The sequence below is a fragment of the Callospermophilus lateralis genome, chromosome 2 (genome assembly GCF_048772815.1).
Source record: "Callospermophilus lateralis isolate mCalLat2 chromosome 2, mCalLat2.hap1, whole genome shotgun sequence".
In the NCBI taxonomy this organism is placed as follows: domain Eukaryota; kingdom Metazoa; phylum Chordata; class Mammalia; order Rodentia; family Sciuridae; genus Callospermophilus; species Callospermophilus lateralis.
The window spans coordinates 15,271,965-15,560,322 of record NC_135306.1 but is presented as its reverse complement, the minus strand read 5'-3'; positions in this window follow the sequence as shown (position 1 = coordinate 15,560,322).

Below are 288,358 nucleotides of genomic sequence, written 5' to 3'. Positions count from 1 at the left end.
CTAAGACCACACATTTTCAAAGTAATGGATCTGATCCAGGTAGTCCTCATTGTTTTAACTAATATCCTAGGCCTTTGGAGAAGATGATCTTAAATAATCCTTAAGACTATATCTGTCAACTTATCATTTATAGTTTATATCCACCCTGCATCTACCCTTTAATTCAGAGGACTTTGAAAAATTACTTTATCTTTATTTGTAATCAAATTCATGGCCCATGGACTTCTCATTTCTTTAAGGCTTAAGAAGTAACTTTGATGCTCCCCACAGTCCTTGGAGTCTCAGACAGATGTGTCTGGAATCTGAAGCTGAGTCAGTGTGATGTTGCTTTCCATGCCAGCACCTTTGTGCACCCTTGCCCTCTGTACACACATGTACGCACATGCAGATACACATCTTGTCACACACTTGATTAATTTATAATAATCTATGCTTCCCAGTTTCTGAAATGTCTCAACCCCATTTCTGTGCCACTTACAAATTCACCTCCATTATAAACGCTCCTTTAATTATAAACCTCCTCACAGAATGTTCCCTCCTTCCTTGTATTTCTGAAACTAGCCCTCTCCTGACAGCATGTTTTGTGTGATGCCCATTTATTCTTTCACGCCTCATGGTCTCATAGTGATGTCACCATCCCTTGGTGTGTCTTTGCTTCTACTCCAAATCTTTCCAAATCTCTAATGTCTAAAAAGCTCTTATTTGTGTTTCACAGCCTCCAACTGTACATTTTGTTGATTTTTTTGGGCCGTTTTTGGTACTAGTAACTAATTGACCTATTCCTCTAATACAGTATTTATTTCCTACTTATAATTAATTATTCTCACAGTATCTGTTTAGATATTTTACTAGGATTCCTAGAGTGTAAGTACCGTGATGTCATAAATAAAACACTATTTCATTATTTCCTTGCACATACTTTTTAAGCCAAGGATTCCTGTCTTTCTGTCAACTTCACCTTCCACCCGCAACCCAAGCTATAGTTATCAATTCTACCATACTATGCTCATCATTTATTGATCTTGAATAATGGTCTTAGCAGTGAATTCCTCAAATAAACTACATAGATGCATATCGTTGTCAAACTATCAATAATAACTGATCTCCAGTTGCATATGAGGGATACAAAGGTAGACAACAAGTACTGATGAAATAAGAGATACTGTTCGAAGCAAAATTCATCTATCAATTTTTAATCCTCATTGTTCTATCTATTTTGTTTTCTATTATTCATTGAAGAAAGTGAGCACAGATTGGTTAAGTCATCTGTCAAGTTTATGGACCTATTTACAGGATGGAAGCTGGGATTTAACACCAGAAAATATGGCTTGGTCCCTAGCTCTCAACAATTTTAGTATTGTATAATTTTTGATTTCTAGCCCAGGGAAACTTGTGGTCTACAGAGAAATTCAGATGTGTGGAGAAAACAATTTTGCTAGATGAACAAACAACCTAGTCACTATTCAGTATGGTTGTTGTGTGGCTTGCTGAACACAGAGTCTAAAATATATAAAGCAATTTTAAGTATCATTATTTTCACATTTTTAAGGAAAACTTCATGTAAAGATTATTCATGGGGAAAAATAAATGATCAGTGACTATTTAGATGCTGATGTATAGATTTGAAGTGTTTGAGAATGCTAGATGTGCATATTCTATGTCTTCAACTCTATGTGCCGAGATATCTACACACCATATATAATATCTATGCTAGATTGAATTTCTCATCTAAGCCCTACTTGTTGAAACTCTGAGAATGTTTCCTTTGGCAAAATACCACTTTTAAATCACCTATCTTCCAAAAAAAGTGAAGGAGAAGGGATGCATGGGAGGCATGAAGGAGAAATACCATTATGATGGACAGAATCCCCAGGGATATGAAACAATTTTACTAAAATAATTGCATGGGCTACTTGTGTTGCTCACTTTGTTAACACCCTGTTTTGTTTATTCTGTTCTTTTACTCTTTGTCCCTGGGAGGAAATTTGGTATTGTGCTTGCTTTTTAAATGATCTCAAAACTTGTATTCATTAACCACTCATAACTGTGCTACCTACTGCTACCTGATCTGTCATCTCTAAGCACCACTTTCTGATGGCACTTTTTTTTTCCCACTACAAAGACTATCAAATATCCCGGAATATCTACAGAACACAGATTTACTTAGCCTAGCATTCAAAGCCCTGAAAATATGAAGTTCCCTATGATTTTCAATTGTTCCAACATTATAGAATGTTAAGTTGACCACAGAAATTATACTGTTACACATTTGTTTCCATCTTTCTTTACATTGCTTAACTAATAAATTGGCTTTTTATTTCTTCTACTAATATTCTCTTTCTTCATTGACATCAAATCTTTTAATGATCTGTCAAATATCACAATCTGATATTTCCAGTATGGAAATGGAGCTAGAGTTAGGGATTCATCTAGGCCATTGCCTTATCCACATTTAGACCTTCATGATACTTGCTGCTTTACCTAAAGTGGATTACTTCAATTCTCTTTACTTTGATTTTCTCTTTCTTCAAGTGGCGAGATAAAAATGGGTGTCAGTGAGCAGGTTTTTCTGAAGATGAGCAGGTCTGAGGACTACAACCAAGGGCCATAACATGTAAAGGAGAGTGTCCAATGTGTAGTGAGTACTGTGTAAGTGTCACCACTGTTATTCTTTCCACATTCTTGAACTTGACTATGACCAATGAAGCAAGAGAGCATCGTTTTTCAGCCAGTCTTCCCTATTCAATAAAATAATAATGCATACAGTAACTTGATCTTTCAAAACTTGCACATTATCTTAGTTTTTCATTTTTCCCTTTTCTCATGCATTTAATTTATCACAATCTCCTTGTTTACCATGACTCAGAAATCACCTCAAGTCCATTAACTTTTCTCATGGCCCACTTTGGCCGTCGTATGAAATCCCTCATAACCTCTCACATGGACCCCTGGAATGGTTCACTTATACTTTCATCTGTTTTCATTCTTTTCACTTCTGTTGATCATAAAACAGCCAGAGTTATAATTTATATAAATTTCAATTTAGAAAATCCACTTGGATTCTCAATTTTTCTAGGATAAATGCCCATATGCTTGACTATGGCCTAGGGAATCTTCATTATTGTCTTCTGTCCTATCCCTAACTTCATTTGACATCATTTCCCCTGAATATCACTGAATCTTATGCTCATAAATCTATTCTCTTTCCCTCTCTCATGAAAAGGTCTTTCCTACATTTGAGACATCACATATGCTGATTCATTTGTTTGGAAGGCAATTTTATATACTTTTTGTTCATCTGCTCAATTTGTAATACTCAAACCTCAGTACCACCTCCTCCAAGAGGAATTATGTCATTATTCTACTTAAAATGAACTCTTTTTGCTATATTTTATCTTATCTTCTAACTTATAACTTTCATAGAATGTAGTTCGATAGTAATGATCTTGTTCATTTGCAATATTCCTTTTAATATGCATCTTTCCTTCTAGAATATAAATTCTATTCGGTCAGCTGTCTGATATGTCTTGATCTCTGACAGGCCCCAATATCCTATCCTGATGAGTATTCATTTAGGGAATGAGGATCCATGGTACCTTTTCTTTTGAACATCCTTCGTGTGAGAGCCGCTCAATTATGGGAGAGTACATGTTTGTCCAATCAACATCTATTAAGCACAATAAATATTAATCAAAATGTAGGCCCTGAGGAAACAGGAATGTTTAAGACAGGCATAGCTCTGATGTATCATGGAGCTTACAACTGAGGCCAGGGTGTCTTATCTATGGCTACTCTGGACTTTTTGTGCTGGACAATGTTTTATTGTGGAAGTCTATAGTGTACATTGTGAGATGTTCAGAAGAATCCTGGACTCTTACCATTAGATTCTGGTAATATTTACCCTCTTGCACACAATTTTGACAAAAAAAATATATATTCTCTGATATTATCAAGTCTCCCCAGAGGAAAAAATTCACCTGTGGTTAATAATCACTTCTCTGGTGAAAGAGACAGTCATTCATGTATAAGCAGTTTTTAATGCATGTAGCTATAAATTGAGATGAATGTTGGAAAACCAAAATCTGAAATGTCATAACATAGCTGGGGAGATGGACTTGTACTGGTGGGTATGGGCTGTCAATAGAATTCAATGTCATGATGATAAACTGATATTTAGGGTTTGGCTATGGGGTAAGTCAGATATCAGACAAAGAGTGAGAGGAAGAATATATTTTTTAAGCAGTGGTTGTCAAAAAGAGGAACTCAAAACTTCTCTGGGTTTCTATCAACCAGTAGTGATGGGGAGGAGGATTCTACAAGATTTTAGGTGGGAGACAAGGGTGATTTAACCATGAGAAATGCTGTTGAACCTGGAGAAATAAGTCTACCTTATTGTACAGATGGATACTTGGGTGAATTCACAAATTTCCCAGGAAATACCATCCTTTAGTGGGAAGATGCTGGGTTGGGAATGTTGTGGTGATGCTCCCTTAGGAAGCTTGAGACACAGGTCATCAGCTTTCCTGCTTCTCATTGGCACTCAGTCCAGCTCCTCAGTTAAGTCTAAAGGCTTCTCTTTTGCAAATGTCAGAGGTATCCTCATTCACTCCTCCCCGCCTCCCCTTCCTTGTCCCCCTAGCATGAGCATGGAGTGCATGCTAAGTGTGATGTGCGTGCGAGTTAAGCAGAACCTGTCCCTGGTTCAAGGATGATGACAGGAAAATTTGTGGATTGTTTCCTTTCCCCTGCTTGAGTAGAGAAGTGAATTAGCAATGTGACCACACGCTGACAGCCTTGGCAGGAGGCAATAATCATGCAGTGGGAGGTGAGGGAAAGCAGTCTTAAAGGGGAAGTTGCTCCTGGTATATAAATACACCTGATGCTTATGGTGGCGCCCATTTGTGATTTTGTAGTTTAGGGTCTGTCGGTTCTCCTCATCAGGCAAACCCCTTGTTTTCACAGATTCCAAACACAGTTCACCCCAGCACCAGCCTCAGCGTATGAATATAGCTTTGTTTTCAAACATTAAAAAAAAAAAAATCTGTCGGATTCACATTTAATTGAAAGAATTCAACTAATGTTTATTTAGAATGTTTTCAATTATTTGTTTATTTTTAATCATAGACCACATGGTGTCTTAACTGGAATGGACAATAAAGATTTAATGCTCTGGCCCTATTTTTAAAAGATGGTTACAGTGAATCTCACTACAGACATTTTCGGAAATGCTGTCATTCATTTTTACCTTTACCTGATCATCATTTATTTAGCACTGGGCCAGGAAAGTGGCCAATAATAGGGAAAACAGGCAAAGTTCTTGTCCTGAAGTATCTTTAAATATAAAGGGACACAGATTTAGTCATTGCATTTGTTATGTTAAGAAAAAAATAGAAATGATGTATGAAGACACGAATTGGTGTCAAAATACTTGATATACAACCAGAGATATGGAAAATTGGGCTGTATAAGTGTAATAAGAATTGAAATGCGAAAAAAAAAAAATAGAAATGAACACAAAGTGTTTTGAGTATTAGAGAATTAAGTATCACTACTAGGGTATCCATCAAAGGAGAGAAAAATAAATTAATAAAAAAGAAAAAGAAAAAGTAAGAATAGAAACATAAGAAGGGAGAAAATAAAGAAGGAAAGACAATGAGAGTAGTCTGTTGAAGGCCGCAACCAAGTCAAGATGGCGCCTGGCAGTTTGCCAGGAGGAGTGGTTTGTGAGGCCATTACGATGGTAGAGATTCCTTATTGGCTGGTTGCTGTATCTGGATGATGCTAATTGAGTCAAGCTGTGTGTAATCAATTGGTTATATATACTTCTGATCCCTAATAAAGCAGTTCCCGCTTCAACCTTCAAGTCGCTTGTCACCTCCCGGTTACTTTGCCCAGCCTGACTGCGGCCGTAGTGCATCTCTTCCTTTTGCATGTATGGTGAGAACAATTAAAATCTAGACTTGAGACTTAAGAGTGATCCATTTGTCTTTCTATATTTATTTAATCAAAAGTAATAATACTGGGGAAGCTTTTGAATTTTTAGTCTGTGTGAATTAAAAAAAAAATAGCTAAGAAGAAATCACCAGAGAGGAAAAATGGGCAGGAACTGAGAACAAAATTCAGGACTCCAGTCATTCTCTCCAAGGAGCATATACAAGATTATTTTTATTTTATTTTTTTCCTGTTAAGTATAACTTTACCATCCCTGAAAGAAATGGAGAAGGAGGTCAACTATTACAGATTATTTGAACCTAATTTATAGCCAGATTTTTTTTAATTGGACACCAAGATTAATTTTTGAGAAAAAGAAAAAAAAATTTAATTATACTTTATTGGTTCTTCTTAGTTATACATGACAGTAGGATCCATTTTATAAAATTATACAAGTATAGGATATATCTTACTCTAATCGGGATCCTATTATTGTGAGTGAGCATGAAGGTGGGGTTCACTTAGGTATTTTCATATGTGTATATAAGAAAATTAGGTTAGATTTATTCTGCTGTCTTTCCTATTTCTATTTTCCTTCCCTTCCTTTTGTACTCTTATGTATAATCTATTCAACTTCTTTTCCTTCCACCTGCTTTATTGTGGTTTAGCTTCTACATATCAGCAAAAACATTAACTCTTTGGTTCTTAGGGGATCAGTTTATTTCACTTAACATGACATTCTCCAGATCCATCCATTTACAGACGAATGTCATAAAGTCATTCTTCTTAATGGCCTTGTAATATTCCATTGTGTACTACAGTTTCTTTATCTATTCATTTGTTAATGGGCATCTAGGTTAGTTGCATAGCTTAACTATTATGAATTGTGCTGCTATGAAAATTGATATGGTCGCATCACTATAGTATACTGATTTTAGATCATTTGTATATATGCCCAGCAGTAAGATAACTGGTCAAACGGTGATTGCATTCTTAATTTTTGAGGAATCTCCATATTGTTTTACAGAGTGGGTGTGCTACTTTGCAGGGCCACCAGCAGTGTATAAATAAACCTTTTCTCCACGCCCTTGCCAACATTTACTGTCGTTAGTATTCTTAATAATTTCCATTTTTACTGGAGTGAAATAGAATCTCTGTATAGTTTTAATTTGCATTTTTCTAATTGATAAAGATGTTGAACATTTTTTATATATTTGTTGATAATTCATATTTCTTCTTTTGAGAAAGGTTTGTTCAGTTCCTTGCCAATTTATTGATTATATTATTATTATTATTATTATTATGTTAAGCTTTTTGTGTTCTTTGTATGTTCTGGAAATTAATGCCTTATCTGAGGTACCAGTGGAAAAGATTTTCTTCCATTCCATGGGTTCTTTCTTCATGCTGTTAATTGTTTCTTTTGCTGTGAAAAGCTTTTTAGTTCCATGCCATCCTGTTTATTGATATTTTATTTACTTTTTCTGCTTTAGGAATCCTGTTCAGAAAGTCACTTCCTGTGCTAATATGTTGACATTTGGGGCCTACCTTTACTTCTAGTAGGTACAGATTTTCTGGTATAATTCCTAGGTCTTTGATCCACTTAGAGTTAATTTTTGTGTGGGGTGAAAGTAGGGATTTACTTTCATTCTGTTAGATATTGATTTCCAGTTTTCCCAGCACCATTTGTTGAAGATGCTGTCTTTTCTCTAAAGTCTGTTTTTGGCGCCTTTGTCTAGTACAATACAACTGTGTTTATGTGAGTTGGTCTGTGTCTTCTCTTCTGTTCCATTGATGGAAAAAATAGGGAGGGATATTTGGGAAGTCTGAATGTCAGCCGGAAGAATAACTGTCGAGGAAGGAACAGATATGCAGGCCAAGATAAGCATCTTCAGCAGACCCAGGATTTGAACTCACCATCTTTTTATTCCCCATGTTCTTGTCAGCTGATGGCCCCTTATGTGACTAGAAGGCTTACAACTGAAAAACCGGAATCTTGCACCACTTAGATGGTTTTACATATTTTATGATTACTTCACTCAATTTGCATAAAGAATGCTTACTATTCAATCTTGTAAGAGGGAAACTGAAGACAAGTCCACAGCTTTACTCTGCCACCCTCCATCTACCCTGTAACAATGTCTACTTAGAATGTTCCCAAAGATGACAAAGACAAAACTCTAGACATGGCATGCAGAGGTGCCCCCACCTGAGTGCAGAAACAGGGAGTTTAACTCAACTTTCCATTGCACCTGAGATAGTGGAGAAGGTTAGGGCCATGCAGCAAATAACATTAGACAAGTTATTATTATATGCTAGGCATTGTGTTCACGTCTACAGGTATCATCTTATTTACTGCTCTTAATCTCTTTTGTTATCCTAATCAAATACTTAAGAAAACTGAGACACACAGAAGAAACATTTTCTCTCACCTATTTAGATTTAGATAAGAAAAATTGACTGTTCTAATCATATTTTTTCCCATTTTTCTTGTTATAAGTTCTTCAATATCTTTATGCCTTCTATTCTAAAATGAAAAAAAAAAACTAAACATCCTTGTGCCATTTTTCTTAGCCTTTATTGTAAGGGCTTCCCTTTTCCTAGAATAGTGTTTTCTATAAGTATGTTCCTTGGAACATTTACTCAAAGGGGTATTAATAACCTTTCTGTTTGAGTTTGGAGTAGGTAAAAAGGGTTTTGTGATCAAAAAGGATTAAAATAGTGTGGGTTATGGAATCACATTTTTTTCTAACTGTAGGAATCCTACAACCCTTTAAAATTCTCATATGAACTGAGCATCTATAGGAAAATCCTGAGACTTAGAACATAAAATGTAGCATTAGCAAACATATTTGACCACTGAGTTCCATTTTTTTTCTCATTTTCTTCCCAATGTATATGTTTGCTTTGGAATACATTTTGGGACTGTAAGCAGCAAGGATCAATCACATTAATTGATTAGCACACACTAACTCCCTCAAATTCTACCCCTGACACTTCTTCTTGTGGAATCCTTTACTGCACAAAATACGCACACATCTATGCTCCTATCTTTCTTTTATTCCCAACACTCCCCTAAAACAGACACCCATAGTCCCTGGAGTACCTCAGGTGTGCTGGTCTTTTTATCATTCCTTGTTTGCACAGACTGACCTCTTCTGAGATTGCCTCATCAACCTTCTATAACCACTTCTGTGACTAGTATGACTACTTACTATGACCATGTTATTATGTTATTTCCCATTAAACTCACTTTTGAGAAATTCTGACAACACTACCTCAGACTTTCCATTCCCCCCTCCCTCCCTCTCTGTCTCTCTCTCTCTCTCTCTCTCTCTCTCTCTCTCTATATATATATATATATATATATATATATATATATATATATATATATATAAAATCTTGGTATCACACCAATAAAGAATTTAACTTTTCTAATACGGGACTAATGAGAGTCACTGATTGACTTGTTTCAGTAAGGGTTGCCTGTAGATTCAAGGTCTTTCCCTTGCTAAGAATTAGTGACTTTGATTGATACATGATCTCTTCCAGATCTTGGTCCAGACCCCATGTGAATTCTGTAAAGTGATTTCTACAAAGAAGTCCTAAGGATGCAAGTGAAGTCTCATTAGATGCTCATTTTCTCATTGCCATCAAATGCAGAACAGTTTTTGAATAACCCCATAACCCATCTGATATGATCATAACTGACCTATTCCCTAAATCTAATCCTATCTGCATAAACTTGTCCCCAGCCTAATGACACCCAAAATGTTATACCACCAAACCAATCCCAGCCTTATAACCCATTGGCCCATTAATATACTTCTAATAATTTCTTTATAAAACATAACCCACCCAAACAACCCTATAACCTTTTTAATGGATTCAGAGCTAGCCAATTACCAAACTTGATCTCATCTGCATATTTCCCATCACCTTTTAATGAGCTCTAACTGGCCCTGCAAGTTTCAGCATTAACAAAAGCTATTCCATTCAATTTGTGGCCTTTTATTTGATTTTTTTAACATCAAATACTGTACCATTTTTTTAAAGTCCATGCATTTCAACTTATGCAATTTTCTTTTCTTTCTTGCTTGAAAAAAATTGTAATATTCCCCAACATATTAGTTTATTTTCTTCCCCCAAGGGATTTGAATATGGTTACATAAAATACATATATATATATATATATATATATATATATATATATATATATTGATATATTGATAAGGACAGATAGATATATTGGTTTTTCATCACTACATTTACATTTTCTATCAAATTTAATGGAAGCTTTCTAACATGTGACCAAGGACAGTCACTGATTAATTTCTTTCAGTGAGGGTTGCCTGTAGTACCTGGGTCCTTTCCATTTGGGGTTAGATAGAAATTTCTTCTATTAAGTCACAATAGTGAACCATTTGTAGGTAAGAAGAGGGAGGAGAAGAAAAAGAAGAGGGAGAAGAGCAAAATGAGGAGTAGGAGAAGAAAGAAATGGAGGAAAAGGAAATAAAGAATGCATTTAAGGCAAATGGCAATTTAGCATTTTTATTGGAAATTTTGATTTCCCCACAATTTGCATTAAAGTTTTGGACCTTCACTATGGGGTGGCAGTTGTCATGAGTTGTTTTTATTCATGAATTCATGTGACAAACTGATATAAGAAAATACCATAGAGTGAGTGGCTTAACATCAGACACTTACTTCTTACAGTTCTGGAGTCTGAAAAGTCCTAAAACTATGTGCTTCAAACTAATCTCCTGTTGAAGCATCTTTCTGATTTCTAGAGAGCTTCCTTCTTACTGTGTCTTCACATGGCAGAAAAAAGAAAGAACAAGAACACTAACTTCACCCCATCTCAGCCACTCATAAGATCTGGGACAATTTTCAAAAGCTCTCTGAGCAGTGCTTTCCTCAACTGAAGAAAAAATGGGCACAATAATGAATTCTTGACAGGGTGCTAGATATGCTGGTGGGCACACAGACCTTTTGTAAATATTTGTTTTCTGAATTTCATGTATGAAATTGAATGTATGCCAATGTGTATAATCAGATAGTATTTACATTTATGCACATCTACTCCCCACAGATGAATCTAAATTAATGGAAAAATATGGTACAGTAATAAAGGTATGCCAGGGGCTTTGGATAAACATGGATTATCTGTCTCAGGACCACAAAGCCCTATCACTATGAGATAGTTACAATGACCTGAGTATTTATCCAGCCAAAATTCAAATATTGAAGCCCTAACCCCCAATGTGGTGATGTTTGAAAGTAAACCTTCTGGAAGATAATTAGGTTTAGATAAGTTCCCAATAGGCCAGAGAAGGGGTATGATTTACCCCAGGCTTCATAAATACATCTGTACTTCGTAAATACATCTGGGGAAGAAGATGGTTGCCCTTGCAGACATTCTGGGTTTTCAAACCGTCTCTGTTCATGAACACAACAACAAGAGAGAAGTAATATCCCATCACTCAGCACCAGCAAATTACCTTCCTGTCATTGATTCACAGAGGCGTAGGACTCCTGAAGGAAGACTACATTGCTCATCATGCTGGCCCCAACCAACAAAGTACCACATATCAAAATTAGCATTTGTGCAAATGATCACCAAATTTCTTCAAGCCTGCTGTATCCCCTTAATAGGCTCATCTTTCAATTATGAAGTGGAGATCAGTCAATGTTTTTCTAAACTCTCATTCTTTTTGTTGCATTGACCATATGGAAGGATTTATTTTTTTCACTTGAAGGAGGCCCATCAACATGAGAAATCTACAGGTGAAGAGACAAACATTGTGAAATTTCACTTGTATCTTAGAAGTTTATGTTTATGAATAAGAACACTTGTACCTTCCTGACTGCTCTGACTTCTACCTTATCGTGCTTATGGAACCCGAATATATTCAGTATTTCAGTTTTAGGAGACATTGGAAATCAAACTGTTCTTCTTCTTACTCATCTCTTTGCTCTGCAAAACCTTAGCAAGTTATCACATCAACTTAACCTGATTAGATCTTGCTATGGGGAACTAACTGTCTCAACAAGAAACACTTTCTTTCATAGCATGGGTTGTTAGGATGCATATGTTTAAATCAAAATTGGTATACACCTTCAATCAGCTGATTTATCTTCTGTGCCTTTGGAAATCGATACAATCACTTTTCTATCAAAAAGCATTTCAAATATTTGGAGACATTGTCATTCCCTTACTTCCAAATTAAAATAGACAAATTTAATGATGTCTTGAGGTTTATTTCACATGAGCTCTGCATTAATTTATATCACGTGAGCTCTGCATTCATTTCATACCTCAGTACTCCTGTAGCATGGCTAATATTTATTTATTAAATCAAGCAAATTACCAAAGTACCTACCTTGTGCATGTGAATAAGCCTATACATATATAGAACACAGAAGTGGTAATCTTCTGCTCACTACCAACATTTTCTAACTGGATGACATTGAATTGGCATGGGAGCAATATGTATTGCAACACAAGAGGCAATAATTATTTAAATTTTAATTTCCCCTTATTCTTTTTTTTTAATGAAGTAACTTCAAACTTACAGAAGAGTTGCTATAATAGTATAGGGACTCATTTTTCTCTGAAAAACTTGTGGGAAAGTTGTACCTATGATGTCCCATTACCTGTGACCACATTACCATGTAAGTCTTATAATCATAGACATTTTCCAACAAAACCATGACATTACCTCAAAAATTAGGAAATTAATATATATATTAATAATATATAAATATTATTATAATATATATAAATTAATATATATGTTACTAAATCCAATTCTGCAATTCTTTTTATGTATCTTCAAATGACAAATATTCTTTAAATGAAGAGAGTCCAATCCAAGGTCATGTGTTGGAGTTGATTGTCTTTTTTTTTAAGTATCTTTCAAGTAGTAACATTTCCTTGGATTACTTTGTCTTTAATGATTCTGACACTTTTGACTATGGTGAGACTTTTCAGTTTTGTTTTATATTTCCTTATGATAAGACTTATATTGGATTATTGGTTATAAATATACATATAGAGATATAACATATATGTATGTATATATAAGCACACATATATGTATATAAAACCTCATTTTTATATATAAATATATATACATATTCACAAGAATGTATTTATATATATTTAAAAAGTGATCTTACATCCTCTCATTGTATCCTTCAAGTGCCACACAATTTGAGTTGTCTCCAAACTGGTTATGCTAACTTTCATCACTTGATTCACTATAAGCCAATCAGGTTGCTCCACTATGAAGTCCCTGGGTTCTGATGTGTTTGTTGCTATGGGCTATCTCTTTTATTAGGATGTCTCAATAAAAAAATAGAAAGTATGTATGTATAAAAATATTCACACACACATACCTACTGACAGTAGCCGCTCCAGCTCAAACATAATTCTCACCCCTTCAGAATTCAACATACCTTTCAGGCATTCAGACATTGACCTCCTTCCCTGAAGAAGAACAGAGAATAACATGGAATTTTTAGTAGCCATTTGTATAAATTTTTGTTTTGGCTGCCATTATATTGATTTTATATCATGAGTCTCACTAATCTCTACTTATCCTAAAATATCCTCCAGAAAAATTTTGGGTTTCCAATGCCACTTCTAAAATATGTCAGTACAAACTTCACACACATATATATGTAAATTTCTTATAAGTGAAATATATGATACAGTTTTATCAATTTCAACTTTACTATTAACCATTCATTTCCTAATCATGAGTGATGCATCATCAGTTATACATATATGTGTTTACATTATATATAACAGAAAATACACACAACATAATATATAAATATAAAATATAAATATAATATATAATATGTATTATATATAATATGTGACATAATGTTAGATATAATATGTAAGAGTATATATATTACATATAATATGTATTATATAATATAATACATAAGTAACACAGAAGGTTTGGATGAAAATTTTGATTAAGAAATATTTCAAAATAAAGTTTGATGAGATCAAGAAACATACATTTCAAAATAGTGGATGAGAACCTATATGATAATTACTCAACCTTTATTCCTTTTTTAAATTAATCTTCAGCTTTATTCAGAATATGAGTGATACCTGGACTTCCAACTCTTTTTAGTGAAATAAGTCATTTTTGAAAACATCACTAATAATGTTGGTCTATAAACTATAAAATCCAAACAGGCTAATTTCTACCACTACGTGCATCCATAGACATTTCTGTGTTCCATTTTCTCTTCATCTTAACATTCTCACTGAACTATACAACTCTCTTATTTAATTCTGGACATCAAATGAGCATTCTATTGTATATGTAAGGTTAAAGCATACATATAAACCCACATAGACACAAACATGATTTGAAGACCATGCCTGTTTCTTCTCATCTTTAGATGTGACTATCATGTGTTCATCCATCTATGAGGGGAACACAAAAGAGTCACCTCTTTCTGTATCATACTTCTTTCATTGTCAACGTGTGGATCTGAAGCATACCTGTTATTGTCCATGTTTTCTGAAGCAGAATCTTGAGAACACTTTGGAAAATGCACCCTATTCCCCTCTTTTTCCCTATTTTAAATTTTTTATTCGTTTTAATTAGTTATACATGACAGTAGAATGCATTTATGCACTTTGATATATCATACATAGATAGGACATAATTTCTCATTTTTCTGAGTGCACATGTTGCAGAATCACATTGGTTATGCAGTCACATATACACATACAGTAATAATATTTGTTTCATTCTACTATCTTTCCTATCCCCACATCCCCTCCCTTCCCCTACCATCACTTCCCTCTACCTAATCTAAGGTAACTCCATTCTTGCCTAGTGCCCCCCATCTGATTGTGAATTAGTATCTGCATATTAAAGAACCTTTATTTCTAAGAGTATAAAGCAATCATCGATTAAAGAATGATGAAAATATTCTGGATCCCTGTAGATGTGCTGAGTTTTACACACCTCCTAGGGGACAAGTGAAGAGAGCTTCCCTGTTCATGTAAGGTAAAGTATGGGAATTAAGAAAAGTCATTTGAATGACTTATTGACTATTTCTCTCATTATCTAATATCCTAGTCATTCTTAGACATGAAAGTAAGGAGCCTGGATAAAGGTATTTATGTTCTCAAAAGTAGAAAGTTATGGTTTGGGAAGTAACCAAATTTCCTGAGTTTGTTAAAGCAAAGTATGTATGTCCTATATACAGCAGCTATGGGTCATACAACATGGAGTACTGACTTGGAATTGTTTTGCAGTGGTCAAGAGAGATGCACCAAGAGGTACCAGAATCACAGTGTAGTTAAACATGGTAGACTGATTCTGAAGAGGTGATCTGGTATAAAAATGCATCATGGAAACTTCAGGTAAGAGTCTCATAGCTGAAGGTGATAGTGTCAAAAGAACCCATCAAAGGTATGGGCAATTTTAAGCATCTTCCATGACCAAGGAGAACTTCATTAAGATCTACAGCCAGGGCAAGGGGCAACTTTCTTAACTGTTTCCTGTACCAGCAACTCAGGAAGGTGAGACAGGATGATTGTAAGTTCAAGGTCAACCTCAGTAACTCAGCAAGGACTTAAGCAACTTGGTAAGACCATGTATAATAATAAAAAATAAAAATAGCTGAGGGTGTAACTCAATGATAAAGCACTTCTGGGTTCAAGCCCCAGTATCAAAATAAACACACAAAAACAGATATAAGAATTCTTGAGTTGGTGGAAGATCCTATCATCTCATGTGGAAAAAAATATGCAATAATTACTACACTCAATCAAATAATGCTTGTAAAATAGCAAAAAAAAAATTCTGTGATAGAATCATCTAATACGTCCCCACTTTTACAACCAAAAGTTTTGTACATATTAAATGTTGCCATGTGTGTAAACATGTATGTAAACATGTGTCTGTAATAGGGAGCTGATGTTCAAAAAACTGGAGTTCATATGCATCTGTTTATATCTTACTATTTCATCCACTCTTTAATGCCAGGTTTAAATCTTTTCTCAATGAAGATGACTCTGGAACATCTTTTCTACATGACTTGGACTCCCTCCAATTTTCTTTCTTACACCGTTTTTTTTTTTTTTTTTAGCACTTATTTATTTTTAAGGCTTCATTCTGTATTATATTATTTTAAAGATTCAGAAGAACTTATAGAGCCATTTTATTCAAGCCATTCAACTTAACCACTTAGAAATTCAGGCCAATTTTTTTTTTCTCCAAATCATACTAAGTTAAAAGCAAAATAGTTGCTCTAATCCATCATTAGTCTTTAATTACTTTATTAAAGATTCTACAAGAACTAAAAATATTCTATATTCTTTTATATCTTTATTCCCTGAAGCTAACTGCAATGGTAAGATCACCAAGCAAGCACTCAATACATGATGAATTAAATGGACTGTTTTTTTTTTTTCATATACAAGGGATTTCCAAATGTATCTAGGCACTAGCCTATCATGGAACATTGTTAAAATATATACAATCTTGTCCCTGTCCCCAGGGATTCTTACTCCATAACTCTCAAGTGTGTCCTAGGAATCTGTATTTATAACAGATGCCCCAAGTGAATTGATCTTAATGGTCCAAGAAGTAGTGCTTCAGAACTACTGACTAGGCTATATGCCATATTCTGGAATATTTCCAAGAGAAAGAGTCCATGATTCTGCTTAGTAACATGTTTGGTGTCTAATAGACCTTAGAGCTAAAGGAAAAAAAAAAAAAAGATCTTCATAATGCTGTAACTAAATTCTCCCGACTGCAATTTCCTCCTCACTGCCCCTGCTGGAAATGGGTAACAGCTGGTCTTTTAATAACCCTTGAAGATTATTATTAAGTTACTCATCCACCTTCCTTTCTCCCAGCTAAATAGTTCTGATCTTTTGAAGATACCCTATAGACCTTATTTCCCAAACTCTCCTTTCTCCCAGATTTGCCTAACTTTTGAAGTAAGACTAACAGCCCACTATTGTGCCTTGTTACATGAGGTGTAATGAAAAGCTATTTAATTTTTTTGAGAACTATACAGTTGTTAGAATTTGGGTTTGAGAGTAATATTCTCACATGATTTTCTTGCACAAAAATCTCTACTTTTTTTTTTATTTCTCTAGACAGATTGTGAGGTAGAAGATTATCAGGGGTAGAATTCATGTAGCCAGGAAGGGCGTGGAGTTCTGTACAGTTTTTCCACTGACTGGGTGTGTGACACAAAGTTATTTTCCTGCACTGTTGTTTATTTACTTCCAAAGAAGGATTATGTGTTCAACCTAAACTGTAGCAGTTGTTAGGAATTTCCAACCAGGCAGGAATTTTGGAAAGAATTAAGTTCAGTCTCTACTTAGTTTGGGGGTTTATGCAGATAGGAGGTTGGTTTGACAAAAAGTGACACAGATTCAGCAGAGCATTAGTAGCTTGGGAACAAAAATTTCAAGATTACTCAACAATGTCCAGTGCCTGAGAAACAATAAGGATGAACCAGCAGAAAAATCCATGTCTTGTTGAGCCAAACTTCAAATGAGGATGTTTTCCTCCAGCAAACCATCAAGTGATTTTCATGGAAGGCAGATTCTTCTCTGAGTCTGATTCTTGCCTCTGCCCAATCTGGATCTGATTTCTCCACATAGTCTTCCTCATGATGCCCCAGCTCTTGTATTAATCCTGCTGTGATATATCCATTGAAGACCAGACAAAGTCAGCTGAAGATGGTTTGGATACAGATTCAGAGCATAAATGCGCATTGTCCAAGAAGAAATTAAAGGTTGATTGTCATCTAGCTATAAGGACAGAATGAATCACCAAGATCATCACCAAACACCCAGATTATAGTTTTTCAAATCTAGCCAACCTTTACAGAATTTTATTGAATAACTTATGATGATTCCAATCCCTAAATGATGCAATGAATCATCTAATCATCATATAGTATATATATATATATATATATATATATATATGATTCATATATAATGAATCATCTAATCATCATATTCAGTGGCCATAGGTTTTCATCTTAATGATTAAGAGACATAGTACAAAAAAAAAAAAAGCTATTGTGATTGAGATCCCAGTGTCATCTGACCTTCAAAAGAAGGCTACTAGACATCCAAACTGATGCTCTTGACCATCACTACTCAGATTGGGCTGCTAGAAGACAGTTCCATAGATTGTGTGGCTTATGAACAACAGAAATTAATTTGATTAAGTTCTGAAAGCTGGAAGTCTGGGATCACAGTGTTAGCATGACCAGATTCTGGTGAGGACCCACTTCTGGGTTGCAGAATATCATCTTCTCATTACATACCCACATGGAGGAGAGAGGGTGTGGTTTATGGCAATCACAATATGCAAGTAGACTTTGGAAGTATAGTTGTGGCTTGGTAAAAAGAAACGATGGTATTTTTATTCTGCTCAAGGAAACCTTCACAATTTCTTTATTACTAGAGACTGAAGTCCTAATATATGGGGCATCTATGCTTTCGAAGATCCAGATCAAATTTTTCTTGAAGTCTTATCACTAAACTGTTCCATCATCATATCCTATATTCAAGACAAAACAAAACAATCTCCCATTTGCTGTTCTTGCTCCAAGCCCTCCACATCCCAACCTTTGATTTCACTGTCTTATAGCAGTCTTTACAAAATTAGCATGGCCAACTCCTAACCTTTCCAACAAATAATTTTAATGTTTCTGCTCCATTTCCTAATTCCTGATGTAAACAAGAAGATGCTATTTTTGAACTCTGATCTTTTTTCCTCTTAGAATGTTCTGTATTATAACGTAATGTCATACTATCTTGTCACTGTTAAAAATCAGTGATTTTGAGGGCATGTGCAGTGTGCTAAAAACAATGTCACAGGCTTTTCTAACCCTCACGCCAATCCTATGGTATTGACATTATCATTTCCATCTTATGAGGAGGAATAAGATTTGCACTTGAGTTTAAATCAGATATTTTAAGTGTAAAATTTGTATTATCAATAATCACTATATACTACTTCATTATTGTTTGTAAACTTTTCAAAAAACTGTCTTTATTTTGCTTATATTTAATTTCCTATACATGACATGTGGTAGAAATTGCAGTTTTTTTTCCCTTTGTGTCTTTTAAATTTCTTTGCAAAATGATTTGAATTACATTGTCTTACAGCATAAGCTTTTATGTAGCTCTGCATTCTATCCAAGCACAACAACCCCTGAAACTTTCTTTGCCTTTGTTCATCATTGTTGAGTGTTTGCTTGTTCATTTAGAAACATTAAATGATTTTATTCATTTTTGTTTTAAACTAGCTCTCCACGTTCTTGCTGCTAAACTGACAATCGCTCATTTCAACCATTTGGCAGCTAGCACGCCCTGCCTGCCAGCATCAATATTTACTAATGGACCCTTTCTCTTACAAAAGCTGTTTGCAATAAAAAAAGATAATGAAGAAATTGCTTGACCCCAGTCATGTAGCTAGCAGTAACCCTGTCATTGGGCCTCTCTGCCATCTGTGCCCAGGGCAGGGCAAGGAAAGGATGGAGAAGCAGAGATAGTGGAAGAGGAATTCCAAGGAGAGAGAAGGTGGATGATCAGACACAGGAAGGCAGCCACGTTCTGTCTGCTTCTGCAGCCCAGGCATTTTACATGCATGATCCCAACTCATTCTCAAAACAATGCTAGGAGAATACTGTCGTTGTTCCCTCTGATTTCTTTTCTTAAATGAAAGCAGCTGAGGGTCAGAGTAAGCAAGGGAGTGATTCAAACAAACAGAGAAGGAAGTAATACAACTTGTATTTTTTACTGGTTAAAATCCCCGAAGTGTGCTGGGTGCAGGGGTGCATGCCTGTAATCTCATATGCCTGTAATCCCAGTGGCTCAGGAGGCCGAGGCAGGATGATCTCGAGTTCAAAGTCGGCCTTAGCAAAAGAAAGGCACTAAGCAACTCAGTGAGACCTTGTCTCTAAATAAAATACAAAATAGGGCTGGGGATGTGGGCTCAGTGATTGAGTGCCACTGAGTTCGATCTTCAGTACTCCTGTCCCCACCCCCCGAAAAAAAAAAAAAAATTCTTGAAATGTGGAAAATGTTTAAAATGGTTTTGAATCCATACCTCTGCTTCAGAAATGTTGTGTGACTTTGAAGAAGGGGTGTGTGTGTGTGTGTGTGTGTGTGTTGTGTGTGTGTGTGTGTGAGAGAGAGAGAGAGAGAGAGAGAGAAGATGCATGCATGCATATGTCTGGTAAATTTTTAGTGTTCGTTTCCCCATGTGTAAAATAAGAATAACATCAATTTTGATGGTTTACCAAGAGGATTAAATGAGATAATGAACATTAAGTTTTAACCCAATTTCAGACACAAACAACTGCTGCCTACATGATAAGCATTCTTATTTTTCTTCTTAGTGCTATGATTAAACGGTGGATCCAAAATTTCTGCTGAATTCCATGTTATTTCCACACCACCACACATTCTCAACAAGTCAGTAAATAAAATGAATAAGAGGGAAGGAGCACAAATAAAATATTGAACACTGCTGTCATTAAAACAGACCTCACATTGACTGGTATATAGAGAGTACCCCATTTAGCCCAGATTTGCTCCATCAAATTTCCAAACCTACCAAGCATAGCCACACTCCATCTTTCTAGGCAGCGCAAATGATACTTTATTGCTGTGCTCAAGTTAATACCTTTATATTCACAGCAAAGTTTTATAGTAAAATTAATTCTTCATCAACACATAGAATATCATCATGTAAGTTACAGAATATGATATATTTGAGAGAAATGAAGCACTTTATTCATGTTATGAGTTCATAGATCCCTCCATTTATATGGTCTTCAATGAAAATGTTTTAATTTTTCTTTTCTAAATTTATTCCATTGAAGATGAAAGAATGTAAAACATTTAAGAAATATAATGCTAAAAGGCTAAGATCTGGATTTTAACTTGGTCTTGTCCCACATGACCTTGATCAAATTGTCTAATCTCTGTCGGTGTTTCCAAAGCTTTGAAACTGGGGTAAATGAGCTCCTATATATTTTTATAGTCAAACATAATGATATGTATACAGTATTTTGTGCAAAGTCAGTTCATAAATTTGATGAATATAAGCTTTCTTTCATTTCTGCCTTTTATAGACATGACCAGGTGGACCCAGGTGTGGACCCAGGTATAGAAGTTCAGTCTCCCTTCCTTTGTAATCCAGACACCTAGCAAATGCCTAGCCCTTTTGCCTGACATCAGCTTTATAAGAAAGAAAAAATGAGGTAGAAGGGCTCTGTGGTATAGTCAAGAGCAATCAGCGTAGTGCAAAGCTTTCTGTGCCACTCTTGCTAATGGCACAGTTCTGTGACCAGTGACTGGTCAGATTCTACCTATAAGAACCAAGTGTGCTGGCCTCAATCCTTTGATTGGCAGTTTCCACTGAGCCCCCCACTTTTGTCCAACCTCCAGTGCCATGTACCACATACAGCAGGAAGACTCTGAACTTGGCCTCCAGTGCTCTGACTGTGCTTAACTGCAGGATCTTTACAAGTAAGATGGCATCTGTAAATAGAGAGGCCGTCACAGAAATGGTGATGCAAAAAATGCCAATTTTCTTCAAAGTTTATCCCCAATGATTTCCCACAAACAATCCCGTGCTTCTTGTGTTTTGCATCTTGGGACCATCGTATTTCATGACCCCTCTTCCTTTGCACACCCACCTGCCCTGCCTCATCCTGTGAACCTTGAGCGTCCTACAGAAGGCCCAGGACTTAGCTGCTAAAAAATAAATGATGAGGGCCTGGGGTTGTCATTCAGTGGTAGAGTCCTTGCCTAGCACATGTGAGGCACTGGGTTTGATCCTCAGCACCACATAAAAATAAATAAATAAAATAAAGTTATTGGGTCCATCTACAACTAAAAAATGTATTAAAAATAAATGACTGGATAAAGCAACAATTGGGAAGCTGGATGAACAAATACCGTACGCACATATGACTGAGATCAAGGTTACAGAAAATTCTTGGCATTCTTCCTCTAAAATATTCCTTTCTCAAAAAGGTGTGTCTTGCCCACATAATATACCATTTATAGAAGGTGGTGTTTTTTTTTTTTTTTTTGCATTTGATTATACGTTTATTTCATTTTTTCTCTCCTGTAAGCTACATAAGAGTGATTCAGTCTTTTTGTTGTGGTGGTTTAATTGGGACGATTGTTCATCCTGGAATAAGCACAATACCTGGGTCCAATACTGGTCTTGAATGTGCATGAGTAGAGCACATGAGTGGTCACCTCCCTCCCATCTTCCCTTTCTATTTTCCCTTCATCTTTTCTTTGGAACTTCTTATTCCTCTTTCTCAAGATTCCCGCCTTTAATCAACTCTTTTTTTTCACTCATTGTTTTCACTATGTTACATATTTCCTTTCATCTTTCCTTCAATAGAGAAGTAGTACACTTGAAGAAGATGATGCTATTAATAGTAAACACCTGTTAGGGGTTCAGCTCACCAGACACTATTCTAAGCATTTAACCCCAATTAACTCTGGCAATATCCCCCCAAATCCCAGGACATAGTTGTTACTCTCATCCCCATTTTACTCAAGAGACTGAGCATAGGAAGTGATAGAAACAGCCAGGGTCAGAGGTGGTTATAAACCAGAGAATCTGGCTCCAGAATCCAAGGCCTCTAACCACTGAAATACATTGCCTCCCAGAAACCCACATGACCTCAAATCATATGCTTTAGGAATCTCTGAGAGCTTTGGATTTTAGGGTGAAATAGGATCAGATGGATTTTGAATTTTCTTTGTTGCTTCTTTACCAGTTTCTGAGAAAATTCACTTCACATTATCAGCTTGAAAGTAGATCTGACTGGATTGAAACTCGGAATCACCCTGGCCAGCCTAGCTGTCACAGGCAACCTGACAGCCTCCGTAGCTCTTGATCTGCGGAATTATGGGAGAATCTTGAACCTGTCAGGATGCTTCACCAGGCTCCTGACCAATGGGTGAATGACAGTGTCAACGTTTTTGTCTCTGCTTGATATTCTTTCTGGGAGCAGCAAATTCTCAGAGCTCTGTGCAGGATATCTACAACCATGACCCCCACTGAAATATTTCTGCTGCCAAGGAAAGTGGGAATGAGCTTAGAAATAGAGTGCACTGGTCAGAAGTCAGCGTACCTGAGTTACAATCATCTCTCAAGATCCCCAGCTGTGTGACATGGGGCAAGTCACTTAACATTTCCAGACCTCCGTTTTCCTAATTATTATCAAAAGGGAGTCAGCTAGTACCTCTTTCGAGGTCTCATTCTGCTATGAAATTCTCTGAAACTCATTTAAAACAACACAAAAGAAGAAAAGCAAAATAATGAATCGTCAGTTCAGGCAGTTTGACCCCAAGGTGGACAGCTGCAACTCTGAAACTCAAATCATAGCCTTCATGAAACTCCCTCCCCCCCTTTCCAAAGGATGTCCCCACTGAGTATTAGAATATGAAAAGAGTAATAAGCTACAGCTTATGCAGGGCAGTAAAACAAATGAAAATGAGCTGCGAAGAAGGTGAGCCAGGTGCTGGGAGGTGGTAGAGATCTGTAGGCAGCGGGCATTAAAGTAAGAACTAGAAGGAAGGAAAGTGGTCACCTGATGTGATCTGAGAGAGGACTCAGAGACGGTGTGCAGAGACCTGTGAGTCCGTGGAGCAGAATTGACTCAGGTCTGGGGCTGGATATGTTGTTGAACTTGGCTTTTAGCAACAGTCCTCTCCAACTGACCCAGACAACAAAGGGGATTTATGACCCTATAAAGCGGAAATCCAGAAGTTGGAAGCTCCTCAGGTGCATTTGATGCAGTGCTCAGAGATGTCCACAAGCAGGGAGCTTTCTTCCATCTCGCTGGTCTGTTTCCTTTTGTGTCAATTTCAACTTCATTATAAAACTGACTTCACTCCTGGGGCCAAAGTTATTAAGCTGTTCTCACATCACATTGCCTAGGAAGTGCTAGAGAGAGGGTTTTGGATAGCTTACCCAGAAGAGCAAGAAACTATTTATCAAAAGCCCTTAGAAAATCTCCTCTCATGACTTATTGATTCCATTTCAGTCACAAAAACCCACTCCTAAATCAATGTCACCAATCAAGGAGAGTATGATGGCCTCCGATTGGCTTAAGTCTCTTTACCGAAATTAATCACTATAGCAAGGGTTGGGGGGCTCCTTATGAAATTAGGTAAATTATGAGTTGTATAAGAGCTGGTACATTTAATCTCCTCTAAAATCACAGCTGCTCCACTGTAGGTCCAGAGGAATTGGATGTCAGGAGGCAAGAATACTAGCCATTGCATAAAACACCAAACCAACCAAACAAACAAACAAAACCACTTGGAGGAGGTGACAACACATTTTATATTGAAACAAAATTCAATTAATTGAAGTTCAATAAGCAGACAGTCTGAATAACGTGTTTACAATTTGTGACTTAGCAAGAAATTTTATTAAAAGGAAGGAATGGATGTTGCTCAATTTCTGAAGTCCACTTCATTCAGAATTCAGAAGAAAGAAAAGCATGGTTGGGTGACCCTTCACCTACCTTTAGTACTGTAGCTTGTTCTGTGGACCTTGGCGCTCCTCCAAGTTGGAATTACTGAATGGGCTTTTCAAATTCTGCACATTTTGCCTGTAAACTCATGAAAATGAAAGATATTTAACATGGCAAATGAAGTGAAACTGAACTAAATTTGATGCATAAAATCTTTATTATATCTAGGAAGCAACAAGGTTAAAAAACAAGCTGCTTAGGAGACAGTGTACAATCGTGATGATCATGACCCTCTCTCTTGGTCATTGGTACTTAAACATATTAGAACATTTGGTGTTGCTATACCAAAATTCTGGGCTTTGGAACTTTATGGAGTAAAGATACTTATTTGGCTCAAGATTCTTGTTGCTGCAGGGTCAAAATGCATAATACCAGTGTCCTGGAGAGGGGCCCCTGAGTATGTCACAGCAGAGCAACAGAAAGGGAACTGACCTTATGCAGAACAAGACAATCATAAAACTTAGGCTCACTTTATAACCCAGCCCTCTCTCATAAGAACTCACTCACTTCAGCACTAGTCCCTTTAGAGGAATGCATGGTATCTACTAAAGTCTCCACCACCTTAATACCACTACCCAGAGTTATACAAGAGTACAAGACCAGAACTCACACGTTTTAGGTCTTAATTTCAGATCTTTTTGCATATAATCCATCTGAATTTCTGGAGGCATACTATATCTTGTTTCAAACCATAGCAACTAAATTTAGGGTAACCTAAAATGAAAAAGAACCTGATTCTAAGCATAAAAGAAAGATTCTTTGAATCCTCGAGGGTAAAATGTAACTGAAAGTTAACAACAATACGTGGACTTGAATTAAAAATATACTCTACGGTCATGTACATCTAAAAAGAAAAAAAATTCAAAAATAAATTTCAAAAAAAAAGTTGAGAAAAATATTTTAGTGTCATCTTTCTCTATTTCATCTTTTCCCAGTCACCCATAAAAAATGTTTCCTTTCCTTTTCACTCAGAGTAAAAGATACCCATATTATCATAGGAGTTGGACTTAGATGACTAGTCACTCAGAGAGACTCTCTCTCTCTCTCTCTCTCTCTCTCTCTCTCTCTCTCTGTTAATCTGGATTAGCTGCCTCTGTTTAATGCAATTAGCAGTGGGAAGTGTGTGCATATAATTACACTATTCAAAATGTCAGGCAGAACTCCCACCAGGAGCAAGAGGAGAGGTTATAGGGGCACATCACTTCCAATGGCGTTAGGCCACAGTGCAGCTGTATTGGTTTACAAATGACTCTACTGCCAGGTGTAAGGAAAGGCCAAGCCTCCATTTATCAGTAAAGGCTCAATATGGGCACAGAAGAGAGAAGCAGGATAGCTAATTGCTCTGATGACCTGTGGAGCAAGCCCATGCTTCCTTGGGAGCAAAGATCCTCAGCAGAGAAAACAGCAGGAGTCTTTGGTTCTAAGCCTGGTCACTTTTAATCCTCCAGAATCTATTACTCAGGCAAGAGGAGAAGTACCATAGGAGGGTCCAGAAGATTCGTTTATGTTTGTGAGTTAATTCTGAGACCTGAGCCCCTGGCTGCGGTCATGCTCCCCTTTTATAAATGTACAGCCACCGCGTTTCAGTCATTCAGAAATCAATTTTCTATAATAAAAATGTCCCTAACACATGTGTAGTAACGTTTTATAATAGGAAGGGAAGGGAGGCTATTGGTTTTCCTATTTCACACACGAGCCCACTGAAGTTTGCAGAGGCGCCTGGCATCACAGGGTGGAGTGGTACCAATTCCGTGAGGAACCAGGTCTCTCTATTCCCCATCCACTAGACCTTCTAATCATCACACATCTTTTGCCTTGGACAATCCCTCTTCTATGTCCTTTTTCTTCAATGTCATCAATGACCCTTTTACTTGCTCCTTATCACTTTCAATTTCTTTTTCCTTCTAGAATGTAAAGTCATTTGCTGTAATTGAGTTTCTGCATTCACTAGCACATTCCACCTTCCATGTGCTCATTGCCAGCCAACAAGAGTAAGAGACCAGCAGTACAAAGGGCAGGATACTGGGGTGGTAGAGTTGGAAGTGGAAAGGGGAGCAATGGGAAGAAAAGGTTTGTGTGATGAGACTCACTGGGAGCCAGATTCATCTACTGGAGGCGTGTGTTTGATGTGGACTTAATTCAGGTGAGCTATTTAAGTTGGGAGTGGTGGGATTATGGCCAAGCTACTTCTCTTGGGAGATGGTTCAAATTTTTCTTTTCCTACCTCCATCAGGAACCAAGAGGAAGAAAGGGTGTGTGGCTGGGTAAGCGAGGCTTAACACACTTGTGAAGTTTGCCAGGGTATTGATCTCTCTGCTCAGCAATTCATGACCATTCCTGGACACCTGCCTAAGACAGTGGGCTTGAACAAGCAAGAGACTCAGGTGGTCCCAGGGTCACTTGATCTGGAGGGAAGAGCCTGGGCAGAGTGTGAGTGATCCAGGAAAGCTGAATCCGGGAAATTTCCAGAGAAGGTAATGGCAGAGTATAAATATTAAAATACTAATAATGACCCAGCAGACACGAACAGGGCTTGATCACGTGCTGGGCACTGTACCTGCCTTTTGAGCTTAATCATGTCATTTAATTGTCACATCAGCCTTATCTAATGGAAGCTAAGTGCTGTTATCACTGTCAGAAAGAAGCATAGGACCAGCAAAGTTAATAAACTGCCAAGATCACAAAACTAGAAAAAGGATCTATGAGATGGTAGTCCAGTGAATCTCTTCCAAGACTTATGCTTTGTGATGAGAACAAATTAATTTCACAACATCGTAGTTCAATAGAAGCAGTCAGATTTTTAGAGTCAAGCCCCAGATCCTGTCGGATTCCCAGATCTGAACTTGTAACCACCACGCCACGCCACACAATCTCTCTCCAAATCCTTGGTTAAGAAACCTGAAGTGCCAATAAATGGGAACCATTCAAGGCTGGGTAACTAGCACAGAAAGGTGAAGAGAAGAATAAATCAAGATGGTTAGGGGGCAGCAAGACAGTGTTGAGAAGCCACCGGCAAGCTGAGAATGAAAAACTCACAGTGACGACAAAGAATTCACTTTAACAAGTTTGTTTTCCTATTCTCTCCCCCCAGCTGATCTGATGACAATCTCATTCCAGCTAAATTCTCCTGTGTCGTACGTCTCTGCTTTTCCATCTCATTTTCTCTCACCTATTTTATTTCCATTCCATTAAACACCGCCTCCTCTTCCTTCCTGACCACTTCATTTTCTGTTTGGTCTCAAGATGTTCCCCAAGCAGCTGACACCCTCAGACAGCTCGTCCTCTTCTTTAGCTGAGTTACTAACAGCTTTTTGTTATCTACTGACCACTGGGGGCTTGGGGCTTGCCCTTTTGGGAGGGGAACCACTAGGGAAGTATGAGGAGGCAGAACCAGAGAAAGAACATCGGTAGACCAAATAGGAAGGTGTCAGGAAAAAAAAAAGTAAAATGAGAGGAAGGCAAGATGAAAGGAAAGAACAGAGGTAGAAAGGCTATTGAAAAAATAACCAATGACAGCTTGCAAAGCAAAAAATAAAAATAAAAAGTGAGGAGGTAAAATTCAGAAGAGATGGGGGCTGAGATAAAAATGGGGGAAAAGATAAGGAAGAGGGGAGAAGTCTTGGAAAACAGTAAATAAAAGGGGTTGGGGCGGGAGACGTGAAGCTAGGCTGAAGAGCATAAAAAATGAAATGAAGTAATCAAGCTAGTTGAAAAAACAGCAAGAGACAGAGCTAGCCAGCAGAAAGAAATGGAGGTAGAAAAGGAAAACAAACCCAGCAGGGAGAAGATAGATGTAAGCACAACAAGATTGAGAGAGATCCTTCGATAAAATGAGAAGACTCTTTTTCCAAGTCTGTCTTTGCTTCTACAAATACACCATTTCATTTAACAACAAATGAGCACAATAAAACAGCTTGCAATGCAAGTAATGCCATAGAGCTGTGTGTGCAGGAGATATTGTCTGGTCAGTGATGTCTCTCAGGAGACCCCGGGACATCATTTAAGCTTTAGGAACTATGCAAACACCATAATAGCTGATATTAAGTGGAAATGTATATGTGCTCATGCTATGCTTAGTGCTTTTCATATATTATTGCAAGAAATCTTCACCAGAAACTCTGTGATGTAGTTACTGTCAGGTTACTGTCATTATGTTTGTTTAGTAGATGAGGATATGGAGGCATAAAGGGAGTTAGAATAACTTGCCCAAGTTTCACAGGTTTTTAGGTGACAAACCTAGCATCAAGCCCACGTGGTCCAATTCTATAGCCCCGACTCTTTTTTTTTTTTTTTTTTTTTTTTAATTTTTTTAAGAGAGAGTGAGAGAGGAGAGAGAGAGAGAGAGAGAGAGAGAGAGAGAGAGAGAGAGAGAGAGAATTTTTAATATTTATTTTTTAGTTATCGGGGGACACAACATCTTTGTTTGTACGTGGTGCTGAGGATCGAACCCGGGGCAGGCGCATGCCAGGCGAGCACGCTACCGCTTGAGCCACATCCCCAGCCCCAGCCCCGACTCTTAACCACCAAATTCCCAGAAAGGAAGCACAGTGCTTTCAAGCAGAGCTTAAAACTGGACAAATTTAAACATAGACTGAACTCTGCTCTGTACCTGTAGCATACTTCTGGTGGTCCGGTGATCACAGAAATAAGTAAGCATAGCTTTGGTTCCCAAGGAGATAACGGGGTAGGACTGGGGAGAACACGTCTGAACACTTGATTCACTTTAGGTAGAAGAGTGTTTTCCTGGAACTAAATGCCATGGAGGCAGAGATGTGGAATGGCCTGTCTTATGAAGCTTTGAGGGAAGAGTAGAAGTTCCCAGCAAATGATTTCTATAGAAAAACATGCTATAAATATTTTAGGCTTTGTGGTCCACAGGAATTTGATAGAACTAACTCTGATTTTATCACACCACAATAGCGACCATGAGAAAACAACAGACGAGAATGGATGAATTCCAAGAAGGTTTTTCTTAAGGACCAAGCAATCTGAATTTTATGTGATTTTTCAGGTCACAAACTAGTACCTTTTTAAGCTTTGTTCATCATTTAAAAATGTAGAAATAATTTAGTCCATAGGTGTGGACTGTATTTTGTCTGAAAGGCTGAGGTTAGTCAAACACGACCCTAGATAAAAATGATCAAAAGTATTCCCAATTGAGAAAGGCATGTGCAAAATCAGAGTGGCATGAAAAAACTTGGGTTTTCCTGAACATATCAGGAAATGTTCAGGCATGGAAGTGAGGATAGAGATGAGCGTTGGGGATGTATTATGAAACGTATAGAATTTTACATAAATAGCTTGGGTTTTATGACCTGGGGCCCTTGAAGTAAGTTTTAAATAGAAATTAACCACAGTACATTTTAATTTAAGAAATAAATATATGTAATAAATATATATATATATATACATATATACACATATGTGTGTGTGTGTGTGTGTGTGTGTGTGTGTGTGTATATATATATATATATATAAGATTGGATCATCGCAGTAAATGAGGAATGTGTTTATAAAGGCCCCAGCCAAGGAAGAGGCAAAATATGTAAAATGGAAAATTTTGATCATCACTTAAGAGGTTGGATGGATCAGCTTTGGCTGTGAAATAATTGAGGAAGAGGTGATGTTAGACTCTGAGACACCCCATGTGGCTCAAATGTGAATCTGAACTGGAAAGAGTCATTGGGGGTACTGAGCTATTTTACAAAAGCAAACCAATATGTGTGTATGAATGCATACACATGAGTACTTTTCCAATTGTCAGAGTAATATATACTTGTTTCCTTAAGAGAAGGAAAGATGGTATTATCAACCAATTAGACATTTCTGTGAGCCTGTCAAACACTTCCTATGCACTTCAAAATCTTTGTGCCTTAGGTTCTCCTCCAGCCTTGTCAGTCATGATTGACCTAATTCAGGCATAATCTAGGGATACCTTGCCTCGGATTATGCTTCAGACATCTTTACCTATTGTCTTCAGGGTTCTCTGCCTGTTCAGCAAGGAACACTTGTGTGGTCACATTTCTGCAGTCCATGAATTCATGAATTACCCCTAAAGACAGGATAACTCAGGGTTATCCATGTCCTATTTCCCCCATGGACCATGACATCCCTTTGCATGTACCTATGTCACGTGAAAGCCAGAGAATTAATGCACAAGGATCAGTACTTGAACATTTGGAGCTGGGAGCAGATGCATGAATGATTCCTATTTCTCTACATAGGCTCACTGTTTGGAGATGAATTTACAAGTCTCCTCAGAAGTCCTGGTGGGACTGAACACCAGCTGTCTGCAGTAAGGGCCAACTCAGTAATGCATCCTTAAATTTTCTTTTCTTACATCTCTGACTCCCTTCACTGACCTTTCACTCATGCTACTTGCATCAATTTTTTAAAAAAAACAACCTGCCTAAAAATCTCTTTTACAGGCTCTTTTCTTAAGAAAACTCAAACAAAAGCAGTTGATTCACAATAAAAGCATATGTTTTGCTAAGACAATCAGCAAATATAGATGTTCCTATTTAGCAGGCAAGTTCCAAATGGAAATTTAAGGTGTTTTTTTTTTTTTTTTTTCCATTGTATGGTTCTGACAACTTTGAGGACCTCATTGTGCCCTCTGAGGGGAAAAAGTTGGTAGAGAATTGGATCATTGCTACTCTAACTGCATTTGTGTGATTCTCCCACATTCTCTAGGCAAGCACGTGATTGCATGGCCCTACCTAGATGCAAGGGGGCCTGGGAAACTTATATTGTGCCGAGTGAGCTTTACTTAGCACAACTTTGTGCTCTGAATGTAGGATCGTGTATTTTGGTGATCAGTTAACAATTTCTACTTTAAAGTTCAATGCATACAATTTGAGAAATAAAGAAAAGTAAACAAATAAATAAGTAAAAATCATATAACATCATCATCTTGAATTAATTGCTGTTTCATTTTTATTTCTATTAAACCTTTTTATTCCACACAGTATAGTCATTCATATGCTTTAAAATCCTACAGTAATTACAGGTTTACATACTGCTCAACTCACTCAATATTTTATTGTGAGCATTTGCTCAATTCATTTATATTCCTCCTGAGATGTCAGGAAGGCTGACTTTTAGAGTCAGCAGATCATATGTAAAGTAGAGGTAAAACCCATCAGGTCAGATGCATCCCATAGTTCCTGGGGGAGACAGGACATGGACCCTGAGTTATCTTATCTTTAGGGATAATTCATGAATCCATGGATTGCTGAAATGTGACCACCAAAGATTTTATGTGTCTTAACTTTAACAATTTAACCTACTAATTTTTTTTGTCTTTTTAGAATGTAGTAAAAACAATTATTTTTTAGCATTGGATGTTATTGAAACCAAAACCAAATTTGTATTTAACGAACTTCACTACGTCATTGCTGCCAGCCCAAAGTCTAAAATGTAGTCTTACAGGGAATGTGGAAGAAAAATGGGAGGCAAAAAAATAATGTCTCCACTTTCACATAATGATAAATATCCTTGCAGTCATGGGGTTTAGAAGAGGGGTTGTCCTCCATGCAGCTAGGGATAGGACAAAGAGAAGCATGTATTTAACTAGTAATGACAAAATTTCTAAAGAGGAATAAGCCATTTTTTCTTGGGACAAGCATTTATTCTTCTTTCTTAAACTCTTATAACCAACAACTGTGATTTAAACATTGATATTCTTACTGGATTACATATCAAATTCAAAGGGCCAAATCAATTCTATGGGACTTATGTTATAAATCTATCTCATTTATCCCAAAGTAATTATGCAAGTAAATACTCAAAATCATCACACTGTGAACCTGTGGCTCCAAAGAAATGTTCTACCATTGTTCTACTAAAGGACAATATAGATAAAGAACTGTGGTACTTGCAAGGAGAAAACTGCAACTTCCATTGGGGACACAGAGAGTACAGAAGTATTCTCAGTGGGCTTCCTGGAGGAAGTCGAACCTACTGTACAGGGTTGAAAAGTACAGTTAAGGTTTAGTTACCTGGGAAGATAATAAATGGCTAAGAACATGGTAAAGAGTTTAACTGACTGTGTTGAATGCTAATAGTGATCTTAAGAAAATGACCTTGGCAAAGTTTCTACATGCCCTTTAAAATGATGCTAACAGCATGAAGTCATTGTGGAATTTCTGTGAGAAATGAATGAAGCACAACATGTAAATTATTTTGTATAGTGTTTGGCTCATGACAAGATCCCCTAACATGTTATCCAATTTGGCAAAGTGCTAAAAGAGATACTGAGTGGCATTTGCAAAATTGTCTCAAATCCCCAAACACCTGAAAATTTAACATTTACTTTAACATTTTTAAAGATTTTGACAAACCTTCTAAAATATATACAGCAAAATAAAAATTTCCAAAGATCTAAGTCAATTTTGAAAAAAAAAAACAAATAAAAGAGCAAATGAGGAGGATTTAGTCATGAAGACAAAATTACAGTAATACAAAGTGATAGATTTAAACAGCAATGGACAGACTAGTTGGTGAAAGAAAATTTAAAGAATAGAAAGATTTTAAAACTTGAACCATTTATATGTGACATCTCAGTAGATTGTAGAAATGGTACTATGAACCAAGGAGGAAAGGACAAATTATTGAATAGATGGTAGTGGGGAGAATGAATAATGATACATGGGAAAATAATATCACTCACAATGGATTAAGAACTTACAAAAGAAAAAAATACTATCAAAACAATAGGGCACAACATCAGAGAATTATAAATTTGTAAATTATAAACTATAAGGTTTTAGAAAGAGTGTGAATTTTAAATATAAAAATTATAGATTCCATTTTAAAATAATATCCTAGAAAAGACCAACAAGTGAATTATATTTTGGTAGATTTTCCTTGCAAATATCAAATATGACTATCAAAAAGCTCAATTTTAGAGGACGTCAACAAGATTCCAGATCCCAACACTCATCTCCTACCCCACAAAAACAACATAAACAATGAATAAACATCTAAATCTCATTGACAGTAATTGTGGCAGAGGTTCTGAGTTTAGCAAAGAAGTCGCAGAGACCCTACATAGTAGATAAATCAAGGATTATCTCACAGAAAAGCATAGGGCATGCTGCATGACCACTTTATACCCTACATGGAAACAGTTCAGGGAGATGGGACCCACTCAGAGGGGTTTACCTGAATGGAGAAAAGTTAAGCAGAAGCAACCCAGCTGTTCTCATGAAAACTACAGTACCTAAAGCCTTGGGGACCCTCAGTCTATGCCAATGTCAAGCCCATCTGAGGAGGTCACCAGAGTTCATGCTGTTGCACTTTTCAGAGACAAGGAAGGAATCAGGTGCCCTGATCTCCACACTCAGAGCTGCTGTATCAACCCTGCATCCTCAGGATCCGAGGTTTCTTTTTATATTATGCTCTGACCCAAATAGCTGCTGCATGCTAGGGGCATGATTGTCACTGCAGTACTGTTTCTGGATCCCAGGAATCTACATTGTATTACCATCCCTGGATCTGAGTAGCCACCAATGCACGTTCTCCATTGTCAATCTGCTGTAGAGCAGCTCTATCTCCAGAGCTTGAGCTTCAAAAGCAGTCTTAAAGCCTATGCCCTGGAACCCAGAGGTATCATGGCTGCCCGAAGGCAATGACAGACTCAGAGCTAGGAGGGATCCCATCAATTAGGGAAGGAAACAGAGGAGTACCCCAGAAGCCTTCACATCAAAGACCTTGTTGCCTTCTCTGCTGTCACTATTGCCACAGACATCCACAGACTTAACCATTGAGGAACCTGGGAGATTTTAATAATGCTGACCTCAGATAACAGAGTTTTTCATGAAGACTCCACTGCTGTGGCTACCAAGACAGAGCTACCACCCATGTTCAAGTTGGACAAGTCAAGCCACTGTGCATTTCTCAGTAAGGATAAAGAGAAACTGGGGACCCAGCTCTTTGTCAAAATATCTCTCAAAATTGAAGTGGAAGTACTTTTCCAAATCCATTACTGAGGCCAACAATAAACTGATACAAAACCAAGCAAAGACACTAAAAATGCAGGAAAATACAGGCTAATACCCTTGACTAACATAGATGCAAAAATCCTTAACAAAATACTAACATACCAAATACAACTGCATATTAAAAGGACCAAGTGGGATTTATCCCTTCACTACAAGGATGCTTCAACTTACATAAATAAATAAACATGACACACCACATTAAATGATTGAAGACCAAACTCATTCAAAGGAAGCATAAAAACAAGGAAATTTGATATAATTTCATGATGGAAACCCTGACTAAATTAGGTATACAAAGGACGTACCTCAATATTGTAAAAGTCATAGATGACAAGCCCACAGTTAACATCATACTCAAGGGTGAGAAGCTAAAATATTTACCTCTGAGATCAAAAACACAACAATGATGTCTCTCTGACCATTTCCATTCAGCACAGTACTGGAAGATCTGGAAAGAAAAAGAAATAAAAGGCTGGGTGAGTGGCGCACTACTGTAATCCCAGGAACTTGAGAGGCTGAGGCAAGAGGATCAAAAGTTCAAGGCCAGCCTTAGCAACTTAGCAAGACACTGTGACAAAATAAAAAGAACTGGGGATGTAGCTCAGTGATAGCTCAGTGAAAACTCAGTGATAACGTAACCCTGATTCAATTCTGAATTAAGAAAAAAAAAGAAGACACACAATCCAGAGAGGAATGTACAGGTACTACACAAAGGTGACTGAAAATAAGAATCTGGTACTTGAAAGGATCACTGTTCCCAATAGTCTTTTTATAAATGTATGCTGGCACAACACTTGCTCATGGTGTGGTTTTATGTATAGAAAAAACTTAGGATTCCATGACTTAAAAATATCGATAAGGTTGCAAGTTATAAAATAAACAACAACAAAAAAATCGGTTCTTTTTCTGTATGCTATTAATAATGTTTCCAAAAATTAAAGTTGTTTAAAGAAAATAATCCTATTCATAGTATCATAAAAAGAAATAAAAACTTAGGGATAAATTTAACTTAGGAGGTGAAAGATCTGCAGATTGCAAATTGTAACACATTGATAAATTAGAAAAGGCACAAATGACCTGAAAAAAAATATTTTTGAATGAGAATGTAGAAATGGCCAATAGGGCAATGAAAATATATTCAACATTACTAATCATCAAGAAAACGCCAATCAAAAGCACAATAGAATATCATCTCACATACATTAGAATGGATATCATTAAAAAGTCAAATGAGAGTAAATGCTGACAAGGTCGTGAGGAAAAGAAATGTATACACTGTTGGTAAGATTGTAAATTCATACAAATATTATAGAAAATAGTATGGAGGTGTCGTGGTTTGGATATGAAGTGACAACCCAACGCTTTTGTGTAAATGCAGGAATGTTCAGAGGTAAAATGATTGTATTGTGAGAGCAGTTACCTAATCAGTCCATCCTAGTTTGAACGGACTGACTGGTTTATAACTGTAGGCAAGTGGGGCAAGGCTGGAGGAGATGGGTACTAGGGTCATGCCCTGGAAGCGTTCATTTGCCCTTCCTTTCTGTCTCTGTCTCGTCTCTCTGTTTCTCTCTGTCTCCTGGCTGCCATGACAGGGAGAATTTTCTCTGCTGGGTCCTTCCCCAATGACATTATGCCTCACCTTGGGCCTAGAGAACAATGTAGTAGGCTATCTATGATTGAGACCTCTAAAACTGTGAGCCCCAAACAAAGTTTTCCCCCTTTAATTTGTTTTTATCTGTTATTTTGGTCACTGTGATGTGTAAAGCTGATTAACACAGGAGATCTCTAAAAAATTAATCTGAATTAAAATTACCATATATCAGCCATCCCACTTCTGATTGTATATCCAAAGTCAAATATGTATGTCCATGATGATTTCAGTATTATTCACAAGATACTCACAATTCTCAATACACAAAATAAAGAAAAGAAATCTTAATATATTTATATGAATATCTATGAATGTGATAAAATATTATTTAATCCTAAGAAGAGAAAAAAATCTGTATTTGTGACAATGTGGATTAATCTATCTAGTGAGCTTTAATGGTAAGTGAAATAAATGAGACACAGAAATATAAATACTATGTGATTTCACTTGTATTTGAAGTCTAAGGAAACTTCACTTATGAAAGAGAGAAATGATGATTGCCAGAAGCTGGGGATCTGGAGAGGTGGGATAAATGGAGAGATTTTGGTCAAAATTTATAAGATTACATTTGCAATGCGAGAAAGCCCTGGGGATCTAATGTACTACACAAAAACTATAGCTAATAATAATGTGTCATATACTTGAAATTTGCCACAAAAGTACATGTTAAGTGTTTTCCATTACATGAGTGTAAATGCACACCCATACACACACTCAGGCAAAGATGGCAATTATGAGATGATGAATATAATAATTGCAAGAATCACTTCAAAATAAATATATATATCAAAATATTACCTGGTACACTTTAAATATATTCAATCTTACTTGTCAATTTTCCTAAAAACTGAAAAACAATAAAATTATTATAACAGCCAAAGTTAATTTAAAAATAGTCTCTAACATCTACAACTTAGAAATATTAAAATTATACTTGAAAATCAATGTTAAAAGAAAAAAATTAAAAATGGATAAGGGATATTAATTATTATTTCAAAGAAAGTGAAATCCAAATGGCTGATGAGTATATGAAGGCATTCTTAACCCACCTATCAATTAAAAAAATAAGATTCTTTTTTACACATATCAGATTTTCAAGCATCATACAACAGGACAATGCCAATTGTTGGTGAGAATGTAGAGAATCATGAACCTCCAAGCACTGCTGTGGGAAATGTAACATGTGTTGGCCATTGGGCAAGACTTATTGAAATTAAATCCTCACTCATTCAACCAGGAATCAACTTTTAGATATTTACTATCGGCCAGGCATGGTGGCACAAACCTGTAGTCCCAGTAACTCAGGAGGTTGAATCAGATGATTTACAAATCCAAGGTAAGATTCTCCAAATTAGTGAGCCCTTGTCTTAAGATAAAAAAGAAAATAAAGGGTAGGAGAACGGAGCTCAGTGATAAAGCATCCTGAGTTCAAGCCTCAGTATTGTAAATATGTTCTATCAATTTGGGTAAATTACTGTATTAGTCAGCATAGGCTTGATTATGATGTGGTAACAACAACAAAAAACAGTATTTATAATGACAGCAAAAAAAATATAAAGGCTTAAGACAGCAAATTTTATTTATTTTTTAGAACTGATTTATTTAGAACTGAGATGATTCAGGCAACATACAATTCATGAATTTAAATTAAACCAATCAGTGTTTTTGTATATTCAGGGAATTGTAAAACCATCACTCCTAATTCCAGAACATTTACATCACCCCAAAAAGAAACCTGCTACTCATCAGCAACCATATTTTATTCTCTCCTCTCGCTACCCCTGGGCTCTATCAGCGATTTGCTTTATTGTGTTAACTTTAAGTTCCTTAATGACAAATTGCATTAAGTTTAAGTTTTAAGGTTCTTTCTTATATTATGAGAACTTCATTGTCATGTTTAACAGTTATATTTCCTAGTCTGTAACTGTTTTCAAATTTATTTTGTGGTGTTTATACAAACTTTTAATTTTAATAAAGTTCAAATTTTTGTTTATTTTATAGATAATGCTTCTGATATTTTATAAAAAAAATGCATCCCCAAACTAAAGGTCACCTAGATTTTCTTCTACGTTTTCTTTTAGAGATTTTAAAATTTGCATTTGACATTTAGATATAAGATCCATGTGTGACCCATTGTGATCTATTTCTGTGAAAGATGTGAGGTCTGTAAGTTGTTTCCTTTATTTAAATGTGAAAGTCAATTATTCTAAAACAATTTACTGAAAGGAATATATTTTTTTCAGTTGAATGAAATGTGAGCCTTCGTCAAAGATCAATTGATCAGTTATATTTCTGTGAGTCTATTCCCAGGCCATAAATTATGTGCCATTGATCTATTTATTTTTTCATCAATACCATGTTGTCTTGATTATTTTTGCTTTGTAATAAGTTGGAAATAATGAATCATCTAAATTTATTGTCCTTCTGTATTGTGTTCACTTTCTTAGGGCTTTCTATATAATTTTAAAATTATTTTGTTAATATTTATAAAATAGTTTGTTGAGATTTTGATTCTGAATGTGGCAAATATGTAGATAGAGTTGGAATAAACTGGCTTTCTAATAATATTGATCTTTTTATCCATGAATAAGTAATATCTTTCCACTTTGCATCTCTTTGATTTAATCAATTTTACAGTTTTCCATATATAGATACTGTATATAATTGTTAGAATGAGAGTTAAGTCTTTTTTATGGCAGTGTTTAAATTATTTATACATATGTGTATGTACATATATATAATTGTATGTGTGTGTATTTATGTACATATATACAAATGCCTGTGTATATATGTAAACAAACAGTTATCCCTCCATATTCATGGATTCAGAAACTAAATTTATGTATATATTGAATGTGTACAGATATTTTTCTTATCATTATTCCCTAAACCCTGCAGTATAACAACTATGTTTCCTAGCATTTGCATTGTATTAAATATTGTAAGTAATCTGGATATAATTTAAAGAATATGGGGAGGATATTTTTATGGTTATATGTAAATGCTATGCCATCTGATATATGGAACTTGAGTGTTCAGAGACTTGTTTATCTGTGACAGTTGCTAGAACCGATCCTCTGTGAATACTAAAAATTGACTTCATAAATATATTTATTTATTACAAATTACAATGGTCTATTTCTGGCCTGTAGGAAAGCAGGCAATTTTTCTACATTAATCTTTCACCCTGAAGCTTTAATACACTTACTAATTAGGTCTAGGAGATTTTATTTATTTATTTTTTGGTCCATTCTTTGGGATTTTCTGGAGAGAAAATAATCATGTATCTGAACCAGTTTAATTTCATTTGTTCCTTTAAATTTTCATGTATGTATATAATTTTTCTTTTTACTTAGTGCTCTACTTAGGTAGAAATTGCAGTCTAATGTTGAAAAGAACTAGTTAGAGAGGATACCCTTCTCTAGTTCCTAATTTTGGACGGAAATATTCAGTTTTTAACCATAAGGCATGATTTGAAGTACAGTTTTTTTCTTGTAGAAATTCTTTTTGAAGTTGAAGAATCTCACCTCTAGTCTCAGTTTGTTGAGAGTTATTATCATGATTATTCTGTATTTATCAATTAGACCAAGTTGATTCTGCTGTCCAGATCAACATCTGTCCTAATTTTTTCTTGGGTTTACCAATTGCTGGAAAAAAAATGCATTGAATTTTTCAATTATGAGCATGGATATGGCCTTTATTTCGTTCATTTCTATCACTTTTTACCTATATGTACCTGATTTGTTGTTAGGTACATACATGTTTAACATTACTTCTTCTTGAGAATTGACCTCTTTATCTTAAGAAATAACCTTTTATCTATAATATTTTTCCATGTATTAAAATCTGCTTTGTCTGAAATTAATAGAACTACCCCATTTTTCATTGATTAACTTTAGTGTGGTATATCATTCTCTATTCTTTTACATATTTATTTTTTGCCATGGGTATGGTAGACAATATACAATTGAATAATGTTTTTTATCCATTCTGATGAATTAATTAATTAGTGTAATTAGACTCTTAATGTTAAAATTGGCTATAGTTGTATTAGTTAATATCATGTTCGCAACAATTTCCTATTTGTTGTGATAATTTCCAATCTGTTGTGATTCCTTTGTTCCCTTTTGCTGCCTGCTTGATTCTTGTTATTCATTTTATTACTGTTTTCATACAGAAATATAGTCTCTCACAGTTCTGGAGACTGGGGAGGCCAAAACCAAGGTACTGAAATCTGGAGTCTGGTAAGGGCACATTCTGTTCCAAGATGGCATTTTGACTGCTGTATCCTCCAGAAAGGAGGAGAACAGTCACTCACATGGCAGAAAAGTAGAAGAGGAAGAATTTACCTCTATAGCTCTTTTTATACTGGCACTAGTCTATCCATGAAGGTGGAGTCCTTGTGACCTAACACTCCCAAAGCCATACCTTTCAAATCCATTGCATTGGAGAAGAAATTTTCAACACATGCATTTGGGGGGGGTCACGTTCAAATCATAAGAATTATCTTTCTTCTTTCATGTTGTCTAATTTTCCATTAAGAGTCCATATTAAATTTCCATGTTAAACATAGTTATTTTAAATCTTTGTTGTAATTCCAACATCCATATCACATCTGAGTCTTGTTCTGATGTTCACTTTGACTTCTCAGACTGTTTTTGTTGTTGTTGTTGTAGGTCAGACACAATGTATTGGGTACTAGTGGCTGAGGTAAATCAGGTTTACTGTAGGGTTTGATGCTAATCTGGCTATGAGTTGGACTGCATTTAATGTTTGCATTATGGACAAATGCTTTCTATTCTTCTAGTATCCTTTTCATATCTCCTGTTGACTTGGGTTTCTCAGTGCTCCTTTTCAGAGACAGTCTGTGTCTTACTGTTCTTCAGTTGTCACCCAATGTGATTTAAGGAGCCCTGTTTCAGTGGTAAAGTGCAGGTAAAATCTTCCACAATTTTATGATGAAGTCTCATTTAGTGGACATGTGTTTCTGGATTGTGGCTTTCAAAATTGTTAATTAACTCCTGTGCCTCTGAGAGATAGGAAAACTTGCAAGTTCTGAAGTGAAATAAATGTTCTTCCCTTAGGTGGAATAAAGGCTCCTTTTTCTTTGGACAATAACCTATATTGTGAAGAATCATTTCACAGTCTTAATTCTTCTTGCAAGAACCCAAAGTAGACCTTCCTCTTTCCCCACCAGAATCCACTGGAGTTCCTGTAGATGAAGTTCTTGAATGGGAGAAGGCAGAATTCAGTAAGCCTTTGGCCCCCAAAATTTTCTATTCTCGAACTAATCCATACTCAACTCCACAAATTAATAAAAAAAAATTAGCTAAATATTCCCAATAGTTTATAGTTCCAGGAGCTTCTGTTCCAGGTCAGAATTCTAAATACATTGCTCATTTTTCATACATTAAGAAGTTGGTTTGCCCTGAAATTTCCATTCTCTTCTTCTTCTTTTATTTGTCAATTTTTTTTTGTTTCAGTTTGTTTAATTTTCTCTTGTTTAAAAGGACAGATATCACAACTTTGGAACTGTAAAAAAAAAAAAGTGATATTTTTCATACTGAGAACATGTATCAAGTACATCCGAGTAGAAACCTGGGGCAAGTGGGGCACAGTGCATGGATGGGAGTGGAGAGGAGGCATGTAGAAGAATAAAGGAGACCAACAATATATACTATAATAAAACAAGAGTGGGGGACTTTCTTGACCAATAAGGAACATATGCCGTGAGTTGAGCAAAATGATCAGCGCAGCCTGTGCACTTGGTGACCCAAGCATGCATGGATCAAGTTGGCTACTAGGAAAGGAATCCACAGATCTGTATCTAAAAATCGTATTCATAGAAATGCTCTGAAATTGGTTTACAGGTTTCTGGTGGTCTGCTGCTGCTTCCTGACTGCCGGTCTTTGTGTCTTATTGTCCCCACCCACAGTGAATTCCACATTTTTTTCCCTCTGAGTTTCCCCTGAAGAACTCTGTGTGTCCCTCCAACTTTCTCCGGTAGCCACTGGACTTGCTTCATTGCCTGCAGAAGCTTGGATACTTATCAGGAGCAGCTGTTACACAGTCTCGATGGGAAGCCAGTGATGCATTGCTTGGAGAAAGCCTGCTTCGGGAGGGAGAAGGTGGAAGACTGAAGGCATCTGAGGCCTCAAATGGAGGATATGGAGGGATTCACCAGCGGCGAAAGAGACACAAACTCAGGTATCCCTGCCTGTTCCCCTGAAGCCCCTGGGGCAGGAGTACTTGTGGGCTGCCCAGGTTGAGAAGCCCAGAATCAGTGAGGATCCATGAGGAGGCAGTGGAGAGGTCAGCCCTGGAAAGAAACTTGTCTTCAGCAAGAGATGAGCCACACTCACTGTCCTGACCCCCAATCGCCCTTCTTAAATCCACCCCTCTTCTCACACTGAGAATGACCTTTGGGTCCCAGAGGTGAAGTGAAAGCAGGAGAAGTTAAAGCTGTTAAAGCATTCCCTGTGAAACCAAAGTGTGAGAAGCAGCTTACGTGGTGAAAACAGCAGTGGTTGGGGCTGGGCAGACCTGGCTTTGGGGCCCAAATCTTGGCCACCCTTGGCATAACCTTGGGCAGCTAATGGAATCTCTCTTGGCTTTTGTTTCTTCATTCTGTTGGGTTTGAGAGAGTTTGTTTTCACAATGAAAGATGAATCACAAAGAAAAGAAAATCCCTAGGACATTAATTAGTTTACTGAAAACTCAGTATTGATCCGTGGCATGATGTCACTCTGACGTTAGTCAGGTGGTGTTAGACAGCTTAAGGAGGTAGATGTCTATTCTATTTTGTTCTGCCTTGCTTGGGTTGTCTATAAATGCAAAAACTAAGCCTGAATCGTACCTATAGAGGGTATATCAGTGGAGAGAGATTGAGAAAGTAAAAGAAAAAAGAAACCTCAAAGTCAAGGATATGCAATCAGGAGCAAAGGAGATAAGAGAATGTTAGATTTATTTTATTATAACAATGGCTAAAACCTATGTATAATTTAGCCAATTCTTGTTTTGTATCAGGTGGGGGTCTATGTATTGGACTATTTTATTTAATTCTTTCAACTTTGTGGGGATCAATGTCTCTGTGTGTGAGCCTTTGTGTGTGTGTCTGTGTACATGTACATATATATGAACCTGTACTAAAACTGATAAAATTGAAAATTATATGCCATTTTAATGTCACACTGTTAAAGAGCTGAGGTGCTTTGACTTAAATCCATGTCTATCTGACAAAAATTCTGTCTCCTTACTCATAACTGACACAGCTATAATAATAGTCCCCATGGCCTTAAATAGCATCCAGAGGTGTTGGTCTGCAGCTACTAGCAGAGTTAGGACTTGTATGTGAAAGTCATCGAGAGATGGAGCCCACCCAATATGATTATGAATTTCTTTTTAAATTTCTTTCCCTCAGTTCTGGGATGGAGCCCAGGCCCTCACATGTGAGAGGCAAGTGCTGTACCACTGAGATAAGCCCCCAGCCCTGATTTTGGACTTTTAAACAAACGAAGCTGCAACACAATTGAATGGGCTGCCTCATGAGAGTTAATATCCTTCAGATCAATTGGAGGCATTGAAACAGAAGCAAAGCAAATATTTGCCTGGAATATATTACGGTCATTCATGCATGATACAGAGTAGACTGGATGGTCTCCAAGGTCATTACCACCCCTAAACATATATGGGGATTTGCCAAGTTTTAGTTTAATAGTCACGTCCCTAGGACTTCACAAATGTGTTTATTATTGCTGTTGATGATTAAGTGAAGTTGATTTCAAACTCAAATTCTCAGAGAAATATTATAAAAAAATAAGTAAAACAAACCTTGCCATTTATAGATCCCTTACATAATTCCCGGCACTAGGTACTTTGCATATTTTAAGCCTCATGACAACCTCTTGGGAAGCCTATTTTATAATGAGTTCACAAATACAGAACCTGAGATACCCAGAGGTTCCGTCATTTTGTCAAGTTCACAAGGCCAGTGAGTACCAGAAAAAGAGTTGGAATCCTGGCCTATGTACCCCCAAACTCTTGTTCCTTGGTATCCTATTATACTACTTCCTTCTATGTGGTCACATTACTCCATTATTAATGAGAAATCTGAGGCTTAGATTGAAAGGAGTTTCTCCATGGACTAACAAATTCCTAGGTTCCCTGAGCTCTTACTGCACCTTAAAAAAAACTTCATTTACTACTCACAACAGTCCTTTGATGTGGTTGTTTTATAAATGCAGAACTGAAAAGCAAAGAGAATGAATGTGTTTCACTTGGTCACTCACACAATAACTGACAAGAACAGAATAATTTAGCAAAACTCAATTTCTTTACAGTGAAGCACTCTGAATTGGCACATTAAACTGACCAAGTTCATAGATATCAGGCTAAATAGTCTGCTTGGGGGCCTCAAAAATCAGAGTACCTGAAGCTCAAATCTTCTTTAAAATCTGAGTTAATTCTGTTTTATCCCACATCCACAATGCTTATGGTTGAAAGTCAATACACTTGTGTGGCTCTGTTTATTATGGCTAGCACTTCAAATCTCATTTTCTCTTTCACTCCTATTCTCCATAGAAATGTATTGTTTGCTATGTGCATTGCACAAGTTGCTAATTATAAAGCAGTTTTGCACAAATATCTCAGAGAAAATAAAACCTATGCCTGGAGGTGAACAGGAGGAAAACAAGACTCACGCCCAGAAAAGGTCCCTTCTCCACAACAGGGAAATAAATTGGTTGCAAAAGATGACTTTCCTCTGCTGAGTTCAGATTTGGCTCTTGAACTCAGCAAAAGAAAACGAAGGAATGAATTTAATACTGAAGCACACTCTGAAAGGGAAGAAATCTGTCTTCAGTTTTTTTTTCATAGCATCAAAAGAATTCTTAGACACATCAGAAAGAGCGATCAACCATTCAAACTCCCCCGATTTGCATCAGTCTTCTGCATGTCTTATAAGTGAGGAGTTTTTCAGAAACCAGAATGGAATGCAGAAAGACTTTGGTGGTGTAATGAGCTTTCTTTACAGTAGAGTCAGCTTCATCCTCATACATCAGGGATGGGGATACCGGTTTCCTACCACAATGTTGGAAGGACAAGTGAGGGTCAGGAAGTATAGGTGATTTTTGTATTTCTAGCTCAGTGCTTTGCAAAATGTGGATTTGCAATCTTGATGTTCTCCAAATGTTTGTATGTTTTATTTGTGATGATTTAAAGAGCTCCCCATATTGACAACGGACCTTTAAAGCCTACCTTCTTTTTTTAGATCTGATACACTAGGCAAGTGATCTTTACACAGTCAATTTAGTGCCACCTTTTCATATTCCTTGTTTAGTGACTTTGCTGTTTAAAATGACTCCCAAGAATAGTACTGAAGGGATGACTACAGTTTCTAAGTGCTCAGATGCTCTGATATGCCTAACAGAGAAAAACCATGTGTTAGATAAGCTTTACTGAAGCGGCAGATATGGTGCTGTTGGCTGAGTCCAGTGTTAGTGAATCACCATATGTATTACATGAGATCTTTATGAACACAAATGCACATCAAAGAAGATAATATATTGATTAGATGATGACACTGTGTGACCACAGATTCACAGGAAACTAAAACCTATATTTCCCCCCCCAGTGTAATGGGTCAGTTTTCCCTAATTCTGAATTTGAGGAATCTTTCTCAATCATTGGTAAATCAAAATGAGAACTTTGAATGAGAATTAACTGTACTTTTAATTTAGGCAGGTAATTTCAAACTTACATTTATGATAGTGTTGTTTAAAGTATTCAGCAAAATACATTTATTAGCTTGAAAAAGAAAATTTCTTTGAATGAGAACATTAAGTTTAAAATAAATGTGTGGTCATATAGCTGAAATTTGAAAGCAATAAGGGAAAGTTTGAAACATGTTTTCTAGCAAAAGATTTTTGGCTAATCTTGCCAAAATATTTTATCAATCATTAAGCTAAAGTATTTTAATGTTAAAAAAAATCCTACCTTCTTACATCTGTGCTTCTGAGTAAACAAATGGAAGAGCCCTTTGAAGCTTATAAAGAGCCTTACCAATACCAATGAGGAATCACCACAATCATTGTTATAGCCTCTTGCTGACAAACTGTGAGTATTACCAGTTATTCTGAGCTCTGCTGTTACTGCAGTTCCATCTATCAGAAGAAGAAGGGAAAAAAAAGTACATTTGATATGCACCTCCCACCTCCATTACCTACTAATAATGAAAAAATAATGACCTTTTTTCCCATGTTGGTGAATATTTTTCCTGTCAACTCTGATATGCTTATAATGTGTGCAGATAGATTATTTATGACCAGGGAAATTAAATATTATTTCATTTCTCCTAATACAATCTGTGGCGTCTCCCAGCTCCCAATTCCTTCCCATTAAGATTATTGTCTTTTCTGCTCCAATTGGCCGTGTGCTATTGGGTCGTAACAGCACTGGCAGAATGCTCGGAGCATAATGGAGGTGGGAGAAATGGTGTCATTTGCAAGGCTGCCTTCCCCGTCTCGTCTCATCTAAATGAAGACATTTGGTCTCTGCAAGTCAAAACCCATTTTGATGAGTCTGGATGCATTTGGACTAATGCAGGAGGACAGCCACAGTGATAACGGGTTTCCTGAACTGGGTCTTCTTGCTCAGAATGAGAGAATTTCAGAATTGGTAGGGTAACTCAAGGCCATCTGTTTCCAGTCTCTTGATTTGTTGGTGGGGAAACTGAGGAGTAGAGAAGATGGTTTGTTTAATGAGACAGCTAGTCTAGAAAGCAAGCAGTTTTGTCTTTGTCGAGCCCTGTTCCATGTTTACATGCATTTCCTGACCATTCTGGTTTACTCAGGTCATTTCCAGGGGCCCAGGCCCTTTGCTAAGTATTCAAAGGTATAAAAAATATGCCATATGCCTCTGCCTTTGCAGATTGTACGCCTTGCACCAGTCCAGGCTGGGGTTTATTGGACCTGCACTGCATGCCAGCTTCTTCTCTCCAATCCTTCCTTCCTTCCTTCCTTTCTTCCTTCCTTCCTTCCTTCCTTCCTTCCTTCCTTCCCATATGCACTGGTTCTCAGTACGGAACCATTGCATATCACACAAAACCTCCGTATATGCCTCATGAAAACTCAACCTGTGCCAAAGAGGAGTCAATACATAAGATGAGTTTCTCTGTGTCCTATTATAATGTTTATCTTGCACTTCCTCTGTTCCAAAACTGATAACATTCCAATATGTAAAATATGGCTCCTATGGATGTAGAGTTCCCAGCATAGTAAGTGATGGAGAATTAGAAACAATTAGCTTCAACTACCACTTAATCCAGACCTTGATCCCTAGACTACTGCAGTGTGGCCCTTCCCTGGCCAACTTTCCATTTGTGCACCCCAAGGGAGACTGAATTTTGATCACGTCCGTTTTCACATTAAATCCTTTGAAGCACCACTGCAGTTCACATGAAGCTCCCATCTCTTAGCCCCTACCCAATTCCTCAATATCATTTATTTCTAATTGATTAAGCCTGAGTGACACCGACAGCCTTCCTATTTCAAAGCCCACGTGCTGTTCCTGTTCCTGGTCTGCGAGGCTCCTTATTGCTGACTCCTCCAGTCAGCGCATGCTCAGTCTGCTGTTTAGAGTGGCCCAAACACTCGCACACTTGGTGACTCATTTCCTATTTGTCATTTCCTCCAGTTTTGTAGACTATAGACTGCAGGTCCTACCGGGTGCTGTTCACATTGCCAGTCTTCTGTGATTTGTGTATTTATTATAATAGTTGATGCCAGTCACCCAAAACAAACTGTAAGCAGGGGATGGCTTGATATGATGTGGAGAAAAGTCCCAAGCAGGCACAGTGAGGCAATCAACTGCTTGCTCTGCAGCCACTTGTTTTCAGGACTGGAGCCCATTTATTCCTTTGGTAGTCTGTATTGTCTTTCTAATTACACATTGATTGGCTTGTTTATTTTATTGATTATTTTCTTCATTACATTGTATGTTTGACAGAGTTAGGCATATATTTATAAACATATGTATCACCTAGGTACTGTGCTATGCCTTGAACCATGTCTGATACAAACAAAATAAATAAATAAATGCTCAGTATATATTGCTTAGTGAATCAGAGAAGGTGAATTGGTAGCATTTGAGTTGAGCTGTGCGCCATAAACATAGGGTTCAAATGGTCCTCTGTAAAAGAGAGGCATGTGATGGGGGAGGAGTACAACTCTTTACCAAAGAATGGAACAAAAAGCCCCTATCTTAAAGTACCATGTTCACACATGTAAAGTTCTAGAACAACACCTGGTATAATAATCCTCAAAAACATTTCTACTAGCATTACCATCAGCCTTTTACTATGCTTAATGCACAACAGAAACACCATTCTCATGCATTGATTAGAAAATACACTATTATAAAAAATATAAAAAGAAAACATCAAAGTTTGTAATTAGCTTGTATGGCTTGGGGAATTCCCAGGAGGGACTTGGATTTTATAACTTTAGAAGTTCCTTCCCACCAGGCAATTTACCTTGAGACAGTGAAGAAATACACTTCACAAAATAAATAAATAAATAAGCAAGCTTATCACATGGCCTAGGAGAACAACATTTAAAAATGAAAGCCATATTTTTTCTTTGTTTTGGAATGTTCTCCTCATCATTGCCATAATCTGGTGAAAAAATGTCCTGGGAGGTCAATGAAGATTGACAGAGCTATGTCACTACCCTAATGACTCTTTTTAAATCGCATATGAAAGAGAAAGAATGCTCCACAGCAAATTTTTAGAAATTCTTTCTTAGATCTCTAACGCTAGGAAGTCATTATCTATTTTCAAAATAATTTCAAAGCATCTTCTGCCAAAAATTCCAAGTGCACAGTGAGGACTCAAAATTGAAGTCATTTGCTACCTTCGTCCAGGGAGGAGACCACCTTTCAATGGGCCACATGTTTTTTGTTTTTTTTTCTTCTCTCTCTGTTTTATTAAGTCAGTGGGTTTTATTTATTTATTGTTGTTAGAAAAAATTATTAAAAATATTCTATTAACACATTTTACCTTTAAAAACAGTTTCTGCTTTATACACATACAAAAATGCAATTGGTAAATCTTTGGGGATTAGTAAAAAATGTGGGTAGCAGAGCTAAATATATTGATTAATTAATTAAAAATCTATTAAACCCCTCACTGTTTAATCAGATTGTGTTTAGCTATTTATTTTCTAATGACTAGACTATGTCTCATTTTAAATGATTAAAACATGAGAACTTTACTTCTCCATTAGAGATTTTTGGCAAGAAATCATTCTACCTGGAAGGACATTATTGCCCATAGCCACACTGGTTCCGCTAGGTGATAAGTGCCAATTAGGATGCTATTCTAGTTATAACCCAAATTATTCTTCTCTTCTTCCATAGGCCACACAAAGTGAGCCTAATTTACATAGCAAATGAGTCAGAGAAGCTGATGTAAAGGCAGTCTTTTTTTTTTTTTAATTTCAAAACCCTACTAGGTTGATGAAACATTATGCCTCTTTTGACAGATTTAGGCACACGTGCGCACACACACACACACACACACAAACAAAACAAAACAAACAAACAACAACAAAAAAAAAAACAGACATTCCCCCCCAACACACACACAGGATATATATTCCCTGAACTCCAGATATTGCACTAAGCCCTATGGAGTTCATCTGTGCCCAATGACATACATTTTTTTTTTCTTTTTTTTGAGGGGTGGGGACAGGATTGAACTCAGAGGCACTTGACCACTGAGCCACATCCCCAGCCCTATTTTGTATTTCATTTAGAGACAGGGTCTCACTGGGTTGCTTAGTACCTTGTTGTTGCTGAGGCTGGCTTTGAATTCATGATCCTCCTGCCTCAGCTTCCTGAGCTGCTGGGATTACAGGCGTGCACCATCACACCTGGCAACGTACATGTTTCTTAACATGGTAAAATGGCATCTGCTTCCTCCTACTCTGCAAGCCCTATCATTATAAGCTCATCAAGGCGTTAACATTAGCAGTATAAACTGTCGTTCTTGCTACAGGGGATTGAGTAGTTACTGTGTTCCATACACCTTTCTGAAAACCTTAAACATATTAACTAATTTGAACTTGCTGAAAATTCTATGAGATAGGTAATAAAATAATTCCCACTTTAAAGATGAAATAATTGAAGCATCAGGACACTGGGTCAGCACCAGGACAATAAGCTGCCCGTTCAAATCCATGCTACAATTACATGCTGGAGCTGAGATATGAGTCCAACAGCCAGCCTCCAGAGCCGAGAAGAGCCAATACACCCAGTCCCCCCAATAAGCTGAGATATGAGTCCAACAGCCAGCCTCCAGAGCCGAGAAGAGCCAATACACCCAGTCCCCCCAATATTCCACCCACTTATCACGACTGCTTTTCTGATTTACCTAAGGTAAGGGAGCAAATAAGAACAGAGGCCACTAGCAACAAATAAATGTCTTGCTTTTACATAATAGAAATTCACAATATTAATTCTATTGGAGTTTTAAACTGATCTAACATCAAATATTTGGTTCTCACTCATATTAGTCTTGTGGCTGCCAAAAGAGAAAACATTTTTAATTTTTGTTTTTAAAGTTTTTGCTTTTGCTCTTTATTTCTTGTCATAGAAAGGTCAGATTTCAGTCCATGTTCTGAATGAAGAACTTAGGGATTTGTGATCTTCCTTATTTAACTTCATAGTTTTAAGGTGATATTAGGAGTAGACACCCCACCCTACTGCTCCTGTCCTTCATACTATTTTATGGTTGTGACAATGCAGCTCCTAAAGCCTTGATTTTAATGGCTACCTCACTCCAGGCAAACACAGTTGATACTTTAATTAGCTCTTCCAATGTTGCGTGCATGGGCAGCCACATTCCCTTCCTTGAATTCTAAAAGAATTACTATTGCCTTCCTTCCCAACTAGGTCAGGAAATCTATCAAAAATTCCTCCTTCCTTCTTAAGAACTGTTACCTGTAACTCCCTCCTTGGTATCCATCTCTGAGTCAGTAATGGCTCTGGGGTTCAGGCAATAGAACAAGAATGGATATTTTTGGTGAAAAAAAAGCAAGTTCTTAAAAACATATTGAGTAGCTTACAAAAATCAACAAGATCCTGATCAATCAGATCTCAAAAATACCCAGGAACTAAAAGAAGCTCGGCAGCAGTAAGGCAGCAGGGAGAGCTCCTGTGGGCTGTATGAGGCAAAACTCAGAGTTCCACCAGCAGAGGAGCTCTGCTGCCCTTTGCAACATGACCCTCCCCACCTCAGGAATGTGAGGGTCTCCTTCCACCTTCCCTGAATCACTGCATCTCATCAGTCCTTCAGGGGTCCAAATCAGGGGTGTGATCTGTGGATCCCTCTACCCAAGGCCAGGCGTCTGTCCCTACCCTTTAGCCACCAACAAAACTTACCTGGTAGATGAGCTTCCCTTTTTGTTGTGGTTGTTGTTGTTTTCTAAAAACAACAAGGTTTAAGTACGGGAAGGTTAAATAAACGCCAAATTTCAGTGGCAGAAAGTAAGTAAGATCTGTTTCAAGATGTAATCAAATTCTCATAAGAGATTAAGTGGGTGAAGATAATAAGGCAGCTGTCTCATGAAATGTCACACCGTGAGCTCTCACAATTCATTACAAACCAGAATTGTATACAAAACAGAGTTTGTACTCATTGACTCAAAAGTTTATTTATTTTTTAATTAAACATCTCTTATCTATATATATCTGTTTTAAGCAGTATAGATTCAATCTCTCTCTCTCCTCCTCCTATATATATATATATTCACATTCATATATATATATATTATATATATATATATATTCATATATATATATATATATGAATGTGCATATTTATATGAAACTATTTTTTCCTACTACTTTGTAGGAGGGAAATTTATACTTTTCCATTTGCATTATTTATGTCATGTTGTGTATTTAAATGCTAATTGAAAGTTTGGAGCAAGAAAGACATGCAAAACAAAAGTTAGAAGAAAAGGAGGTCTAGAGTAGATATTTGGGTCTTAGATCTGCTTCTAGATCACTGTGGATCTCTTGGTAGATCAGCAAAGTTCAGCTCTAATCTCCTGACACATGAAACAGGTAACAACTAAATTGCCTCATTAAGATGGAACTGTCTAACTGGTTTGGGCTTCACTTGAGTCTTCATAATAAACAAAGAAGCATGTTTTTCAGAGCACTCAGTAACAGATATTGACTGACGAAATATTTTGCTATTACATATAATTCGTAACAAGCTGTCTGAAATCCTTTTTATACCACACAAGCTTCAACTCCTGTTCACGTGGTTTTATTTCTCTGCTAAAATTTCTTTTTGAATTTTAAATTCAAGTTTTAAAGTCATTCTGACCATTCATACACACATTTTTTTTTTTAAGTGGGAAAAGGTCAAACGAAGTATTCTGTTGTACTTGGGGCATTACTGATAAGTTGAAATGACCCTCTCTTATTTTATTATCCATATTAGAGGCAGTGAATAGTGACCTAATTAGTAGTTATTAGTTTTAAGAACTAATTTTAATTTTATTTTTTAGGAAAGAACACAAACCCCTCATTCTTTATACCCCAATAGATGAAAGAAGAAAATTATCTTTTTATTAGGAGCAAAATCTGGAAATGTTTCTGATTTCTCTCAACCCCACTTCTCTTTCATAATCAGGAGAGAAGGAAAGTATCCAACTGGAAGGACTGGAGAAAAATATTAGGATGATCATCTTATCCCTGGAGCTGTCTTGCAGAGAGAACCTTCTTCCACTGAAGTCCAAACTTTGTAGGAGACTGGGTGATGGATCAAACCCTCAACCTCCACAGAGCTAGTACACATTTAACAAGATGAGTGCTCAGAAAATTACAGCTGTGTTAGGAGATGGTGTTACTGATTCTAATAACACTTTCTCTCTTGTAACACTGATATTTTGATGTCTGACAGAGAGCGCAGTTACGGAAATCAGAACTTCGGTGTTTTTTTTGTTGGATTCCTGAACATTTCAACCTGTTCTATCTGTGACAGCAACTTTTTTGAAAGAGTTCTTCTCTGTTCTCTATTAGCCATCCTACCAGCAAGTAACCAAAATTGTCAGAAAGACAGCTTCCTCTCTTGAACATGGCAAGAATTTAATGTTCTTTTTTCTTTTGTTCCTTTTAAATGCATGTAATTTATTTTTTTTTTAGAACAGGACACCCAAATCTTTCTGTCTTCTTCTTCAGTGATACATTTTCTTCGTCTCATCACAATTTTTCTCCTCAACAACAAGAAACTCATTTTTTTTTTAAATTGTATGGTCAAGTATCAGTGGGCTCTTTCAGGAGAAACATAAGAGGAGACTTAACAGAACTTCCCTCAGAACCCTATGTTTGGAGGTTTGGAGAAATAAATTAGACCAAAACAAAAAAAAATTGTAAATGGTATGGATAGATATTGCCAAGACATTTTCCTTTTTGTTATTTGGATTGAGAAGTCAAATGATACCTTAAAATGATACTTTGTGGACCCAATATTGGCCCCTCAACTCTGTTTACCCAATAGAGTATAGATTGAACACAATATGATATTAGTTTGCTTTGGCATAGTAGTTGGAATATCACTGCACATGCTATGCTTGAAAAGTGAGAGAGAAATTGGTTTTTAGTAACGTTTCTTAAGAAGATTGATGGATTATCTGTACATGAGCAGACTAGTCTTTTAATCCCAAGTTGTTCTTGCTCACAGCCAAACCACATCAAATTAACTAATTTGTTCATTCATTCATTCTTTTATCACACATCAGTCAACCAATTTAAAAACATTTATTGACAGTGGACTTGGTTTCAGTCATTTTTATACATATCAGGCATACACAATTCAACAAAACATATAAGAATCTTAAATTCTCGTGAGAAAGACTAGCAGTAAAAAATAAGTAAATGACAGTATTTTAAAGGGAATAAGTTTTAGAGAATGGAATAAAAAAAGAAAGATTATGTGTCAGAAAAGAGGGTTTAAACGGTTTAATACTACTATTTTTGACAGATACATACTAATTGTACATTTTTATGAAGATCATGTGATGTTTTGATTTATTTGTACATCGGGTAATAATTCAGGGTCATTAGCATGATCTTCAGGTTAAATGCATTATTTCTGATGATGACCACATTCAAAATTCTCTCTTCTTATCTAGAGATATTAATTTTTTAAATTCTTTATGCTACTGTACCCAAAAAATCTGAATTTATTCTTCTTATCAAACGGTAACATTGGACCCATTGGCCAAACTTCCCATAAATCTTTAGAAAGAGTGGTCATACAGGAAGGACACAGTGAGAGCGTCTGAAGGAAGACTTGAGAGGAGAGCCCTGCATACCTGCAGGAGAGAGCAGTCCCAGAGGAGGGGACAGGGCTAAAGGCTCTGAGGTTGAGTCCTTTGGGGTTTTTGTTTTGTTGTTCTTCTTTTTAGTTATACATAACAGTAGAATGTATTTTGACATATCATACACACGTGGAGTATAACTTTCCGTTCTCGTGGTTGTACATGATGTGGAATTACACTGCTCATGTATTTACATATGAATACAGGAGGATTATGTCTGATCCATTCTACCGTCTTTCCTATTCCCATATCCCTGTCTTCCCCCATTTTCCCCCTATCCAATTCTGTGACCTATACTCGCTCTCCCCACTTTATTGTATGTCAGCATCTGCATATCAGAGAGAACATTTGGCCTTTGGTTTCGGGGGGGATTAGCTTATTTCACTTAGCATAATAGTCTCCAGTTCCACCTATTTATCAGAAAATGCCATAATTTCATTCTTCTTTATGGCCGAGTAATATTCCTTTGTATATGTGTACCACATTTTCTTTATCCATTCATCTGTTGAAGTGCACCTAGGTTGATTTCATAGCTCCGCTCTTGTGAATTGAGTTGCTAAAAACAGTAATGTGACTCCATCAGTATAGTATGATGGATATATGGTGGTTCTATTCCAAGTTTTCTGAGGCTTTAGTCTTGAATAGTCAGAGGAAGGTATGATTAAAGTTGGATTGAAAGAAGATGAGTAAGAATCAATGTCCTTCCCTGAGTTAATTGAAGGCCAGATTGCATAGGACATGAGGGTCACTATGTTTGTAATTGCAAAGACTGAGATGGAGAGGCGCTGTAGTATTCAGCACTTTAACTCTGGAACAGCCTGCAAGAAGTGGTTCAATCAAGGATAGAAGTACAGAGATTAATTAAGATGAACTTCCACAAGGCAAATATGGTGGCCCAGACAGGTCAGTGCCACTAGAGGTGACAAATCACAACCTGGATATATTTTGAGGATTAAGGAAACAAAGTTTGCTGGAAAGAGTGAAATGGGAACATGCTTCTGCTGCCACGTTAGACATTTTATATTACACACGATCTATTAGAGAGAGCAAATATAAAGGTGGCCAGAGAAAGCTTGATTTCAGGAGAAAGGACAAGGATGTCGATACACATTTGAGAAGGACCGGCCTCCAGGTGGGGTCTAAAACCAGAACACTGGAGGTGATTGTCCAGGGAGTGAGTTTAGGTGGGGCAGAGGAACAATCCATGGATCCTGCTGAGGAGAGGAAGGGGACAGGAAGATCAGGAAGAACTTACCAAAGAAACAGCCAGAGCCAGTGTCGGAAAGAATAGTCAGATGTGGATGTTCACCTGGAATTAACATCAATAAGCAAGTGGGAGACATAGACCTTATCAAAGGATGCTCATAGGTCAACTGAGCTCAGTACTGAGACCAGTTACTGCATGTAACAATGGGCAAGTGGCTGGAGGTTTGACAAGAACAGTTTTGTTGGTGCAAGACTTATTAGGTGGGCACAACAGAACAGTGGTAGGTAAATTCGTGACCTTGGCTCCAGAGCTCTCCCTGGCCTCTCAGTTAATAGCCTCATGTCCTCACGGCAGACATGACTACAACTCACCAGCAATGCTGAGGAAATGCTCCTTTAAGGCCCACTAGAGGCCCATCCCTCCCCCTTTTCTTGAAGTTAGGTGCGATGATTGTTGTGCTCTGGCAAATGAATGAGCAGCAGGAGTGACAAGTATCAATTCCAAGCAGAAGCACTAGAATTTGGAATGCAAGTGTGCATCTCTTTCTTTTTTCTGCTGCTGTTAACAATGTTCTGTCTCATGGGAGCCTTATCATCCGTGGCCCAATATGAAACAGAAATCATCTGCAAAGGTTTGAAAAAATGAAGTTGGTTATTTCAAGCCACTGAATGTTGGGAGTCATTGGTTACTGCATCCTGATCCAGCCTAATCTGACTGCCACACAGCAATGTTCTCCCACTGTTGAACGCCCTGCAGTTTCTCTCTGGACACTGACCAACTGGACCTGCCTATTTAGCACTTATTGGGAGTCAGTAAGCTCTTGGAGGGATGGACGTCCTCTCTTTCCTGCATCAGCACCAACAAATGCAGAATAGTAATAATTAGCTCCTTTTCTTTTCTAGACATGAAGACTTCTCTTTCACACCAGAAAGGTGGTATGACAATAAAGCCTGTGTCAATAAAGCTCTAGTGTCACATATCAGGGTAAGGAGAGGGACCGTGGACTCAATGTAAGAGTCTGCTGCCTTAAAGGAAAAGAACTTGCTGTCACTCCAGGTTTTTATCTTGTATCAGTCTCCTTTTGCAATTTTGTTTCATGCAAAAGGAGACTCATAAAGGATAAGTGCCCTGTAACTGGTATTGTTTTTGTTGTACTTTTTGCTCTTTATTGTCGTAAATACGATTTCTTTGAGAATGATATGATTCCTCGCTGGTCACGATGGAGTTTCTTGCTGAAGTGCTTTTCTCCAGCACCCTAGTGAATCTCCATCCTCCATGGACCAGGGCACACATTACAGGGAACCTGGATGCACATGACGTTTGTTCAATGTCTGCTGCGTACCTGGTCTGCACTCAGAAAGCTGAAGTTAGACAAGCTCTGTTCAGATTCATTCCTCCACTTCAGCTCCTTGAGGCTTGACGTCTTTCATATAAGAAAGGAAGTCTCTCTGTCAAGCCCATCTGTCGTCCGAAGGAAGGAAATCCATCAAATTTCCCCGTGTCAGCCCACCGATGGTGCATTTCTCACAAGTTTATGGGCCCCTGATCACCAATCTTCAAGTAGGGAAATTGGACCCATTTGGATTGAGTGATTTGTAAATGGTGAAACATAGAGAGGCAGAGACAGAAGTACAGAGAGAGAGAGAGCAACAAACAGAAATGGAGATCCAGAGAGAGAAAGAAAGAGATGCCAAGGTTGGGACAGAGTACTGAGAAAAAAGAAAATAAATACTTATGCTCTAAAAGAGATGTGTTTGATTCCTCTTTTAAGTATTTCTTCATTGTCAAAGTGAATGCATGGCCCTAATAATAAACCGAATTTAGACAATTGCAGTCAAACAAGGGAATCGTGGTTGATGCAGACCCCCATCAGCACACCAAATGACTAGGTTCATTTTCATCCTTTTTCCCCCATAAACTGCACCAAGCCAGACCATTCAATTCAGCAAGCCATCGAGGACTGTGAGATATTACATCATTATAATGCTGTATATATAATTCATTCACCATGTCCGTGAAATGGTGATAAATTCAGGACTTACTCACAAGGATCATTTCACATATTTCATCTCAAGCCTTTTTAAATAATTTTTATTTTTTAAATTTCCATTATAACTTCTGTCAGCTGATCAGCCCAAAATTACTCAGTTCTGAAAAGTGATGTGGTATAGTGAAATCAGGGTGAGACTCTGTAACTAGCCTCTGGACTGTCAGGCCTGTTAATTTTGTGGGAACAAAAGTGGCAAATGGGCTAAGATTTATTGAACCACGTCTATGAATTGAGAATAGTAATCCTGCCTTACAGGTTTCTAAAGGACAAATTGAAAATAAAATTGAATATTCTATTATCAAATTTAGATCTCACTAGATACATGAGGCTGGCAAAGATTTTCGTTTGTTTGCTTTTCTTCAGCCAATATGCATATATTGTCAGGCTATTTTGTGATGCTGTAATAAAATACCTGATGGAGGATGCATTTACAAATACAAAAGGTATATATTTATTTCAAGGTTTCAGATACTAAAACTCTTAAGATTGGGAAGCCCATTTGTTAACCTCTAATGAAAGCAGATTGCATCACACAAGAGGAAAATGTCCAGCAGTGGCAAGCAGCAAGTACAGAACAAACCAGACACATGGAGTGACCTCAGTTTATAACAATCAGCTGTCATGTGGCCAATTGGATCTTTTTGAGACCTAACCCCAAGGTGAGGCCTTAATCCCTTCTCAGAGCAAGCCCCATGACCTAATTGTCTCCCGTGAAGCCCTTCCTTTTAAGGGTTCAACCAACACTCAATGTGGTTACATGGAGGACCAAGATCCTAATATGTGAGCCTCTGGGGGAAAATTTTTCCAAATTATATATGCATTGAACATTAGTTGACAGAAACCTTGCCCTTGAGAAGTTTCTTCTCATCCAATGAGGGCGACTGCCAAGAATATCACAACTCAGTGACTGTGGGAAGAATCCTGTACATTGAACTAAATATCTGTGGGAGGTGGAGCAAAATGAGGGAGCAGTGGGGTGGGGAATCCCGTGAAGACAGAAGGGCCATCCGTGGAGTAGGGAATGGGGGAGGGGGAGAGGCAGGAGGGACAGGAAAAGGGAGGAATGGCGGGATTATCTGAATTAAGCTGTGTACCTATATGAATATGCCATGGGAAATCCCACTTTTCTGTGTACCTAGAAAGACCAACTGAAGGAACAGTAGATAAGCAGAAGGATCACCAAGACAGTGAGGAAGGGGAACAGGACGGAGGGAGAAAGGGGGGACAGAGGAAGCGCGGAGGACTGACAGGGAGCATACTATATTCCATGCGTGCCCGATGGTGTCAAATGGACCCCACTATCCTGATAACTAGGATGCACTAATAAAGAGATCTTTAAAATTTGTTGTGAAAAAAAAGAAAAAAAACAGGAAGTGATAACAAACTCGGAGGGAGTTTCTCCTAAGAGATTTCTCTGAGATCTGGGCCTTAAAACGTGTTTTGAGGAATTTCTATTTGGAAGAAGAGCTTGTTCTGGGCCATGAGGCATTGAAAGGGAGTGGCAGAGCCATTAGGTTTTTCCTAGGATTGCCTTAACAAAGCCCCCCAAACCACAGATGGCTTAACACCATAGAAATGCACTGTTTCCTAGCTCTGCCTGCTGGAAGCCCAAAGCGGCAAGTGCTCACACTGAGTGCCTCAATCAAGATCCTTCCTTGCTTCTTCCAGCTCTGGACAGCCCCACGTGCTCCTTACCTGTGGCAGCACACCTTCTACCTCTGCCTCCTTCCTCGCTGGGTCATCTCCTCCCTGTGTGTCTCTGTCCTCGTGTGGCTTTCTCCTCTGTGTATGTCTGTGCCACATGTCCCTGTTTCCATGATGACACTGGTCCTTTTGTCTTAAGTGCACCAAGGTCCCAGGTGCCTTGCCTTGACTAAATTGTAGCTACTAAGACCTGTTTCCAAATCAGGTATGAACCTCCACACACCTTCCCTCGGGCGAGATGGGGAGAGCAGACGTGACTTCTTTGCGTTCACGGAAAGTTAAATGTGATGGACATACAAGAGGCGTGTCGGGGAAGGGGAGAAGGCTGGAGTCAGAACGCGGAGAGCACAGGATGGCCCAGGGAGGAGGCCTCAGGCTTGCTGCAACAGGAGAATGAGTAGAGCAGCTTCCTCCTACAAAGACCCCTTTTGTGGCAGTGAAGGAAAATGGGCCAAATGGGAATGACAGTTGTACGTGAAAGCCATAGCAACTGTTCAGGTAAACAGGGGCGGGAGTGCACAAGGGGTCCGAGCTCAGGGAAGTTTCTTAGATGTGGTGGTAATTGATCCAAGGTGGAGAATCCAGAGGAAGAAACAGAAGATGACCCTGAGGTTTCTTGATTTGGCTGCTGTGCCTCTGGAAAGACTATTAGTAAAGAGATGAGGCACAGCTAGGAAAGTTGACAGGGAAAGGGAATAAGGAGGGGGAGAATGGAAAATTTAAATTTAGTACGTATCAGGGTATTTGGGGAAAAAAATGGAACTTAAACAATATCTTGAGGAATAGAAATGATGAATCCATTTTGCATTGAACTAGATCCAATTCATTATCCAAGGCACATAAGTTTCTTTTCCTATGTAACCAGTCACCACACACTTAGCTGAGAACAACACATACATTTATTAATTCACAGACTTTTTCAGTTAGGTGTCTGGGTGTGGGTTAGCTGGTTCTCTGTTGAGGATCTACCCGGCTAGAATGAAGTCAGCACTGTGATCTCATCTGATATTCAGGGTCATCTTTTCTATTTTCTGGTTGTTGGTAGAATTCAGTTGCATGTGGTTGCAGGACTGAGGCTCAGTGAGGCTGCCCACAGTTCCCTGCCATGTGGTCATCACCACAGCATAACCCATCACTCCTTCAAGTCCAGCAGAAGAGCATGTGCTTGGACTCTGGCTTCTAGATCAGCATTCAAAGGACTCCAGGGATTAGAGTAGGCCCACCCAGAGGGATCTCCCTTTTGATTAGTTTATGGTCAACTGTGTAAGGACCTCTACTTGTAATCCCTTCTACCATTTAGAATAATCTAATCACAGGAGTTACTCATCGTGATTACAAGCTCCACCCACCTATAGTGAGGAAAGGGTTTATACAGGGTTTGCATATCAGAGGATGGAACCCTTAGGAAGATTGTAGAATCCTTCCCACCATATCAGGGAGAATGAGTGTGGGTGGAGCAAGGGTTTCACTTCCTCTCTTCCCACTTCAATTTTATTATTATTTTCATAGAAACTCATTGCCTCCAGGGATGTCACTCATCTGAATTTGGGGAGGTAATGAAATGTTCGGGTAGGGCCATGACTCTGAAATTAGCAATAGTCATCTGCAACTCTGAACAAAAATTGTGAATTTCTTCACCAACAACTGTGAGCTTTTTCACATGTTTGGGAATAAAGATTCTTTTTGTACCACCATAAGAAACAACCAGCAAAACAAGAAAGTTGGCACACATTTTAGAAATGTTTACTCAATTTAAGTTTTCTGGGGATTTCAGAGTCCTCCCAGTTAATGGTAAATTGTAGCAATTAATAATAATGGTGATGATGATAATTATGCATAATTTGTACTCACAGAATACCTACATGCATTTTCCAAAGTCAGACTTGCAGTGACCTTATGGATTCTATTCAAAAAACACTAATTTGTCCTCAACTCTGTGTATTGTAGAAGGCTCTTTGTATACAAAATTCAATTAATTACACCTTTTATCCTTACCTACTTCAAGGGGTCAGTTGGTTGAAATATATGAATGATGCCTGTTTCATGTAACTAAAGAAACAAAGCCCAGAGAGGGGAATTATTGAGTAAAAAACACACAGTTAATTAGATATAAAATCTTGCTCATTCCACCATCATAGTCTTGTTTCCCACTGCCTGGAATCACTAGATTGTTCTCCAAAGGTCAGAAGAAATTTCCTGGGGAATCACAGCTGGAAAGATTGACCAATTTAAATGCCTTGAGGATCTAAAGAGGAAAAACATGCCAAAATCAATGAAAAAAGAAATTATTTTTGAGGCTATGGGCAATCAAAGTAGAAGTACAGATTCTTCAAGGAAGTCTCCCCCAAAATGAGAATACTACATAAACAGATCCTCTCCCCCCACACACAAAAAATAGCTAAATAACTTTAAAATTTTTTGCATAAAAAATTCTTGTAATCCCTTCTACCATTTAGCATTCTGAAGGGAAATAATATTCTAAAATAAATTGAGCAGTTATGTGTCATAAACAGCTCTGTTGTTCTAGCTCCGCCCCTTGGATTTCTTCTTTTAAACCTGTTTTAATTTCCCATTATATTCCATTGCATTTTGTGTCTCTGACTACTGATTGTTTTGGGGTTCCATTTCCTAGGTCATCCTTCACAGTAAACTGGAACAGTAAACGAAAAGTAGATTAAGATTAAAGTGCAGGGCTGAGGCTGTGGCTCAAGCGGTAGGGCGCTCGCATGGAATGCGTGCGGCCCGGGTTCGATCCTTAGCACCACATACAAACAAAGATGTTGTGTCCGCCGAAAACTAAAGAATAAAAAATATTGGAATTCTCTCTCTCTCTCCCTCTCTCACTCTCTCTTTAAAAAAAAAGAAAAAAAAAAGATTGAAGTGCTTTAGTCTATAGACAGCATATGAGAAAGTTTCTTCCTTTCCCTTTTCATCAAGTTATTCAACTAAACTAATGATGAGGCAAAGGGAATAAATTGCTGGCTATTTAAATTGGCAGATGGCATTCAACAGTAAGGGTATATGAGGATAAAGGAATAATGCCAGAGAACTCAAAAGCTTTGTGTTCTGTGAGAAAGAGAATGGAAGGTCATTTGTCAGTGTGTACAATTACATTTGGAAGGTCAAAAGAGGGCAGAAAGAATGTTATTGGATAAAAGAGTTATTCAATAGCATTGAGAGGGCATTTGTAGGAGAAGCAAGAGGTGAACTCAAATAGATGGGTAATACTAGTGAATAACTATTTCTATCTGTGTTAATGTCTGGATTAGTGTATAGGAGACCTCTGATATATATAATTCGAGAGATAAATCCCCTAAACTGCATCCCCAAGTGAGTTTTTGCTGTTTGGCAAATGACCAGCCCCAAGGCATATCTCTGGCAACACCAGGCCTTCTGAGTTAGCCACTAGGGTTTCATTGACTCTCAAAGTAGAATTAGCATGTTGAACATGGTGGGTGGCTGTGTGCCAGAAAGTGCAAAACCACACAAAATGTGTGATACAGATTTCTTTCTCAAGTATTCTGCAGAGCAAGTAATTAAAAATTTCATTTTTAATGTAAAATAAGCACAGACACACCATACTATAAATAGATAATGCATGGATTCTGATATATAACTTAAGATTTAAAAAAAGATTTCTATCTTCCAGCATATTATGCCGGCTTACATTGCTGGATCCTCTAAGTGCCCATATTTTTCTATCTTTGAGGTCAGGGATATTTTGGTGGAGAAAAGTTCAGAAACATAATATATTATAAATATGCACATCACATAATCAGAATTAGTTATTTATTTTAAAAGTGCATTTATTTAATAAGTATTATGAATACCTTTGCTATACTAGACACTTTGCTCAAGGTGAAGGGGAGCATACTGATTTAAGAAATAAGTCCCTACTCTTAGGAACACACCGTCAATGTTTATATGGTGTCTATAGGTCTGTCACATATACCAATTTAACATAATTATATATAAAGTGTTAATAACTGATATTCATTTACTAATCTACTTTTCAAACATTTGTGGTCATCTCTGATAGGCTTCACACTGTACTAAATAATCGAGGCACTGTGCTAAATAGTCTCTGCCCTATAAGAGCTTGACTTCTGTACTACTATCAAGTAGTAAATCAATTCTAAGATGTTGGGATGTGTTTTATAAGAGGGAAGTAGAATTCAACTTGGGATGATTTGGCAAGGGTATTTCATCTGCATTAAGCCACAGAAAGTTCTCCCAGTGGAAACAGATTCAGTCAAACAGATGTGTAAAAGTTACTCAAACAGACTAAAAAGTTGTGTGCTTTGGGTGGAGAGCATGGGAGGTAGAGAGATGAGAGGAGCCATGGCCTAACCTAGATCATGAAAGAATCTGTGAACAATTAGAAGACCCCAGGAGAGTATATTGTGAGAAGAGGAGGTTATGGACATGGGTATGCTCATGGAGCTCCTCAGAGACCAGGCTAATGAATTAGTACATTACCCCTAGGATGATGGAAAGGCACTGAAAGAGATCCAGGGAGGACTAACATGACCAAAGCTGCTGTTTTCAAATGGTCACTCTGGTTCAGTATGGAGAATAGGAAAGGGGTTCAAATGGAATCAGAGATACCATTTAGGGGTTCGTTGAAAAAACTGGGCCTAAGACGTTTGTCAGGCTGGAATCTGATGGTGATGGAGGTGCGTGGATGTGATATTTAGGAGGTGAGGTTAGAGGATTTGGCTAAAGATGGCTCAAAACCAAGTAGGGAATAGTTGACTCTTGGTTTGGGGATAAAGAGTCACATGTGGTTGCTAGAGCAGTTTGGGGAAAAGAGGTGGAAGACATTACTTTTGAAAATTTTTTATTAGTCAATAAATAGAAATATTGATTTGGAAGTAATCAATGAATCGTACAATGCATGCCTAGAAAGCAGGAAAGGGCTGAACCTCAATCTTTTCAAATAGGGTTTGGTTGATCTTGAACTGTAACTTCTGTGACTGGTAACGTAATACCCCAACATATTCTGCCTATTTTGAACGAGTTTTTCTCCCAAGAATTAAATCTAGCGTCTTCTCTTTGTATCAGCATTGGGCTATAGCTACTTTGTCATTATTCAGCAGAAATTCAAACATGTCCTAAGAGTGTTCCAAAGTGACTTGCATGATGACTTTCAGTCTCTAATAAAAGGATGAGGCCTGTACCTATGTCTCCACAAACCTGCATGATTCTATATTTTCAACTCCCTGTCTCCATTCTGGACCATAAAAACCCACTCTGTCCTTTGGACCATGGTGGGTCTGATATCTCACTCTTCCTTGTATTGACAGGAGTGTCCACATTTTTCCCCCAAGGTAATGGCACAGTCTCCATGAGGGAGCTCCTTCTCTTCACTGGAGGAAACCAAAGGTCTATTGGAACATCACCTTATTTCTCCCCTACTAACCATCACTGTCATAACTGACCAATGCCTCAGTGCTGCCAAGGAAGAGCAGACAGGTTGAGTGACAGCAAGCACAGATCTGCCGCTCACACAAATCTAGGCAGGCAAAGGAAGGAAAAGAGGTGTGCTGGGCCTGTCTGGCACTGACAGCATCTGCCACACCAACATTTCAATCTGTACCATGTTAAGCCAGACCGTGTGTCATTCAAAAAAGATTCCCAGAGTGGCTTCTTGGGAGCCAACCGAGTCTCCGTGCTGCTGCAGAGAGAGGGGTTATGAGGTCCATCAGTGGCATCTGCCACACCTCCTTCTCTTGCCAGATAATTAGGATACAGTCCAGTTGGGTGACTTTATCCTGCCCGAGGAAGTGACAGATAATACTGGGCTGGCAGAAGAGAGCCCTCCACAGTTCATAATGACTGTTCAAATCATCAGGAGCTGTCCAGTGCATCCAAGAAAAGTTTTGTTTATTCTGTCTTTGGGGAGAAGAGAAAATAGCAAGGCGAGGTGTGTTTTAGAATGTGAATCTATCTACATGTGCATAGGCACCTAGATATAGACATAAGCATACTCCTATTCATATGAGTAAACACACATCTGTATGAGTTCCTATGCACAAGAGTACCTTTCCATTTACAGTTTGATTTAGGCCACAGGCATATAAGTATGCAAAATATTTACAAGCTAGTGTGAGTGTTTATAAATACAACATATTCAAACTTGCTTTTGGATGCACACCAACAGAAAACATGCATGTATAAATAAATGCACTGGCTGCCCTTGTAGATGTACACACTGATTTGTGAAAGCACATGCACATACAAATATCACTGTATGTAAAAGGACACCTGCACAAACACATCCACTTTAAACACATCTTCACACATACTCTTTTCTCGGGAACAAATTTAAAGAGAAAAGGAGGAGAATGAAGATCGTTTATGCATTGGAGTTGCTACCTGTCATAACTCAAATCACTTTCAAGTTGTAAAACAGAAGGGGGGAAAAATCAATTCCTGATAGGAGAGGTTCAAGGAGCTGAGAAATCAATTATATTTTATTTTCAAATACCATTCAGAGAAGTTTACACTCTTTCAGAAAAGTCTGGCCTTGCCCAGGGGGCAAAGACCCAGCTGGAAATGGTAATGGGAAAGGCACTGTCAAGTTCAAGGCAAAGTTCAGCGCTCAGGTCAGAAACAACACTTTCATCTTCTCTGGCAGGAGAAGGGGGTTGGGAAGGTTTCAAGTGCCTTGATTCAAATAATGGCCATGGGGGCTATCTGATGTGACACTAGTCACCTCATTGATTGCTAAGTTTGACTTGGTCAATTCACATTAAAGCATAAATGCATGTGAAAGCTGAAAGGAGCCTTAGAAAGCTCTCCTTTTTTTTTTTTTTTTTTTTTCCTAATACAAGGAGACAAAGAGGCTGAAAGAAGAGGCAATGACTTGCCTTATATCACCCAGGAAGAGGGTGCAGAGCCTGGGACTGAGACCAGCCAGCTGGTCTCCCATCCTCGACCATCCTGTTTTTCCCATTAGACACTTGACTTCAGAGCATTTTCCCTACCGAACAGAATTTTGATTTTTCAAAGACCATTATAAGCATTCAACTGAGGAACTTACCCAGTTCTTGGGATAATCACCTGAGGGCTGCTGGGTCGCTGGCCACTTAGCACCAGGGCCAAACCCAGGTGGTATCCCCGGGAGAGTAGCCCAGTTTTTCATATGAACAGCTACTCTGATTGTGGTATTTTTTTTTTTATTTTCAATATAAATTTTATTATCAATATATGCTAAAGGAGCAGGGTCCTCCTTGATCGGGATCCCATAGCAGGATGCTGTGGGGGGGGGGGGAAGCAGCACTCTCTGAAATGCAGACATCTTAATAAGTAAATCAGCTCAGCATGAAGTGAAAAGATCGGGGGAGGAGACAGAGGAGTGACATTGAGAAAGTCAGATGCTACCACTGTGAGCCTTATTTTTCTCATTGAAAATACATGGAATTCAAAAAACTAAACATGAATTGCTGAGGGGTTTAAACTAATGAATGCATTTGGAAGCATATTGTGAATTTACAAGACAAATTTATGGTGCATTGTTGTTTATTGTTTGAGGGAGGGAAAAAAATTTTTCCTACAGCTTTTCCTTATGCTGTTATCCCCACTGCAAATGCCCTTGCCATTCAGCACATTGAACTTGAGCCAATGAGCTGACCTGAGCCACCATGTCTAAGAACCATGGGGCTGGGAAGAGTCCTCTGATATGACTTCCAGGATTTTCTATGCTGCTTCTGGGATTTTGTTCCAAGGAATATCTCTCCGTGCTATGTAATAGTAGCTTTTGTAGTAAAAGTACAGAATGCTACAAATAACATATTCATCTTGTAGATTCACAAAATACATTTATTTATTTATTTATTTATTTATTTATTTATTTTTATTTTTTTATTGGTTATTCAAAACATTACAAAGATTGCAGAATCACATCGGTTACATATCCACATTATTACATAATACCATAATAGTAACTGTTGTAGATTCTTCAAAGTTCTAAGGGGTCCTACAGAAATCAACCTGCTTAATTTTGTCAAACATGGTATTTCTAAAATATTTCCGTCTTGTACCCTCCACATGCTTTTGTTTTTTTTTTCAAAGTTGTATATCTATTGACATCCAAAACAGGAATTTTCCTGTTGAGGGCCTTTTGGAATTCAAGGATATTCTGCTCATCTGGTTCAAAGCCCTCATATTACTGATCAGGAAACAATCAGACCCAGGGAAGCGGTTGACATGATCAGTCAACAGGTTAATGCACTACTCCTGGAAGTCTCTCTCTTCTCAGAATCCATATTGGACACACTTTAGAACCAGAGTGCTTCTGCTTTATTGGGTTATTCCTTTGTTTATTGCGTTGTGTATATTTTTAAACAAAATAATGCAAGAGAACTCACCTTATATAGTTTCTGGAACACCTCAATCACTCAGCAAATGTTAAATGGAATTTGTCTGTTCATGGGGTTTTCCCAAGTAAATCATGAGCTCTTGTTAGGTCCATTTCTTATGTACATGGGTCATGCAGATCTTCTAGATGTATCCATGGCCCTCAACACTGGCTATCTTGGGTACTGTTTGAAAATCAGGGGCAGCCCCAATTCTATGCTCATTGGAGGAAAGGAAAAAGCCTGACATTAAAGCCATAAAACGAACCATTTCCCCTTCAGAGTTAGTCTAACATTAATAAAAGCTTCATGTTGCACTATTATTCTCTCCCCTATTATTCTCATGTATTTCATGCTGGATATAAATGTCAGAATGCTTTATCTATCTGCATTTTCATGGGATTTATTGCTATCATCGGAACACATGCTGTGACTTCTGGCAAGGGAAGCCATGTCCTCAGTGGCCCTTTCCCGGCACCCTGCCTGGGTGTCTCATGACCAAAGGGCACTAGATACTGGGAAAGAAACACTGTGTCTCTTGTCATCAGCCAGAGTTCAAAACCCTCCTGATTTCCAGTTCTAGAGAATTGGTTCAACTTGCTTCTACTGTCTGGATTATATCTTTACCCAAATGATGGTTTGGAAGCTTCTATTGTCCCACCTCACCACACCTGATTCTCCTTAATAGAATCATGATTTCGTTTGGGTACTTATCCATCCTCTTCCTGATCATACGATTCAAAAGAGAACATCCTGATTTGTCCAAAACAATGTTTTTTTTTTTAAGCCCTAAATATATCAAAAATCATCTCAATCATCTGCAGGCCTTGTTAAACATACATTGCTAGACACTGGCCTGGAGATCCTGATCCTACATAGGACTAGGGAGGGATCCTGGAATTTGCTTTTCTACAAATTCCTACCGAATGCTGGTTGGAGGTCCACACTTTTTCAATCATTCACCTGAGCTGGTTGAAGGAAGACAGACACTCCTTAATTGGTTTGATCATAATACTTTAACTCATTCTTCCACAGACATTCTCTCCTCCCAAGGGGAGGACACAGGTCCAAGTAGTTTATTGGGGCATGACTTTGGGAATCACTGTCAGGAAGTCATGGTATGAGATGGGGAAACAAGGAAGACCACCCCAGGAGGTGAATGAACCAGGCTTCTCTGTTGCCACTGGGGTTTTTTTCAACTTGAGACCCTCTGTAGGACTCAGAATGTAATCCGCAAAGAAGGCGGAAAGTAGGATCTTAGTTTCCTCACTTGTTCATAGATGTTCTTTAGGAATTAAACTTTTTTTTTAGCATTTTTGGCCTGACCTTTTATGGGCTGAGCACACTATTCAGGAGGTTCAACAATATTTCTGAAGTCATCCAAATCCATCACATGTTGGAGATTTGGGAATGGGTGAGGAGCATGAGATATTGGCAGTTTCAACTACTAGAGAAAACGTAATGCAGATCCGGCCCATAAAATGTTGAGATGTCTGTTGAGAGACCCTAGTAAAGGTATTTTTGTTCTTAAAATGAAATCCGTAGCAGAGAAACATTTTCCTTTAGTGTTGTCACGTCTGAATAGGACATTGATATTTCTCTACCCATATTGTGGACAGAAATAGCCTTAGGATGAAGCCGCTGCCTGGGAAAGCAGAGTGGGGGAATGGAAAATTTTGCTTCTTTGATGAAATCACTGAGGTACCAATAGAACATGGCTAGAGCTGCCCTGCCACTGGATTTGTTGTCATGAGGCATGAGAAATAGTGTCATAGTTTAAGACAGCTAGAACTGGAATTTTCTATCTCTGGTTGCTGAATCACATGATGTTCTGATTTCCTGAAATGCAAAACTGAGATGGTACATTGCACTCAACATGGGGTCCAAGGTCTGGAGCTTCACCTGGGATTGCTAGAAGTGAAGAATTTCAGGACCCACCTAGTCTTGTTCTTCATTCATCCAGGTGTCCAGGTGACACATGTGCACTTTCAAGTGGGAGGATCCCTGCCCTCCAGTGAGGATGCAGATGTTTGATGAATGGGAATCTCAGTACCCATTTTGAATTTTATTATAATTTTATCATAGACACCTTGATGCCTCCTTCTAGTCCTCTTATTTCTCTTTCCTTGTTTGAAAATAAGAATACATCAGCCTATGGAAATGTATCCAAATGTGTAATTGATTGCTGGCTAATTAGTCTGGAAGGTAATTTTTCCGTAGGAGTTAGTTTTCCTAAATATTAATGAGCAATTAGAATTCTATTCTGAAAACAGACGACATTGTGAGTTGAGGGTGAGAAGAAGAATTGAAAGATGCACAAGCAAACATGGCTATATATTGGGTTGACCATGCGGGCTTGTATTTTTTAAGCCTCACACCTGGCAAATTGTGAGTGAAAGCCAAGTAGCCAGTACCAGGGTGACCCTCATAAGCAAGTGAGTCACCTACTAGGAAAAGGAAGCAAAGGGCAGACTTTGCCATCCCTCAGAAGGCCCTAGAATATGACTTTAGAGATAGCCCAAAGCAGAATTTATAAGTAGCATCTTCAGAATTTCTTGGATTAAGGAGGTATGACTTAAAATAATTGTGCCTTGGTTCAATGAACTTCAAATTCTTGGGGAGCATTCCTAAAGAGGCTAGTGGCTTGTTTGTTGGTTTAATTTTCATAACAGGTCACTATTCAAGAGGCTGCCTTTCTTCTGCAGATCTTTATCATGATTCTCTGCCAGATTCCTCCCACTCTTCCCCACCTGCAAGGGATTTTACTATCTCAAGGGCAGCCAGTGCAATAGCTTCAAAAGGCTTAATAAGATTGGGCCACTCTACTGCTCAAAGTACATCAATGAATTATATATTTATATTAGATGTTTTTCCTAACCCTGCCAACAAATTCCTTCTTTAGCTGTTATGTGCACTTCTCAGGGTTATGGCAAAGTCTTCCCCTTCTTTTTTTTCATTTTGTGAAATGTGACAAGATATTTCTTATCTGAGTTTTCTTACCTACTTAAATATTATTTTCTCAGATACTCCTTCTTTCACCCCTCCAATCTCCTAGAATACCACACAAGTATCCTTCTGAGAAACTCATAATTCATAGTGATATTTCTATTTGGGTAATTAGATATTTAACATTTGTCTCTCCTCCTACACAAAACATCTAAAAGAGATTAAAAAATAAAAATAAAAAGCCCTGCCTATTCATCATCCTATCCCCATGCCTAACATATGTCTGATGCTTAGGGGATGATTAGTAAATATTTATTTAATGCCTGAATACATTGCGAATCACCAGCATGGCAATGCATGGGGTATTTTAAAAGCATTTGAATATGGGAATTTTTTTTTTTAATTTCAGCCTGGAAGTAATATTCCATAGAATATACTTTGAGAAATGCTTTTCTGAAGTCAATTCCACTCCTCCAAACTGTGAAAAGAGGAATATAAGTTATAACTACATTTCAAGCTCTGACTAGCTGTGTGACCATGGGCAAAGTTATTTCAAGCTTGAGACTCACTTGTGGAATGATGAGGCGGGAGGAGGTAATCTCTACAATCCTTTACAGCTCCCAAGTTCTGAAGTTCTAATTATACAGAAAGAGTACCGCTTTCACTTTGGTCATGGTGTGAGCTCTCATTTCAGACCAACCTCATTTCACTCTGGGGTATTTATAGTCTGGGACAGTCGATCAGGAGAAGGGAGTCAACGCAGCATATCCAGCTGTCCATGAGCCATTTCCCAATGTCTTCCCTGATGGCTTTGTGGAAAGAGTGAGGAATAGGGGCTTGATGGGAGTGATGGTTTGTTTTTGTAACTAATGTTAAAAGATGGTTCTCTGGAGTGTTAACTGATAGATCAATGGCAACCCTGAGGACAGGAGCCAGTGACAGCCCAAGGGCTCTGTCCTTTGTCCTGCCCTGTTCAACATTTCTTGCATGTCTTGGATGAAGAGTGAGACCTCAGGATCATCAAATATGCAGGTGATATGACAGTAGGAGTATGTCAGATGACAGAATAGGAATTCAAAGTTTTCTGAAAATCCTAGAAAAATGAATAACACCTAAAATGGGAGCTATAGTACTATAAAAGGAAAATCCTGGAAATAGAAGGCACAGCTAATTGCAAAAAAAAATGTAATTACTAAAAAAATAAGTGTTCATAAATGTATATATTTGTGAGTGAGTGTGTGTTATCTATGCAGTATATACATGTCCCCAGATAATATCTGGAGATTTCAGTTAATGTTAAGATCAAAATAATAAAATAATGCAAGATGGCCATTCATCCAATGTGAATATTTGCTACAAACTAAAACTTTATAAATAGAAACCCAGCATATAAAAGGAGGTGGGTGATACATTTTCCTATTCAATGAGACAGTTTCACTTTGAATTTTTTTTGGCGGGGGGGATTGAACTCAGGGGCACTCAACCACTGAGCTACATCCCCAGCCCTATTTTGTATTTTATTTAGAGACAGGGTCTCACTGAGTTGCTTAGTGCCTCACCATTGTTGAGGCTGGCTTAGAACTTACCATCCTCCTGTCTCACCACTGTGGCCAGCTCACTTGGAATTTTTAAAAAGAGAAGTCAGATTAGAATATGATCACAGAAGAGGAAAGGACAGTTTGGGGAAAAATAGAAGAAATTGAGATTTAGTCTGAAGAAGTGAGCACCTCCCCTGTCAGGATTGTTCACATCGCTGGTTTAAGTCTGCGGCATTTGAGGCTTCCCTCAGCAGGTACCCATAACCGAGTGTTAACATTGTTGGTGTATGTCCTGCATGAAGCTCAAGTTTCCATGAGAGCAAGGTCAGATAGCTTGATCACCGGAAATCTCCCAATCATTATTTCAGGACCTGGAGCATGGACTCAATGAACAGATGGGTCAAGGAATATATTTTTGTTTTCTGTAAATATCTGTAGTATTTTAAGAAAAGAACATTTAGTGTAACCAAAAAGATTCGGAAAGGTACCTGCTAGAAAAGAACATTCATTCCGAGTCGTACTTGTAGGTTTTCAAACATCTGATAGACTGCTGGGTTAGAGAGTGGGTTTTCCATCCCTGCAGGCAATCAAGTCAAATTTGGGCCTGGGAGAACATATTTTACAGCAGTCACTGGAGACAGAATCCAAGACACATGCTCTATATGTCCTGGGCGACTTTTAACTATCTGAAAACTTGAATCCAACTCAGAAATGATTTTCACAAAGTTTGTTTCAGCTCCCCAAACAACAAATTTCTTCTGGAATATTTTCTCGGCCCTTAGTCTATCTGGACTTTCAGTTTGGCTATTCTACAAATCCACAGCTCACTCAAATTTTATTGATTAAAAAATCTTACTCATTCTTCATTAAAACTTTTACATTTGACTTTTGCTTAAAATTTTTAATGAAAAATATCCACCACAAGGAATCCCTCCTCCACTGCAGTTCTAAGGAATACGTGTCTATTTCCTCACCGGGCTCTGCCTTGTAGTACTCCTATTGAGAAGGTGGCCAATCTGACTTGCCACCAACCCAAAACGGAGGGAAATTTATGCATGTAGGTGAGTACAAACACATGTCAATCAGGGCATTTCCTTTTTGTGTTGTATTTCTGCAAAACCTCTAAGACAAAACAGCAAGATTAGATCCATTATTGAAATCTTTCAAAGATGCTATTATCTATGAACACCAGCACCTCTGCCATATCCCCTTGTTTCTTTTTTTTTTCCTGTATAATAAATATGTACAGAAACAAGGGTGGTATCTATTTTTATTTTCTTTTGCTGTGCCATTGGGTAGAAAACCTACCCCTCAAGTGTTTTTGAAACTGGAGGGAAAAAAAAATAAACAAATGCAGAGGAAGAAGAAAGCAAGGTGAAATTGGTTGAAATACTCATCAAGACTCTAGAGCTATGGGAAGAAATAAGAATGGCAATATCTGTCACTTCATCTTGGTTGACATGTTTGTTTACCAACATGCGGTTTCTTGTCTGGCAGAAGAGAGCTTCTTAAGAAATCATGTTGTGATTTTCTTGTATTTCTCTTTGGACATCAAATAGTTTCATCCAAAAATATTTGGATGGTTGAAGAATAAATGATTAAATGAGGAGCATATGTATTAAATTCCCCTTGGAATGTGCTGTGGATTCAGAAGAGAAGGCCCAAATTGACAGAGGATGCTTGCCAGTCATGTGCTGTGCTTGATTTTCGGAGCTCTGATCATTATCTAGAAGTGTGCCCACCATGGGTCACCTCCCCATACTCTCCAGGCTGGGTTTTTTTGGATTTTTTGGCGAGCATGGAGGTGGTTGGGTTTTATATTTTTAATAGTGTTCAGTAGCAAACTGCTTCATCCACAGAAGGGTTCCCTCTCCTCAGACAACTATTATTTACCAAATATTGATAATCAAAGTCAGTGTCATTTGGAGTTTTAAACTCTATGTAAGTATCATTGTATCTAGTATCTGCAGTGATTTAATAAGAAAAGTACCACAGTATTCTCGTTTTGCATCATAATATTCTATTTTGCACATGAGGAAACTAAGACACAGAGAAGTTAAATAATCCACTCAGTGAGAGTGCTTCTTATACCTAACTCCTGAACCTGCTTCTCCACCTTCTGGCCAGGACTCACTCCCTCAGCCAGCAGTTAGTACATAAATTCATTTTAATCTCAAGGTTACTCCAGGAGGAAGATAATCCTCCAAGTTTTAATAGATGAAGCCAGAGGTATTTGACTTCAGGAGCAAGTCCTCAGTGACCTAGGACTTGAATGCCTACAGGACCTAGGACTTGAATTTGGGGTTCATCTAACTCCCAACTCAGGCTGTTCCAGGCTCCACCAGAGGCCCCTGTAGGAACCAAGTCAAAACTGAGCTGAGGGACTGTCCTGGTTAATCACAGGTCCAGATTTAGGTCCTTTCTCCTAACTACTGAATTAGCATTTCTGAGTGAGGGGCATTGGAAAAAGTGGTCAGGTGACTTTTTTTTTTTTTTGTACCAGGGTGTGAACCCCGGGGCACTTAGCCACTGAGCCACACCTCCAGACCTTTCTATTGTTTACTTTGAGCCAGGGTCTTATTAAGTTGCTTAGTGCCTCACTAAGTTGCTGAGACTAGCCTTGAACTTGGAATCCTCCCACTCCAGTGTACCCAGTCTCTGGGATTACAAGCTTGTGCCACCATGTCCAGGTGTCCAATGACTCTTTTTTTTTTTTTTCTTTTACTTCCAAAGACTTTTTAAAAGTCTTTTTAATTTTTTTTTTAAATTATTGTGACAGTGGAATGCATTCCAATTCATATTACACATTTACAGCACATTTTTTCTTTTCTCTGGTTGTATACAAAGTATATTCACAGCAATTTGTGTCTTCATACATGAAGACACATTCCATCACATTCCACCATCATTGCTAACCCTCGCCCCCTCCCTTCCCCTCCCACTCCTCTGCCCTATCTAGAGTTCCTCTGTGACTCCCATGCTCCTGAATGTCCCACGCTATGTCCAAAACCCTCTTATGAGAAAGAAGCTCTTGGCAACTAACTTTACTAGAAGTGTAAAATTACATGGAAGATGAAAAGACAGCTTTTTCACTGCTGTGTCTAAGGGACCTGACCAGCACAATTCTAGAGGAGGAAGCAATTATTTGAGGGCTCACAGTTTTAGAGGTCTTAGTCCATAGAAAGCTGGCTGCATTTCTCAGGGCTCAAGATGAGGCTGAACATCATTTCAGAGTATGTGGCAGAGGGAAGCACCTCATATCAGGGTGATCAAGAATCAGAGAGAGACTCCACTCTCCAGATACAAATATAGCCACAAAGTCACACCCCAATTCCCACCTCCTCCAGCCACACCCTACCAGTTTAGTTAATCCCATCAGGGATGGGCTCACTGATTAGGCTAAGGCTATAACCCAATCATTTCTCCTCCAAGCTTCTGGCATTGTCTCACACATGAGCTCATGGGGGACACAACAGCTGACCCATAGCAGGTACTGAGTATGGATGGACAAAGATAAGAAGCAGCTGGAAACAGTCTACTTTAGATTCACTCTCAGGGTCTAGGTTGACTGTGACCTCTGGCCTGTGCTTAGGGCCTAGGGACAGGGAAATGAAAGAGGCCACACAGCAGAAGGAATACAGCTGTGGAACCAGTTCCTTCCTCTGCCTCTTCATTATCATTCTTGTTTTGGAAGAGTTATATATTCTCTATGCACTTTAAATTCTCATTTAAAATCTGCTTGGTTTTTTCCTCTTTGACTTTCTACAAATTTCACAAGCAATACTGGAAACCATAGGGTGGACATTCTATAGTTCTCGTCTGCTTCACAACAAGTTGTGCTATGAAGTAGATTCAGTTGCCATTTCTCTCCCTACCTAGGCCTGCATTCTGCCAGTGGTTAGAGACTTACAGTTTGTCCGTCATTCCCTGTCCTTACGTAGAATTTTCTCCTGAGGAAAACATTTACCATTTAATGTGGTGTTCCTTATTAGTAGGAGGTGACTCATTGACTAACTGCATTTTGATCCCAGAAAGAAGCAGTCATGAAGAAATACATCAAAGAAATGAATATCTAATGGGAAAAATTCAGGTTATCACAGCTTGAGGATAAGGACAGCTTGGGAGTCGAATACCATTTAAATCCTGAATTTCATGAACTTCTCTACCTATTTGAAATTTGAGTTGAGAAATCATTCTTTTTTTTTTTTTTCTTTTTTTTTTTTTTTTTTGGTTTTAGTTGTCAAGTTGCAAAGGACTTAGAGGTCATTTATAAAGCTCTGAAGCCATGCTTTTCCTTAGAGGAAAGAGAGCAAATTGCTCATGTTATATAGTGTGATAGAGTCACATTTTTAACTCACTAAACCTCCTGAGGTAGAACGTTAGGCACCATTTTGAAAATGCGAAAACTAAGGCTCCAAGAGGGAAAGATGCTTTCCAAGGTCAACTGTGTCACCCAAGACCAGTCCTAGAACTCAGATGCCTGCCTTTTTTCCCCTCCTCTCCTCTCCCTGAGCCTCAGTGCTCCCGGATTCCAGGCAGGCAAACTATTATGAATAGATTCCTTTTTCAATCGCTTTCAATCTCTCTTTTTAGAAACTTTTAATTAGTCCCCGACTCTCTGTCATTATTAGTATTTGTTATTAAGTATTAAGAGCCTTTCCTGATCCCTTACCCTCCTCTGTACCTCTCCCCAAGCTTCTCACTCTGAGGCTTCTGGTTTTAATTGTTATATTTTTTCACCAGTGATCAGTGGAGCTTCCCTAATGATCTCAACTCATTTGGAGGGCTTATAGCTCCAGCACAGAACTCCAATAAAAGGAAAGGAAAAGCTTCTCTGGGAATTCCCTGAGGGCTTCTCCTGCCAAGAACAAAAGGAATTTGCAGCTTACCCCCCCTCCCCCACACTAAGGGACCTCTCCGGTGGAAAGAGTCCCACCCACCCCTCAGTTGGGTAAGTCATCACCTGAAGTTCCTACACAAAGTAGCTAGACATTTGATGACTATTGAAAGATGCAATAAATAAGGGCATTAACAAAGGAAGACAGTTGGATAAAGGAAAGAATTATGTGCCCCCTAGCTTTGCCAGGGAATACACAAAGCTCCTTGTTGTGTTAAATGTTCAGAATCTCCTTAAAATATTCTTATATAAGATCAGACAGGCACAGAGTTCAATTGCAATACTTCTATTACAGTCATACTAGGAATAACACTCAGAACAGCTAATATTACTGAGCAATTACTATGTGCCAAGCCTAGTTCCAAGTTCTATAAGTATTCACCGCTTTAATCCTCACAACAACCCTGTCTTGCATTTGTTTTTATTATCCCCCCTTTGCACATGGGCAAATAGTGGGAAATTGAAGATTTTAACTGAGGTGATCTCTCTCCACAATCTTTATAACATGCTAGAACATCTCCCATGGAATACACTTTCCTACTATACATTTAAAACTCAAAATATTGTCCATCTATTATTGAATTTGATCACTTTAAAAGCTATAATAGGAAAAGGAAGACTCCTATGATCTGTGTCCTTGGGGAAAACTAAGGACACATGGGGATGAACACTTCTCCCCCTTACCTAATACCCTGCAAAGGCAGGTGCAGGGCCAGATGGAAGTCCATGAGTGGTGGAAGATGGTAGACAGAAAGTGACTGTGGGGTTAGTTATGCCTCAATCTCCCCCACCCTCAGCAGTGCTGTGTGCTAGCCATTATATGAGGAGTAGGATCTGGATTTTCTTAGTTGTGGAAAGACTTTTCTCACCTGGAAAATAAGGAGTAGAATGCCTATCTCAGAGTTTCGACAAGAATGTTGTTAGGTATTTTATTTTGCTAGAATGTGGAAGACATATGTGATGCATTTGATTTTCCTTCCTAGGTTTAAGGATCCTAATGCTAAGAAAATATCTACGAAGTTGAGGCCTCTTATCTATCTGTCCTTTCTGTGTTGCATACCCACAAGGGACAAAATCCAGGAAAACCTTCCTGTATGTTATGAATTAACTGACTCCTCTTCATCGATTGTCCTAAACCTCTTGTTTCTGAACAAAATCAAAATGAGATGCCAATCAAAACATTGACCTTTCTCACTTTGTAGATCTGTAGAAGGACTATCTTGGGAAAGACTAAGATTTAATTTTCTCATCTTGAAGAGAACAAATAAAAATCACATGCATAGAGGGAAGAGGAATCATCTCAGTCACAAGGCTTGAAATGGCAGGAGTGGGACTTACAGTCAAGCCCAGCAGAACCCACAGCTTTTATCACATACTGCTACAATGAGTCTCTACCTGGGGAGAAAAGCTTGCCATGGTTTTTAAGTTAAGGAGACCCGAGCAAGGAAGTCCCAAGGTTTATTTCCCTGGTGTAATTGTTTACACCAAGATTGAAGGCACCGGGCAGCCTTGGGAGACCTGTGAGCTGACAGTAATGGCACCCATCAGTTCTGTGTCTGATTAATGAAGAACATCTAATAAACATAAGGAGAAAGGCCAAGGATTCTCAAGCTTAATCATCTGCTCAATGATTGAAAGTCTGTTTTCATTTCCTGTGCTTGTTTGTGATGTCTCCTCTATCTACCAACAAGAAAAAACATCAGAGGTCAGGAATTTACTGTAGGTGAATCCAGTATAGCACTTTGTATATAGCAATTTGTATATTCTACTAGATTGATTTTCAAACACTTGTCTATTCTGTTCAAATGTGGACACAGAACAAGCAAACAAACAAACAAATAAACAAAAACCTAGGAAAAGCATACTATAAATTTGTCACTTTATTCCATGACAATATGATGTCAATGATGACTCTCCATTGGTCATCATTTGTGATCCCAAGAGTTCATTTATTTTCATTTGTTTTATTTTGAAATTTGATGTGATAATTATGTAGTTCACACAGACGTGTAGAACGACAAAGACTTTTTGTGGGTGTGTGACAGTATGGAACACTACATAGCTGCAGATGCCTCTCAGTCAGTGCACTGCACCTGGTACCTGACCTTAAAAACCTTAAAAAAAAATGGAGAAAAAACAAATGAAAATGGAGAAAAACGAATCACAAGCCATATCCTATATGAAAATGTAGATCATAAGTGTTAAATGACAAGACTATGGAGTTCCCTCCAGGAGAACCTGCCAGTTACTAGTGGCCGGATTCCTGAGTTTTGGAAATTTTTGACCTGGAGGAAAAGAGAAAGCCCAGTACATAGTTCCATGAAGTCAGATCAATTATCTGCATCTATCCAGGAACTCACAGGGCTACACTATCACTGAATGAACTGGAGGAGGAGGAATGCCCATGGAGATTCACCATGTAAGACCTCTACTTATGTCTAGGTCCTGTCCACCAAAATGCAGTATATCAGAAGGGCCGTGATCATAACTAAATTTCAGTAACATGTTTGACAGATTTTTTTTCCCAGAGAGATGACTATATTGATCATATTTTATTAACTTAAATATTCATGCTAAAATTTTTTTAAGCCACCACTAAAAAGAGAGAAGAGTGTATAATTTCTGAATTAGTAAAGAAGAAATTAGTAAAGAAGAAATTTATTCTATAAGAATAGGAGGGAAAAAAAAGAAATAAAAATATAATGTGAAATGTAGTAAGTATTCATACCTATTTTACTGGAAGAAATAAAAAAACACAATAAAATAGGTATGAATTCAGCTATTTCAGTAGTTATAAAAAATGTAAATGGATCACTCTTCATATTTAAACAACTTAAAGTGTACAAAAAAATTATGACTATAGACCAATTGTAACACACACACACACACACACACACACAAAAAAAAAAAAAACAAAAAAACAAAGCACAAATACATTCACAGTTTGAAAGATCACAAGGGAAAACTATAAAATACTTAAAGCTTTAGACCTGGCATGACTATAAACATTTCAAATAACCTGAATATTAAGGTTAAGGAAATGTTATTAGAAAAGGTGAAGATGATCATTCTATAGAGAAAACATTTAATTTACCAGGAAAATATTAAATGTTTCACCTTACAAACACCTAGACATATTTTAATATATAAAGTAAAACAAAATGATAATACTGCAAGAAAAATGGCAATGACTTCATAATGAGACATCTCAGTACAGTCCTCATAACTTACAGAAAACCTAGAGGGGCTAGAAAATATAAATAAAGAGTTGGATGGATAAATAGAGGCCCAGCAATTATTTTCTAGAGCGTTCTGATAATTGAACATTACCTCTGTTGACAACACTTCTCAATAAGTTTTGAAAAATGATATATTACATTTCTAAATTTTGTGACCAAAATGTAATTGTTAAATGTCAATATAAAAAATATGAATAAATACATAGATATGTGCACATGTCCACAGATACCAACAACTGAAAAAAAGACCTTATATAATCAGAAATTTAAATAAATTGGCAATCCAAATTACCTAGTGATCAAGGCAGAAAGAAATCAAACTGGACATTAGGAAATATTTAAATCTGAAAACGAGGGAAAGCTTATAGGTTAAAACCTTTGCTTTGTAGTAAAGAGATACCCAAAATCACCTTGCATTTCAATAATTTTCCTATTCAAAGGAAAAACTGCTAAAATTAACTAATTTAAGAACAACAAGATCAAATAATTTAAAAATTCTAAATAAATGAGGATTTGATAATAGAGACAAAAGTATGTGAATGTGTGAGAGTAAGAGACAAAGCATCAATGACAATTGTCAGAGACAGAAAAGGGACATAATAGTAGTTTTAACAATGATTAATATAAATAAGATGAAATTTGTATAAAAAAACAAATCTTTCAAGAAATTTAAACAAGTTTATACATCTAAAGCCCTCAAAAAATATGGTTTAATCAGCCAGACTGAGTAAAAGCTAGAAAGTAATAAGAGCCTTATGAATAGTGTTGATATTGGAACAGTGTGTTAATGTATTTCCATAAACAAAGCAATAGGCCCAGTGATTTTTTCAGATAATTTCTATAAAATATCTAATAAGCCAATTATTTCAATCCTAAAAAAATGTCTTTCAGACAATAAAGTCAAAGGAAAGTCACTTCCTTACGTTTTTGTTTATATTTAAAATTTTTTTATAACCCTATGACTGAATGCAATGAGTAGATAAATAGGAACACAACATCACTCCTGAGTGTGAGGAACCCCTAAAAAAAAAAAAGTAAATTGCTTTCAAAGAAGAATTTAAATATTTATGGTGAACAACATGAAGTTGTTCTAATAATCTAGGAATGATTGATATTAGAAAATCTATAAATCTATTAAATTATATTAGCTGACATAATAGGACATAAAAATAACTAATTCTAGAAACCTAATTTAGCATGTAAACCAACTGCAACGCAGGAGAATATTCTTTTGCAGGTAGCTGAGTCTCAGCCAATCCCAGTAGTTGAGCTTCAGCCAATCACAGGCTGCCAATTAATCAGACGTTAACATACAAAGTATGTTAGTCAGCTTTGCATTGCTGTGACCAAAATTCCAGACCAGAGCAACTTAATGGAGGAAAGTTTGTTTTGAGTTTATGATATCAGAGGTTTGGTCCATGGTGGACCAACTGCATTGCTCTCGGCCAGAGATGAGGCAGGAAAACATGGCAGAAGGGCATAGAGGATGAAAATTGCTCAATTTATAGCAGCTAGGAAGCAGAAAGAGAGGCAAAGTGGCTACCAAGAATAGAAACCCTTTTAAGACATACCACAGCAATTCATGGCCTCCAGTCATACCCCACCTGCCTATAGTTGTCAGCCAGAGAGTCCATTCAAATTAGGACTAGGTGATAGCTCTCAAAATCCATTGATTTCAACTCTACATATTTTTGCATTAACACAGAAGCTTTCAGGGGACACTTCAAATCCAAGCCATAATATTTCACCTCTGGCCCCCCAAAGTTCGTGTTCATTTTGCAATGCAAAAAATGCATTTAGTCCATCTCTAAGAACCCAAGTTAGTCCATTTAGTCCATCTCCAAGCATTAACAGTTTTAGAATTGCCTACAAATCCAAGTCAAAATTATCCTCTGAGAGTCAAGGCAAAATCTTAACTATGATTCCCTGTAATGATCAAAAGCAAGTTACATACATCCAACATACAATGTCACAGAGAAAATGCTGCCATTCCAAAAGGAAGGAATGGATCACAGAAAGAAAAGATGAGACCAAACTAAGACTGAAGTCCAGCCAGATAGACAGGTCCTGTATTGCCTTGTCTGGGATCTAGGGCACCTGGAGGTGAAATGTAATCTCCAGAGGGTCTGAGCAGCCCTACCACTTTGGCCTGGCTGGTTGCAGCACTCATGGGCTCTCTCTAACCTGGCTTTCTCACCAGTCAGCAGCCTTCCCCCACAGGCACTGCATGTTACTGGGATCTCTTAATCTGGGGGTTCTTCACTGCAGCTTCACTTTCAAAGTTTCACTAGTCATCCTGTGAGGGCAGGTCCACAGAAACTCCAAGTGTGCTACACTTGGTCTGGCCAAACTTTCATTTGAAATATCGGTGGACACCTCCATGACCCCCTAACTCCAGCATCCTCATCCCTGCAGCATCAGCATCACATGGACGATACCAAGATCTGCTGTCAGCTCTAGTAGTAGCTGAGCTCCTTGGGATTATGACTGCATCAGCCTTTTAGTGCCTGGGAAGGTAAGCACAGTGAAACAACTTCCTAGACTCCTCTGTAGGATCAGGGTGGCCACACAGCGTCTTCTCAAAGGAATTTTTACTTTTACACTTTTAAGCCTGTGATGGATGCTGTCTTGCCAATTCCCAAGATGGTCTCAAGGCATCTTTCCTGTTATCTTCCTGCAGAGTATTGAACTTCTCTCCAGTGGTGATGTCTTCAATCATCACACCTGCCTTGGTCCCAATTTTACACAGGCATTTCTGACCAAATCTCTAGTTTTTAAAATTGTTCCTTATGTCATCTGCTTCCAGATCTCACAGTAAATCTGGCTAAAAGTTGCAAGTAATATCCGTGCCACTGTCTGGATGCTGTGCTTTATTTAAAATTCCTCCACCAGATTAATTAGTCCATCACCCTTAAATGGTTTCATAGGAAAGGAAAAGATCCCCAGTCTACCCACCTCACTCTGTCTCACCATCTAATGCCCTCTGCCATGCTATGATTTAGCAACCCAGCTTTCTCTAGATACTGTGCTAATGCTGATGCCATGCTGTTGGACTCTCCATCCTCCAGAACTCTGAGCCAAGTAAACTTCACCTTTACAAATTATATAGCCTCAAGTGTTTTCTTATAGCAACCAAAAACAAATTAAGGCACTGAATTAAGTGTAACTTTAAAAAAATCTGCTAGAGAAATATCATAGAAAGCGATCTGCACATATATGGAAGCCTGAGCCTGATAACACAGCAAAATTGGCAAAATGGCACCAGAAAAAAATCCATTTAATAAACAGTGTTACTGTGAGTAGTTGTTCTTCAAAGGGGAAAAAAATTAAAAGGACACACTTTCTACAGCATCAAATAAAATCATTTTCAGATAATTTAAATGCTTAAGTATATCAGCTAAATCAATAAAATGTTTTCTCCAAATTGGATACTATTTTTATGTCTTCAAAACAAGGAAGTTTTTTTTTAAACATAATCCCCCCAAAACTAAAATAAATTGAAAGATAAATTTGATTTCTTTAATACTATCAATCTCCTTAATATTTGTTCACTATAACATCCCATAAAAAGATTCAAAAGATAAACCTCAAACTAAGAGAAGACATTTGAAATAAGAGATAAAGGTTTACTATGTTGAATGTAAAAGTACCTTTCACAAATCAAGAAGAAAAAAACAAACCTCAAATTAAAATGTGAGAAAATGGGCAAAAGAGATGATCCTAAATTTAACTATAAAGGAAGTATGGATGGGTTATAACATTTGAAAAGGTACTTACCATGTTGGAAATCGGGGACCAGTGCAATGAGCTGCCTTAACGTGGCCAGAAGATGAACAAAATTTTCAAAATCTAGAAAGACAGCTATTAGAAAGGATGGATTAAAAAAAATCATAACTGGTAGGTATATCAATTAGCCCTTTTGTTTTAGAAAACTTTGGTTTTTCATCCAAGTTAAATCTGAGATACTCACACCCCCAAATTTAGCAATTATACTAAATCTAAGAAAAAAGCAAATAGCCAATTCCTCCCATAAATAATTAAAAGAATTCACTTATGCTAGGTTGGGACAGAGATTTCCTCGAGGGTATGATTTATAGAAGCTTCAAAACCATTGATAATAGTTTGTTTCTTAAGCTGTTATTGGTTGAGGTGATAATGCATTGTTCCTGTTATGCTGCATATACATTTTATAATTTTTCATATCAAAATAAAATTAAGCATAACTTTTGAAAGAAAATGGCCTGGAGGATTCAAGAAATGTATCAATTCAAAATAGTTCAGAGTGGCCCATTATCTGTAAAGAGAAAATACTATCAAATCATTGTTAATAAATTAATATGGTGGTGTCATAATCTTGAATAACTAGTTCATTAGATCAGAATATATATGTTTTATGAGAACTCAATGTAGAATTATATGGTATTTAACTTTATTGATATGATGATGGTTTATTTAATATATAGTCCCAAGACAAATGTCTGTATAGGAAAAAAAAATAGATACTTATCTTACAATGAAAAAAATTATTAATTAAAAAGTAAAATTTGACAGCTATACATCTTATAACATAATGCAAAAGTATGAATTTCTTAGTTTTAGTGAAAATCTTAATGTTAATGAATTCAGTGATCAGTCACCATAATTGAATTCAAATACAAACAATTGAGTTGAAAAAAATTGCAACATAGATGACAGATGGATAATATTTATTCAATAGAAATAATTTTTTAAATTCAAAAAATGTCCAATAGAAAAAACAGCATTTACAAAGGTGTTTCTCGTGAGATCTGGGCAAATGAATAATAAGCTCAGGAAAAAGATGCACAAACTTGCTGGAAGTTGGAGTAATAAAAATTAATGTAACAATGAGATCACACTTCTTGTTCATTAGTTGTCTATGAATATCACAAATGCAGGTGACATAAAAATTGTTACAATTTTTTTGTTACAGTGATAGAGCAACAGCTGTTAAAAATAAAAATTTACCTAACCTTTGACTCAGCATTTTTTACTTGGGGCCTATTTCACAGAAATAAAGACTCAAGTTATAGAGATCTATGGATACAGATGTTTATTGCAGAATTATTTACAGTGGCAGAGAGTAGTAATAAAGTGACAAACGAAGAGGGGAAATAATAAAATAAATTATAGCACATTTATACCAAGGGACTATTTATAGCTATTAAAAATAATGGATTAGAACTATACTACCTGACAAAGAGAATTCCACAAGGTATTATTGATCAGAAAACTAGGAAGTAGAAAATATGTGTAATAAGAAAAATAATGTGTAAAATAAGACTTCATTTGGGAAAGAAAAATTGGAAAAATATTCTGCTAGTCTTGCATACAGACAGGCACATGTAAGTATATTAGCATATGTATCCTGGTGCAAGGCTCTTAAACATGCATGAAGTATGGAATGTTTTCTGCAAAGTTGTCATGTGAAAGGGATTGGTGTGATGGGGGGGGTGCAAAAATAGGCAAAATTTTTAAAAAAACTGCACAAAATTACTTTACATGATCCTACTTATATGAAATAATATTTATTTGTATAGATATATTTCTATACACAAAGATATTAGAAAAGTAAAATAAGGCAGTGCAACGGTACATAAAGACAGACTTAACCCCCTCCCTCCTATCCCTACTACTCCATCTTCTCCTTGTTGCTTCTGGTAGCCAACATCCAATCTGACATATATCTTTATTTAAAAGAAAATTCAAAGAGCATTAATTTATATATTGATTGGTTTATTCTATTTTGTGATACATTCCCAAATGGGGGAAAAAATCATGCTACACGTATGGTAGCTTTCTGTGACATTATCTTTCCATATGTGTTTATAAATGTTGCTCAAAAGGAAAGGCAAAGCCAGATGTATGTTGAAGGCTGGTTACCAGAGCTGCGGAGAGGAAGAGACTGCAATGAAGGGCTGGGTAGGAGGGAGGGGTGAATGCATCTTGATACTCTCTTGTTTCTTTTTAAAAAGTTTTTAAAAAATTTATTTTGGGTACTGGTGATTGAACCCAGGGGTGCTTTACCACTAACCTACAGCCTCAGAGTTTTTTATTTTATTTATATATATATATATATATATATATATATATATATATATATATATATATATATTTTTTTTTTTTTAATTGTACTTGGGCACAATATCTTTATTTTTTATGTGGTGCTGAGGATCGAGCCCAGGGCCTTGCATGTGCTAGCTGAGTACTCTACCCCACTGAACCTCAACCCCAGCCCCAGACCTTTTTATTCTTATTTTGAGACAGGGTCTCTCTAAGTTAATGAGGCTGGCCTGAATCTTGTGATCCTCCTGCCTCAGCCTCCTGAATCACTGGGATTACAAGTATATACCACATGCACCATACATGGCTGTCTTGTTTTACTTTTTACAGTCAACATGTGTTTATCTGTTTCTGATTACTATATAACAAACCACCCCAAAACTAAGAATTTTAGAATAAGAAACGTTTGGTCTTTTTGCGACTTTGTGGGTATGCCAGTGGCTCCTCTGACCTGCACTGCTCCATCTGAGCCTCATTCCTGTTTAATGTTTGGCTTGGAGTCACCAAGGTGCTAAGGATGAATTGGTCACATGCTGTTCATCATTCTGCAGGCTATCAAGGGTGAAAGTCACCTTCAAAACATATTTATCAGCTCTGTAAAGATCAGAGTGCTATTGTTGACCATGAAAAACAGGATGCACAAATATGGTAAAGAAAGATCTGCTTCAAGTTATCAGTTTCTGTATTGTTACCCAAACAACTAATGAACCCTTGAGATTGGCCAGAAAATATATGTCTATTCATCTGCAATGATGACTTTTTATTGATGTCAAATGATTGTTCTATTTCTCACACTTTAAAAAAAAGATCCCTTCCTGCAAATATAAAAAGTGAAGTGATAGCACCTTACCTACCGGTTCCATTACACCAAGAAAACTTTACAAACAGGCAAGTTAAGCAAGATTTGTGCAGGTATCATCTGCTGTTGTAAATACCAAAGGAGCTGATTCTCAGAATGTTTGAACAAACATGGTGACAATGACAGTAATGAAGATTATGATGGAAGTCAAAATAAAACTTTTAGAAGAATTTTTTTTTTTTTTTTTTTTTTTGTCAAATGAAGTGTCTATCATTTGGGAGGGTGCTTTTAAAGTTAGATGACAGATTAACACTAAAAGTGAAATTATTTGTTTATATAGTGTTAATGTTAATATAAATATCAATGGAACCTCTCATGGTAGGGACTATGTTGTTTTACATTAAGAAACCAAGATAAAAAAAATAGGCTTGAAATAAATTGCTGCTGCTGTCTTCATAATCCATTCTTATATCTAATCAAGGAGCTTTTTAAAAAGATATTCAACAGAAGAGCAAGTCCCACTCTATCTTTGATGTTTATCATCAATCAAATTTTAGAAATATTTACCTTTTGAAAGAATAAATCCATCCTGATAGTTTAAAAATGATAGCACCTTTTTAATCCAGTCTTTTAAATTTTGCATGCATGTTCAAAATCTTTAACAAGGTATTCAGTGATATGAGGGATGACTATCCTTCACATTTTTAATGTTCAGAATACTGAAGATGTACACTACACTGGGATGCAAGGACATGCATAAAGCTCTGAATTTTCAAGCAACTGGGTTTGGCAAAATAAAATGAACCAAATAGAGATTGATATCTTTGAGAATTTTGCCCTGTAAAAGAACTTGCAACATAAGGTCACAGACCCTAACTATAAAAACATTTGGGCTGAAATCCACATTTTAGTATAAAAAAATAAAATAATATACTCCATTTAGCAAAGTAGGTTCTTGACTAATTGGTTCTTGACTAACTAAAATTGTAAGATCTACATAGCAGGGTCTGTACATGATTTCAGAAATTTTAACTATAATTACCATAATAAGAAACTTTGAAAAAGATTTTGAACAATTTTGTGAAGAAAATAATCAGACCATATTGAAGAATCCATTCCTCAGGAAAAACAGGAATACTGAGTGATACACTATGAGAAACAAATGTGCTTAAGAATTTGATTTAAGTACATGAATATGTGCCAAGAATAATTACTCTGCTTATTCAAATTTAATAATCAGATAATGAAATATATGGGTATTTTAAATTTTTTAATACATATTAATTATGTTATTTTTTAAAAAGTATTTTATATTTGTGAATATAGTTTTAAATAGAATTAAGTTATTCATCTACAAGTACAATTAAACTACTACATACATAAATATATATTTTTAAATGTCATGTAAGTTTTTAAGTTAACAAGCTTTACTTTTAGTGTAGTATTAGGTCCACACAAAGTTTGGAAAGAAAGCATAGAGAGGTCCTATATACCTCCTATATGAACAGGTTCATAGATAGCCCCCTTCACTGCGAATATCCTCCAGCAAGTGTTACAATGAACCTATATTGACATATCATTACCCCCCAAGAACCATGGTGATACCAGAGTTCATTCACTTATGAATTATACATATAGTTATATATATAACTAATATGAATTATATATAATTGTATAATCCACATATAATACATATGATTTATTATTTATAATATTATGTGATATATAATTTATTATGTATAATAGTATATAATTCATATATATGTAACATATATTTTATATGTATATATCTTTTTATAAGCCCTGTGTCCAACATTGTAGTATATTTCAGAATTAATGAAAAACAGAATAACTAACTCACTATTTCAAGAAAACAGAATTGGAGGACAGACACTGTTATGCTTCAGGGCTATTTTAAAGTCACTAAGACAATATGGTATTAACAAAAGAATAAAAAAGCAAATTAATAGAACAGAGTGGAGAGCCCCTCAGTAGATCCACGTACATGTTGTTGTCTGATTGTTGCAGAGGAGCAGAGGTCATACAATGGAAGAAATACAGCATTTTCCATTAAAGATGCTGGAACAACTAAACATCAACATACAAAAAAAAATTCCTTTGACAGTGACGATATACCCATTTTGTTGATAAGGAATTGAGATTTAAAGTTTAAGAACTTATTCAGTATCACAGAGAAGCCGACTATGATTTGAACAAAGTGATACTTTACCATCTGTCTTTGTGAAAACTTGGTCTTCATCCAACTCTGTTCGTCCCTCATGGTTCATTTGAAGAAACACAGATTGATTGGTACAAGGGATTACTTTTGTTTTGCATATGAATTCCAGTTTACTTCTTTACCAATTTTATATCATAACCACGGGGAACCAATTCTGTAGTGTCTCAAATTTGGTGCTAGCTCTATTTTTTTCACCTTTTATTTCCTCAAGGATTTGCCCTTTCCTTACCCACCAGGAAAGGAATAGTAGTGATTATCATATTGCAATGAAGGAATGCCTGTCTCCTTTATAATGTTAAGAGCTTTGTGAAGAGGGGAATTCTTTTGTTTCTGGGTTTTCAGGCCTGATTCACTGCCAGGTATCCAGACTCAAAATATTTGCATACTGATAGATAAATAGAACACATCAAAATCCACATGAAATTATATCACAAGAACTGTCCCTCTACCTTGATGCTAGGCAGGACAAGTCTTGGAACTTGATATTGCCTATTCCTGCCAAGTTGTCACTCTAAAATGATTGAGTCTTAATTTTAAAAGTTCCTTGAAGAGGATGTTGTTCTTTTCCAGGAATTAGAAAATGCCACAACACATAAAATAAGTGCTACTGATTTTTTCACCCTGTCTGATATGGTTTGGTTATAAGATGACCCAGAAAGCCCATGTGTGAGAAAATGAAAAGTATTCATAAAAACAAAAATGAATGGAGTATGAGAGCTGCAACCTGTCAATGGATTAATCCATTTGATGAATTAATAATTTGAAAGAACTATCATGTTGGGTGGTTATTGCAGGCAGGTAAGTATGGCTACAAGAAGTAGATCACTGGAGGTTTGGGGTTTACACTTTGCTTTCTCTGTTTCCTCGATGCCGGGACGTGAACATTTTTTCTCCACCATACCTTTCAGCTTTCTGACTTAACCTCTTAAACTTTGAGCCCCAAATGAACTCTTCCTTCTCTAGGCTGCTTTTGTCAGTTATTTTGGTCACAGTGACAAAAAGCTGACTAAAGCTGGCCCACACCTAGTCCATCTGGAGGCTCACCCACTGCACCGTGAGGAGGCACCATGAGGAGCCTGGTGCTGTCTGCTTTGACATTCCACTGTCTGTGCTGAGAAACTCCTCTGAATGAGCTCTGTACCATTCTATTCCAGGTTTGCCTCTGACAGCAAATACTACCGATACTTGAAAACCCACTCACTGAAGTGACAAATTCGCTGTGGAAAAATACCTGTGTGTGTGTGTGTGTGTGTGTGTGTGTGTGTGTTTTGCATGTGACAAATGTAAAAAGTATATCAGTTTTTACTACTTTAATTTATGATACAATAATGGGCCCCAGCTTTGTTGAGGGAGTATAAGCCAAGAAAATCTCTTGGTGGCTATAGATAAGTCATTCCCAATTCTTATCTTGAGCAGATGTAATGATGAGATTTGAAAGACCATAGTGGAAGAAAAGACACCAAGTTCAGAAAGGTGAGAGATGAGAAAGACTGCTCCTGGGATTTGATGTAAGGACTTGACAGGCCTAGTATTTCTCTAGTTGCAATTTATGTCTTCAGGTGGTCACTTCATTGTGGCTAATGTTTTATTATATGGTTTGGTTATGAGATGACCCAGAAAGCATGCAAACACACACAAACCTGCAGATAACATAGGCCTCAGAAATGGAAAGGACATAATAATGCACCAGACTTTGTATTTACCTCCACAAGAAATATTTACCTATAGACAATGGGAAAAGGGGTATCTGTAGTTTGGGATTTTTAAGAAACAAAACTGATATTGAGAAAATTAGTCTGTGTGTTAATGAACCAATGACTTACTTTCAAGGATTTGTTAAGGGAAGGATTTTACTACCTGGAAAACAAAAACCAAAAACTACCATCAGTTCAAAAGCATATTTCTTTTTCATCACTGTAATTTATTTTGAATAAATCAGAAAAGAATATAATTTTGAATAAGACAAAAATATTAGCTGAATTTATGAAGCAATGGAAGATTTATCAATGGCCAATACCTAATATGTGTTAAGTACTTGTATATACTCAGACCAATTGAGATAGTTTTATTGTACATTTCTAAACCCGCACCATAAGGCCATATGTTAGGGACTACATCTCTCTCTATCTCTCTTTTTTAATTTTTCCAGAAGATAAAACGAAAACACTCAGAGATAAAATTACTTTCTCAAACCCATGCAGAGTATAAATGGATGGGCAATCATGTTACCAAGATGCCAAATCAATTACATTCATCAAGAGCTTATTCTAATTCAGAAATGTTATAAAAAGTCGTAGTTATCTAGTGCATTTTTTTGATTTCAAAATAATTTTGTTTTTGAAAACAGTTAATATATGTTTATTATAAATATTCAAAAAGAGAAAGCTTTAACCATCATCTGGAGCTCACCATCCAGGGATCATCAGTTAATGTTTGGTTGAACATTATTAAACATTTCTCTATGGATATACAGCAAAATATGTAGAAGATTTTATGTAAATGGAAAAGTATTGAACATACTGTTCTAAAACTTGTTTTATTTTTCACTCAGCAATATGTTATGGGCATCTTTCCATGTCAATAAATATAGATTTGTATCATCACTTTAATTGCAGCATAATTAGATATCACAATATTTTTGACAAAAAAATGTCAGAGACTGTGTACTTGAATCTCAAGCCCAGTGTAGAAGTACTTGAGATAACTTCTGTGACTGATAACCAGGCAGATATTCTAAATATGGTCACTCAAACATGATAACTCTTAAACTCTAAATGATTTTAAACATGTTTCCCACTTCTATATCCTTTGCCTGATAAAATATATGTTTATATTATTAAACAAAGATGTTGCCCATTTTTTATTTCCTCAATCAAATCTTCCAAAATCTAAACCCCTAGTTCCATCTATCTTCCCATTAAGTTAGGATTTCTAAAGATTTAACCAACTGAATACCCTCCCTCAGATATGCTTGGAAGGTATGTGAACTGAGCATAGTTCATTTATAGCGTGAATCACATTTAATTCAGTGTTGTTTATGAGTCTAGTGATTTGGACACTTTCCTTCTCCTATTACAGTATAACAGAGTGCTTTAGAGAAAGAGAAAAGTGGTTGGGAGTTATGTAGAACTGGAACAAATACTATGGGTGTACTGAAATCTTTGTTCCATAAACCTTCATAAAATGAATAAAATATATCTTTTGTGAATTTTTCAGATATGCCAGGAATAAAAATAAACTGAAGGTATTTTGTTCATAAATATTGAAAATCCAGTACTCTGAATATCAAGAAAAAAACTTGAAGACACCACGGAACCTCCATGGGAGTTGAACCAAAGGCATTCAGGACCACTTTACTCAACATTTTTGTTTCACATCATTAATTATAGTCCCCAAACTTTCTAGAATTTTGGCCAGTGGCATATGACACAGAAGAAGAGAGATTGTGTTTTCTGGAACACGTGTGTAAAATAGTGCGGCAAGCCATGTAATACAATGGTGAGAGCTTTCACTGAACACGTGATCAGGTAACTCATTTAGAGAAAGGTAGAAAGAACTTGAGGGGCTATGCTTCAAAGTCAGGGGCCAAGTTCCCTTCCCAGAACTAATATGAAAGCTGCTGCTGAGTTTTGTTGTTATCTTGAAGACAGCTGAGAGTCTAGTTTGAGTAATTAAAATGCTAATTGGAATTTCACCATTCATCAGAGGAAAATCTCAATGAGTCAATTTTCTTTTCTCTCTCTCTCTCTCTCTCTCTCTCTCTCTCTCTCTCTCTCTTTAAGTGTTTTCTCTGGTGATGGCAGATGTTGAGGTTGTGAATTCATTGTATGCCTTAGATGTAGAGAAATCTTCTATTTAAGCTGGATTTTCTCCCTGTATTTTTGTTGATTGTCTACTCAAATTAACCTTCCCTAATGAGACAGAGATTCGATGGCTATGTCTGTAATTTACTGGCTGTGAAATTAGTTAGTCTGGATAATTTATCCCATGGGTGACAAGGGTGAGATCACACAGTGAGCCACCAGGTGAGAATGAAGAATGTAAAGAATAGCTCTTCTGCTATTGCATACAGAATTTAGATGTGGAGGCTCAGAGGAGAATGCATATGACAAACTCAACCTCTAAGTGACCATAAATGATCTCCTGTCCACCTCCATGTCCAATATGTCCCACTGGGAACTTAACTGGGTCAGATCTACTACTTAAAAAAATGTGAAACCACCAGATTCAGAATGGGTACACAATAGCTCTAATAAAACTTCCACCTTGGCCAAACAATAAAACCTAGCTTTGGAAAAAAGATAGATGGGCAGTGCAGAAGTGAGATACCTCAGTTATAGAACACTTCTTTTTGTTGAATGAAAGTGGAACTATTCTGGAATACTATCATCTCAACTCTTTCTCTTGAACTTTTCTGTAAGAATTTTGGGATTAGATTATTACTAAGTTATCCTTATTTCACTCCAGGAAGTTTTAAATAGATATTCTTTGAGGTAAAAGAAGGAAAGGATAAAATTCTCTAAGTAAAGAAATATTTAAATGCTAACTTTAACTGTATGTCTATTTTTTTTAGTTTATAATAAGTTAATCCCTTGCAAGTCTTCAATATGCAATAAAGGTATGCATTGCTCTCAACATTAGTGTGATAAATTATTAGAAATAATGTATCCCAATAAATTTTTTTAATTATTATTGCTAGATTTTTGTGTATGTCTAATTTGAATGAAAAGTGTGAAGTTTAAATGGTTATATAATCAACTGAAAAGTTCAACACGGCTTTCCATTTAGTGCAAACAAATGTACAATTCCTCCATCCATATCTCTAGTCAGATGTCTTGGAGCATCTAAATGTAACATTTAAAATCCCAGGATCATTTAAAACATGGGAATAGGTTAAAGAAAATGAAATACCAGGACTGCTGATAAAGTGCTCTTCTTTCTTTTGCCTAATTGAAAACTCTAGCTAGAAAAGTCCTGGGCAATCCTAGAACTTCAAGGTGACCAAGTAGGTCCCTGGGGAAAAGTCCTTTTGATACAAATATACAATTGATTTCCAAAGGGCCAGAGAGGAAAAGCAGGAGGAGATTCTCTGGGAAATTCAGACATTCAAAAGTACTCATCTATAAGGAGGAATTTATAAAGGCAAACAGATACCTGGGGAAATTTACCCACTCAGAGAAGATTTGAAGGAGCCCAAACATTTCATATGGAATTGATCTCTCAGTCAAAGACAATTCTAGTTGATGAACTGTTAAACAATTCTAGTTGATGAACAGTTAGAGTGCCCCAGCACAGAGCCCATGAACAAAGACTCTGAGAGTTGATTTGTTTAGATGTTTACTTATTTTTTCTTACTTTTTTTAATCTCTGAATTTTGAGGAAATTTCTTTCAAAATATTAGCTGTGCATGAGCTGAAGTAACAAAGACTTCAATGATCACACATGACAAGGTACAGTTTTGTAAAAATATTTTGGAAAGTCATTAAATGAATACTTCAGTCTTCAGTAAATAAAAAAAAAAAAACAAAAACAAAACAGAACAACAACAAAAAATTACAGAAGAACCCAGGGTAAAGGAAACTGATTTTGAGGTACCTCATTAAAATATTCAATATTTTTTAAAAAAGCAAAAAGAATACAAAAAGGAACAAATTTCAAAAAATTGACAGAAAGTGGTCCTGAGCAATCTTAGCAATAGGACTTACTAAACCAAAAGATTCAAAACAACTATCATAGTTTCTCAAAATGCTGAAGTATTTTCCCCATAGTTTATACAGATAAAAAAGAGAAAATGATGATGTAGGAATGAAATAAAAATTGTCCACCATTAAATAGAAATTATGAAAAAAACGTAAATTCTGAACCTGAAAAGTAAAATAATAAATGAATAAAATACAAAAAAATCATTAGTTTAATAATAGATTCAAACAAGCAGGAAAAAGAAAACAAGCAAACAGGAAACTGGACAATTTAAATTCCTGAATTTAAATTTAATTTAAATTTAATTTACTAAATTTAAATTTAATTTACTTTCCAAAATTTATGAAACACATGAATCCACAAATCCAACAATTTTATCTGTAGGATAAACACAAGAAGATCCATACCACACACATTATAATTAGTTTATCAAATGCCAGAGGAATGATTAGTTGTGAAAACATCAAGAGAAAAATCTTTCATCATGATAAAGCTCCTCAATAAAAATAAAGTTGCTCTCCCATCATATACCATAGTTGTCCATGTTTAAAGTGCTGTGAGGAAAATAAAATCAATAAAAAGTCTGTATATGCAAAATTATCCTTCAAAACTGAAAGAGAAATTAAGACATTTTTGCAGAACAAAAAAAGCTGAGGTAATACATTACTACTAGACTTGTCCTAAGAGAAATGCTAAACAGAGTCCCTTAGGTTGAAATGAAAGAACACTAGAGAGGGATTTGAAGTCATGTAAAAAAATTAAATAAGTATCTCTGATAAAAGTGAATGCATGGGCAAATATAAGAGACAGTATTAAAAATTTTGGGGTTACAATTCCAATATTTATGTCCAATATAATTTAAAATACAATGTATAAAACTTACAAAGCTGTGTTGTTGAGCACACAATTAGCCATCAAGAGAAAATGGCATTAATTTGTGATATGGCAATATTTCATGGTGTGATCATTCGACTAACTGATGACAGATGGATTGCATTGTACTGCCACAATCATGGAAGAAATAGTATTACTAGAATAGATACTCTGGATTTACCTCTCGTGGATGCAGTGTTTCTGCCAAAACCACCATCAAAGGACTTAATACTATTTACTATTATGTTACTTTACACTGCATTGCTTTGAACTCACTTCACAACAAAAGAAGCATGATTGAGCTCATCCTCAAGGAATACACTGATCTCACCATGATGCACACCATCTTGAATCCCTTAGCTTGATAGAATGGTAGAATGGTCATTTGAAGATATAATTACAGCAGGGGAAAGGTGATATCACCTTGCAGGGCTGGGAAAATATTTCCCAGAAGATTGCATATCTTTGAATCAATATCCATAATATGGTAGTATTTCTTCTACAACCAGAATTCACAAGAAGCAAGAGGTAGAGACGGCAATAGAACCCCTCACTGTAACCCATAGTGACTCACTGGCAAAATGTTGGCTTCTCAAGCACATACTTTTTTCTCTGGTTGCCTAGTTAGTGTAGTTCTAGAGGAAATAATTCCTCCACCAGGAGACATAACAGTGATTCCCACACATTCTACCCTATTGGTTTGGACTTCTCATGCCTCTGAATTGACAGGCAAATTATGAAGCCATTGTGTTGGTTGGGAATGGATCTTGACTATCAAGGGAAATTGGACTATAGCTTGGAGTGATTTGTCACAATGAAAGCAAGGAAGAATATATCTGGAACATAGCAGATCCATGATAGGTCTCTTAGTATCAACATGCATGTTAAGAAGATCAATAGAAAACCCAACAACCCAATCCAGAGAGAATTTCTAAGTCACTGTGCCTTTCAGATACAAAAGTCTGGGTCACCTCACAAGGTGAAGAATCATAGCCAACTGAAGTGGTTCTTCCTGAAGGTAAAACTAATACAGAGTGATCCAGGCACCATGGCACAGGTCCATAATCTGAGAGACCAAAGTGGTTGAGGTAAGAACATATCAAGTTCAAAGCCAGCCTCAGCAACTTAACAAGATCCTAAGCAACTTACTAAGACCTTATCTCAAAATTAAAAAATAAAGAAGGACTGGGGGGTATGGCTCAATAGTTTAAGCACCCCTGGGTTCAATCACTGGTATAACAACAACCATAACAACAAACCCCAAACAAAACAAAAACAAAAAATATAGGGTAAAAAGAGAAAGTTATAAATACTAGACAATACCCATGACAATGAGAAACATTTATTTCTATAACTGTTGCATGTTTTTATTATATATAATGTCACTGTTTTCTTCCTTCTTGTATTCCTTTGTCTTATAGCATGAGATGCACTGGCATTGTATTACAGTATTGTATTTAAGTATTGTTGATTACATGCCATGGTATTTGACTTACAGAATATAAAGAAGAATGGCAAACATCAGTGAAGAATTTTGACCACTTCTTCTAGAGAAAGAAGGGTTTGGTGCATTTTTGGGTTAGTATAATATCAAATGGTTGTATTAAGTGGAATAATGACTTCAGTATTTTCTTTATTCATTATATCTCTTCTAAGATTTTCTAAGATAATTTAGAAGATATAGGTAAAACCAACTGATTAGGTCTCTGCTTAGTTTATATATAATATTTAGGTAAATCATTTTAAAGCTAAATCTAACCGAGTGCTTATGACAGAAAGTTTAAAAATAAAGAATGAACATCTTGTTTTCAAGGACCCGTAACTATACTCTAGATTTAGATTCTTTCTTGATGGGATCCAGTGCCTAGAGATCACATAGCTTTAGTAATAAATTTGCTTGTGTGCTAGAGTATAGTTGAATGATTTAGCTTCAAAATTGTTCCTGGAAAAAGCTTTGGTGAGATGTAATTACTGTTTAAATGAAATGGGTGGGTAATAATTGACTCTGGTTGGACCCAGGAGAAGGTGGAGACAATTAAACTCAGTAAATGAACTGTATATGTGTGTGTGTGTGTATGTATACATATATATGTGTATATATGTATATACATTTTTCCCTATCATTTCCATAGATACATGTGTATATTTATTATATATATTTTACAAATATCTAGTTTTCTAAATCAATGGTCTTAATTTTTTCAAGAGTTAAAGACATTCTTCCAAATTCTGAAACTGACAAAACTAACTATATATATAAATTGACATGAATGCGTATACACATAGAAAAATAGAGACATTGTACAAATTTATGTAAATATATACATATGTATAAATACACACATGTAAATGCTCAACATATTTCAGTTGTTTAATCCACGGAAAGAGTTTGGCATGTAGTACTTACATTTTTAATGTTAGCAAATTTTAAGAGTTATAATATTACAGTATTCAATTTAAGGCACCTATATATTTTAATCATTGTTCATTTATAAGATTCTGGATTGTTTCTATGAAATGTGAAGTACAGAAATTAATTCTCATGTGCATGTGTGCTCTATGAGTGAGAATAGAGCATGCACATAACTCCTAATTCTAGATAGTTTGCCTAATTTTATATAGTTGTACACATATGTGTTTGTACATATATGTGTGGCCATGCTAAGTGTATGCACATATACATATATATAGATGCACATGCACAATAAATACATAAAACTACCTCCATAGTTTTATATTTATGTGTATTATCTTTTTTATATTTATTGATATTTCTCTTTCTCCTATATGTATAAAGTTTTATCAAAATAGTTATAGAGTCTATGACCCTCTGATTCAGTACTCCTATTTAAATGGACAAGAAGTGCCTCCTTTGAAGAGTGATAAATCTCTAATCACAGAATATGTTCAAGTATCAATGCAACTAAGTAGTGAGGATAATGTAGAGATGAATTTCACCAAGAAGGACTCCTTGGAACTTCAGTGTTCTAAAAGATTTCATTAGAGATTCTGAAACTGTTTTCATCCATTTGTTTATGCAGTAATTCATTATTCATTCAATCATTCAAATAGTAATAATAATGTAAACTCTTTACTTATTTAGTTGAGAAATATACAGAAATTAAAAATGATTTGCTTTGAAATTTCTTAAACCTATAAGCCCCCAATGATCCTCTTGAATAGAGAACACTGAAAAAAATTGCTGTATAAAATTCAAGTGCTAAGGAGCAGAGCATGGTGGCACATGCCTGCAATTCAAGTTATTTGGAAGGAGGATAGCAAGTTTGAGCTCAGTCCCAGAAATTAAGCAAGAACCTGAATAAATAAATAAATAAATAATAAATAAATAAACAAATAAATAAATAAATAGACTTGAAGCCAGACACAATGGCACAAATTTGTAATCCCAAACACTCTGAAGGCTGAAGCAGGGGGATCACCAATTCAAAGCCAGTCTCAGCAAAAACGAAGTGCTAAGCAACTCAGTGAGACCCTGTCTCTAAATAAAATACAAAATAGGGCTGGGAATGTGGCTCAGTGGTCAAGTGTCCCTGAGTATAATACCTGATACCCGCCCTCCACAAAAAAGAAAAAAAAAAAAAAAAGAGTTGAGAATCTGTGACCAAGATTCCTTCAAATTTTCAGAGTATAATTAGAGGACATAGAATTTAGTGGATATTAAGATGTTCAAACAAAATTTTACTGTGTCATGCTTTATGTGAGAAAATATAAAAATATAGGTTGTGTGTTATTGGGACCAAAATACTTGTATAATATATGCATGAAAATGCTGTTGTTGATGATTACAGTGGTAATGACAAAAAGGACTGAACATGTCCTCTCTCCCACACGGTGTGATTAGCATTCTGCTTATATAATTTAAATTGATTTTCATTCCAACTCTAAATATATATCCGATTATCATTCGCCTTTTGGAAATTGAGGGAAAGTAAAGCTGGCTATTTCTAAGTCATTTGCACATAATGGAGAGGACAAGGAGAGAAGAGGAAGCAATCCCGGACATTCTGCCCCAGAACATGCTTTCAAAAACGGCATGTTGACCTTCTTTCAAAAATCCACAGGATTTATGGAGAAGAGATTTAGCAGTGTGAGCAGTCAGAGGACACTTGAGTCTAATGAAACGGAGCAGGATTTTGAAATTCTATTTCTAATTGACAATAATAGTGTGCATATATAAGGTACAATGTGAGGCTTTGACAAATGTATGAACTATAGTATAATTAAATCAAATTAATTACCATAAACATCACCTAACAAACTGATTTTTTATGGTGTGAACATTTATTATCTGTTCTCATCAATTTTTAAATATTCATTACACTATTGTCAGCTATTGTCACCATGGTGTGCAATAGATCTCAAAAACGCATTCTTCTAACTGAAACTTTGCATCCTGTGAGCAATATCCTACTTTCGCCCTCTTAAAACTAGAATAAGATGCTTAAAGCCATAAACAAATAAATAACAATAATGAAAGAACAAAAATATTCTAAGTTCCTCACAAATAGTAGTGTGAATGTAAATTTGCTTAATACTTAGATAAAGAACTTATCCTGGAGTCCTCTATCACTTCTTCATTACTCCTTGACTCTATGACCTATACATTGTTCAGGATTTCATCTACAAAATAGGGATAATAATGCAGTAGCATTAACTCTTTAAATGTCTCATAATAATCATTTACATAAAGAATAGTCAGTGTATTGTCATTTACTAAGTGTGTATTAGGCATTCAATAAAGGTTAGTTATTATTGTTACTTTTATTGTATTTTCAAAGATAAAATCAGAGCCAACCATAAAGATATGACTTAGGCAGTTACTAAATATATTTAAAAAAATAAATGTGTGTGTGTGTGTGTGTGTGTGTGTGTGTATAATAGAATTGACTTCAAATATACATATATTTAAATATACTTACATAAGTATATATATATATATATATATATATATATATATATATATATATATATCTGCTACAATATATAATTAGATTCTAAATACAAACATATATTCACACTCACACACTTTAATATTTCTTAAATTTAAGTGTTCAAAAAAACAAAACAAAATGTAACATAGTGAAAATTGAATTATCCCGGATGCACATTGGGTGAGACAGAAGCACATTGAGCTACTGTTATACAATCAGAAGATTATTGACTTATATATACTTAGAATCAAAGACTCTATTGCTCATAAATCATCAGGTTATACCTCACTATCTAGTAACAAGAACAAACTCCTAAAATAATATATTCTTGCAAAATGCATCTGGCAAAATGCCACCTTGTTTCTGACTGACTATTTTCTTGACCAGGAATTCCTTTTCCCTTGAAACAGCTGAATACTGCTATGGATAGCTGCCAACCCTAGGAAGTTCATGTATACATTAAGCTAGAAATTGTCCCCTTGAACCAACTTATCTAGAAGCTAGTTCAGTGTTCAAGAGAGGACTGTCTTTGAATGATGAAAAAAATGAACAGAGAATAAATGCATACTCTTGTTTCCCTTGACTTTGAGCCTATTGATGGGGAATTCTGTCTTTCCTTCTCTTTGTCATCTCCTTCCCTACCTCTTCTTTCTCTTTCTATTACCCCTCTAAGCATTTGAATTCTTATGAAAGATAATTTATAGAGCCATACAGAGTATGTTAGCACCTGCCGCTTTAAGTTATTAGAACATAAGGGTGTTTGGAATATATCACATCTTTCTTCAAAATTGCAGAGACTCATTCAAGGTCAAACAGCATCTAATGACTATAGACACTAACGTGGTACATTGTCTCGGGAACTGCTTGTTCGTTTGTTTACTTTAAACTTCGAATTCATGTAGTAAGAATACATTTAAAATAACTAGACAGGAGAGACTTGAAAGACCTCTGCCTACTTGGTGAAGTTCATCCCCAGGGGAATGTAAGGATGATTTTTCATTTTGTCTTTGAAAACGTACGAGTGGCAGAGGGGCCTCTGTTTCCTCCTTGTCATTTTTTTTTTTCCAACTGCACAGATAGTTCCCATTTTCCACTCTAAATTCAGAGCATGATACTGCCTTGTGCCTTTGGAAGAAGAAAGTTAAAGTATGCAGTGGAGCAGTGAGGCAGAGAGAGACTTTGGAGCCAGTTGGAATGGTCTGTTCACAGGGGACCAGCAAGAAGTTGTTGGGCAAGGAAAGAAGTGGGTCTTTTTAAAAGGAGAAACTTATTAAGAATTCTATCAGCAAGATACCTAAGGAGCTTCACTCTAGGGGAAAATGGAGAACTCACTTATGGAAGTCAATTCAACTTCATTTCTGATCCCAGTGGAGGCAGATGGAAGAATAGCTGGATGAGATTGGTAATGAAAAATCAGGGGGGCAATGGTTGGAATCACGAGGCACAGGTTCTCTTCCTGCCTGTTGCACTGAAATATCAGAACGACCTTGGACAAGTTACACATCCTCTCTGAACCTCGTTTTCTTCCCCTGTACGTTAAGCGAACAGACAATTTCAAATGCCCAGGTTGATTTTAACGTTTTCCGACTCTAGGTTTCTTAAACAGTAATACCTGTGAAAGAAACTGAAATGGGAGAATTGGGTGTCTCTGTTTTACAGCAACTTTAAAAAGTATTCCAGATGTGTTTGGGACATGCCATTCTTCCAATTACCTGAGTGCAGACGTGCATGCTCCTGCCTTTAGGCACTGACTGACATTAATCATGTCAGTTCCCCTTTCTACAAGAATGACTGCTTTAATGGGAAATTCCAGCCACTGTCAACATGCCAAGGGGTGTGAGGAAGGAAGGGTAGATAAATGGGAGGGTGTTATTAAAAAGGAAATGATCGATGAGGAAATCCAGCTCCTGTGAGCTAAGAGGGGGCTGAGGAATAGAAGCTGGAGCATGACTTGAAGCCGCTTGACCCACTGTCTCTGGAGAATATTTTAAAATGTTCAGCAGAAAATTGAGGTTCTTCCATTCTGTATACTTCTCTGCATGCCACTCTATGAAACAGAGGCTGTATCATATGAAGGCCATGCACTCAGCCTGGTCATGGGTTTGAACTTTGTCTTTACTATTTTCAAGCCATGTAACCCGATTTTCCAGTTAAAATAATAGAAATGCCAAGAGTAATGCCTTGATAGAAGATTTGGGATGATTTAGCAAAAAATGCCTATGAAATGATTAATATACGGCCTGGATCATGCTAAGCTTTATAAGATGTGCTGACATCATTATCAGTGACCTTTGATTCTATGGGTTTTTTTTTTTCAAGTTTTACTTAATCATTTCTTTTTCTTTAGAGAGAGAGAGAGAGATTTTTTTTAATATCTATTTTTTAGTATTCAGCAGACACAACATCTTTGTATGTGGTGCTGAGGATCGAACCCGGGCCACACGCATGCCAGGCGAGCGTGCTACCACTTGAGCCACATCTCCAGCCCCCTTAATCATTTCATTTAATCCCGAGAGTGTAGGGTAAGAATTTTCAAATTATAGATGAAGAAACCTAAATTCCATATTTAAAATCAGGTAAGTTCTGACGTTGGGAAATAAACAAAAGATTGTGTCTCCCATTGACCACCAAAGGAGAGCATGCAAGTTTGGTTTTTCTTTTGTGTAGACTTTCAACTCTCAAAACAGTCCAGTGATGTGCAGTGGCTCAAGCCTGTAATTCCAACAGCTTGGAAAGTGAGGCAAGAAGATTGGGAGTTCAAAGCTCTACCTCAGCAACTTAGTGAGACCCTAAGAAACTTAGCAAGACCTTGTCTCTAAACAAAATATTTAAAAGGTCTAAGGATGTGGTTCAGTAGTTAAGTGCTTCTGGGTTCAATCCAGAAAAAAAAGAAAAAAAAAAGTCCTGTGAGATGGTCTTGCTTGGGTGAAGATAATTATGGTTTGGGGAAAGTAGGTGATCTGTAAAATATTGCATGTCCAATTAGCAAAAGAAGCAGAGTTTGAATCAGACCCTGGAACACTATGTCCAGATCTGTTATGTCTTAATCTGAGTGCATCCTTAATCAAATAATCTAGAGTATTGATGAAAACATGGGACAAATGTAAAGAGTACATTAAAAGCTGAGCCGATTGTATGGTTCAGAATAGAACCCATATTACATAGCCAGTGACTCCAACAGTGGCCCTCAAAGACAGTTTTCTCCAAAATGATTTAATAACCAAGAATGGGGCTGAAGTAGTTGTCTTATAGAGCGCTCTATCAGTCAAGGTAGTATATTGGTTTATAACATAAGCCATACACATAGACACAGACCTAAGATCATATTTCATAATCATTTACTAATTTCACATCTTCAAAAAATTACATTTGAAATTTTACTTTTGTTATCTATGGAATCCTACCACTCACAGTCATTGTGAGGATTAAACATGTAATTGAAGGTAAGAGTGGATACTCATTAAATATTAGCTTTAACGAAAGAAAGTGTGATCTACCTGCATGCAGATTTGAACTTAGAGATGACTATTTGTAACACCCTTATATTCATAAAAAAGTCTCATAAACAGATGGTTATTATCAACACTAAAATAATTAAGTAAAAAATAAAATATAGATATATTAGATATCTATATAGATGAATATAGATCATGTTTTTACCACAAGAAATAGGCTGTTCAATATTTTCCTTGCATTGTGGACAAATTCCCATGAAAGATGAGTATAGAGTAGAAAGACACAGAATTTATTACCAGGCATGTGGTACTCATGAAGTTCAAAATGTACTCTTATTCCCATGTACTTTCAAAAGGCAAAATGTTAACCTTGGACAGAAATTGTCCCAGGGGATACATAACTTTGATGTAGCCTGTGCATACTCTAAAGAACTTTTAGGTTTCTCTTAACATCAATTACCTCCCTCTATTAATTTTTGTTGAGTATTCACTATGTCACAGGAATATGTGAACATAAGAATAATTGCAGAGACCTATTGATATTACAGGGCCACCCAATAGAACTTTAACTCATGCTGAAAATATTCTGTATGCTATCCTATACTGAATATAGCCTCTATGATTGAATGCCTAAAGTTTTAAGTTTTATTTAATTTTAATTATATTAAATTTAAATGACAACCAAAAGGGGGTAGACATTGTATTCAACAGCACAAGAGACAAGGAAATGCCATTGTTCTCAGTCAGGTTACTCTTTTTCATTTAAATTAAATATATTTTTATCTGATACAGAAAAAGAAAATGTACTATTAATGGGGTAAGAGATTCCTCCTGGATTCTAGTCTTGACCCACCATTTTTGAGTGCGTGTGTGTAAGTAGACTTTGAAACATTTACTCTATCTAGGGCTAGTTTTCCCTACTCACACAAGAAGCATTTCATCAAATTCAGAATTAAGAGCAAAAAGCATTCAAGCTACCACTACAGATTTATGTTTTCATACCAGACATCACAAATCAATCAACACACTTTCCCCCACTGACACATGTGTGAAGTTAAAATCCTACACCCCGCCCCCATGATGCTCCAAATGAATACAGTTGGCATGTGGAGAAGAGTTGATGTGTATTTCATGTAACAAATGACCTCTATAGTCCTAAGTCCAAATTATTTGGCAGAGTCTAAATTTTCTTGCATATTGAGATGAATAGAATCATAAAAGAAGGATATGCTCGTCCTTACTGAAGTCAAATTGAAAATAATTAGTTATTATGATCCAGTCATCTATGAATTTATCTAAAAATTTTTGAAATTATTTGTCCACCATAAGGTGGAAAGAATGGTAGAAAAAAAAAACAGTAACTGAACACAATTCCCAGTAGTGTGGAAAACTAGCAATGACTTCAAGTACTTGAGTCTCAGCTTCATCATTTAAAAATGTGGAGAAATATATTGTCTGTCATATCAATTTTTATTCCATTGATTTAATAGCACAAAAGTACTTAAGAAAAATTACTGTTAATATATCAGTGGTGAAATGTGGCCAATTAGTTATTATTCTTAGGTGGTATTTCACCAAAGAGCACAGCAAATAGTTATTATGACTATTATTATTATTAACATTATGATTGTATTAATTCCAAAAGCCAGTAGGGGCAAAAGAGTTATCCATGATGATTGCTCATACATACACACATGTACGTACACACACATTCCTACTCCAAGAAAGGCTCTGGGGAGATTTCACATTAAGACCAGGGGTGTAAAAATGAAGGTATAAAATTTGACCATTGGGCGGAATACTGGAGTCACATGTTATAGTTTGGATTTCTTAGGAAGCTGATATTGAAGTGGAAATTCCTGTGATTTGTAACTATAGAAAACAAAAGGAAATAGGACTGGGATTGCATTGAGGGAAATGCCAACTTTTGCTTCTATCTCAGTGGAACACCTTAAACCTATTAAGCCCCCAAATTTCAATTCTGGGAATATTTTAATGAAATTGAGACAGGTGCATTAAAATAGGTTGGAAATGCTAATCTAAAGTTTACACACACACACACACACACAGAGTTTTTGGCACCGGGTATTGAACTCTGGGGCACTTGACTCCCCAGCCCTATTTTGTATTTTATTTATAGACAGGGTCTCACTGAGTTTCTTAGTGCCTCATTTTTGCTGAGGCTGGCTTTGAACTTGTGATCCTCCTGCCTCAGCCTCCTGAGCCACTGGGGGTTATAGGTGTGCACCATGATGCTCAGCTAAAGCTTATATATTTTTATTATCATTAAGAATGAAAATACACATTTTCCTATAAATAGGATACTGTGGATATATAGTATATTTTACATGCATATAATCCATCCTACAAATAGAACATTGGGTGAATCTTTTTTATCCATTACACAGTATACAAAGAAGTTACTTTTATGACCAGTCCAATTATGACCTGTCCAATTATTTTGGGTAAAAAGAAGCAAAACACTTCAAACAAAGGATTACATTGCATTTTTGACAATATGATGTCAGAGTTACTCCATGTGGCTTGTTTTGACTTCGTCATTGTTCTTGCCATTTGAAAATCATGTGGCTTCTCCTGACAAATCTGATATCATCTTGGATGGGAGTGGGTTCAGGAGTATTACACTTTCTTCCTTCTGATGGGTTTTTTTGGCATCATTTTAGATGTGTAAGTGATGTCTCTTAAAATTCAACTAATTTATAAAATCTTTCCTGCCTTTGTTCATACATTTTGAATAATTCAGGCATTTATGATAGTCATATCAAGCACATGAACAAAGGTAAATACCATTTGTTACCTCTAACAGAAGTGGAATATTTGGAAACCAACCAATCATGTTTATCTACATCACCACTGAAATTGTTACAGCCCCCACTGCCTTCTGTTGCGACACCTTGACTCTACTCTTTCTTTTTTGCATTACTGAACTTTGCCACTGTTCATTGCAACATTTTGCCATAGTTCATTCCAACAAGGACACATTTATTTATCTGACCACATGTAGCAAAATATTGGAGTCTGTCAGGCAGCAGTGCAGTACACTACCCAACACTGTATGGTATATATTATCTAACCCTAACCCAACCCTAACCCTAACCCTAACCCTAACTCAACACTGTGCAGCGTATTTTGCCCCTGGGTCATATTATTAGGACAGCTGCTTTTGAACATTGACAACGTGAAACATGGTGCAGTCCTTGAAATAAAAATAAAGGTGTAATTCTAGAAAATACTTTCATAAGCAAACTTTCATATAAATATAAATTATGGAAGTAATATTTTGTTGTGGTTGAACATTTAGTAAAAGTAACTTTCACAGTAAAGTTTATGCCATTTTTGCAATAAATTTAAAAATATTGTCAAATTCTTTAACCTCTCACTTGCTATATTCCTCAAAAGACTAGAGCTTTAAAAACATACTATTTATGTTAAAGTTACCAAAAGTGTTTTTTTTATTATTGTTAAATTTAGGCTTTTATACATGTCCTATATTTAGAAAAATAGGGCATATTTGTAAACACTGTGGGAGATTCTGAAGATGTTATGACCTCCTGAGCATTCCGAGTATTCTGAGTTGGAATGGAAGGATGAGGCTTGATGATTTCCATGAGTCACTAAATATGAACAATTCTAGAAAGAGAGCACAAACTTTGGGGAAGAAACTGTTTTCAGTTGAAAATCCTCATTGGAGGCTGATAACTGAGGGCTATTTGGGGGCAATATTCTAACAACTGGGAGAAGCTGTGTTTTATTCCTGAAGAAGGAGGGGCCTGAACAGCACTGTGCAAGGCCCACCAAATCATTCAGTTCACCAATCTTGCTTTGTAAATATAAAAATGAATGATGGCTAACATTAGAAAAAAATTAGAGCACATTTTTCAACCTTGGCACTATTTTGTGCTAGACAACTTTTTCCTGTGGAGAACTGTCCTTTGTGTTGTAGGAAGTTTACCAGCACTCCTGCACTCCACCAATGGGTAAAATAATATATCCTTCCAGTTGTGACCAAAACATAAAATAAAATAATGCCTGCAGATACAGCTGAGTGATCCCTGGTGGGAAAAATGGCTCATGGTTTGGGACCACTGTTATGGATATCCTTATAATTAATGCTCTACTTTCTATTGCAGGAGAAGACCTTTTCTTTTCTCTTCCAGAGCTTTCTACTACATTACTCCACTCATTTCCTCCAACATCACCTCCATCAACCTGCTTCCCTTCTGTTTAATAAAAAAGAAACTTAAAAATATATTATTAAGGAAATGTGATAAACACACTTGAATTTCCTTGACTTCCCTCCATCTTGTTTTTTTCTTTATCTTCAGAGATCCACATTATCTCAAATGTGTTTCAAGATACCAATGTATGACAAGGCACATGCATATGTACATATTTTTGAAAATATTTTAACACAAATGTAAATAACAACAGTGTGCCTTAAACATTTTTATTACAGCTAAATACATTTATATAAAAGCTATATAGTCAGTATAGATGCATCATATATACAGGTATCACTGACATACTTGCTTTCAATGTTATATATGTGATATTTTATTTTTTTTCTGCTGTGATTCATACACATATACTTTATTCGCCTAAACACATCAAGATCTTTTAGTTCATTCTCCACTTGGTGAACAATTAGTTTGTGCTCTTTCTTTCACCTTCTAAACACTGTTTCAGTGAACATTCTTGTACATCTGTCATTCTGACATAAATGAAAGATGTTCCCTAAAGAATTATATCAAGAATAGTACTGCTGGATGAGAGAAAAAAATGCACCTTCAATTTTACTATGCAACTGCCCACCAAAGTGACTGCACAAATTCTCACTTCCATTCAGTAGTGAATTAAAATTCTTCAAATCTTTGGCAATATAAACAAATCCCAATTTTTAAAGTATTGACATGTTTGATGGCAAGTGTCATAAAATCATTCTTCTCAGTAATATTTCATTGTTCATATATACCTCATTTTCTTTATCAATTTATCTCTTGAAGGGTACCTAGTTTGGCTCTACAGCTTCGCTATTGTGAATTGAGCTTCTATAAACATTGATGTGGCTGTGTCGCTGTAGTCTGTTGATGGATCTAGAGATTGTCATACTAAGTGAAATAAGGCAATCTCAAAAGACAAAGGTAAAATGTTTTTGCTGATTATAGAAGTTAACTCACAATATCAGAGTGGATGGGAAATAATTGAAATTCATAGGATTAGACAAAGGAGAATGAAGAGGGGGGGATAGAAAAAGGAAAGATGGTGGAAAGAATCTGACATAAATTCCTATGTACATATATGAATATACCCGTGAGTCCCACCGTCATATACATCAAAGGATATCTTCCATGCCTGTATAATTATATAAAATGGATTCTATTGTCAAGTATAACTAGAAATAACCAGTAAAAATTTTGAAAGATTGATGAGTGATTTTTTAATTGTGAGTTAACATGCATCAAGTGATTATTCTTGTGTAGCTTTACATTTATATATTTACATAACCTGTATCAAAATTCAAAATGGAGAATATTTGCAACACTCCATTGAGTTCCCTTGTGAACACTTCTTATTTATCTGTTCATTTATTTTGTAGTGTTGCTCATCAATTTCATATCCCATTGCTGTTTTAACAAGTTGCCTACAATTTAGGGACTTATGCAATATGAATTTGTAATCTTGTGATCAGATGTTCAATACTAGTCTACCAGGCTAAGATGAAGGCATGGACAGCGCTCCATTCCTCTCTCAAGACTCTGGAGAAAAATATACCACCTTACTTTTTCCAGATTCCAGAGACTGCCACATTCCTTAGACCATGGATTCTGTCTTCTGTCTTCAAGCCCAGACTCATCACCTCCTTTGGACTCTGTTTCCATAGCCACACCTATTTCTCTGGCCCTTTTCTGTCTCTCCAAATTATAAGAGCCCTTGTCATTACATTGGACCCATCTACTAATATAGCACAATCTCTTTATTTTAAGGTTTAACTGGTAATATTAATTTTAAGGTTTACTAACTGGTAATATTTTAAAGTTTACTAACTGGTAATAGTGCCATGTAATGTGACATATCTGTAAGTTCCTGGGTTAGGGTGTGAATAGAGTTGTGGAACCTTCCTTCTGCTTACCACAACAGGAAATGACAATTTTGACTGCAAGCTTCAAAACTGAATTTTCTCCTTCAATTTGATGTAAATGAAATTGCTACCACATGGAGATCTAAAGAGATCTCTCCAGAGGCAGATACGACTTCTATTTAGACCTCCCAGGCTCTTGATACATCACCTGAAAGAATCTGAGGATGCCTCGGGTATAAGCAGTAGAGCAAGAGAGTTATAATAAATATGCAGTACACACTTCAGAATGAGAGGGCAGGCAATCACAAAGCAGAGTCATGCTCTCCTCAGATGGGGTTCTAACATTTTTTAAATGGCCAGGGAGCTGTATTAGAAGAGGAGTCAGTTTGGGGCCATGCAGTCTCATGCCAGTTTTCCTCGGGCTCATGCATTGCCCCCTATGTTCTAATCACACTACTGCCTACACAACATGTCTCATTAGCATCATAAATCTCCACCTCGGAGCATGTGTCCTATTTTATAATAAGACTACCATCATTTATTAATCACAGAAATCCTTAATGTATAACCACCCTTAAAGAGTGGTTCCTCCAGATTCTGTGGTTATTTTGTTTTTTTGTTTTTTAATCCAATTAGCAAACTGCTGGCAAGGATGTAGTTCAAGCCATGGGCTGAGTTATTCACAAGTTGCTTGTTCTCTCTCATGGATATTTCCAGCATTTCAGTGGTTCATAGGCATTCCCTTTTTGAGACTCAGTATTCTCTGTGTCCCTAAATTCTTACATCAAAATCATATATTATGTACTACACATTGATCTGCCTGCTTTCACTTCATTTGGGGCTGTCTCCTCTCTATTGTTATTTTGTGATTATATTAAACTGTAGTGTTTCAATTCATGGGTGTATCACACTTTGTTTATCCATTCCACCTCTAAGGAAACTTGAGTTGTTTACAGATTTTGTCTCTTATGAATAAGTCTACATTTTTTTGAGTCTTGTGTGGACATCTGAACTCCTGTCTATCAGAAATATACCAAAGAGTAGGATGTTCTGTTCTAAATTAGACATTTACTTTTAATTTTAGATTCCACTGTTATCCAGTTTTCCATATTGGTTTTACCATTGTACCCTCTACTAGAATTAGAAGAGAGTTCCAGATACTCCTCCTCCTAGTCCACACCTTATCTTGTTTGTAATTTTAAAATTAGACATCATGCCTGCTAAGAGGTATATTTTGGATGATAAAGAAGTATTACATTGTAATTTAATTTGTATTTTCCTGATAGCTAATGGTGTTAAGTGGCTCTTAATGTTTATTGGCTTTTTATACAACTCCTTTTATGCAGTGCCTGTTTGAGTCATTTATTTTTAAATTGAAATTTTCATTTTATCTTTGATTTATAGAAGTTTTTATTGAATCTAGATATGAATCTTTTGTCAGATTATATGAATTGCACATAGTTAAATCCACTGTGTGATCTGTATTTTTGCTTTTTTATTTATGTTATTTTATAAGTAGAATTTTTTAATTCTGACACAGAGTCAATTTTTTAAAATATTTAATTTTATTGTGAGTGCTTTTTGAGTCTGTTTTTAGACATTTTTGTCTATTCAATGTTAATTTAAAAACTATCTTACATGGTCTACTAGAGGCTTATGTCATCCACATTTAGGCTGTGATTTATTTCAAATTAATTTCTGAACATGATGTGAGGTACTGGACAAGGTTTATTATTTTCACGGTACATATCAAATGGTTCAAGTGTCAATTTTTTAAAAGACCACATTTTTCAAAATCTAATTTCAGTGATGGTTTTAAAAAATAAATAAAATGATCATGAAAGTATGGACAAAGTAGTTATTTAATGCATCTATTATTTAAAATAATTGAGAACATATTATTTTAATGATATATGCTTATTATTAAGTAATCTATTATTATTTTAAATATATGATCCATTTAGAGCACCAAGTACATTAGTATTTCTCTTGATGGGTATTGCTTCTGATCTTGGAATGTTTAATAATTCTAAGATGATTTCCCCACTGATAGTATGCATTCAGATTTAATAATTTCTATTTATGGAGACTATTATAGTTTGGATATGAAGGGTTCTCCAAGACTCTTGTATTGAAGGCTTGGTCCCCAGTGCAGCATTGTTCAGAGGTGGGGCTTTGGGGAAATGATTGGATCTTGAGGTCTCTGACTTGATCAGTGTATGCATCTATTAAAACTGAATGTACTACTGGGATATAGTGGATACTAGGAAAAGTGGGATCTTCTTGGAGGTAGGGGATCCCTGGCCCTGGAAATTTGTTTCTAGTCCATGACCCATTTCTAGCTCACTCTACCCTCTCTGCCTGTCCACACACACACTCCCTGCATTCTGGCTGCCATGATCTGAGAAGTATTACTCAACCATACCTTTCTGCCATGATGTTCTGCTTTACCCGATGCTCAAAGCAATGGAGCTGGCCAATCATGAACCAAAACCTAAGAAATTGTGAGACAAAACAAGTCTTTCCTCCTTTCAGGTTGTTCATATCAGATACTTTGATCACAGTGACAAGAAGCTGACTAACACAGAGACCATGGAAACCTGCCTTTGTGTTCCCTTCTGCCAATATTTTCTTACATATTTCAATAGGTTTTTCTTATATTTCCCAATTATAATAATATAAATTCTCCAATAATACGAAAGTGCAAATACTAATATTTACTGAGTGTTCACTTATGTCAAATACATGGTGTCCCTGTTTTACCAGGGCTTCTTCTCACACAAACTTATATATACACAAAAGTTATTGGTAGTCATTATCCCATTTATTTGTTTAAACAATCAAATATTGGCAGTTGCCAATACTTTCCCCATTTTACAGATGAATGATCGATCAGTCTCTGGATAATAAAGTTACTTTCTATTTATTTTATTTGTTATTTTTAGTTATACATAACAGTAGAGTATATTTTAACATATTTATACAAACATGAAGTATGTCTTATTCTAATTAAGATGCCAGTCTTGTGCATATATATGATGTAGATATTCATCGTGGTGTATTCATATATGTACATTGGAAAGTAAGATTACTTTCTTGAGTTTACACAACATTAATATTAGAAATTTGGGCATAACTTCTTCGTATTTTAGGTGTGAAAAGAGACTGTCTAAATATTTAAATTTATTTCATTAATTTATACCATCTCAGGAGGTTAAGAAGTCTTTCAAATCTATTTTTGAAAACTTTGGTGACATTTTGCTCCTTTTTCTTCTAGGTGGGAATGCATACATTTGAAATTATAGTTAGACCTCTGGCTTAAGAAAAAAAAAACGAATACTGTCTCTATTATGGCTGACTCTGTGATATGCAGTAAACTGTACATCATCTCTTTGTCTGAGTTTTCTTTCTGATCTGGATGCGAAAAATAATACCTATCTCACATGGCTACTTTTTAGATCAAATGAGATATTATCAATCAATCCCTTACTTAGCAGAGATCATAGTATCTGGTAAAATCTAGTAATATATTTGGATGCTTGCTATACCATCTTTGGATAGTTCTGGCTTTTAATGTTTTTCCAAATTAAAATCTGCTTCCATGCCTGTGAGACAATCAGAACACGGCACTGTGTTTATTTGAATGATCTAAAATCACTCACTTTTTTCTCCACTGAGTTTTCTTGTACACGGGAGTGACTCCCACTTCTTTGTAACTTTATGTTTTAAAGATTATGAATTATTTACTTTGTTAATGTATTTCTAAAAGTGGATAGCAAAGGGTAGATCAAAGAACCAAGGAGTCAGAGAATGTCTATTGAAAGAAGAAATGAATGAATGGAGTACTCATTTTCTGGGTTATTGATACTTATTATTATAGAGTTTCTCCACTTAATATTTAGACTATCTATATTTTCTATACAATGAACTTTTCTTCAATGTAGATGGATGACATAGATCTTCTCTATCAAATCTTTAAAAATAATATAGTGTTCAATATATGTTTTAACCATATTATCACAATCCTCAATACCCACCCCTCATTACATTAGATGTCATTATGTCCCCCTTAAAGACAATTTTACAATTCAGTTTCTTAAAAATAAACATGGTTAACTCTCAGATGAAATGTTAAAAGGAAAGCAATTCTGGCTACCTCGCTCATTATTATCATGGAGAATTATTTTCTTGGCTAATTTTTCAGTTCTTTTCTAGTATTCATTTTCTCTTCTCACTTTTCTCTCTTAATAGGTCCCTCTACACTCTTGACAAGTTGTTATTAGAAACATCTCTGCATATTAACATAAATTAACTTACCTCTACCACACAAGCCAGTGTGTGAGTGACAGATCCTTCAATACACCAGGACACATGAGGTGCATCTGATCTCCAATAGTTTATGTGGGTTTGTCATACTGCATCTCACTGAATCCCGGATCCTTCTTTCTTCCTCTCTAGAGGCTGAACATCAACTTAGCCAGCACTTTCAAGACTGTCTTTGTTCCACCTCTAAAAAATATCATTGGCATAATCTCAAAGAGAACTCATACACATTAGTACAATTTCTAATTGAATAATGCTGGGAAAGTCTTCAAAGGAGGCAGACCCTAATGAGGAGCAGTGGAATGTGTTGGAAAGGGCACTGAGTCTGGGTTAGGATAACTTGATGTGAATCCAAGGTCAGCCTGTCTGTCACAGTGGGCTCCTGGGTAAGTCTGGTCACCTCTTAAGTCTCTCAGATTTAACATCTCTATGCTGAAGTTAATGATCAAATGTGGAAAATGATTCATGAGTGTTCTCTCTCTCTCTCTCTCTCTCTCTCTCTCTCTCTCTCTCTCTCTCTCTCCCTCAAAGAATCATGTGAAAAAGCAATTGTATCATGAGATGCCTGGAAATATAATGGTGGTCTTTTGGTAGACTTTCATTCAGTGATAACAAGATTCTCTTATTATTTAATTTCTAATCGTTCATTAATTCATTCAAAAACATTAATCAACTGAAACATTATCAGAAAGTATAAGTAATATACAAAAATCAATCACTCCCATGAATAAATAAAATAAAGAGAAAATATAACTGAGAAAATGATTCAATAAATAATTGTAAATTAAACATCAAAAGATTTAGGAATAGATACAACTAGAAAGAAGCAGTACTTCTAAAATAATATTAATAAGGCAAGCGCAGTGGCGCACATCTATAATTCCAGCTACTTGAAAGTCTGAGAGATGGAGATTGCAAGCTCAAGGACAACCAAGGAATCTTAATGAGACCCTGTCTCAAAATAAAAATAAATAGATAGATAGATAGATAGACAGATAGACATATAGGGCTGGGGTGTAGCTCAGTGATGGAGTATCCATAGGTTCAATCCCTTCTGCATAAAAAATAAATAATGAATGAATTCATAGCCAAAGACAATGAATTTAGAAAAAGTTTTGTTTTTAGTTAAATTGATTTATATTATTTAAAAGCTTTCAAAATATTTCTTAATTTTTAGAAACATTGGTATTTCTATTATGGATTCCAAAGGATTTGTGAGAGAAGCTTAAAAATTATCTTAGAGTTTATCTAGAAGATTTTGCAATGCTTAATATGTTATTATTAATAGGGATAATGAGAGAAGAATTACCATTCTAAAATATTCCAGAGCCATAATGAAATTTCACATTTCTGTATCAGAATATAGACACTTAGAGAAAGAAAAAGAATTTTTAAAATTACAAAAACAGACACTAGTGTATTTTGGGATTTGGAAAATAAAAGAGGTAGTTAAATCAGTGGGTTGAAAAATGGAGTGGGTTATTCAATAAATGGTGATGAGTAAGTTTTCCATTTGGGAGAAAAAAAAATATCAGGCTAGATTCTTATCTTACTCATGATGCCAAACATATTTTAGATGGACCATTAACTGAGACAACCACTTGGTTCACACTTTATTATTATTTAGAAAAGTATTCCTTAGACCAAGTCAAAACCCTATCCCATCAGTACTCATCAGACTCAGATATAGCCCAGTGGAGATTAGGTTAGGCAACTAACCCAAGTGTTAACCAGTGTACTGTATTACAATCATTCCCATCTCATTCCTGATTGTTACAATGATTTGATTGTTCATTTTCCTGTTGGGATTGAAGGACAGTAAAACAGACCATCATAAAATGTTCCGCTCTGGCATATGGATCATTTAAACATATTGGCAACTGAATAGAAGCTAACAAAGAAAAATTCCCTTTCCTAAAACCGAGATATAAATTTGCAAAGGTGTGGTTTCCCTTTCCCCTATCAGGAATGATAGAGGATGACCTTAGACCCTTGTCAGCATGAAGAAGGCAATAACTCTATAAAAAACTTCAGGAAATATAGTTGCCTCTCAATATTTCCCACATAGTTACCTTCTCATCAGTTGCTGTTCCTAGGGACTCAACATCCTTTACCTTTCTCTTGTTACTCTTTAAAAAATATATCGCTTTTTTGATTGAATATACTGTATAAGATGGAGTTTTAACTCCCCTCCTTGGGTGCTACTCTTTCCCTGGGTATTTTCCAATGTATAAATATATGTTAATAAACTTCTGTTTGTTTTGTCACTTGTCAGTCTATTTGGTTGTTGTCAATGTTGTTCCAGGGATTATTGTTTAGCAAGCCTTCTAGAGGGTAAAAGAAAAATTACTTCTGAAGTAAGCACTCTTCAGGGAGATTCCTTAGGTTAGCATTCCTCTGTACTAGATATTCCAAGACATGCCTAAATCACAGTTAATAGCATTTTAGTTCTTGAAAGGGTCTTGGGTACATGCCTTACTATTACACTACATATTAGACGAAAGATGACCCATTTATATTCTCTCCTCAGAATCTCTATGTGAATCTTTCTCAAATAATAATCAATCCCTAGCTAATTTGCTGAAATAAGCAACCCTTGCTTATATATTCTGTAATGCATCCAATTCACTTATCGATCTTTTCCATTTGAAGCTCGATCTGTTGACTTTATTGCTTTAAACAATTAAATTATACCTCCCAGGCATTTTCCTAATCTATTCCAGGTGTTGGCATTTGTGTGTGTGTGTGTGTGTGTGTGTGTGTGTGTGTGAAAGACAGAAAAGTAGCCATTTGTGTGCCATAGTTTCTCTGTTGCAACTACTAAATGTACTAAATTCTGCTATCATTGAACCACAGATAATATATAAACAAATGATTTTTTTCAATAGAACTTTATTTACCGAGGTGAGGAGCCAATCTATTGCTGGCCACTAACCTAATCTGTCCTAAATACGTTCCCCTGATTCATCTTCAAAAGACATTTCCAAAATATTTGGCATTTCATTTATTGAAGAGAAAAAATAAATAAATTGCTAAGTAGCTATTGATGGTATTAACCATGGATACTATTTATTGCTATGGAATTTGCTTCTAGCTTATAGAAAATACTCATGAAATGTTCATTAACATGTGCTGCCATTTTTTAATAAGGAAGTAGGAAGACAGTAGGTGGGAACGGAATGTCTAGGAAGATTGTAGGTAAAAATGGGGTGTTAAGTGCCTTAAATTTTTACTTATGCAACATGTATTTACATTTACTACCAGACACAAATGGTCAATGCCAGAGACTCTTTAAATTTTAACCTGTCTAGAAGTGAGAACACAATTTTTTTTGTAGTATAGGCTTTGGAGTCTGACTGGTTTAGGTTAGAAATCTCAGACATATTAAAGATCAGTAATGTTGCTAATAATAATGCATAAGCTTGTTAATAATTATTATGATTTGTAAAATGCAGATATACCTTCCACTTAATATCTGACAGATATTAAGTGGAAGGTATATCTGCATTTTCAAATCATAATAAATTATTAACAAAGCTTATGCATTATTATTAGACAACATTACTGATCTTTAATATGTATGCAGAATTTTCTACCTAAAACAGTCTTTCAAACTATATAATCAGAACTTTTAGACATAAATTATCCCTTGTCACCTTAATAGCCTAATGTATATATTAGTTTGGAATCCTCAAAGTTTATTCAGTTTGTACCCAAGTAGAGGGATTTCCCAAAATTGGGGTTCCCTTTTTCATGACTTTTTCATATTCTAATGAACTAAACCTGCATATATAAATCTTGACAAAGTGCTGAGTAAATTAATGTTTATTCATGCTTGTAAGGTCAGTTCAATACCTTCCTTTTTCTCTACTAAACCCCACCAGGTATCCACATTATTAAAAAATGAAGAATCAATACTATGAGAAGCTCAGTATCTGGAAATCTTTCTTCAAAATTCAGTTTGTGACTTTAGGATGTCAACTTATTCAGATTTAACAAATAGTACTAATTACATCTTCTTTAGTAGGACAGACATGTAAAATTATTTTAATAAAAAGGTAATGTATGAAAATTAGAAATGTTGTTATTATAAAACATATTTGTGGTAAAATTATAATTCATTCAAGCTTAAAGCACTCACAATATCTTATAGCAGAGATGGAAGAAGATCGTCAAACAATTAAGGGGAGGTAAATTTCAGTTAATTGTAAGGAGGAATTTTTAATTCACAAGGACTGCCTAAAAAGAAGTAGGTTTACTGATATGCAGTGAGATCTGTGTTGCATGAAACATTCACACCAAAACTGTCTAACTACTTCTACGACATTCATGCAAGAGGCATCAGTATTTCGACTTTTAAGCCTATTATAACTCTAGAGTGAACTATTCTCTTGAGAAAAATCAAAAGGAGACAAATTGAGGGTTAAAACAAATAAGTGAATAACTGAATTTCTCTTTCTGGCCAATGCGTAGTAACTGATATTGAACTTTCCCTTCCCCTATGAAAATTGGAAAAAATATACTAAGCAATGGTTTACCAGTGTTAGATATTAGTATAGCAGGACTGTGTTCCCTGTGTAAAATGATAAAGGAGTCAAGTGTCCTGAGTATTCTAGCTTTCCAGCTGGAAACACTCTGTGGACACTGAAGCATGGGATGTAGGTGGGTTGGGAGGCTGTGTCCCAAGGACAAGGGCAGAAAACATGATCACTGCCATCAGAGAGGACTGAGGTGTCTATGATTTATGAAACATATCAAGCACCAAAGACAAGGATTTTGTAGGCAAAAGAAATCTGCTGCTGAAATCTGTCTGTGGGCTTCATGGTCTTTTGCTGAATTATAAGACAGGCATGCAAACTGTGCAGTCTCAAGAGAGGAATGCATGTTATCAATGGGGGTGGTAGAGTGGCTATCAGGTGTAAAGGCCCTGGCACTTACAAAGGGTGTGAGACATTCAACTTTTGATTGGTCATAATGAAGAATTCATATTGAATACACAGGCCTGTAGTGGATCACCCAGACAGAAAATATAGTAGTAATGGGGACAAACTGATCCTTCAGTAAAATGCAACTGAATCCCAAAATTCCAGATTCTTAAAAGAATGTAACTCCAAAATACCAATATACTATGTAAGTAACTGTCTCGGAGAATAAAGTCTAACAGTCTTCTAAAAGACTATAGGTAATTGTCAGAACTTGGGAGCAACAGAGGTATATTTCATAAGTGAATGGATAAACAAACTGGCGCATAGAGACAATAGAACATGATTCAGTGCTAAATAGAAATGGGCATAAAAAGACATAGAAGAAATTTGAATGCACCCCATGAAATGGAAGAAGTCAATCTGGAAAAGGTTCCATGTTGTATGACTCCCATATTAATCATCTTTTTGTCTCTGTGACCAAAACACCTGACAAGAACAACTTAGAGGAGGGAAAGTTTATTTGGGTTCATGGTTTTAGAGGTTTCTGTCCATGGTGGGTTGACTCTATTTCTCTGGACCTGAAATGAGGCATATCATCATGGTGGAAGGTTGTGGCAGAGAAAAAATTCTCAATTCAATGACAGTCAGGAAAAGAAAGAGAGAGAAGAGGAGCCAGGGACAAGATGTAGGTCTCAAAGACATGCCCCCAGTGACCCACTTCCCTCAGCCATGTCCCACCTCTGCATAGTCACCACTGAGTAGTCCATTCAAATTATTAATCCACCAAAAGGAATTCAAAATCTCCTGAGGTTACAGTCCTCATGATTTAATCATTTTCTAGATGTCCCTTCAATGAACCTTGCTGCCTTGAGGAGCATGATTTCAACAAATGAACTTTCTGGGGGAAATGTTTCTGATCCAAATTAGAAGACCCCACCTACATGACATTGTAGAAACCGTGAAACCATGGAGATAGTACAGAGATGAGTGCTTGCCATGTGTTGAGAAGGAGGGCAGGATGAAGAGGTGGCGTACAGAGGGGCCAAAAACAATGAAACTACTCTGTGTGATGCTATGGTTGTGTGTATATGGCATTATAAATTTTTCCAAAACTATGGAATGTACCACACCAAGCATGAACACTAAGATAAATGATGGACTGAGTAATAATGATGTTCCAATGCTGGTTGTAATGAACATGTTGTTCTAGTGGGGACACTGATATTGGTGGAAGCTATGCATGTGCGAGAGCAGGAGGTTTGCAGAAGGCATCTATACCTTTCTCTCTAGCTAAAAAACTAAAACTGATTTAAATAATGAATTCTTAAAAAATGCAAAAACTCTACAAAACTTCTCATTTTATAATGTAAAGATGACAGTGTGTGGCATCTAATGAAAAATGGCTATCTTTTCAAGAGCAGGAAAATGTGACATACACTGAAAGAAGATCAATAAATAGAAACAAATCTCCAGATGAATGAAATGATTGAATTAACAAAAAAGGATTTAAAAACAGTTAATATAAATCCACTCAGTATACTTAAGGACTTAAAGGACGATGCGGACAAAATGATGAGGGAAATGCAAGACATAAAAAGAACCAAATATGAATTCTAGAGATGAAACTGATAACATTAGAAAAATAAATCCATCGATGAGATTAACAACATTAAATTCAGAAGAAAAAACATCAAAATGCTTGAATTTGAGGATGAGAAATTATTCAAACTTAAGCAGCGGATCTTAATCTTTTCATGCTATAGTGACAAAATGCCTGAGCCAGAATAATTGATAAACAACAGAAACTCATGTCTCACAGTTTTGGAGGCTGAGAAATCTGATATGGAAGGGCTGCTAAGGTCAGTGTCTAGTGAAGGCTGCTCTCTGCTTAAGATGCACCTCAGTATTGGGGACTCCAGTGGAGAAAAAATGCTCTGTTCTCACATGGTAAACAGGGGACAAGCTAAAGGACTCAAAGGCTCCCTTTTATAAGATTACTGATACCATTCACGATCTAGGAGCTCCTAGGACCTAATCATGTGCTAAAGGATCTTATCTCTAAATGTCATTGTAATGAGGACTTGGTTTCACACTTCTAAATCAAAATACAGAAGGAGAGAAAACACTGAGAAAATGAATAGCATCATACAAAAATCTTCAAATGAAAAGACAGAAAGATGCAGGAACAATATTTCAAAGGAATAATGGCTAAAATTCCAAAATTTTAGGAAATCTAAAAAGTGGCATACACAAATTACTCAACAAAATGTTAGAAGGTGAAACACAGAACCACACAAAGGCATATAATGAAAATTTGAAAGCCACAGATGAAGAGAAGTATCTTAAAATCAACCTTAGAGAGAGAAAAAGTGTGCTACATACAGAATAACAAACAAGAATGCTCACGGATTTCTGATCTTAAGATACCTAACACAGATTGTAATGAATTCTTTTAAGTGCTCTGTACGCATACACACACACACACACACACACACACACACACACACACACGGGTGGAGGGGAGAAGTCAATACTCAGGGAAGACGTCTTTGAAAATAACGGTAAATGAATTTCCAAGTAATGAAAGCTGAAACCATTTTGTCATCAGTGAACCTGATCTAAAAGAAATATTAAAGATGTGTTCTAGACAGAAGGAAAATGGTGACCAACATAGTTCTACACAAAAGAATGAAGGTTAGTGAAAATAAATAGCCAAGATATCGAAAAGTTTATGAATAGTATTATTCTGCTCTACGTTCATTAAAATATATGTAATGTTACATATAATTTAGTTATACTATATTAAGTGAAAATGCACATCATAATATCAAGATATAATAAAATGCTTAAAAAATGAAATGCTTAAAAATATATAGTGTTTTCCAAAGACTAGGGTGGGTAGAGCTGTTTCATGGGTATAGATTTTGGCACAATTTCTTTAATTTCGGAAGACAAAAATTGGGGAAATTGGAGATGAATATTCATGATGGTGCATAACAATGTGAGTGAACTCAGTACCTCTGAAATACACTCTTGAAAATTACTAAATTATATGCAGTGTGTGCGCACACACACACACACGCACACACACACACACACACACCATTCTATAAATATTCTCATGCACATTGCTCTCTCCATAAACACATAAGTATAAATGCTTGAAATTGAAAAAAAAAAAAAACGAGGACAAAATAGAAAACAAACAGCCAGCGGCAAATTTTAACATGAGTGTATTAATTTAATTTTATAACCAAATGCTATTAACAATCGATAAATTTATATATGATGACATAGATGATTTGAAAAAATGATGGAAAAGATATCAATTCACCACAAAGCATGATAAAGCTTATGTAGTATTTCAGTCAGCTTTGTGTCTTTGTGATTATGAGACCCAATAAGAACAACCTAGAGGAGGAAGCAGATTTTGGGTGGATATTACATCATGATGGAAAGCTTTGGCAGAGAAGAACTGCCCAGTCTGTGACAGTTGGAAAAGAGAGACAGCTCCACTTCCAGAGAAAGTATATAAACCCCAGTGACCACGGTCTTCAGCTGTGCCCTAATCTGCCTCGAGTTATCACCTATTAATCCATTTAAATAATTAATCCACCAAATGGATTAACCCACTGATTAGGCCACAACTCTCACTGTCTGATCATAAACCCTCTTAAGATTTCTACATTGTCTCACACATGAACTTTGGGGGCCACCTCATATCCAAATGATAATATGTCACCATGTTAATAGCAGGACAAAATAAAGCTCAAGACAGAAAGTATTGACAGAAAAAAAGCTGATGCTTCACCCCATTAGGTGCTCATTAATCACAAATCATAAATCCTCAGTGTACATGCAGCTCCACGTGAAGAAAAATTTAACAGAAGTAGAAATAGACTAAAACTTAATTGGAGATTTTAATCCTTCCATTTCAGAAGTTGGTTGCAAAATTTGATGAAAGATGAGCGAAAATAGAGAAAATTGAATGTTGTCAACCATCTGAAACAACAGACACCTAAACAACACTAATCCAACAATGTCATGACACTTTTTTTTCCTCAGGTGTACTACAGTGCAAGTATCTGAGGTTGTGAAAGAATTTAAATAAGGCAGACTATGCTTTTTGATCACCATAGAATTAAATCTTTCACAAAATCAATGAAACAGCTGGAAAATTCACAAATAATTTTAAATTAGAAAACTTCCATCTAACTATGGATGTGTCAAAGACAAATCACAAGGAAAATAAAAAATACTTTCAACTGATTGGTTACAAAACACAATATATCAAATGTCATAGGACATAGCTAAAGCACTCTTTACAGTTTTAAATATTACCAAGACAAAGGAGAAAAGTTTCCATAGATTATCTAATTTTCCACATTAAGAACCAATAAAAAGAAAAAAAATTAAACTAAGTCGAAGGTAGTAAATACTACACACGAAGGGAATTCAGTAAAACATAAAACAAACTACAAATTCCATAACCCTAAAGTTCATTCTCTGAAAAGATTAATAAAATTGAAAATCCCTAGCTAGCCTAAGTACCAAAAAAAGAGAGAGAAAGCATAAATGTTCATAAGATGAATTATAGAGAGCACCTTGGTATAAATCCTAAAGAAATTAAAAGAATGACAAGGGAATATCATGAGCTAACAGAAGACAATAAAAACAAACTACTTTTATTTTATTTAGTGGAATACATTTTGTATTTTTCATTATATTAAAAGAAGATGATTCATTAAAATGGGAGTTATAAAAAGTACCAAATATAGGTGGGCTTATTTATTATCTGCATTAGCCATTATATGAAAATGAAAACCAATTTTACATAAATTCCTTCCTAAGATAAACAAGATTTATTTTGGGGGGCCACTTGAAATTTAAGAAAAAAATAAGACATTAAATAAACTTTAAAAAATTCTAGCTAATAGCCCTCTGGAGTAGATAAAAAAACTACCTATCAAAATACTATCAATAGAGCATTAATCTCCAAGATATATAAAGAACTCAAAAAATGTAACACCAAAAAAACAAATAACACAATGAATAAATTGCTACGAAGCTGAGCACATACTTCACAGAATAAGAAATACAATTGAGGGTTGGGGATGTGGCTCAAGCGGTAGCGCGCTCGCCTGGCATGCGTGCCGCCCGGGTTCGATCCCCAGCACCACATACAAACAAAGATGTTGTGTCCACCGAAAACTAGAAAATAAATATTTAAAAAATTCTCTCTTTAAAAAAAAAAAAGAAATACAATTGACCAACAAATATATGAAAAAATGCTTAATACATTAGCAATTAGAGAAATGCAAATCAAAACCACTCTAAGATTTCATCCCACTCAAGTCAAAGTGGCAATTATCAAAAATACAATCAACTATAAGTGTTGGCAAGGATGTTGAGAAAAAGGTACATTGTTTCTGGGAGTATAAATTGGTGCAACTACTGTGGAAAGCAGTATGAATATTTCTCAAAAAACTTGGAATTGAACCACCATTTGTCCCAGCTTTCCCACTCTTTCTATCCCCAAAGACTTAATAGCAGCATATTACAGTGACACAGCCACATCGTGTTTATAGCATCTTAACTCACAATAGCTAAACCATGGAACCAATCTAGGTGCCCTTCAACAGATAAATGGATAAAGAAAATGTGGTATATACACACTATGGGATATTACTCAGCCTTAAAAAATGAAATTATGGTATTTGCGGGTAAATGGGTGGAGGTGAAGAATATCATGCTCAGCAAAATAAGCCAATCCCCCAAAACTAAAGTCTGAATATTTTTTCTGCTGTGCGCATGCTAACTCACAATAAGGGTAAGGGAGCTAGGGAAAAATAGAGTTACTTTAGTTTAGGTAAAAGGGAGTGAAAGGAGAGTGTATGGAGGTCAAAAGAATATTGAATAAATTAGACATTATTAACCTATGTACCTATATGGCTGCATTACCAGTGGGATTCTACATCATGTATAACCAGAAAAATAAAAAAGTTATACTTCATTTATGTATGTATTATGGTGCATTATGTTGTCATGTATAACTACTTAAAACTAATAAAAATATCATTAAAACTGAATAGCAAAATATTTTTTAAATATCCTGATCAAGAAGATTTTCCTAAAGAATGCAATTTTGGTTCAATGATTTCTTAAAAAAATCAATCAGTGTAGTTTATGAATTTTAAAGGAAAAAAGGGCAAAATAAAACAACAACCAAAAATCTCAGCAACATGTTTATCTCCATTAGAAAAAAAAATCATATTTCAAAATTTAAACACAAACCATGATAATAACATTCACCAAAACAGAAATGGAAAACAAATTCCCCAGATTCAGAAAGTGTATGTTTGAAAATCAAAGACCTAGCATCAGACTTTATAGTGAAATACTGAGTAAGTACTTCCTAAGATTGGAACCAAATGCAAAATATCCATTTTGAGCACTTTCATTTAAACTCCTATTGCAGAGACTATGAGAAAAGGTACAGAATCTGAAAGAAAACATAAAAATCTTTTGGTTTCACAGAGCTGTGATATTACAGAAAATCTCAAGTTATTCATGGAGAAATTCCTATAATTAGTAATTTAAACAATTTTGCAGGATTCAAGTTTAGTACACAAAATAATGTATTTCCAAATGCTAGCAACAAATAATTGTGGAAGCACATTTTATTTATTTAACCTTAATTTTTTTGTGCATTATAATTGTACATATAGTGGAATTCACTGTGACATATTCATACATATATATGGCACATATGTGTCATTTTTGCTCCCTAATACCTCTCTTTTCCTTCCCTTCCTCCCTCTCCCTTACCTCCATCCCCATCCTCTAGTCAACTATTATCCTTTCTGTTTTTTATGGGATCCCCAACAAACTTTCTCTCGCTTTTTATTTTCTCTAACTTCCACATATGAAAACAAAAAAAAAAAAAAAAAAAAAAGAAAAGAAAACCACTACCATTGACTTTCTGAATGTAACTAATTTTGTTTAGTACAGTATTCCATTAATTTTCCTGAAAATGACACAGTGTTATTCTTTATGATTGAGTAATACTCCATTCTGCATATATAGCAGATTTTCTTTATCTATTCATCTGTTAATGGACACCTAGGTTTGTTCCATAACTAGGCTATTGTAAATCACTCCATTATAAACACGGGTATACATGCCTCATTATAGTATGCTGACTTTATTCTTTTGTATAAATATCAGGCAGTCATATGATGGGGACATATGGTGGTTCCATTCCTAGTATTTTCAGGAACCTCAATATTAATTTCCACAGTGGTTGTACTAATTACAACCTGACAGTGTTAAAGTGTTCCTTTCTCATCACAACCCCTTCAGTATTTATTATTATTTGTATTCTTGATGATTGCTAATCTAACAGGAGTGAGGTGAAATCTCAGTGTGATTTTAATTTGCATTTCCTTTATGCTAAAGTGCAAGTAGATTCTAAAACATTACTTATAACTAACATTGAAATATAAACTAATTAGGCCAGACACTGTGCCACTATTCACTTGTAATCCCAGCAGCTCAGGTGGTTGAGGCAGGAGAATCACAAAATTGAAACCAGTCTCAGCAACTTAGTTTGACACTGTACAAAATGAAAACTAAAAAGGCCTGGGGAATGTAGCTAGTTGGTAGAGTGCCTACTTAGCATGTGTGAAGCCCTGGTGCAATCGCCACCACAAAAATTAAATAAAATAATAAAATACTTAGGTAAAAACAGTGAAAACCACAAAACACTCCATAAAGAAATCTAATAAATGAAGACATAGCGTTGCCGTAGTCTGGCTGGGCACAATTCAAGAGCCACTTGTCAAGCAGAAACAAACTTTATTTTTAGAACACACAGGCAGCACCACAGGAGCTCTTCAGGAATTTCCTCAGAGCACAACTGCCACCACCAGCTTCTGGTGAGCCTCTCAACCCCCACTCCTCCCACTCTTGAGGCGGATTGGCTGGGTCGTGTGGGCGGAGCCAAAAGAGTCCCCCAATGAGCAGCTCCGTGGTCTGAAAGGGTGGGGAAACAGCCCAATGAGCATCACGGCAGAGGAGCCAATCAGCTGGCAGCTGGAAGTGTGCTGGAGCCGCTTAGGCTGTGGCTCTCAACATACTGTGATCATTAATTTAATGATTTAATATTATTGAGATATCTGTTTTCCTTAAATAGTTCTATATAGATTTAATGCCATAGCAGTCAATTTTCCAGCAGTCTTTCATTGTAGAAATTGACAAGTTTATTCTGAAATTTATAAAGAAGGGCACCTAGAATAGTCAATGCAATTTTAACATTTGGGGCCCTTAGAGTGACTAAGATTTACTGTAAATCTACAGCAATCAAATTGCTTTTCTCTTAGTAACAAATAAATAGATAGAGCATTTGGAAAGTCTAGAACAAATTTGCATATATTTAGTCAATTAATTTTTTCAGAAAGTAAGTTTGGGTATCAAAGCTACTTAGATAATTCGGTAGGAAAATGTGTTTTTCTAAAAATAATATTGGAACAATACTATGTCCTTTAGGGGAAAAAATGTGCCTTGACCACTAACTCTCATCACATAAAAAAATTAATTAGAGATAGATCATATACCTAAACATCAAAGGCAAAACTATAACATTTCTAGAAGAATACAAGCATAGTGTTTTCATGATCATGGGCAGGCAAAATTTTCCTGGACATCAAAAGCATTAATCATGAAGATACAGTAAATTTAATTAAATTAAAAACACTTTGGTATTAAAAGATATTATTTTAAAAAATGGAAATGCAAGTGAAAAACAGGTAGTGGCTATTCACTTTTAAAGGCTTATATGTAGAATATGAAACAAATTCATATAGCTAATTAGTAAAAGTAAATAATATACAATTAAAAAAAATTTACAAAAGAATGAAGTGAAAAATGTGTTCAACCACATCCCTGAATCACCACTATATACTCACTAAAATAACTAAGATCAAAGTGATCCTCACTATGAAATGTAGGTGGTGATGTGGATTAACTGGATTCAAATTCATGGTAAATGGGAGTGTTTTAAGTTTTGCATTTTATTGCATAGTTATGAACACACCTAAAAATCAATTCCATCCCTTGGCATTTAGCAAGATAGAAAAAATGTGCATCTAAAAATCTCTTTGTGTAAGAATATTTCAGCATTATTATTCAGAAGAACAATGGACTTAAAACAATCCAAATGTGCATAAATAAAAAGTATAATTTATAATACATTAATATAATGGAGCATTATACAGCAATAAAACAGAACAAACTACTAATACATGCAAAACCTGGGATGGATGTCAGTAATGTCATGCTAAGTTACAAAAATGTGACGTACAACAAAGAATATTTGCTGCATGATATCACATGCTAAGAAGTTAAATAACAAGTAAAACTTTTCTATGGAGAATGAAATCCACTACAGGTCTTGGGTTGGAGTGACTCCTTAAGAGATTTCCAGTATGATTGAGATGACTTATACCTTGTTATCAGAGGTGGTAGCAAAAGTAACACAATTTTTACAAAATCCACTGTATTGCATGTTTGTTCATTTTTAATAAAATTTGTGTCAACTTTTAAAAAGACAAAAATGTGTTATTTTTAAAAAGAAACCATAATTTTGCCATGAGCTTCTCTCGAACCGCCTTCAGAAAAGATTTGATAGATTTTGCCATTTTTAGGAAGTGAGGAAAATTCCTCCCTGGATAATCATTCCTGATTCCCAAAATTGTGATACTTTAATGACCCCCAAACTATAAGTTCAATCAGGCTTACTTCTTGATATGACATTGGATGCTCTGTCACTATGAGGAACATAAGCTGAGTCTGACTCAAAGTATAATATTTGATGATAATTGGGATTTTAAAATTTCATTTTATTGGGTATGATAATGGTATTCAGATTTGGGGAAAAAAATGCTATTACTATCAAATGCTGGAGGCACCACAATACCCAATCTCATAATCCACTATAGAGTCATAGTGCCCAAAACAGCATGGCATCCACATCAAAAACAGACACAGAAACCAATGGAATGGAATAGAGGACACAAAGGCAAACCCACACAGACAGAGTCACCTGACCCTTGACAAAGATTCCAGAAACAGGTGGGAGAAAAGAGAACCTTTTGAAATAAATGATGCTGAGAAAACTGATATCCATATGTAGAAAAATGAAGATAGATCTCTGTCATTCTGTACAAAAATCAACTCAAAATAGATTAGAGACATAAATACTAAGACCAGAAACTTCAGAGATGTTGAAAGAAAAATTAAGGTTAATGCCCCAGGACAAGTAGAGTCAACACCTTCCCGAGTAGTTCTCTAAGAGTGTAAGAAAAAATAGCAAGCATCAACAAATGGGACTACATCATAACAAAAAAGCTTCTGCACAGCAAAAGAAATAACTCAAGAAAGAGACATCCTATAGACTGGGAGAAAATCTTTGCCTGCTACTATTCTGGTAGAAGATTAATATCCAGAATGCATGGACTCAAAAACACCAAAAAAGCAAAAGAGACCAATCATTAGATTGGCAAATGAACTGAGAAGGCATACCCCAAAAGAAGAAGTACAAATATGGCCAATACTTACATGAAAAATTGTTCGGCATCTTTAGCATACTTCAAAGACAACTGCATACCCATGTTTACCACAGCACAACTCATGCTAGTCACTTTACAGAGTTATCTAGCCTAGATGTCTCTCAACAGATAAAAAGATAAGGAAAACGTGGTAGATATACATAATAGAATATCGTTTATCCATAAAGAAGAAAGAAATCCTGTCATTTGCAAGAAAATAGATTAAACTGGAGATAATAATGTTAAGAAAAATAAATTAGACACAGGAAAAAAAGTTTTGTGTTTTCCCTCATATATGGAATCTAGGGAAAATCAGATCTTATAGAAGTAGCAGGAAGACAGGGAAGAGTCAAGGGATCAGAGGAGGGAGAAGGGAGCATAAGGAATGGTATGAGAGAGTAGGTATGATCAAAGTATGTTATTTGCATGTATGAATATGCCACAATAAAACACATTGTTCTGAATAATTAAGGTGCACTATAAAAAAAAGAAAAAATGTTCTTATTATTTAGAAATGTGTACAAAAATATTTAAGGAAGAATCCATACTGCTACTTTTAGCACAGTTACAATATTCAGACAAATTAAGTATGGCAATGTCAAAATTACATGATGATTATATTAACGTTGCTTCTACCATCCTATCAATTTTGTATAGATACAGTGAAAACTAAATCTTAAAAAAATAAGTGCATATTTTCTCTAGGTTCCTGTTCTATTAATTATTGGACGTCTTTAAAATGCTTAGTTAAAAATGATTGAATAATCAGATTTTTTTTTCAAAATTCAAAGTAGCATGAATTACTTTTCCTCAACAAGAAATTTTAAAATCCCCATTTTTTAATTATATGTCTTACTCATTCCTCTCTTCACCATCACTTCTCAGAAGCTCCAAGTTAAGCATTAAGCACCCCTCCAGTACTCTCTTTTTCGTGGGGACAAATACTGAAAGCATGCAGAAGTTTCCAAATTATTATTTCCCAATAGCTCCGAAGTACTTCTCAGCAAAAGATTGTTCTTTTGGTGAAAGGAGAATGTGTTATCTTTAGAAAAAATAATTTCCAGTTGTCTCTAGCTTGTTATCTCCATTTCCTCTTTGGCTCCTGCTCAAGGACTTGACTGGTCTTGTATATATGTTCTGTGCCTATGTCTTTTATTTACTGGGTCTTATATTTATTTTATTCTGAAATCTGTATTTATTAAGTGTAGCTTCCCATTGCAAGTTGCTCAAATCCTCTTTACAAAAGAGTGGTGTCTGGAAGGCATCCATGAATGAGTGATTGCATGAGCCAATGAATGAATGATGACTGAATAGATCTATGCTTTTTCTTCTATTGCTTGTTGTGTTCTAACAAAAAAAAATGATCAATTTTATTTATGCAAAATGAAGAATTTTGTCCAGTGTAGGCAACGGATCCTGATACATGAAAAGACAATTACTAGATTAGCTTTGATTTATACCACCTATGCCAATAGCAATCTTGAAAAAATCATTTCTCTCTCTGTCCTTGCTTTCATTTTCATTAGATTCGTGTGTTCCTCATGAAGCATTTCTCTAGCTTCTGCTGCCATGAGAGCCATTTACTTACTTCACTATCTGGACTCACTTGAAGCGTTCATCATATCCTTCCTTCTCCCTCAGGGTGGGTAATGACAATCAGAGTGCATGGGCCAGGTTGATGCTTTTACTCCTAATCAATGTTCAAACGGAGAAACTTCAGGCTGACCTCTGCCACTTGTCCTGTTTCACTGTCTTCTTAAAACCAGCCATCAGGAGCAGTGCCAGCTCTGTGGAAGAGCTAACATACCTATGGGTTTCTTTATTCTTTTAAAAAATTTGTTCTAATTAGTTCTATGTGATAGCAGAATGCACTTTGATTCATTGTACACAAATGGAGCACAATGCTTCATTTCTATGGTTGCACATGATGGAGAGTGGCACCACCTGTGCAGTCACACCTGTACCTAGGGTAATGATGTCTACCTCATTCCACCATCTTTCCTTCCCCCAAAGTCCCTCCCATTCCTTCCTTTCCCTTTGCCCAATCAAAGTTCCTCTATTCTCTCCATCCCCAGTCAGCATCCACTTATCAGGGAGAACACTTCACTTTTGGTTTTTGGGGATTGGCTTGCTTCACTTAGCAGGATATTCTCCAACACCTTCTATTTGCCTGCAAATGCAATAATTTTATTCTCTTTTAATGCTGAGTAATATTCCATTGGATATCCATTTATCAGTTGAAGGGCATCTAGGTTCATTCCATAGCTTTGCTACTGTGAATTGAACCGGTATAAACAGTGATGTGACCATGTCACTATAGTATGCTGATTTTAAGTCCTTTGGGTATAGACTGAGGAGTGGGATAATTGAATCAAATGGTGGTGCCATTCCAAGGAGTCTTCCTTTTCTAAGGAATCTCCAAACTTCTTTCCATAGAAGATTTATGAAAACCTTGAATTTGCAGTGACACCAGCAATGTATGAGTGTACCTTTTTCCCTACATCCTGGCCAACACTTAGTATTGCTTGTATTAATTGCCATTCTGACTGGCATGAGATGAAATCTGAGAGTAGTTTTATTTGCATTTCTCTAATTGCTAGAGAAGTTGAACATTTTTTTATATGTTTGTTGATTGATTGAATATCTTCTTCTGAGAAGTGTCTATTCAGTTCCTTAGCACATTTATTGATTGGGTTATTTGTTTGGGGGGTGTTAAGTTCTTTATTATATCCTGACAATTAGTGCTCTATATGATGTGGGTTCAGTAAAGATGTTCTCTTACTCTTAATGTATTGATTTTTTTTGCTTGAATCCATCCCATTTTTTAATTCTTGATTTTATTTCTTGTGCTGTAAGAGTCTGGTTAAGGAAGTCAGGATGTAATCCAACACCATGAAGATTTGGACCTACTTTTTCTCCTATTGGGTGCAGGATCTCTAGTTTAATTCCTAGGTCCTTGATCCACTTTGAGTTAAGCTTTGTTCATGATGAGAGATAAGGGTTTACTTTCATTTTCCTGCATATGGATTTCCAGTTTTTCCAGCACCATTTGTTAAAGAGGCTATCTTTTCACCAATGTAGTTTTTTGGTGCCTTTGTTTTGTGTGAGATAACTGTATTTATGTGGGTTTGTCTCTGTGCTTTCTATTCTGTACTATTGATCTACCAGTCTATTTTGGTGCCAATACCATGCTATTTTTGTTACTATTGCTCTGTAGTATAATTTAAGGTCTGGTGTTATTATGCCTCCTCTTCTTGCTAAGGATTGCTTTGGCTATTCTGGATCTCTTATTCTTCCAAATGAATTTCAGGATTGTGTTTTATATTTCTAGGAGGAATGGTGTTGGGATTTTAACTGGAATTGCACTAAATGTATAACACTTTTGATGGTATGACCATTTTGACAATATTAATTCTTCCTATCCAAGAACATGAGGGATCTTTCCATCTTCTAAGGTCTTCTTCAATGTCTTTCTTTAGTGTTGTGTACTTTTCATTGTATAGGTCTTTCACCTCTTTTGCTAGATTGATTCCCAAGCATTTCATGTATTTTTTGGAGGCTATTATGAATAAGGTAGTTTTCCTAATGTCTCTTTCTGAGGGTTTATCACTGATATATATAGAAATCCATTTGATTTCGATTTCTTTATCCTTAACTGCATTTGAAAATATGCAAGAGAGGGGAATGGAGGCAGATGAATAAGAACTCTGGTCCACTGTGAACTGCTCTGTAGTAGTTTGCTTTTTGCACTTTTCCACCAAGAAACCTTCAGATAAGGAATGTGGCGGATGGTGGCAACTGATATGTACCTTTTGGTGTATGAGGAGCCAACATGTTTTGGGAGTGTCAAGAGACAGATGACACTTTGTGGAATGGAGAAAACCAGAGCTTGATAGGACTTCTTGATGAATAAATTTGAGCCAAGATGATTATAGTAAATAAAGTTGATTCAAGATCTACCCAGATCCTCCCACAAATAGCAGTGGAATTGAGACCATGAATTTTGACGCCAATCTTCAAAACCTAATTTCTGATTATGACACCTGTGACTTTGTAAAAGTAGTTATTCCTCTTTGAGTACTAAATGCCTCATGCTTTAAAATGGGATTATTACGTGTAACTAAGATAATGCATGAAAAATGCTTAGCTTAGTGTCTGGTATGACAGTGTTATAAGAAGCTAATTAATAGTAATAATAATACTAACAGTAAAATAATTACAGAAATAACATGCATTTATTAAGTTCTAATTTGGTCATGTTGAAGATACAGTGATGAATGATACACTGTCTCTGTCTTCATAGAACACCAGTCCAACCAGAGGTATTAAAACAGGTGATATCTGCCTTCGAAGAGTTATGAATTAAATGAAATAATGAATGTAAATACTTGGCACAGTGCCTGACAGCCATCCCTGTGATACATAAATATGACACGTGCTGGAAAATGCTAAATTCAAGAAGGCGTTCAAATAATGCATCTTGGGAAGTCAGAAGGTGAACCATAACTTCCCATTTAAAGGATTCTTTGACTGAGTGGACTATGACAGGCCTCATACAGGAAGACATTACATTTAGAGATGCACACTGGATGGAGTTATTGTTGCTTTGATGGGCATCAGGAGAGTGCAGGAGGTATTCTCATGACAAAAACCAGTTGTTAAAAGGACAGAGTGTTCACCTAAGCTTAACAAAATCACTCTTTTATATACACCGGCATATAAAGTTCAAATGGATCCTTCACACATGTTCCTTATCAAATATGCTATTTGAGCAGATTTGTTATTCCAATTTTCACATGAAAAAAAATATGTGTGACTTTGAGGATCTTTCCCATGTCTCACCAAATTCAAAAATAGCTACACCATCTTTTGGCCTTGAGTGCACCATGCTGCCTTCCTCAAGCACGATGACTAGAAACAACAGCCCACGTTGATATTAAACTTGCAGTGATGGCAAAGTACTAGCACATAATGGCACCTCCAAAATAAAATATGAACTGAGCCATGGGCTTTCACTTTAGCGGTTGCCAGGAACCACAGAGAATGAAACAAATAAAGTGAAAACAAGTTCCATAGCTCTTTCCATCATTTGCAAAAGTCTACACACAGAGGATGGGTAAGAAAATTCCAGCTGTCTGTTAGCGATGACAAGCATGAGCACTGAGTAGGGACACTCTATTTCAACATGGTGTTGACCTTAATTTGTATTTAGAGTCAATACCTGTTTATGACTATTTTTATAGTTTACCTGGGAACACACATCTATACAGGATTTTTGCAAGAAGTTTCTCCTATACTAGCTATGAATTGTATGTTCTTTCAAGAGCCTTCCTTTGTGTTGGTTATATTCTAAATCTTTTCCATGGAATAAAATTAACTTTTCCAACCTGGGATACCAATTTTTTAATGACTGAGTTGACATCTCTGCATTTTAAAGAATGTGTCCCGGCGCCATATACCATGGAAGGTGAACGGCATTTCCTGGTCATCTAAATTACTAACTAAAGAGGTTAGTTCAAGAGATGGGGAAAGATCTGTGTTCCTGTGGCCTTTGAAAGGTTCTCATAAAATTTGTGATCTACCTTATCATCCTGTATTGTGAACTCTGGTGCAGACTGAATGTCCACAATAATAAAAGCTTCTTATTCAAATTCCTCAACATGGGCCATGGGCCCACTACGTTTATCATTTACAACAGTATTGTTTATTTCTGTTGCAAAGAAGTTTATTTACCTTTCTGTTATCCTTGTATCATGATGATTCCTATCTTCAAAGCCTCACTTTCCCCAACAAACTTCTTGAAAAAAAAATTCTTTAGAGAAATGAGAGATTCTCCACCTTTAGGGAAATTGTATAGCAAACATTAAAGATATTAACATTTCCCTCCACCAGAGATCCATTTGGAATTTAACAAGAAGCATGAACCCTGACAGCTGGTTATTGAGCAGATAAAATTTTCCGTGAAAAATTTCCAAGTCATTAAGTATTCTTCCACAGCATCATACTTAACGGACAAAGAGCATTTAAACATATGCATGCCCTACAACTTTTTTTTTTTTTTAACTGATCGTCAGTTATTGGACAATCGGGGTGCTTTTCAAAATCCCTGTGGGTCTTGGATTTTGCCAGTCTTCAAAAACATGTGCCAGTTTTGTGAGGAGAAAATATAATATTGTTTTATTTATATGTATTTCTTTTTGTTTGCCAGTAAAGGCAAATATATTTCTGATTAATTGAACATTTAAATTTCTTTCTCCTACCACATCAGACAATCTTGTTATCTCTGGTTCCAAAATTGTGAAATAATTGTACTAAATCTTTCCATTTCTCTTCCTCATTATGGCCAAAATATCTGAGCCAATATTTCACTTGAGCTGCTGTAATCACTTTCCAACTGGGCTCCCCAAATCCATGCTTATCTTTTTACAAGAGATGCTCTGCCTATAGGACAAATCTGATAATGACTCGTTCCACCTTAATACAATTAAATATCTTTCCACCCCACTTGTAGCACAGTTTGAGCTTCTTACCTAGTCTTCATGATTCTATGTGACATGGCTCTTACCCAATTCTCTCATCTGTGACATTATCTGGTATAGCTCTAACTGTCAGTCCTTATTGTATCCTTTAGGCATTACAGCTATTTGGGTGGGAATAAGTAAATAAATATAACTAGGCTTACTCCTTTGTGGTTGCTTTCCTGTTCATCGAGGATTATGGTTTCTCCCTACTTCTGTATCTATACATGGAGGACCCTTATTCATTCTTTGGGTCTCACAGAGGTCCTTCTTGACCACTAACCTAAATTAGCCTTGTCCTCATCTTGAGGATTGGAATGGTGCAAGCAAAAGTGCAAAGACGTACAATTGGACTTTCTTTCTGTTTTCTTTGTTGACAAGGAAGGAGATAGATTAGGCCAGACAATTGATCAGAGGCCAGATAATGTAAGACTTTACAGGCTGCTAAAATATTCTATATTTTATACTTATAGAAAAATCACACAGGGAATTTACATCTTTGGATGGTTTTACTCAACAATTTATACAGTCATCTATCATTTTATTGGGGTCTACTATATCCAAACACTGGTAGATACTAGAGATGCAAAGATTATTAAAATATTTCCCTTTTATGTAGTTATTGTTTATAACCCCCCAATTCAGTATCCCCACATTAGACCCTTAGATTAAATATAAGAATCCTAAGTCATGTGTTTCTGATCCTCAACACACTGTGATCCATCAAGGAGATGTAGTAATTGCCCAGTTTTCCATGGTGCTGCATTCCACAGTTTCATTTACCTACAGTCAATCATGGTCTGACATATCAAATGGGAAATTCTAGGAATGAATAATTCACAGTTTTAAATTATACAGCATTTTGAGTAGTGTGACGTAATCTAGCATGGTACTGTTATACTGGAGAAGGAAATCTTCACTTTGTCCAGTGTATCCAGATTATACATACTACTCTCCAGTTGGTCACTTAGTAGCTATCTCAAGTACAACTATTAGTGCAAGAGTAAGTAATAGTGATCATTTAGATATGCCAAGGAGGGGCTGAAAAGTCCTTCTGTAAGTGAAAAAGGAGAAAATGTATCATAGTTATGTACCTTCAGGAAAACAAACAAAAAAAAAAAACATACAGACCAGTACTACTGTAGTTTTAGCTATGTACTAGAGGTCTTGGAATGTAGTCCTGCCCTTCCTGTAACTCCTAAATGAAACATTTAAGAAAGAATAGATTTTTGTACACGCCTCAAAGTCTTGTAACCTGAGGAGTTCTGCTTCTTTAACATGAAAACTTCCCTGCTTTTCTCTCAGCTGGAGGCTGCAAATGAGCATGCAAAAAATCCAGAGCTAAACATCCGGATACAAATTTCACCCAAAGATCCCATAGATACAAACATTTAGTCTTTCTCACCCAAGGCTTCTTCCACATGTGTGAAGAGGTGAGGTGGAAAGAAGTGGGGAATGAGTGAGAGGAATGTTGTCAGTTTTCATCTTTCTCCTTGGATGGGGGAAGACACCTTGCACATGAATGAACATTCCTGTCTTATTGACTGTATTTCTACTCTGGGAGTCCCGGAGACGGAAGGTGTCAGTTCCCATCTCTTTGATCCATCGCTACAGCGTATTTGAGAGGGGATAGAGGTCCTCTTCATGTTTCTTTTCTATCTCTTTTAATTATATTCAACAGAGAAAGACAAGTCTCATCTCCCCATAAGCAAAAAGCTTTCACGATTATGAAACTCTTCAGTCACTCCTCTGGTTTGAGGGCAAAGCTCAGTTCCATCATTTTTGACCCATCAAGGTTAAGTGGACTTTTCTTTCCTATTTTTTTCATCTTTAACATACAATACAAACATTGGAGCAATATAAGTTGGAAAATCAACAGATAATGGCTCAGTAGCTGGTTACCAGATATCTTGAATACCTTCTAAAGCTAATATTAATTAGGGATGATTTTCATCTTTCGCTGAACATACTCTACTAAGCATGCACACAAGAGCAGATGCTCTTAACATTTTTAATGCCATGAGCATCTTTGAATGTCTAGTGAAGCCTCTGGAACACGTTCAGGACAAATTAAAGATGACCACATTTTTTGACACTTCTCCCAATAAGAGAAGAGATACACAATGCTTTTCCTTGAACCTGGGCTAGGTTTGTGGGTTCATTTGTAAACCAGCCAAAGCAGTAGAGTTGATACCACTTGATGTGTGAACTTGGAGAGGGCAGAGTCTTTCTCCTTTGATATCTGGATACAGTCTCTTCCTGAATACTATTTCTAAGGTGCTCCCTCAGCATGATATAAGAAGCCCATATCACAAGGTGAGGTGGATATTCTGTTTAACAGCCCCCTCTGAACTCTTGGATATTCAGCTTGGTCAAGTCTTTACCATAACCAGTAATGAACTAAGATCACATTAGAAATCATATATGACAACTGTTGAACCAGACCCTTCTCAGATTTCTCAGCCACAAAATTGTGAGAATATAAAATAGTTATTATAAGTTGCTAAATTTTAGGGCAATTTGTTACTCAGCAATTGCTACCTGGAACACTTTCTCAAAATAATGCTTTCACATGCATGGAATAAACTGGAAAATTGTTATATTAAAATGCTTATAATTTTTTTTTTAAAAAAAAACTTACTTTATTAAAATAAGGAAATTGGTTATACATAACTTGTCCAGGAAGGTACCTGCCCCAAACAGTCCAATAACAAGCACTCCCCAAGAGAATCTGATCTGGAAATAAAAGAGGTTCAGTCCCTTTTTGGTAGTGAAAGAAGGCAAGTAAGACTCAGAGGCTGATGCTGGCCTCATTCCCTACCAGTCAGCAAAGTAAATATGCAAAAGAGTATCAGTCAGTTGTACAGAGAGAACAGAATAATTTTTCTAATGGTGATTCAAGTCTGAAGTCAAATTGTTTCCAAGCTTATTCACACTGTACCTTTCCTCTGTCACAGGACATATCTGCTAAATATGGCATTCTAATATCTTTCTCTTCCTGCCTGATTCAAGTTGGGTTCCAAACCTGGAGTCCAAGAATATCCTGATAATAAAATCTTTTTTTCTCCACACCTCAATTCAAAGCTCTGACTCCCTAAAACACCCCTCTTTCTCCCCTCCTTCTTAGAATCTGAGTATCTTCTAAAGGCTTGAGCCCACACGCATTTTAGCTTTCCTGATCTTCCGTAGCATTGATCATCTGTACCACACAAATTGGCAGGCTTATTATCTTGTTCTGTATCTTGCACTGACTCATTATTATCTCAAATGCAACTAATGATATTTTTTAGGCTTTATTTAACTGTACCATTTTATACCTGGAAAGAACATTAGTGATTTCTAATCCAACCCCCTCATTTGTACAGAAGGAGAAAATGGCACTAAGAGCTAAGTGACTTCCCTCAAGTCACACAAAATTTCTCTAAGTAAGTCCTCCTTGGGCACAACAGCATTGTCAAATGAAAGAGGTGCTCAAAGTAAAACCAGCTTATTACAAGATGTCTGTTCTACATCTTTTAACAGTGGATATTACCCAGTTGATATTGCATAGCAAAGCTTCTGAGACGATGCAAAAAATGAAAAGCTGCTGCAGTTGTTTCAATCCCGTTTTCTGAAAGTTGGAATTAAATAAGTTGTTTATGTTTGTTTGTTTGTTTGTTCGTTTGCTTGTCTTGTCTCTGAACCCCTATGATATACTGTCTTACTAGTATACTTTGGAATATAATTTGGTGACGTAATTAAATTGTCTTTACTTATCCTAAAACTAAGATCTTAAAATGAAAAACCTTATTTTTCTTTCCTACAGCAACTGATAAGTAAGACTACAACAGGCTTCCATTTTTTCTTAAATATGTTTCCATTTTTATTAAGTTAGATTTTAACTATTTTATTTCATATCTTCAAATTCCTTGTCTACAATTTAAAAAGACATTATGTTGTGCTATTCAATCTGTATTTAAGTGTAAGTATACAATTCTGTGATGAAATTCTGGATGTGACAATCTTTCTCCCTCTGTTATGGCAGGTGGAAAGGGCCAAAACTTTTACATCTGGACTGGAGATTTGACTCACAGTCAACGAGAATAAAAATCGTGTACAGCATCCTGACATTGAAAGAGGTTTTTGAAAGATCAGAGTCATGCATTCTTATGTTTCCTAAGTAGAGAATGATGTCTAAGACAGAGTTGAACCAGGTACAGTGGCACACATCTGCCATCCCAGCTACTCAGGAAGCTGAAACTAAGGAATGCAAGGTGAAGTCTGCTCGACAACTTAGTAAGACCCTGTCTCAAAAAGTATATAGAGGGAATTGTTGCAAATTATATTCCGGGCTTGTGTAATTGTGTCAAAATGAACCCCAATATTATATATAACTATAACAAACTAATAAAAAGATAAATAAACAAATGAAAAATTTCAAAGTGGACTGAGGATGTAGTTCAGTGGTAGAGAACTCCTGGGTTCAATCCTCGCACCATAAAGGTAGAGAGAGAGATAAAAGAAAGGCTTGACTTCCCTGGGTTCCTACAGAGATGTGTTTTTGGAAGCAAGAGTCAAGATTGGATCTTCAGGTTCCCATTCCCATGTTCATTCAACTAAATTCCATTATACTCACCATCTCTTCCAGACCTGGGCATTGGTTGCTTGAACTCTTCCTCTCACATTTCCTCTCTCACTTTCTTCTCTTTCTTCTCACCCTCCTTCTTTTCTCTCCTCCTCCTTTATGTCTTTTCCCTCCTTTTTCCTGGTCTCTCTCCTTCTTACTCTTCTTTTACTTTCATATTTTGAAAATCTCCATTAAATATTGAGTACATTTTAAATTTCTCGGATGATCTGAAATTTTCCACATAATTGAAAAACAGAGTATTTGGTTCTTAAATCCATTTTGTCTCCTCTTTTCTCTGAGATTTTATGAAAGCAAAAGCCATCCCAGCCAGGAAGAGTGACTGTAGATACATGTTGTGCAGAAGCTTCTGTGGTTTATTTAAAACACCACAGATCTCCTTTCAGTGGTATATACCAGTGCCTCCTGACTTTCTCATACCTACCACCTACCTGAGAATCTTATTAAAATGAAAATATTTTAATTCAGCAGGTGTGAGGTAGGGGCCTACAGATCTCTACCCCTAAAAAACCTTAGGTAATGCCCAAATCCATAGGCTATACCTCTATTTGTTTTTGGATTGACCTCTCTAATAAACCTAATATCTTCATGTAGTTTTGCTCTCCTAAAGAAACATGAAGAAAAATCACACTTACAAATTCACAAGGTAAGAAAACACAAAGAAACAAAACAACCTACTCTACTCCATTTACAAAAAAAAAAAAAGTATAAAGATGAGAATTGTCAAAGTAATTACTTAAAATGGTCAAAGTAATTACTTAAAATGGTAAATCTGTTAATAGCAGGGTTAGACCTTAAGAGTTCTAAGCCATGTGCTCTGAATGATACTACAAAGTTGGGGAGTATCTCTATCTTTCTTCCCTGCCCCCACTCTTCTCTCTTTCTCTCTCACACACATAGGCACATGCATTCATGTGCATGCACACACACACACACACACTCAAACATCACACCTAACACAGATAAATACAAGTAGACATATGCGAAAAGATAGAGGCTGCATCAGAAGCATTGATAAATCTCTACAATGATAAGAATACAAAAAGGTGAGATTCTTAAACTCTGATTTTTCTTAATTTTGTTGTTGCTGTTGTATGCTTTGATCATTGAAATTGAGTCTGGATTTATGGAAATTTGGCTTTGGCATTTATTTGTTGGGTTTTTTTTTTTTGCATAAGTGCTTTAACATTATAGAGCATAAGATTCTGGTTTTGTAAATAATTGAATTTCACTTATTCAAAGAGAAAATTTAGAATCTGTTTCCTCTGTATCTCCAGAATGTTCATCTTGAACTCATGGACTAAGCACATGAGAACACATAAGATAACAGTATGATCCTCATCGTGGTTTAAGTCCTGGGTGTCATCTTCGCCTTCCTCCTTCCCTTCTGTTCTTTTTGACATCAATCTTGTGGGCAGATGGGATCTGAGCCCCCTCAATGTGTCTGCTCTTCCTATGGAGCCAGGAAGTCATGTCTTATAAAGGAAATAAATAGTTCAGAAGAATAAGAGCATCTGGCTTCAAGTCTGTGGAACCATACACATTCTCCCCACAACCAGTTTAGCCTACAGACTGGGATGGGAAAACATCACCACAAACTTTAAAAGGGAAAACTTTGCTGTTTTCAGGACTTTATTTGTCAGGATTAATAAAAAAACAATAACAGGTTTTATCAGTTTGAATTCCATATATGAAGAACATATGATTGTGGATATTGATAGGGTTTATCTTAGAAATATCTGGAGGAGTTGTGTTGCATGATGTGTAAATCACTAAATTGTATAAAATTGCACCAAGAAAAAATGAGCCTTTCTCATATTAGAGCCCATAAGAATTTTGCTCTTATCTTCCCATTCAAGTACCACCCTTAACAATAACCAATTCATATTAACCACTTACTCTGGCCAAGGCATTTTGCTTAAAAACATACTGCATTAGTTTATGTAACGCTCTCTGGCAGCTCCATATGGTTCATTCTAGTGTGATTAACATTTTAAGACTAGGAACCTCAGAATTAGAGAAAATACAAAAGAATTAATGAATGATAAAGTAAGAAAACAAATTTAAGCTGGTGGACTATAAATATGGTGTATATAACCTTGGATAGTCTGTCTCAGTGGGACTTAATCATATATTCCACATTAGAGTACATACATAAATACATATTTGAGACTTTTTAAATTCAGTTGATGCATTAATTTGGCTCAACCTAACTTTCTGTTTATGCTGCATACAGATGTTTTGCCAGAATGATTTTTATTACCACTTGAAAGTCAAGAAACTCAATCCAGGTGGAGTCAATGGTTTTCAAAAAGACAGCAATCATTTTCTTCCCACCCCTTTTCCAGGTGATTATGCGCAATTTCCATCAAGAGGTGGAGTCTATTTGCATTTCCTTTGAATCTGAGCTTGCATCAGGAACTTCCTGTGGGTCATGAATACAGAAGAATTAAGGCTGTACCAATTCTGAGCCTAAACATCAAGGGATCGCCCATGCTTTCCTTCTGTCTTGTCTTCTGTCACTGCCCTGTGGACAGTCTGGGCTTCTCTGTCCAGCTTGCAGAATAAGAACTATGTGGCCCAGTTTCCTCTGAGGCACCAACCAACAGCCAGTCACTGTCAAATGTGTACGAACCTTAGACCAGAGCTCTCTTGCCAAACTGATAGCTCACTACAAGCCCAGCAGCAAATCCATCTGAGATCCAGCAGTCTGACCCAGATCGCAGGAACCACCCAAGTAATTCAAAGACTTACCACTGAACAATGGTAAATGAAGTTTGGCTGTTAAAGGCCTTTAATTTTCTTACAGTGGCTTATTATGCAATAATAGATATTTCACAAAAAAGCAAATAGCAACAACACAGATTTTATTCCACGTGGTCTACTTTATTTTTGCATCATTCATTCATGCACTAGTCATTTGATAAATGCCTACTCTGAGTCTTTATCTGAGTAGGCCAGTAAAATGTAACTATCTGGGGCTCTAAATATAGCCTATTATAGCAGGGCCTCTGTTTACTTTAGAATCAGCTACAGAGAACAGGAAACTATGATAGTACTGTCTTTGAAAAAAATCTCCTTTATCATTACAAAAATTACAAAAGCACTTTCTAAATTTATGAGGTCTGGCTGCTCTGAGCAAAATCTGCTCACCAATTCAGTACCTGGGTTTCTTTACTCTTTTTTGTTTTTTTGTCCAGTTGTAATTTGGTTCATTTCCCCACCTCCTTTGCACATTTCCCAGTGCCTATTTCTGTCCTTTCTTAGATCAATGCAGTTAACTTTCATTTTTTTTTTTACCTCTCTTTCACTTGACCTAGTTCATTTTTGTCCCAGTTCTTAATTTGGAATCTCCTTATTACCACTATTCAGATACCTCAGTTTACCCTGAGACAAAGTTCTAAGATGATGAATGAAACCCACCCTTCACCAACTGCCAGAAGACTGCCCTTGTACCATCTTTGAAGCATAAACACTATCAGTGACAATGGAAAGCAACTGGGCCGACATGAAAGTGCTATAAATACACAGGTCCACTCATAAATCAATAGCAATAATAAGTTGCATTCAAGTGCCGTTTAATTCTTAGTGATCATTCACAAAGCTATAAAAAGTTCATCCTCAGCACCTTCTCTGTGGACACCCACTCAGCACTTCTGTGCAGGTGTCTGCACTATTAGTCATTGTTCGATGTGTGTCTTTTTGATGGTCTTCTTTGGGTTGATTTCCTGCATTTTGGAAGCATTTTACTATGAAATATCATTTTGGAGGTGGTTTAGGGGAGTTGCTGCTTTTCCTCCCACAACTAGAAAACTTTTACTTCAAAAACTTTCAGTGATTTTTAGATCCAGGGCGTCATCCTGTTTTCTGGTATAATTTACTCTCCCACTCACCAGGCAGCTCGTGGGTCGCTCTGGTTGCATTTGAGCAGGAAGCAGCTCGCCCACCGGACACTGTCCTGCTTTCTTCCTTGCCACTCCCACTCCAACGTCCCTTTTCTCCCCAACGCCATCTTCTTAGGCTCATAATTAGACTCTGCAACCGCCAAGCCACTTCCACAAAGTGATGAGCTACTAAAAATACAGCCCTGCAGGAATACGCTCAACTTCTATTTCTGTTATTTTTTTAACACCAGTTTCAGATGAACAAAGCAGTGAAACAAAGGGAGAAAGAAAGTGCTGTGATTGCGGAGATGGAACATCGACATATACTTTGTTCATTTTAATTACACAAAGTCATCATTTAGCAGAAGCCCAGGGATACTGCAAAGAAAAAGCTGTCACAGACCTTCCTTCTTTTGATTTTCCCATTTAATGCCTCTTCTAATAACCCTGAACATAAATACCTTCATTGTAACCCTGAAAACCCCTACATGTCTGTAAAACCCACGAAAGGGACACTGCTGCTTTTAAGGCGTGGGGAAGGCTGGGCATAATTGGACCGTTCTGCTAATGAGACCTACTTCCATCACTCTGCCGACTTTCTCATGGCATTTAAGATGAGCCTCTTAAAACTGGGTTATGGAAGCGCGGGTGGGGCTGGAGGAGGGGCTGTGTGAAGGACTCTGTCCTCCATGCCAAGTCCTCAGTCTCAAGTAGATACACAACATCAGAACATCTCAGCAAGGTGCGGGGGGAGGACCAAAGTCTCACTTGTGTAAAAATCTAAAATCTGGACTTCTCTACGTCTCACCCACACACTTGATATTTAGCAACTACTATTTTAAAATCCGTCTGAGGAAAATACATCAATGACTCCACTTCTTGATGATGCCAGGTACTGTTTATTTACCGCATATTACATATCAGGTGTGCTGATGAAAAAAAAAAACCTAATGTTGAATGTCTTATTTAATCTGCATAATTTGATTCTGGGGAAGTACTATTTCCCTCGATTTTTTTACGTAAAATACTGTGTGTTATTTTGGTTCAATAATATAGTAAATGTCATACAAGGAGTACCTGGATGAACCAGGATTTGAACCCAGGATGCCATAGTTGAAGGCCTGAGCCTTTGGACATGTGATACCCATCAAAAGAAACTGTACATATAATGTCAGAATCAAGCTCTCAAAATCCTAAGTCATGCATTAATTTAATTAATGAATATTTATGTATTTCTTAATGTGATCAATGCCCCATGTTAGGCAGCAACAATACTTAATAGATCAATTAGTTACAATCTCATCCTTTGAGCTACTGACCAGTCTGGAGATGGAGAAATGTATTTGCACAGATATCTGGTGTATTATGAAAAGTGTTCATTATTATTAGGTGGATGATGCTCAAAAGACATGAGGAGGATAAAGAGATAGAAGTGACTCCGGCCAGGAAGCGTCAAGGACGGCTTGAGGGTGGCAGGCCAGAGTACCACACACTGTCTCATTCAGCTTATCACTCTGTTTCTACCAACCCCCAGGGTGGCTGGTGCATAGCTGAAGTTCAATAAACATTAGTGAATGAACGAAGGGCTAAATGAGGGACTGAATGTGTAGCTGATAATGAATGAGTGCAGGAATAAAATTTTCTAATATAAAACTTAAATAAATCTAGACATTTTTCCAGTGGACAAGAGAGAAATGAAGCCTCCAAAATCAAGGAAGTGAAGAAAATCATGGTTAGTTTGGAAATAAGAAGTAATCAAAGACTCTAAATGCTCTGCCAGGAAAATTGAATTACTAAACTGTAGAAAATTAAGTGGAAGCCACTAAATATTTTTAACTGGTGGAGAGAAATTATCAAATAGATATTTTAGAATGACCACTATGGCAATAGAGAATGGAATAAAGAAAGTGTTAAGAAATGGTAGTAAAGAGACAAATCTATATTTATAAATAGTTAGTTTAATTTTGTTTTATGGAGTTGAACAGATAGGAAACTAATTTTGGTCGATGTGTGCTCTATTATTACAACATGTTTTTTTTTCCCCCAATACCCAAATGCGTTTAGTTTAGGACATGTAGAGTGATAAGAGCAGTTTGCAATACAGATCAGAATTTTCTTAAGCACGTTTGTGATGTTGGCCTTGTCAATTAGCTTTCTTTTTTTTTTCATTATCTCTAAAATGCATATATAGATTTCAACTTAGCACAATCATAAGCATTAAAGTGCACCAGTAATTGTGACTTGATAAATCACAAATAGTAAGTGCAAAGGAAATTTTTGTTACTGAGAATGTTGATATCTGAAATTACCCATTTTCTTGTCTAAGAATTCCTCAATCATTCATCTTCCCCTCAATTTGCCCCATGCCTAACTTCCCTCCTGCCATTTCCCCATACAAAGTAGCAAAGATACACGAAGTCTCTGGAGCATTTCTTTCATGTTGGATAAATGCCAAATTAAGAACCCAATTTAAAATCATGCACAAATATATATTGTAAAATTATGCAATTATATACACACACACATACACACACATACACATTTTGACAAAGAAAAAGATAACAGGAAAAACTCATGGCTATAAATTCTTTTTTCTGAGTTTTTCACCAGATTTCATATATCTCTGATAATTTCTCCACGTGTAATGAAAGAATTTATTTCTGTTCTACTTTCTGGCACAGACTACTGAATTCTATTGTGCACCCAGCCACAAATTGATTAGGTTATACCAAACCACTACAATTCATTTATGTAGGCCTTATTTATTTATTTTTTTACCTCTCAGCCCCTGGTGACACATGAAACTACATCAGCCCTCCTGTGTCTTCACCGGCACTTGCTCTCTCCCAGACTCTTGCTCAATCACAAGAATGATTGTATCTGTTCCTAGGTCCATAAAACGGATATTTGATTTGATTTAGGTGGAGACTCATGAGCTAATTTTGTTATATAATCATAGCAGTACTTTCTACAATGAGGTTTGCAATTTTTGTGGTTTGAATCACTAATGCAATCCAATTTGTCAGTGAGCAGAGGCTCTGACTTACCTCTGCAGGTCATTTTTGGTAAGAAAGAAGGTAATATTCATTTTAGGCAGGGATAGGTTCACAGACACATCAATGGACTTGCTCTACACACAGTGCTAAGAACTTAGAGAAAAAGATGGAAAAGATATGGCCTTTATTGTGCAAGAGCTCTTTACCCCAAAAGGAAGACAGATGGTTGCAATGGAAGACAAATTTACAATAACAACAATGGTAATGAGATTTTACACAGAAGAAATCCATCCATCCATCCATCCATTCATTCCCCTGCCAAATATTTCAAGGGTGGCAATTAAGTCACTTTTAATGTCAACAGGAACTCCATGCTTCTATTTTTTTTTTCCTTTGAGCCCTGTGACCACCATACAAAGAAACCATGTGGCTCATTCAACCTTTTCACTCCAGATAATAGCCAGCCAACTCCAGAAGCAGGACTTCTAGCTCAAAGGATGCTACAGTGATTCAGCCAGGACAGAAAAGCCATCCAATTTCTAACCTGTACAATCATGAGGCTAACAATTGGGTATTGTTCCATTCTACTAAATTTCGGGGTGCAATGTTGCCCTCCCAATCTATATATTTAGCATCACCTTCCAGAGAGAAGAAATACTACATAAAATAACATTGATGCTGGAATCATCAAAAGAACTAAAAAGATCTAGGAAAGGCTCGATGTTTTCATTACTGTTTTTCTAGCTACAACTTCTAGAAACTTTATTCAATCTACGTTGATCCAAGAAAGGAATTTATTGGTTCTCATAGATGGGGACTGAAGGAGTAGATTGAGCTTCATGAATAGTTGGTTCTGGGTGTTGAAACGATGTTGTCCCTTCAATGTTAATTGAATTGGAAAAGGGATTTTATTCACCCTAGTTGTGGGGGAGGTAGGACCAAATTCACTGTAATGGTTAAGAACAGTTTCCAAAATTAAAAAAAAAAAAAGATACTTTATTACTGCAAAATGTTTAAAAGAAGAATTTTTGAGAATTAAAAACATTGGTCTATCTGTTATAGAATGCGCATTTCCAGAGAAGTTGTATAATAAGTTAAATATAGCCAAAGTCTGTTTTATCAGGTCACTTAATAAATAAGTGGGATACAGGGTTGACTTCAGAAATTGTTTGATTCAGAGTCGCATGATGTCACTGGGGCTTTGGCAACAATCCTATATAGGACTTGGGAGATTTTCCTTCTCTTTTGTTCTCATTTTGCCTTCTCTTATGAGAGCAAACCTAGCCATAAAATCCCTTAGCCTCATAACTGCCTATTACAGAGTCCAGGGAAAGAGTCTGTCTTGTTTTCCAGTTCTGCAAGCAAGTCATTAGATTCACTCTGCAATGACAGGGATGTCACATACCCCGCTGGAAAACAAAACACTGTGACACTGATGCACAGGGAACCTCAAATGAAAATTGGAACTACTAGGAAAGGCAGAAATAAAAGCTGCTAAGATATCTAAAGTGGTTAGTTATTTCAACCACAGTCATAATGAATGGGGAAATAAAACACTGCAGAAAATAACGGAGATGAATCTCAGAATAGAATTGAAGGATCTTAAAGTCCATGCTTAGAAGTGTCTGGGTCATCTGTACTTGCATCAGTTATTTTTGGTACAGCAGTGGAGATGAGTACGGATTACAGTTTGTCCTTTGTCAACATTAAATCACTTATCCCCCCCATGAATTTATCCTCAATTCAGCATATGTATGGTGGGCATCTTCTGTAGTCAACAGCCTAACCATTACTGATGATACACAGGTGAACCTTGGCCCAACCCCAAGGAACTCACAATCAAGTAGGGAGATAAGTTCTTGGGAAAATATTTGCACTACATCAACAAAAGTGTGAAGGTAAAGCTTCTTCTATTTAGTAGGTTTTCATATTCCTGAAAAGATGAAAGTCAACAGAATTTGTAACAAAAATCCCACGGTGAATTCGCCCAGAAGATACCAATAGGAGTCATAAATGACATTTATGGTTTATTAGCGTCACAATTCACCTCTTGGCTTGATCTGCATTGTTTTATTGAATTTTCAGAACACTTTGTGAGTTTGACATTATTATCAATGTAACTGGTAGGAAAACTGAATTGCAAAGAAATGAAGCAACATATCCAAGAATACTGAGTCAGAAATAAGAAATCAACTTGATTTTGAATGAACCTAAATCCTGGTTTTTTTTTTTTTTTTTTTTTTTTTTTTTGCTGCTTTACACGATGCATTATGTTGAGACCTTGCATTTTCTTAGATGTTACAAGAGTACATATTCACCCTGATCTTTAAAAATGTGAGTATTTTAAATATACATACTGTTGATTTTAAGCAATTATAACAATTGATCATACGTATTTCTTTGTTAGTTTTTATTTTCCCAGAGTCTTCTTAGTCTTCTTTTCTTTTATTACCATCTCCTTTGGCTGTGAGCTTCTGCTTCTGCTGGGATAATATAAGGAATATTTTCTCATTCTCTATTCTAATACATCCCTGATCTACAGTGGATCAACTTGATCAAGTGAAAGCCAGTATTTTTCTTTTCCCTTCTTTGATTGCCAAAAAGAAGAGAGAAACAGAAAAATTTCAAGACAGGGTTGTGTATGGGAAGATGACTTTATCAAACAAATGATAAAGTGATCTCTTTTACAGTAGGCACACACACCCTGAAGATTAAATTCTGTTCCTGAAAGTCCACTAGTTATTTCCACTTGTCAGTGTTCATTCTCCTCCCGTGTTTCTTTCTTTCCCCTGGTCCCATTTCTCACTGACCTCCTATCTTCTCTGTTTTCTATCTTTTCTTTCATTCCACAATTTCTGTTCAGTTGAGTTTAGTTTTTCCTTTGTTTCCTGGACTCCTATAAAACCTGAATCTCCAGGATGGCATCAAAAGCCCCAGGAAGCTTTTCAAGGCACTTTCCAAAACAAATACACTGTTTTCTCTAAGAGGATCTCTGAAGCCTTTGCAAAATATTGCTTCACCTCACTGATCATCTTCCCGAGGTGTGGATTAAGTAGCGTGGCACCTGACATCTGGGTGCAGGATAGAAAGTGATACCCAGTGATACTAAGACAGATTTTAAGACCAGAATCCAGATAGTCAGTGGAGTGGGGCATTTCCTTTGAGCTATGTAATGATTTGTCTTAGACATACCTCAATAGATCAAAATAGTCTATCTGATGTTATCGTGTATTAACCCCTGGGGAGTGATCTCTGGGGGTAAACAGAAGGGAAATAGGCACACTTCATGCCTGATTATGTCTGTAACTCTAGCACATAATACAGACTGGGTGCATTTTGGGTCATGCAATAACTTTTTTTTTTTTTTTTATCAGACCAAACTGAGCTTAATCAAGTGAGAAAAGAGCTAGAAAATTAGACTGGAAGTTAGTTGTGGTTTTTGGTTTGTTTTCAGTCTTACATTTTTCATCCTGTCCTTAATGTTCTCCTTCCAAGTTTACTGAAAACTGCTTAAACAAACAAACAAACAAAACCTTCTAGCTTATCTGTGCTATGGAAAGGCAAGCAAAATAAAGGATTATGTCATCCCAGAGAACATAAAAATGGTGGTGGTGGTACTAGAATTAGAGTGCTAATATCACACTAAGCCCACCCCTCTTCACTTCAGCCCTTGAGTCTTTCTAGTGCTACAGTGCTAGCCTCCGTGCATAGACTAACATGGGAGACTAGTTCTCTTCAAGATGTTTGCACATGCTACTGTACAGATCAAGATGGTTATCATTTAAAATAATAGAAATGTGCAAGTGTTGGTGAAGATGCTGAGAAATTAGAGCCTTTGTGCATTCCTGATAGGAATGTATAATCATGTGGGACACAGTATGAGTCACTCAAAGACTTAAAGTAGTATTGCCACATGATGCAGCAACTTCACTTGTAAGTATGCTGTACTCTGAAAGTTCGTGTTCCTTACCCCAGATTCGTGAGTTGAAACCTAACCCCTCACATGAAGGTATTTAGATATTTAAAGGTAGGTCCTTAAGGGAGGCGATTAAGTCATGAAGTCAGAGATCTCCTGAATAGCTCTCATGAGAGCCAGAGAGATCCCTTGTGCCTTCCACTGTTGGGTACACAGTGAATTGACAGCTTCCTAGGAACCAGGGTATGTGTATGTGTAGGGGGATTGCCCTTGAGGCCTTGAGTCTGCTGTTCCTGTGACACTACACATTTTGTTGTTTCAGCCATCCAGACTGTGGTGCTTTGTCATGGCAGCCATAACAATCTAATACACACTTAAAAAGCCTCTGCCACCATTCTAAGTTCAACCGAGGCCATGGTTTGGAGCGGAAGAAATGAACAATCAGGGATCACTTCTTCAAGTCAACCCACAATGGCCTCACACCTTGTGGGTAAGGAGGAGAAAGAACCTTAGATCCTTACAGTACTTTTGTTACAGAAGCCTGAATGCTAAGATGAGACACATACTCAAAAGAATTGAACTAGAAGCAGGATGCAGGCCTGTAATCTTAGTGGCTTGGGAGGCTAAAGTTGAGGATTGCAACTCAGTGAGGTCCTGAGCAACTTAGGAAGATCTGGTCTCAAAAAAAAAAAAAAAGAGGGGGGGGGTGGCTGGGGATGTGGCTCAGTGACAAAGTGCCCCTGGGTTCAATCTCTAGTAAAAACAATAAAATTTGAAATGGAACATCAATAAATACCTGGATACCCATCCATGTTCATAGCAGCAATATTTATAATAATATTCAACCTTGAAAAAGAATGAAATTATAACAAATGATTAAACATGAATAAACCTTGAAAATGTTACACTAATTGAGGTGCAATAGACACAAAAGGGCAAACATACTTTCCAGTTATATGAGGTACCTAGAGTTGTATCAGAATCTTAAAGAAAATAGAAAATTAGTTACAAAGGGGCTGGAGACAGGGAAGAAGAGGACTTTATCATTTAGTGGGTATAATGTTTAATTTGAAATAAGCAAGAAGTCTTTGAGATGGATATTAATGATGGTGACAGAATAATGTCAACATACATTGCCACTTAATTGTACACTCAAAAATAGTAAAATGGTAAATTTTTATGATATCTATATTTTACAATAATAAAAGGCAGGACAATAATAGTAAATATGGTAATGCTATTTGATTGTTGCATTCAGCACCTTACAAGTATGATACCTCACAAATACTATGATTTTGCAAGGTGTTTGTATTAGCCAAGCGCCCATCAATAGACAGAAATCAAACAGTAACTTAAAAAGAGAGTAATATGAAATGGCAAAACATATTATGTAGGATTGAAAAGGGGAAACACAAATTTTATTATTATCATTTTTAAAATTAGACCTAACCTTCCTAGGGCAGGAGGAAAAGGAGAAAGAGAAGCTAGAATTATCAATCTGAGAAGCATGGAGGAAGGGCTTAGCAGAGCTGGGTTTCTGACCCCTGAGAAGGAACCCCTGACAAGTAGTGGCACTGTCTGGGGGGTGCATGAGTCTGTTTTTGAGAGTGTGGTGGGGCAGTGGAAATTTCAATCAACTGCAGCTACAGAAACACTGATGCCGCTGGGGTTAGTGTGGCTGAGTCACAAAGACAGGACACAACACCATTGAATGGAGTGTGTCCTTTCTTCAAGCTCTTACCTGGAAGTCACCTGTCTGCACCCTTAGGTGACAGAAAGAACAAGTGCTTTGCTTAGTAGAGAATGACAGTATTGGAGCTAAGGGTCAACAGCTTGAAACCCAGTGTGGGTTGTATGCTAATCCTCACTTGACGCATGATAATGCTATGATTCAGAAGGTTGGATCACTCGCCCTGGCCACATCTTCTCACTTGAGAGAAGAGCCAATGTGTGAACTCAGCACTTCCTTCAATGGGAAGTCTGTATTTTCAAATGCAGTGCCTTGTATCATTGCTTAATTTATTCAATCATTTAGCTATTTTTTAAAAATAAATTTTTGCAATCTCTTCAGTGTCGGGCATTGTGCTTAGTCCTGGTAAGACAAACACAGATGATCACAGCCAAATGGCAAATACCTTAACAGAGAGGTGCAGCCTGTCATAGGTGGTAACACTGGATCTGGGATGCCAGCTATATAATGCAGCAATTGAGCAAAAGCAGCGACATGTCTCTTTAAGAAAGCCCAGATCCTGTGCTCCTCAATGATGAAGCCCAGTAAGTCAGCACAATGTAGGCACCAATCTATGAAGAAGCTTCCCTGTGAAGCTGGATGCTTCCCCGTTTTCCATGAGCCTCGAGCCAGAAAGAGGTTGACCTTTCTACAGAAACGGACAAGGATTAGAGGTCAGGGATTTTGTTTAAGTGGGCCACCTTTGAAGTCCTTAAGTTTCAGGAGATAAAACGAGGCGCTCATAGGCCTATCTTCTGGGCCTTGCCTTTGATTCCCGGACAAGGATATAAGATAGAAGATCATTGTGTCAGAACACAAATTTTCATTTCTAGGAATTTCTGAAAAGCCTAATTTCTTTCTACATTTTAAGGCAAAGCCAGAGGACTTAACCTTTTCCTATCTTCTGCTTATTTTTAGAATTGATTGACAGCAACTCACAGAATTCTCTCTGCAATTTTCCCCTTCTCTTTCTCTCTTACGGTGTGCTAAAATTATTAATAACTGCTGTTTACTTAGTACTGAAGAAGCAAGACTCGATGGCACAAACTTTCTATGCATCAGCTCATTTAATCTAAATAACTTAATAAGGAAGTTGTGAGAATCATAAGAGAAGACAAGTAACTTGTCCAAGTCACACAGTTAAAACAAAAATGAAAACAAGGAGCCCAGATCTAAGTCCAGCACACAGGTCTACCTATTGGGATAGGTTGCCTCTCACAAAGCTTAGGTCCTGACCCCTCTGCTCTTTATAAGTGGAGTGGTTGTCCAAAGCTAAATTAGATAGATTCCCAGTAAAATAGCATCATTTTGGAAACGAAATTTTTACTCAGAAAAGAATGGGTCTTCTATCTTTCCTTGTTTGTGCTGGAAATTCACATCATTTCAAGCAATTAAATCAAAACATACTTTGTATTGGCTGTCCATAGGCACTGTTCTTAGCATTGAAAGATACTAGAAATAAGTTATATTCATTTCTGTTATCATGAAGTTTACAGTTCAATTTGCCAGTTATTTTGATCCATAGAGCAAACAAAAAGACAGATACATGACTCAAATCCCAAATATGCCATAAAGAAAGTACACTTTCCTTACATCAAAAAGAAGGTGCTTTTCAGATTAATAGTTTGTAAATATTTTCCCACATTCTGTAGGTCGTCTCTTCACTCTTTTCATTTAAGTCTTTTGCTACCCAGAAGTTAAGCTTGATGTAACCCCATGTGTTTATTTTTGCCTATATTTTTGAAGTCTTATTAAAAAAACCCTTATCCAAACCAATGCTACTATGGAAGTTTTTCTCTATATTTTCTTCCAGTAGTTTTGTCATTTTGCATCTGAAACTCAGACAATTCAATAGCAAAAGGACAAACAGTGTAATTTAGAGACATTCCTCAAACGAAAAGACAGAAATAACTAATGAGAATAAGAAAAAAATGGTCAACATAAATCATCAGGTAAAGACCATTTTTTTTTAATATTTATTTTTTAGTTATCACGTACACAACATCTTTGTTTGTATGTGGTGCTGAGGATCGAACCCTGGCCGCACGCATGCCAGGCGAGCGCTCTACCCCTTGAGCCACATCCCCAGCCCTAAAGACAATATTCAAACCATAGTAAGATATGACTTTACTCCAATTAGAATGGCAATTATCAAAAAGACAAAATAATAATAACAACAACAACAACAATAATGCCTATGCAAACTCATATGCATTGGTTGGAATGTGAATTACTAAAGCCACTATAGAAAAAAAAAAAACTACAGAATTTCTTCAAAAAATTAAAAATAGAATTAAATGTCCTGTGGTAGAGCAATTCCAAAATGGGTCCAAAGTCAAAGGAGGTGAAATCTGTATGTCAAAGACATATCTGTATGCCCATGTTTATTTACTATAGCACTCTTCAAAACAGCCAAGATATTAAATCAGCCTAAGTGTCCATCAACAGATAACTAGGTAAAAATAAATAAATAAATAAATAAAAATAAATAAGTGGTGCACAAACCCAGTGGAATGTTATTAATCCATAAAAAGAAACACAATGATGTCATATTTGTGACAATATGGATGAATCTGAAGGGACATTATGTTAACTGCAATAATGTAGGCACAAAAAGAAAAACACCACATGATCTTACTCATACATGGGATCTAAAGGCATTGTCTGATAGAGAGACCTGAATGGTGGTTATTCAGAGCTGGCAGGGAGTTTTGTGTTGATACATTCCTGTAATCCCAGCAGCTCCAGAGACTGAGGAGGGGTGTCACAAATTTGAGACCAGCCCCAGCAACTTACAGATTTTTGTCTCAAAATAAATAAAATCAAAAAGGTCTGGGAAAGTTATGTCCAATTCACCCTATATAAATACATGACCATTGTAATTCCACATCACGTGCAACCACAAAAATGGGAAGTTATACTCCATGTATGTATGATATGTCAGAAGACATCTACTACCATGTAGAACTAAAAAGAACAAATAAAAATAAAAAATACATAAAAACAAATTTTTAAAAAAGAAAAAAAAAAAAGGTCGTAGTAACTCAGTAACAGAGTGCCGCTGGGTTCTATCCCTAGTCCTGGAAGGAAGGGAGGAAGGAAGGAAGGAAGGAAGGAAGGAAGGAAGGAAGGAAGGGAGGGAGGGAGGGAGAAAGGAAGGGAGGGAGGAAGGAGGGAGGGTAAGCTAATTAACCAGAGGACGGACTGGTGGGAAGAGTGGAAAGATTGGTCACTAGGTACAACATTATACTCAGAAGGAATAAATCCTGGTGTTCTCTTGTACAGAAGGGTATCTGGCTCACAGTATTGCACTATTTCACAATAGGTAGATGAGAAGTTTTCAAATGTTTTTCACATGAAGAAATGACAGACATGTGAGGTGACCAATATGCTAAACACCCTGACTTGATCTTCACACCCTGTATCAGAACACCTCACTCTATCCATCAATAGGCGTGATAATGATAATGTTTTTATGAAAAGCAATTTTTTAAAGATACCACACCAAGAGGAAGCCTTGGTGAAACAAGGAAGTACGTTTGTTCTTCACTGTTGTCTTGAACCTGGTTGGGATCCAGGAGAAAGACAGAGAAAAGCTGATTCCTGTGTTTTACCTGGGAATTTAAGGGAGATGACCTGGAGCTCCTTGACTTCTCCCAGACACACTCTCTCACCACCGAAGTGTGGATTATTTGCACTTACAATTCTTTTTTTTTTTTTGGGGGGGTGGGGGGGAACAGAGATTGAACTCGGGGCACTTGACCGCTGAGCCACACGCCCAACCCTATTTTGTATTTTATTCAGACAGGGTCTCACTGAGTTGCTCAGAGCGCTGCCTTTGCTGAGTCTGGCTTTCAACTCTCCATCCTCCTGCCTCCGCCTCCAGAGCCACCGGGATTCCAGGCTCACAACCCCGCAGCTGGATCTTCTTAACCAACACTGAAGAATGAGGATTTGTGAGAGTGTTCTCTGCGCCCTCTCTCCAGGATCCCCAGCCTGGGCGAGAGGTCTTGGATGGGCCGCAGGTACAGACATTTTCAGTCTTCATTTGCCCTATAAGAAGTTTGAGACCCAGGGAAACCAGGGAACGATTCAAAGATCACTGCAAGCACTGGATGAAACTAGCTCCTGGAGCAGCGTGCCCTCTTTTACAGCGCTCCAACACAGAAGTCCATCTCTTAGAAGCCCCCCTGTGACACCGAAGGTGCATTTATGTAAACATTAAAAAGTGGTATCTGCAGAGTCCACACCAATCCATCTTTTAAATCTTGTGTTTCGTGGCATTATTATGGGGGCACGGTCCGCAAAGAGCTCTCCATAGATGCTATTACCCTGCACGGCGGCTTTGGAAAGTGGGCTGAAGAAGCTGTGAGTTTGTGCAACAGCACATGTTAACATGAGTTATAATATGTCAGGGGCCCCGTGTTAACGATCAGAGGAACTATTCAGCTCCTTTAAGGTTAATCAACTCAGCATTTGTGCCAGGTGTAATGTCTAATTAAAATGATGGACTGGCAGAGAATGCCTCCAGGCAGAGGGAGGAGATGGCACAAAGAGGGAGCACCCGTGCCATATTGGTTTGGAAAATCAATAAGAGGAGCTCATTTTATCCCAGTGTTATCTGTGCATTTGCCATTCAGTGGCTCATTTGAAATTGTGCCAACTGGCTGATGAGTAGGCTCAGCAGTGCCCTGTTTCTCAGCTCTTAAGGATGCTTTGGTTGGAGGAAGCTCCACAGTAACCCAGGTTGTCTCTGGAGGGAACCAGGGAGGAGAAAGTGTGACCCAGGGGATCCAGGAAACTGTCCTGGTTTCTTCATTCAGTAACCAGAACTAAGAGGTGAGAAGAGAGTTGAAAGAACTACCAGAGGAGGAATGGAGAAATCTGAATTTGAGCCTTAGTTCTGGCACTAAATAGATTCTTAACCTTGGGGAAATATTTTCAGCCTTCAGTTTCAATATCTGCAAATGTACGAAATTGTAACATCAGCTGCCTTGCTGACTGCATAATATCATTGTGAAGATTGGAAGAATTTTTGAGAGCGAAAATATTATGTAATCACATACAAAATTAAATATATATTTAAATACACTTGTGTATCTCACTTTATATCTGTATTTATATTTAAATGCATTAGTTCATTTAATAAATATTTATAGAAAATTTCCTATGCACTAAGCACTATTCTAAGCACTAAGAAAGAACAAATAGACTACTTACTGCTCCCAGAAAGCTATTTAATAGGGGAGAAAGTATCTCACAGATTGTTGATTATGGACTACCTATGTATGCTAACATTTTCTCATCCCACTTTTTCTTAGGAAAACTAACTCTAAGAAAGCCATTGGAAAGTTAGTTACATAGAAATTACACAGTGGTATGAAGGTGTAGCTCAGTTGTGGAGCATATATCATGCAGTAGCATGTGTGAGGCCCAGGATTCAATCCCCAGCACCAAAACAAACAAACAGGGGATCAAGGAGTTGTGGGGAAAGATAATTTTGAAATGATTTTTTTTCAAGAAGTAAATGGATACTCTTACTTAAACTATAATGAAGACAGCACTGATACATGGTAATATAAGTGCATGCCAAACAACTCACTAATATTTTTTTAATACCCAATGTAGATAACATTTAATATCCAATGTAGATAACATAGGGTTGTCAGTTTTAGGATTGACAAAGATAATCTCAAAACTGACAATCAGGATTGACTAAAGTCAAACCACAACTTTCTTACAAGATAATTCATAAATGAATCTTGGAAAATATTATCTGTTGATAATCCACCTTGAAGTGTTGGACAATGGAAAAATGGGCATGTTTTATTTTTTTTATTTTAGCTCACAGTCCACAAAAAATATTTGTTCATCCCAACAATGAGTTGTACACTAAATTCTGAGGATTAATTAAAATGGGGTTATATGAGTTTTCTGAAAGATGGTTCTCTAATCTTGAACACTTCCTCCTGGGAGATCATTAGGTCATAGGAAAACCCATACCACTGAAGGATAACATGGAGTACACAGCTTATTGGATTTTCTTGTCTACAATTTATATTCATTCATGAATAAATTCATAATGAAACTTTTATCACACACCTACCATTTATCAGTTGTCTTGCTAGAGATTATGAGAAAGATAAAAATTAATCAGAAAGAGGAGGCATATGAGGTCCCAAGAAACAAAATTATTTTAAATATCACAACAGACTGTTAACTGTTTATCTTGTAGTGGGATAAACAAAAATCTTGACATTATGGCACAAAAGCATCCATACATACAAATGGATGGTTCTACAAATAAATTACTTACAGAATCTCTCTTGGTCCATTTGGGCTGCTTTCACAGAATATTATAAACTGGATTCTTATAAACGACAGAAATTTATTTCTCACAGTCTGGAAGCTGGAAATCAAGACCAAGGCAACAAGAGATTTGGAGTCTTCCTGGTTCAGGAAGAACCTGGCTTTCTTGACAGGTCCTTGCTGAGAGCCACAGCCGAGTTGGCATGGCCCCTGGCATTTTGCCAACAGTATTGATTGACAGGCGAGGCATTACTATCCGCCTTGGCTGCTACTTTTGAGTTCTCGCTCTACTTTGGAGTTCTCGTGGCGATTCCCGGGGATTCCCCGAGAGTTCCCATTGGTTGGAGAAGTGCAGGAGGAGGGATTTCCGGAGGAGATATTTCCAGTGGCGGGTTCCTGGACTAGCTGCGTGGATTTCGGGAGAATTCCCTGGGAGCGTGGGTGTAGTGTTTTGGTGGAGTTCAAAAATAAAGTTTGTTCCCGCTTCAGTGGCTGGTGATTTGTGCCCAGCCAGACTGCGGCAGGTCCTCACATGGGAGAAGGTACCAGGGAGTCTCCCTCAGGCCTCTTTAATGATGGCAGTAATTCATTTCATGAGGGATCCTCCCTCCTGACCTAGTCAGCTCTCCAAGGCCTTACAGATTTATGCCATCACTCTGGGGTGAGGATTTCAACACACATATTTTGATGGGAACACAAAGATTCAGACCAAAGCAGGGCCTCAGAAATTCATGGTCCCATGAATAGAGTGACATTTTGGTTTCTTAACCTAAATTTAACGATGTCAAAATTATTATATAAAGTTGATAGCCATTATGAGGGGATAAAGAGAAAAAAAAAAGGTTCATTCTAAGAAAGCATGCTATTAGTCTTAAATAAAAGGGAATAAAGGAGATGCCTAGAAAAGATGGTATAGATAATAGTCAGAATTTGCCTTTTTAGTAAAATTAGACAAAACTACACGAAAGATGTTAGGTTAATTTAAAAATTGTGGGGTTTTCTTATGTTTTGTTGTGATAGATTTAGGCAGAAAAGGAAAAATAACCCAATATGATTATACAAGCGGGGAGTGAATCATTTGCAAGTGAAAGAAGAGAGAAAGCAAGAACTTGTGTCTGTCTCAGCCTGTACCTGACACCTGGTTGACTTTGGATTGTCATGTGTTTGCTTTTAGCATGTGTTGAAGAACCAGTGCAGATGATTCTAGTAAAAGTGGTAGAATTTAAATAATCAACATTAAAGTTACTAAAACTATGGACAAATTAGAGACTGCCTGTTATGTGGTATAAAGGTGGTAATTACGGATGATGGGAAACCTAGTTAAGAGTTGTCACCATCATGTACATCCACAGGACACTAACAACAACAACAGCAACAAAAATCTAAATAGTAGAAAGTTTCGTAGAGTCGAATGAAGGGAGGAGGGTAAAGAAAGGGGGAGTGTTGGGGTCTAAATTATAGCAAATTGTTATATCAAAATGAATTTTACCGTTACATATAACCAAAAAGAACCAATAAAACAAACAAAACAAAACAAATCAAAAGTTGGCTGAGAATTTCTTGAGCATCTTATTGCATACACCACTCTGTCTTTGGTGCTACAATTTCAATCCAGGAAATTATATTTTCCGGTTGAGTTTTAAGATATAAAAAGTGTATAAGTCAATGAAGGAAGAAAGGCTGGAGTCAAATAGGGATTCATAACACCAAGACAATTCCTTAACAAATAAAAACACCAAGACTCAGCAGTGAGTGTCATCCAGTGCCTCTTATATATAAGACAACAGAAAAGCACCTTTCTAAAGTTGTTCGAATCCATCTCTCAAAGCTCCTTTACAATGTGGCCATTCTCCAGTTGGTAGATGAAGACACACTGTGCCACTTGTGCAGTCCACATTCAGTGGCAGCCCTATTGTGTTGATCTCTGAACTTTCTAGGAGAAATAAACAAATGACTCTTTTATTTTTATTTTTTATTTATTTTTTTTATTTTTTTATTGGTTGTTCAAAACATTACAAAGCTCTTGACATATCATATTTCATACATTAGATTCAAGTGTGTTATGAACTCCCATCTTTACCCCAAAAACAGATTGCAGAATCACATCGATTACACACACATCCACATTTTTACATAATGCCATATTAGTAACTTTTGTATTCTGCTACCTTTCCTATCCTCTACTATCCCCCCTCCCCTCCCCTCCCATCTTCTCTCTCTACCCCATCTACTGTAATTCATTTCTCTCCTTGTTTTTTTTCCCATGCCCCTCACAACCTCTTATATGTAATTTTGTATAACAATGAGGGTCTCCTTCTATTTCCACAGAATTTCCCTTTTCTCTCCCTTTCCCTCCCACCTCATGTCTCTGTTTAATGTTAATCTTTTCCTCCTGCTCTTCCTCCCTACTCAGTTCTTAGTTGCTCTCATTATATCAAAGAAGACATTTGGCATTTGTTTTTTAGGGACTGGCTAGCTTCACTTAGCATAATCTGCTCTAATGCCATCCATTTCCCTGCAAATTCCATGATTTTGTCATTTTTTAGTGCAAAGTAATACTCCATTGTGTATAAATGCCACATTTTTTTAATCCATTCATCTATTGAAGGGCATCTGGATTGGTTCCACAGTCTAGCTATTGTGAATTGTGCTGCTATGAACATCGATGTGGCAGTATCCATGTAGTATGCTCTTTTAAGGTCTTTAGGGAATAGTCCGAGAAGGGCAATAGCTGGGTCAAATGGTGGTTCCATTCCCAGCTTTCCAAAAAATCTCCATACTGCTTTCCAAATTGGCCACACCAATTTGCAGTCCCACCAGCAATGTACAAGAGTACCCTTTTCCCCACATCCTCTCCAGCACTTGTTGTTGTTTGACTTCATAATGGCTGCCAATCTTACTGGAGTGAGATGGTATCTTAGGGTGGTTTTGATTTGCATTTCTCTGACTGCTAGAGATGGTGAGCATTTTTTCATGTACTTGTTGTTTGATTGTATGTCCTCCTCTGAGAAGTGTCTGTTCAGGTCCTTGGCCCATTTGTTGATTGGGTTATTTGTTATCTTATTGTTTAATTTTTTGAGTTCTTTGTATACTCTGGATATTAGGGCTCTATCTGAAGTGTGAGGAGTAAAAATTTGTTCCCATGATGTAGGCTCCCTATTTACCTCTCTTATTGTTTCTCTTGCTGAGAAAAAACTTTTTAGTTTAAGTAAGTCCCATTTGTTGATTCTTGTTATTAACTCTTGTGCTATGGGTGTCCTATTAAGGAATTTGGAACCCGACCCCACAATATGTAGATCAGAGCCAACTTTTTCTTCTATCAAACGCAGAGTCTCTGATTTGATATCAAGCTCCTTGATCCATTTTGAGTTAACTTTTGTGCATGGCGAGAGAAGGGGATTCAGTTTCATTTTGTTGCATATGGATTTCCAGTTTTCCCAGCACCATTTGTTGAAGATGCTATCCTTCCTCCATTGCATGCTTTTAGCCCCTTTATCAAATATAAGTTAGTTATAACTTTGTGGATTTGTCTCTGTGTCCTCTATTCTGTACCATTGGTCCACCTGCCTGTTTTGGTACCAGTACCATGCTGTTTTTGTTACTATAGCTCTGTAGTATTGTTTGAAATCTGGTATCGCTATGCCGCCTGATTCACCCTTCCTGCTTAGAGTTGCTTTTGCTATTCTGGGTCTTTTATTTTTCCGTATGAATTTTATGATTGCTTTATCTATTTCTACAAGAAATGCCGTTGGGATTTTGATTGGCATTGCATTAAACCTATAGAGAACTTTTGGTACTATCGCCAATTTGATGATGTTAGTTCTGCCTATCCATGAACAGGGTATATTTTTCCATCTTCTAAGATCTTCTTCTATTTCTCTCTTTAGGGTTCTGTAGTTTTCATTGTATAAATCTTTCACCTCTTTTGTTAGGTTGATTCCCAAGTATTTTATTTTTTTGAGGATATTGTGAATGGGGTGTTTTTTCCTTATTTCTGTTTCAGAAGTTTTGTCGCTGATATACAGAAATGCCTTTGATTTATGCGTGTTGATTTTATATCCTGCCACTTTGCTGAATTCATTTATTAGCTCTAGTAGTTTCTTTGTAGAACCTTTTGGGTCTTGTAGGTATAGAATCATGTCTTCCGCAAATAGTGATAATTTAATTTCTTTTTTTCCTATTTTTATGCCTTTAATTTCTTTCATCTGTCTAATTGCTCTCGCCAGTGTTTCAAGAACTATATTGAATAGAAGTGGTGATAGAGGGCATCCCTGTCTTGTTCCAAATTTTAGAGGAAATGCCTTCAATTTTTCTCCATTCAGAATGATGCTAGCCTGAGGCTTAGCATAGATAGCTTTTATAATGTTGAGGTAAATTCCTATTATCCCAAGTTTTTCTAATGTTTTGAACATAAAGGGATACTGTACTTTGCCGAATGCTTTTTCTGCGTCTATCGAGATGATCATATGGTTCTTATCTTTGAGTCTATTGATGTGGTGAATAACATTTATTGATTTCCATATATTGAACCATCTTTGCATCCCAGGGATGAATCCTACTTGATCATGGTGCACAATTTTTTTGATGTGTTTTCGTATCCAATTCGCCAGAATTTTATTGAGGATTTTTGCATCTAGGTTTATTAGAGATATTGGTCTGTAGTTTTCTTTCTTTGAGGTGTCTTTGTCTGGTTTCAGAATCAGGGTGATGTTGGCCTCATAGAATGAATTTGGAAGAGCTCCCTCTTTTTCTACTTCCTGAAATAACTTGAAAAGTATTGGTATTAATTCTTCTTTAAAGGTTTTGTAAAACTCCGCTGTATACCCATCCGGTACTGGGCTTTTCTTGGTTGGTAGTCTTTTGATTGCTTCTTCTATTTCATCCATTGATATTGGTATCAGAATCTATGGGACACAATGAAAGCAGTTTTAAGAGGGAAATTCATCGCCTGGAGGTCATTCCTCAAAAAAAGAAAAAAACCAACAAATAAATGGGCTTACACTTCATCTCAAAGCCCTAGAAAAGGAAGAGCAAAACAACAGCAAATGTAGCAGAAGGCAAGAAATAATTAAAATCAGAGCGGAAATCAACGAAATTGAAACAAAAGAAACTATTGAAAAAATTGACAAAACTAAAAGTTGGTTCTTCGAAAAAATAAATAAGATCGACAGACCCTTAGCCATGCTAACAAAGAGGAGAGAGAACTCAAATTACTAACATATGTGATGAAAAAGGCAATATCACAACAGATGCTACAGAAATACAGAAGACAATTAGAAATTATTTTGAAAACCTATATTCCAATAAAATAGAAGATAGTGAAGACATCGATAAATTTCTTAAGTCATATGATGTGCCCAGACTGAGTCAGGAGGATACACACAAATTGAACAGACAAATGACTCTTTTAAACCAGTGCATTTTGGAATGACATTGTTTATGTATTATCCCAAATAATACAGTGGGTCTTAGGACCTTGGTTCTCAAATCTGATTTATAAGTATTTGATTCATCTTTATTGTGCTTGAGTGATTCCTCTTAATTTCACAATGGAATTATCTGGTATTTCTAAATAAATCCATGCTGCCTCTCACTTTAGTCAAGGCAAGGGCTATTGCAACCATACATTGATTGAACAGCAACAGAAACAGCAACTGCAACAGGAGCTCTTGAACCTTATGAGTAACAGCTGGAAATCACTTGATACGAAGAGTAATTGTGTCTCACATCTGTGGTATTCTTGATACTCATGATTCCAACTTTACACAAATGGTGTAGAAGACAAAGTAGATCTTGGCACTAAATAAACCTAATTATCATTCTACCCTGTAACTGTGTGAGTGAGATCCTTTATAACACTACCTTGAGATTCTTGTGCCTCAATTGTTAAATTGGAATAAATTATAACTGACCCAGTGAGTTGTGAGTGTTTGAGAGAATCAAATGAAGCAGAGTTTTTAGGAGAGGGCTGGGTTCCCTGGAATAATTCCTGTGGTTTGGGGGCTCAGCTTCATTCAGTGACATGGAAGAGTCTAAGAAAATGATAAAATAATGGCAAGGTACAGTTACTGCCTTCAATCTCTCAGAAGACAAGATTAATAATAATAAATTGTCATGCCTCTGTACTAACTCATGGATTGTGAAAGTGTGTCGAAGGTAATGATTAACACCAACAGGGATACCAGAGGTGGCTTCAGATAAAATACATCATTTTGATGTGGTTAGAGCCAGAGTCTATGGAGAAGCCTAACAGAGACTTACAACACTCATGACTAAAAGAAGAAGAAAGCAAGACCTAAGGTGTGTGGACTCTCATTAGAATTAGCAAACCTCCTTTCTGCCTGTGAAGATTTTAGTATGACAGATGGCATGATTACAGTAAGAAAAGTATGTGACATTTTACAAATTTGAGATCTGATTGAAATTAATAAGGCACCAACTTTTCCTTCTGGGGTTATGCTGGTCCTGAGACTCACTGATGAGGACCCAGTGTTGAAAAGATCTCTTGGTAGGTGTTTCTGAACTCTTACTACTGGGCTTTCAAAATTGGAGTCACTAATATTGTTTTGAAAAGTGTTACACCTGAAGCCAAAGTCAGGGGCAGTAGCCGAGAGAAGCAGCACCCTTTTTTATAATAGTATATTTCTTGTTGTTAATGCTCCAAAGCCAATGACATGAGAAATTCTCTGTAATGGTGATGAGCAGATTTTTCCATTTGTAGATGATGACCACACGCATCGATAGCCGAGCCATTCTTTATTTATGCTCAACCGAGTTTCTGCAAATAGAGAAATCGGCTAATTATCTACAAATTTTCATTCTTTATCTCCATAGAATTTTAATGAACAGGAATAGCCATTTACTCATTCATATCTGTGAAGAGGGAACGATCTCTCCCTTTGGTGATTTCTCTCCCGTTACAGTTCTGAGACCTGGTACCATTAGGAGATATAAAATTCTGCTTGGTCGTTTTCTTATCCCTCACTTGGCCTTTCTATTGCCACCCTAACTGAACTCTTCTGAATCAACCTTCTTGCTCTGAATTATGATGCTGAAATAGAAATATTTTGAAAGTTACTCTTCTTGTGTGGTCTACATAGACACGCTTCTCTGGGAGGACATGGCTTGGTTTTAATTGAGTTGTGCTCCACAAGAAGTAATCAGATCAAATCAACAAATACCCATCGAGGACAACCATTACAAGGCAATGAGCTTGACAAAATGCCCATTTACTAATTTCTGGCCTGAAATCCACAGACTCTAGAAGTATTTGGCACAAGGGTGCAACTTCTGTGCTGCTAAATGAGCATCATCATTACCAGTAACAAGACTTTATTATTGTACCAAAATGTCTCTAGAATCTGTCTCTTTCTCTATTCCAACTGCCACTATCTAGATTCAGGCTGTCACTGTTTCTCTCTCAGATCATGTAATTCTTTCTATCTTCCCACCCAAAACCTCTAGTTCACTTCTTATTTGTCCTCTTCACAGTGGCTCAATATTTAAAGTACACTTGCTCTTCAACATACATGATCACATCCTGTTGAGACCATCATAAGTTGAAAACATAGTTAATTTAAAATGCATTTAATCTACCTAACCGACTAAAAGATGAAACCTAGCATCAGAGTCCACTGTAGCGCACAGGTTATTTGTCCTCATGATTGCATGAGTGGCTAATTGGGAGCTGTGACTCTCTGCTATGGTTCAGCATGGTGAGAGAATATTGTGCCACTTATTGCTAGCCAACAAAAGGACCAAAATTCAAAGGATATTTTGTGCTGAATGTATCATTGTTACACCATCCTGAAGTCAAAGTCAAGCTATCAAAATTTGGGAACTGTCTACTCAGAACTTATTCTGTTCTCAGAAAAAAAAAAAAAGTTCAGTGTTTTCCTCCATCAAATCTAAATTAAGGAAATACATAGTTCCCATTTAAGGAGTAAGCCACATTTTTGTGGACCACCCATGAAGATTTCAATTGCCTTTATTATAATATTATTGCTCAACCATGGGCCTAGGCATATTCTTTTTTAAGGAAGGGCTTATGAATCTCTACAGACAAAGCTACTGATTAGTGAAACACAAATATCATAGTGAAGCCAAAAGCAAAACAAATATCAATAGTATAATTGTTTTTTTTTCTAAAATTACATTTTCGTAAAGAATTCAACAGAAGGATGACTACATATGGTGAGTTCTACCTTATAATATAGACTATAAGTTTTAATGTGAGAGTTTGGATTATTTTTATGAAAGTTAGAATTTTTTCTTTTAAACCTCAATGCTATTTTAAATATTTAGCTGTTTTTATAGTCTGAGTAAATATAATAGAAATCCTAGGATTTTTTAAAAATCATGCTTGAGGAAAAAAATATCCTTATTGAACATTTATTCTCTGCTATGATCTGAATGGTCATGTCCTCCAAGAATTAATGCACAGGAATCCTCCCCAAGAGGAGATGGTTGGGGAATAAGGTATTTGGCAGGTGACTTGGTCATGAGAGCATCCTCTTCTAAAGAGATGACTGAGGGAACTTAGTTGGCTCTTTCGTCATGTGAGGTCACTGATAGACAGTGCCATCTATGAACTATTAAGGGGGTCCTTTTTCAATCACTGAAACCATCACTACTTTGAACTTAAACTTTCCAGCCTTAATAACTGTAAAAACTCAATTATTATTATTATTTATAAGTAATCTATTTTAGTCAGCTTTTCTTCCCTGTGACCCAAATACCCAACAAGAACAATTTAGGAGAGAAAAAGTTTATTGGGGGCTCACAGCTTCAGAAGTTTCAGTCTATAGACAGCTGACTTGGTTGTTCTGAGCCCAAGATAAGGCAGAACATTATGGCAGAAAGGTAAGGTGGAGGAGCACTGTTCCATTCATGGCTGGCCTATAAGCTGAGAGACGGGGAAGGGACCACAGGGAAGGTGAACTCTTCCAGGCCACAGCCCTAGTTGGCCCACCTCCTCCAGACAGGACCCACCTGACTATAATTACCACCCCATCCATGGAAACTAGGAGGGACTGATTAGGTGACAATTCTCAGGATCCAATCATTTCACCTCTGAATATTCCTTCATTAACACAAAAATTTTAGGAGGATACTTCATATCCAAATCATAAGACAGTCCATTGCAGAAGTTAAAGGGAAATTCAAAAATATTTAGATTTTTCTGAGAATTATCCTGGATATCTCCTCAAATGTGGAGCCATTTCTTGCTACAGTGGCTTTCAAACTATTTGAAGACTCTAAGCACTATGGAGCAGTTAAGCTCACTGATGATCAATGCCCCTATCCTGTACAGATTAGCTCCTATTAAAACACCATCTTTTCTTTGTAGCACTTTTCAGAAATATAATTTAACGATGGCTAGATCATTTATCAGACTCTTCACTTCCAAAGGAAAGGCTTCAAGAGGAAAAGGTCTACAATGCTGTCTTGTTCAAATCTCTCTCCCATGCCCTGCATAGACCTTGAAACATAGTAAGCCCTCAATAAATTTTGCATGAAACTTAAAGCAGGTTTGCTCTGGTTAAGAAGCAGGAGACTTCTAGCCAGTCTCTCCCATTTTCCTTTTTCAGTATCCCCTGGAATGGCTTAGCACAATGAATAGAGTTCAATAGATTATCTTCTGGAAATAAAAGCACATGATCTTGTTTTTTTTTCATTCTTCATTGGCAAAATGGAGATAATAATAAGTGTCCAACAAAGTTATTGCAGGATATACTAAGATAAGATGATGAATGTGAACACAGTTTTTAAACTCTAAACACAGTTTAACAGTACTTGCCACATAAAGAAATGTAGGACATGGCCATCACCCAAATTCTCCCTTAATAGCTGGAAGGAACCCTGGTCTTACTGGGTAGAGCCAAATGTAATTGCTATAATAGGCATTAAAAACTTCAATGGCTTCTCTGTGGACTCTGCTTCAGTAAAAGCAGCTCAGGTTCAAATGTAAAGCAAATCACCTCTCATATGACCAAATACTAGTGAAATTCCACTTGTTCAAGCTTTCATCTCTAGTTTCATTGGTTTTTCTGGCCCTGCCAGCTCCACAGTAACATTTTCCACTACTCATATCCTTATCCACAGGCTGTTGAGAGAAATCATGCACATACCTGATATTGTTGAGTTGGAAGCAAAATTCAATTTTTAAAAAACTGCTTATTCTAGAATCTCCTGATTTGGAGTGTGTGGATTTGTTAGAATGGAGCTAAGATTAAAGAAGGAAAGGAGACAATATTTTAGGAGATTTTTTAAAAAGGCCTTAAGAACAATTATTCTAAAAGAATTATCCTTCTGTGCTGTTTTCATTTAAATAAATGCTGCAATGGGCTGGGATGCGGCTCAAGCGGTAGCGTGCTCGTCTGGCCTGGGTTCGATCCTCAGCACCACATGCAAACAAAGATGTTGTGTCCGCCGAAAACTAAAAAAAAAAAAAAAAATAGATATTGGGATTCTCTCTCTCTCTCTCTCTCTCTCTCGCTCGCTCTCAAAATAAATAAATAAATAAATGCTGCAATGGAATTAAAGGCTTTATCCCCAGGACTATACAACCCGTCCTGTGCTGGACAGACCTAATTCCAAACTGTAGCTTCAATACATCCTGTGTAATTTCTTTTCTTTTCTTTTGCTTTTTTTTTTTTTTTGAGAGAGAGAGAGAGAGAGAGAATTTTTTTAATATTTATTTTTTAGGTTTCGGTGGACACAACACCTTTATTTTATTTTTATGTGGTGTGAGGATCGAACCCAGCACCGCGCTCATGCCAGGCAAGCGCACTATCGCTTGAGCCACATCCCCAGCCTCCATCCTGTGTATTTTCTTATACAAGTGACAGAACCCCTCTAAACAGAATTTCCTTATATGCAAAATTTGGATATTAATAGTACTTGCCTCTGGGGGTTAGCATGAGGGTGAAATCATGTAATCCCTAGCCTGAAGTTTTTGGAAATCTGCCTAGGGATTTGAGCATGTTGCATTGCTATTATGACCAGTCCCTGTAAGTTCTCAATTTGTGATTTTTTATCAAAATTTCAGCAATGTATTTTCTAGCCAGTGACGATTCCAGTGGCTGTAAGCTCCATGAGAACAGAAAGTTTTGTCTCTTTGATTTCCTGTTATTTCTCCAACAACTAGACTACTATTTAAAACATAGCTCAAATTCAATACATACAAAACAAATGAATGAATGTGATAAAGTATAAAGAAAGAGCAGTAACCATATACCACTTTATCAAAAGTTGGAAAAGTAGCCTAGCATCTCCTTCCCCTGATTCCAACAAAGAAGGCATCAAAACTAGGGAGAGCTCAAGACTAAATCCATATTATGCAGGTTTTTAATCCTGGTTACACTATTTATTTGATGTATGATGATGGTCACCATATATTTCTTTCTCTCTGACCTCTGTTTTTACATGTATAAGGTGGGGATATCATAAACAGTTTCATAGAAGGATTTTTATTAAGGGTTAGGTAAATTATTGCATGTAAAATATTAGAGAAATCCCTAGTATATCTAATTGCTAATTGAATTAAATATTATTGTTAATATTTTTATCATTTTTGTTCAAGGATAGGTAGATCATGAGACACAGGAATCATTAATGTTTCTAAATTTGCTTTGTGTTCATTTAAGTATATTTTATCCCTTGATCCTCATCAATAATCAAATGTGGGAGTTATTTTTCCCGTTATCCAGTTGAGGGAACTATGGTTCATGTCTACAATTAACTTGCCACAATCACACATAATTATCAAGTAGCAAAACAGGGATTAAGTTTGATTCCAGTAACGCCCAACTTCATTCCAATGTCCCACTAAAGAATCTGGAAGACTGTTAAGTCCCTCAGGAGGGCTTTTCACACTACATTACTGAACCTTCTCCATCCATGATGAGGAAGAGGAACGTAGGCCCTGGCTCATAATGAACTCTCTTGACATACTTATTAAAGGAAATTCTACTAATCATAGCTACACTTTGATGGATACCTGTGACATCCCAGGCCGACATCTGTCACTTTACAGTCTCTCATCAATTCCACCCGATGCTAGATGAACACAATTATTCACATTTTACCAGGCAAAAAAATCCAGAAGTTAAATCTTTTTACATGACACCCCTACAGATATGTTGCCGAACTGGGATTTAAACAGGCCAGGTGACCTAAAAATCTGACCCTACATCTTACCCTGAGAAATGGGCAAATGACATCAATCCTGATGTTCAAACTTTACTACACTTCATCAGAGACTCTTGAGAAAATGTAACGCTCGACATAGCAGGTGGGAGATCAAATTGGGCCCTCTCTCCCTCTCTCCTGACTCCAGCTTGCCATGGACAAAATAGAAATAATTAAGTGTCAATAACTAAAGTTTATTCCTGGCAAACAGCTGATGAGTATTTTCAGAGGCTCCTGTTTTTTGACCTTTATGTGCCCTAGACAATGACGGAATCTTGTTGAAAGCTCTTTAAGCTGAAATTAATTTATGCTCGACAGTGATTAAAAGAGAAAGTGAGAAGGGGATGGAAATTAACAAATCCATCTTTATTGCTGAGATCCCATTATGATTATAAGGAGAGGGAAAAATCAACGTGGCGGGTGCCAGCTGCAATCTGGTAAGGAGTTTAAACAGCCCGTCCCGCTTGGGAAATGTCCTTGGGTGGACAGATTTATTTGTCACCAAGGCTCCCAGAGAGAGGGGCTTATTTATCAGCAACTGGAATGCTGAGGTCCTGGACTTGCTTTTGGAATAAGAATCTGGTGCCAAGGAGATAGCTGCTAGAGGGACAGGGTGGAGGACTTGACAGATGAGGCCTCTTGAAAACCTGATCCACTGTTGCTTCCAGGAACAGAGAAGGCTGCATTTCCATGTCCTGCACTCTTTGGGGGCTGTTCTCTTTCTCTTTGATACACACTTTTAAGTGCTGATATACTCGTTCTTGCAATTTGTCATGTGCTAACTGGGAGGACTCTGAGGCAAAAACCATATTTCAGGCCTTGTTGCATCCACTATAGGCCTTGGACAGAGCTCTGCATGTGTAAGAGGCTAAGATGTGAAGAAGACCATCGTTTCCCCATTCTTTATTCAAAAATATTATGTGCCAAGCACTTCCTATGCACCATGTCCAGTGCCAAGCAACACAGATACAGATCTGAAGCAGCAACAGAACATCTCTGTCCTCCTAGAGCCAACAAGATAGAGTAAGTCTCATTTTCTCTTAAAACTAAGATCAGAATTTTCCAAAAGACAGACAATTCTAGACTCATACTATTTCAAGAGAACTAACATGTGCTGAGAACTTTCTCTATGCCACACATTTGACACGTGATGTCTCCTTTAATGCTGGAAACAGTGCAAGTAACTATTCTTTATTCTTATTTTTCAAAGTAGTGAGCAGAGGCTTAGGGAGGTGAAAGGCATGGATATAGTAAGCTGGAGCCAGAGACTCTGCACCCAGATCTATTCTGTACCAAGGTTCCCCTTCCACTGTTCTCAGCACATCAAAGAGATTCAGCCTCGGAGGATGAATGACGCTAGGTTTCTTCCTCAACATCTTATGGTTTTGTTATATTGGGAAAATCATTGTATCTCCGAGTGAACTGATGTTCTTATCTGCAGGAAAGGGAGAAGACTCCTTGCCCTTTCTGTTCGCATGTTAATCAAGGTTCAAAAGAGACCATATCAGAAAAAGCACTTTGCAAATATAAGCTGTTATCCTTATACAGTCCCTCCTCAACTAATATGTCAACCTTCCCCCTAATTGGACTTAATGTGTCTCATAATCATTTATACTTCAAAAAATGAAGCTGACAAAAATATAGCACTTCAAATAAAAATGTATCTAAGAGGAAAGATATTTAAGCAAGGCTTCTTCTAATTTACTTTAATTATCAGTGGACACATGTCAAATGTACAAAAAATACTTTATTTCAAAGTAGGAACAAACATAGGGAGTTTAACATCTAAAAACAATGGTAAAGATTACAATAATACAATAATCTCACTAAGATCTCTTCAGTATTGATGGGAGGAGAAAATGACAGTTGTTCCATCCCTGAGGGTGACATTGCATCACTAGATACACAGAGTTATAATGGTACCTAGGAAGGGATTTTAGGGATCCAGAGTTAGGAGAATGGTTCTATGGGGATAACTGGGATAGAAAAACATCTACTTGAAGAATTTGCCAGAATTTTTTATTGCAGGAATGCTGAGAGCCCTTCATATATTGGGATGCATTATGATCTTTTCAAGAGAGAATATAATATGCAGAATATTAAGCATATAATGCCAGCCTTTGGAAAAGTCATTTTATTTCTGTGAACCTCAACTTTCCCTGTTTTTTTTACAAAATGGTGATAGCAAGAGGTTTCACTTCTTTAATATTGTTATCATTTGAATAAAAATTGACTCCTCCAGGTGCTGACAATACGTCAAGCATTGCTTAATTACAGAGAGTTTGCCCAGGACGTTTGGAGGTAGAGAGTTCAGGCATAATTCAAATACATGAAGTCTTATGAAAGGGGCTGGAAGAAATGCACCTCTGTAACTGCCACAGAGGGTTGCTTTGCAAGGTCTGGGGAAGCCTCGTGCAGGAAATGAAAGCAGAATGCCAACAACCATTTTAATAACAGCCATACAAGCACTGGATACCCCCTGTGAAAGGGAGGGCAAATATGGGGCACAAAATTGAAACCTGGGAAATACATCCCTCTCCCACCTGTTCACTTTCTTTCAAAATATAAACCTTGGAATTGAGAGTCTCAGGAAGTCTCAGCCAAAATGAAAGGGAAGAGGAGGAGGAGAAAGGGAGGGCCAAGGAGAAGGAAGGGAGACAGAAATAGAGGAGGAAGCTTGCGTATGTGACACAGCAGTCAACTTTTCTAGAGACTTCTTAGTATTGGAAGCAAGAACTGTAGAGCAAGAGGCAATTCATGTCAATTTTGAATGTACAATAACCAGTCCTGCAAGTGCACACAATCCAAACAAGGTTTTTTTTTAATTGGTTGCTCAAAACTTTACAATGCTCTTGACATATCATATTTCATAATTTGATTCAAGTGGGTTATGAACTCCCATTTTTACCACGTGTACAGATTGCAGGATCACATTGGTTACACATCCACGATTATACATACTGCCATACTAGTGTCTGTTGTATTCTGCTGCCTTTCCTATCCCCTTCCTATCCCCCCTCCCCTCCCCTCCCCTCCCCTCCCCTCCCATCTTCTCTCTCTACTCTAAACTGGATTAGCAATCCCTCTTTCCCTTAAGAGAAGTTTTGGTGAGTTAAGATTAAAATGATCACACACTGAAATGCCATGCCTTAGGGAGAAGGAATAAAACACTGTGTTGCTACAGGGCTATGATTATTTTCCCAAACCTGGTCAAACAACTTTCAGTGAGTCCACATTGACACAAATAAGATTCCCCATTCTGTGTTCCATAAAACATGAGTTTCCTGAGATATCATGTATGTCACTAGAAAAAGGTTCTACCAGGGAAATGTGTTAGGAAAACATCTACTTGAAGGGTTTGTCAGGATTATTTATTGCAGGATTTCTCAGAATTCTCAATATATTGAGATGCATTGTGAGTTTTTAGGAGAGGATATAATGTGCAGAATATTAAGCATATTTAACAAAAAATCCATTTGAAATGGATCATTTCTATAGATGAAGATTGTGGTAAATAGGATTTCAAATGTGAAAGTTTGAAAGATAAAACCCCACGCAAGGTGTAATTCACTCATTTCCTGCATGTATCTCCAGGGCAGTTTCTTATTCACAAGACTTCTTGGTTGGTGAATTCTCCCAGGCAGCTTACTGCTCATTTGTGAGCTCAGGGAGTCAAATTCCCTTTATCCAGTGGCTTCCTCGTCTCAAGGACCTTCACTTCTAGCCACAGGTCCAGGAGAGAAAGATCACAGCTGGGAAAGCACCCATGAGGGGCACATATCACTTTGTCCCACAAGCCACCGGCCAAAACTCAGCCAATTATCCTAGGCAAAAAAAAAAAAAAAAAAAAAAAAAAGTTTTTAAATGCAATCTTTCTCCTTGCCTTAAGATAAAATGAAATATGTAAGCTCTCTCTACTCTGTTCCCAAAATCATGTGACATGTTTCATCTCAATACATTTTACATCCTGTCCATCTCCTTATATTCCTTGCATTTAGTTATTTTTAATTTCAAGCAGCTTTTCCTGTTTTCTAAACCTCTGTCTCTTTTTCCTTCCCTGAGTCTGTGAGTAAACTCTATCCATCCTAAAATGCCCTATTAAAATACCACATCTACCATGATCCTCTCTCTGGTTACTTTATCTCTGTTTCAATAAGAAGTCATTTCTTCCTAGATGACATTATTCATTTCTCTGTTATATGACAGATACTAACTAGGGTTTACTGGAGACTCTGAACTTCCTAAGTATGCATGGTATGTAGCATGCTTTAAGAAGAAAAAAAAAAAAAAAAAGGTCTGGAGAGAAAAACTGATAAGAGTTTAAATTCCAACTTCTTCACTTATTAGATAAGTTACCCTGGGCAAGTAATGTTACCATTCTTCAGTGGTTCTTGGAAACCAGTGCTTTAACACCTTTCTAAAGCAGTTCATTGGTTCAAATGGCATAATGCACAAAGTCCCTCATCACAATGTGTCTTCTGCTTAGGAAATCATCTACACATGGTGGCTGGAATCAGGTAGAGCTGGCTTTCCATCATGACTCTGCCACTCAATAGCCATGTCACTTGGGGAAAATTACTTGCAACAGTTCAGGCTAGGTTTCTTCATTTGTAACAACTAGATACAACTCTTTCTTCCTACATGAACAGCCAAAAAAAAAAAAAAAGGAAAAGAAAAAGAAAAATACTTATCACAATATACTATAGTGCCTGGTATATGGCAGATGCATAAGTAATTAACTAATTAATTACAAACCCCGTTTCTACCCATTCAAGAAAGAACAGCATTTATTCACCACATGATTCTGTCTAGGAGATGGGTGAGAAAGGCCATCGCCTGCACATAGCTTGCTTTTATGCTTGAGGACCCTGAGCCACACAGTTCTCCATTAATTCCCCTCTAAGTCTTCGAAGCTCTAATCTAAGCCCAATTTTTCTTTTCTGATGTGAACCCAGTCACCTTCCTTCTTGTACTGTCCTCTTAGGCACTTGAACATTCTTAAGTCAGTCCTCATCCGTCCTCCCTCCAGGCTGAATTCCTTTCATCTCTCATCCCAAGTTTCCTTTTCTAGCCCTTTAATCATTTCCTAGTGCACTGCCCTTCCATTTCCGAACAGTGCAGAGGCACAGGAGGACGCAGAAAGTCCTACAAATAATGTGTGAAAATAACACGAACTTCCGCTATGGAGCAACCACTAAGGAACCGTATTCATGTTCATAGACAGCTAGAAATAATCACTCCAAGAAATCTCACTGCACTTCCTACTACCAATCCGACTCCTGCTATCATGTTCAGAGCCCAGAGCAGGTGGCATTTTACAGGTATCCATTTTCCCATGCATAAAAAAATGGTTAGCCTTTTATGTCTGGATATGATACTCAATTCAACATTAAATACTTACTGTATGCCAGGAAGCAGTCTAAAGCCAAAAAACATTCTGAATAAAGCCCTCTTCTTGTGAATAGAAAATAAGCAGTAAAATGAAAGGTATAGTTAAATAATGGCAATAGATATTGATATTCAAGAAAGCTGTCATGCAAGGGAGAAAAACAAACAGCCTTGGGTCTCCTGTAGAAAGTGGGTCTCCCACTTATTAACTGCGGGTGTCACGTAAGTGAATTCTTTCCTTAGCCTCTGTTTTTATTCTTTGTGGAATTGGATACTACCAACAACCCTTCAGGGTTTTCTTGGAAATTAAATACACAAATACACAAAAGCCATCTGGCTCTGCCTGACACTTAGCACTCATAAAAATCACTTTACTTTCTTGTCTTTGTTTTTCAGGTACAAAGAAGAAATAACAAGTAAAGAAATCATAGTGGCAGAAATCCTTTTCTGCATAGTGTACTCATGTTTGAGTTGGTTACAAAACATTTATTTGGAATATGTCTTTATCTTGTAAGTAATTAATGTATATTAGTCTAGAGGCAAAACATGCAGACCCTCAAACTTAACCAAAATACCTCTCTTCACAGCAAACCTCTCTTTCTCTTTGTTCACTGTAATCTGTTTCTTTCATCCTCCCTCATTCCTAATTTTCCTGTCTAAACTATTTCTATCACCAAGTTTTTTTTAAATTTTCTTTCTTGTCCCCTAAATCAGTTCCTATCTCTCCATAATCAAGAATTACCTTTAAATATGGTTAGAGTTGGTAGTGCTATAGCATTGCAGTCGGGAACAGAAACTTCATAGAGAACTCAGGATTCTTTAACTTGTTGGCTTGTGACAGTGGTGAAGTTAACCTTTTTAAGCCCCAATTGTAAGCTCAACTGACCTGACATAGAAGGTTCACATGAAATATCAAGAACATAATAAAGAACAGTCGAGCTATCAGCAAAATGAGCATGATACTAGTTTTTCTACCTAGAGCTTTTAATTGCCATCCTAAAATTGCGTATATAGATAATTCAACTCACAGTACACTTGGAATAGACAGATTTTATTATTTCCTGTATCATATATGCAGTTCAGAGACAATTCATCTGTTAAGTGCCAAGCAACATATTGGGCAGATCTCTATCCTCAAAGAGTTAATAAACAGACCTCTGGAGAAGCAAATGTGTCTAGTAAAAAGATAACAAGAATGGAAAACAAGAACCAAATCCTCTGTCAAAAGAATGTGTTAGATGAAAGATCCCAAACTGGGTTTTATTTTAAAAACTAAATCTAATGTATCAGGTCTTGGCCGCCTAGAAAAGTGTACTGGGAAAAATTCTAAGGCTGGAAATAGAATGGGTAGGAAAAAAAAGTCTCATAACTGATTAACATTGTTTGACAAGAAGAGATTGTCCAACTTTGATAGAGAGTGTTTTAGGAGACCTGTTTGAAGAAAAGGTGAAATGCATTTTTATAAGACCTGAATTTTGCTAGTGTTTCTTACTCTATGGCATGGATACTTTTATCCTCATTACAACTGGAACTGAAGCTCATAGAGGTTAAGTAATCTGTCCAGGTCACACAAGATCAAAAAAGTAGCTTGGAAGAAATCTAAAATCAAGATTAGTTTATACACTCACCACCCTCCATAGTTGTGTGCTGTTGGTAGGAACAAAAATGATTCACTTCTGACAAGAGTGCTGTATCAGAGACTGACAGATTTCTCTCTCTCTTTCTCTCTCTCTCTTTCTCTCTCTCTCTCCCCTCCATCCTTTCCTTTTTTTCTATTTAGTAGTTATTTTGTATTTTCTTATATAGGACTCTGTCCAGAATATTCTATCTTTAGCACAGTTCCTAGCATACAGTAAGTACTTAATGTTCACTCAAATGAAAGCAACATCTGGACACGAATAGCGGAGCATTTCTGTATGCACCAAGGACATGATACCTGTCAAATGTCACCTACCATTGGATCTTATAGGTCCTTTTATTTTTGTAAGCCCACAGGAAGGCTGGATTTTCTAACCTTGATTGCAGTTGGTTGGAGCCCTGTGATGAGTCTTGATAATGTCATATGGGGGAAACTTGTCTGTCACTCTCGGTTATGGTCTCCTCAACTAAGGCTGTTGGCTCATGTATTATTTTCTTCCATCTGGCCTGATGGTGGGTATCATGTAGGACCAAGGGGACAGTGAAACCATAAGAGGGAAGGAGCTTTGGGCCCTGTCATACCTCTGGGGTAGAGTCATCCCAGTGAAGTCTAGTCTGCATCAATCTGTGACATGAGAGAACAAGTGTTTGTCAATGTGTCTCTGAGATTGTGTGTGGTGTCTTAGGCAGATACTGTTGTTTTCCCTGAATGACAGAAGTGATCAAAAAGTATTCAGCAAAGAAGTGAGCTTTCTAAAGGGCCAAGATGATCTGCAGCTGGGCCTTCTAAACAGAGGACTTGTGCAGAAGTACCTGTCAGGCAAAGTATTTAGGAAACCTGGAATCCTGGATTGGAGATGTAGACAGTGGCTCAGAATGGGCCTCCAATTTTCCATTCTTCTGGTTTTAGTTTGGTAGTAGGAAATGACCTGGTGGTCCAGCTATTCAGTGCTTATAACAAACTATCAAAGGCACATGGCTTACAGTGCAAACCCCTCTACTGTATACTTGTATAGGTCAGGAATTTAGGCAGGGTTAGGTTGGTTGAGTCTTCTGATTCTCATGGCATTGACAAAGGTTACTTGCTATATTTGGTGTCAGGTGGGTTGTTCTAGAAGATCCAACCTGGCTTTTCTCCTCTGTTACCCAGAAGCGTGTACTCAGCTAAGTCTTTTGACTAGAATGAACACGTGTAAGGTCAGGACTGGAGAAGAAGATAGAAGCTGTTGGTCCTCTTAACGACTAGTTCTGTTGCTAGCATAATATAACTTCTCCATTCTTTGTGGGTCAAGAGAATCATTATCTCTATGATTCATTAATGCTATTAGACTCTGCCTCTCAAGTGGGATGTGTAGCAAATCATTTGCTCTCATGTTAAAAACATTCCATGAGGGATCTGTGGAGCCAGTTCCTGAAGGGCAGGAATATAGTCATGTGTCCACGGATCACTTAGGATAAGGCCTGGGTTCAATCACATCCTAATCTCACATCAAAACAAGTGGCAAGGGATCTGTATTTTACAGAAAACTGCTCCTGCTTCAAATGTCCTAACTTCACGTATGCTCAAAGTGGCTGTGTTGAAGATATAAGTTTTATTTCTCCCACACATTGCTGAAGAGACAAATACCGTTGAGTGAGGGGGAGAAATCAAGAAACAAACAAACAAATAAATAAAACCTTTCCTCAGGTCCATCACAGCATTGGACTCCAAAAGCAGTGCTTTTCTAACCCCGTGGGGCCTCCTGGGGTTAGACGAGCACTGGATTCCAGGGTCAAGTGCTTGATTCTCTGCTTGGTTCCTGTTCAACACCATCAGGGAGAAACTGGAATAAAGTGTCTACTGTTTTGCCCATCCATCTCATCAGAACCAGAGGGGGCCTCTGTCTCTGCCTTCCCCACCACAGGACTGTGAGCAATTGCTAATAAAAAGGAACCCTAAATTCCTTGCAAATAGAGATGCTAAATAATAATAAGATGAAAAATGAGGGCAATAATGTTGCTTCACATGATGTTTAAGAACCAAGGATGAAAGGCAGTGAAAGAAATGCTATTATCTCTGCATATCCAAGTCCCCATCCTTCCCCTTTCATTTTATCCTGTCTCTGAAATGCTTGATTAAGGCTCTTTTACAGTTTATTTTACTTTATCTTATTATTTTTTTTTTTTCTACTTTGAGAAACACCTCACTCTATCTACAGGGGACAATTTACCCTTTTGTTCCATTTGGAGAAAGAAAGCAGGGCAGGCTTACTTCAAAGATGAACCAATCAAAATCCATTCGGGTTCTGGTAATGAAGAAGCCCCACTTTGTTTTCAAGCAGGGATAGGAAATTATGCTATAAATTGTACAAGGCGAGGGGGGGTGAGGAGTGAGAGATAAATGTGAGTCAAAAATATTGGTCCCACGACTGTTGTTTCAGAGTTGTGGAACCACATAACTTAAGAGTGGAAGGAACTTCACAAAAGCTCTATTCCAGCCTACTACTCCAGAAGGGCATCAGTTCAGTGTTGAATAGTCCTGGAGACCCGGAGCTCACTACTTGGGCAATTGCTAATAAACATGAACCTTAAACTCCTTGCAGATGCGCATGCAGCCTGTATGCACCTAGGGCAACTCCAGGTGGGGGTAGGTGGTGATGTTCTATCTTTCTCTGATCTAAATCATTATTTTTATACCGTGGTTCCTGTCTGGTCTTTATGAACTTCACAGAGCAAATTCCCTCCTTTTTCGGGAAAATTGAAGAGTTGGGTGCTCACACCCACAACTCGTTTAACTGTTGCTCAAATGTTTCTTGAGCAGATTAATTCCGTCTCCTAGTAGCCTAGAAGTGGACTGGGAGAAAATAATTAGGAGAAAACAGAGGTGGAAAGAAATTTGATTTTCTGCCCACAGCTGATAGGTACCTTGGTGTGTGAGGAAGAGCTGATAAACTGTAGAGTGGTTTCTAAGCAGCAGCTCTGGCCTGGCTTTGATACTGAGGGAAGAAATAAGAGGGCAGGCCCACAGGACCCAGTGGAGAGGGCCCCCAAGATTGTCACCAGATCCTAGAGGCTGAAGGTCCCAGTGTCAGCACACAGAAGGGGTGATTAATGGTGCTTTCCAGGAGGCAAGGAGGTGATTGCCTTAATTATGTGGGTGGAGACAGATTAGTGGAATAATGGGAAGGGCGGGAACAGGTTAGAATGGTAGCTTAAGAAGTCCAGGTAGAAGGGCCAGGGAGAGGAAGTAAAGGTTAAGAGACAGCCTGGGAGGAGTGGGAAGAGCTACATGTGAAGCTTGAAAATTAAATTCATTATTCAAAAGTGTGTGTGTGTGTGTGTGTGTGTGTGTGTGTGTGTTCTGTGACAGTTTCCAGGGAAATCTCCTTCCCTTCCACAGCCTGTACTTTCTTTACTGGATGTAATTTAACTAGGTTCATGTGGGTTATCTTCCACCCCTATGTATCTATAGATCTTTTCTGTTTTCCTTTCACAACTACCTAATTTAGCCACCGGTCCTCAAGTCTCCAAGAAGAGCATGAGGTTCCCTGGGGAAAAGTAGCAGTACATCCAGGGTGGTGATGGCAAGTGCTTAACATCTCACTGTCCACGAGTTGAAGGAAGGAAAAAAGCAGTGACTTCACCTTTAGCCAATTTCTATGGCCGACATTCTCCTGATCAGACCATGACTTATTGCAAGCTCCCAACAAAACACCACCAAACAGAAGTAACAAGACACACACATTAGCATAGATTATGTTGCACTCGCCCAAAAAGACCAAGCTAGACACAAGTAACATCAACAACTAGCAAAATGCAGGAAAAATCATTAGTAAGTGAGAGGTTTTAAGGATGTATTAACTTTGTTTTAATATCAGTTGATTTAATCATAAATTTATATAATTTAATTTTTATTAGAGGTTCTAATTAATAACTGGCTTTCAAAATTTCTGAAAATTTATGAATCCATTATATAGCATACACTTACTTTTTGAGGTGTACTAGCTGTCTCTAGTACAACACGGTGCCCTTGACTGTCATAAAGGGGTGAAGATGTGTGTTTGCTGACACAGGGCAAAAATACAGGTAGCATGTTCTGATTAATCTCCCAGGTAGGGAAGACTGGAAAAAGTGGTGGAGAGTAGTCATTTATTTAAATTCAGCCACATTAATGTGTGTGTGTGTGTACATATAGGTTGAGTATGCCTTATCCAAAATGCTTGGGACCAGAAGTGTTTTGGATTTCAGATTTTTTTCTGATTTTGGAATATTCACATATCCATAAAGAGATATTATAGAGGTAGAACCCGAGACAAACCATGAAATCACTTGTTTCATACATGCCTTAAACATACATTTGAAGGATACATTATCCAATACTTTCGGTCATGTGATTTGATGTCAACCTGTCACAAGGTCAAATGTAGAATTTTCCATTTGTGGTACTCAGAATGTTTGGGATTTTGGAGCATTTTGGATTTTGGAGTCTCTAAGTAGTGATGCTCAATCATAGTATATAACATTTATACATATATGTATTATATTTAATATTATTACATTAGCCCTCAGAGTGTGTGTGTGTGTGTGTGTGTGTGTGTGTGTGTGTATTCAAATGTTACTTACATATGTATACATGTTAGCATAGTATTAGGATATTGTAGTATATGTACATTTCAGTATAGTGTATATATTAGAAATACATACTAAGAGATTTACTATAGTAATATAAATTCTAATACATGATATAATTGGATTTATTTAAAATAAAAAAATCTACACTGCTTTCCAGATTAGTTGCATTAATTTGCAGTCCCACCAGCAATGTATGAGTGTACTTTTGTCCCCACATTCATGCCAACACTTATTGTTGTCTGTATTCTTAATAGCTGCCATTCTGACTGGAGTGAGATGAAATCTTAGTTTTGATTTGCATTTCTCTAATTGCTAGAGATGTTGAACATTTTTTCATATATTTGTTGATTAATTGTATATCATATTCTGGAAAGTATCTATTCAGTTTCTTAGCCCATTTATTGGGTTGTTTGTTGTTTTGGTGTTAAGATTTTTGTGTTGTTTATATATTCTAGAGATTAGTGTTCTATCTGATCTGCATGTGGTAAAAATTTGGTCCCATTCTGTAGGCTCTCTTTACCTCACTGATTGTTTCTTTTGCTGAGAAGAAGCTTTTCAGTTTAAATACATTCCATTTATTGATTCTTGATTTTGTTTCTTGCACTATAAGAGTCTTGTTAAGGAAGTCAGTGCCTAATCTGATATGATGAAGATTTGGGCCTACATTTTTTTCTATTAGACACAGGTTCACTGTTCTAACTCCTAGGTCTTTGAGTTGAGTTTTACACATGATGAGAGTTAGGGGCTTAATTTCATTTTGCTGCATATAGATTTCCAGTTTTCTCAGCACCATTTGTTGAAGAGGCTATCTTTTCTACAATATAAGTTTTTGGTGCCTTTGACTGGTATGAAATAAATGTATTTATATGGGTTTATCTCTGTGTCCTCCATTGAAGTCAAAACTATTGACAAGAATGAATGCTAAATAGACATATATGAAATATATATATATATATATATATATATATATATATATATATATATATATATATATATAAATAGCACATTGCCCATAAAAGAAATCCTCTAAGGTTGAGAACTTCACAATACTTAGCCAAGTTTAAGCATTTCTTTATGTATCACCTGTTTACAGAATCTTTATGGCTTCTATAAAAATATGTAGATGTATTTATTCCTTATATAACTGCACTTTATAGATATGCTGCTGAAAATACACATAAACACATATGCACACATCACCCATACCCTGTGTAAATATAAAAAGTTTCTTTTGTCAAGAAAATGCCTTCCCCACAGAAAAGTGTTCAGACCAGAAACCATAGCAGAATGGAGAAATATTTGCTGACCGTGTACTTCATGCCAGGAACTGTGGCAAATTAAAGAAGATTCCAAATTAGAAGAAACCTATTCTTTCCTCTGGGAGCCTGCACTGGATTAGAGAAAACCAAGTTCATACTGTAGAAAAAGACGAAGTATGTGGTAAAAGTTCTAAATGATTACTGGATATTTATCTATCATCTGTGCCTGTATCATCTCAGGGGATTATCACAAGAAACCTCTGGACAGAAACTGTGTTCCCAGCTTAAGATGGGATCACTTCTTCAGTAGAATTTATGCTTAGGATCCAACAGGTGGTAGATGACGGAGAGGGGTCTCATCAGCGACAGGACTGGCACTAGAGTGAGCCTTCACTACTTCCTGTAAACTGAGCTGTATGTGTCAGACCATGAATGTTTATGAAGTCCCTAAGGAGAAAGAGATTTCAAGCATTTCTCCAAGGATGAGACATGGCAACCTTGGGACAGATGTGGCGAGAACCAGAAAAGGAGAGTGAAATGGCTTTGGTGATAGAAAGTATGTGTTGCCTCTGAAAATGTATTTTTTGTACTCAGTACAATGTTGAGGCATATAGAAAAGGTTAAACCTAATTGCAGTTTCCGTCTGCTTTAGGAATAATTTGTGATCACTGGCACAGAGAAGTTCTAATATAAGAAAAAAAGAAAAAAAATTGGAAATTAAAGTTTTCTAATCAAATTAATTAGCCATGTCAACAGGATTATGTGACTATTTAGACTACCCCAGAGAACAGTAGCTTCAAGAACACTCAAGAAATTTAGATGAGCCCATTTTTATGCTAACAATTTCTAGGCTAATTGCAAATTACTCTTATCTAATCAGTGGAAACTTAATGACCTCTCCTAGCAACAGTTGGTTAGCCTATGTATAGATTATATATAAATTTGATAATAATTAAAGGTTTAGAGAGAATCATTTTAACATTCACTAATTTGGTGATTTTACTGCAATTGTACGGTGGGGGGTGTGTGTGTGTGTGTGTGCATGCAAAAGAAACACACAATGAGCTCAAACACATCTTTATATGTATCTCTAGAGTTAGTCCTAAATAAGAAATCAGCTTTTATATTTGCAATGAAAACTGACACAATCTCACTTTTCCATTTTAACACTTTCATATTTTAGCCTCGACGTTGTCTAAATAGTAGGTAATTTAGATATTTATACGTGATAGGTGTAAACATCTATCTACATTGTAGCTATGCCTGTAGCTGTAATTCAGGTTCATCTGAGCACTTCACAAAAATTATCTCGTTCATTTCTCATAATTACTCCATGAAAAAATTATTATCCTGACTTTGTCTATGGGAAAACTGACTCTGAGAGGTTAAATGACTTGCCCAAAGCCATATAGCTGCTAACTGACAAAACAATGTAATGTTTTTGCCAAATTTCAGATTCTTTACTCGAATATGATCCCATTTTCCTTGACTGTGATATTATGATTGTCAGTGACAGTTGTTAGTTAGAAAAGATACTCTATCCATTCACCTGCGTGCAAATTCAACTGTCAGAAGTCAGAAAGAAAAACAGCAGAGTTAGAATGTGCCTTTCTCGTAAACCCTCCTGTCAATTCAGTGCCTCTTTGTCTAAAAAGCTGCCCCGAAAACCTCCTTGACCTCTTGTTAATATCCTCATACCTTTAGGTCTCACCATCAAATTCTCCCTCTGTTGTCTTCATTCATTTTCCAAATGTCCTCAGACTTCTCCAGTCTCCATTATAACAGTTCCTATCTATGCATTTCATTTATTTTTATTAGATAACTCAAATTTCAGCCCTTAACTCTGGCATGTCTATCCCCCAGTCATTTAGCATTTTCCAAATCTTACTGATTTTTTGCCTCCCTTACCTGTATCTGTCTCATTGGGGAATTAAGTATTATATTGCATCATAACTTTTTCATCTATTGGTTAGAGCATTTCTTAACAACAAGCATTTTATTCCATCCATGTGCCAGACAGAATGAAGAACACCTGGGCTGCAGGGATTAAACAAGAAAAAAAAATAGAGCATCCCTAGCCTCCAGGAATTGGTCTCTAACTTGTCGGCACATTAGAATCACTGGCATATTTTCCTTAAATCCCTGATGTGCAGGCTATGCTCTATACCAATTAAATCAGAATCTCTGAGCATGGGACCCAGGCCATTGTTTGTTTTGCTTTGTCTTCACTTCCCAGGTGATTCCAATGTGCGGGCAAGTTGGTAACCCTCTGTATAAGGGGGCATCACATATATAGATATTATTAATAATAGAAATATGCACAAGATACAGAGGTAGCAGCAAAAGATAATGATGTACTCTCCTTTTGGGAAAGGTCTCAGAGGATTCCTTGGGAGAGAAGCAGGGTTTGATTTAATGGAGAAGAGGAGAACATTTCATGACCTGAAGCACACCCATGGTGACTGAACATAGAGCAGTAAAAGAAAGGTAGCAGGAGAAGAAATTCAAAATAAACTCTAGGGGAGCCATCCATAATTTTTAAGGAACTTGTGTCTGCTCTCTGCCTAACAGGTTGGTCTTTAAACGATATCCGTTGGACAGAAGGCCCATCGTGCTTACCTAAATTAGGGCATCAGTGATTAATGGGCAAAAGATGAAGAAGGAGACCAGTTAGGAGGTTGTTGTAATATTTTAGTGAGGATGGAAGGGGGCCCAGAGGAGGCTACAAGAAGGAAAGGTAAAAATAATAGCATAACAATCATAATAACAATGATAATGGAGTCCCAATATAGTTTGGAAAAAAATTTCTACAGTTTCAGATAGATTGACGATGGGTGTGATATGAATTATGAGAGAAAGAGAAAAAACAAGAGAGGAAGAGAAAGACACATAGATACACACAGGGAAACACACACGGAGACAGACAGAGGGAGAATGAGAACCATGGAAGGTTCTCTTTTTCTGACTTTTGATCCCACATCTGTATCATCTTTACTGCTGCCCCCCTCCCCAAAATAAAAGAGAATGAAGAAAAAAATGGGGAGATAACTAACTCAATTTTCTCTAAAACTTTTATCCTGGCTAAACTGAAGATGCTTATGGAAACAGATGGAGCAGTGTGCACCTAAGGGAGAGCCACTGTATCCAAAGGCACCAAGGAAGGCCAAGACAAGATATGTCCATGGATCTGTGGCCACATGGAGGTTACTGGTGAAATGGATCTGACCACATAGATTGTAGCGTGTTGGTGATAGAGACATACGTGCAGCAAATTCAAGAATGAGTGGAAAATGACAAAGTATACTCAGCAAGTGACTAATGTTAGGGAGGAGAAAGATGGGACAGGGCCTGGAGGGGAAGGTGAGGTCTGGAGAGGGTTTCTTTTACCTGATGACAACGCCATGTCATGCCTGGCGATGGGACAGGTTTGAAGAGAGCATGAGAGATGGGTGAGGCAAAAGGGCAGAAAGAAGGAGAGTGTATGGAGGAAAAGCCCTTGAAAAGAGGGAAGATAGGATCTAGAACTTTGAAAGCATGTGTATCAAGTGTATTGTGGCTTTATTTGCAAAAGGCTTTCAGCTGACATGCATTTTCTCCACTAAACGCTTTCCCGGATGGTGTTTCCCTGGCCATCTTCTTCTGTGGTGTTACTAAGCCACAGGCTACTTACCTCCTTACAGCTTCCAAAAAGGAGATCTGGGGAAATGAGCAGTGGACATAGGAGAGAATAATAATAGCAATCTAGGTGACCAGGAGAAATACCACTTCTTCCTCTCATCATCACCACTATTATTTCAACTGCCATTTAAAAAATATGACTGTGTTCAGCAACAATGTGCACAGCTGAGAGAACAAGCTAAGAGGTATGCCGCCGACTGCTCATGTCATACGTATGTGTAGCACAAATGATTTCCCTACATTTTTTCAACAAGGAAATTGAGGCATATGAGACAGAAAGGAAATGGTGTCCCTGAGGCTAAAAGAAGGATTCCAAGCTGGTACAGGTAAGTGTATCAGATCCTGGGGTAAATATAAGAAATACCCCATTTGGAGTTTGTTCCCACACAAGCCCCCGTGAATTCTTTCATTGGATAGAAACTGTGGAATAGGCAGCGAGGGGTTCCCCAGTACTGATGCAACCTAGCTGGTGTTTCCATCTCTCAGTCCTGGTTCTCTGCTTATGTGCTGTGATAATGTTGTTTTTGTGACACTGTGGTTTCCTGATGACCCAAGTGGCTTGAATTTCTTTACTTCTTTTTTTTTTTTTTTTTTGGTAGCAGAGATTGAACCCAGGGGTGCTTGACCACTGGGCCACATGTCCAGCCCCCCTCCTTTTTTTTGAGACAGAGTCTCACCGAGTGCTTACGGCATCACTAAGTTGCTGAGGCTGATTTTGAACCTGTGATCTTCATGCCTCAGCCTCCTGAGCTGCTGGGATTATAGGCATGTGCAAAAGGTTGGAATTTGGGGTTTTAAACAAAGGAAAAAGGGATGGATAACAAAACTCTACTTGGGTCTTTCCCCATGTGGCAGGACAGTGGCAATTTAAAGTTTCTGACAACTCTTCATGGCTGATCACCAAGGCATATGGTACAGTGTCTTTTGGTAAAATTCACATAGAACAAGAATAACATTCATTTTCTCTCTCTTTCTACCCTTCCAGGTCTGCATATGACAATAAGAAGAGGAAGTGGGATAACTGGAAAAATAAAACCGAAAACTGAACCAAAAATCTGTTGAGTATTCATCACACTTAAGTCCTTTACCATGGTGTATGTATGTGTATGTGTGTGTATACACACACAAACATACACACATATATACATATACATACTTACCTACATGCCTGTATATATACTTGTTAATATGTGTGTGTATACATAATATACATTTAGATATATATTTAAATACATAAATATATACTTTTAAAACAAGTAAGATATATATACATGTTTTAAATAAAGATGAGATATATAAATTATATATACAGCATACATATATATATATATATATATATATATACATGTATATGTGTTCATAGTTTATATGCTTTCTTCTTTGTTATTTGGTTTTGGATTTTTTTTCCTTTTCTACTTCTTTTTTGATTGGAACCTGGCAAAGGTAGGTATTATTTTTCTCTTTTACTGTGGAAAAAAAAATGATGTGAAGTCTCAGAGGTGACCAGAAGCAGAATAAGGATTAACATCTGGGAACTACAGAGTCTACTTGTCTGTCTCATGTAAGTGTTGGAAATCTAGTTCATGCTTTTTCCTCTTTACCTTTTGCATACAGACCGTGTGCCAATACCCAGATCCCAAATCCAGATTCTTTTGTGCCAAAGTCTTGGCACTGAGGACTAAGAATGGCTTTCTGGGAATGCGTTTAAATTCTTTCTTCTCTGCCTAAGACTGCTCTGCCTTCCTTCCTTCCCGTCTGTTCTTCCCATATTCCTTGTTCAGAGCATTTCCATTTCTTATCTCACTTCACCTCCTTACTGGAATAACAGAGGACTTCCAGGGTTGTTGGTGAATTTAGGAAATGAATTTTGATGAGCAGTAGCCATACTTTTCCCTTAAAATGGTTTTAGGTATTTTATTTAGTGTCTACTCTCCAGCAAAATCTTGGGCAGAGGTACACAAAAAAGTGAAAGGTAACCAGATTAGACTGAGTGGCTACAATATCTTCAGTGGCTACAATATCTTTATATATATATATATATATATATATATATATATATATATATATATATATATAAACTTTTTTCTTCATTATTCTATAAAGTTGTCATTGCTGTCCCCAATAGGCTGACATAGACCTTGATTTTAAGATTTAGTAAACTGCCAAGAGTCACACAGCTAAAGAATGAAATAGTTTTAAGAAGGTCTGAGTAAAATATATACTCTTTGTATGAGCTTAAACTGCCTCTTGGGAAGACTCAGAAGTCAGATGTGCCCTCAGCTGTGTCAAGGACTAGGGGTAGTGAGGCTCACATATGAGACACCATTATCCATAAATGTAAAATGATGACCATAGTCATGTGACAATTGCACAGGTGTTGGAGTCAGAGAGATTAGAGCCCTAATCACGTCTCTGTTAGTTTTTCATGGTGTGGCTTTAAGTAGATTCTAAATGTCCCTGAGTCTTGGAGTCTTCATTTTTAAATGTGGATAAAAATGTATCTAATAAATTAATTAGGTGAATTAATCTTAAAAAATCATATCAGACATTTACTCAACTTTTTAAACCTATTAAGCATTTAATAATTGATGGTTGTTTGTTAGTATTCATGTTCATGGAACAAAAAGGTTTGATATGAATTGTTAGGTAAGACAAATCCCAGGGACTCTAACTTTCATTGAAGAATTGCAAGGAAAAAAAAATCTATAAAGAGATCTGATTTGAATTAGATATGGAAAAATGAATAAAAGAGGTTTCTGGTAGAAAGAGTGTGCGGAATGAAAGAAAGAGGATGTGCCAAGTGATGGTGGCCAGTTAGAGCTGGCTTTGAACACCTTGCTGAAGTGTGTGGACTTTATTGGACCTTAAGATATCTCTATGTGAGGGAATGACGTGATGTCATTGGTTTTAACATTGCTATGACTACTGCAAGGTGCATGAGCTGAAGCCCCAAGAGCCTTCCTTCCCATTCTGCATTCCCTGTGCACACCCCAGGGTTCTGGACATCTTGAACTGTGAAATTACATTCTGAGGGCGTGAGGCAGGGGGAGGGGGAGAGACACAGAAAGGAAAACAACCAGCGGGGGGAAAGGCAGGTCCCAGGAGATGCTTTGGAGACGCCCGCACGTTGTTCTAACATGGAAAAAACGAGAAAAACAAGAAGCACATTACAAAGAAGAACATGTGTATGCATTTATTAACATTTCCAACGTGGATTTAATTTTCAGTGCGCATACCACCTACGCAGAGCCCGGTGCATTTCATCTAACCTCTCGTTAAGTTGCATGCAAGCCATCTTGCTAACGTGTCCTCTGGGGAAGCCTTCAAATAGATTCTAGAATCATGGTTATAAATGGTTCTCTTTCAAAATGCCACTTACATTCTTCTTTTACCAGAGCCCCTCTTCACTCACCCACACTGTTATTTCAACCCCTTGACGTTTTAGAGCAAGAAATGGCTTTCCATTTTGGAAATCACCCTGGTAAAGCTGAAGCCAAGTATGTGGATCAGGCAGACTGGGTTTAGCTCTTGATTCCATCACTGCCTGGCTCTTTTATTTAGGACAGTTGAGGACACCCTTTTGAGGTGAGAGGTCATCATTTGTAAGATTTCAGCAATGAAACTGCCTCATTATTTTGCAAATCAAATGAGTCAGTATCTGTAAAGCTCCAAACACATCACTGGGCACATACTGAGTGCTTAGTAAGTCACATAATTATTTGCAATTCTTTCCTATCATGTTTGTCACTATTATCATCATCCCAGAACTGAGCTCAATCACTAGTTTTATTAGTTTTTAGCTTTGTTCTTGAATACATCCAAGTTTTAATTCTACCACCTGTACATGGTGAGAATATGCAAATATTTAACCTATGATGCATCATCACTCTCTAATAATTAATTACAAACAATTTGGCTTATTTCCTTTAATACTCTTAACTACTAAAGTATGCATAATTATTGTCCTCAGTTTACATACTGATAGAGTAAGGCTGAAGTATTTTACAAGAACTACACCAATGACCAGTGGTAGGATTGATATTCAAATAGTGGCATCTAGGATCCCAATCCTGGTTTAACCCCTGGACTCCACTTAGTCTATAAACCCTAGCATGGCGACTAAGGTTTGGCATGGTTCACTAGGCTTTGTTGACTTGTCACATTAATTTTGTTTACCTCTCCCTCCAGGAGACAGATATGGCTTCTGAAGTCTGCGTAGAGCAAGAGGAAGATACAAGAGAAGAGAGCAGGACAGTGCAATAAGTGAGTTTAGTGGATGTGGTTATCACCATGGCAGAACCAAGGCTATGCTCTGTTGTTACTTAGCTTGGAATAAAGGAAGAAGCAGTAGCAAATGAGCAGGTCTCTGCCCTCAGAGAACTCTAGACCTAGTGAAGGAAATGGCATGTGTAGCATTACCAGTGTTACCATGCATATTTACACTTGAACCTTAAGGGATGCTACAGACTTAAGAGAAATGATGTTTACTTCTCCTCAGCAGCAAATGTATAATGAGCACAGAAGCCCGTTGGAAGAGGGAATGCCAGTTTTACCATAAAATAAAATAGGATCTATTCTGTACTCTTTCCCATTTCCAGCTCACTCCCCACATGAAAATGAATAAAATTTTGGGAAAAAAGAATCTCAGGATAAGACTTTACCTTTACACTTTGCATAGGTGAAAGAAAATCCCTGCAACTCATCCCAGGGATTATGCAAAGAGCACATCTAAATACATATGAACCTGCTGAATGCATTTACATACATGATGGAAAATGAAATGGAAGTCAGGCCAACTGGTCAACCACTCTGTGCACAGTCACTTAAGTCAGTTTGTAAATAAGAACATCTGCCCAAAGGGATAATAGGCAAATGTGTCATGTTGTTTTATAGCAGGTTTTGTATGAAGATTAAGAAAGATAAATGACAGTGTGGTCACTTATAAGATATAGACCCAACAATGGTGTGTATAAGGGGGGTTGTCAGTGCCTCTGTGCCAATCCCACTCCATCCAAGCTCATTACCTACGATCACAGGAAAAAACAAAGGTGTAAGCAAACCAGACCCAAAGAAAGTGTGGATATAACAAGCAGTTTGCTTTTGATAGGATTCTAGTGGCCCACTCCGTCTTACACAGTACCCTGAGGGCTAAGAGGAAGAGGAGAAGCACTCAGAGCCTCATTGCAGATTTGGAGCAAAGATGGAGTTGTGCCCTGCAAGAACATTACTCAATCTTCCTGAAACCTGTGTTCCCCTTTGGGTAAAAATAAAAACCTTATAATCTTGCTTAATATCAACTCAAATGTCAAAGTAAATACTTTCACAGTTGAAAATAATTAAAGTTACAAAAATTTAACAGAGACTACAAATCAATCATAAAAATGGCAATTTTGTAGGTTCTTTTTCAAGCCACACATACAGACTCCTCTCTCCTCCTCCTCTCTCTCTCTCTCTGCCCCCTGCCTCTTTCTCCCTTTCTCTCTCCTTCCCTCATTCTCTCTCTTTCCCTCTCCTTATCATCTAGGGAATGTTTTCTCCCCCTAGCCCAGACAGATGAGAGGTGTCTATGGAAAGGTTGAAAACAATGGCAAAAAAAACCCAGAATAGACCAAATAACTTCGAACACAAATAAATCTGAGGCTAAGTGAAGGAAGAGATATGCCTCTACAAATGGGTGGATCCTGAGGTCTCTGCTGAGTTACGCCAAGAACAAAAAAATTGTCAGAGAGCAGGGTCCATGACTCTAAGGTGATGAGATAAGGAACGGTTATCTACAAAACACTGCTTAACAAAGTAGCCACAGTGGAAATGGTGGAAACCTGATTATACCTCAGATGTCCAGAGTTCCAGGGGTTCAAAAGTGGTAATAAGAAATCTCTTACCATGTGGGAAATTTGTTGCTAATCACTTAATTATCTTGTGTATTACCAAGATATTTTTCATTGTACATTTTTCTCCCAACTGGTGTGAGTGTGTGTGTGTGTGTGTGTGTGTGTGTGTGTGTATGTGTGTGTGTGTGTGTGTGTATGTGTTTGCATTTACTCAAAAACAGGATTTTGATGCTTGAATCCTCAGTCTATCACTTATGGCTTCCTCATTTGTTAAAATAAAAGGGCTGGCATTGTAGCTCAATGGTAGAGCATTCACCTAACACATGTAAGGTATTGAATTCAATCCTCAGCACCACATTAAAAAAAAAAAAAAAAGTGAAACAAAGGTATTGTGTCCATTTACAATCCCCCCTGCCAAATACATAATAAAAATTATGCCCTAGGATTATTGTGGTAAATTAGAGAATTTCAGAGTTTAATCTTGATTAGAAAGCTGTCCTAACAATAGGAGCAGGAACACAGCATAGAGTTCAGGAGCAGAGAACTAAAGTCAAACAGTTGTAAATCCTTCCATTTAGACAGTGTGTGACCTGGACAAATTACTTACTTATTTCTGACTCATTGTTCTCATCTGTTGACCTAAGAATGGTAATATGCAATATGTGAATTTACTTGGAAAATTCAGTTACAGAGTGAATATGTAACCTGCTTCCTCAAATGTTTGCCATCATTGATTATGAATTATCGATAGTTTAATGAAATGCAAGGAATAATTTTAATTTAATTTACCTGTAAACTCCATGAAGGTAGAGACTAAATCTGCTATTTCTTACCCACTTAATGTTAGATAATCTCAATTAAATGAAATAAAATTGCTACATAATGTACAGTAGATAAAGATGAACAAATATTTGGTGGAAGTGGTAGGTGCCATTGTGTCATAGTCTTATTTCAATAAATGAGGAGAAACTAAGCAGCTATTTGCCTCCTACTGGCTTAAGCTAACAGTTCTTGGCTTAGCCCAAATGATCTCTCCAGGCTCTGAGACTCAGGAGAATCTATGGTAATTCACAGCCTTGGGATGGGGGGTGGGTAACTGCTAAAAGACAGACAAGGGAGGGAAACAAGGGAGGATCTCTCAACTCCTGCTTTGCCCCAGGAGTCCCCCAGGCTTAAGGCACCACAAGCACTTGAAAGATTAGTCTGAGCCACCCTAAAAATAGCATAATAGCCAAAGACAATGAAAACTCAAGATTTTACAGAGAGTGAAATGATTACACTAGGGGCCTCAGTTGTTTTCTTAGGGTCCAAGCTCTCTGGTAATTCACACGAAATATGGTCTATTATGTCTACAAGAGCATTTGGGGGAACAGTCCAGCACTCGTAATTTTAGATTCTCAAAGGGATTCATGACCCAAAATCTAAAAAGTTTGCCTCTTACAGAGCTGGTTCACTGTGAACAGCAGTGGATTGTGAGGATTGTAGGCATTTCTTATTTTTAGCAGGAAGCATGGTCTAGAAATAAGATAATGTACTCTTTATGAGTCGTGAGCATATATTTAGCCCGCTAAAGATATCATGGTATCTCTCAGGAAGTATGAAGTATAGCAAACATTAGTATGAGATCCATCTTTTCATGAATTTTTTATTTATTGATTGATTGATTTTGGAGATGAGATGTCTCCATGTTGGCCAGGCTGGCCCTATAGCAGTTTGCCAACCTCTGCCTCTCAGGTAACTGGAATGAGAGGCATGTGCTGCTACACCCAGCTACATGGATGGATTTTGGACAATACAGGTGAAGGCAGCAATGATGCACTAGAAGTCACAAGTCCTGGATCGTTTTCCCGACCTCACTTCTGCAACTAATGAACAAAAGTAACCAACCTTCTCCTTGGCCACTCAAGGGTTTAGAGCAGTAAGCGATTTGTGACAGAAGCAGGGATTGTGGCAGAGGCCACTCCATTCTCTCCCTCTTAGCAACAGAGGCAGAAACTGGACCATGGCTCACTTAAAACCCATATGCTGCACTGGACCTGTGTCTACGTTTTCTTTAGAGAGCAAGTGCAGGGAGTCGGGAACACTGTGGTTCTTCTAACAGGACTCTTGGCTTAAGGGCCCTTTGTTTTTCATAGGAAGGAAGTAAAGTGTTAACAACAACAAAATGAGGATGGATGAACATGTCATCCTGAATATAATATTGCCACAGCCAGTCTTACTCTTCCCAGGGTCATCTGCTGTGCTACATCATTGACCTCCATGTGTACCATTAAACCCTCACAAATACTTCTTTAAATCCCCTTTTAAAGAGATGAAAACTTGGATTTGAATAAAAACAAGTCTAAAACCACACAGCCTGCAAATGGTGAGTCCAAGACTGACTCAGCCTATCAGACTCAATAGTCCTCCTTCTCACAGTGTTTACTGGCTCCAAAATTTATATTATAACTTTTAAAAGAAATGTAAAACTGTTAAACATTGATTTCAGAGAACTGAAAAAATTCAGAAAACTATGAGTCACATATAACCTTAAAAGAATATGATTTTCATTAATAAAGAAAACAGCCTATGTTATTAGCATTGATTTTTACCACTTCTTCACTGTTAATGCATACACTAAGCTTTTAATTCATGGATAAGTCATGACTTTTGTGTTCTGCATCAGTCATGTCTACTGTGTCCAGGCTCAGGAACTTCGCATTAGCCAATCCTTAAACTTCAAATGTTCCTCCTTTGGGTTGTCATAGGACACATTTCCTAACTTTTTTTTATGTCCCTACTTAAACATCTACCTTGTCATAAGTCTTCTCTAATTATAGCATAGGCTCTGTGAGATCAGAGGCTTTGCTTGATTTGTACCTCCAGAACTTATTACAGTGTCTGACACATAGTAGGTGCTCAATAATATCTGCCAAACTAATGCAAGGATGGGTAAGAGATTTTTTTTTCTTTTGTACTTAAAAGTCAAGAGAAGCAAAATGGCAAGAAGGCTTGCTTATGACCAGAAAATAGTAGAGTAGGGCATCATGCCAATTCTCCTAATTCCTAACCGCATACTTTCTCCCACTCAGCTCAGCTCTGCCTCTAATGTAATTCGCTCTGTGCACAGGGCCAGCACGGCTATGCATAGAGTTGTTTCCGTGTAACATGCCCAGTAAATGGATCTGAGTCCATTACTTTTCCTTAAGGGAAAAATGCAGCACTGAAAGAATGACCTCCTATTTATCTTTTTGAGGGCTCCATTTTGGGAAATGCTAACAGGAAGAAAATAAATGACTCCAATGCAACCACAGGAGCCATAAACCCTTCCTTTGTTCCAAAGAGTGGCCTTTCCACCATTTAACCTATAGAATTCTGGGCTGAGGTCTTTGCTGCAGCCCAGTGCCATGACGTTGGACAGGGTGCATCTTCTCCTGATCAACTGTGCTAATATATTTGATTTGGACCAGGAAATTTTGAAACCCTGTGTGTTTTAATACTTTAGGCTTTAAGTGAGCTTGGTGCTCTCCACCCTACTAAGAAGAATGTCTCTTGGGATGGAGAAGGAGACACATGATGTGTACCCCTGGTATCAGATGAGCAGCAAGTCCAGAATCTCAACTTGATGTCTGGATAGGTGGAACAGAAAGCATGCAAAAATAAAAAATAAAAATAAAAAACCCTGTTGCCAAGTTAAAAAATAAACCATTGGGAAGAACAAAATCTGTTACCTTTTTCTTCTCATAAAAGCAACACCAGGCCTGGAGATAATGTGAGCAAAAATAAATATGTGAGAAAGTTCTTTTGCTGCTGCTTCTAGCAGTTTTCTGATCTCTTTCTCTCACTTTGCACTGACTGTCAAATGGTCTATCAAGAGGTTAGTTTGTAATTAAACTCAGCTCTAATTGCTGGAACAAGTTACTAATTGTGTTCTTAAATCCTTTTATTCTATACCCTAGAAACCAGTGCATTCTAGCCTTTAAATGCTAGTGGTTTGAGAGAATCACATAAGTACAGCTTTTAGCAGAAATTTTGTTCATTTGAAGCTTTTACCCAGAGCATCAATCAAGAAAACTTAAAAACATGAAACCAATTGGTGAAGGGAATAATCCTCCCTCCATGACAATAACAAAAAAAATAAATTTGAAGAAATGTTCTTCTTTCTCTTCCTAAATTATAGATAGAACCACATTTAATGGTTGGTTTATATACTAAGACCCACATTCAGGAATCTGTCCATTTTAAAACGGAGTTTCATATCTTTAAAGGGTCAGTTGGGTGCTTTTGAGGTATAAGAAATCTTTTAAAGTCACTGAAATCCATTTAATGAATCATCGAATTTTGAGAAAGGGATGTGAGTGATGTAAGTGTTGGTTTAATTTGGGTTTGTGTTATGCAGAGTAAACAAAGCAATGAATCTGAAAGGGTAGAAGTTGGAAGCAAAGTAGGGAAAACACACTGGTTCAGACACATGAACCAGTTGATGGAAGCCGGTGGATCAAAAATTTTGTGTATTTGGACAGTGCAGATGGTCGTTTTTGGTTGTGTCTTTAGCCCACAATTACCCATTTACCTCTCTAAAAAGTCCTTGATTTGGAGACAGCGATTCCATATCCACCTTCAGGGCTTCAGTCTGCTAGAGCAAGCTTGCCCACCCCTGACTCCTGACCACAGTCCTGTAGTCATTGGGCCAGGGATGAACCCAGGGCAGCCTCATGCCAGACAGTGAATACAAACAAGACTCCTTTCTTCCATTTCTGTTAGCCAGGGAGTCCACCACCTGTCTCCACCTGAATTTAAATGTGGGCACGTGAAGTCCCAGGGAGCAAATACCTTTTATATTTGTTTCCATTGAGAAGCATGTGAAATCCTTGCTAATTTTAGGGGATTTCTTTTAGTGTTAGCCATTTTTGCTTTTAGCTAAAGATCCTGACTGACGAAATCGCGGATGATTGGAGCCATCTGGTTTCCACTGGTGAAGCCAAACATAGGATGAAGTTGACACCACTATCCGCGTGAGAGACAGAGCAAGCAGGACTGAGAACCATAGAGAGAGAGAGAGAGGCAGAATTTAGATCCTGGTGACGTCATCTAGTTGTTTGATCGAACTTTGCCTAAAATTATATTTCTAGCTTTTTTTTTTTTAACTATGTAAGAAAAAAAAATCGCATTTACTGTTTCACAAAGCATTTGATGAGTATTTAGCATGTGGAAGCCAACAATTGAGAACCAGGTATCGCATTGAAGAATAGGTCCCTTGCCCACAGTGAGAAATAGAGTGACAATAAATAAGTAAACAAGAAGACAGGTAGAATGAGAAAACTAAAACAGGCTATTACATTCCTAAGGCTGCCATAACCATGAGCCACAGCTCGCTACTTAAACAATAGACATTTGTTGTCTCACAGTTTATCAGCAAAGATGTTTCCTTCTGGGGGCTGTGAGGGACAGTCTTAGGGGAAAGCTTGTGCATTATCCTTAGTACATATAATGAGCTACAAAACAGAACAGTCAAAAAAAGCAACAACAAAAATGTTCTTTACTGCTTACCTTCATTTGAAAACATTTGAAAGGTAAAGAATCAAATAAAAACCCTACAACTAAGTAATTCTTATTAGAATTTCACTAATGATGTGCAATTTACTTTATAAATATTCAATCCTTATTTCTTTAATGCATAGTTAGGTGGCATTTTACTTTGCTTGATATTTGTTTGCTGTGCCCAACTTTTGTTCTCTTCCATATCTAATATCACAGATCTGTTACTGTAATATCACTTGTTTCTCTAGTGCCACCCCTACTTTAATAGTAGGACCTCACCTTAATATGAACATGGCAGAGTGAAGGAATTTAATTCTAGGTTTGGAGCAGCGGTATGCTGGAAATTGTTTAACAATTGGATCTATTTCCAAAACCAACCTCTGATTTTTTAGCATTTTTCTACTGTGTAAATACTTCCAGTATGGAGGACTTCAGGCTATATCAACACAATGTCACTAAACTGAGGGGTCAGGAAAGGAAGCACAAAGTCAAATCTCACCAGATGGCCCCCAGCACACCAATAGAGGGGACATTTCAAGAATCCACCTAGGACCAGGGTCCGTGTTTTGGTATCAGCCTAAAATAGACTGTGGATTTGTTTCTAACATCTAAAACTGCGCTGCCTTCAGAAATTGTATTTGTCTCAATGAGTGTCAATGTCCTCACCTATGCAATAGGAGTAAAATTTGCCACCAAGCTTTCATATGAAAATTATAATGAGTCATCACTTATAAAGTAACTGTTAAGGAATATAGAAAACTAGCATCCCTTAATTTTTCTTTTTCATTTTGTTGATGATGCTAAAAAAAGTGCCTTGTCTTTTTAATTCTGTCACATACACACACACACACAAAAAAAAAAGGAAAAAAAAGAAAAAGAAATGAAGTAAACGCTGTAATAAGGCAAGGAAACTTCTCCGCCTGAAACCAGTTCTTCCTACTGACTCTACATATGGAATGACTGCCAAATCACAGGGCTTTAAATGGACATTGGTAACCAGAAGTGTACAAAGTGACCACCAGGCTTGATCTATACCTAGTTTCTGGCTACAGTGAAAATATGATATGGGCTTTTGAAGACCAAAACCGAAGATTCTAAATGAAGAAATGACTCTAATAACTGATGTGTAAAGAAAAAAGTAGGAAAATCCTGGAGGACTTGGATACCCATCAGTCTTCTTGAAGAAGACTCCATTTACCCAGATACTGCTCCTATTCACCAAGAACAGAATGGATAGTAAGGCTCCACTTAAGGAAGAGGTTTGTAGACACAAATGCTGTGTCAGGAAGTTAAAGGCTATGAGCAAAGAGGGCTGTGTGTTTGTGCAAGCCTGGTGTATACTTCTGGTTACCAATGTCCATGTGCGTGTGTGTGTGTATGTGTTGTGTGTAGAAGTGGAGGAGGGAGAGGGAGAGAAAGAAGGGATGGGGAGAGAGGAAGAGATGGAAGGAAGAAGACTATGTTGAATTGAAGAAAACACCCAAAGGCATTGAACTTTCAAATGCTCAATGGTCATATGGACCCAAATAAAACATAACTCCCATGAAATGGGCTATGACCCATGGATCTCAGTGTGTGTTTCCTATTTGTGTTAAAAAGCGTGTCAAGCCTACTCCTAGAATCGAATCCCTAAGTTAGTTTAGCTTTTAATGAAGATAAATTAAAGTTGACTATTTCCTACTAGATTGGTTCATTTATATCTGATTTTTATTTCTAGAATTTTCCTTTTATCCACAATGAACATAGGCTCCTTGCAAATAATCCAAACAAAACAGAAAAGCATATGGTGTAAGGGATGGTGCCATCCAACACTCCCACTCAGAGGACAGTTGAACACTTCAATGAACATTTTCCACATCCGGGCATGCACATGCACACACCCCATGCACACACAGTGCTAGGCATGATTTTGAGAACTGGGTTTATTCTACGTATGCTCCGCTTAATGGGTAGTTTATCAGAAATGTTTACTCCATCCATTTGCCTTAGAATCCTGGTTTCACTGGCAAATTCTGGTTCCAAATATGGCATCAAGTCAATCTATCTCAGGTAACAAGGCCTCATATGGAGTCGGTTTCTATCTTGAAATAAAACATTTCTTCTTTACCTTCATTTCTAACAGGGGAGGAAGGGGCAAACTTGTTTCAGAAACCAGGCAAATCTATTGTTAGAAACTTGTCAACCTTTCCCTATCTCTGGTGTGTTCCTCTCTCCTCACCGTGTTTTATCTCCTCTCCACTGATCCTTTTTTACTGGTGACCTTTCCTCTTATTTCTCATCTGCTGGTCCCATCAACCCTAACTTTGTATCTGCTAAAACTCAGGTAATTGCTTTTAGATGGGTATAATTAAGAAGCCATTAGTGTAAAGTTTCATTTCAGTTTACGCCTTGGTCTGCATTTGAGCAGAGAAATATGAAATTAAGGTATTAGCTCCTTTCAGGAGTATGAGTCACAAGCTAATAAGTTTCAAGAGCAGTTTCTCAGCTGTAATGATTGTGCTTTTCTCTTTGAAAATCTTCTCTTTGGAATTCTCATAGAGGGAATATTTTTTTTTTTTTTAAAGAAAGGGGAACAAAAATAGAGACAGACTAAATCGGGTACATAGTTCCTAAAAGACCTGTGTCCCTCTTGTCCTATGAGGGTCATGTGAGATCTTTGAAAAGTTGCTACTGTGTAAGAATTCCACTTATTTGAGGGCAGCTAGGTTAGACATCATAGAGGGAATTCATGCCACAAGAAAGGAATGGAAGTCAAGATGATGTAATATGATTAATCATAGTCTCCCCGCCACACTAGCTACCGAACTTGGCCATGTATTAGAATCATGCCATATATTAGTTTCCTGTGGCTGCCACAACAGAAATTTATTCTCTCACATTTCTGAAGTCTAGAAATTTGCATTCCAGCTTTTGGCACAGATGTCCTTCCTCTAAAGACTCTAGGGAAAAATTCTTCCCTGCCTTTTTCTTGCTGTTGGTGGCTCCCAGAATTCTTGACAGTTTCTGACTTGTGATTAGGTCACCCCCATCTGCTCTGTGGTCACATGACCTTCTCTCCTGTGTGTCTGTGCAACTTCTTTTAGAGGCATGTGCCACTGGGTTTGGGACCCACCCTGAACCTCATCTTAACATCTGCAAGACAAAAGATTTGTATCCTAAGTTTCCATGTGTGAAGACCCTGTTTCCAAATAAAGTCACATTCTGGCACTCCTAGAGGATATGAACTTTGGAAGAACACTATTTAACCTCCTATACCTGGGAAGATTCTTAAGATCCTTAAGATCCAAAGCCCATGCTTCTACCTAGCAATTATAAATAACGGAGGAATACACATTGGAATCACTTGGGAGATTTAAAGAGAAACTGAAGAGATTCTGATGTTCAAAACAGGTACCAAGAAGCACAGCACTGCATAGATAAAGAGCGGGAAAAGTAAGACAATGTACGTTCCCAGCAGGAGCCAGCCCAACATGGAATCAGTTAATATTTTCTTATTGACAGTTTTATCTTCTGTTAATTTAATAAAAAGAGGTTAACTTGGCTCACAGTTCTGGAGGCCAAGAGTCCAGGAGTTTGGCACAATATCTTCTCAACATCTAGTGAAGGCCTCTTGCTGCAACATAACATGAGGGAGGGTGTCACCTGGTGAGCAGCAAGCTAGCCAATGAAAGCTGGATTTTACAGCAAAGCCCCTTAGAATCCTGGTTTCCTATTTGTTTACTGTTTCCTATCCCGGTATTCCTATTCATAGGGCACAGTCCTCATGAACTAATCACCTCCCCAAAGTCCCATATCTCAACATGAGTGCACTGGGGACCATGTTTCCAACACACACACTTTGGGGAGACACATTCAAGCCATAGCTGAGGTGATTTAAACAGACGGTCAGGCAACCTGAGCTCTAGGGGATAGTTGCTGCCCAGTGTTCTTTCAGCAAAGTGAAACAGCTGTATTGAGGATGTCTTAGAACACTTCACTCTATCTCCAAACAGGATCTAGGAACCACTTGTTGTAACATCAGGGATTAAGGGAAGCATTTTAAAAACACAGATTCCCTAGTTCTCAGCCTCCCCTCTAGAATTTGAATTAGGATGTTTGGGAATAGAGTTTAGGCATATGAAATTCTGTATTATTTGTATTATTATTGTTTTTACTATCAGAGCATGTTGGTTGTGCAAATTAATGCATTTGACTGGCATTTTTATACAAGTGTACACTGAATTCTGATTATGTTCACCTACCTTGTTTTTCCCTCCTCCCCATCCCAATCCTTAGTGGTGTTTCTTCTATTTTTAGTTCATACTTTTTAAGCTTCCACATATCAGATAAAATGTGCTACACTTGTCTTTCTGTGTCTGATTTATTTCACTTAAGATGATATCTTCTTCTAGTTCCATTAATTTTCCTGAAAATATGAATTTTATTTTTTTGTACGGGGGATTGAAACCAGGGTCACTCAACCACTGAGCCACATTCCCAGCCCTTTTTATTTATTTATTTATTTATCTAGCTATTTATCTATTTATTTATTTATTTTGGGACAGGATCTTGCTAAGTTGCTTAGTGTCTCACTAAGTTCCTGAGACTGGCCTGCGACTTGCAATCCTCTTACCTCCGCCTCCTGAGCTGCTGGGATAAAGGTGTGTGCACTACTGTGCATGGCCTGTACCCAGAACATATTTCTCTGTTGATAGGCATCTAGATTGATTCCACATCTTGGCTATTGTGAACAGCACCCCCACTGAACATGGGCTTGCAGGAAACTCCTGTACGCTGCTTTCATTTCTTTTGTAAATGTGCCCAGGGTACTATGACTGGGTCATGTCATAGTTTTCTTTTTAGTTATTTTTTAAAAAATTTAATTAATTTATTTATTTTATTCTGATTTGTTATATAACAACAGACTGTATTACAATTCATATTACATATATAGAGCATAACTTTTTATATATCTAGTTGTATATAAAGTATATTCACACCATTTGTGTCTTCCTACATGTACTTTGGATAATGATGTCCATTAGATTCCATCATTATTTCTAACCTCCTGTCCTCTCCCTTCCCCTCTCACCCCTTTACCCTATCTAGAGTTCTTTTATTCCTCCCATGCTCCCCCTCCCTACCCCACTATGAAACAGCTTGATGCTAGTTGTTTTAATGAATCATAATAATAGCCATTATTTATCAGGTGGTTAGTATGTGCCTAATACTGTTAAAACACTTTATGAACTAGATTTCTTTTTAAAGTCTTGTTTGTTGAGATACAATTTATATATGCTACAATTTGTCCTATTTAGTATTATAATTATATGAATTTTGATAACACAAATATAAAAAAATAACAACATATATATATGGATATATAGTACTACCATCAAGATACAGAATGTTACCTTGTTCTCCTTTTTTAAAAAAATAGAGAAATTACTTTTAATATATTTTTATTTAACCCAATGGATTACCAACATAATTTGCAAAGAAAATAATTGTTAGTAAGATATTTCATGTTCATTTTCTTTGTCCTACTAATTCTTTTTAGTTTTTTTGAGGAATCCCCATACTAATTGTAATGGCACTATACTAATTTACATTCCCATCAACAGTGTGTAAGGATTGCTTTTTCTCACCAACATTTGTCAGTTTTTTTCTTTTTCTTTTTTTATAATAGCTGTTCTAACTGGGGTGGAATGTCAATATAATTTTTGTTTGTTTTGCATTTTCCTGATGGCTAAAGATATTGAACATTTTTTTCAGATATTTATTTGCTATTTGTACTCCCTCATTTGTAACATATTCATGCAGATCATTTGCCTGTTTATTACTTGGTTATTTGGGGGGTTCTCCCTTTCTCCCTTTCTCTCTCTCTCTCTCTCTCTCTCTCTCTCTCTCTCTCTCTCTCTTGTTACTGTGGAATGAACTCAGGGGCACTTGACCACTGAGCCACATCCCCAGCCCTATTTTGCATTTATTTAGAGACAGTGTCTCACTGAGTTGCTTAGCACCTTGTTTTCCCTGAGGTTGGCTTTGAATTTACAATCCTTCTGCCTCAGCGTCCCAAGCCACTGGGATTATGGGTGTACACCACTGTACCGTGCTTTGTTTTTTCTGTTACTAATTTTTTGAGTTATTTATATATTCTGAATATTAATCCTCTGACAGATGAATATCTGAAAAAAAATTTTCTCCCATTCTGTATTTTTGTATGGGGTTGAGGATTTTTTCATCTATCTTTTTCAGACAGATTGGCCTATAGTAGTTTTCTTTTCTTTTCTTTTCTTTTTTTTTTTTTTTGTGCTGTGTTTTTGTCAATCTTTGGTAAGGGGATAATACTGGCTTCATAAAATGAGTTTGGGAGGGTTCTTTACCTTTTCATTATTTTAAAAGTATTTATTTTCTTTTAGAAATACATGATAGTAGAGTGTACTTTCACACACACACACACACAAACACACACAAACACACACATATATATATATATATATATATATATATATATATATATATAGTATAACTTATTCTAAATACAATCCCATTCTTGTGGTTGTATATGATGTGGTGTTACACTGGTTGGGTATTCATGTATGAACTTAGAAAAGGGATGTCCAATTCATTCTACTGTCTTTCCTACTCTCATCCCAACCCCTTCCTTTCATTCCCCTTTATCCAACCCAATGAACTTCTATTCTTACCCCTCTGTTGATAAGCACCTTCTTGTGTGTCAGAAAGAACATTCAACCTTTGGTTTTTTGGGGATTGGTGCAATCACTATAGAAAGCAGTATGGAGATTCCTCAGGAAACTTGGAATAGAACCACCATTTGACCCAGCTATCCCATTCCTCAGTATATATCCATAGGTCTTAAAATAAGCATACTACAGTGATACAGTGACACATCAATGTTTACAGAAGTTTCATTTATATAGCTAAGCTATGGAACAAACCTGGATGCCTTTCAACAGATGAATGGATTAAGAAAATGTGGTATATACATAATGGAATATTTCTCAGTCATCAAAAAGAATGAAATTATGGTATCTGCCAGTAAATGGATGGAACTGGAGGCTGCCACATCATTTTGTGGAACAATTTGAGAAGCATTGGTATAAATTCTTTCTTAAAAAACCTGGTAAATTCAGCATCAAGTTCTGGGCTCTTTGTTATTGGAAGATTTTTATTTCTGCTTCAATTTAATTATTTGTTATTGACTTATTTAGATTTTTTATACCCTCTTGATTCAATTTTGTTAGATCATATGTCTCCAGAAATATATTTCTATATTTTCTAATTCATTGGTAAAATACTCCCTGATGTATCTGTTGAAATATCTTCTTTTTCTTGTTTAATTTCATTCATTTGGGTCTTTTCTTTCTTTGTCTTTCTAATATATGGACTATTTGGGAAAAAATTTCCATGTGCTAATGTACAGAATGTGTTTTCTGATGCTTTTGGATGAACTATTCAAGAAACATTTGTTATGTACATTTGAACTAAAGTATAATTTAGCTCTGATGTTCTTATATTGATTTTTTTTTTGTCTGAATCATCTATCTGTTGGTAACTGTTGTATTAAAGTCACTGACTATTATTACATTGGGTACTATCTCTTCCTTTATGTCTAGCAGCATTTGTTTTATAAATCTGGGTGTTCTGGATGTTTGGGGTGTGTGTATGTAATTATTATATCTTCTTGGTGTGTTATTCCCTTGATTAATACACAGTGAAATGCTTTGACTCTTCTGATTTTGTCTTAAGGTCTATTTTGTCAGATGCAAGTATAGTTACTGCTGCTTGCTTTCAGATTCCATCTGTTTGAAATATCTTTTTTCCATCCTTTCCTTTCCAGTGTAACATGATTTTGAAGATTATATGAGTTTCTTTTTTGCAGAATATTGTTTGGTCTTTTTTTTTTAACCCATTCAGTCACTCTGTGTCTTTTAATTGAAGAATTAAAATCTTCAGATTCAATACAGAATGGTATGCACTTAATTTTGTTGATTTTCTTCTGGTTATTTTAGATATCTTACATACTTTTGTTTCTCTCTTATTCGTCTTAGAAGTTTAAAGTTTAATTGTGTTGATAATGTTCAACACTTTCCTATTTCTCATTTGCATGTCTACTCTTCTAGTGAGATTTATTCTTCTATATGCTTTCATGGTTTTGTTTATATTTCTTCCTCTTCTGAATATGAGATCCCCTTAAGCATCTTCTGTAATGCTGCTCTATTGGTCATGAATTCCCTTTGTTTATGCTTATCTTGGAAGGTTTTTATTTCTACTTTGATTCTGAAGGATAACCTTCTGTGTACAGTAATCTCAGTTGGCAGTTATTTTCTGTTAGGATTTCAAATACATTATTCTATGCTCCCCTGGAAACTTTAGAGTTTCTGCTGAAAATCTGCAGTTAGTTTAATGGGTTTGCCTTAAAATATGACTTGGCACTTCTTTCTCTCCTGTAGTTTTTAATATTCTTCCTTTCTTCTGTACTTTTAAAAATTTAACTACAATGTGTTGTGGAGGGGGACTTTTCTATGTCTATTTAGCTTTGTAAAAAACCTCCAGTGCTGAATGTTCATGTCTTTCCCAAGATTTGGGAAACTTTATGCTATTATTTTACCAAATAGTTTCTCTATATCCTTGGATGTAGCTTTTATCTCTCGGGTATGCCAGTTATGCAGGTATTTGATCTTCTAATGGTGTTCCAAGTTCTTGTGTGTTCTCTTCCTTCTTTTTTATATATATATTTTCCTTTTTGGTATCTGAGTGTAATATTAGAGCTGTGTTGTCTTCAAGCTCCAAAATTCTTCTTCATCAAAACTGCTCTAAAGGTTTTTTTGACTCAGACTTTTTTGTTTTGTTTTCTTTTTATCTCACTTATTGAGTCTTTAATTTCCAAGATTTGTTTGTTTTTCAAAATCTCTATATCTTTATCAAATTGCTCCTTTATACATTCCATCTTCCTTAGTCCATTCAACTATTTGTATTCTCTTGGATTCCATTGAGACCTCTTAAAGTCATTCTTTCAAATTTTTGTCCAGCATTTCTTCCACATTGATATTTTTGTAATCTGTTACTATAAAGTTCTGAGCTTTAAGAGGTGACTTATCACTTTGATTTTTCTTATTTCTTCTGTTTATATATTGAAATGTTTGCATCTGCCATGATGGATATTTCTTCAACATTTCTGTGGTTTCCTTACTTTCTTCTGCCAGTGTGATTTGGAGTATCTGTTTGTTGTTACAGTTGAGTTTATTTCCAATGAAACTCCATAATGTAATCTCTCTGAAACTTCTTTGATTGTAATTCATGGGTTTGATCACAGAGAATACCATCAGACAGAGAAACTCACTTTCTGCAAATCTTAGAAGAGTAAAGAAACTCTAGTACTTCAGCACCAGATATGGTGCAGACAGCAAAGCATCTGGGGTGCACCTTCTCTGGTTACTTCTATCATGGAAATGGTAGCCACTATCTGGAGCTGCATATTTGCATACGCACTGATAATACATCTGTTACTTAAAAGTGAATCTGATGCTGTGTGTTCCAGTTATAGTGAAAGGGTTGAAGCCCTTAGAGATCTGGGTACTTCACAAGGCTGCGCAGGGGATGTAATCACAGCTCCTCACACCTGCCCCCACGCATGGTGTTTCTCTTCAGTCTTAGCCCTATGCAATCAGATCAAGTGCAGTTGTGATGTAGAGGACCTGCATAGATGAATTGTCACCAACTTGTGTTTATTATCTCTGCAGCTACCATAAGAGTATCTGTCCAAGATCTGGACCCCAGCATTATACTAGTTGTACCAGGAGATCCTTCAAAAGCTGGAAACTTATGTTCCCCCTTTTCTTATGGTAGACATGTCCACCAGGGTTCTAACTGGACAGGGATATGTGCTCTCTGGGTCGTGGCCACAATTGGACTTCTTTCCTCTCAGCTGAGGTAGGACTACAGCTCAGAGATTCAGTGCCTGCCTTACATACACAAGGTTCTAGGCTACATTCAAGCACTAGAAGAAAAGAAAATAGCTTATTAATAAAAAGAGATAAATAAAAAAGAGGGAAACAAAGAGATTAAAATATAAATAAAAAGTAGTCGAGAAAAATAAGAGAAATCAAATTAGAAATAAAATAAGAAATAAAAAAGAAAAGAAGGGTGGGGGATAAATCAAAATTACTTCCAGCGGAGGTATTTGGAAACAAAGGAAAAAAAAAAAAAAAGAGCTATGCTGATTTAACCTTTTCTCTGGGTATCCTAAGGTTGAAATCTGCCAAAGATAGTGGGTCATGGCTGTAACTTATTGAAATTCTTTTCAGCTGTCACCAAACTATTTGGGACAGAACACAGGCTACCCCAGGTGGAATGCTGGCTGCTCCAGGGGTGTGTGCTCTCTGGAGGTTTTCATTCTGTGCGTCTCAGGGCATGACAGATGCTAGGGCTGCACTAGGTGAGACCTTCTCACCTAATGAGTTTGGGCAGAGTGCAACCCATTCCAGGCTCATTATATTCTCCCCAGAGGTTATAGTCTGCAGGCTCAGAATTTAGTAAATTCCAAAGCCTCCAGCAGAGAGGGAAGCAATTTGAGCATCTTGTTCCCTGCTGTCTGGGGGAGGGGGTCACAGGAACCAAGTAACCTGCTTCCCTCCAGCTTGGTGGTTTAGGCCTGGCCTCCACAAAAAGCCACATATGGCTCGTGTTGTTACCAGTTTCAGGGTTCTCTGAAACTGTCGATTACAGAGGACAGTGCTCTGTCCTCCCATCCCCATCACAGCCCTTGCTTCCCACAGCATGAAACTCTCAGAGGGTTTGTGTCAGAGATGCTTCCTTTAAAGAATGCCCTATGTGGCTACTGCCTTCCAAGTCAAGGCAGCAAGCCATCCACTGGGACCCTGCGATGCAATTATGCTGGATATTCTGACCCCAGAGCAGGATAGTCTTAGACAACAAGACCCGTGTCAAGATAGCTCTGGGCTGGCACACTCAGAGTTTTCTAAGAGAAGAAGTGAAATTTCTCCACTACAGCTGGCTTGTTGGGCAGAGGCCAGGTCACTGACTTATTTAAGCTGTTTGTCTGCAGGGTCCACCTGTGTGCCATGTTCTTTCACCTTTGACTCCTTAGAGAGAAGCGCCCTCTTTTGCTACCCGAGGTGCTGGTGGCCCAGGTGGAAGAGCCCCAGGTGGCAGGCTCTTCCACTTCCTTTGCTTAGTATTCTCCCTGGACTCTGGAGCTCAACACGTTTTATTTTTCTTTGCTGATGATTTCCAGTGGCCACCCACAGCCCCTCACTTCCTCAAGCAGCCACATACCTGTTGCTTTGTGTTTATCCCATGGCAGAGCAGACTAGTGCCAAGTACCTCTTCTATGCCATCTTCCTGCTTGCTCTATATTAATTGGTTTTGAAAAATGTGACATAGTGTCATAGGTAAAGAGGCAATGTTTGATAAGCATTGGTTTCTTTTTTTGTATTAGTGTGTTAGTAAAAAATCTGATTAGCTTGTGTTTCTAAGGTCAATATTTCACCCAATAGTTTTTTTTTCTTCCCATAACCCTTACACAGATTGCTTTCCTGAAAGATAAAAACTCTTTTTTTTTTTCCCAAAACTGTGCCTAACGACCATAATTATTTCTTGTGACATCTTCTCTGAAAAACAATTCAGGTTGTAGGCCTAATCTCCTCCAGCCTGTCAAGAAGACTATTTTCTCTAGGATTGAAGCATTTCTCAAAATACAGGTCTGTCAACACTAACACTTGGAGAGTCCCAAAAAAGCTGGCATGGCTGGTCACCATAAAACTTGCCTCAGTCAGCCATGCACAACATACCAACCCCAAGAACGTCACAAATGTTAGACATTGAGGAGTACAAACAAGAGGAGTACAAACAAGCTTAAAGTGTGAGATTGATCTTCAATTCTGTAAAACAGTTATCAGAATACAAAATAATAAACAATAACGTTGACCATGTTGATGAGAATGTTTACTGATCCTTTACATTAACATAGTTCCTGTGTTGAAGGTTTTATAAGTCTTATCCACTTAAACCCCACAGAAACCCTGTATAGTCAGTGTCATCATCATCATCATTTTCCAGATAAAGAAACTAGAATTCAAGCTGGTTATGGTACCGCCACAATGTCTCAGGATCTTCCTAGTGTCTTAATTCCTTTGTATTGCTTAAAAAAAATTACAATAGACTAGGTCATTTATAAATAATGGAATTTTATAGTTCATAGTTCAGGAGATTGGGAAGTCCAAACTCAAGGTATAAGCAGATTGAGTGTCTGCTTCATAGATGATGCCATCTGTGTGTTCTCACATGGCAGAAGGCATTGCACATGCTCCCTCAGGTCTCATTTAATAGGCACAAATTCTACTCACAAAGGTCTTCAGGACCTAATCACTCCCTCAAGTCACAGCCTCCTAATAATACTGCATTGGATATTAAGTTTCCACATATACAATTTAGAAAACACAAGTAAGTCTGAACATAGCACATAGCTGGAACATATTTTGGTTCATATGTAAATCCATGCAATTGTCTTTTAACACTGTTGGTATTAATTTCTACACCACACTGAATGATGCAGAAACATACAAAGGATGAGGAACAGTGTTCCAATTCTCTAATATGGGAAAGCTGTCTCATAGAAAGAAAGAGAACTATACTGACACACATATTTCTTTCTTACATAAATTATTTTATTTATTGCTTTATTTAATAATTCTTTAATTTTATTTTTGTTCTTTTTAGTTATAGGTGACAGTACAGTATTATGTGACTTATCATTACAAGCATGAAGTACACCTTATTTTAATTTAGGATCCCAGCCTTGTGGTTGGACACGATGTAGAGATTCACTGCGGGGTATTCATATACGTACAAAGAAAGTTATGTCAGAATCATTGCACCATCTTTCCTATTTCCTCCCTTCCCTTCATTCCCCATGTGTAATCTACTGAACTTCTATTCTTCTACTCCTTTCTTTGTATGTTACCATCCACATGTAAGAGACCACATTTGCCCTTTGGTTTTTGGGGATTGACTTATTTCACTTAGCTTAATACTCTTCAAAGCCATTCATTTCCCACCAAATGTCATAAAGTCATTCTTTGTGTGTGTGTGTGTGTGTGTGTGTGTGTGTGTGTGTGTATCACATTTTCTTTATCCATTCATTTGTTGTAGGGCACTTAAGCTTGTTCCACAGTTTTGACAAACTTAGAACATCACTTCTCTTAAATAATTTATTTAAGAGAATCATTACTGAAGTATTGAATATGCGTAATGGATATAGAAATACTGAAGTAATATTAGTCCATAGAACTTCTCAGGGAGTTAGTATGTCTCTCATACTATGCTTAGCCCTTTGGGAAATAGTGCCTTGTGGAATTACCTCTTGTTTCATACCTGGTGGGAAGGAACTGTAATTATTCCCATCATAGAAAAAGAGAATTGAAGATCAAATGTATCCATTAATATGAACCAGGATTTCACAGCTAGTGTGTGACAGATCACAATTCAAACTGCTATCTTTGTGTGTGTAGTTGATTAGGATTGAGCCTATATTCAAAACCACTATACTGTCTTGCCCTTTGTGACGAGAAAATCACCAGAATATTCTGGTAAGGCTTAAGCAAAACATATATCAAATGCATATGGTGGATGTGTTGTATCAAATTTAGTTAATTCACCTTTTCCAGTTGCAGTAGGGATGTAAGACCTGCAGCAGGAGGTGGACAGTGAAGTAAATGTGGAATAGAACTTTCTGGCAAAGAAGACAGGTGGCATGGACACTTCTTCATCTTTGGGGAAGAATGAGCCTTCATTCCCATGTAGAAAGACAGCAACCAATGCTACAGAAATCACTCCTGTGATGAAATTGGAAATACAGTTAATCAGGACTTAATTGAACAGTTCCATCTATGAGCAAGAAGCAGGGTGGGATATGGAGGTTGGGGAGGGGAAGGGAAAAAAACACATAAAGCCCCTGTCTTTAAGATAGTGAAATGTGTCTTCTCATCTATAATGCAGTACCATAATGTTCTTATATGAGTTGAAAATGCCAGGCAATCAAAGGCCATATGTCTTCAGCTTAGATCCTCAGAATGTCCATGCATTTTTAATCAAGGCTGTATTTCTGAGGCATGTTTGTGTTTTCTTGGCATAGAAGATATTCCCTCTGATTAGCTCTGGACTGGGTTCCAAGAGGTTGTTACCTTCGGGTACACCAGCAGAAAGGATCCCCCATAGTGCATTACTGTAGGGATAATGCAGGCTGCACTTGAGGACAGTGAACCTGAGCATCTGTTAAGGCTGAGGATATGGGCACAGGACTCACTGCAGCCTTCACTTCATAGATCTCTCTGCTTCTATGCTCTCCCATTCCCTAAAATTCATTCTCCATGTAGCACTCAAATTGATCTGTTAAAAATGTAAATCCAATGTCCTTGTGCTCCCACTCAAAACCCTCTCTGAAAACTTGAACACATTTAAAATAAGCACCAGACCCTGTGATATGGTCCACACAGCTCTGAGTGATTTATTTTACTATCTCTCTTTCATATTCTACTTCACTTCTCCACACTCATGATGCTTCAGTCAAATTGCCTTTCTTTCTGTTTCCAGCCACTGATTATTCACTCTTCCAGGCAGTCTCTTAAAAGTATTGAGCCCTGTGTGTGTGCTAGGAATGCTCCTAGGTGTTGGGGAAATGCCAGTGAAGAAAAGTGCCCTCCTAGACCCTCTATCCCAGTGGAGAGACATAGACCAGCAAAACACAAGATGAAAATATGAAGGGTATAACATACTAGAAACTGACAATTCCTTTACAAAATAGAAAGGAGGGAAGCAGAGAGCACAGTGGAGTCAGGATTAAGTAGCAGAGAGAGCTAGATGGTACAATTAAACAGTGTAGTTGGGACGTCTCACTTTAAGGCGCCTGCCCTCATGGATCTCCCTGCAAAAACACCTCTCTCCCAGATATTCATGTGAGTTTCTCAGAACTCAGGTCTCAGTTCAGATGTCCTTTCTCTGGGGGAAATCCTCTGCTCTCCAATGTGAAACACTTACTTCCCATCACTCTCTACCTTACCTGTAGGATAGTACTTAGACCTGTCTGAAATTGTTTTACATTCATTGATTTACTTTTTGGTGTTATTGGCAATACTCATGGACCATAAGCTTCAAAAGAACAATGTCTTTATTGCCTCTTCATTATGTCTTCTATGTATATATCATTAGTATCTGGCATATATATATATATATATATATATATATATATATATATATACTCAGTAAATGCATGTTTGAATAAAAGAAAGACTGAAGATATGAGAGTATTGGAGCAAGAATGGTAGATAATATTTGGCAGTAAGAAAATTATAAAGAGACATTATTTCTCTTCTTATGGTATCATGGTATTTGTTTTAAGCACCTCAATCCAATAAATACAGAATAGATCAAGAAAATAAAATAATCATCTAAAAAACCAAATCACACGAAGACTCTACTTCCTTTATACAGTCAGGACTGTCTATCCCTGTTTTCATGGCCTTCACTCTGGACCACGTACCACCATCTTTTGTCTCACCACTTCCAATCTTGTTGGCATTTAAAACATTTTCCAAGTCTAGCAAGAGTGAGCTTTTAAAAATGCAGGCTTTTAAAATGGTCTCATATCTACCATATTATCCAACATCATAAAATGATTTCCCAAAACTTAAGAGCTGGACTCTGGATGCTTCCCCAATTTCATCTTGCAGTGCTTCTCCCCAGCTCCATGATCTATCCAGGCTGAATTCTTCTTGGTTTCCTGAGTGCTCAAAGCTACCCTCTTCCCTTATGCCACTAGGAGATGATTTCTATGTTTGAAAGTGCCTTCTTTACTCTCTGTGTCTGGCTAACTCATACCTATAGTTTAAGTCTCTTGTTAGACTTCATATCCGTTGGCACTGACGCTCTGATCCCTGAGCCTGGACTAAAGGAACTCCTCTCTGCAGTCTCATGCCATTCTGCCCTTGCCCTTCCCATTAATTCCCTGCACAGTGAACTGCTCACTTTCTTCTCTTTCTTTCTATAATTAATCAATAATAGGACAGAGACAATGTTTGTTTCCTTTTTCCTTGGAGTTCATGCATCATTTAAGTCCTGGCTTGAATATATTTGTAAGTGTTTGGAACAAATGTGTAGTTGATTAAAATACTCCAAGTTCATTTTCAGACAAAAGGTTGGGTATTATTTCTCCTGCCAAAGTTCTTATGTGTCTTGGTATTTGGTGACAACAGTGCTGAAAACTGAGAAAAGATATGGTAGAAAGTTGAGGGCACAAAGATCATTGCTTGATATTTGTGTCACAGAGCATAACCAGTTTCTTCTGTTCAACCCTTCGCAATAGGCTTTGGGGCCAAGGAACTTGTATCATGACAAGAATTCTGATTCACACTGGAAATACTGAGCAGAGGGGTTTTTGCAAATAGGGAATTCTGGTGTCTTATTTATCACAGTTGAAAGAACTCTGAGATAAAGGGCCTTGCCTTTGTCTCATGACAAACCAAAGTGGGTATAGAAATAGGAGAACCCAAGAACCGGAATGGATTTCTGAGAGCAAAATATCCAAGAGTCTCATTTCACTGATGAAGAAAGTGAGAAGTCTAATGGTTGTTTAGATAATGTACTTCCTGTGTTCAAATTGAATTCTTGATGTTTCTTCACATTCTATAGTTTTCTTCATCCATTTCATTCAGCTTAACATTTTTAACCATATGGTATGCATTGAGAATATACACTGCATGTGTGTGTGCGCACACATACACACACACACACACACACACACACACACACACACATACACACACACACTCCTCAGCCCACCTTTTGGAATTCCAGCTCCAAAACTATAAATGCTGTTTCATGGTTAATCTTTCAACACAATTGGATTCAGAAACCTGACCTTCTTTAAAATACTTTTACTAATTCACTTGCAGCAGAGCTTTGGAGAGCAACACATAATTTACTAAAAGTATCATAGGAAAAATAGACAGGGAGATTACATCACACATCTCTCTAAGCAAACAATTTAGAAAGACTCTTATGTAAGGACATAAATTCTCTGAAGTCTCTTCCCCCTCTTGTTGTGACTGAAGTTTTCTTTTTCCTCCTCATCATGGAAGGTAGGACCATTTTTTTGATATAGTACTCCTTTCTCTGGTATATTTCTCTAGGCATTTCAAATTCTGTTATTAGACACCCGAAAAAGTTTCTACTTCGAACAGTGCCTATCCAAAGTCATCACAGTTGTTCAGCTAAACAAAGGGTCCTCTAATTAACAGAACCCTATGCACATCTTTATGCTTGGCCAGAAAATCCCAAAGAGTGAAGTCATCATTAACCTAAGTTTCAAGCATCTGGATCAACATTTATAAGATGCCCCAAAACATAGAGTTGTTGTGTAGATCACATGGAATGAATGTGAAAAGAATCTGGCACGTAACCCAGAACAAAGCAGCCTGGTAGAATCATGTGCACTGGCTTCTTTCTCCTTGATCTACTACCCAGAGTGAATCATAACTTCCCACTTCATTAGTGTTAAGGGGAACTTTCAGTCTCTTGAAGACCATTTCTCTCCCCAAAATATGCTCAGAATAGTCCAGAAAAACATTTTAAACCAAAAAGCTCATGTTTTTGTCATGCTTTTTCATGATTGAGATCTGATTATCCTAATAAAAATCCAGAAAATTGCATGTGTATTTTTCCAAAATTTTTAAACACTGAAATTCCTCTAACAAAATCTGTGTTGTGTTCTAAAAGGCTATTATAACATGCTTTTGTTCACAACCCAATTTGACACTGTGTATGCTAACATTCCAATTGTTAGGGGTGGACAGAGGCATTTTGTGTGTGTGACACAAAACTTTGTCCATATGTAGAAATACCATAGTTTGAAAATCCCTTAGCAGTGAAGCTTCTCTATTTATAATCTAATTCACATTCATAGCAAATCTTGCAAACAATCATGTTCTTCACAATAGCTCTCTGGCCATGACTGAGCAGTGCCACTGACCAGACATTTGATGCCATCTAACCATCAGAGATATAACCTTTTCAGCCTTTTCCTCCAGCAATTCCAGAGAGGCAGGATCTCCTGGGCTTCCGTCCATGTAGCCAATGGCAAAAGCACTCATGTGAGTGGAAAAAATATATTCATTTACAACAGAGATGAAACAGCATGTATTAAAAAAAAGCCCCAGACTCTAGGTCTTAATTCATGACTACTGAATTATTATTCAATCTCTAATATTCCAAAACTGTATAAGTAATATGTACTCTTAAAGAGCTGTAGAAATGAGTTACAATGGAAAAGTATTTATATCACCAATATTATATCAGTTAATCTGCACAGCAATTTCATAAGACTGATTATAAGTATGCTTATTTTACAAAAAGAAAAATCAAGGATCAGAAAGATTAGGATACTTGTCTAAGATTAGAAAATTCATGCTAAAATCATATTTCAAAAGCAGAAGTTATTTTTCTAGGGAGAAGGATTAAAACACAGTCATAAGCAACGTTGGAAAATGTTTTATATACATTTCCTCCTCTAATGTTACAAAAATCTTGGTTTGTCTCCATTTCAGAGATGAGTACAATGAGGTTAGGGGAAATTTGGTACTTGTCCAGAGAGATCATGCTAGTGTTTCAAGAGAAAGGCATGTGAAGTACTCCTGATTTCTGGGAATCATCAGTGGTGTGGATTCAGGTTTAGAAAGATGCACAAAATCATCCAGGAAGTCGAAAACAGGGGAGAGTTGAAGAAAGGAAAGGAAAACAAAAGAAAAATAGTTCTATTAGCAAGGACACTAATTCTGCTTCTATTTTAGATGGCAAATCTACATTTTCTGTTGAGTTATGTAAGAGAAAGCATTGTGTTTGTGTTCAAAGGGCAAGCTTGAGGAAAAGCTCAGGACACTGCCTGCATTCTAAGTGGCCCAAGTGGTGGAGGGAATGGGCCCTGATCCAAATTGATTAGTTCTGCTACCTTCTCATTATTGTTCCGCCTGAAGTTTGGCACGCAAGCAAGGTCATTCCATGCATGGGTCTGCGTGACTTAACTGATTCTGCTACAAACTTCCTCCCCTTCCACCCGCCTACCCCCACCACAGCATGCCACCTGCACTAGAGAAAATTAAAAATCAGCCCATACATTTTACATGAGTTCCCAGGACCAGTGAGAAATTAATATTATGTTGTCTTTTGATAAAGATACAGCTGTTTTTTAAGATGTTCATCCAATTCAGTAATAGAAAACCTTGTTTAAATTTCTCCATGGAGCCTAGACCTCAAGAGAGGAAGAAGAAATGCATGCAGGCTCAGAAGAATATGTTTGAGCAAGTTTTCATCTTGCAATTCACCTTACAACAGAATTTCAGGGTTATGTATTAGGCTGCCGTTCTCCCCCAAACTCTTAGGTGCCTTATTAATTTTCTATTTCCATGGTTTTTTTTTTCTTAGATGGTTTCCTTAGCCTGGAATTGTGTGTCCTCATATTCTCCTGTTCAAATCCTCTCAGTTGTTCACGGTTGACCTCAGGTGCTTCATTTTCTGTGGAGTTACCTCATTCTCTCAAAGTAAAGCACTGTTGATCCCATCAGATCTTCAGTAATTCCTAGAAAAGTTATGAATTGTTCTGATTCTTAGTTTCCAGCCAATAAAGGGAGAATAATCGCAGCTATATTTTAGTGTTGATTTTTAAAATAGGTATAAGAAACCTAAAAACTTGATAAATAATGTTTAATAAACAGTATCCATTTTATTATTCCTAGTAACAATCAAACAAATAAATAAATATATACCAAAAGTTCTTGGTATGAAAGTCAAGCCTTCAGAATCAAGCGGTAGCCTCAGTTTCCAGAGTTCCATCATGCCACTTTCTGTGGGATATGTCTATCCTTGCCCTTCCACAACTCTGTGTTCTACTAACAAAACCCCTCCCTGCAGTGTGAACATTAGGCACACACCCTACTGAGGACCTCCATGGCTCTTTTACTTTTCTCTGTTTCCTACAACGGTAACTGATGCTCAAATCACAGAGACAGTAAGAGACACAATCAGAATTTAGATCCCATGCCTCATAGCCATAAACAGTTCTGCCAGGCTTCTAAAAGCCATCGTGTAATTATTAAGAAGTTATATGTTTAGTTATGAGTGTAAGTTTTGAATTCAACAAAGAACTTTTACTATACCTGATGGTGACATACACATGTTCAGATGTGCCCCCCATAGTTCCATGTGTCACAGACTTGGTCCACAGCTTATGCTGCTGTTAGCAGCTGGCAGAATCTTTAAGGGGTAGTGCCCTTTGGAGGTAATGGCGGGCATACCCCAGAACATTGTCCTTTCCTTTCCTCTTTTTTTTTTCTTTTTAAAGATTTTTTGTTGTTGTTGTTTCTCAGACATGAGGTAAACATTTTTGCTTCACCATAAAAACCTACTATAATGTCTTGTTCACCCAAAGCCAACTGATCATTGACTAAAACTGCCAAATCTGAGACAAATGAACTTTTTTTCTCTATAAGTTGTAATCTTATGTGTTTGTTAGTGACCGGAAGCTGATTAAGTGATTATATATATTGGTTATATCACAATTAACTTATTATTGATATAACCAATATATAATATATATATAAATATATATAATTTGATTCCCCATAATACTTTAAGATTCATGTACATATGTGTGTACGATATACTATATAACATATTGTATAATTAGTATAAAATATATTTATATATGTATAAGACGTAAGTAAATATGATTTGAAGATACCAGCTTTGAGACTGACACAGGTAGGGATAAACCAAGAGTAAGTTGGTTTGAAATCAAACATTGATTAATTACTTTAAAAGTTGCTGGACTATGTGTTTTAGTTTAGATATGCTAAAGCCTATTGCCATGCTCCCCAACATTTCAGACCTTGTGATAGGATCCAGAGGGCAAGGACGGCCTCAAGCAGAGTAGAAGGTAACCTACATTCATGGCCCACAGCATCACCATGTGGAGAGGGAGGAAAGAGAGTGAATTCCTGGTACTTACTAACTGGAACTATCTCTACCTAATTAAGAAACAGACCAGTGTCTGTCATCCAATAGTCAATGACGTACTTATCCTGTTGAGAACCTTGGAATAGGGTTGTTGCAAGTTGCCAGTTCAGCTCCTGAAGGGGAGAACCCTCCCCATGGGAAATGAGAAGTTCAGAGATAAGGGCCATTTCTAATTTTAGTACAATGCTTCATGCGTAGCAAGTAATGCCTAAGTGCTATCTATTACCATGAAACAAAAACTTGCTATCGACAAGTTTTGACTGATCAACATTAAAATATTACGAATGATGCTTAATATATCGATGATACATGTCTATTTCTCTTTCTAGGCAGGCAGAAATAAACCCTTCAACAAAGACCACTGAATAAAGTGTTCTGTCGAGTGGTTTCTCCATCCTTGTGGAAAGTCTGACTCCAGCAACTCTTTTGCTGACCTGGCTTCAATACATTTGAATCCAACCAAATGCCTGGTTGAGCAGATGCATTCACAAGTCGCAGCCCACGTAACACTCAATCTGTTTAACCAAAATGTTGTTCTGGTTCATATCTGTGCTAATGCCGGAAATGGATTTGTGACTTTCTGTCTCAGTGAAGCGTGAATGTAAAGGGACGTCAGGAAGGAAGCCAGATCTGGAAGGGACAAGGGGTGAAGTGGCAGCTGGGGGATGACAGAGGCGGGACCGTTGGAAAGACACAGAGGAAGATGACTCAGACGATGTCATCAGATATAAAGGAGCACCCAGCAGCCCCTTCTTGAACTCCCACAGCAGGTTTTCCACTTCAGCACGATGTGAATTTAGCAGACTCTTTTGATGACCCACTGAGATTGCTAGAGTGTTCTCTATAGGGGCGTGTATTTCCCCATGCCTGTATACATTTCCATCAAGGGAGAAATATTAGGGAGAAGAGGAAAAAGCTTCAATTTAAAAAGATCCATACAGGGTGACATCAACAATGGATCCATCGTTCTAAAGACCTGCAGCCCACTGGTACCTGAGGAATGAACTTTCCCTCACAGAGCATAGGGTCAAAGAGAAAAAGCAGGAATAAATGCATATGATTTGACACAGTGAGAGTCATGTAAATATAACGCCACAGAGAGAGGACACTAAAGCAGCCAAAAGAGCTCAATCTAAGGCAGAACTGGGGATTCAGGGTGGCAGAGTGAAGGTCTGAGATGAAATTTTTAAGAAGTGTTTTGGTCTCTCTGCCTCTGATTGGCCTCCTGAATTCCAGACAACTGTATAAATGCATTCTTATTTTCTAATCCAACCTATATATCTTGATCTCAGTGATGATATGATGATCTGTTAATTCTGTTCAACAAGAATATTATTTTAAACAAAAATTATTCTCCACTGTCTCTCAAAGTTACATATGGCAATATGACCTGCTTTGATAAATTAAATGTGTCTCTTTCGGAGCTAAAAGGTAGTGGATAATGCCTGAGTCTCTTTATTCAGAGTCCTGGAGGTCATGGACATGTGTGTTATGACAGAGTATCCACAGTGTAGGTCCTGATGCGGATACCATTAAGAGAGTCTTGCACGTCCACTTTGAACACTCAGGTGAGCATAACCTGGGTCTTCACTGGTGAAAACCACTGAGGTGGGTGCAACCCACCTAATTAATGCCGCTCCTACTCTAGGGTCTGGGCATAGAGTGTGAATACACAGACAACTGACCTGTTCTAAGAGAGGAAGGGGTCCTGCTGGACATGTAACTGTTAGATCTCTCCAAGTGGTCATTTAAGCTTCTCCAAAACTGCATACATCACACATCCTCCTTCTCACAGCCCACCTCAATCTGGTCACCATCTCCATCAAGAGTTGCTCAAGTAAGTGCTAGGTGCGGTGGTGCACGCCTATCATCCCAGTGACTTGGGAGGCTGAGGTGAGGCACTTAGCAACTCAGTGAGACCCTGTCTCTAAATAAGATAAAACCTAGGGCTGGGGATGTGACTCAGTGATTGAGTGCGCCCCTGAGTTCAATCCAAGTACCCCCCACCCCCCAAAAAAAATTGCTCAAGTAAAATCACACACACAGTTGGTATGTGTTTGACTTCAACAATCTTCCTCGATAAATCTGGTCTAGTCCCTTCTGCTGTGTAAGCATCACTACATGCTATCCACCATTTTCCATGTCTGCTTTCACTATTCAATATCTGCACAACATCTTCTCACATTGGACACCTCCTTGCACACATTCCAAATTGACCTTCCTGCTGCCAGGCTGCTCCCCCTAGCCATCCTTCTCCAAATAGTGTGAGCCACTACCAAGATGGCAAAATTGCTTTCACTTTTCTGCTCAAAAATCTTCTAACTTCTGTTTATCCTCAACACACTCTCTCTCTCTCTCTCTTCTCTATTCTCTGACTCTTAGGTCTTCAAAAATTTAGTTCTCTAACAAAAAAATTCTGTTTCCTGTCTTCTTCTCTGCCTGATGAATTTCTATGCATGATCTTCTTTGAACATACTTCATCAGGGAAGATCTTTTTACTTCTTAATTAAGGATTGGCTCCTCTGAGAAGGCTTCTTTCCAAGCTATAGTGTCACTTAAGGTCCAGTTTGTCCTTAAATCCAGATTCTCTGAGTTTGAACTTACCACTCACTAGTTATGTGACCTTGTCCAAATTAATTGATGTCTCTGTATCTCAGTTGTCCCATCTGTAAAACAGAAACAATGCCAACATCCAGCCCCTGGGTTACATGTTAGGTGTGTGAGAATTAAATTAGGCAATTTACATAACAAGCTGATAGCTGGAGCTGACATTGAATGCATCTTAATATTATCTTCTTCTATCAGATTTCTCACAAGCTGGTATGAGGAAAAGAGACTGAAAAGTTAACATTCAAAACAGTGATTGGCTTTTATCTTTTAATAGAGACAGATATAGAATATTTAAAGAGAAAATAGAAAGAATAATATTTGAAAAACAAGAAATATATGATGGGAAAGAAGTAAAGTAAGAACTCTTTATAATATGTTCAGGTAGCTGAAATAACTCCATTTTAATTTTATATACTCAATCTTTATTCCCTCAAACTAAGCACTCATTTAAATCTAAAAATATTTATGGGATATTCAGTGTTAGAAGCTGTGCTGGGGCTTGGGAATTTGAAGAGGCAGTGTATTGTGGAAGAATCTAGCCTAGTGGTCAGGAGCATCAAATTAGAGCTATAATGAACCCCAAGTGCTCTATCAAATACCAGCCTTCCTGTCCAAAAAGATTCGTAAATTATCTAAGCTTCAGTTTATTTTTAAAAAGATTAAATAAGATGATATGTGTGTTTGTGTGTGTATATGTATACACATACACATACACACACATTAGACACATTTGTGTATTTCCTTAAAAATGCTTAAAGTGTAATATGTGTCCATTAAATGCTAGCTATCATAATGACTACTATTATTGTTGATATTATGTCTTCAATTCGAACTTATTTGGAGTCTAACTATAGAAAGTAGGTATAAAGGCACATAAAGCATATTCTATTTGCAGAGCCACTATATTAAAACGGTTAATAGTTAACAAAGCTTTTGGCTTTTCTCAGGTATTGCTCTAAGTGTTTTAGAGCACAATAGTATTTAATGCTTACAATAACCCTAAAAGGCAGGTCACAGAAGGTTAAATGATGTTAATGAGGAAATATAGGAGCAGAGGTTAAGCAATGTGTTCAAGGTCACAGGGCTAGTGACCAACAGGTCTGCAATGTGAACTGAGTTAGTCTGATACAGCTGCTTACTCTAAATCATTAACTTACCTTATTTCCTTGATAAATACAGATGTAATAATTTTGAGACCTTAGGAGGATTATGTAGCATCTATACTGGGTTCTGACAGATGACCTATTAACTGTCTCCAGAAAAACTTCAACTTCAGCCATTTCAGACAGATGGTGATGAACAACTTTAAACAGAGTTGGGAGGTCTCTACCACAAATCTGTTCTAAATCATAGCCATTATTCCCAGAACATCCTCTAATATGTTACCTATTTAAGTTAGAATTTGGGCCCCATGAAATTGATACTGCCACCAGCCAGTGTTGTCAAGGTTAATTTTAGCTTTGTACAGTAAAAAAATCCCCCCAAAGGGTAAATCATAGATTCCTAGTGTCTACAGGTTCACAAATGGAGGTAATGGGATAATTTAAAGAAAGGATGCTACTAATTTCTCCTTCTGTCTACTCACACAATTTCTCTCCTGGATCTTCAAAGTCAACAAACAAAAACAATGTTAATATAACTATTTTAAGCAATGATGATATTTAATGTAAGCGTAACAGTTGACATAACCGGTATCCCATAAATATCTTCATTTGAAATTCTAAGAGGCTCATATCCTCTTAAAGATGGAAGCATTGAGTCATGGGAGACTTTAATATGTGTATTCAAGATCACATAACCACAATATTATTGCCATGGTTGTGACCCTCAAGCATTACACCTTGACAGCTATAGTTATTGTGCCTTGTCACAGGATGCCATAATGCAGCACTCTTATTGGTCAAATCTCAGTGCTCCCTGATCCCAAGGTGAAGGACATGAATAGAGAGAAGACCTCCAGCTAATGGCCAAGCCCCAATCTTACCTGAATAGGGAGAGAATGACGGTATTCCAACAAAGTGACAACAGGTGAAAATTTCTCAGTAGTCAGTCTGTCTCCAAAGATGCATGGTCCTCTTCCTGAAGTTGGCAATAGGAAAACTTCCATTGGCATATCTCAACTTTCAGAGCAGTTCATGGTCACTACTAGGATCCCTAGTGTCAGGCTGCCCCAAAGGCAAGGCGACATCTCCCAGCTTATGAAACTCACTTGGGGTGGTTGTTACTTATCTGCCGCTAGCCATTGTACACAGCTGGTGCACTTTCTACTTCAGGGGAACAGTCACACACGGTTACTCAATACTTCAGTCAACACTGACATTATCATAGCACTGCTATGGTTGAGATATGAGGTGTCCCCCAAAAACTCATACGTGAGACAAGCAAGAACATTTAGAGAGAAATGGTTAGATTATGAGAGCTGTGACTTAATCAGTGGATTAATCCATTAATATGGATTAACTGGATGGTAACTGAAGACATGTAGGTGTGGCTGGAGGAGACAGATCACTGGGGGGGGGGGGCATGTCTTTTGGATTTTTGTTTTGTCCCTGGTGAGCAGAGTTCTCTCTCTGCCTCCAGTTGCTATGGCCTTAGCTGCTTTTCTCCTCCAATCCTTTCCACAGTGATGTTCTGCCTCACTTCAGTCCCAGAGCTATGAAGTCAGCCAACCAGGGACTGAACTTCTGAAACTATCAGCTGAAATTAACTTTTCCTCCTCTAGGTTATTCTTGTCTGGTATTTTGGTTACAACAATGAAAAAGCTGATTAAACCAAGCATTATTCTTTTCATTTATGGGCAGGAAGACACTTACTAATTTAATGAATAGACAGGTGACCCTTTTGATGGAATGTCCTTTCATGGCCTATTGAGCTAAAACGGTGGAGGGAGATATTCCAGAATATTCTTCAGGTATATATGGTGCTGTGATTCAGGAATGGCCATTTCTGGTTCTCCTGTGAGCTGCATCTTAGTATTATGTTCCCTCACTTACATGATGTTGGACACGGACATAACACATGTTAATGGAATGTGAACAAAATGTTCCGAATTTTCCCTGGATGGAATCTTTGGTAAGAGGATGCATTCTTCATGATGATCTCTTCTTGATTCTGCAATGACTGTGGGAGTCTGTGTCCAGGTTGTGTCTTGCACCATCCAGTCCCTGAGAGACCACACTGAATAGAGGAGCCCTTAGCAGCCTTGTTGGACTTTTGCTAAGTCGTTGAGATTTAAGGGCTATACTGTTACACCATTATTGTCATGTAATATTATTTGGTACACGATGTAGGTATTTGGGGCAATATTTAGCAAGGTAATTGTAAGAAAAAGATGAGTCTGGAAAAGAACTTAAAGGAAGTAGAAGTCAAGAAGTTCAGGAATTTGTAAGAATGAGGGAGGAAACTGCTTTTGAAACACCATCTATAAAAAGGTATCATTGAGAATGTCATTGAATTTAACAAAGGCCAAAGAAAACTCAGACTCACGGTGAGGACAAAATGAAAGGAATGGCCATCAAAACTACTGTTAAAGTCTTTGAGTCAATTAAGGTGTTTCAGAGAAAAGGTATAATTAAGAGCTTGGTATCCAATAAGTGCATTCAATTGCACAAAATGATTCAAGGAGAAAAAAAAGACTAAAATCTTGGCTTCCCTATGGAAGGCTTATAAATTGAAGTTGCTATAATTAAATTTGCAGGAGATGAAGGGAAAGGCGGCAAGCAAAAAAAAAAAACGATGCAACAAATCTAAGAAATATATCTATAGAAGAACAATGGGTATGCTGTTGACACAGAGTGACCATCGTCAAAGAGATGTGAAGTCCCCTAACATTTTAAATCAGTGACACTGCAAATAAACCACAAACAGCCTTTAACTACATTGAGATTTAAAATTACACTAATGATCTCAAACCCCTAAGCAGGAAAAAGGTTGAATGGGATGTATTCTATCAGGTCAACTTTGGATGTGACCAAGAAGATTAATGGAACTGGACAAACCCCAGATGACAGGATCACAGGGTACAAAAAAAAAAAAAAAAAAAAAAAAAGATTGGAAGCACCACCCAGGAAATGAATGGACAGTAACAGGAACACTTCCAGTGAGGGGCAGTGGGTAGAGAGAGACCTTGTTACATTTTTTCAGTGGGATTTCAGGTTTCTATAGATAAAGGATTATCACTTCCATTTATGGTTGGGAGCATTGATTGAACTAATCCAGTGCATGCTGCTCTGTTATGTATTGTCTCCAAAAAAAAATTATCTTTTTTAGTTTAGTTTTTTAGTTCAGATCTCTGAACCAAAAGAAACCACCTCTGGATTTGATGAAGAAGCAACAGAGAGCCCTGCAAGGATCTGATCTTCAAATGGTCACACAGGATGAGCTATCTCTTGAGTTCTTCAGCTAAGTCCACAAGCTGTTGCTCCTGGTGTGGAAATGATTTTTTTTTTTAACAAGCAGGAAAAAAATAAAGAAAGAAATGTTTATCACCAGAAAAAGCAAACTTCTGGAGTTATTAATGCTGTAGAAAAATATTCCAGGACTGGTAATATACCTCAGTGGTAGAGGGAAAATATTACAAGAAAGCAGACTGAAATAGGAGTGTCCAAGTTGGCAGGAGTTGCTGCATTTTTAGGGATTTATTTAACATTCTTTGGGCATAGTTCTAAAATATTCATGCACGTTAGACATAATTACGGCATTTTATCGTCCACTATGTGTCAGTGAAATGTCATTTTTCCACTGCAGCTTCTATCATTTCTGGGGCAATTGGGAAATGCAAACGATTAGAAACACAGAAGTCTTAAGTGGTAGAGAATTTGTTTTATGAGTTTTATAGTGAAACTTTTAAGTGTGAATGCCGTACTCAGGGAATGATTGAAAACTAAATAGGCACATATCTCTATACAAAGCATAGAGTGGTCCCTTTACAGCCGTCACATTTAAAGGAACATTGAACTAATGATTAGAGAGGTCACAAGATATCCTAGTAAAGAAGGAAGAGTGAATAAATTGTTATTTCCAAAATCTACAAGTGACTTGTTCTGTGCTGTTTCGGAGGACTCCATTAGTATCATGGAAGTCGTGAAGAAGTTGGTTTGTTTTGGAATTCATCTTTCATGGTGAATTGTTATTCTTTGTGTTAGTGGTATGTTAGCAGAGGGATGCTGAGAAATGGTGCCACATGCCGAGAAGCAGAGGAGACTAGAGACATTCCAGGGGATATCTGACATCGTGGAAATTGCTTGAGCTTTGGTGTCAACCAGGTTAGCATCCAAATCTTAACATTCTCCAACTGCTGACCAACTGACTGTTGGGGTTCGCTTAACATTTCTGAATTTCATCTTTCCTCGTCTGTAAATAGGAATAACTGCTCAGGTTGTGAAGATTTCTTTCTTTTCCAAGGCTGAATAATAATAATACCCCATGTGTGTGTTTGATCTGTCTTGATTTATGCATAGATCCAGTGATAGAAGCTTAGGTTGTCTCTATATCTTATCTATTGTGACAATAAAACCCAGTATGTGGCAAGTTCGGGCACATCTTTTATATATTAATTTAATTTTCTTTGAATATAAACCCAATCCTGGGATTGCTGGATCATATGCTGGATCTTAAGTTTTTGAGGAACCTCCCTCCAAACTGTTTTCTGCAATGACTACACCAATGCACATTCCCACCAACAATGCATAAACTTTCCCTTGCTCCATATCATTGCCAGTACCTGACAGTGTCTCGCTTTTTTAAAATTTCAGCCATCATCACAGATGTGGTAGATGTTTCATTGTGATTTTAATTGAATTGATGATAGTGAGGGCAGTTCAGCACCCTTCCTTATACCTATTGCCTTTTGTATATCTCACTTGGTCTATTTAGGTCTTCTGCTCATTTTAAAATTCAGCTAAAAATTTAGGTTTTGGTATTGAATTTTATGAGTCCTTATGTATTTTGCATAGTGACTCTCATTGGATATATGGCCTGCAAATATTTTCTCCTATACCATAAGTTGTCTTTGTCCTTTTGTTGATTATTTCCTTTGTGTGAAAAAAAAATTAGTCTAATGCTGTCTCACATATTCATTTTTGCTTGTGTTGCCTATATTTCTGATGTGATACATGGGCAAATATTATCAATACCAAGTTCATGGAGATTTTACCCTATCTTTTCTTGTAAGAATTTTACAGTTTCTGGTCCTACATCCACATTCTTTTTTTAATATTCATTTTTTAGTTGTACACAATACCTTTATTTTGTTTATTTATTTTTATGTGGTGCTGAGGATCGAACCCAGGGCCTCGCATGTGCTAGGCAAGTGCTCTTCCACTGAGCCACAACCCCAGCCCCTTACATCACATTCCTAATCCATTCTGATTTGATCTTTGTATATGAGGTAAGATAAGGATCCAAATTCTTACCACTTCCTTGCCTCCTCTCTCCCTCCCTTTCTTCCTTTGCATGTGGATATTTATGTTTCAGAATGCTACTTATTAAAAGGACTATCCTTCCTCGCTTGTGTGATTTGCAACCTTTTTTGAAGCCTACTTGACCACTTGACCGAATACAACTGAGTTTATTTTTGTGTCTTTCATTCTGTTCCATAGCTATAAGTGTCTGTTTTTATGCTAAGACCAAAAATGATTGCAACTACTATAGCTTTCTAATATAATTTGAAATCAGGAAGTGGGATAACTTTGGCTTTGTTTTCTTTCTCAAGATTCATTTACCTATTTGGAATCTTTTAGGGTTTCATAGAATTTTAGGATTTCTTCTTCCCTGTCTCTGAAGAATTTCACTGAATTTTCTATAGGACTGAACTTGGAGGACATTTTATCAAGTGGAATAAGCAAGACACAGAAAAACAAATACCACATGATTTCACTCATAAATATGATTTAAAGTTCAAATTCATGGAAAGAGAAGAGAAAGATAGTCACCAAGGGTCAGAGCAGTGGGAGAAATGGGGAGCTTTTGCTGAACAAAGGGCACACACTTGCAGTTCTGAGACTAATGCTTTCTGGAGACAAAATGCGCAGCATATTGGGTATAGGTAAAAATAATGTACTGGATACTTGAAATTTCCTGAGGGTAAATGGAAAATATCCATTCCATAAGGAAAAAGGTGCTATGTGGGATAAGTGTTATGTCAATTAGCTTGATGGTAGTAATAACTTCAGTATTACATATATTACATATATACATGCATATCATGTATGTGTATATGTATATATGTATATACATGAATGTACACATATACATACATGTATATACACATATGTGCATACATATTATATGCATATATACATATATGTACATATATGTATGTATGTATCAGGACAGTATATTTTAAACCTTAGCATGTATAATTTTAAGTTATCAATTATATCCCAATAAAGCTAGAAAAAAATATAGTGAGCGTATTAGCCTCTAAGGAGGTGACATGTGTAAAATTTTTTACAAGTTTTTTAATAAAAGAAACTTTTTAATAAAAATTTCTGGGCAAACCAGCCTTATGGAAATGTAATACTGCACTGTCACCCAGTAGCTATTCCAAAGTCTTCCTCCATCTTTCCATATCACTAATTGTAGACTGCCTTTAGGTTCTGAAAACGTCCACTGTTATCTTCTCACATCTAGTAAAAGCACTACAGGAGTGCTGTTTTTGTTGCTTTTCTGGTTTTGATATTTAAATCCCAACTTTGTTTTTCCAGCCCTCCCTGTGCTTACTTCTATAGGTAATGAATTTCCCTTTATGTCTTAAGGTTCTTTTATTTTACCCTTCTTTACAATTGCAGGGTTTTTTTTTTTATGAGAACTTCAAATGAAAAAGATGAAAACGCAACATTCTTCTTGACCCTTGTTCCAATTTAAATTAAAAAACCAAAACAGTGGCATTAAATCCAAAAGGAGCTTTGGATTAGTCAGTCTGGTTTCTTTTTATTTGGTGGCAAGAGGGGCAGCTGTGTTTTTACAGCAGTGGCTTTATTTCCCTTTGTTGCAAAGAAATCCAGCTTCAGTCATAATGCTGCCTGTGGCTGCCAGATACAACCCGGGGAACTCACAGCTACTGCATGTAGTGATCAACCTTGATATTCCCTAGGTTAATTTATCTTCTCCATCCTTTTGCTTTTTTCATTTTTTTGTGTGTATCATTGTCTTGTTTATCATTGTCCTAAAAAACCTAACCAGAATTTTGTATTACAGCCAGAAAAAGAGTAATGCAGAAGACTCGTGCACAATCTACATGGTCTCAATCATCTCTATTAACCAGTGTGCAAGAATTGTAGGGGCTGGATAAACAGCTTTCCTGTTTTCCATTCTGACCAAGCAAATCTCTTTTGAAGATGAGGTCTAGAGTTGTCCATCTTCCTCTATGATGGGCTAAATTTATTTATCAGAATAAGCATCCCACATTTGTGATGATGGCTGTTATCAAAAAGCAAGACACTGTCAGGTACTGGCAATGATATGCAGCAAAGGGAATATTTACATTGTTGGCGGGAATGTGCATTGGTGTACTCATTACAGAAAATAGTTTGGAGGGAGGTTCCTCAAAAACTTAAGACCCACCATGATGCCAACATTTTAGTGGACTGAAAGGAAGAGTTAATTCCTCCTTATATCACATGCCCAACAAGAGGTACAAGAGAGGTTCTGTACACTGTAGACTCTAGGCGACCCAGCCTAAAGTTGAAATTTACAGATGATAGAAACAGGATGCATTAGCTGGAGAGCAGGACATCAATGTTATTTCTGACCAAAGGTGGGTAGAAATAGGTGATTTATAGGTCATCCACAGCGTTCTTCCTAACATTTAACCAGATCTTACCTCAACTAATAAATCACTCCTCCACCAGTGGTAAATGAAGGAGTCCTTCTGAAGATAGCAAAAAACACCAACAACAATTAACTTATTGAGGAGAAATTCCACAAGCTGCAAAGAAATTTCAGACCATTTCTCATTTTGTCCCCAATATACAGATGCCATTTTCTCCCTATTTTTTTTTTTTTAGAAAAAGGAAATCTGTTCTCAGCAGATGAGTCACTAGTTCAGTGTTAAAGATTTAATACATTGTACAATATGATAACAAATAAATACATAAATTATTAAGAATGCATATTAAAATAATGCTAATGGGTTAGATATGCATGAGTCTTTAAAATTTATGAAGTGATTTCACTTGCATCCTCCCACCCAAAGGGTTTCTGCACAATCCTGGAAGGTGATCAGAGCAGAGAAAGCTGTATGCTTTTCATAGAATAAGAAATCACAACTAATATTCATATAGCATTTGCAAATTACAGAGCATGTTCCTGTATACCACTTCACTTAAACCTCATAACTGCAGAAAAAAGATAAGCAGACGAGAAGAAACAGTAGGAGAGAAGAAGGGTGTGGAAAGCTGTCCTGGTGTTCACTGGAGAATAAATCCCTTGAGGTAAGTGAATCACCACCATGTTCAGGAGGAACCTTATTCTCATATGACTATAATGCATCTCTTACTTGAATAACTCATGGTTTTTCTCTTTCATTTTCACTCATTCAGGGAAAAATGACTTATTTAATTGTCAACTTTTGGAGAAGGTATGAAGAATGTTTGCTTTCAATTCCTCCTAAAATTACTACCAGAGATGCCTACTTGTCGACCTTCTTTCTGGTATTTGATACATTTTCTTACAATCTTTTCTGCAGAGAAAACTTGGAAGTTTTCAGTTTAATTTGTAACTGACTAGGTTCATCAGTCAGAATTGGCTAGGCTATGCTTGGTAACAAATGATACCAATAATCAAGTGGATTTTTTTAAAGGCTTAGTTCCTGCTCATATTCCATGTCCAATAAGCATGGCCAAAGGCTCAGCCTAATGGATATTTAATCTCACCAGTTTCTACCATGAGTGCCAAAGCAAAAAACTGCAATGTATCAAATCACATACTGACTCATTTAGCCTCCATCTTCAGGGGACACATGGCACTCCCATTCATAGCTTATGGCCTAAAGCAAGTCCCTTGGAGCAAGGCACTGCATTGTTTTTTGTCCCCTGGCCTAAAGCTTCCCATGTGCCTAGGTAAATGAACTAATGCACATATTTGGTGACTCTCCCAGTGACTACTGCAGTGGATGGGTGTAGAGTCAAGGGTTTTTATTTTATTCAGAATTGTGCACCCACCACTACCTCCATCCATTTTAGAATATTTTTTGTCACTTATGTAAAAAACCTGTCTGTAACCATTAACTGTCAATCCTTACTCTTTGTATCTAATAAAAGCTAACCAGGAAAAAAAAAAAAAAAAAAGAAGAAGAAGGAAAAAAAACCCAGCATGTGTAATTTGTAAAACTTATTATTTATAAATAATAAAGTATGTATTAAGAAAAATGAGCCCTTTAATACTGGCTGTGGTGGGGTATGATCTAATCTCAGTTACCAAGAACCTCAGGCAGGAGGATCACAAATTCAAGTCCAGACCGGGCTGTGTACGGGAGACTGTAGCTGAAAACAAAACACAACACAAAGGACACCACTTCAAGGTTCTTAAGAGAAAGTTGAACCTGAGTCATGGGTGGGTGTGTGCTCTTTTTGCTTGATTTTTCCATGGACTAGAGGTTTTGGCATTTTGTCAATTGGCCTTTCCAAGTTATGCACTGTTTCTGGTGTCCTCTAAAACAGCATCTTGTGCTCATATTTTGCTTCTAATCTTCATGTTCTTTTTTTCCCCCTTGATCATGTTGCAATATTAAAGCATTAGCATGACAGCTTAAATGCATTTACACAATACCTAATAGTAAAATTCACATTAATACCACCACCCTATATACGTGCAATTACCTCTATTTATACAAAGTGCCATTGCAAAGTTTGGCTCCATTTAACTTCACAGTAAGTCTTTAAGATACCTATAATTATCTAAATTTTACAAATGAGAAAGTTACACTCAGTAATAGAGATAGAACCTAAACGTGGGTTTCCTGATTCCATGTCCAAGGGTCTTCCTTTTAATGATTTTAGTATATCATTCCTTGCAGAACTGAAAAAGAAATATGCCAGACTTTGATAACCAACACTATCTGCATCTTAATAATAAATTGACTGATGTTTTTTCAATGTTTGCATAAAACACAAATATTGAATAACATCACTAATTCTTTGACTCAGGAATGCTGAGGAGAGAAATTCTGAGAGTTAAATAATGTGGTCAGAGCAGAGCCAAGGATTATGAGAGACTTTGAATCAAAACACATAAATAAGGAATTGGTGAGAATGTCATTAGGTGGGTCAGAAGCAGAAGGATATAGATTCCAAGAGAAAAGTGAAGTTAGGAGTGGTAATGTTCCACAAAGATGATCAGAACTACAGACGTTTTCCCAAAGCTAAAGAAGGAAGAAGACAGAAAAGATGAAAGGTAAGACAATCAGAATCCGTTATTGGTTGGGCAATGAGCATGAGTTTTCATTTAAAATCTTCCTCTTTTTAAATTTTTAAACAGTTTTGATGCTTATAAGCTACCTGGCTTTTGCCAATTTTCTTAACTCCTCTGGATCTCAGTTTCTTTGTTGATAAAATGGGGGTGATGACATTTATCTCAAAGTTGTATTCTATTCTATGACCACATCAATTATATATTCAATGTGGGTTCATAGCTCCCTAGAATTCTCATTTATAGGACTCATTCCTTTTACCTACTTTCATAATACATGTCGGCAGCAACTGTCCTACTGATTATCACTGCATCCACAAAACATCCTGCTAAATAGAGGTCATTTAGGAAATTTGTATAGAATCCCTTTGATTAAAATTATGTGGATGAATTGCTTAGCATATAGTAAGCTGTTAACAAATGTTATTTTCCTCTAGAGCACAGTTCAGCAAACATTTTCTGTAATGGAACAAATAATAAATATTTTAGGCTTTTTAATCCATAGAATCTAGATCAAAACTACTCAATTCTACTCTTGTGATATGAAAGTAGCCATAGATTATATGCAAATGAGTAAGCATGATTGTATTGCAATAAAACTTTATTCACAAACACTGGCAGAGGGTCAGATTTGTCACTGTCATTATAGTTCATCAATCCCTGCTCTTGAGTAAATTTCTATATAGCACCTGCTGTAAAAAGAACTACTTTTTAAAAATTCTGATCCAAAACTTAAGAGGTCTTTTTAGTAAAAAGATTTCATACAACTAAATTGTGACCCAGCTTACAGAGTTAAGCATTTCTGTGCCTGCACATCCTTCCCACTCCTTCCATACGATGAAGTTCACACTGTTAATTTTCGTGCAAAATTCTTTTCTCTCATAGACAGCATCAAAACACACTTTAACCCAATTCAGGCTGAACCATTTTGAATATGCAAAATGCATATGGATTATTAACTTTATAATTCTAATGGGCATGGAAATATGTTCATTTAATAATTTTTTGAAAGTAAATAGGTGTTGGGATATATATGCTCCAATTGCTTCTCATGTTATCATGGATACCAATGTCTTTTGAAGCTATTATAAGTAAAAGTTTTCCATTGATCTTACCAATAATCTCAAGGTACGTTTTTTTTCTCCCATGAGTCTTCTGAATCTAACTGGATGCCCCCTTGAGATGCACAAGTTGTGCAAAATAAAGGAGATACTAATATCCAGATCTTGTGTCTTTTATAACAATGGAATAAAACAACTGCTGTGCATTTTTGGCCTTTCATGCTCCAGAATCAATAATAGGACATTTACATACATTTCCTGATTTCATCTTTGTGATGTGAACATCAGCACCATCCTATAGAACAGGAAGTGGTGACTCAAGAAGCGAGGTAATTTGCCTAGCAATTTGGAAATGGAACCCAGATTTTACATCCTCAAACCTTTGTGCTTTTTTAAGAATCCCATCATGTCTTTCCAACTGTACTCTGTTTTATTTTAGTACACATCATCAGAAAATAGCAATAATCCTCAGCTTATAAATATATATGATATATGGTATGTATCTATATATATGAAATACATTTACATATAATATTTTTAGCTTAAACAATACTTTCAGTTTTATCTTATCTAATTACTACAAAAACCTGATAAATTGAGAAGCATGGTAGAAATGCTTAAACCACATTCCAGGAATATGAATATAGAATCCACATTTTAAGAAAATCTTTCTTTTATGGGGGGAGGCATTAGAGATTTAACCCAGGAGTACTTTACCACTAAGCTACATACTCACTTCTTTTTTTTTTCCTTTGTTTTTTGTTTTGTTTTGGTTTGGTTTGGTTCGGTTTTGGTTTTGGTTTTTTTGAGATAGGATCTCAATAAGTTACTTCAGTTTTTGCTAAATTGTGGAGGCTGGCCTTGAACTTGACATCCTCCTGCCTCAGCATCTGGAATCTCTGAGATGACAGGCATGTACCACCATGCCAGCTGACTTTAAAATTTTCTAGATAAGCCTTACATTAAAATTTGAAAATCAGTGACCTAGATAAGAACATCCCTATTTTCCAGACGAAAATCCCAAGAAACTGTTTTTTTGTCAAACAATTGAAGGCATATGCAGAGCAAACATTTGAACTATATTAAATTATCGTTAGCCCTCTACTTCATAATGCTCACTGCAGCAGCAGATGGAGAATATACTGGACAAGAGAATATTTGCTTAAGATTTCTTATCAGAAATCTAATCTACAACAAGGGAGAAACTGTAAACTAAGGTCTACTCTACCCTGCCCCCACTGGGGGAAAAATCACTTCCTTTCATAGAGGGGCTCTGGTGCCTGGTTAATTCTGCTATAGGTTAACACGGTCATCTGTTTTTTAAGAAAACCCTCTGTGGTATACTAAATGCAAGCATGACTAAAACACTTAGCACACAGCAATCCTCTCCATCTGAGGAACAGGCTTACACATTCTGGGGGAATCCTGAAGACTGGCCTTTCTACCATATAATAAGGATACATATGGAACATCAGCTAAAGGAGAAGGTACATTTTCACAAGTTCCTTTGTCCTTCCCTGTACTCTGACATTCCATTTCTTCTTCTTCTTTTTTTTTTAATTCTTAGTTTCTTCTTCTCCATTCCAAACTAACCTGATTATTCTTTTTACCTGTGTCTGATCACAGAATGTTACACCAACTCTCCCTTGTCTGGTGGCCACCAATTCAACAATGCCATTTCTTTGTAATTAGAAACGCTAAGTGAAGCTAGCCAATCCAAAAAATCAAATGCTGAATGTTTTCTCTGATATAAGAAGGCTGATTTATAGTGGGGCAGGGAGGGGAAGCATGGGAGGATTAGATGAATTCTAGATAGGGCAAAAGTGTTGGAGGGAAAGGGAAGGGGCCGGGGGCGGGGGGGGGTTAGCAAGGAGAGTAGAATGTGATGGTCATCATTATCCAAAGTATATGTATGAAAACATGATTTGGTGTGAACATACTTTATATACAACCAGAGATATAAAAAATTGTGCTGTGTTTGTGTAATAGGAATTGTAGTGCATTCTGCTGTCATTTATTTTTAAAAAAATGAATTAAAATTTTTTTTAAAAGAAAAGAATAAAGTTTTCTTAAAAGAAAATAATAAAGTTTTCTGAGCAATTAAAGTTGGTGCCCAATAGTGTCTGTGCAGTATGTCTCTGTATGCTTTTCATAGACAAGTTTCACAGGTCCCATCCACTTTCATTTCACTTTTAAGTAAATGAAATGTATCTGTGTATTTTTTTAATTATTGTTACCAAAGGTAGAAAGGGTCAGTACCACTTAAGGGAAGTTATAGGCAAAGACACAATGAAAGCTGCAGAAGGGACAGCTCAAGGGTGTGGTGTGCAACTGACAAAAAAGGTAGAAATGACATAAAACAACTAGAAACAGGAAACAGAATCGACAGCATCTGGAACCTTCTAGGAGGAAGTTGAACTGTTTGAGTGTGCACATGAATGTTCATTATGATGATTCTCTTTCATAAAATAATAGTTTGATTAGTGCAATACTGGCTGTGCAACTAATAAAAAAAAGAAGTGTTAGCAAAGTGATTTTCAGAAACTTCTATGTAAATTGTTAAACTAAATTTTAAATGCTGTTTTTGCACTTTAAACAGATATATGTTAGCTATTTGGAGAAAAATAAACTTAGGAAGAATAGCACATTCTAATATTCAGATAGGTTGAATAAAACAAACATTATCATCTCTTTTCTTGAGTACTCTAGAATTTTCAGTCTTTCTAGTGCACCTGTTTTGCTTTATCTCCAGAGAAACCATTTGTAATTGACAGAGTATATGTCAGTATATCTATATTTCAGATGAAGAAATTGAGGCTAAAACAGTAAATTGGCAAGTGTAAAAACACTTGAAATATAGGCGCTATCATCATCTTATATTTTGTCTCAACTACTATTTACCAGATGGATGATAAATCTAGTCTCTCTTTTTTTCTTTTGCTTCATTTCTTTCAAAAAATTTCTTATAAAAATAAGCTTTTGGAAATGTGGCTGAATGATAATAATTAAATGGATAAATTACTAAAATAATATACAGAGATAATTACTTTAACAGAATACATTTATTTTATCCATTGCCAGTTGTCAAAGATTTGGGGGAAAACAACTTTTGGTTAAATATTTATGTATAAACAACCATAGGTATGAGATGTGGTGATATATGAATGAGCAAGGTAAAACTTCTGTCCTCTGGAGCCTCAAGCTTAGTTCAGTACTTGGTTCTCAGTACAGGGTGATTTCCTCCTCCCTGGGAAATATTTGGCAATGTGGAGATGCTGATGGTGGTACTGCTGAAGTAGGCGTCCCTGGGTAGAGGCCAGGAATGCTGTTAAATATCCTGCAATGCACAGGACAGCCCTCCACAGCAAACAATTATCAGGTCTGAGCTGTTAACAATGCCAAAGTTGCAAAATCCTGGCTTAAATGAGGAGGACAAATAATTATACAGTGATATGCACAGATCTAAAACCAATGCCTATAAGGACCCAAAGGAATCACAGAGTCTGGCTTGTCAAAGAGAAAAAGGTTCCATGGAGACAGTGGCAGGGGTTGTGCCTAAAGGAATACAGATTAATTCATCAGAGAAGCTTATCAAAGAAGTAGAATCTAAATTAAGAACCAGCATCTCAAAAATCCTACTACAGGGAATACTACAAAACAAAATGAGGGGTTGTTGTATTGCACAGTTACACACGGGCACGCGCGCACACACACACACCCACACACACACACTTGTAGTCAAAGTTTGAACAAGTTAAACAAGTTAATAAGTTAAACAAACTTAAACAAATTTCCTCATAGAATTACCTGGAGTTATGAACCTCTAAAAGTGGGACATAGTATTCAGCATTCCCAAAGGACAGTTAACCAGAGTTGGAAGGGCATCTCTTGTGAAGGGTATTGCACGATCACAGCTTGGATAAACACTATTTTGTACAATAGGAGAGGATTTGAAGATGGGAAGCAGGAAAGTAGTGTGGGAATATTTCTGATTTTAGGGGACAAATATTAACTGTGCAAAATTGGATGGGAAACACGAGGGGGTTGAGAAAAAGGAATGAGTGACGGGGGACCAGTTAGACAGAAAATAGGCTGTCATAATAGCTAGTGGAAATTAATAGAGTCCTTCACTCAAGCTGTGGTTCAGAAGACGGCTTGGAAGAACTGGAATTCACAGCCTAACTAGATGAGAGGGCTGTGTCCTCTGGATGAGAGTAATACCCTCTATGCCTCATTGCTTGCCCTTATTTTCTTCTTTAATTTATTTTGTCCCTGGAGAATCTCCATCCATTAGCAGAATCATGGCATAAAAGACATACTTCTTAAGTATGCACTAGGTTTGGGATTTCAACCTACAATGGACCTGCAACTAAGACTCTACGAGGCACAATTCTTATCCACTAAGCATTGGAGTGAAGCCATTATCCCTAAGTAGGGCAGGTTGCCTTTATAAACTGCCACCTTGCATGTTTGTACAACACAGTCTTCAGCTTCTGGGGCCCTCTAAATGGTGGAAAGTTTGGCAGCTCATGCATCACTGAACTCCTTGCTATATGAAGAGCTCCAAAGTTACTGAATAGTCCACACAGCACCATAAATTACAGGGTAGTTATTTCTTAGTTATTTAGCAGTTACAGTGCAATTAGTTCCACTTAATGTCAACTTTTGCCAATACGTCTTCCATTAGCCTGAAAATTATAGCTTGGTTCTATAACAGCCGTAATGTGCAAGCAGTTTCCAGACTCCAGCTTGCATCTGGGAGGGGAAGGCAGAGAGGAAATTGCTAGGAAAACTGAGTTGATTTGAACGTGGATGTCATATCCTCATTCCCAATTGAGAAGTCATGCACTGACAGGCTCACAGCCCCTCTCAGTGTCCAGGATTGAGGGAGAGGTTTGAAGGAAGACAATGCACACAGCTGGAGAGGGCCGTATGTCTCCTGCACAAAAAGAATCAAATTGTCAGTGCTGAGGTTCCAGCGTCAGACAAAGTGAAATCCAAGCTGTGCCACACCCTGGGTATAGAGAAGGATTCCTCCAGGTTTGTTATTTGGTTCACAGTTTACCAACACATCATTTCCTTTTTAACTCCACTCTCTCTGAAGGTACAAAGGGATTACACAAACTAGACTCATTTCTTTACTGTTATCTCAAATTTAGATAGCCCAGGTATTTTGTAATTTGCAGAGTGCAAATTTAAAGAAGACCTCCTTAGCATCTCTCTCTTTTTCTCCATCTCTCTCTCCCAATGCAGTGAGGTTTTAAGAAACACATTTCTTTTTTTTCTTTTCTTTCTTTCCATTTTTGAACTCTGTAGGCTAAACCCTTCCAGGTGTTCTTGGACCATTTATTAAGAAGCCAATCATGGTACCTATTTGCTAGGCACTAATTTCCGTTCCGGGCATGAGGCTGATCATTTTGTCTGTTATTTCATGTCATAAGGTTGGAATCCCACTGTGATTTCCCTTTCTGTAGACACTGGCACTAAGTTCTAGAGAAGTAAGTAACTTACTCATGAGGTGATATTTGATTCCAGTTCTTCTGAATTAAAACTATATACTGTTTATTAAAAGATACTATTACCATTCACTGATTAATCATTCAATATGAGCCAATGGCTGAGGATTGGGAGGATCAGAAGAATCTACAATAATGTGTTTGCTTGTATGCATGTGACATGCATGCACTGGCTCTAAAACCATTGGCCAAGAGGACATCTGTTTTGAACAATGACCACTTTGGTATAAGCACATGTGGCTTCCAACATGGAGAAGGAACATGAGTCTGAACTTCTGTTCTGCTCTCCTTTGCTTATATGTCTCCTAAGATCCTGATGCCATCTTGCCTTGAGTCACAACTCATCATTCCCATCTGCCCCCTTCCACTTATCTCCAGAGACAGAGGCTGGATCTTCATCTACATGCCCTCTCACCCACCCTAACACATGCACCTCACAGACCAGCACATACAGTAACAAAAGACCTGGCCTCTGCATGAACATGAGTGCATTTAATAAATTCTCCGAGCAATGATTTCTTTGTTGGAAAAATGGGTATAATAAGGATTTTGTTAAAACTAAATGAACCCCTTAGTTTGAAGACTTAAAATAATATGTGGAATAGATCATGTTCTCAACAAACTGATAAATCATCATTCTTTTTTAAAAATAATTTTTAGTTGTAGAGGGACACAATACCTTTATTTATTTATCTTTATGTAATGCTAAGGATCAAACCCAGTGCCTCCCATGTGCTAGGCAAGTGTCCTACCACCGATCCACAATCCCAGCCTTTAAATAATCATTCTTAATATTGTTATTTTAACAGTAGCAATGGTAGCCTCTTTCATAATAAGAAGGAGAAGGAATAAAGGGATTTTTTACAATGTTTTTCTGTTGCCCAAAGAATTAGGATTAAAAAATATCCATAGAAATAAACCAAGGTATAGTGCATTTTACACTCTTACCCTCTTTTATCCATCTTTCAATAAAATCTGTACCTGAATGGACTATTTGTAAACGTGAACACATGACTTATTGATCAGTGCATCCTGATGCACATATAACCCCTATTGTCCATTTATGCAAATATCCAGAGAGTGGTGGATTACTTCCTCACAATCAATCAGGAGGGTATAGAAGTTTCCTCTTTAGGCTCTACTTTAGAATTTGTTAGTAAAAACAATGGCAAAATTGTGGTGGCCTTGTTACATCTAGTATCACCGTGGCCCAAAGATGAACCAGAACATTAAACTTATTATTCAAACTTATTCATTTTTGTGTCACAAGATCATCCAACTCAGTGGCTCATTGGAAGCCAATAAGTATTTGTTGAATGAATAGGAGTATAAAATAGGGTCTGTGTTTGAATGATAAAAAAATCAACAGGGCCATCAGTCAACTAATACTCAAGAGAGCCTTCCGAGAAAGGTATTACCACATAAACACAATGCTTTTGCAGTACTTTCAAGCATTGCATTAAAATTAAACATCATCACAGGGACCCTGATTCCACTTAAACGTAGTATCCAAAGTAGCTCATTGCATGAAAGAGGAAACCAGAATGGTGGTTTCCTGGGGCTGAGGATGAGAGAAAGGAGAGTTGTTGTTTAAAGGGCATAGAGTTTCAGTTTTGCAAGATGAAAAAAGATCTGCAGATCTGTTTCACAACATTGTGAATATACTTAACACTACTTAACAAATGGCAAATGATAAATGTTATTAATACTTCTTTACCACAATAAAAAAAAATGAAGCATGGTCTTTTGAAAAACTTCAAGCACAATGTTAAAGACAAAAGTTAGGAATGGACTTCTCTCCACCAATTCAGATCACCCCCACAGAAATAATAGCTGTTAATGATTTCCATGATGACTATCCAAGAGAATGAAAAACATGTATGTGTATTGTTTTACATAGTATTTTCTGTATTTGCATGGAAGGAGTATCCACCAGGGAGAGAAAACCACACATAAACACCTACATATATTTATACATGGGAATATATTATGCAACATTGGCTTGTGTGTTTGTGGAATATGACTGAACAAGTCCAGAGAACATAAAGAAGGCTGCCAGGAAAGAACGATTTCAAGTAGGCTTTACCCTCCCATGGAGAGACTAGAACTCCTAAAGCATTGGCCAGGAAGAAAGATCAAAAGATTTTCCTCAGTGATGATGTCGGCCTCAGTGAATGCCTGAAACTCTTTTTAGATCTTTTAGTGATTAAATCAGGGCCACCTTGAATGATTTTTTCCTATGATTGACTTCAAGTCGACTGATTAGCAACTTTAATCACATTTGGGAAATTGCTTCACTGTGGTATCTACATTGGTGCTGACTGAATAACTGGGAGAAAGACATTTGATGGTACCATACCTGCATGATATGAACACTTGATCTTATAAAGAGTTTACCATACTGGTATGTAAAAACACAGTGGGACAGCTTCAAGACATTCCAAGGCATCTGTATAACGTGTAAATTTCTATGGAGAGAAATTCATGTCATTTCCAATCACTTGTCTAACAGTGTTTCATATACATTGTATTAATTGCTATGGCCAGAATACCAGACAAGAATAACTTAGAGGAGGAAAAGTTAACTATTTCAGAGGACTCAGTTCATGGTCAGCTGGCTCCAGTGCTCTAGACCTGAGGCCAGGTAGAACATTAAGACTGAGGAAACCTGCTTATCCCAGGGCAACCCAGAAGCAAAGAGAAAGAGAGAGAGAAGAAAGGGCCAGAAAGAAAATTCCAGAACATGACTCAGGTAACCTACTTCCTTCAAGTAGGTCCTACCTCCCAGTGGTCCATTCAGTCATCAATGGTTTAATCCACAGGTAAGGTCAGTGCCCTCACGATTCACTCATTTTCCAAAAGCCCCACCTGTGAACCTTGCTGCATTGGGGACACACATGAATTTTGGTGACATTCCAAATTCCAGATCCCAAAAAAGCACATTCCAGAGCATGGGAATGCTAGGTCAGATTACACATACATCTCAAAGCTTTGTCAAATATTTCTGAATTTCTCTTCTGAAAGAATGTGTCACCTTATCCTTTCACCAAAAATCAGACATTCCTGATGCCCCAGATGGTCCTCCCACCGTCTTTGATCTCACCCAATTCAGCATGATTATTCTATTCTTCCTCAAGCAGAGAGGGTGTCTTCAAAGTGTGGGAATTTCCATAAATCTACATTTTCTTCTCATTGGCTCTAACCCCTGTACCTGAGCAATTAGAGCCAATATTAAGTGCAGTATCACACCTTACAGGTCAAGCATGCTAGCTAACAACGAATCTCTAGACAGCCCCCAGAAACTTGGTGTGGGACTTAGTGAACAGATGATAAAGCCTACCCTGCAAAAAAGAATTGCCCAAACTTTTAGATTAATTTTTAGAATCTTTAAAGCCACCTGTGCCTTTTCTGATAGTTACTTTAAGTTGAAAACTCTCTAAGGCAATTTCATTAGTGGGAATATCCTAATTGGAGACGGGATTGCTCAGCTAATGGTGGGTGAAGCTCATATGGTAGATGTAAGTGTTTGAAAAGGTTTTGACCTTAGCAAGTAGAGGATACAACAAACAGGTGACAGGAAGAAGGAAGTAGTTGGATATGAGCTTGCATCTTCCTTTTATTTAAAGACCCAAACCTGGATCTTTTCTTAATTTAACAATTTTACCTTTTCAGTATGAACTCAAGGCCCAACTAATGATGTGACCTCTGTTCTGTGAGGTACAGGGAAAGGTTGTTAAAGACTTAACAAAAATGCCTGCAGACTTTTAGGAGAGGGAGGCTGTACTGGCTCAGATGTTTGGAGTTCAGAGATCTACAGCTCTCTGAAAACCCCTGGGAATTGAACGGGAATGAAATTGTCCACATCAAACAAAACCTGTCGGTGTCTTTTGTACCAAGTCTGATCCCTTGGAGTATCAAAGAAATCCTTCCCCTCCATGGACAAAATAGCCCCCATCTAAATCAATAAAGGAAGAGGCAGAGAGAGACAAGAGAGTTTGCAAGATTCAAGCAAGTAGGTGGAGCAAGGAAAGGAAGCGTCCTGGGATGGAGAGTAGAGAAAGAATGAGAGAGGGAGAGAAAAACTAATGCCATAGTGGGGTAGAGTTGGGCTACGAAATGCATGGTGAGAACAGGAGCTAATGGAAGAGACGGGGAGAGAAAGAGATCATAGGAAAGATGGGTGTGATTGGGACAGTGCAGGGAAAGGGGAGGCAGAAAGAATTCCTCCACTAAGCCTTTCAATCCACTTTTACTCAGTATCTCCTGCAAGTGCCCTGCTCTGAGGGTGAGGGCCCCCGAAACGCTGTGATTCAGGCAACTCGCTCACATGACCCAAGTCCTGGCCCTGCTGCCTTGCATGCTCTGGCACAGTCCCAAACCCTTGGGACATGGTTTTGAACCAGACATGACCCTTGTTTCATGTGGAAAATGCAGGAGGACAATAAACAGGCAATTATGAACCCATCTGACAGGAGACATAAGAAGGGGGCTTTCAGGGTGTTCTAGTATGCAAAATAGGGCACCTACCCTCATCCAAGGGAAACTGAGATCTGGGACAGAGGAAAGACAGAAAGTTAAGAGGACTGACATTTTCTTTTTGTTGTTGCTTACATAGAGGATGTACTATGGGTGATTATCTTAATAACCAATTAATTTTGTACGGAGGGCAGGGATCAAACCAAGGCCCTTATAGATGCTAGGCAAGTGTTGTACTACTGAGCTACACCCCGCCGACGTTCATTTTTAAGGCACTGTATTTCATCTTGTTTCTCACCATCTGGGTTCTTTACAAAAATTTTTGATACGGTCTAGTATTGGCCCATTTTTAAGATGAATGAATCACACATTGGTGATTAGATCATTTCCTCAAAGTTCACATGATGCACACACATATGTGTCCATGTCACCTCCAAGAGAACAGACTTTCCACTCTGTTGCAAAAGAGAAGGGGAAGGAGAAAGGGGGAGAGAGAGAGAAAGAGAGAGAGAGAGAGAGAGAGAGACAGAGGAAGGGAGGAAGCAGGAAGCCAGGAGGGGATATGGCGTCCATGAAGAAGGAGATGTTAAAGGGATAGTCCACTGAAGATGAGAGGATGGGAAAGGCTGCAAGGGAAGAGAGAGTGAAGGGGGAGAACACAGGAAGAATGAAGGTGCCTTTGGAAGCTGGAAGGTCCCTGGGCAAGGCACAGTTGGTGAGCAGATCAACAAGAAGCCAGGGCCAGGCATGCATATAAAAAGGAAGGAGGGGAGTTCTGAGAGCCTGAGGCAGAGAACAGTGGCAGAGAAGCACAGTTTAGAGGGAAAAAAGAGGTGACCTGATCAAGAGAGCCTGGGGTCAAATGGCAGCCATTAAAAGACCTGAAGGATCTTATGGAACTGGCCCACACAGGCGCTTAATTAGCATTCCTCCACCACTGAGCCCTCCATGGAAGCTGCAGTAACCTCTGCCCCTTGGATTTCCAGAGCACAGAACTTACAGACAGACTGAGACAGGAGCCTCAACACCAGTGGATGCCATCTCTCTGGACAGCATCAGAGCTCTGGACTCCATCACTACCTTTCCTGCACAACAGAGGGGAGGGATTACGTAACAATCAGGAGAGAGGGGAGGAGAATGTGGGCTGGGAAGAGAGACAAGTGGAAAATGAAGCAAGTGAGGTGAGCCTCTGGGTCCAGGCTCTAGGAACCACCGCAGATTCTCAATCAGCCCCCTTATTTCGTAGATGAGGAAACTGAGGCCCAGAAAGAATAAAAGATCTGATGTAGATCACACAGAAAGTTGATGACAAGGCCCAGCCCTGTCCTACACTTTCGGTCAATGTGCTCTCTGTCATTCCATTTGTGGGGAGGAGGGAAAGAAGAGATACAGGGACCACAGGCACCTGGATATTCAAAGAACAATGTTAGGGGCGAGCATTGCTATTCTGCAGTTTCTGGTAGAAGGAGCATTTACCTGCAAGTGCCTCTCATTCTGGAAGCTCATGTTGCAGGAGACGGTGGGTTTAAGCAGGTGCTGCTATTTCTGTCCTGTCTATTTTCAACCACAGGATGCTGTGGGAAGGACTTGTGAAAGGATAGATCTGCAGCTCCTTCCCTCCTTCCTTTCCCCCTCAGGCTCCCACTCTGCAAACCATGCCTCCATCCTGGGCTTATTCCCACAGATAAAGGGTGACCCTACTCCCCACAGGTTCTGTCTGGAATGATCTGCTCCCTGTCTTGAATGAGTCACCCTGGCTGGTTCAGGAATCAGTAGGGAGGTGACACCATATGACCTCTCCTGAACACCCCCTGTGAGATCTCTTAAACTGACATCAATTAAGCTCCTTGGAACAGACAAGAGGCTCAAAATGCATTTACTGAATAAATGAATGGATGAGTGAGTGAATGAGTGCTGAAACACACTTCCTCACTTCATAAGTGGGGACATTTAGGGCCAATGAATGAAAAGATATCCCTAATGTTTACAGCAAGTGAATGACATTTCCAGAACTAGAAGCAGGTCTTGTGAAGGAGCTTCGCGGTCAGGGAGAGGGTTGGGGGGGGCGGGGCGTCTTATAATACAGCTGTGCCACCAAAAAAAAAAAAAAAAACCATGAAGGCAGTGTTTGATCCAAGTCCTCCAGGCTGGATCCATGCTAGTGAATTCAAGCACAAATCAAAAGAATCCAAGTTTGAGATGGCCCAAGAGACAGGAAAGAACACGAGGGTGTGGAATCCTTGGATCAACCAAAAGAGATTGGTGCCTACAGGGTGAGGTAGGGCAGCCGGTGCAGAGGGAATTGTAGATTGTACTACGAAAGCAAACCTCAGATAAGTGTGAGAAAGCTGACCCTGTGAACTCCCCAGGCCACATTTCTAAATGACCCAAGAAGACATTAAAGACAGGAAAAGTGGAGCAGGAAGATTAAAAGGAGACAGCAAGGGGAGAGATGGTGGGGTTTTCTAGAATCAAGGAATCAAGGAAAGTGAATTGCCAAGGGGACCATCAGCATGAGCCTTGGACAATAACGGGAAAAGTTAGGGCAGGAAGAACACAGAAAAGGGATTTTGCCCTAAGAGAGGGCAGGGGTTGATGTGGTTAGTGGACTGTCCCTCTCCTTGAAAGCAATGGAGCAGGTGATTCTTCCCTGAGTTATCTCTGAGCTTGAGTAGTACTGGAATCACAAGGAGATGAAATAATCTCTCTAGCCAGAGGGATCATCGCGCAAATCAAATGAATGGAAAAGAGGTAACAAACAGCTCCAGAACAACTTCCTGTTTGTGTCCCTGAAGTAACTGTGCAAGAATGAAATCCATGCTAGAGAGGGCAGTAGATCACTGTCTCACAGGAGGCAAGATCAGGCTCCATACAAAGAGCACTCCACGAGTACACTCAGCTCTCAGCTCCATCAAATGGATTTCAGAAAAGTCATAATCTCCTTGAAGCCTCAGTTTCCCCTCCTCTAAGGTAATCCTAATGCTCTTTATGATTTCTGAGGTCTGCTTCTATATTTTTTTCCATTTCCTATATTTATATATACTTTTGTAAATATTTATACCATCTGCCCTTCCTTATTGCAATGGGAAACTGCTGGCTGCAGAAAAGAAAATCACTTTTCATTTAATTACCCTGACCTGGGTGAAAAGAGAGAGGCCCTTCAAACAGAGAACCAGGAGCCTCTGGGAGAAACCAGTTTAGAAATGTCTTTATAATTGCTTAGTAATCAGCGCGACTCTGAGGTCCTTGAGAACTAGACAAGGAGCTAGAGAAGACACCAGTGCTTGTGCATCTCAGTTGCCTGCACGCCCCCCTCCTCATATGCAAAGGCAGAATTGCTTCTTTAGGCAAGGTCAGGTTAAATTGACTGCACATGGTCGACTCAGCATTTGGCTGCAAGCCACTGGCGCTTCATGGCCATCACATTTCGTCATGTGAACTTTGCGGCTCAGGTGGGTTTCACGTTTCTTTATAAGCTCCCTTTCTGCAAATGCCTTTCCTCACAAAAGAGCATTTCTAAAGGTTGAATACAGTGATTAGTGACACATGCACATTTAATCTTCTCCAGTCTTTTCCTGTCTGTGGCTCCCCTTCGTGCTTGCAGTCCTTAGAGTTTTATGCCTGTATCAAGGAAATGTTTTCATCTGTCTCGCGGCTATTTTCTTTTCTGTCTTATAAATCCTTAAAGAAATGTAGTGTGAGTGAATTTAGTGAGAGGCTGGATGGATGGCTCCAGAGAATGAATTCTCTTCCTCTGAAGAACAGTCTCTATACACACAGAGGCAAATAGCATCTTCCAGTTCTGTCAATGTGAATATTAAGCATTTATAGAACTTTTCCCTCTCTCACTATAACAACTACAAGCAGTTTAATTAGTTGGTTTTCACCCCAGAGTTGTAAAGATAGATGATTCAATTTATCCAACCTTAGATTAAACACACATTTGAACCCAGGCACTCTGAGAGAGAACTGAGAGTGATCAGCTTGGAGTCAAGTACCCTCCATAAACCTTTTGGGCCTGCAGTGTTTAAGCTATGTGACCAAGTGCAAATCATCCCACAATTCCAGGGTCAGCATGGAAAAGAATGTGCACTGTGGAACCAATAGAGCACACGTTCTTAGTGGCAATGAGACCAATGCTCCCCCAAGAGGGTGAGAATTGGTTCTTACAGAGAAAAAAAAACATCTTATTATTCTATGCTTCTAACATAGATTTACCTGTTGTGCAGAAACAGATTTTTAGTATATCTGTTGTATTAAAATTTTATCAGAAGGATTAGGAAAAAATATCTAAAATTTCTCCTTGAGACAGATGATAATGAAAAAACAATAGTTAAAGAAAATTGCAACAGAGAATGAGGGATGGAATACCCATCGAAGCACATACCTTGTTCCAGCCTTCATGCTTCCGTTCACCCTCATCACAACCCTGTAAGGGAATTCTGGGTACGTGCCTTTATTTCATAAGAAAATTCACAATAGGGGGCAATCAACATAACATGTACAAAATACCTTATAAATGAAAAAAAATCTGTATAAATATAAGGTGCTCTTATTGGCAATTTCTTAATATAAATATCAGCATTTGCTAGAAAACAAACCATTCAAAATCTAGTAGCTTAAAACAATAACCATTTATTTAGCTCACAATTCTGTTGGTCAGAAAATTAAACTGGGTTCAGCTGAGCCATTCTGGTATTGGCGGGGCTCCCTCATGCATGTGCAGTGAGCTGCTAGTGACTAATAAGTGGTTTCTAAAGCATAAGCTGACTGTTGGCTACGGTGATGGGCTTGCCTGCGACTGGTGACTGCCATTACGCAGCAGGTCAGATAGCACCCCCTCCTTTTCATTTTTTTTTTTTTTTTTTTTTGCACAGGTAGCAGTATGATTCTCAGAAACCCAGAGGAATTGGGCATAGAACCAACACAGTCATTTCAATCATAACATATTTGCCTAGAGAAAATCCCAAGGTCAACACACGTAAAAGTAGTAAAATGAACTCCATCTCTGGATGGGAGCAGCTATGAACTCACACGGCCCAGAGTATAGATACAGGGAGGTGGACAATAGCAGCCTTTTGATAAATCATCTTTCTCATCATACTAGAAAAGGAATAATGATAGTCACTGGCTTTTCTACTTTGTGACCAAAAGCTCACCTTGAAAACTGTAAACTGTGATATGAATATTAATTATTACTATCCCCTGGCTTTTGATTTTTAAAACCATGTTTTGAATGTGAAAGCAAAAGAGTTGACACAACATGCCCTTATATAAATGTCATGGAATAGTTGCAGAACAAGCACTTGCTAAGTGATTCTGTAAGTGTTTGAAAGGATATAGTCCTTTTCCAATGCTCCTGTCAAACACCTTCCATTTGAGGAAGCCAGTCTAATGGACATGCTAACCAGCCACTTATCTCAAGTTTCCAAGTCCTAGTCAACCATTAAGTTAGGGTATCAGGAAGCTGAGCATTTTAGATACCATCATAACAGCTTCATGCAAAAGTACCTGCAATGAGTTATTGAATGTCACACCCTTGGCCTTTAAGGAGGCCCCAGATGTGACTCACCCATGAAAAGAGCGTTTCTCTATATTTTGTAAAATTCTAGTCACTGATAAAGTGCACTAAATGATGTTTGCTTGTTTGTTTTTTTCTTAAACGTGGGCGTACATACTTGGGTTAAGGTCCAGAAAGTATTTTCTGTATGGATAAATTTGTGTGTTTTCTAATATTACATAATTCAGAATGTGTCTCTTTATGGCTCAACTGATAGGAAGTAAACTAATTGTTCCTGTACTTTAATCTCAACTCAAGTGCCCTAAAATGCCGATTCTATCTGTTTTTTTTTTCAAATGCCTTTTCAAATAACCTTACATGTTCTTTCTCCTACTTATTTTAACTGCCAAGTCACCTTAAGCCATTTCAGAAAAAGTCAAAGGACATATTTAAAAAATTTTTTTTTAAAGTGAACTAATGTCCTGGGGAGATGTTTGCATAATTATAAGTTTGGGTTTGAAAGATTAGCCCTTCAGATTCTATTTTTATCACTCTATGTACAAAGATTATGGTAACCAGTCTCCACATGGATGGGAGTGCCTGGGTTTTGCTCTTTGGCCCTGATAATTTTACATCCCCGAACTGTGGTCATCTGCAATAAAAAAAATCTTTCTACTCAGCTATGTATTTTTTTTCCTATAACAATAGAAATCTTTTTTTATACATGGAAATGTTATGTTTTCTAGAATTACTAATTACATTTAATGATACACAATTTAGATAAAGATTTAAAGCGCCGAGAACCTTACCTACTTTTAAATCAGCTTTCCCTTCCAAATTGGTCCCAACTTCTAAAATGCATTTTTTTTTTAATTTTTTATTTTTTGCTAAATCTCAACTACTCATCCAGAGCTGCTCCGGGTTTGAAGTCAGACCTCTAAGAGTGAAAAGGGTACAACGTTTTTTTTTGTTGTCTTGTGTCCTGAGTTGCTTCTCCCTGGCTTGAACCTCAATAGCTAATAAACGTTCACTGAGTAATTGAAGAAGTATTTGCCTGCACCTTTCTTGCTGCCAGGGAGATTGCTGGCAGTTGGTTGACCACTCCAGACAAATTATCTCAGCCACGCGAGGTGCATAAGATTGTAGGCTGTATCAGTTGGTTGTAAAACCTGAATAAGATACACACCACATGTTATACAGAATCTTCTTCCTCCTTTGTTTCCTCCTCATCATCATCTCAAATATCATCTTGGACATCAGGACTCACCATCCCAGGCTGGAGACAGACTCTATAGCTCTTTGTGGACCAGTGTACATGGTCCACAAAGAAAAAATTCACTGACCAGCAAACCTGTCCAGGGAGGTCTTCTACAGCCACAGTGACTGTTGACTGGTTCCTTGGAAGCCCCAAATGCTACAAATATAAGACTTTGCAATCAGATTCTAAATATAACCTTCAGCTCTGCAGCTACACTTCCTCAAGTGTGGCCTTTGGCTGAAAGAAGCCCAAAGCATTTCTCTTTTTTATCCTATGTCATCAGCTTCCTCCTATTATGAGTACTATGGAAGCTGGGGAAATAGTGATGAATGAGAGAAGCCCGGAAAGACACACAAAGACAGACAAAAGCTCGGAAGGCAGCATTCTTCCTCCACAAAGACAAGCGAATGGGTCCCCAGCTGTGAGGCAGAAAAACACCTATAATAATAATAATAATGGCGATGAAGATAATAATAGTGTTTATGTATTAAATAAAACTTGAGCAAGATATGGATGATAAAGTCACAACGGAGGGGTTATGAAGATTTCACAGGGTACATCTGAGAGCACGGAAATAGTATTCAGCTCTAAATTTTCAGTTCTAGTCTTGGGTCCTAAACTTATGTATAAGATTTTGCAGTTCTTTGGATTTCAGTTCTTTCAACTTAAAACTCCAAGATTTCTACAAGGTGGTCCCTAAGAACTTATGCAAATAGAAAATGGTATGATGCTGTGCATAAGTTCATGAAAACAAAGATCATGGATTTGGTAACTTGATTAGAGATATAGAATAGGTGGATGCAAACAGTGGTGCTATAGTCACTCTGGGGTTCATTTTTTCTTTGTTCTTTTTCAAGGGACATTTTGTATATTTTTCTAGCTTTCAAAAGGACCTTTGTAGCGCCTGTGCTTATCTGACTGACGGTGATTGTTGAAATCTGTGGACCAAAAGGAAGGGCCCTGCCTTTCAGAGACCCTGATGGCACTGGTTTGAAAAATGTATTTTAATAAAATCCCCATCAGTTTGGCGTATAGTCACAGGATTTGTTACTTCAAATTACAAATAGCTGTGAAGGATGGTGGAAGGTGTTTATTTATCAAAAGGAAGTACAGACTTCCATTAAAAAGTGGAAACTGAGCACACAGCCCATCACAGTTAAAAATACCCTTGCTTTTCTCCAGCACTAACCCATGGGCTGCTCCTCCAAGGCAGGCAACATGATTATTTTTTAACATTTTATCATCAGCCTGACTGAGCTGGATTCCTAGTATTTGTGGAAATGAACTGAATCCCTCTTATCTGTTTTCTAAGTGAAAGCCTATTTGAAAAATAAGGCCACTGTGTTTATGTGAAGCTGACGATGAAGAGAGCAAGAGAGGAAGCAGAACAGATCTTTAATCCTGTGAAGTTCTTTATCTTGGATTTTTTTTCCCCTCACAAATGCCTTTACAGAGAAATAGGTTGTTTCTTTCTTTCTTTCTTTCCTTCTTTTTTTTTTTTTTGTTTTTGTAGCTATCAAGTCGAAAAACAATGCTGAGAAATTTTTAGCAGCAATCATTTTATATTACACAATTTATTGCAGAAAAGCACAAATAGAAAGCGGTGTAATAAATGAATTATGAAATGCGGTTGGGAATAACAGCACTTCTGGGCATCAACTGCATGTCACATTACATGCAAGGAAGACAGGTGTAGTATCTGCTGAATAAACAGTCATTATTGACAAGTAAGTATGTGGGGGCGTGCAATCTATGAAATGTTATTTAGATTTTTATAAAAGTAAAAAGCAATTTTCCCCTTCATTACTAATACATTGGAATTGTAGTTGTTTTCAGTAAACCAGACACTTATTAAGATAAATATTATGATGAAGCTCCACAAACTACTATTTATATAGGTCAAAAATAGTTTGATATTGGCATGTTCTTATGTTTCAATCTTAAACTATGTGTAGTCATGCATTGTTTGATACTGGGGATAGTTTCTGATAAATGCATTGTCAGGCAATTCTGATGCTATACAGGGAGGGCATGATGGTATATAAAGCAATACTAGGAACTACACAATGTGAAAGTAAATGTAGACTTCACTATATTAACTCATTCTATTCTACCTGGTTGCATTGAGAATATAAGGACATTTACCTAAAAATTTACAAAGAAATGAGAAAAGACACAGTGATTTAAACTAGAGAATCATAAAATAATGTGGAAATCCAGCATTGGGAAAATTTGAAGTATGCAGATCTGCTATTTTTGACAATTATTAGAATAGGAAATATGACTCTGAGCATCCTCGCAGCCAAGACAAGCCAGAAGTCAAAAGAAGACTTGATCACACATAAGTGAAGAGCTAATAAAATCAAGATTTGCATCACCTTGGTCTAAGTCACATAGAAAAATAAGGGACAGATGGAATTAACAAATAATCTTAATACAAGGAAGTAAAATATTTTACTGGTCTTTAGCTTTTGCTGTGTTGGCTGTGGTTTTGTTTCCATTGTTTGTTTGTTGAATTAATTTCCATTGCCTAATGAGACATCAGAGAATGAGGATCCAAAAGGAGGATATTGGGAAACAATGAAGTAGAGAAAATATCATTTGAATTGTACTTTCTTCAGCATATAGAAAACCTACAATATCAAAAGAACACCAAAAAGTTATAAGTGGTACATTATTATGAGAAAAAAAATTTGGAATGACCCAGAAATTCTAAACCTGCCCCTCTCTGAAAGGACTTGGGAAGAATTCACAGGTGAGGCCAGCCATATAAGAAAAACAGTTGTGTAAGGACATTTCAAAATAAAAAAGTGTAGGATAATGATGCTAACACAGACAATGGTCAAGAGAGTATCAGCCAGAAACTACCTTAATTACTTCACATACATTAACTAATAAATTCTCACCATAATCTTTTGAGGTAGGGAACATGATCTTGCATTTTATAAATGAAGAAAAAGGAAGTAAACTGACAAAGGCCATCCTCTACTGACTACCCGTATTTAGGTTTCAAAACTCCACTATCCATGGCTTTGCCCATCTGTCTCTCACATCAAAGGTCTACCTAAAGGCCGCAAATCAAACTTTAGGAAACCGGCAAAGCAACTCTATAAGCACCTGCATGCACCCATCACCATGGACACAATGTAGGCAGCAAATGGTTTGTGACCTAAGAGAAGAGATGCCCTTACCACAGAGTGTCCCGTGAAATGGGCCCAGTGGGATAACTGGAGATACACTCAGGAGGTTAGGAGATTTGGTGGTTAAGAGAATGGGTTCTGAATCCAAAGAAATAGAGATAGAGATTCTGAATTCCTGTAATTTGTGATGAAAAAAACTTCCAGGATGTTTTCTAATCCCTCTTGTCCCCAGTGATCCCAATCATAAAACAAGGGAAAGTTTCTCTCTGAGTTTGTGCATGGATGAAATGAGATAATCCATAAAAAGTGATCTTACTATATTATCTGGCAGATGGTAACTCGCCAGGAAGAATACTACTGAGGGGGTCTTGGGGGACTAGTAATGATTATGCATAGCCAGAAGAACACACCCCCAAACAAGGAAGAATAACCCCAGATATCTTAGCTGAAGCTCTGTGAGCAAAACAGAAACAATGCAGGCCGATCCCTGGATGAAGAGGGAGTCCAACCTGGAGCCCTCAGTCTCCATTTCAAGACAACTCCACTTCACGGGTCCAGGAAAAATGAAATTAGCATAGCCTCTTCCAGGGTTAGCACTTCAGTTTTAAAGCTGTTACCCACCCTAGGGCATTGTAGATGAAATAATGCAAAGACTTTAACCAATCCAACTGCTCCTCTCCAGATGTACACTGGAAACAGACTCAGGGAAAAACACACTGTTGGCTCATGCTTCCAAAGCCAGTTAAAGGCAGACATGGTAGGGGCCTCTCTCTCCAAGATTTTTTTTTTGCTGCCCAACCCCGCCTCATGGAGGAAATCATTGTCTCATTGATAAAGATCAGAGGTGTTCTGTGATAGGTACGAGGAAGAAATGAGAATGGGAGTATGTGTGCGTTTCCTCAGAGCTGGGGGAGACATGAGTCTCTGAAGCAGACCCAGGAAGTAAAAGAAGGGATCCAACCAGGGAAGGTATAGGACTGTGCACTGATTTTATCAGGGCCAGGGTCAAGGGTCCAGTATGGAAACTGGTCAGGGAAATTCTCTGGAAATAGTGGATGGGAGAGTTGAGAAAAAGATACATTAGGAAGAAGAAGGGGAAGAGGACTTCTGTTTCCAGAAGTGGGGGCTAAAAAGAAATGCAGTCAGTCATTGCTAGCTCGAAAGGCTGGACTCCACCCCAGGGCAGAAGACAAGCCCCAAATGCAGAGGAGGACAGGATGCATGTCCCTGCAATAGCCCCTGCCTCCCTGCTATCCTCTGCTCAAACTGCATAAAGTTCACCTTCTCGATCAAGAAGCTGAGCACAGGGAAGTTCAGCAGCCTTCCCGTGTTCCATGGTATGAACCAGAACTTGAATCCAAAACCCCCAATCCAGGGTTCAGATACTGCACCCAAACTTAACCGCCTTAATTACCACACAGCATGCTTCTCCAAATTCAAATCCACTCCAAAGTGTATCTACCTCAAATAGAAACATAATTCCAGAGAAAGCATGCAAGAAACTCAGTTTGGCAAATGAAACTAAAAGGCATGAAAATAAGTTTATTTTCGCTTATATAGTCAGAATTTATTTGATAATTTTAACTGCATGCTAATTCATAGAATGATGAGAAAATGAGCCAGGTCTTGATTTTTCAACAGTAATTTTTCTGACAAAATTGTATGATCAAATGAAATGAAATCCTTCACTTCGCATTTAACTTTCATATCATGATTAGGAGGAAAGGTAATTTTTGTAAAAATATTTGAGAGATTCATCATTTTTCCCTAAGGCTTCTCTTAATCCTTTGATATTCAAATATTTCTCTTTTGAAGCTTCTGATCATCTTCCATGTTGATTTTTCTCTTTTTCAATTGTTAATTGGTCTAACTCAGCCAAATCCTCATTTGCCAATGGCTCTGCGTGTGATTCCAAGCAAACCCTACCATCACTTTCATCAACTCCATGATAAAATGCAGTTTGCACAAGGCTACAGTTTCATTTTGCAGGTGATATGCATTGTATTCTCATTATGATGTGGATGCTCCAAATATTTTAGAAAATCAGTGACAGCCTAAATAACAACAGCAAAAAATTATTTTGACAAGCTGGAAAGAAATGAGGTAGACACCTTGGCAGAGACTAATTTTATAACAATATTTTTATTGAGTATTTTTGTGTAATGAAGACATTTGCATTGCCATAACTATCTGAACTCAAGTAATGAACAGTCCTGTAACAAGGACCTTCATTTATATAAATGCCTTGAAATTTCGACTGGTCCCAGAGCAGTTGAAGCAAGAAATGAGAAACCCCACCTGCTCAATTCATACAATGGGAAAAGAAGTAGGATAAAGTTTTTATAAAGATAATCGTATTTTATTTTATTTTTTAAATTTGTTTTAATTAGTTGCACATGACAGTATAATGATCTTGACATATCATACATTTGAATCAGATGGGATATAATTTTTCATTTTTCTGAGTGGACAGGTTGCAGAACCACATTGGTCATGCAGTCAAGTATATACCCACAGCAATAATAATGTCTATTTTATTCTGCTGTCCTTCCATTCCCCCCTTCTCCTCCCCTCCCCTCATCACTTCTCTCTACCCAATCTAATGTGACCCACTTCTCTTTTCCCCCCTTACATCATCATACCTGTATTCTGTATAATGATGAGGGTCTCCTTCCCTCTTCCATGCAATTCCCCTTCTCCCTCCCTTTCTCTCCCACCTCTCTTCCCTATCTAGAGGTAATTTTCTTCTCATGCTCTTCCTCCCTACTCCATTTTGAGTCACCTCCCTTATATCAGAGAAGACATTCAGCATTTGTTTTTAGGGATTGACTAACTTCACTTACCATAATCTGCTCTCATGCCATCCATTTCCCTGCAAATGCCATGATCTTATTATTTTTTAGTGCTGGGTAATATTCCATTGTGTATAAATGTCACATTTTTTTTATCCATTCATCCATTGAAGGACATCTAGGTTGGCTCCACAGTCTAACTATTGTGAATTGTGCTGCTATAAACATTGATGTGGCTGTTTACCTGTAGTATGCTGTTTTTAGGTCCTTTGGGTATAGACCGAGAAGAGGGATAGCTGGGTCAAATAGTGGTTCCATTCCCAGCTTTCCAAGGAATCTCCATACTGCTTTCCAAATTGGCTGCACCAATTTGCAGTCCAACCAGCAATGTATGAGTGTACCTTTTTCACCCGAATACTCACCTGTGCTTGTTGTTGCTTGTCTTCATAATGGCTGCCATTCTTACTGGAGTGAGATGGTATCTTAGAGTGGTTTTAATTTGCATTTCTCTGATTGCTAGAGATGGTGAGCATTTTTTCATGTATTTGTTGATTGATTGTATATCCTTTTCTGAGAAGTGTCTGTTCAGGTCCTTGGCCCATTTGTTGATTGGGTTATTTGGGTTTTTTTGGTATTTAGCTTTTTGAGTTCTTTGTATACCCTAGAGATTACAGCTCTATCTGATGTGTGAGGGGTAAAAATTTGTTCCCAGGATGTAGGCTCCCTATTCACTTCACATATTATTTCTCTTGCTGAGAAGAAACATTTTAGTTTGAATTCGTCCCATTTGTTGATTCTTGGTTTTAATTCTTGTGCTATAGGCGTCTTATTAAGGAACATGGGGCCTAACCCCAAGTGATGGAGATTAGGGCCAACTTTTTCTTCTATTAGACGCAGAGTCTCTGGTTTGATTCCTAGATCCTTGATCTATTTTGAGTTGACTTTTGTGCTTGGTGAGAGATAGGGATTCAATTTCATTTTGTTGCATATGGATTTCCAGTTTTCCTAGCACCATTTGTTGAAGATGCTAAGAGAATTATATTTTAGATGTATGTTTTGTATATATATATATATACAATTCTTACATTTCAAGGGTTTTTTGCAGAAAGATTTGTGTGTGTGTGCGTGTGTGCGTGTGTGTGTGTGTGTGTGTGTGTGTGTGGCATTTTGATTGGTACATACTCTGAGCTTCCAGTAACTGTGATTTTTCTAGGGAGGTGAACTGCATGAAACTCAATGACTTGGCTGAGTTTCCCATTGCCTGAAATGGAGAAAGGACTTCTGAAACTTAACGCCTCCTGCACACCATCCTTCTCTCATGGAAAAATGAATATTTCGTTCTGTTTCCTTACTCTGCAGCTTTCTGGTGGAGCTAGGGATCAGGTGCTTTCATGGAGAAATTTTGAACCATGTCAGTGCTGCCAACTGGTTAGTCTGGGTTTAGAAGGTCCAGATAATCCCTCAGTGTTGAGGAAGAGATTCCTCACCTGAAGAGGCGTAACACTGGTGGAGAGGTTCACCTCCTTGTTATGCCCAGTGCCTCTCTACAAAGCTCATTTGCGTGTCATCTGTCCTGTGGGGGGTGCAGCACATATGTCTGATTACACCAGAAGAAACAGAGACTGTCAGCTTTACAGAACTGATTTCCAGAATCCTTGTATCTCAGAAGCTAAAGGAGCCAAGGAACAAATGTTTTCAGTGGACACTTAATTAAGTTTACATCTTAGGCTTGGAATCCGCAAACGCCTCTCTTCCCAGCCCAGGCACAGCTTTGCCCAAGCCCACATGCTTTCACTGAGCTGTTTTGTACCAGTGGCCATAAGAGTGACACACACGTGCATTTCCTGTCCAGGCTGTACATTCCAGGCACTGAAGCAAGAGACGCATGTTCCTTGTGTCTATTAATTCTTGCATCACCTCTGGAAGGAAGGCATATTTATCCCCACCATACAAGAAGAAAACATATTGAGCAGGGTTAGGAAATATGACTGAAGTCACAAAACTAACCATCTGTGTAACACTAGAAATTGAAACTAGGTCTGTCTGACTCCAAAGCTTATAATCTAAAGTTTTATTATTCTTATGAAACATTGAGAAATAAATGTGTGCCTATGTGTCTGTAATACTATAAAGTACTTGAAATGTGTGCCATAATAATCACTGTAACGGGGTTAAAACAACAGCTCATTAGGAATTTATTGGTGTAAGGATTCAGTGAAGTCTGACATCATAGATTTCAGAATTAGAAGGGACATCAGAAGGTCTTGAATTACGCCCCCACCCGCCACACACACACATTTAAATATCTGCAATGGATAGTAATCAGAAAGGGTGATCCCAAGAGCCTCTTTCAACTCTGAGATGTTCTGATCTTAATTATTGCATGATATCAGTTGCTGCTTCTCAGACTAGAGCATCTTTACCTTTAGTGTGTGCCAAGAATCGATGTTACGGGATAATATGTACTTGAAAGGCTATGTTAAACAAAAGAGACATATTGTTGAATTTAATGCAATATTTGCATGGAATTTTAATATAAAATCAAGACTTCAAACATATTTTCCCATTTTAGAATCTGTTTTGCACTATACTTCCCTAAATTCCTAAGAGTACATACTCATTCTTTTTAGTCATAAATTTTTCCATGGGAATAAGTAAATATAAAGTGATGAGCAAGCTCTCAGAGATGATCTGACTCAGATCATTCCACTGTCATTTCTGATTCACAGAAAGTGTTTGCATATTTTGAGTGGAGATCCACCTTTCCTAGGAGTTCTAAAAACTGAACTTCCTCTGTGGAAATGGCCAATCCTTTTACTAAACATAATGTTCAGAAGAGAACACAACCCCCTTTTGTCCATCCAAATTCTTGGGGACAGTTTTTTTTTTTTTTTTTTGCAAATAGTTTGCCATCTTATTTAAATCTCTTGACCTATGTTTGTTATGTGGTGTATTTAGAACCCAAATTTCACATCCTTAAGGGCACCAAACCAATCTTCCACCACATCCGTGACCCAGAGGAGACCATTCCATCTAGGGGTCCTGTGTTACCCTCTCTGAGCAACAGACTAGTCATGTCTAATGCTCACTGCCCTGATTTGAGAACAGAAGCTCAGAGCTCAGATTTTTGGAAGCACCTAGCATTGCCCTTGAAGTGAGCATCCTGCTGCATTCCAAAGTCTACTTTGAAATAACATCTCCTGGCACCACTGAAATAAGCCAGTCTTCCAATTCCAGAGTAACCCTTGAAGTCTAATATTTTGGCTATTTAATTTCTCTAAATAAATATCAGGGGTGAGCAAGTATGTGAGAGTAGCATCCTGAGTAAAATGAGGCAATCTCTGTGCCAACAGAGGATCTGAGCAATACGCGAGGGATGCCTATGCCATGAGTAGTCATCGGTGACATCTTGGATGGTGTTGCCATGCAACCAGAAAGTTTAAAAAGTGGGAGAAACCCACTTGCCATGAGTTTCATACTCTCTACCACAGCTAAGTAGCTTATTCACACCAAGCAGCCCTGGCTAAGAAACTGCTGGGACCAACTCTGTCCTGGCATTCAAACCTCTTCACGTTCCAGCCTCAGGGCCCTTTCCAGACCAGCCTCCTCAGGCTTCTCAATGCCCCTCCCTGTTCCCTCAGCGAGCATTCATGCCTTGCCCATCTGCAGAGGCTGCTTTCTGTCTCAAACGCTCTTCCCCAACTGGGCAAATCCCCTACTCACCCTTCTTCATCCAGATTAATTACGCCTGAGGTTTGGAGATACCTAGAGTTGGGTTTGAATTCTTACATCCTAATTGGTGTGTGGCTTATGTAAACTATCTCTGAGTTTGTAAATTGAGTGCAACAATAATTATGTTATATAATTGCTCTGATTAGCACATTAAATGTAATTTAAAATATTATTAGGAAAATGCTTATCACATGGTTGACACATGCTTATTTCTGTTATTGTTAATAGCATTTTTACTGGATTTGAAACGGTATCTGTCTCACCCCTAATTTCTTAATTATTATCCAGTTATAACTCTTCCATTACTCTAAACTAGAAGTTGGCAAACTTCTCTTCTGGAAGGGAAAGGATAGTAGATATTCTAGGTATTGTGGCCCATAAGGTCTTTGTCATAACTACTCAAATCTGCCATTGTAGCTTTGAGGCAGCCATACATAGTACAAAAAAAAAATGAATTGGCTAGAAAGATTGAACTCTAATATCAAATACCAGATTTTATTGATCTTGTAATGCCCAGCTTCTAGTTCAACGGCCTGCCAACTATGGCTCAAGGGCCAATTATGGCCCTCTGCCTGTTTCTGAAAATAAAGTTTTATTGGAACACAGCCATTGTCATTGGCTTATATATTGTCTACAGCTGCTTTTGCACTACAATGGCAGAGTTGTGCAGCCCACAGAGCCTAAAACATTTATCATCTGGCCCTGATCAGAAAAAGTGTGCCAGCCTAGCTCACTGATTGGCACATATTTGTTAAATAAAAATACTGGCTAGAAATAGCCAGTTTCAACAATTTGGCCTTAAGATATTGCAAGCTTCCATATAAAGCAGATAGAAATATGTAGGGCTTTCAAATCAAGAGAGAGCCACAGAGGTCCGAGGAGCAGCAAACATGGTTGCAAAATGAGGGTTATGAGCTTTGGTCTTGGGGCTAAGCCTCTTTGCTTGTGGCCCTATTCTTTGTTCCCAACTAGTGACAATCAACTTGGCCACATACAGAAGAAAAAAAAAATTCAAGACCCAGAAAAGGAAATAGCTTGCCCACGGTCATGGACCTAGTGGTACCCTGGCTGGTTGCCAGGCTGGCTGCAGTTCATATCTTTGAGGGACACATGGATACCTGACAGAGATGGGCTGAAATGTTCAGGTCACCCCCAGAATCAGATGGTCACAATAGAGCTTCTGTCACCCTGCAATGTTTATCTTTTATTTGTCCACCAGTATCTTTCTGGACTATGGTTCAAGATGATCAGCTTAATGGTCTGCTTGTTTTTGTAATGACTCTCCATAAAATTTTAAAAACACATTACAGCATTTTGCAGATGACCAAGTCTTTGACTGATGAGGCATAAAATTGCACTCATACATGTTTGGCCAATATTACTCTCTACCCTAGACCCCTTTTCTAAGCCCTATCACTTTAGACTAAAATACTTGTGGTATTCTTTTTTTTTTTTTTTTGGAATGGCTTTATTTTGCTATTTGTCCCCTGTTTAGCTACCTCCAATATCAATCGCGAGGGTTCTTTGGAAGGTGAAGGTTAGTTAATGAATTCATGTGGAACTACTTTAAATCAAGGACAAACTATCTTTCACTTTCCCACTGTCCAGCTGCTACCCTGATGATTCCCAGCATCATCTCTAAATAACTGTCTGTCATAGTCAACCAGAGATCCCATCTATTGAAGATGCCTCCAAAACATGACTTAGCAGTTGAATTGAACCTGGAGTTCAATATCCCTGCATTTACACAACAGTTTCCATTGAAGGAATTTTTTGGGGTGTGTATCAGTCTCAGACTTTTCTGCCTGAAACGAATGTAAAACTATTCAGAATAAACTCTCCCCTAAGACCGGGAAATAGCCAGTGTTTTCTGACCCTTCCTCCTGCCAGTGTGCCTCTTTATCACGTGCATTAGCCACCCCTAAGAAGCTGGACACATTCTTCTACTCGCCAGAGTCACTTGCAGCAGTGAGGAATCCAGTCTCTATGAAGTCTTCACACTCACCTGCTACTGATCATATGAAATTTCTGCCCTTATGACCTCTAACTTTCATCCCGTGGCCCTTTCCCTGCCTTCTGGTGCTGAATCAAGCAAGCACTCTCCCTTTAGGATATGAAATGCCTTTGGAGAGTTGAGAACGATTCTCACGCTTCTCCCTGTGATACTGTCCCTTCAAGCTCACTACACCAAGTCCATTCAGGCAGGTTGGTTGTATTGAAGTCCCACGACATCTCCCCTGGTCACTATCCCACTCTCCAGTAGTCATTATAAAGATCTGAGATTTGTGTCGTATTCTTCACTGGTCATATTTGACAATAGTTGGATTTTATTGCTTAAATTAAAGGAACGATACACATCTGACCATCTATTCTTTGTCTGGAATACTTTGCCCGAGAGTCTAGATTCTGTAGTTTTGAGCCAGAAGAACTTTCATAAGTTTATGTTCCTTCTTTTATATAAAAATTCTTCATTACTTCTGTATCTCCCTTATCAAAGTCTTTTTTTTCCTCCAATGTTCCTGACTTTTCATAAACAATAATAAGTAAGTCATGCCTACAAGAAGATGACTTGCCTGAGTTCATGCTGTGAAATGAGACATCCTTGTAAGAAGATAAAGCTAAGAAAACAACATTGATGTGCAACGTCCGTGTGCCAAGAGTCTTGGACATGTTTTCTGATTCAGTCTTTACAGTAGCTCTGTGAGAATAGACTTTTCCTGTGCCTACTTAACAGATGGTGGGACCGAGCCTAAGATACAGGAAGGCTCATGGATCCTCCATGGACATGAGCCCAGATCTTAACCATTCTTCCAGAAGGCCACCTTGCTCTCTGACTCACAGTCCTATTTAAATCATAACCCTCTTGACCCAGGGCCAAAGAACTGCTTCTTTTGAGAAAAAAAAAGTCGTTATTTTTCTTCTCTCATAATCATAAAATTTTAGAGCAAGAAAAGACCAGATGGAGGTTGTTGAGTCCAACTTGATTACTAAGAAGAAAAAGATGTGGTAATGTAGGATTTCTGCAGAACTCCGTTTTCTCCCTCCTTTAACATCTAGCCTTCTCTATTGATGAAATTAATATCTTAGATTAAGAACATCCATCATCACACTCACTGGAACAAGTCGTGTCACCTGATGACATCACGGTCACCATAGCAACAGCTGTGAGCTGGCAGCCTGTTGCCTTCCAGTTAAGGCTCATGGCAATGAGTTAACAAAGTATGGCAGCTTCAGATGCTGATGTGAACAGGAAGGGAAGGAGCAAAGATGGAGGAACAGGTGTGCTGCTTTTCCTGCCAACATTCCTTACACCTGAGATGAAGTGGGAGTGAGCATGTGAATGATCCTCAAGGATCAGAAATAAGTCTCCTAATTACCTAGCCAATTAAAAAAAAAATTTAAAAATGAAGGAGCGGGACAGAAAAAAATGTAAAAAAAAAAAAATATTCTGGTGTCCTTTTTCCAAATGTCAGTGTTAAATAAGCTAGAGTCTTTCCCTCCTCTTCACTCTCAGGAAGGGTGCCATATCTGAGAGAACATGAGATGTAATAGCTCCATATAGGACTTTTTGCTATTTCATTTGTAAGCTTTCATACTTGAGAAAACTGCTTTGCATTTTGCGTCTCAGTTATCTCTGCTGTATAAGGGGTGTGACATTTGCATCATGATACTGTCCAGAAGATCAAAAGACAATGCAAGTAAGGAAAGGAACTCCTCCCAGGCTCAGCGTTCCCTTTACTGTTTTCTAAGTGGTTGATATTTAGACCAATGGAACATCTTTGTTCAAGCTGCTATAACAAAATACTAGAGGCTGAGTGGCTTAAATAAAAGAAACTTATTTCTTATTGTTCTGGAAGCTGGATAGGTAAGACCAAGCCAAGGGCAGATGTGGTATCTGGTGAGGGATTCTTCTCACTGTGTTGTGATGTAGTCCAAGGGGAAGAGGAAGGTCTCTGGGGGGGTCTGTGTAAGGGTGCCCATCTTGCTCACGAAGGCCCTGAATCATGATCTGATCACCTCAGAACGGGTCCTTCCACCTCCTGATACTGTCTTCCTGGGGGATGGGATTTCCACATAAGAATTTGTGGGAACACTAACATTCAGATGACAGCAAAATATGGTAGTCAGTGGGAACATGCATGACACACTTTCTATTTTTCTACCTGTATCAGTCATTCCATAAATGTTTAATTTATGAATAAGAATGTGCAATTTATTTAAAACAGATATAATGTATAACTGGCTTTATATACATTCTGTTCTGTGAGTTTGGTTAAGCCCTCTACTTCTCAGAGCCTTAAATTTTATAAAGGAAAAAAAAATAGATTGTATGTTTCTGTTAATTCCTCAGCAGTTTAATGACACATAATTGTTAAACAGGCCTTTCTACACCATAGATCTACCATCCCTGTAACTGCAAACCTTGGTATTGGATGTTTAATTTTATTCTTCTTTTTTTTAAAAAAAGAGAGAGAGAGAGAATTTTTTTTAATATTTATTTATTTATTTTTTTTTTTTAGTTTTCGGCGGACACAACATCTTTGTATGTGATGCTGAGGATTGAACCCGGGCGGCACGTATGCCAGGCGAGCGCGCTACGGCTTGAGCCACATCCCCAGTCCAGAATTTTATTCTTCTTTGTCTAATGGATATATTTCTAATCCGAGTTCAGTGAGGAGGGTCTGCATGAGTTCTGCTTATCATCATATTTTCTAGTTCTAACACGCACCATACAAGAAGAAGGAGCTCAGTGTATACACTTGATGAATAAACAGTCTAGTAGACATCTTTACTTAAGTACTCAGATTACATGAAGAATACCACTAAGAGTCCACTCACTAAAATATTCCAATATGTCCTTAATACGCATTTGCCCTTGTCTGTCTCTGCCCTTTCATCTTTTGTCCCTTAATCTGTCTCCAACTGTGTCCGTTTCCTCTGTGTATCTCTTTCTCTAAATATGTTCACATTATTCTCCTCCTTCTGTTTTTTGTTTAAAATCTCGCTCCTTCTCTCCTTTCATTGCTCCCAGATTCTTGGAGGGTTTTTCATAGGACTCTCCGGCCAGTATAATTCTGTGTGAATTACATTCATTTGCAAAAGCTTTCAGCACATGAATATGTTCTATTTAATTAGTAAAAGTTCAATTCTTTTTTTCTTCCTTTTGTCCTCAACAGAGCATCATATATCACCAAGTCTGGAGAGTCATTAGCTGTAAAATTAATCAGAATGGGAAAAAAAAGCAGAATAAGACCCTGGACTTCAGTGCAACTTGTGTTTCTGGCTCAGCTGAAAGTTCTCTCTAGGACTCAACCCTCTGAGGACCCCTTCTGCCACTGAAGGGCACAGGGAGGGAAGTTGTGACTCGCCCGGGCTGAGAGTCTGTTACTGCTGTTCAGGGACACAACGAGGGAACAAGGAAATAGGGGGCTGAATTTCTCAAGCACAAAATATTCCACTGGGAGCACTGGGGACTGTGTTGGGGGGAGTGTTAATTGACTGGAGTGCTTTTCAGTTTAGGCAGAAGGTGGCTGCTTACCTTGGGAGATGAAGAAGAGTTTGTTTTCACATCCACGCCCTGCCTAATAAATAACCTTCAGGAAAGCTGATTTAAGATCATTTATATGATGAAAAATAAAACAGGGAGCCAAATGTATATAAACCTTCTGGAGGGAACTGATCATTGATCTCTACATACCTTATGTTAATTTATTATTCTTTTGGTTCTAACACTCTCTGAATCTCAGTTTCTATGTCAATATAATGGGAAAATGATGCTCCTTCTATTTCTTTTACAGAACTCTTGAGAAAGTGACATGAAAGTATAAATAATGTGTAGGTATTAAAGTGATCCTCTCGGCTGATTTTATTCTTAAGGTTTCCAGAAGTCTGTCTTTCAAACAAAACAAAACAAAACCTCAGGACTAAAACAGAACAAAACATGATTATTCATCATGCATATTCTGTCCACTGTAGGAATGCCAGAGGCAGCTGTTATATAGCCAAAAGACAACGGGACAGAGCACATCTTGACCCTTTGTGACATGTGGAACCTGAGGCTTTTCCATGAACTTCACTCACTGTGTCACTAAAATGAAGACAGTGGAAGTCAGCTATCAAGGTCACTACAAGAACTGAGTAAGTTCATGAGCATCTACCTGCCTTTATTTTGTCTGAAAACATTTGCTACACATTATTTTCCTGGTTCCCTTAGTGTATGTACACAGTCATTATAGAATGGTTGTGACGTAGGCTACCCTTCCTCTCTTATCATGTTCCCTCCCCTGGTATCTTTCTATCAGTTTCGTTCGCTAGCATTCATCATTTAGGCAGCTTTTGGTAAATACCAGACGCTATGTAATGTGGCCTGCCTTCTTTACCTTATTTACTCACCTAGGGTGCCCTGTCAAAGTTAGGCGTTATCTCCATCACACAGACAGGGTTGTTAGTGAGGGAGAGAGACCAAGATCCAAGCCCATTGTCTTCTGCCTCTGAAGTTGGGGTTCACTGCCCTTTATCCCACTGCTTCCCTCCAAGGTTTCTCTCTGAGCTTCAGGAAACTGCAAATGCCCCTGCGATGGAGATGTGTCTGATGCTCAGGTAGAAGGAAGGCAAGGACTGGGCAAACCCAAGGTCAGGTTGGATGTCCAAGCAGCAGCTGATGGGCCAGCCTTTCTGCCTTGTGATTTCTAAGGCTACATGGTGCACAGCCCAGCAGGCAGAGCAGCCCTGGCAACTGGTAAATGGTAATCATCGTACTTTACATCCTAGGGCATCTTTCACCTGAGGCATTTGAGGACTCAGCCCACATTAATTAAACTTCACAGCCTCCTAATTTCTTTCAGGTCAGGACTGTACCAATTTTAGAGAGAGATAAACTGAGATGATAATGACTCTAATAAAGCACAAAATTAAGATGGACCATTTGTCACAGTGGCCTCTGAAGCTTAGAAAAGAGGTCCAATCCCTGAGACAACTGAAGTAATCACAAGATAAAAGTGTGTCTCTGTGACAGCCTGGCGGTAAAGTCAGCAGACCTGTTTTTGGCCTGACCTTTCCATTGGTTCTCCGTGAATAGAATCAAGTTGCTTTTCCTTTCTCACTCTCCACGTAGCCAACAGGAAAGCAAGGGGGCTGTTAATCAGCGCTTCCCCCAGAATCATCTACTCTTCTGATGATCTGGTGCTCATGAGCTGCCTGCCCACGGGTCCCTGGAGGCTGCTCCATGGGCTTGCACCACCAGGATGCTTAATTGTGAAGAGTGGGAAGGAGACCCTGTAAAAGAAATGCAGATCCCAGCTCTCACCCCAGTGAGTCTAACTCAGCAGGTCTGAGATGGGACTAAGCCATGGGAAGCTTTTAAACAGGATTCTGATGGAACCACTTTCGGAAGCACCACAAGTCACTTCTGTTCTGATCTTTGCATTCTTCACAGTAAGGCTTTCCCATGCCTGCCCCATGTGTCCCTTCCCTGCCTCTTGTTCCCATCCCAATTAATGCCCTAGATTTCTTCTTAAAATGTGTATCATCCATTTATTCTCAACAGCAATCAAAGAGATTTTCATGTTGAGTAGATTATGGGCAATCCACTTATCTTGACATACCAGAACTGTTCCAAAGGAAATTTTAATTCTGTAATAAGCAGGTCATCATCCTATGCTTAGCATATTAGGCACTGTTTATTATTTTTTTTAAATGCATTGATTTATTTGATCTTTGCTACAGTCCAATGAATAGGTAGTCAATAGTATTATCCTTAATTTATAGGTGAGGAAGCTAAGGCACATAGTGTTTAGCAATTTCCAAGGTCACAGAGCCAACCTGGGATTGGAAGCCAGTGAGGTTTCAGAGTATTCCCTTTTAAACTCTATGTATAGAATCTCACACAATCCCAAGGTGAGAGAAGATCTGGCTACATTCTGAAACATTCAACATTACCAAGATCTGGAGAAAACCAATAGACCCTTTCCAAGAACATATAACATGTGTGTTAACAATCTCAGTCTATACCCAGCCTCCAGGGTTCACCTATATGTAGAAGTTCTTCCATGATACCTTTGTTAAATAAATAAACTGGAAATAAGCTTACTGAATGAAATAGCTACATTTTCTGGAAAAAAGAAAAGTAGTGATAAGAACTCTGACCTCTGTTTTTAGATACAAGAAATGCTATCATCTTAAAAAGATGACATGACTCTGTTGTTCCTGGGTCAAGTTCACAGAACTCATGAGGGTCAAGCACAAGGACTTTTAATGAAGTTGTCAAAAAAGGGGTTAGTCTTCTTTAAAAAGGTGATGAGCTCAGAGTGGCAAGAGGTGCTCAAGCAAATCATGGAAGGCATTTTTTTAAAAACTGTTAATTTTGGTTATACACAACAGGTGAGTGTATTTTGACATACCATACATACATGGAGTATAACTTCCCATTCTTGTTGGTGTACATGATGTAGAGTTTCACTGGCTGTGTATCATATATGAACATAGGAGAGTATGTTCCACGGGAAGAATGTTTTATAGGGATGTTACAGATGGGATTTTCTAGAACAAATGAATTGCCTTCAGATAAAGGAGAAAAAAATAACATTAGCACTATCTAAAGGAACACAGAAAGATTTTTTTAAAAAGACCCACGAAAAGATCCTAGCATCCAAAATTTCTAGAATGTAGGGCTACGGGGTGTGGCCAGTGGCTGAGCACTTCCCTGGTATATGCTGGAAGCCCTCAGCTCCATTGTCAGCACTGCAGAACAGAAGAGAGAGAGAGAGAGAGAGAGAGAGAGAGAGAGAGATTCCATATATAAAGAAACTCAAAAAATACAGTCCCAAATCAGAAAACTGACCCTGAGATAACCCAGTTGTTATAATTAACCAAAACATTATGTTTAAACATATATATATATATATATATATATATATATATATATATATATATATATAGAAGGGCATTAAGAAATATATGGCCATAATAAACGAATCTATACCACATGAACAAAAATTATAAAGAAGAAACAAATGAAAAAATTTTAGAAATGGAATGTATAATATCCAAGATAATAATTCATTCATTTGGGCAGGTTAGAAACAGCCCCCCCCCCAAAAAAAAACAATAAATTGAAGGCATAATAAAAGAAACTATCCAAAATAAAGCTCTGAAAAATATTTTTTAAAGACTGCAAAATATAGCACTGCCTCAATGACCCATCAGGCAGTATCAACAATATAACATCCCATAGAAATGGAGTCCCAGAAACTGGGAAGAGAAATATGATGGGACATAAAAACAATTGGAAAGATCATGGTAACATTTCCTGCAAATTTGGTAAAAAATAAACTTATAGATCCCAGAACATCAGTAGTAAGCCCCAAGAATAATAAAAATGAATAAAATTACACCCAGGAATATGATAGTTAAATAACCATTAAATTAGAAGAAACTGTTGAAGGATGCCCCAAAAAATGACATACTACAAATATTAAGACACTGATAAAAGTGATGACCAATTTCTTGTCACAATCAATGAGGGATAGAAAGTGAAATGACAGCTTAAAAGGGCTACGAGGGGAGAGATGGAAAGCTGTCAAGCTACAATTCCATACCCAACAAAAATATCCATTAGAAATAAAGGTAGAGTGAAAACATGTTTAGATTTGCAAAATCAAGATAGTTTGTCTCATGAGTTCTGGAATTATAATAAATACTGATGCAGTTCATTAGGCTGAGGCATTTTGACAGATCTACAGAAAGAGATAACAAGCATCAGAAATGAGAAGTGTAAGAGTAAATGTAATAGACCATTTTGTACTTAATTGATTTATTTAAAATGTATATGACAAGAGGAAAAATTTGTAACATTGTATGCATATTTCATATCTGTAAAATATATATGACACCATATGAAAGGAGGATAGCAAATAGATACCTAATATTTCAAGACTTCAATTCAAAAGAAATAATGAGGTCAACTCTCAGTCAAGTGTTGCGACATCAGGGTGTGTACTGGGACTCCTAAGCAATCATTTCAAAACAAGTGATGAGGCAAAGCAGAAAAGTCAATAGAGAAATTAAAATGAAATTCTGGAAAGTATTTGATTAATCCAAATGAAGACAGGAAAGGACAAATAGCACAGTAATAATAAAAATCATAGCCCTAATTCCAACTATATGAATAATATTAAATCTAATCCAACTAAGCTACAACCAAAAGGATGAGATTGTTAGACTAAATAAAAAGCAAGATGCAGTGTCATCAAGTTGTACTTTATGAGGCCAAAGAGAGTTTGAAAGTAAAATGACAGAACAAAATGTATAATGAAAACAGTAAAATTAAGAAACCTAAAGTGCCTCTCTTACTATCAGATAGCATAGACTTCGAGACAAGGAACACATTAACTTTGTAAAAAATTATCCCAAACATACAGAAAAGTTTCAAAAGAGTTTTAGGAATATCTATTTATCCTCTACCCAGTTTTACCAGGTATTAACTTTTGAAATATTTTCAAATTTTTTTTTCCTGTTTTTACTTTTTTGAGAGATGCTGTGACACCATGAAAATATCCTATTTGCATGAAACATTCAACTACTGGTCAGAATTCACCGGTGACCCTTACCTGAAATAATTTACTATCGTGGTAATTGCCAATCAATCAACAAGCACATGAAAAAATGTTCATCATCACTAGCAATAAGAAAAATGCAAATCAAAACCACTCTCAGATTTCATCTGTCTCCAGTCAGAATGTCAACTATTATGCATACAAACAACAATAAGTGTTGGCGAGGATATGGGGACAAGGCACACTTCTACACTGCTGGTGATACTGCAAATAGGTGCAGCCAATATGAAAAGCAGTGTGGAGATTTCTTAGAAAATTGGGAATTGAATCAGCATTTGACCCAGCCATCCCTCTCCTCAGTCTATACCCAAAGGACTTAAAAACAGCATACTACAGGGACACAGCAGCACAATTCACAATAGCTAAGCTGTGGAACCAACCTAGATGTCCTTCACTAGATGAATGGATTAAAATGTGGCATATATTCACAATGGAATATTACTCAGCAATAACAGAGAATAAAATCATGGTATTTGCAGGTAAATGGATGGAGTTAGAGAAGATAATGCTAAGTGAAGTTAGCCAATCCCAAAAAAACAAATGCCAAATTTTTTTTTTTTGATATAAGGAAACTGATTTATAGTGGGATAGGGAGGGGGAGAATAGGAAGAATAGATACACTCTAGATAGGGCAGAGGGGTTGGAGGAGAAGGGAGGGGGCATGGGGTAATTAATGATGATGGAATGTGATGATCATTATTATCCAAAGTACATGTATGAGGATATGAATTGTGTGAATGTACTATGTATAAAACCAGAGACATGAAAAATTGAGCTCTATATATGTAATAAGAGTTGTAATGCATTCCGCTGTTATATATAAATTTTAAAAAATTAAAGTACAGATGATGCTGAAAAAAAAGAGCAAGACAAATAGCCAGTGACAAAGAGCAAAAAATTGATACTGAGAAAATGGTCAATTCATTAGAAAACAGACATCATAAAGTATATAGGCCACATAGAGTTTCAAAATATATGAAGCCAAAAAGAAAATGGCAAATCCACAATCATAATTTAACATTATGATACTCCTTTTTAACAGCTGACAAATAACTAAACCAAAACTCAACAAGGTTATAGATCTGAACGGAATTTTCAAATCTGTTCATCTAGATGACAATTGTACCATACTATACCCAGGAACCACAGAGCTTACAAATTTTTCTAATATACATGGAATGTGCACCAAGGATAGATCATGTGCTGATTTCTACATATCTCAACAAATTTTATAAGATCAACATCTTACAGAAGATGGACTTTAAACAAATAAAATCTTATTATAAATAATAAACATATAAGTAAATTAATTAATATTTAATTACTTATAACTATGTACTAGCCATAAATATATAACATAATAATAATAAGATGTACCTATCTAACCCTCAGTTATATGGAACTTAAAATGCTACTGGAGTGATTTTTCTAAGGAGATGTCCTTATAGGAAATTCTAAATATAGATTCCACAGTGTGATGCCCTCAGGGGGTTTTGGAGAGAAATACTATTTTTATGCATTTCATTATTATTTGATATTTGCATACTCAACAGAAAAACTTACAGGTAAAGGAAGATGACAATTATAATTAAATATAGATGCAGGAGCTTGATTCCATGGTTTGGCAAAGATCTCTGTCCATGAGAAAAATAAAGTGACCAGATCACCTGCCACTGACCAGCTGAGCAGCATGTTACCCCAAACACAGGTAGGATGGGGACCAGTGTGTGTCATGGGACCTGCTCATCCTCAAGGTTGCAGTGGCTGTATCCTCCAGGGTTTTTGGTTGCAAACTTAGTTCTTCCCAGATTCCAGCTTTTAGAGATGGTGACATTATTTCTGGCTTCAGGGAACTATAGAAATAAAGCAGCCGCAGCAGCAGCAGAATTACCTGGTGGCACATCTCGGCATAAATGCCGCTGGATCTTTATTAGAATGGGAACAGAATGCTTCAGAGCAGCTGACCTCGGGAGGCTCTTTCTGCCAGCCGCTGAGTACAAAATTGCATGTGTAACTATACACACATTTATACCATTCCTATATTTTATTTTGTTTTGTTTTATCTCGTAATTTTTTTTCTGATGTGACTGTTCTTTAAGTAAGAGGTATGCATTTATGAGTGTTCATATATATACACACACATATATATATATATATATGTAAGCAAGTTCAATGTTCAAAGCGAGAAAGTTTTTCCTTTTTCATCATCCTTTTAGAACATTACACTGTTCCTATTATTTTGGGAAACAAATCAGTGTGTTAAAATGATCAAGAAACTAAAGGGGGAAAGTTGTCTTGATTTGTTTTATTTATTTATTTTTTTTTAGGTGATGAAATTCACAGTTTGGAAGGGAGAAAGGGAACCTGAGAATACAACTGTGCAAGTTAAGATTCAGTGAGCTACTGGAAATTGGGGTGTCGAGAAGACAGAGGTGGAGGAGGTGGGCATCAGGAATTAAGAAAGCAATTCAGTCAACTGACTCAAAAGGTCAGGCTGCTAAGAGTCCCTGCAGGGTGAGAACCAGAAATCACACGATGCAGCCCACGCAGGCCCACATGAACGACCAGAATAATTGATGATATAAGAGCAAGGATCTGCGTAATTCACAGGATCTTAAACCGCCCACAGACATGCAGCCCAACTGTTTCTGTGCAAACATCACAGAACTTGGGGATGGAGGGAGCAGGTGGGGCTGCAAGGTGATAGGGTCTCTAAACAAGGGGGTTGGCTAGAAAGAGCCCTGAAACCCACCCTGATGCCACCCACTGTGTTTTGAAGACAAAAGAAAAAATAAAACCCCTACTTTGTGTGAATACATGCACCAGAGTCGAATGATGCAGTACTGAGCTCTTCAGTAAAAGCTGAATTGGAGTTGATGCTGGGCTTCTGGGCCTCAGCGCACATCCTCCAACCCCATCTAACTTGCACTGCTTAAATCTAACTTGCACTGGCATATCCATGCCTACCTGGGAGAGAGAGTCATAGCTGCTCCCCAGTAGGAATGCTGGTTTAGCTCAGGCTTTCTGCCTCTTGAAGAGGCAGAGGGCATGCAAGAAAGGTGCTGGTATACAGTTCTGGATTTTTCCAGGCACTGTAACATTGTGACCTAATTAATGACTCAGGCTCCACCCATCAGACTTATAACTCTTCCTGCCTTTGGAGAGTGGATGTGAATGGAGACATAGGCTGGCATGGGGCAAGGGGTAGAATTGTCCCCATCTGCCATCTCCAGTGTCCCTCAGAACCAGTACAAGGGATCCTGGATTCTGTTCTCAATCACTTATTCCCTTGAACTGACCTGGGCCTCTGATGATAGCCATTCTCTGTGCTTCCCACACCCTAAATTCTTAATTTAGTTTAGGTCTTGGATGTCCCTTGGTCACCAGCCCATGAATTGAGCAACTTCCTCTGCACACCTTCCCACCATGATGCCCTGCCTCTCCACAGGCCCAAGCAACAGGCCAAACAACCATGGACTAAAACCATGAGTCAAAATAAACCTTTTCTCCTTTTAAGTTGATTATCTTAGGCATTTTGTTACAGTGACAGAAAATTGACGAGAACAGTTCCACTACTTTGAATATGGCTCTCATACCATCTCTTTGTGATTTCTCCAAACTGGGGCAAGGAAGAGTCGAGCTCCTGTGGTGGTACTGACTGAACTTGGGAGATCTCTCAAGCTCTCTGGGACAGCCAGTTTTATTAATGTTTGAATTCATCTACTTCGTGCTCAGCCTAGTGCTATGAAGCTTGGGCAGGAAGCTGAGCAAGGGAAGGCTGTTATCCTCAAAGATCTCTTATGTGGACAAGTCAGCCCATGACTAGGAAGCAAGGTGCTGAGTTAGAGAGAGAAGGTGTCTAGGATTTTGTAAAAGGAGAAAGGAAAGAGATTGGTGCCAACTGGATATTGTGATGGAGACTGTTGATTTTTCCTTAGAATCCATCTGTTCTTCTGCTCTCCCTTTTAACAGTGGAATCTTCCAAGACATCCCTGGGTACATGGTCTTTCCACCTCATTCTAGGCATGGGCTTAGTTCTGGATTTATGAATGGGAATAGAAATGCTGGACCAACTGTGTGGTGATAGTCTTTACAAAGCAAACATCTGTCCTTAACTCACTATCTTTCTCCCCATCAGATCCTAATGGATATGAGGGCTGGTGAGCCACTTAGTTGCCTAGGGGTGAGGAATACCTCCAGGGACAGAGGAAAAATAATCCAGAGGTACCCTGAGCTACTATACGTCCTCACATAGAAATGGCTGACTATTCACCTGTGGATTCTTATGTGGTAGAAAAGTGAACCTCTGCTTGTTTGAAGTATTTATGGGGGTCTGTCTGTTACAATAGCCCTAATCCTATACACTAAGTAACACAGAGTTCCATGTGGAAGAAGGGATTAACATCTGCACACAATCTCAAGTGGTAGGAAATGGTATTCAGGATTATAAAAAACAGAGAAATAATTCCACTGAAAGAAAATAGCATATTAAAGAATTCAGAGGATGCAGAAAAGGACAATTCAGAACTTCCCCAAATTGATTTGTGACTGAGGGGATTTGACCATACAGAAGGATGGATGAGGGAAGATGGGAGAAATTAGCAGCAGTCAACTCATAAAGAGCCTTCTTGTCCATGCAGCTGAGACTTTATCCTGCTGGCACTGGGGAGCCTTGCAGAATTTGAACAAGCTAAAGAGAGATGGAGTCATATATGTTCCCCAATAATGCCCTTTATTAGAGAGTGAAAGAAATAACCCTCGTAGCAGGGCCTTAGTAAATGCAGTCATCTGATGTGCGCTCTGGGGCTCACTTCCTCCATCTTAAGATGGCCAGGTCGCTCCGGTTCAGAGGTGGGCACACTGTGGTCCATGGACCAAGTGGGACCATTCTCTCTTTGTTTAATAAAGTTTTATCAGAGTAAAGTCACTTGATTTGTGTGTATCTTGTTCCTGACTGTGTGGGTGCCTCAGTGGCCAACCTGAATGGCTGCAGAGGAGATGTTAGCTTGCCCCTGCTGCACATCAATCATGCCACCCCAAGAGTGTCCTGAAGGGAGGCCCCACTTGTCTTTCAACTGTCTCTTCAATCACAGCAGCTGTATTCCTAACCATTATGTACAATTGACCTTTATATAAGATTTTGTCAAAAGGATTCTACTGAAAAAAAAAAAAAGATAGTTTAATAACTACCAGCTTGTATGATCTTCAGTTAGGATACCTTCTAGCTCAGGAATCTTGATGGATATGCTCATTGAGCAAATAGACTTTGCCTACTATGCGCTACGTGCTAAATTAGGCACAGCAATGAAGAGGAAGAGGAAGATAACTGCCCTCTCACAGAGCATACAAAACAGCTGAGCATTTAACTTCTAGAAAAATGCTTCCATTTAACTCCACAGACACACATGCGTATATGTACCTGCACAGGTGTGTGTGTGTGTTTGTGTGTGTGTGTGTGTATGTGTTATACATATGTTATAGTAGGCTATATTAATACAGCATGCTCTATTAGTTAGCTAGTATTTTCATTGCAAAATACCATAGACTTCATGGTTGAAGCAAGAGAAATTTATTTTCTCATTTTTCTGGAGACTAGAAGTCCAAGATGAAGATGTCAGAGGTTTGGCTTCATTTGAGGCCTCTCTCCTCTTGCAGGTGGATGCGTCATTATTGGTTTCTCCCTTGGCCTTTTTCTCAGTGCAAGTGCATGCACCAGGCTGCTTTTCTTATAAAGACACCAGTCATATTGGATTAGGGCCCACTCAGACAATCTCGTTTTACCTTAATTACCTCATTACAGGTTCTGTCTCCAAACACAGTCACATTCTGAGATACTCCACAAGGACTTCAATATAGGAATGTGGGCGGACACAGCCCATCCTACAGGCAAAGGGCTGTATAGATTTAAAACAAAGCAAAACATGATCCCTGCTTTTGAGATCTTTTTGAACCGCTGGGAGAGGCAAGAGCCTATCTAAATATAAATCATGCCAGGATACAGCACTCCAGGAGCTTAAATTCAAACTGAAGAAACAAAAAATATTCACAAATAAATGCTGCATGAGTATTTGGAAAGTCTTCATGGAAGAGTTAATACGAATGTTAGGACTTGAATCAAAGGAGGTAAACTCTCCATTCCTGTCATTTCTAAATAGTGGTCCTCCTGGGAACTTTGTCTTCCCACCCAATAGCATTGCTACAGGAAACAGGGGGACATGTAGGGCGGGGTGAGCAGCTAAAGCCAGCTAGTGAAGCTACCACAGCCCCCAGCTTGATAAACCCAAACTCTTTCACTCAGCCTTCTTTACCTTATCAAAGATTGTGGTTAATTATTGCCCTTCAGCTAGACAATCCTAATTCCTTCAAATACATATCATATGGACTCTTGCCATGCAAGAATAGGAGAAGCCTTAGGAGTCCATGAATTGGAGGGGAACATGAATGGGATTTAGGAAGAGCTGGGAGCCTCTGAAACAGTAATCAATTTTGTGATTATGCAAATCTTATTATTACATAAAATCGTGTCACTCCTCTATAGAAAGCCCTGTATAGGCGACTTTATATTGAAGTTGGAATAAAATCCAGCCTCATGACGAGACCTCACATTGATGTGCCCCTGCTTTTTGACTTCATTTCTTACCTCTTTTCTCCTTACTCCCAGATCCACAGGTTCCCCACCATTATTTCTTTTCTAAGAGCAAACCACACAGACTCCTACAGCAGGAAATCCCCAGATCGGTGCCTGACTCGTTCCTTCAGATCCACCAGCCCTAAACTTGAAATATCACTTCTTTCACACCCAAGTGGTTAACCTTCCCAGTGTTTATCACGTGACAGCCGCTCGGTTTGTTTTTGTGATGTCTCCTATCACCATCTAAAATCATCTTCTCCATATGTTGGTTTACTTCCTTGTTTCATCCCACATGTCTATGCTGTAAGCTCCAGGAGACAAGGCCTGTGTCCATGCACCTGGAATTATATCAAGAACATGTAGCTGCTTAGGACCTATTTGATACAAAGGTCTTCGCGGTGATCCGCGATTCTTGACTGAAGTCTTAAAACAAGAAAATAACTGCAAACAAAGTACAGCTGACTAACACCAACTGCCTGGAATTTGCTCACTTTTAAAATGAATAAAACAAGGCTAGAGGAGCGTATCCATCCTACCAAGTTTTATGTGGAATCATCCTAAGCCCTTTGCCATCTGGGGACCCTGCATTGGACCTGCTCTAACTGTCAGTGTTCTTCCTAAATGTGGCTCTGAGAGCTTAAACCTTCCAGTGGCTTTCTTGGAGAAGCAGAGGAGGATGGCTTCCCTTATCAAGTACCCTTACAATGCTCCTGGCTTCGATTTGCTTCCATGTCTTGCTTATGGCATGGAGCAGCTCGTTTCTTGCTGTTCTTTTGGAAACAGCTGCCATATTTCCTGTTATTAGTTATTACCAATCCAAACAAACACTTTAGATTTCCCAAACTCTAGAAGGAGGTATTTTTTAAAAGGCCATCTTAATTATACATAAGCAATGGAGAATCACAGAGGATTCATTAACATAATAAACAGAAGTCTGTTTCCAGCATCCCACAAGCAAGGTAATATATAAACAACCATTATTTGCTGCTCAGCAACTGGCAGCTTTCATTTCCAAGTCTTTGTCTTGCCGGCTCAGCTAAAGGACTCTACTCTCTGCTCAGGTCTGCACTTGAGGGGAAAGGGAAGGTTTCAAGGAAAGGTGGCTTGATCTCTGTTAAGAAATAGAAACGATAGTGGGATGCTCTGGACCCTTTTAAAACAACAGAGATGATAAAGTATGAGTCTGGGTGAACATGTGGCAAGGACACAATGATGGAAGCTGAGAGATCTAATGCTAGCCTGTGACCTTGACCCAGCAGGATAATCGGGGTCTCTTTCTTCCTTTGTAAAATGGCAGCATCCCCTGCTTCAGGGAGTTGTAAAATACATTTGCATGTACTGGTCCCCTAGCAGAGTGTCCAGTAAATTCTCGGAAACATTGGCTCATTTCCCCAAGAGAGTCACTTAGCTCTGCGCTGTCTTCTCCCTTCTTTCTCTCTTCCCCTTATCTTATCTTGAGCAGTTGACCTAACTGGATTCTTCCTGGGTCCTCCAGGCTAAGTCTAGAAGCCCACAGGCTCTGAATGGTAACTGCCTGCCAGTTGGCAAGGAAGAATGGTGTGCTGGAGTGGGGATTGAACCGTTGCCATTGGAGATGGTAACAGATGCTTCCTGGTTGAGGCTGAGTTGGCTAAATTGTGGCTCTGTGGTTTGAGACAGAATCCCAATTATTTCCAATTAGGAGATCGCAACGACAGCTGCTCTTAACCCAACTGCTCCTCACTGCTGCTGACCTGGCCTCATTTAGTTAGTCTGGACTTGAGATTGGTGAGGGCATTCCCAACAAGCATGGTGTTTGTATCATTTGTTTCTCTTGCTCTCCGAACCGAAGGTCCCATACCCCTTTAATCAAAGGCAGTCCTGGGAGGTAGCAAAGGGAAGTAAGAGGAGAAGAAGGCTCAGTTGTCAACACTACTACATGCTGATGACCCCGGGAATCTCTGGCCTTCCGTTTTCTCATCTCAAAAGAGGATGGTAACTTGAGACCTACTGTAATGATAATAGTGAGATGTCCAGTAGGAATGGGTTGTTTCAATGGGGAGGAAATATCCACAGGGCCATGTCATTGGTGACTGGAGCTTGATAAAGCCAATAGAAGGCAAAAGATTCAGATTATGCAAATATGCAAATATGCCCACAGGCAAGACCCCATCATTTTCACTTATCGGGACATTATATCACTCAAAATGAAGTAAAATTATTAGCAGGGTGCTTGCCTTACAGATTTTGCAGTTTTTATGGGAGTAACATTGAACTCTTGGTAAACTGTAAAGTGATGTGTACACATGAGCAATTATTATTATGTTCTTAGGGCTTTTTTTGGTTTGGCACCAGTGGAGTCAGCTGAATGCTCTGAGCAAGAACAATCTGTTTTCTTTCCTCTTGGCAAAGAAGACAAAAGACAGAGCAGCTCAACGAAACTGGGGCAGGGGAGAAAACTTTCTCTCTCTCTCTCTCTCTCTCTCTCTCTCTCTCTCTCTCTCTCTCTCTCTCTCTCTCCCACACACACATGCACTCACTCTCTCACCTACACACAGCATCTCTATAGATTCCCACAAGTTCAGCATCCAAAATATCACATTAGAATTGAGAAAGTGGCCTCATTTCCTAACCAGTCTTTGTATCCCTGGTCCCAACTCTCACTGTTCATCACCCAGCTATAGTTAAGATCTAAATTAAGAACAAGTCCCTGGCTCCAGCAGACCTTGTCACTTTGTGTACAGCCCTAGACTTGGATCTGAGAGGATCAGCTCTGCCATTTCTTTAGCCTCTTCTCCACCCTCAAGCCAATCAACTTTCAAGTTATATTAATTTTGTGTCTGAAAAATCTCTCCTATCCACTGCCTTCTTTCCAATCCCTTTGACACCACTTAGGGCAGACCACCAAACCCTCTTCACTCCTCCACCAGTCCAGGAAGAGCCTCCCTGCCAGATGCCATATCTCTGCTCCAGCTTTCATTTAACACATTCTCACTCTGAAGAAAGAGGGATCTTTGGGGGGTAAAAATGCTCAAAATCTTCTGCTCAAAATTTAAGCGTTTCCCATTTCTCTACCAAAAAAAAAAAAAAAAAAAAAAAACCTCAATAACTCATGGGACTCTGCATGATTGAGTCTTACATGTCTAGGAAACTCTCTTTTATCCTCTGAACTCAAAAGATTTTTTCTGTCTCCATGGGGAACCTGATCTCCTGACTTTGGTCTATTCATCCAATGTCTTCCCTATGCTAGGAATGTCTCAAGACACCCTCCTACTTAATCTGCCCCATTTCCATGTAGTTAACTCTACCGTTCTGCAGATCCCCAGTTCATAGGCCCTGCCTCTGGGTGTATCGTCCTTGGTTTCTCAAAGTGGGTTATTCCCTGAACTATAAATGCTCATGGCTTGTCACCTTTTCCTGTGAACATTTATCTCAGTTGGACAATATGTATGTATTTATATGATAATACAATTAATATCTGACAAGACTCTGATCTCTGAGAGGGTAGAAATCATGTGTTTGCTGACCTCATAGACCTAACTTCCTACACGGCACATTACCTAAATAGTTTTGAGTAAATATACATGAGTTTGGGCAATGTGTTTCTTCTTTTTCATTTTTCTTCTTCCTCTACAAAATTAAACTAATATTACTTTTTCTACCTATTTCACAAAATATATATATATGAGAGAGAGAAATGAAATCACACACCCAATAAGTACAAAGCAAATAGAGAATCATTTCCAGGATCCACAAGGTCCTGACCAAGCCACAAGGACAGCAGATGGTAAGGAAGATTTTGAATCAGAATGCCAGTTGTGCTCTTGGTTAAGTTCCTTGAACATGTGTAGACTCGGTCTACTCATCAAAATTGGATAATAATAGTAAAATTGCTGAAGCATTGTGTCTATCAGGGATTGTGTATATAAAGGAGATGACACTGGGTCTAGAGCATATTAGATACTCAGGAAAATCCATTATCTTTATTACCACTCTGATTCCTGTAATTGTTGATATTCATAACATGTCAGTCTCTAGATTGTCCCATTTCTTACCATCTTTACAAAGAATTTCCTACAAAATTTTGTAGACAATATTCTCCTTCTCTGACAAATTTTCTGCATCATGAATGTTGAATTCAATACGATAAAATGTGTGTATGTTTTTGCTCAATAATGAATCCACATTTGTAAATCCTGCCACTACTTCAGAGCAAAGACTCATATGAATCCATCTTATCCCCAGTTACACCCCACTTCTGTAGAACGTGTGCTGAAGATATTTGCTAGCTAGATTCAGGAGATGCTAGTAGAGTGAACTTAGTAATTCAGACTTCACTAAATTGCATTCCGGAGTTGGAGTGGATATGGAAGGAGCTCAAGTCTGTTTATGGGGGAAGCGAAGCATATTCATAGATAAAGTCAGTATGATTAAACTCATGGGGAACATCAAATGTTTTGTGAAGAGTTTTGAGTTCAATTTATTATTTGCCTCCTGTAGCAGCAGAATAATTCACAATAGCATGCAGTGACATCCCAAACTCCTCCAACTAGGAGGGACTCCCAGTGATGGTGTGAAGTTGATGAGTCTTCTATGAGAACACTTTGTGTAAAATAAATACATAATTAAATTTGCTCAAATGCCAACTTTGTAAGGGAGCAACATGAAAACAAATTTAATTTGTAAAATTGTCTTCAGAGTCAATGCGACATTGGAGTTATGGCTCAGTGGTAGAGCACTTGCCTAGCACATGTGAGGCACCACATTAAAAAAAATAAAATTAAAACAAAGTGATAAAGATAATGTTTTTTGTTTTTTTTTTTAAAAAAAGTCAATGCAACACCTATCACTGCAGGACATCTGTGCTGTGGAAGGTCTATGTTAGCTGATCTTGAACCAAGGTCTGAGCACCTTGCATAAGGAGGTTGCTTCAGTACACTGTGGTCCCTAAATCAAGACCGCACTGAAGATCAGCCAGGGTACTGTGCTTTGATGGCTTTGAGGCAGCAGAGCATAGAGCGAGGATCCTGACATGGGAAGCCAGACTAATGAGTTTCAAGTCTCAGAACCACCACTTACCAGCTATAGGGCTCAGGCAAGTATCTCACCCCTCCGGTGCCTTAGTTTATTCATCTGTAAAAGCATGATTGGACTTCTTCACAGGATTCTGTATTAACTGTGTTAATGCAGAGTGTAGTGTGTGCTGTCTAGGCGTCAGTTGTAATCGCTATTTTTAAAGACATTTTTGCTTTTAATTTAGACCACACATAATTTTTGCTTAAAAATTGACATTGGAACTTCACCCCTGAGGAAGGTACAGCTTCAATGAATCTATAAGATAATTACAAATAATTTAGATCATTATGAAATAAGGGCCTTCTTGGTCCTGGTCAAAACAGCAATTTGTCAACTCCATTCAAAATAATTGCCTTTTATAAGTATCCAAGCATGCTTCAAATGGATGTAATATATTTAGTACTGTTGTGTTTATTTTTCAAAAAAAAAAATACTGTAAACCTGATTTTTTCATTAATTCCTACTTTCCAGGCAGCCCCAGTGTGATTTGAAATAAAACGGGGGTTTGTTCTATGTTACTCAGCATAAACTCTACTTGGAAAGCATATGACTCATGGTGACTTGGAGCTCCACGCCAATCAGCGGCAGCAACATATGGAGAGGAGGAGGCATTTGGAAGAAACAAAGCATAAAAATTAAAAACAAGGCCTCTGGATTGGAAGACCTTGAGTTCAAATCCAAGATCTGTATTGAACTGGATAGTTCTGGGTATGGTAATTAATCTCTGAAGCTTAATTTACTGATCTGGAAAATGGTGGGGTGATAGTGGCATATGTCTCATGAGACCCGTCAAGATAATGAATGGTTATCATCTACACAATGTGGCTGACTCCTAAGAAGGACTAAATAAATACCAGCCATTATTACGAACCGACCTACACCTGCATCCCAATGTAAACACTCCATTCTCTTGAATCCACTGAGTTCTTGTTTACTGAACTAAGTGCAACTCAGAGTTGGGAATCCTTTCTTAACACTTTGGGAAACATTTATCTTTCAGAAGATGCTCATCTAAGACACTTTCTTTCTACTCATCATGACCATCCAAAATGGGTGCATTTCTATAATTTTTATGCATTTTAAAATTTTCTCTCCACTAAAATTGTGGAAGTCCTTAAGTTAAGAATAATTTGAACCAGAAGCCCTTTAAACAGTGTGTCTGATCATTATCTTTGCCAGATACTCTTTGAGGAAAAGGTACTCACCAGTTAACCGAGAACCTAAAAGATTCCAAAACTGATGGATGTCAATATGTTCACTGCTCAAGATAAAGTACTTCATAGAGATAATCTCAAAGACTGAAAAGTGGCTCCATGATCTTCTCCATCTATCAAAATTTCACTCATCTCTTAAACCTCAACTCAAAAGTTACCTCCATGTGAAATTAATTATCTCTAATACTCTTCAGCCTAAACTCCCTCCTATGCACATCTTTTGATGAATCTTCCATGAACAACTCTATGTGATTTGCTGGACAAAAGCTAAAGTTTATTTCAGTTGTAAAGAGGAAGGAGATTGAACTTTTTAAGTATGTATGTGTTTACATATAATTATAATGTACTAATTAAATGATAATAATAATAATAATAGAAGGGAGATCAGGAGAATAGAGCAAGTGGATCAGGAGGAAGGAGGAGGGGAGGAAGAGGAATAGTACTGGGAAATGAGACTGATCAAGTTTTGTACATGTCCAAATACAGCATAATGAATCCCACATTTATGTATAAATATAATGCACTAATAAAATTAAATGAAAAAAACCAGATTACTTTCTGACCTGTATGTATTGGAATCTGAAATTTCTTTACCTGTTTGCCAAGTGGAAATAAATTTATAGCTCAAATTTCTGGAAGGAAGAATAATACCACATCGAGGTGTGGCCGGAAGTTACCAAAATGTTTCTGATGAATACTGAATGACAGAGGACCTTCTCTGAGTTCAGGAACACTTGGTGGGGATTATACAGAATCCTCAGCAAATATATTTTGTTGAGTCTCTGGAAGCTATGAATAAGTGAGGCTTGGACTCTGCTTTCTTAGCTCTTTTCTTGGATTCCATCTGATTTCAGAGATTTGACTCAAGGTCAGTTGACCACTGACCAAGTGAATTCCTGTCTCATTTCCTAATTTTCCCATTTACTCCAAAACCCAAGCCAAATCAGTCACCTTGTTAAGTCTGGGTTTATTTACAGAAAGGAGAAATACTAATATGTTCCCTATAATCCTTGCAAAGACTTATTTAGATCAGTAGATTCTGAAGAATATTCTGTATAATGTTAATTACTGACCATATAAATAGATATTCTATAAAAAAACTAATGTGGTGAAAAATATTTGGAAATTGATGTATTAAATACATTTAAATAGATTTATTTAAGGTAGAACTTTATAAATATTTCATACGTTAATGTGAGTTGTAAATCTCTAAACAGGATATGATGATTACTATCTCCTTGAATTATTAGTCATGGAGTGTATGGTAGCCAGCATATGGTGGAACCTAACTCAAATGAAAGGAGAGAGAGATGCTTACACACAGAGAGGTAGAGATAAAATATATAATTTATTTTTTAACTAAAATATTTTCAGAAAACATCTATATTCAGAAAGTCAAATGTGGTTGTTAGGATGGAGTTTCTATTTATTGCTGGGTTCTAATTATTGTTCAGTATTTTTATTATATGAAAACAGAGTTGTATCCTTTACCAGTTTCTGAACTAACTAACAATTATAGTTGGATGGATAAGATGCTCTGATTAAACATCTTCATCCCTGAATTTTAAGATAAATCATTTCCATATTCTCAACTAGATTAA